The sequence below is a fragment of the Argopecten irradians genome, chromosome 1 (assembly GCF_041381155.1).
Source record: "Argopecten irradians isolate NY chromosome 1, Ai_NY, whole genome shotgun sequence".
Lineage (NCBI taxonomy): Eukaryota > Metazoa > Mollusca > Bivalvia > Pectinida > Pectinidae > Argopecten > Argopecten irradians.
In genome coordinates this window covers 67,999,578-68,278,777 of record NC_091134.1, presented here as the reverse complement: position 1 = coordinate 68,278,777, position 279,200 = coordinate 67,999,578, and the positions used below count along the sequence as shown (strand labels likewise).

General features: G+C 35.1%; 13 protein-coding genes across 29 annotated transcripts in view; 3 read left to right on the top strand and 10 right to left on the bottom strand.

Annotated features, from left to right (window-relative positions):
• Positions 1 to 1,079: 1,079 nt before the first annotated feature.
• LOC138306500 (collagen alpha-1(X) chain-like) lies at positions 1,080 to 4,486 on the bottom strand. Its single transcript, XM_069246966.1, has 2 exons — positions 3,103 to 4,486; positions 1,080 to 1,567 (listed from the first exon to the last, which is right to left on the bottom strand). Exons 1-2 carry the CDS (start codon positions 3,362 to 3,364, stop codon positions 1,167 to 1,169), a joined length of 663 nt encoding a protein of 220 aa, XP_069103067.1. The 5' UTR covers positions 3,365 to 4,486; the 3' UTR covers positions 1,080 to 1,166.
• Positions 4,487 to 4,627: 141 nt separating this feature from the next.
• Positions 4,628 to 36,001, bottom strand: LOC138306461 (mitochondrial glutamate carrier 1-like). 6 transcript variants are annotated; one of them, XM_069246925.1, is made up of 10 exons: positions 35,786 to 36,001; positions 25,018 to 25,200; positions 24,406 to 24,540; positions 19,610 to 19,665; positions 19,229 to 19,319; positions 14,664 to 14,785; positions 13,739 to 13,923; positions 13,194 to 13,296; positions 12,710 to 12,785; positions 4,628 to 10,200 (listed from the first exon to the last, which is right to left on the bottom strand). In XM_069246925.1, the coding sequence occupies exons 2-10, from the start codon at positions 25,026 to 25,028 to the stop codon at positions 10,053 to 10,055; spliced, it is 927 nt and encodes a 308-aa protein (XP_069103026.1). In that variant the 5' UTR covers positions 25,029 to 25,200; positions 35,786 to 36,001; the 3' UTR covers positions 4,628 to 10,052. The 6 variants fall into 6 exon arrangements, with proteins under 6 accessions (XP_069103026.1, XP_069103033.1, XP_069103047.1 ...); XM_069246932.1 differs by lacking the exon at positions 35,786 to 36,001 and adding an exon at positions 31,890 to 32,128; XM_069246946.1 differs by lacking the exon at positions 35,786 to 36,001 and adding an exon at positions 31,020 to 31,203.
• A 2,439-nt stretch (positions 36,002 to 38,440) lies between these two features.
• Positions 38,441 to 59,369, bottom strand: LOC138306433 (thymidine phosphorylase-like). Of its 2 annotated transcripts, XM_069246903.1 has the most exons (11): positions 59,219 to 59,369; positions 58,176 to 58,322; positions 57,923 to 57,936; positions 54,047 to 54,236; positions 53,394 to 53,596; positions 51,467 to 51,695; positions 50,777 to 50,895; positions 49,634 to 49,838; positions 48,762 to 48,989; positions 43,001 to 43,141; positions 38,441 to 41,924 (listed from the first exon to the last, which is right to left on the bottom strand). In XM_069246903.1, the coding sequence occupies exons 4-11, from the start codon at positions 54,165 to 54,167 to the stop codon at positions 41,773 to 41,775; spliced, it is 1,398 nt and encodes a 465-aa protein (XP_069103004.1). In that variant the 5' UTR covers positions 54,168 to 54,236; positions 57,923 to 57,936; positions 58,176 to 58,322; positions 59,219 to 59,369; the 3' UTR covers positions 38,441 to 41,772. The 2 variants fall into 2 exon arrangements, with proteins under 2 accessions (XP_069103004.1, XP_069102998.1); XM_069246897.1 differs by having other exon boundaries at positions 57,923 to 58,322.
• Positions 59,200 to 65,204, top strand: LOC138306449 (uncharacterized). 2 transcript variants are annotated; one of them, XM_069246913.1, is made up of 4 exons: positions 59,200 to 59,389; positions 60,488 to 60,996; positions 62,235 to 62,384; positions 63,224 to 65,204. In XM_069246913.1, the coding sequence occupies exons 1-4, from the start codon at positions 59,295 to 59,297 to the stop codon at positions 63,613 to 63,615; spliced, it is 1,146 nt and encodes a 381-aa protein (XP_069103014.1). In that variant the 5' UTR covers positions 59,200 to 59,294; the 3' UTR covers positions 63,616 to 65,204. The 2 variants fall into 2 exon arrangements, with proteins under 2 accessions (XP_069103014.1, XP_069103016.1); XM_069246915.1 differs by lacking the exon at positions 59,200 to 59,389 and adding an exon at positions 59,435 to 59,604 and having other exon boundaries at positions 63,224 to 65,202.
• A 7,187-nt stretch (positions 65,205 to 72,391) lies between these two features.
• LOC138306416 (adhesion G protein-coupled receptor B1-like) lies at positions 72,392 to 98,596 on the bottom strand. Of its 3 annotated transcripts, XM_069246867.1 has the most exons (31): positions 97,736 to 98,596; positions 94,345 to 94,402; positions 93,676 to 93,939; positions 92,989 to 93,261; positions 92,378 to 92,650; positions 90,207 to 90,302; positions 88,432 to 88,692; positions 87,601 to 87,813; positions 86,926 to 87,078; positions 86,585 to 86,686; positions 86,140 to 86,234; positions 85,719 to 85,907; positions 85,387 to 85,458; positions 84,347 to 84,458; positions 83,874 to 83,987; positions 83,338 to 83,401; positions 82,936 to 83,056; positions 82,270 to 82,325; positions 81,147 to 81,261; positions 78,091 to 78,194; positions 77,567 to 77,669; positions 76,735 to 76,885; positions 75,795 to 75,864; positions 75,451 to 75,517; positions 74,652 to 74,737; positions 74,364 to 74,490; positions 74,018 to 74,059; positions 73,722 to 73,781; positions 73,479 to 73,527; positions 72,750 to 72,826; positions 72,392 to 72,529 (listed from the first exon to the last, which is right to left on the bottom strand). In XM_069246867.1, exons 1-31 carry the CDS (start codon positions 97,775 to 97,777, stop codon positions 72,500 to 72,502), a joined length of 3,639 nt encoding a protein of 1,212 aa, XP_069102968.1. In that variant the 5' UTR covers positions 97,778 to 98,596; the 3' UTR covers positions 72,392 to 72,499. The 3 variants fall into 3 exon arrangements, with proteins under 3 accessions (XP_069102968.1, XP_069102977.1, XP_069102986.1); XM_069246876.1 differs by lacking the exon at positions 88,432 to 88,692 and having other exon boundaries at positions 97,736 to 98,593; XM_069246885.1 differs by lacking the exon at positions 92,989 to 93,261 and having other exon boundaries at positions 97,736 to 98,541.
• Positions 98,597 to 102,125: 3,529 nt separating this feature from the next.
• LOC138306391 (adhesion G protein-coupled receptor B1-like) lies at positions 102,126 to 123,779 on the bottom strand. 4 transcript variants are annotated; one of them, XM_069246845.1, is made up of 27 exons: positions 123,435 to 123,775; positions 123,058 to 123,130; positions 122,502 to 122,735; positions 121,658 to 121,861; positions 121,174 to 121,329; positions 120,793 to 120,900; positions 119,796 to 119,890; positions 119,003 to 119,188; positions 118,582 to 118,653; positions 118,007 to 118,118; positions 117,679 to 117,792; positions 117,284 to 117,347; positions 116,795 to 116,918; positions 116,214 to 116,272; positions 115,506 to 115,608; positions 115,022 to 115,125; positions 109,039 to 109,141; positions 108,493 to 108,643; positions 108,195 to 108,264; positions 107,935 to 108,001; positions 107,562 to 107,647; positions 107,182 to 107,308; positions 106,758 to 106,799; positions 106,129 to 106,206; positions 105,632 to 105,674; positions 105,259 to 105,311; positions 102,126 to 102,594 (listed from the first exon to the last, which is right to left on the bottom strand). In XM_069246845.1, exons 2-27 carry the CDS (start codon positions 123,113 to 123,115, stop codon positions 102,535 to 102,537), a joined length of 2,673 nt encoding a protein of 890 aa, XP_069102946.1. In that variant the 5' UTR covers positions 123,116 to 123,130; positions 123,435 to 123,775; the 3' UTR covers positions 102,126 to 102,534. The 4 variants fall into 4 exon arrangements, with proteins under 4 accessions (XP_069102946.1, XP_069102941.1, XP_069102958.1 ...); XM_069246840.1 differs by having other exon boundaries at positions 123,491 to 123,775; XM_069246857.1 differs by lacking the exon at positions 121,658 to 121,861 and having other exon boundaries at positions 123,491 to 123,775.
• Positions 123,780 to 132,386: 8,607 nt separating this feature from the next.
• On the bottom strand, positions 132,387 to 164,710 carry LOC138310491 (adhesion G-protein coupled receptor G4-like). Its single transcript, XM_069251765.1, has 27 exons — positions 164,247 to 164,710; positions 160,510 to 162,306; positions 158,840 to 159,079; positions 157,963 to 158,172; positions 157,301 to 157,447; positions 155,793 to 155,888; positions 153,043 to 153,137; positions 151,979 to 152,194; positions 151,705 to 151,785; positions 150,390 to 150,504; positions 149,029 to 149,121; positions 148,042 to 148,111; positions 147,300 to 147,408; positions 147,043 to 147,089; positions 145,815 to 145,917; positions 138,528 to 138,622; positions 138,056 to 138,158; positions 137,671 to 137,821; positions 137,236 to 137,305; positions 136,538 to 136,604; positions 135,951 to 136,036; positions 135,575 to 135,701; positions 134,543 to 134,584; positions 134,106 to 134,183; positions 133,936 to 133,975; positions 133,159 to 133,253; positions 132,387 to 132,990 (listed from the first exon to the last, which is right to left on the bottom strand). The coding sequence occupies exons 2-27, from the start codon at positions 162,269 to 162,271 to the stop codon at positions 132,907 to 132,909; spliced, it is 4,422 nt and encodes a 1,473-aa protein (XP_069107866.1). The 5' UTR covers positions 162,272 to 162,306; positions 164,247 to 164,710; the 3' UTR covers positions 132,387 to 132,906.
• A 4,124-nt stretch (positions 164,711 to 168,834) lies between these two features.
• Positions 168,835 to 184,365, bottom strand: LOC138306385 (uncharacterized). Its single transcript, XM_069246825.1, has 26 exons — positions 182,959 to 184,365; positions 182,429 to 182,659; positions 181,686 to 181,892; positions 180,705 to 180,845; positions 180,308 to 180,406; positions 180,042 to 180,136; positions 179,307 to 179,516; positions 178,980 to 179,060; positions 178,352 to 178,469; positions 177,980 to 178,081; positions 176,857 to 176,926; positions 176,525 to 176,633; positions 176,047 to 176,093; positions 175,444 to 175,546; positions 174,810 to 174,904; positions 174,404 to 174,506; positions 174,040 to 174,190; positions 173,575 to 173,644; positions 173,183 to 173,249; positions 172,690 to 172,775; positions 171,371 to 171,497; positions 170,992 to 171,033; positions 170,679 to 170,756; positions 170,439 to 170,466; positions 170,130 to 170,224; positions 168,835 to 169,432 (listed from the first exon to the last, which is right to left on the bottom strand). Exons 1-26 carry the CDS (start codon positions 184,289 to 184,291, stop codon positions 169,331 to 169,333), a joined length of 3,990 nt encoding a protein of 1,329 aa, XP_069102926.1. The 5' UTR covers positions 184,292 to 184,365; the 3' UTR covers positions 168,835 to 169,330.
• Positions 184,366 to 184,413: 48 nt separating this feature from the next.
• LOC138310406 (mucin-2-like) lies at positions 184,414 to 192,887 on the bottom strand. The gene is made up of 4 exons (XM_069251652.1): positions 192,639 to 192,887; positions 188,452 to 190,600; positions 186,597 to 188,270; positions 184,414 to 185,886 (listed from the first exon to the last, which is right to left on the bottom strand). The coding sequence occupies exons 2-3, from the start codon at positions 190,571 to 190,573 to the stop codon at positions 187,636 to 187,638; spliced, it is 2,757 nt and encodes a 918-aa protein (XP_069107753.1). The 5' UTR covers positions 190,574 to 190,600; positions 192,639 to 192,887; the 3' UTR covers positions 184,414 to 185,886; positions 186,597 to 187,635.
• A 4,688-nt stretch (positions 192,888 to 197,575) lies between these two features.
• On the bottom strand, positions 197,576 to 216,241 carry LOC138306376 (transmembrane protein 242-like). The gene is made up of 4 exons (XM_069246816.1): positions 216,146 to 216,241; positions 208,507 to 208,607; positions 206,969 to 207,109; positions 197,576 to 198,138 (listed from the first exon to the last, which is right to left on the bottom strand). The coding sequence occupies exons 1-4, from the start codon at positions 216,234 to 216,236 to the stop codon at positions 197,938 to 197,940; spliced, it is 534 nt and encodes a 177-aa protein (XP_069102917.1). The 5' UTR covers positions 216,237 to 216,241; the 3' UTR covers positions 197,576 to 197,937.
• Positions 216,242 to 216,415: 174 nt separating this feature from the next.
• Positions 216,416 to 257,202, top strand: LOC138306333 (palmitoyltransferase ZDHHC9-like). 5 transcript variants are annotated; one of them, XM_069246799.1, is made up of 12 exons: positions 216,416 to 216,830; positions 218,640 to 218,800; positions 219,485 to 219,643; positions 227,961 to 228,098; positions 229,657 to 229,705; positions 235,200 to 235,302; positions 244,133 to 244,242; positions 245,498 to 245,630; positions 245,827 to 245,977; positions 246,576 to 246,626; positions 247,932 to 247,976; positions 252,329 to 252,468. In XM_069246799.1, the coding sequence occupies exons 1-11, from the start codon at positions 216,616 to 216,618 to the stop codon at positions 247,964 to 247,966; spliced, it is 1,305 nt and encodes a 434-aa protein (XP_069102900.1). In that variant the 5' UTR covers positions 216,416 to 216,615; the 3' UTR covers positions 247,967 to 247,976; positions 252,329 to 252,468. The 5 variants fall into 5 exon arrangements, with proteins under 5 accessions (XP_069102900.1, XP_069102884.1, XP_069102877.1 ...); XM_069246783.1 differs by lacking the exons at positions 235,200 to 235,302; positions 247,932 to 247,976 and adding an exon at positions 240,543 to 240,645 and having other exon boundaries at positions 252,329 to 257,202; XM_069246776.1 differs by lacking the exons at positions 235,200 to 235,302; positions 247,932 to 247,976 and adding an exon at positions 235,572 to 235,674 and having other exon boundaries at positions 252,329 to 257,202.
• On the bottom strand, positions 241,602 to 243,380 carry LOC138306366 (uncharacterized). Its single transcript, XM_069246808.1, has 3 exons — positions 242,574 to 243,380; positions 242,183 to 242,295; positions 241,602 to 242,012 (listed from the first exon to the last, which is right to left on the bottom strand). The coding sequence occupies exons 1-3, from the start codon at positions 242,659 to 242,661 to the stop codon at positions 241,665 to 241,667; spliced, it is 549 nt and encodes a 182-aa protein (XP_069102909.1). The 5' UTR covers positions 242,662 to 243,380; the 3' UTR covers positions 241,602 to 241,664.
• Positions 257,203 to 278,173: 20,971 nt separating the features above from the next.
• The window catches only part of LOC138306322 (ashwin-like), a 10,335-nt gene continuing 9,308 nt past the window's right edge, over positions 278,174 to 279,200 (top strand). The window contains exon 1 of the mRNA XM_069246760.1: positions 278,174 to 278,311. Coding sequence (XP_069102861.1) covers positions 278,213 to 278,311 — 99 coding nt within the window. The 5' untranslated portion in view covers positions 278,174 to 278,212. The remainder of the gene's footprint in view (positions 278,312 to 279,200) is intronic.

Below are 279,200 nucleotides of genomic sequence, written 5' to 3'. Positions count from 1 at the left end.
TAGAATTTCGTGTTTTAGATTAAATTCGCGAATATTTAGCCTGCTATATAACCGCCTATACTGTATAATGCACTCAAATAGCTTCCTTGAAGACAGAGTTTAATCTAGGGAAAGAAAGCATTCCTATATCTCGACATTGCAATACGAAAGAATGATATACATGTACTACTAGTTAAATACGTGGAAGGAAGCGAAAACAAAAGAGATTTGTGTAAGTACGAATCAGGTAACAGGTACAATAGATGCACGTCCTAACCTTCGGCGTTACTAAACATGTGTAAAGATACATTAGCCGCACTATAAATGGCCTGCCTATTGTTGTTGTTAATGTTTACAGAACACTCTCTAAGGATTGGGAGAAAATCGAACATATTTAAACTATCATTGCTACTGTTAAATGGACACTGATGAAGCTTATATGCATCGTTTTAACCAATATTTGTATTGTTTTTATCCTCTGAACAATTGTAATGACGTATTCTCTGTAATATTGTATTGTTGAAGCAAATACAATGTATTTATCCATGTAAGCATGGGTAAACACTGGCCTTGGTAAATTAAAGTGTTGGATGGTTGGAGTGCGTCATCAATGCGCTGTAGATCGTAACACGCCGGGACTTATGTGGTTATTTAATACATAGTGCTTTATGTCATATTGATTCATATTTTATCTCATTATTTGTTGTTGGGTTAGATTTAAAGTTCTCAAGAGTAAATCATCGAACAACCGACAGTTCATGGAATCCCCTCTACCTCAGCCATGTAACTAAAGGTTGGAAGATTAGAAATTAATCTTAAAATCAATGGTCGATGTGGCACCGTCAAAGTTTCTGCCGAACGAAACGCGCATGCTTGGTTTGTTCGGCTTCAGATTTTTTTTTGCTTAAAGTTTGTACCGTAGAAACGTTCTCTTTATTCAACTTACACTATTTGTGGTCTTTTTTAATAAAAAAATAAAACATGATAATTATCGGGAGAGTGATGATAGTCATGTTGGTATTCTTATGAACACTACAGGTTAATGTTATCTATCATAAGTTGTTGTTGTTCTCAGAAGACAAAATATCAAAGAACATAGAGGCAATATCGATTTTTTTTATTTAACAAAATAATGGTGAATCAGACAAAGAACTTCAAACTTATACCCTATTATATATAAGCCTTTTTTATCCGCTTAACCTGTACCCCATGAACGAACTGACGTCCCTCAGAACTGAAGAACCTTTGGTTGATACCTTGATCCATACTGTATCCTGGATGTCGAGGTGTAAGATGACTGAGGCCGAGGAGGAGGCGAAACTGTCGTACGCGATCTGCATACCATGCCAGTCACCATTCTTCACCAGGGAGGTTTCAGCAGACGAACCTTGTCCAGTAGCACCAATCGACCAGGAAAAGAAGTAAAAACCCTCCAAAAGGCACGTGTATTTCCCCGTGGTGCTGTTATAGTGGGTGTGGCCAGTAGGGTAATCGGCTGATACGTAATCAAACGGCACCGGCTGGTTATCTTGTGAGGCGACAAAATCCGAGGACAAGACTGTGTGGAACGCGAACACTGGTAAATGTACTGCAAGACAAAAAACATCAGTTGTCATTCTATAATCGAAATCGAAATTCTATAATCGAAAGCTAATTGATAGGATGAGAGCCAAACACTAACAATACAAGAGATCCCAGAGGGATCTTGGCGCCCACCAAAGAATGATCTATATCTGACAAAGGAAATATGGATCTTTTCTCTACTTTTTAAACTTTTTCAAACATACTACACATAAAATTTGAGACAGATCGCTTCAGTACCTTTTGGGATATAGCGGTAACAAACTTCAACTATCAAAATCCAAGATGACTCCTTGGCGGCCATCTTGTTGATCAATCGGTCCCAAATCACAATATGCACAACTAGGGCCCTAGGGGAACAACATGTGAAATTTGAGAAAGATCCATTCAGTACTTTCTGAGAAATAGCGATAACAAACTTTGAATATCAAAATCCAAGATGGCTGCCTGGCAGCAATCTTGTTGATCAATCGGTCCCAAATCATAATATGCACAACTAGGGCCCTAGGGGAACCTACATATGAATTTTGAGACAGATCCCTTCAGTACTTTCTGAGAAATAGCGATAACAAACTTTGAATAACGAAATCCAAGATGGCTGCCTGGCGGCCATCTTGTTGACCGATCGGTTCCAAAATGCAATATGCACAACTAGGTCCCTAGGGGAACCTACATATGAAATTTGAGACAGATCCCTTCAGTACTATCTGAGAAATAGCGATAACAAACTTTAACTATCAAAATCCAAGATGGCGGCCTGGCGGCCATCTTGTTCACCGATTGGTCCAAAAATGCAATATGCACAACTAGGGTCCTAGGGAAACCTACATATTAAATTTGAGAAAGATTTCTTCAGCACTTTTTGAGAAATAGGGATATCAAAACGTAACTATCAAAATCCAAGGCCATCTTGTTTTTCCGATCAGCCTCAAAATCTGTATGGCACAACTAGGGACCAAGGATAACCTCCATGTGAAGTTTGAACAAAATCCCTTCAGTAGTTCTCAAGAAATATCGATATCAAACTTCAACTGCCAAAATCAAAGATGGCAGCCTGGCGGCCATCTTGTTTTTCCGATCAGCCACAAAATCTGTATGGCACAAATATGGACCAAGAGGACCCTCCATGTGAAGTTTGAACAAAATCCCTGCTGTAGTTTTTTAGAAATAGTGATAACAAGCATTGTTTACGGACGGACGACGGACGACGGACGCAGGGCAATTTGAATAGCCCACCATCTGATGATAGTGGGCTAATAAAAAACCATCAAACAAATACATTGTTTCTGTATCGGTATTATTGACCAGAGGATTTGGATTCCGAAACACACCGACACCTGTAACACTAGGACTTTAAGTAAATTAATAGTCGATCTTGCCCTACGTTCTATCTGTTTTTACTTCGGAAAAGTATGGTTGAAAAGGGATATTTTGTCTATCTGCTTCAGTACAATGCATTTCAGACCCCGTATCATCACATTTTCGGAGAAAATACAGAGAGAACTGTCACATGACCTACTATCATAGCAGAAAATATATTACTTGATCTGGTAGCTCTCGCTCCATCGGTCTCCTTGTGTAACGATTTCAGATCAGCAAGGGATTCATCTAACGCCAGACGTTCGTTACGTTCGCTGATGTATTGATTTTCCAAACTCTGAATTTTTTTGTGGTCTTCTTCTCTAAGAGCAGACAGACGTTCGACTTGGAGTTTAAGATTTTCCAAGTCAGAATCCTTTTGTTGAACACAATCTGACCAATGAATTGAAATGGTCAAAAACGTTAAAATAACAAAACACATCATTGTACCGTTCAATCACTACAATGGCCCTGAAAAGTTTAGTAGGCAGAGATAAGCAAATCGCCCACTAGATGGTCATCTTATCAGCTCATGACCCATGTATCCAAGTACATGGAACAAAACACGAAGGAATGTAAACTGATAGTTAAAGGCGAACAGATGACTCGACCTGCGTTACAGGGTCTCTAAAAGCAAAAGTTGTGACCAAAGGTCAAATCAAATTTGCAAAAGGGGTTGGAAAATTCATTCGTTTCCTTTTCCTCAAGAACAAACATCCCTATACCGTACGGTAGACGTTTATTCATGGTATACTTTTAAATCAGTGTATGACATCGGTATAATATGGTCAGTCTTTTTTTATTTGATAATTGATTAAGAAAGATAATTGATAAAAGTGTGTGAACAGAAACTTCTGTGATTGGATGAATCCTGTTTATCAGTATTCAACATAAACGAACGCGTCTCTGCTTGAACGAATTATGTTTATTAGACTTCTACAAAACAGAACACGTCTGTGATTGGATGAATCCTGTTTATTAGACTTCAATAAAACAGAACACGTCTGTGATTGGATGAATCCTGTTTATCAGACTTCAATAAAACAGAACACGTCTGTGATTGGATGAATCCTGTTTATCAGACTTCAATAAAACAGAACACGTCTGTGATTGGATGAATCCTGTTTATCAGACTTCAATAAAACAGAACACGTCTGTGATTGGATGAATCCTGTTTATCAGATTTCAATAAAACAGAACACGTCTGTGATTGGATGAATCCTGTTTATTAGACTTCAATAAAACAGAACACGTCTGTGATTGGATGAATCCTGTTTATTAGACTTCAATAAAACAGAACACGTCTGTGATTGGATGAATCCTGTTTATTAGACTTCAATAAAAACAGAACACGTCTGTGATTGGATGAATCCTGTTTATCAGACTTCAATAAAACAGAACACGTCTGTGATTGGATGAATCCTGTTTATCAGACTTCAATAAAACAGAACACGTCTGTGATTGGATGAATCCTGTTTATCAGACTTCAATAAAACAGAACACGTCTGTGATTGGATGAATCCTGTTTATTAGACTTCAATAAAACAGAACACGTCTGTGATTGGATGAATCCTGTTTATCAGGCTTCAATAAAACAGAACACGTCTGTGATTGGATGAATCCTGTTTATCAGACTCCAATAAAACAGAACACGTCTGTTATTGGATGAATCCTGTTTATCAGACTTCAATAAAACAGAACACGTCTGTGATTGGATGAATCCTGTTTATTAGATTTCAACCTAACATGTAACACCAGTGCATAGGGACTAGAGCATTGGGAGTGAAACACGACAGATACGTACATACACATATTATCATCTAGAAATCATACTAGCTATACAGGAACACACTCAATTACTCCTAATGTATAACATGTATAGGTGCTCGTTTCTAATATAAGTATAAGTATAATACTGGGTCAGTATTATACTTATAATTATATTAGAAACGAGCACCTGTGGTATAACATGTATATATATATATCTTCATTTGATAAGGATATATGTATGCTGCCCTAGGGAAAGTAGTATGAAAATTAATGACTGATTAACATCAACAAAAAATACTGCTGAAGTCATTGAGATATCTACGTAAACATGCATACACATATTATGGAGTTGATTGCAAAAGCTAGTATTTTGCAATTGAAGTATAATTATATTACATTATAAGACCTAGAAACCAAAGAAGAACTCCGGTATCAGATACCAGTACCTGTGGAATGTGACTTCACAGCTTGTGAGGCACAATTACGAGATAGGCTGGATATTCGGACATTTTTATTGTCAAATTATCATATGTCTTGAAGAAACCATAAAACGCCAATAAGATCAATAAACATGTCATATTGATAAAGGCTTGGATCAAAATATCAGTGATAGTAGAGCAGACGTTAGAAGGTTTTAAATGTGTCACAGTGACATCAACAGATGCAATCTGTAAGAACGATTTACTGTATTTTGATAATTCTTTTCATTTCGCAATTTAACAATTTAATTTTGTTGAGTTTTTTTAGGCCACTTCTTCAATTTCTTTATACAAATATTCAAACTGATATTAACAAAAATTAAAAGTTGACAAACGTTACAATTATGGAACAATAAGATAAACCTAAAACATGTACTTTAAAATGGAATGACTTTTCATTTGGACTTCTCAGTATCACAAGTTAAAAATATTCACAGTATACATGTATATTGTGTTATAACAGATAAGGTGTTTCTATCGGAATATCTTATCGAATGTCAACAGTAAAGCTCTATCTAACATATTCTACAAACATACGTTTTCAGATTGATAATCTAATAATGAATGTATACCCCAACAAATACCTAATGGTTGACACAAAAACAAAACAGAAGTTACAATTACTTACTCAAGTTATTAATTGAACATCAGATCTTCATACTTGAAACAAAACAAAATTAATGCTTAAAAGCTTGGGACCCATCACCAAAAATAGATGATAGCGCTTTAAACATCATGTTGGCCGACGGGTATTGTACAATGTGTACACAATAAAAAACATTACCATTTGATAGATCAACCCAAACATAAATAAAGTTGATATTTTTACATCTGGTTCTATGTTGAACATCAGCTAATGGTAACAAAATATCCTATTTGAGTAATGACAGGTGCCTATGAAGACATGTATCAGTGAGTGAGATACAGTGTACAGTAGTCTACTGGTCAGGCTTATTCTCCAGTTTGAAATCAGTTAGTGGCAGACCTACGCAGATATAATAAGAACTGATCACTAGATTATATAGGATTACAATTTCTACTAAGTCTTCCTATCTACAGATTTAAGATAATTTTGCAGTTCCCCTTACTCATCATAATACCCTGGTAAGTCCCATCTGCCCCTCCGTGCAGAAAGGAGGGAAATTGTCTCACAATTTGTGTCATATTGGGTTTATATGAAATAAGGATGACTGGTTTGACTTCCAATCATGGAAGATTAAGTCTATCATGGAAGAAAGACACCTATCAGATGCTCCAATATCACATGTTCATGTCAGGTTAGTTAAAACACATCTACTAAAACTTAAAACATTTCTGTAATTATACTGTCAAATATCCCTTATTATTACAAATTAACTACACACTGTATATACTGAATAAAGAACAAAAAATCACCACTGAAATAAATATTTAGCAACATTTTTATATATGCCACAGGGACCCGAGAATCAGTCACAATTCATTATATACACATACATTATATAGTCAAAAATATAGTCTGCCATAGCGACCACCTCTTAATAAGACCACTTTATTCAGGGTACAAAATGGACGACTTCAACACATGTTGATCTGTGTATATAGATCACCTGACTATAAAGACCATTTTCTTGGTCTCTTGGGTGGACTGTATAGACAGTTTTGACTACCTTTTACTGACAGTATAGGTATTATTTTAACCAAATTTTAAATCTAGACAATTCAAACATCTGGAAATGATCAATGGATAATAGTTTGTATTCAAAAAAGTGTAAATTAAAAGTAATTCTAAGGTCCCTTACAACTGCTGACCAATGTTGTAGCATTGTATGTCTAGTATTAGAGATGAGGCAAGGGGGGTAACTTGGATAGTTACGTATACTTACACAATACATTCTGACTAGTACAGTGGTTTTAGTATATGCATAAATAACACTCTTCTTAAGATTATTGTTTTTGGGAGTCATAATATCACACATCAAGTGTCTGGTTATTTGATGTAGGTAGAGTCCATGTATAGATATTATGAGGCTAACAGTTATGGGAAATCATGTCCCGAGATTCTGTTACTAATGTGCATTAACACATGTGTATGTAAAGTATCAACACTTTTATATTGAAAATATCAACATTTTTTGTTGAAGTTTTTATCAAATTGAAAAATACAAAAAAAATCGGAAAAAAAATATTCTTACCATTATAACTAATGTTGAAAAAAATGCCAAAAAGACATTGCTCCCTAATTTTTAAGTCAAACATGTTTTTAGTTTCCCGTAGTTTTTATTTGTATGTCTTGATTAATTCAGCCTACACTTTTTTGTTATTAATTTATTCTTTAAATCTAAATTGTTTCCTTGTTTCTAAATTGTCCTTATATAAATACACAACCTAAGGAAAATAATTTTTTTGTGATGATTTGCTAGCTTATTTCTGTTTTTTTTTTTTTTGTTTTTTTTTTAAGATTTCAAGTTAAACGTATTTACCAGCCAGTTATGATTTTTGTTTGTTTCATAAACTTTCATTCAAATGGAACCATTAACATAAGGAAGTTTGAGCGGTGATTTTTGTCTGTCATCAGGAATGTGATTACCCTAACACCCTATCCAAAAGGTCGGCAGTTACAAAGTGTTATTTCCCAATGATATTCACAATGTTGATATTATGTGTAAGCACCTAACAGAGTAATCTGCCCTTGCAGGTAGGTATTGATTGTGACATCATGTGTTTGTGAGCCTGACATCATACTATTCAGAGAAAATCGATGTTGCTCATAAAATAATGACTGCATGCATAATAAATCCCTGTGTACAAGGGAGGTAACTATACAACATACCAAGACAGGTTATCTGGTGAATCAGCTTCAGTAACAACAAGAGAAGTAAGAACACAATCATACAAGATGGAACAACCTAATGAATGACCTTATGTTGACACATGTTTAATCTTCCTTTCTTCAAATATTAAAATAATTCAGTTTTTAAACATAAAACCTACTTATTTCACTTCTTTCTATATCTGGGTTTAAAACAAATCAATTAAGAAAAAGTTTAATCAATAATAAAATAATTGATAATCCCTGATATCTGACTTTGAATTAAAATAATGAACACATAATATTAAGCAATTATCTACAAAAATAATCAATTCTAATTATAAATATACACAACATATTTTGACATTATAAGGTGATTTTTCAGTTTGGCATGTTTTGAAGGAATTACAATATTTGTATCACAATGAAGCATACATCACAGCAATTTGGCAAACATTTGATTATTATATAAAATATCAAAACTTAATAAGCCATCACCACTTAAATATGTATATTTGTTATAAGCCAGCACCATCTAAATGAAGGTTTAGAATTTTAGTGATTATAATATGAGGTCCACTTTAGAGATTCAAATTTTACTGTCTAAAAACTGAAATTTAAGTTGAATGGTTTTTAAAACTATTGATAAAAATATATCATTCATTTAGTATAGTGAATACTTTCAAGTCAAGGACTATAAATTTTAACCTTTATTTTTTCATTGTTATACAAGAGATCTTCGGAAAGAAACAATTTATGTTACTTCAAAAATTTAAGTCTATCTTATGGTCAGTAAAATCGGTAAATAGAAGAGTATTTCATTGCATTTGCAGCATTATGATCGTTTAATTAGTAATATTTGTACAGATAATATATGGCATGGTTTATAACTGTCTTTTTGGGTATGCAGTGTTAAATGGGACATAATTACATTACCGAAAATGATATTTTAATAAAGAGTGTAAACTACATCACTAAAAAATTATATTCTTAAAAGGGAATTTACTTATCTGAAAATGATATTGATAAAGGGGATTGATTACATTACATTGAAAATTTAGTCTAAAATATAAATGATACTGTTATAAATACATCCCTAAAGTGACTTCAGTGATGTGTTAAAGGGCAGATCATTTCCTTATTATTAGTAAAGAGGAATGATTATATTCCTTTATAAGTTTTTCAAATAATAAGATGGAGATGATTGATTTAACTTAAAATGTCTGATACAGCATTTTGCAGAATCAGAAGACTAGTTGTTCACATTTTAAATGTAGGTGGTAGGTACTAATCATAATGCCTCGACTGATAAAATAAAACTCGGCAGGGTAACTCAGTCATCAAATGCTGCCTGCATACAATCTCCATAGTATACTTGCATACAATTTCTGTAATATCTTTACTAAATGACTAAATTTCTTGTGTAAAATCAAGGTTATGTATGGGTTAAAGTTACATGTAAATATCAATTTAAAAATGGGTAATAAATTTGTCACAAATACAAAACTGGAAATCACCTATGAACACTAAACTGTATAAGTGTCTTGAATCATTAACTTTACATGATGATATGTTCTATTTATGAAGAAACCTCTGTCTGATGTTTCACTTAAACTTCTTCGACCACACTAGATACATGTATCTAATCAAGCATGAGTATGAATACTTTTCTTTCTTAAAACCTTGGAAGAAAAAAGGGAAAAAATACTTAAAGCACAATACTGCTTTTTTAACAAACAAAAAAAAAACAAAAAACAAAAAAAACATCATTTAGCACTATTTTAAAACTAAATAAACTGCAAATAAATCACAATTTTAAGGTTAAATAGCACTATCAATAGCACTGAACTAAAATAATACTTACATTTATAAACTTCAGATGACTGTAATCAAACAGCTTTCTACAATCACCTGTAAGATGCTCCTGAATATGACTAGGGTACAGAAACAAGCAAACCAGCTCTTTTTTATGAAACCTAATTCATTTAAACAAAGAAGTAGACTAATTCTAAGAACGTCTGTAGCCAGGGATTCTGGCTTTTCTTTGACTGCCAGAGGACTTTGGTCATAGAGGGCACAGGAACATACAAAGTTTATTCTCTGGCAGTCATAGAGACAAGAAATTCTCCTACACCAAAATAATAAACAGTCTGTGCGATACCAAACAGTGGAGCGATGACTAGAATCCGACATAGGCCACCTTTGTAGAAGGCTTTAAAACCTTCATACTTGTAGACTTTCCTGAAAGAGAAGCAGAAATTTGCATTCACTACATTTTCTCTGCACATCTAACTATTTGTATTCATTTTTTACCTCTCTTGATTATTGATTATCAATGTCATTCAGTAAATACATCTGTAATCACATCTAGAAAAAAAAACAAAAAAAACAAGAGGCCCATGGGCCTTAACGGTCACCTGAGTTAGAATACATAATGAAACAAATAATGAAACAAATTAAAGACATATAAACACTATATGCTGGGCCTTGAAGTTGGTCAGTGATTTATAAATTTGACCTTTTTAGACTATGAAGAGTATTTGCTTCCATCAAACCTGTGAACTTAGAGGTATTTTTTAAAATTTTAATCAATTTGACCCTGTTTGGTCCTGCCCCTCTGGTCCCCCAGGGGTCATCGAGGATGGATATGGATGTTAAAATGCTATATCTTAGGCTAATAATTCTAATCAAGTTTGACTAATTTTCTACGAAAATTGTGCAAATAATGTTCACAAATATGTTTTTCCTATATAAACTAAAGTAAACTTGACCCCTCCCCAGGGGGTAACGTGATACCCCAAGATCATATAATTCACAGTTTTTATAAAACACCTGAAGACCTTTCCATCTATAATTATTTGATTCTACTATATCCAGAATTTTAGAAAATTTTTTGAAGTTTTAGCCTATTTGACCCTTTTTAGTCCCCCCCCCCCTGCCCCCAGGGGGTCGGCCAGGACCAATCTGGATATGATATTAAAATGCTATCTCAGGCTAATAATTCTAACCAAGTTTGACTCATTTCCTATAAAAATTGAGCAAAAAATGCTCATTAATGTGTTTTTCCTATATAAACTATAGTAAACTTGACCCCCTCCCCAAGGGAAAACAGGAGACCCCAGGGTCATATAATTTACAATTTTTATATACAAACTTTAAGACCTTTTCATATCTATAAAGTGTATTTGATTATACCATTTCCAGAATTTTAAAAGAATATTTTTGAAGTTTTAGCCTATTTGACCTTTTTTGGCCCCGCCCCTTTGCCCCCAGGGGAGTCGGCCTGGACCAATATGGATATGATATTAAAATGCTATCTCAGGCTAATAATTCTAACCAAGTTTGACTCGTTTCCAATGAAAATTGAGCAAAAAATGCTCATAAATGTAAACTATAGTAAACTTGACCCCCTCCCCAGGGGGAAACGTGAGACCTCAGGGTCATATAATTCACAATTTTTGTAAAGGACCTTAAGACCTTTCTATTTATGAAAAGTATTTGTTTCTACCATTTCCAGAATTTCAGAAGAAGATTTTTGAAGTTTTAGCCTATTTGACCCTTTTTTAGCCCCACCCCTCTGTTCCCAGGGGGTCGGCCAGAACCAATGTGGATATGATATTAAAATGCTATCTCAGGCTAATAATTCTAACCAAGTTTGACTCGTTTCCAATGAAAATTGAGCAAAAAATGCTCATAAATGTGTTTTCCCTATATAAACTATAGTAAACTTGACCCCCTCCCCAGGGGGAAACGTGAGACCCATATAATTCACAATTTTTGTAAAGGACCTTAAGACCTTTCTATTTATGAAAAGTATTTGATTCTACCATATCCAGAATTTCAGAAGAAGATTTTTGAAGTTTAAGCCTATTTGACCCCTTTTGACCCCGCCCCTAAGGCCCCTGGGGGTCAGTTATAGAAAATTTGTTAATAGGATTAAATGGCCATCTCATACTGATAATTCTCACAACATTTGACTCATTTCCTATTACAAATGACCAAATAATGCGCAAAAATGTGTTTTTCTCAATATAAAGTATAGTAAACTTAACCCCCTCCCCAGGGGGAAACTAGAGACCCCAGGGTCATATAATTCACAATTTTTGTAAAGGACCTTAAGACCTTTCTATTTATGAAGAGTATTTGATTCTACCACATCTGTGAGTAGAGAAGAAGATTTTTGAAATTTTACTCAATTTTACCCCTTTTGGCCCCTCCCACAGCCCCCTGTGGGGTGGGGACCATATAATTCACAATTTTGATTGGCCTTATGCCTTAGAAGGTTTGTGCAAAATTTCATTGAAATTGCTTCAGCAGTTTTGGAGAAGAGGTCGAAAATGTAAATTGTTTACGGACATACGACGGACGACGGACGACGACGGACAAAAGGCGATTAGAATAGAGAGACTTCGTCTCAGGTGACCTAAAAAAGCTCGAGAATAAACAGAAGGGAGATAATATAAACCACTTTGCATATATAAACAATTCATCATGTTTTCATTGTACTCAACATGTTTGCCATTTATTCAGCTTTTTTAACATGTTACTAGCAAAAACATATATTCGCAATCAAGGAATCTTACTGAAAATTATGTACTTCTATATATGTTTTAAACAATTAATTCACGATCAAGCTTCCTTACTAAATTATGTGATAATTTGCATCTCGTAAAAATCAATAGGTTTCCAGTAAGTGTGAATCTCATTATCTGTTAACTTTAGTGATTGGTATAACACATATATCAATTACCTAAAACAATCTACAATTCCAGAGTAGCTCCTCTCTCCAGCTCCCTTCTCAATTGTCTGTAGTCTCGTTTTCACAACTGGAAATGTCCATTGTGTTATGCATAATCTTAATTAGTACACTTACATGACTGAAAATTTTATGCTATTTTAGCAAATTTCTAGTACATTGAATTATTAGATAAAATAATTTTCTTATTTATTTTGTGAAATTTAAATTGCATGCGTGTTAAAGAAGTTCAATATTGTAATGGGTCCTATAAAATTCAATGTAGACCTTGTTGATATAGGTAACACAGATTTGTATGTCATAAACAGTCCTGACATTACCAAAAGTATATCCCACATAAAAACTGGCCCTGATTTCTCAAAAAAAAAAACTTCAGTGAAAAACGGACTTAAATCAATTTGTTTTTAATTGAATTATATTAATAAATAAAACTTTTGTCTTGACTTAAATGAGTGCTTTTTGTTTCTATGTATCTTACCATCCATTGGGTTAACAAAGACTGATGCCGTGCCCCCAGCAATGATTCCAGAAATAAGGGTATGGTAGAATACAGCCTCATTACTGTTCTCTCTTCGTTTGCCCTGAAACAATAAAATTTATTCCAATTATATCAACATGACAATGCAGGTGCTCAGTTTTATTGATATACATTGTAAGTGAATTTTCTACAAGAGACTGACTGTTAAAGCAGGTCTCCCATAATTAAGTTCTCTACAAAGGATAATACTGTAGAGATCATTTGAGTAAAGCAATATTTTATCTTCAATCAAAACATCTTTAAACTATAAAATCAATGTTTTTTTTTTTTAATTTGAAGTCATTCTACTGTCTCAGCTTTGCCATCAGTAGAATTACAAACATGAGTATCTCCACATAAAACAATATTATACAATCAATGTTTTGATAGCTTTTTAGACACTTTTTTAGGTCCCTGACATGAGTTGTTTTTTTTATTTTGAAAAAAATCCTTTAAATATTTAATCATTAACTTAAGAAGGAAATCTTTATTTTCTGCTTTCTCACCATAGCATTAAGGTGTGCAAAGAATGGGAAGTACAAAGCTGAAAATGTAACATCTCTCAGCATTGTGGCTGCACATCCCTGATACAGGCCAGTTAGGCCTTTTTCCTTGAGCAGTGTTGAGATGATCTTCATGGCAGTTAACTTGGTGGCAGTTCCGGTTCCGTTGGCAGCTACATTGACACGAGCTGTAGAATGTGATAGAGAATCAGAGCTGATCAGATGACCCACCAAATGCTGTAGAATGTGATAGAGAATCAGAATTCAGAGAGTATTAGCATTCAGTATCGATACATGTAACTTGTTTGTGCAAAAAGAAACTGGAAGACATTGCTTAGCTGCTTTAGAAAACCAAAATTACAATAAATATTGAAATACACTAATCTCAGATGGAAGACAAATCACCTGTCCTATGATATTCCAGGGGTTCCATTCACTTACGATCTCTACACCCCTGGACTATCTCATAGTGAAATTGAAGGCAGCTCAGCGGAAAACATTTGACCAATCACAGGCTAGCAAAGATTTCCTTTGAAGACTACAGAGAGAGCGACGCCTAACATCAAAGCCACACAGTCAACCACAGTGTACCGTTATACGGCTCTTTTGATGTACATCGTATGACTAAATTACCTGTTCTGTTCTGTTGCCTCCAGTTTCACTATGAGATAGTCCAGGGGTGTAGAGATCGTAAGTAATCGGAACCCCTGGAGTATCGAGGATGACAAATCACCTGTCCTATGATTTGTGAGGTGTGGATATCAATTGACAGGAATTCTCTGCAGATATAATCAGGATCTGAGGGAGTGGGATGTTGTCTGGGAATATGTGAATAAGCTAAACATGAACATTTGAAGCTTTAATAAGTTTACTGTAGATTTCCAGTGTGTCAATGTCCATGTTGACTTGAGATCTAAGACGTACATACCACTTCGACCAGCATCCTGAAGTTGTATTTTTATAAGTTCCATGGGTGTGGTTACAATGATCTGAAACAACCCAGCTCCAGCCCCACACACAATCTCTCGTGGCAGTGACAGCTTACCCGTTCTGAAATGGTATTATATCATTTAGTATTCTGATGTTCAGTAAACCATGATAGGTGTAAAGTACCCATGCTATTGTTAACACGGACAAGGACAGAGACCATGTAGAAAAGGACTTGTCATTTTGGTTGGCCTTGTTGTTAACAAAGATATGCTATGTTACCAGGGGATTTTCTCACTGGTTTTGGCCATTTGTTACATTAAGAAGGAAAATCAATTAATGAAGCCATCAGAAAATGCCTTGATAACAGAGCTAGGACTCGATGTAATAACCATGTTTTGCTTTAATTCATATTATGATACATTAACATGGTATCACAAACTAAGTCTAATGAATAGATCCGATGGACTATGTCATATGTGTAGAACTGAAAATGAGACTTTAACCCATTTGTTTTTTAACTGTTTATTCACAACACAATTGTTAGACATAATACATGCTAATCTTTACAATAATGAAAGTTTTGACACTGTAAATATGACATGGAATATGGATGAGGAGAAAATGATGCTCTGTGACTGCACTGATAATTTATTGAATAATGCAATATCTAACACAGTCATAATTACAACTAAATGGGTTATATGGAAGATCAGGAATATAAAAAAATACCAAAACAAATTAACTTCTCCTACATCAGCATTTCAAATTTTAAAAGAATTACTTAAAGATAATCTGTCATCATACATAAAAATCAAACAAAATGGGAAAAAGGAATTGATAGTCGGCCATCTTGTTCATCGATGGGTCTGAAAATGCAATATGCACAACTAGACCCCTAGGGGAACCTGCACATGCAATTTGATACAGATCCCTTCAGTACTTTCTGACAAATAGTGGTAACAAGCTTTAACTATCAAAATCCAAGATGGCGGCCTGTCGGCCATCTTGTTAATCAATCGGTCCCAAAATGCAATATGCACAACTAGACCCCTAGGGATATCTGCACATGCAATTTGAGACAGATCCCTTCAGTACTTTCTGAGAAATAGCTGTAACAAAGTTCAATTGTCAAAATCCAAGATGGCGGCCTGTCGGCCATCTTGTTCATCGATCGGTCCCAAAATGCAATATGCACAACTAGGCCCCTAGGGGAACCTGCACATGCAATTTGAGACAGATCCCTTCAGTACTTTCTGAGAAATAGCGGTAACAAACTTCAATTGTCAAAATCCAAGATGGCTGCCTGTCGGCCATCTTGTTAACCGATTGGTCCCAAAATGCAATATGCACAACTAGGCCCCTAGGGGAACTTACATGTGAAATTTGAGAAAGATCCCTTCAGTACATTCTGAGAAATAGCGGTAACAAACTTTAACTATCAAAATCCAAGATGGCTGCCTGGCGGCCATTTTGTTGACCGATTGGTCCCAAAATACAATATGCACAACTAGAGCCCTAGGGGAACCTGCATATGAAATTTGAGAAACATCCCTTCAGTACTTTCTGAAAAATAGCGGTAACAAGAATTGTTAACGGACGGAAGGACGGACGGACGGACGGACGGACGGACGGACGGACGGACGGAAGGACGGACGACGGACCACGGACAAAAAGCGATTTGAATAGCACACCATCTGTTGATGGTGTGCTAAAAAAAACTACATGTATTAATAATTACTCTTTTATCACTCAAGTATATGTGAGATTTAGCTCCCCTTGTTGTTGATATCAATTTTAATACTTTTTTGTGTTCATCATAATCCTTAAAACTAATATTATGGATTGATTAGAAGTTAAATTTAAAAATGTAAAAAAAAGAAGAAAGTACATATTAACAAATAACATTACATAATATGTAACAACTGAATTTATTAGAAGTAAGAAAGCATTTATATCATATTTGTAATTTTTATATTAGAGTTGTCTCCCCTTACCTGCCATATTATATGCACAATGTAAATTAATTATTTGAAATTACAAATAACAATTTATTTTGAATGGATATGAATGATTGAGAGGTAATTATGAATAAATGATGAATATATCTGTAAATAATGTGAAAGCGGTAAAAGTTTGTGTTCAAGATTAGAATAATCTATTTGAATATGGAAATTTGTGTGCAAGTCCTTCTGTGAAAGGAACATAATGTTATTTATATGTCTATTGAATAAAAAAATTTTTTTTTGGAAAAAAAACACAAAAAAAACAACATGGTATCAGAGATATACAGTCTCCTGAAGCAACAAGTACACAAAATGAATCAATACAAATACAGTTAGATAGCTTCAGTATATATGTATATTATTTGGTGAGATTGTAAACTCCTAGTTCTGATGTCTGGCTGAAATATTCATCTGAAGATAGTGTGTAAAGAACAGATTACAGTATAAAATGAATGAAGTATTGATTGTTGATGAAAGTGGTGTAAATTCTCAAAGGAAGACCAACAGACTTCATTGGCTATAGCTCTCTAGATTTTGTATTGATTGATAGTAGGCGATTTCTACTGAATAATGCTACTTAATGTAAACAGTCAATAGACAGATCATCATGCAGAATCCAGACATAGCAATGATCCAGGAGTTTCAATATCAGGTGGTACCAGGTACTTTTTAAAACCTGGTTAAACCTGGCTGTGGCACATACCACCTGATTTGGGCCAAACTACATCAGATAGCATACAGATTGTAGAGAAAAGTACCCTCTGAAATTGCAATCGTACCACCTCTTCTGAAAGATAATGAAACCCCTTGATGATCATATGGACCTGGGACAGTTCATCTAAATTTGTAACTCTACATCTTACCACAAATACTCTGAAATGTGACTTTAAATTTTCATCATAGATACAGACTATCCTGATATTATATTATCCTAAAGGATGTCTGCGGTGCATGTAATTCGCAAAAAAAACCCACCAGATTATACATAATACAAGAGAACCCAGAGGGATCTTGGCGCCCACCTAAGAACGATCTTTGTCTGACAAAGGCAAGAGGGATCTTTTCTCTGCTTTTCAAGCTTTTACTACATATTACTACACATGGAATTTCAGAAAGATCCTTTGACTGCTTTCTGAGATATATAACGGTAACAAACTTTAATTATCAAAATCCTTGATGGCTACCTGTCGGCCATCTTGTTCACCGATCCGTCCTAAAATGCAATAAGCACAACTGGACCCCTAGAAGAATCTGCACATACAATTTGAGACAGATCCCTTCAGTACATTCTTAGACATAGCGGAAAAAAACTTCAATTGTCAAAATCCAAGATGGCGTTCTGTCGGCCATCTTGTTCACTGATCGGTACCAAAATGCAATATGCATAACCAGAGACCTAGGGGAACCTGCACATGAAATTTCAGACAGATCCCTTCAGTACTTTCTAAGAAATAGTGGTAACAAGCTTCAATTATCAAACTCCAAGATGGCATCCTGTCGGCCATCTTGTTCACCGATGGGTCTGAAAATGCAATATGCACAACTAGACCCCTAGGGGAACCTGCACATGCAATTTGATACAGATCCCTTGAGTACTTTCTGAGAAATAGTGGTAACAAGCTTTAACTATCAAAATCCAAGATGGCGGCCTGTCGGCCATCTTGTTCAATCAATCGGTCCCAAAATGCAATATGCACAACTAGACCCCTAGGGGAACCTGCACATGCAATTTGAGACAGATCCCTTCAGTACTTTCTGAGAAATAGCTGTAACAATGTTCAATTGTCAAAATTCAAGATGGCGGCCTGTCCGCCATCTTGTTCATCGATCGGTCCCAAAATGCAATATGCACAACTAGGACCCTAGGGGAACCTGCACATGCAATTTGAGACAGATCCCTTCAGTACTTTCTGAGAAATAGCGGTAACAAACTTCAATTGTCAAAATCCAAGATGGCTGCCTGTCGGCCATCTTGTTAACAGATTGGTCCCAAAATGCAATATGCACAACTAGGCCTCTAGGGGAACTTACATGTGAAATTTGAGAAAGATCCCTTCAGTACATTCTGAAAAATAGCGGTAACAAACTTTAACTATCAAAATCCAAGATGGCTGCCTGGCGGCCATTTTGTTGACCGATTGGTCTCAAAATACAATATGCACAACTAGGGCCCTAGGGGAACCTACATATGAATTTTGAGAAACATCCCTTTAGTACATTCTGAGAAATAGCGGTAACAAGAATTGTTAACGGACGGAAGGACGGACGACGGACCACGGACAAAAAGCGATTTGAATAGCCCACCAACTGTTGATGGTGGGCTAATAAATCTATGTACTTTTGTGTAACTGCTCACTAAATAAAATGCTTGATGTTGACCTATGACCCTGTAAAATACATTTCTTTGTAACAAAGGTCTTAAATACAATGTATACTGCAAGTCTATAATATACAGATTACATAATTATATACATTGTATGTGATAAAGATCACTTAATATACAATACACAGATCCAAGGTACCGACACTATATAGGGTTTCTATTCCTCCTGAGTTATACCTGCTGTCTTTAAGGTGATGCCGAAGGAAGTCATTTCCGACCAGTTTGATGGCCTTCTCTGGAGTAATCAGAACTAAGTTAACACCAGACCCTGTAGGACAAAATATAAGAACAACTTAACACCAGACACTGTAGGACAAAATATATAGGACTAAGTTAACACCAGACCCTGTAGGACAAAAGGTTAACACTACAGGATTGATATAGTATAGTTAAATCAATTACATGATACACAAACTCATAACATGTGGTCGTAGTGATTGGAAACATTTCCTAACTCTGACATGCATGACAAATATTGGCTTTGATGACACATTAATATTGAGGATCTTCACTGTCGGAAAAACTGATTTAAAAACAGCTATAGAGACCACAACCTACCTCTGTACATCCCAAAGAAACCTTCATTTCTGTAGGTTTTCGAAAAGCAGTCCCATCTGAAACAAAGCAATATCATATTATATTATAATTATGAACAATGCATGTAAAATTGGCAAATGATAATTTTAAGATAAAATTATTGCAATTTGTTTGATAAAATATGGTAAGCTATTAATAAGATAAGGAGTACTTAATTAATACAAGAGGCCCATGGGCCTTAACGGTCATCTGACTCATGGCACAAAACAACAAAGTCACAGTATAAAGCAAATTGGTTAACAATTAATATAAACAATACAAGGAACTCCTTAGTTGAATATGTAAGTTTCTGAAATAGGTAAATATCATTTGTTGAACAAACTTGGTAGCCCTTCATCCATATATGGTTGTAACCAATTCAAGGATTAATATGAGGAGTCGTCAGATTTTAAAGCCAAATTTCAGCAAAGCTCCCATTTTGGACCTCCGCCGTACTATCCCCATGGGTCTTAGCTCGGTCCTTTATAAAATATGATTGTCCTCACCTAAAGTTCCCCCTTCTGAATCAATTAAAACCCCTATAGACCAATTTTCATTGAGATCGGAGACTGAAACCTGAAAACAGGAAGTGGGCCAGTGGCCATCTTGGAATACCAAAATCTTTATGAAAATGTTTTCATGTTGTTCGGCATCAATTAAAACCCCTATAGACCAATTTTCATTGAGATCGGAGGTTGAAACCTTAAAACAGGAAGTGGGCCAGCGGCCATCTTGGAATACCAAAAATCTTTACGAAAATGTTGTATGTTGTTCGGCATCAATTAAACCCCTATAAAATCATTGAGATCGGAGACCGAAACCTGAAAACAGGAATTGGGCCAGCTAAAATTAAGAAAATTTGCCCTTTTGGGGCCCCACCCCTCAGCCCCTAGGGGTCAAACCAGACTCATTTGTATAAGATATGATTGTCCTTTCCCAATGATGTTTCACACCAAATATGGATGAAATTCATCCAAGGATGAAGGAGGAGTAGGATTTTAAAGCTAAAATTAAGAAAATTTGCCCTTTTAAGGCCCTACCCCTCAGCCCCTAGGGGTCGGACCAGGCTCATTTATATATATATGATTGTCCATCCATAATGATGTTTCACACCAAATATGGATGAAATCCATCCAAGGATGAAGGAGGAGTAGGATTTTAAAGCTAAAATTAAGAAAATTTGCACTTTTGGGGCCCCACCCCTCAGCCCCTAGGGGTCGGACCAGGCTCATTTATATAATATATGATTGCCCATCCCAAATGATGTTTCACACTAAATATGGATGAAATCCATCCAAGGATGAAAGAGGAGTAGGATTTTAAAGCTAAAATTAAGAAAATTTGCCCTTTTGGGGCCCCATCCCTCAGCCCCTAGGAGTCGGACCAGGCTCATTTATATAAAATATGATTGTCCTTCCCCAATGATGTTTCACACTAAATATGGATGAAATCCATCCAAGGATGAAAGAGGAGTAGGATTTTAAAGCTAAAATTAAGAAAATTTGCCCTTTTGGGGCCCCACCCCTCAGCCCCTAGGAGTCGGACCAAGCTCATTTATATAAAATATGATTGTCCTTCCCCAATGATGTTTCACACTAAATATGGATGAAATCCATCCAAGGATGAAGGAGGAGTAGGATTTAAAAGCTTAAATTAAGAAAATTTGCCCTTTTGGGGCCCCGCCCCTCTGCCCCTAGGGGTCGGACTTATCTCATTTATATAAAATATGATTGTCCTTCCCCAAGGATGTTTCACACCAAATATGGATGTAATTCACTCAAGGGTTTAGGAGGAGTAGGCTTTTGTATAAATAGTTATACGCACGGCGGACAGCGCACGGCGCACGACGACGGAAGAAACACGATGACAATAGGTCATCCTGACCTTCGGATGCATCGATAATTCCTCATGCAATGATATATATATAGATTAGTTGGCTTTATCAGCTGACCATTATGATAGGTCAACTTTGATACTGACTTTACAGATCAGAGACTTACAAACTGGTCATTAGGTCAGCTTTAACAATGACTTTATACAAATCAGAGACTTACAGACTGCGGTATAGTAGCTAGTCATTAGGTCAGCTTTATTCTGACTTTATACAAATCAGAGACCTACAGACTGGTAAAGTAACTGGTCATTAGGTCAGCTTTATACTGACTTTATACAAATCAGCGACCTACAGACTGGTAAAGTAACTGGTCATTAGGTCAGCTTTATACTGACTTTATACAAATCAGAGACTTACAGACTGCGGTATAGTAGCTGGTCATTAGGTCAGCTTTATACTGACTTTATACAAATCAGAGACTTACAGACTGTGGTCAAGTAGCTGGTCATTAGGTCAGCTTTATTCTGACTTTATACAAATCTGAGACTTACAGACTGTGGTATAGTAGCTGGTCATTATAGGTCAGCTTTATTCTGACTTTATACAAATCAGAGACTTACAGACTGGTAAAGTAACTGGTCATTAGGTCAGCTTTTTACTGACTTTATACAAATCAGAGACTTACAGACTGCGGTATAGTAGCTGGTCATTAGGTCAGCTTTTATACTGACTTTATACAAATCAGAGACTTACAGACTGTGGTATAGTAGCTGGTCATTAGGTCAGCTTTATTCTGACTTTATACAAATCAGAGACTTACAGACTGTGGTATAGTAGCTGGTCATTAGGTCAGCTTTATTCTGACTTTATACAAATCAGAGACTTACAGACTGTGGTCAAGTAGCTGGTCATTAGGTCAGCTTTATTCTGACTTTATACAAATCAGAGACTTACAGACTGTGGTCAAGTAGCTGGTCATTAGTTAGACTTTAATACTGACTTACAGACTGGGTATAGTAAAATCATTAGGTCAGCTTTATTCTGACTTTATAATAGACTTACAGACTGCGGTATAGTAACTGGTCATTAGGTCAGCTTTATCTGACTTTATACAAATCTGAGACTTACAGACTGGTAAAGTAACTGGTCATTAGGTCAGCTTTTTACTGACTTTATACAAATCAGAGACTTACAGACTGTGGTATAGTAGCTGGTCATTAGTTCAGCTTTATACTGACTTTATACAAGTCAGAGACTTACAGACTGTGGTCAAGTAGCTGGTCATTAGGTCAGCTTTATACTGACTTTATACAAATCGGGACTTACAGACTGTGGTCAAGTAGCTGGTCATTAGTTGAGCTTTAATACTGACTTTATACAAATCAGAGACTTACAGACTGTGGTCAAGTAGCTGGTCATTAGGTCAGCTTTATACTGACTTTATATACAAATCAGAGACTTACAGACTGCGGTATAGTAGCTGGTCATTAGGTCAGCTTTATACTGACTTTATACAAATCAGAGACTTACAGACTGCGGTATAGTAGCTGGTCATTAGTTGAGCTTTAATACTGACTTTATACAAATCAGAGACTTACAGACTGTGGTCAAGTAGTTGGTCATTAGGTCAGCAGCTTTATACTGACTTTATATACAAATCAGAGACTTACAGACTGCGGTATAGTAGCTGGTCATTAGTTGAGATTTAATACTGACTTTATACAAATCAGAGACTTACAGACTGTGGTCAAGTAGCTGGTCATTAGGTCAGCTTTATACTGACTTTATACAAATCAGAGACTTACAGACTGCGGTATAGTAGCTGGTCATTAGTTGAGCTTTAATACTGACTTTATACAAATCAGAGACTTACAGACTGTGGTCAAGTAGCTGGTCATTAGGTCAGCTTTATACTGACTTTATACAAATCAGAGACTTACAGACTGCGGTATAGTAGCTAGTCATTAGGTCAGCTTTTTACTGACTTTATACAAATCAGAGACTTACAGACTGCGGTATAGTAGCTGGTCATTAGTTGAGCTTTAATACTGACTTTATACAAGTCAGAGACTTACAGACTGTGGTCAAGTAGCTGGTCATTAGGTCAGCTTTTTACTGACTTTATACAAATCAGAGACTTACAGACTGCGGTATAGTAGCTGGTCATTAGTTGAGCTTTAATACTGACTTTATACAAATCAGAGACTTACAGACTGTGGTCAAGTAGCTGGTCATTAGGTCAGCTTTATACTGACTTTATACAAATCAGAGACTTACAGACTGCGGTTATAGTAGCTAGTCATTAGGTCAGCTTTATTCTGACTTTATACAAATCTGAGACTTACAGACTGGTAAAGTAACTGGTCATTAGGTCAGCTTTTTACTGACTTTATACAAATCAGAGACTTACAGACTGCGGTATAGTAGCTGGTCATTAGTTGAGCTTTATACTGACTTTATACAAATCAGAGACTTACAGACTGTGGTCAAGTAGCTGGTCATTAGGTCAGCTTTATACTGACTTTATACAATCAGAGACTTACAGACTGTGGTCAAGTAGCTGGTCATTAGGTCAGCTTTATACTGACTTTATACAAATCAGAGACTTACAGACTGCGGTATAGTAGCTGGTCATTAGGTCAGCTTTATACTGACTTTATACAAATCAGAGACTTACAGACTGTGGTCAAGTAGCTGGTCATTAGGTCAGCTTTATACTGACTTTATACAATCAGAGACTTACAGACTGTGGTCAAGTAGATGGTCATTAGGTCAGCTTTATACTGACTTTATACAAATCAGAGACTTACAGACTGTGGTCAAGTAGCTGGTCATTAGGTCAGCTTTATACTGACTTTATACAAATCAGAGACTTACAGACTGTGGTCAAGTAGCTGGTCATTAGGTCAGCTTTATACTGACTTTATACAAATCAGAGACTTACAGACTGCGGTATAGTAGCTGGCCATTTGGTCCTGGCTGTTGGTTCTGTAGGCGTGTCTTTGTCAAGTCGATGGGGAACACACAGGTCACCCCCACAATTCCTGCTATACCCCCATTTATTACTTTCGGTAGTAACCTACAATCATGAACACAATGATACAATCAAGTATACATGTTCAGAGTTTAAGTTTAAATTTAAAGGAAAACTTTGGGTATGCTCATATGCTTTCTAATGATCCAACACTCAACAGGTCTGATATCAGGTGTCTTTTGGCATTATCAAAAACATGTTTGATCTGATAATTACAACCAATGTTGACCTTTAATAATTATTAATAATGATAATGTGAGAGATATTTTAATTAAACAATCAATGTTTTATTGTACAATTATGACTAACCCTAAGGACAGAAATTAGGTGAGATTATATACATGTATTAATAACAACAGTTGAAGGGTGTGTTCAATTTGAACTTGAATGAAGGTAAAGGTTATTTGTTTGAATAAAAATTGTAGTTCTTCATTCATGCTAAAATATATTTTTTTGATGACTTGCTAAATCAGGGCTTTTTATCTACATTTACACATAATTCTGATCACAAAATGTACTTACGAAAACTCCATCAAACAGAGGTTTACTTGGCCAAATTGAGGACAGAATCTTCAGCTGGTGCTCTCGATGTTTTGAAGTTCTACAATTATTAACTAGTATCCACTTTGTTAGGTGTTACTTGATTCTGACCAGTCTAGTCTAGCAGCTAGAGTCAAGTTCCTTGTGTTGTACTGTACACTAGCCCTGAAAAGACAAATATATATAAACTGTATTATAATGATGAAACCAGATTCCCCAATCAATTAATCATTGCACAGCAACTTAATAAAACTATGTAAATCTATACATTAGACACCTAAGAAATCATTAGGTCTCTAGTACAAAGTGTTGCTATGGGAAATTATGGATACAAATACTAAGTTTTCAGCTAGACATGTTAGTTTATAGTGACATCGGAACTCAAATCCTGCAGTAGAGTTACATAATTATTTAGATTAAGAAATTGCTCATCAACTTCTATTTCAACTCAACAATATTTTTAAAAATTACAACCACCATCTCTCAAAACAATGAAAACTAATGTAACTTGGTCTACGTTACTAGTTCTAGGTGTGTATATAATTGATCATCAACATTATACTTTTAAGATGAGAAATGTACCTACTTCTGTTGATCTGTTCTGTAAGATTTTTATCATTTTATATATAATATAATCAGATCTAATTCATAAGAGGTTGTTGGCCTAGCTATAGGAGACACCAAAGTACCGGGGTTAATTTTAAAGTATCCTATAGAATCTCTGTCCTACTCACAGTTTTACTGTTTCCATAGGGACAGACCAATTAAACTGTGTTTTTATATGCCTCACTAAATGTCTGTACATATGTACATGTAGCATGTATATTAACTGCATGCATGACTATATATCTAAACAGGAAATTAGGTCATTTTAAGTCTTAAAACATTATAGCCAAGGTTTTTTCATTATGTTAAAACAACTCAAAATATTTCTATTTCAAGTAAATCTAATTTTTCCCCCTGAGTATTAAAATATTATTTCTGTCCTAACGACATAAAAACTTCTTTATCAGAGCTATATATCCATTTACTAATACTACAAGATCAAATATTCACATAAGTACAATGTATATTCTTGAGTAAGTTTTTTTACACCATACTTTAAGTTTCTTGGTGAAATGCATATTTTAGATAATGGTGTATGTATAATTGTTTCATATTGTTTGTTAGCTGTACAATCATGGTAAAATCATGTCCCTAATTGAATTGATAGTTTTGGTAATTAGGACCTACCAACATATGATCAGGACCTCTAACATTACAGGCGAAAGGCTTGTATAGGATTTGTTGATAGTGTTATATTATTCCAATATGTCAGTTTTGAGATTGACAAAAAACGACATGGGTTAAGTACAATCTATCGTCGATTAGCCCCACAATCTGGTGATTATGACATCATCATTTGACGTGAGTTTTGTGATGTCATAATCACTGGAAGGTGGGACTGATCAACAGTAAATTGTACTTTATTCGCGTCGTTTAGGGATCTCGAAACCATCATATTGCATTTAATTCCTACAGGTAAAAGAATGCACACCAACAAACATGGCACTTCACATGAAGAGATTTAATGTGCATTCGGCTGTCAGGATGAGAGTAGATAATTTGTGTCAGCATAAATAATTAAGATTTAAACAAAAATAGCCGAGAGCAAAACTTGAAAGAATTTAGACAAGAATATAACTCTACAGTAATTAATTATCATGGAAGATTAACGATAAATTGTCAAGACTCCATTACAAGGATGCATGCACATATGCATTCATATATATGGATGGTCTAGTTTCAAGACAATATTTCACAGCTGGGCAGAATACAATTATAAATGTATGTCCTGGCTATTTACGGTGTCCTTACTGTTTGGAAGTATATAAGCAGTACTGAACATGTCCCAACAACTTTTATAGTTTATAGTTCAGAACAGGTCAGGGTTAAAACCCTGGGAATATGTAAGTGTATCAAAACAACATGTGAAAACTAGTAATATGTGGATTTACAATTTTACATAATAATGGATCTTTTTATATCTCATTCCTTTATCACTACAACTACTGTACCAATATCTACAGATACCAAGTATGGATGTAGATTTACAATACATTTGTATTTACATCGTTTTATCAGCATAATCCTAAATACAAAGTGGGATCCTTGAATTGACACAGGCTCACTACATTTCAGTACTAGCATTAGCAGGGTTATATATTCATTCAAAAGCTGCAAATGAGCTGATATCTTTAATATTTCATCTCCAAATTACCAAGGTGATTAACATTGCCTTGTTGATATATTCCAGTTGTATTAAAGGGACATGAACCTTAAATAATTTGTTCTGTATGCTTAGATATGGTTTTCAGATGTTTAATAAATATTTTATTTCAATGATTGGTTATCTAAAACGACAGGAAAACGTGGGGAATACCTACCTCAAAAATGATAAAAATAGACTGTCATATTCAATATTTGGAACACAAAACGAAAGCTGGCCGAAAGCGAGGTTATACTGAACAACAAACTTGCTGACATGATAAGGAATATTAGTTTTCCACATTTTAAGATTATTTTCTAATTTACGATGGTTGAAAAATGAAGTTTAAGCTATATGTTATAAAATTATTTGTATTTATAGCGCAAGAATGATAAGTCTAAAGTCAAACAAGACTTTTCATTCGACAGGGCACCGCGAAGGGAGGACTTATTGCACATATGTATATCATGCAAGTAGAAAGTGGGGAGTTGCTCCCGTCACTTGCATTTCAGCGATTCATTTACATTTACCTACTTTCCCAATCGCGCACGTAAGTGACTCTTGATGTACACTGTTTTCTATCAGAATTTGTTTGTGCTCCCTTCACCCACATTTTTGACCCACCATTTTGTTTACATATGTGCAGTGCATTGTGGGAGGTCACTAAAGTTCAACACTACTATACAAAATTTGACCGGGTCGGTTCAAAATACAGAAAGATGGAATTAATTTCCATCATAATTATTTTATTTGACACATTTGCACAATAACTGATATATATTACTTTGTAAGGTATCTGACACGTCGTAAATATGTATTTTGCTCAAAGGATAAGGTACGTTAAGACTCGAATATGGCCCCAAAATTAATTCTCCAGTAAAGAACAACATATTTTGCCATATAACAGTTGAATACATTTGCTAACATATTACATCCCAAAAATATCCCACAATATATGTGCTAATTATGTTCAGTATGACGTCATCAACATGCAGTTTCCCGCCATTTTAACAAAAATCCTTGAAAAATCATACTTTTTGAGCGATTTTCTCTAAAAATGAATGTGGACGCCTTCGTGGAGCAGAAAGATATTTTCACAGGTTGTGTATCATGTATTTACGCATATCCATGCAAAATATGAAGTACGTTGCTCCAAAGTTGCAACCAAATCCATTTCAAGCCTTTTCTAACCTAAAGATGATGAATTTGTAGAAAAATTTGGCGAGAAGAGGAAAATCATCAATTTGATGACGTCATAGGTGGAGCAAATCGTGTTCATGGTTATAAAAAGTTTTGTTTTGATGAATGGCAAGTATGAGAGTATTTATTGATGTGAAATTGATGTGGATCAGAGTTAATATTTTTCGGAATGAAATATTAAGGCCAAATACTGGTCCTATCATATCTACTCCTTTATATGGTTTATTTAGGTTCATGTCCCTTTAACACTGACAGAACAAATGATAAAATGTAAAGATATAGCTACAATGTATACAGAACAAAATATTATACAAATATAGCATTTTGATGAGGTAGATACATGGTTATATCGACCATAGAAAAAAATATTGACCGAGGATGTAGTCCGAGGTCGATATTTTTTCTGTGGTCGATATAACCATGTATTGACCGAAATCAAAATGCTATAATTGTTTTATTATTTTTCTGGATTTTTACATGTTGAAATGAGTGTGAAACTAAATAAGCATCGCATTGTAAATTCTGCTTCGTGATGACAGTTACAATCTTATGATTTTGTAACAAGTACAATTAAAAAACAACATATGAAAACAGTATCAATTGATGCACTTCACGCTTTTATTACATGCATCCGGTGCATGCGTGTTTGTAAATTGCATACATGTACATGTACTCCATTATAGATAAAGCTCCATGTCTTAAGGGCACAATGTGACAGTCAATTAAATGTATAGTTTAATTGTTCTCCGTTGAAATCATCCACTTCGACGTCAAACATATATTAACAGATTCAGTTTGACATAAAGATACATTCTCTTATGCTTAGTACTCCATTCAGTAACATGAAATTCGTATACATACAGAGGGATTAGCCTAGGGCTAGGCCTAATGTTGTAACTAGGCTAGCCTAAGTGGAATCTTGAAAAAATAAACATCAAACGTATTCACTATTCAATGGCTCCAGACGCTTAATGAATATTATTCGATTATTCCTACTCTCCTACCGTGTTTACGTTGGAAATTTAAAAGCTTAAACTGTAGTCATCAGCTGGAAGTCATCATCATTTTTGTAAGAAACCGAAACAATCAACGTCGTCTGTCACATTTGGTGGCTACGCTTCAAACTCAGGTCATCAAAGCGTTTGTTTCAAAGCGCCAGGAACACGAAGCGTGTTGGTAACGTAGACGATAACGTTATCTAAAAATAACCATGCAATATACTTTTTCTATAAACTACTTCCGGAAAAATCGTGCAATACAGTTTTTTATCGGTGATCACGTGGCGTGTTTTTGACCAATGAGAAGTGACAGAAAATCCAGAAAAAAAATAATAAATATACATATCTAGATTGGTTACAATGTATAAAGAGTTACAATGTATAAATGGTAACAAAAGGTATAAAGAGTTACAATGTATAAATGGTAACAAAAGGTATAAAGAGTTACAATGTATAAATGGTAACAAAAGGTATAAAGAGTTACAATGTATAAATGGTAACAAAAGGTATAAAGAGTTACAATGTGTAAATGGTAACAAGGTATATAGAATTACAATGTATAAATGGTAACAAAATGTATAAAGAGTTACAATGTATAAATGGTAACAGGTATAAAGAGTTACAACGTATAAATGGTAACAGGTATAAAGAGTTACAATGTATACATGGTAACAAGTTATAAAGAGTTACAATGTATAAATAGTAACAGGTATAAAGAGTTACAATGTATACATGGTAACAATGTATAAAGAATTACAATGTATAAATGGTAACAAGGTATAAAGAATTACAATGTATAAATGGTAACAATGTATAAAGAGTTACAATGTATACATGGTAACAAGTTATAAAGAGTTACAATGTATAAATAGTAACAGGTATAAAGAGTTACAATGTATACATGGTAACAATGTATAAAGAATTACAATGTATAAATGGTAACAAGGTATAAAGAATTACAATGTATAAATGGTAACAATGTATAAAGAGTTACAATGTATACATGGTAACAAGTTATAAAGAATTACAGTTATACATGGTAACAAGGTATAAAGAGATACAAGGTATAAATGGTAAAAATTCAATAAAGAGTTACAATGTGTACATGGTAACAAGGTATCAAGAGTTACGGTGTAATGCAGTATATATTGTAAATACTAGCCTCTAGATCCATTATACATTGTTATCCTTATTGTAAGTCGACCTTTATTTACATTGTAAATATACCTCTAACCATCTATACATTCGCTATGTAACCCACAATATAAAGTAATATAATAAAATTGTAACCGTATTGTAATTCCCTATACAATATAACTGCACATTGTAACTTGGCCTCTATAGTACTTTTTTGTAACCCTCTAAGCATATTTACACATATCAATGACAGTTGTAGGTCATCTCTATCAGTAACAGGTTGTTTGTCCCAGAGCTTTATATATCACAAACCAATGGTGTTTATCTGTAGTGATCTCCAGCATGTGTAATCTCTCCCACATGTACTCTATTACAGCAAAGATTGTCTTACCCATGCTTACCTAATGTAACAACAGACCCAGCATTGACTAGTCTGGCACCACTGCATACAATGGCAGTCTAAGGATGATCGACAGACTATTAGCAGGGCAACAGATGAAAACAAAATCAATAGAGGCTCACACCTTACTGGTGGTCCTACATCACCAAGCATGCAGAGTTAGGGAACATGTTAACATTCTGGTGCTAGTATCATTCCCACTATTATATATATAAGGACCAAAACTTCTAAAGCTATGTTTTCTAACTGAGTAGACGAAATTAGATTAAATAAATGGTAAAGAACTTTATATTGATATGACTACTTCTTATACTATACAATGTCAGGATGGGATTGGAGATAAATTCTATGAATAAAGCTAAACGATAAATAAGGAGAACTTCCTGTACTACATATATATATATAACAGGATGTGAATCAGATTTGTCTGGATAAGAACTTGTGACGATGACTTTAAGTACAGAAAAACAACAAAATTATTGAAAACAATATGAACTATGAAAACAAATAATAATAAATAAAAATATAAACAATGAGAAAAACAAAGGAAATAAATTTAAAATGATAAAAACACCTAATCTTCATTGATATAGCCAGAAAATTTCTAAAATGTTCTAGGATGTACATGATTTTTATTACCCAAATCAGAGTACTATATGTGCTAAATTTTGAAATGAACATTGAATTGAAACTTTTCTGAGGTATGGTAATATATACATGTATGTAAATAACATCTGCAATTACATAATACAATTATAACCTATCAACTACATAAATTTTACTTACATTTAGCTGCAACTTTCTGCACATTAAACATGGCATATATATAACACTAGACCAGCAGTTAACAAATAAATAACAAATAACTTACAAAAATAATCTCTTTCTCTTTAAAGATTCCACAGTCCTTACATTTGCTTGATCTATGTGTAAACAGTGCTGTGATGACTTTGCCTGTAGACTGATGCTATGGGAGATTCGACACTGACCCAGTGGACAATGTAGGCATGTGTCTTGATTTAGTAAGGAGAGATGGCTATTTACTTATGTAACACTGATGCAATATCATATCCAGTAATGTTGTATATGCCATATGTTATCCTCAACATAAAGGAGAGATATCAAAGTAAGCAAATATTTTACTGTATGCTAAATAGCTACATGAAACAAAATTATGATTGCAGGGTTCAAATATTTGTTTTCTTCAAAATGTATATTTTACAGTTAATTTTTTAAGTTTTCAGTTAAAAGTTTATATGCAAGCTATGAACACTAGCTTGAACATGTTCTGTATATAATTCATTTCTCCTGTCTAGTACAAGTCTGTCAACAATGCCACTTCACATTTATCTGGTCATCATGAGGTCAAGTCCTGTCTAACACAGTAATAAACCAATTCAACAATCTCTCTGCAAGGTCTTCTTCTATTGATATGTAGTAAGTCAGTATCAACAAAACAACTGTTATATCTTTCTCTATTAATAGTAACTAAAGCTGGTGAGGGTAAAATTACCATTTATAGACTAATAGGTCACACTATGATTTAAATTTGATCCTTTTTGGTACTTTCCTTTGGTATAGTATGAGCTTTGATACTGATTGGAGTAAAGTGACCAGTACGCTTTAAAACCATGGGAAATACCTGATACTGGCTGTCAGATGTGAATGGGGCCCAGAATAGCAAGCTTTAGTAATTGTTCACTTCAGAACAGGGGGCTATATATCTTTCTATGATATTATAGTAGTCTTTGGTCAAGTTTGGTGGTCTGGGTGAGGTTCTGACTGGTGTATAAGAGACCAATAAGCTTTGGTGGTCTGGGTTAGGGTCTGGCTGGTGTATATGAGACCAAGAAGCTTTGGTAGTCTAGGTTATGGTCTGGCTGGTGTATGCGGGACCAATAAGCTTTGGTAAGCTTGGTTAGGTTATGGCTGGTGTATATGAGACCAACATGTTTTGGTGGTCTGGGTTAGGGTCTGGCTGGTGTATATGAGACCAACAAGCTTTGGTGGTCTGGGTTGGTTCTGGCTGGTGTATAGGGAACCAATAAGCATTGGTGGGCTCAGTTAGGTTCTGGCTTGTGTACAGGAGACCAATAAGTTTTGGTGGTCTGGGTTAATTCTGGCTGGTATATATATATAGGACCAATAAGCTTTGGTGGTCTGGGTTGGTTCTAGCTGGTGTACAAGGAATCGATAAGCTTTGGAGGTCTGGGTTAGGTTCTGAGTTGTGTATAGGGAACCAATAAGCATTGGTGGTCTGGGTTAGGTTCTGGCTGGTGTATAGGGGACCAATAAGCTTAGTTGAGCTCAGTTAGGTTCTGGCTGGTGTATAGGGGACCAATAAGCTTTGGTGGTCTGGGTTAGGTTCTGGCTGATGTATAGGGGAACAATAAGCTTTGGTGGTCTGGGTTAGGGTCTGGCTGGTGTATAGGGGACCAATAAGCTTTGGTGGTCTGGGTTAGGTTTTGGCTGGTGTATAGGGGACCAATAAGTTTTTGTGAGCCCAGTTAGGTTCTGGCTGGTGTATAGGGGACCAATAAGCTTTGGTGGTCTGGGTTAGGTTCTGGCTGATGTATAGGGAACCAATAAGCATTGGTGGGCTCAGTTAGGTTCTGGCTTGTGTATAGAGACCCAATAAGTTTTGGTGAGCTCAGATAGGTTCTGGCTGGTGTATAGGGGACAAATATGCTTTGGTGGTCTGGGTTAGGTTCTGGCTGATGTATGGGGACCAATAAGCTTTGGTGGTCTGGGTTAGGGTCTGGCTGGTGTATAGGGGACCAATAAGTTTTGGTGGTCTGGGTTAGGTTCTGGGTGTACAGGAACCAATAAGGGTGGGCTCAGTTAGGTTCTGGCTTGTGTATAGGGGACCAATAAGTTTTGGTGGTCTGGGTTAGTTCTGGCTCGTATATAGAGGACCAATAAGCTTGGGTGGTCTGGGTTGGTTCTGGCTGGTGTACACTACAAGGAACCAATAAGCTTTGGTGGGTGGTCTATGTTATTAATATTATGTCAGTGGTAAGTTATTGACAGTGTACATATGGCAATGTGGTTATTTTCAAATGTACTGGTATATGCTGCTGACTTTGATGATACAGGGAATTCCCTAAAACAGACTGAGGCCTAGCTGCAATATTGTAGCTGAAAGATTGTCTGCAAAATGCAAAATATTGCTGACAGAAAGGTATAATACATGTACGTGGGTACATTTTATTCATTCTAATACAAGAACTCTAAACCAGTAATTGAGGTCGGGTTGACCTTGACTAGCTGATAGTAGCATGTACATGTATGTATATACACAAGACTCTTTGAAACACAATATAGGACACATATCTAACTGTATATTTTGTAGACATTTTTTATGTGTGACTTTGGATGCAGGGAGGCAAATTTTACACCTGTATTAAAAGTTATATTAAGGCCAAAACAAATTATATGTATGTTTCAGAATACATGGCTGAAAAAAATAGGTAAGGTCGGTAGAGAAATTTTTATATATTTTTATCAATTATTTTTTTTAATTTACTTCATTTATAAGTAAACTCTTTCAGAATTGATAGGCAGACTGGAAGTCTTTTACTTCTCATTATAACTGTCATTCATTTGAACAAACTTGATAAACCTTTATGCAAACATGCCACAGGCCCAGTATCAGGTTTCTACAGGCCTCTTTTGGTTATTCACAAGAATGTATTTAAAGATTTGAGCCTATTTGACCTCTGTTACCTTGAATAAAAGTCAATGTCATTCACTGGAACAAACTTGTTAGCCCTTGCCAGCATGCTACAGGCCCAATATCAGGTCTCTAAGCTTGTTTGTTATTCACACGAAGTCCTTTTCAATTTTAAGCCTATTTGACCCCATGACCTTGAATGATGGTCAAGGTTATTTATTTGAACAAATCTTGGTAGCCCTTCATCCCATGCTGCATGCTACAGACCAAATATCAGCACCAGGGTCTTTCAGTTATTGAGAAGAAGTCGTTTGAATGAAATGTTTACGCATGGCAGACGGCAGACTGAACATGATGACTAGGCCTATAGGTCATCCTTCGGGTCATTTGACCTTAAAATGGTATAGGCTAATGCTGTTTCTAAAAAAAATATTTATCTTACTTATTTCATATCATTTTCACAGTAAATATAAAACAATAAAACGAATTACAATGAATTTCACAATGTTTACATTACTGTGAGTTTATATCATATGTAAATGATTTTATAATTAGTAGCCTTTATAAACAAAACAAGGGAGATAACCCATTCATAATACTGGTAAAAATAAATAGTTAGCCTAGCTAATGCCTAATTATCAGTACGACCTAGAGTACAATATGGGAATAATTGCAAACTAAAGTATCCCCATTAGAATAAATTGACAACGAAAATTTGAACTTGATTCCCATGGCTTTATGTCCACGCTAGTCGTATGTCTTATCCGCTCAAGCATAACGTTATAGACCTATTTAGAGCGTGAATTTTCCGTTAGGCCTATAGGATGTCAACTAGGAATCTGTGTCATTTAGGCCTAATGCTGTAACTAGACCTCAATAGCTTGTGCAAAGATGGCAATCGATGCATTTAACTAGATAATTTAATAGTTATATATGATTCACAATCTGAAATGGCTTGTTGTGAATATCTGCAGAAATGTTTGATCAGCCTAAACGTGTTGAGCCTATGAAATTTATCAATGGATAAACAATGGAAACGGCACAAACAAAACGGCACATAGGCTAAAAGAACTTTGGTAAAATATCCGGCCTACCTGCATGTATCCAAAAACAACGGCAAAATACATTCAACCAGCAGCCCCCAATGTTAACGTGGATGTATACATGACCCACATGTGTATAGTAACCTCACATACACACATGTGTATCATATTCAGGCAGACGATGTAAAATCAATGGTTAATAACATTTGAGTTATCCCCCTTTGAAATGCAAGCTTTTAGGGGAGGTAACTCCCACGTAAAATACTTCCCCAGAAACATATATGTAACATGAGATTAAAAATATACAAAAACAAAAAAGGAACGGAACGGTATGAAGTGTAGAAAAAAGTGAACTTTTTCATATTTTGATATTTACTGTCAAGAGATGTTCATTTTATCGAAAGTTCAGATTATGCAGAGTTCATACCAGTAATTATCGTAGATAATTTTTTGTTTTGTCACCAAAGCTATTTGATGAATTTTCAAGTACATTTTTGGTATCAATTTTGCAATAAGTTTAACCGTTTCTTGCCAGTTTTTGGCCCTTAAATATATACAATCTGATTGTCCTCCAAGGATAAATTTTGTCTGTTCGATATGATCCATTTCAGTTAAACCTTTGGCGTAGTCAGCAACCTCTAAAAAATTTTCCTAGTACAGAATGTGGCATTCTATTATAAAATATAAGTATATGTTATCAACGGTTTTACCACAAAGCTTATAAATGACGACATCGCTTTCATATTAAAAACGATAAATTGATAAATTCAGCGATTTCCCATGCGCTTTTTACATTTTTGGACGTGAGCTTCCATAACGGATACCAGAAAAAAGGTGAAGACCGGTCTTTTTTGTCAGCGTTTCTCTTCATAGTTGTTCTTCTCGTGAATGCATATATATTTTGGGCTCACCATATTTTGCTAGCTCTCTGAATTGATTAGATAATAACTTTGCAGTAAACCAATGCAGTAGTTCTTGTTAATGTTTTTTATTTGATAATATGAATAAGATTATTTCATTAAATTAATGTTCCTTAATTTTGTGTGTCAAACTAAAGAATATTTGCAAATTATGTAGAAAATATAAATTTGTGTCACTAATATCAAGAAATATCCAATGCTGTATTTTTTATAAAATTTGTCAGTAGAAAGTAAAAACAAAGAAATAGATGACGTCAAAAGTATGTAAATGTCTGAAAAAAGTAGGATAGATAAATAAAAAAGGAGAAATATTTCAAAAGTATCTGAAAAAAGAACAAGTAGTTTTTAACAAACTTCTGCAATTTTAAGAAAATCATATCAAAAACTTAATCATGATAGTGCTGAATGAATTTAAGAACTATGATAACTCGCCTGGTAGGTAATGGTCTCTATAGATCAACTCTCATGATTTTACTTCTACTTCGTCTTTGATTTTTTTCCAATTTTACACTTCTTATACTATCCCTTTCTTCTGACAGTGTGCACTTTTTTCCAATTTTACACTTCTTATACTATCCCTTTCTTCTGACAGTGTGCACTTTTTTCCAATTTTACACTTCTTATACTATCCCTTTCCTCTGACAGTGTGCACTTTTTCCAATTTTACACTTCTTATACTATCCCTTTCCTCTGACAGTGTGCACTTTTTCCAATTTTACACTTCTTATACTATCCCTTTCCTCTGACAGTGTGCACTTTTGCAATTACATTTAAGCATAAATGTCACTATTTTTCAACTTCGTTGAGGTATGAAAGAAATTTTATTTGCAAACTGTGTGATTCCGTGTAGCGGATTCTCACAAACATTCGCGAACACAATTTATTTCATAACCCGATGAAGTTAAAAATAGTTACATCAATCCTTATAATTAATTTTCAGACTTCTTGATAACATAAAACACGTTTAAACGTATGGTTCCATTGACATTTAACAATGGATTATTTTGTCTAAATCAATACGCAACATCGACGTCTCTATTGTTCAACCTTTTGATATAGCACTGCGCTCTGGCCCTACACCAGACGTCGATCTGTCATAATGTCCAAGTCTGGTGCCAGGGCCAGAGTATCTCGGGCTACCTGACACCAGACATTTATCTGTGATAATGTCCAAGTCTGGTGTCAGGGTCAGAGTATCTCGGGCTACCTGACACCAGACATTTATCTGTCATAATGTCCGAGTCTGGTGTCAGGGTCAGAGTATCTCGGGCTAGTAAATGAATTACAGTGACTAAACATCAGTCAATACCTTGATTATTTCTTAATTTTGTTGCCTCGTATGATAAGGGATTTATTACTCCAGAGCGAAGCGAGCGGGTAATAAGTCCCGAGTGACGAGAAATCATGCAATAACTGACTTACTGCATGCTTCTTAACCTCGAACAAAACGACAGGTTGATTGAGAAAATACACACCTTTCCATCCCTATACCCGTGACTCTCCGATTATTCTCTATTTGATATACCTATACCTATTATGCTTGTGAGCACTTTTCAGTATAAGAGGTTCTTTGCTCAATATTAGTATACTGAGCGCCGATGAAAACTGCAACACTGCTATAATATGCAAAATTTAATGGTAACAGAAAATTTACAGAAAAAAATCTTTATTTCATTACAAAGGTATACATTTCGATAGTCGTTCCAGTGAGTTAGTCAAAGATTGACCGTGAATGGGGATGAGACAAACGCTTCAACGCTACCCCCCCCCCCCCACCCAAATTCATTTGTACGACACCTGCGTGGCATATGGCACCGAACCAGACGCTGAATTCTAACTGGCTGAACGTTCCTTTACTCCTCCTGAAGGGCAATTTCAAGTTCACGTCGATTTTGCGGTTGTGGCTGACGTCGTTTCACAGCTTGACCTAACTGGCTCCACACGTGTTCAATCGGACTGAGGTCAGGGGAGAAGGCAGGCCAGGGCAGTGTTTAAATATTCTGTTGATTAAGGAAGTCTGTGGTTAACTACGAAAGAACGATTTAACGGTAGTTTGTAAGACTTTTCGTCGATGTAGCGCCGTACCGTCAGATTACCGTTCACGATAACAAGGGGCGTCCTGCGGTCGAAGGATATCCCTCCCCACATAACACCATGACACTGCCACCACCCCAACGGTCACATTCGCGGACGCACGAATCGACGTAACACTCTCTCCGTCGTCACCACTCGCGAAATCTACCGTCACTATTACGGAGAAGGAAGCGGGATTGATCCGTGAACAGTACGCATCTCCATTGGCGCATGAGCCAACTTCGATGCCTCCGGGTCCACGTCAGGCGATTTTGACGTCGAAAGGTCTACAGGCTTTCAAACCGGCGCTACGCAAACGTCGGCGGATAGTAGAAACCGAAATTCGTCTTCCATTGATACCTATCGTTGTTCTGGCCGTTTGGGAGGCATTTTGAAGTGGTCAGGGAGATGGGTGACCCGGATGTAACGGTCTTGTCGATCGACGTCACTCGTTGCCTCCCAGGGCGCGGTCTATCATTCAGAGAACCAGTTTGAACGTACCGCTGATGAAGTCTCACAATAGTAGAAGGCGAACATCCCATTCTACGCGCAATTTCACACCGCGGAAGTCCGCCTGCCAACATACACATACTTCGTGACGCAGGGTATCGGTTAGTCGTGGCATCTTTTTCCAAACTAAAAAATCTGAATGTGGAAAACAGTCTTCCTATCCACAAGGACTGTACACGTGTAATGGGTAGACCAAGCGCGCATTTGTTTTTTTCTATATATATATATATATATTAAACGAAAAAAAAGTTTTAGTTTATCGTATATTAATTCCATCACAAGGATATTCAACATTTGTTTATTCTATATTTGTATATATAAGTCAATTAAATGCTACAAAAACAACGTCTTAATCTTGGAGTATAAGAAACCGGATAGGGGGTCGCTCTCGTAAAAATATACTTCCTGTAATATTCTGTTTGTATGTATTACATTTTTCGTCTTGTAGCTACTGTATAGAAATATATAACTTGAATAGCTAGTTTGATACATGCTATTGTTTACCACCATTGGTTCATACTTTTACGGCATGACATGTCATTCTACTTTGACCAGGTACTTGCGTTTAAAAAGGTTGTCTTAAAAATGAAATCGAACAGAGTTGTTCGTAATTCTATAAGTCAATATAATTACCAACACCTCTGTCCTATTATACTTTCTAAAGCAAAGTTTTACATGTGTTTTAAATGAAAATGTCTGTGACTTTGACAGCTATGTGATCACCGCCACTGCACTCAGAATGACATGTAAGCACTTATAACGTATTTATTGCAAGGCGAAGCTGACTAAATCATAAGAGGACATTTTCACACATGGACAATATTAAGATATTTTATGGTTTTGAAGGCAATGTCCTAATTTGGTTTAAAATATTTAAACAATCTTCAACATAGGGTTATAACTAAGAGTTTCTCCTCATCATTTCACCCGGCAAATGTGGGTGTCCTTTCCTTTTCCCAATTTACACAAATGACATACAGTGTAATTGAATGTATAACAAACGATAAACGACTATCTGCAGATGATACCTCTCTTTTTAAGGTCTCTACTTTAGATACACTAAATAGTCTAATGACCTTGGAAATATAAATAAATGATCTACAAAATGGGATATCAAATTCAACCCAGATAAAACAGAATCCCTTACATTCAGTCACAAAAGAAACATTATATGTATGAACGATATAATTTGACAGAACCACTAACAGATTTCAAAACATATAAACATCATCAATAATTACTTTTATTTATTTGTGTTGTACTTCTAACAATTATTTAACAATAACTTTTTGATCAAATATATATCGTTTGTATCTCATGTGACCAAAAATACGTATCTGATCCGATATACATTTATTATTATTAAGCGTTATTATATCAATTATACTGTTTACATTATATCATTGGTACATTTATCTACATTTATCCCATTACTATGCATGTTTCACAATGGAAAAACCATGTGATAAATTCCATAGCAGTTGGTAAGCATTTATTGTAAACACCTACGTCGCCTCCAATTGGTCAATTCCAAGATCTCTTGATTCCGATTGGCTCTCAACTGCGGGCTACCTTTCATAGCGAATTTTCTTTTAAATAGCATTGTACGCTAAAGCTCGTGTCTTTAAAAAAATTGAAAATTAACTAACGAGAGTTTGATAAACATGATAAACAACAGTCACTTGTTGGGGAACCTCTATATCTATACTAGCTAATTGTTATAATACTCTTTATTTGCATACATAAAAGTAAGAGGACAAGTGTAAATTAAGATTAAACATTATTTACATTATTTTCTGCAAAGATTTGCCTTCATCAATCATCAAGATGAATGCAGCACTCATGGAGAATCATTGAATCCAATAGGTGAATGACCATCGGCAAAATAGCCTACCTGAACTTTCTGGTTTGTATCCCTTTGGGTAATGGCAATTCCTTCATAGCTGCTGTGTCATCATTTCCTTATTATTATAAGTCTTGAACAACTAAATTACAATCCTTACATTGATATTACATCTGGTATTGTCATTACTGAAGAATATCCTTTATATCATTTTTCTATACTAAACTATACATGTACTTTTACACCGTTTATTTGAATATCTGCATTTTGTTGCCAAGGAAAGAACTTATATAGGTTTTGTCTGTTAATCCCTTTTCAATTAAATCTAATTGAAATTAAAAAAATGTTAAGATTGAAATTAGTTTGCATTACAAATAAAAGAAAACAGTGTTGTAGAAGTTTTTTCCTTGGAAGCATTTTGATATAACTTGAAAGTATTGTTTTAGTCCTTTTATTTGGACATCTTAAGTTACCTATTAAAGTGTTGTCTCAATCAATAAAAACAAGACTTTTCACATTATCAACATGCCTATATAAATATTACGGCAGGAGTTGTCAGCCGTAGTCATCAGTTAGGGAGGCTATTTTAATCTTGTGTCAAGTTTTACGCATTAACTCATATTAACTACATAAGCATATCGCTTTGAAACACAGACGTGACTATTCGTGTGATTCTAAAGTATCTGAAAAATCTAATCATTTTGTGTTGAAATGACCTTCATCACACGTGATCCGTTTTTATCAGCCAATGCATGACCTTTGATCTCTATGGCTGATTCCAAGAGGGAAAGCACATTCTCTGGAATAGTATCTGAATCGTGGTGTACATTGACCCAAACATCACCTGAAATGGTAATGAAAACAATAAATTGAAACTAGATTTGATCGCGAACAAACACGGGATTCCCTCCTAGGTAATAATATTAGTAATGTTATCGAACAAACGATCGCTTTAATACATTTTCCTTTCGCTTCGAATGAATGAATGAAGGAACGGGCGATCGAATAAAGGAAATAACGATCAACGAAAGAACTGACGAACAAAAGAAAGAACAACAAACGAATGAAAGAACGAATGAATGAAATAAAGAAGAAAGAAAGAAAAACGATTAGGGTTAGGGTTATTCCAGCTGCACATGGGTATTTGCGTGTATTTTCTTCAATCTGTCTATTAATCTTTCTGTGCACACGCCAATCCGGAAAGATATGACAGATACTGCCTATGACGCGCATAATTTCAGATAGATTTTATTAAGTCAGTCAGGCAAAACTACAAAGACGATTACAAATGAATATGCAGACAGACGAACGAGATGGATGGATGGAGGACAGACACGCACGATATATGATCACAATTTGAACACAAGGACGAACGGACAGCGCTGAAAAAGACAACCAGGACCCAAAGGACCCGAATCGTTCACCTGCTATCTGGTAATCCTGGTGCATACGGAATATTTTGTATAAAAGAGTCAGAATGAATGATCCGGAAATTTCAGCTGTCTAAACCTCTAGGTTCTTGATCAATGTCATTCATTTGAAGAAACTCGGTAGTCCTTCATCGCTGCATGCCACAGGTCTCTGAGCCGTTTGGTATTAAGAAAAAGTCGCTTAAAGATTTTAGTCTATTTGACCCCTGTGGCCTTAAATGAAAGTTGTTCAGATGCATAAATTTGATAGTCCATCATCCAACAGGCCAAATATCAGGTCTCTAGGCCTCTTGGTTATGAAGAAGAAGTTGTTTAAAGATTTTCGCTTTTTTTGACCCATGTGATCTTGAATTTAGGGCAAAGTCATTCCTTTGAACAAACTTGGTAGCCCTTCATCCCAGCATGTCGAACATCATGTCAAGGACAATTTCCAATCGTCACAACTTATCAAAAATTAATCAGTTTTGGATGAAGAAATTAAGAATTTTACCCTTTCTTATTTTATCCCCCAGACAGACTTGAAGTTCCAGACCAACTCCCATCTTCAGGAAATCCTTGGATTGAGTTCTTCCACCTCCGAGTTTCCAGGAAGCCTTACCGCATTTCAAAGCACCAATAGCATGCACATACCCTGTGATTGGAGTAAACAGACATATTGGATAATAGATGTAAGGTTTCAAGTTTAAAAAAGGGTGCTACTTAGCAGGACTTCGGCGCACACGATAAAGTGTATAATAATAATGGATGCAGCATGTGTGGTATTGATATCCAACCTCTATGATTTATCCAACACAAGCGATCATATTAAGGAGAGGGCGTGTATAGGCATGTTGCCTGTTGCCCTATTCCGATTGTCTTTAATATTGATGTCACAATCAAACATTCTGAATTGAAAAACGATAATATTATGCCAACATTGCACAAGAGGTCCAGTTGTCTGATCCTTCCGACGAATATGAAGTTGATCAAAACACAATTTCTAATCAATATTATTAATTCTAATATCTTAATTAGTGCGAATAGGAACTATGTGCTAGCCAGGTTAAAATTCAATAAAGGAATGATCTGACTGTTTTGCTATCTGATTATAGGACACCATTATTCAAATGTAGAAAGGTGAGATGAACACAAAATGGTTGCTATATAAATGACAGCACGGACATATACACATGAGGATTTCCTAAATTATGGCATGTGCGGGTGAATGTGTACAACAACCGTTTTATGAATGACTGGAAAAACCGGTGTTAATAACCGATGATAAAATGCTGAAGTCGGATAGTGGTTTGATAAGGAACATATTGATGGTTCATTGCATTCAGAGTGTAGTTATTAAAGCTGACAATGCAAGTTAAAATTATTAACATGATTTTTTTTTAAATAAGTATACTTGTTTTCCAAGAATCGTTTATGAGACATTCCCCGGTTGAGGACAGCCATTTTTGTTTTACATTCCGACGACTCACCGACCCCTATATAAAGCGCGTGAATCGACACACGTGCGCTCATTCATGTACCTATACACCTAGCAGTCCACAGGGTATATCACCTACAAATAGGTAAACAAAACCCTCACCTGTAAAACTATATGGGACTTTTTTTAGCAAGAAAACATGTCAACTCCTCTAAGTTGTCATTTACTTGTTTCCCAAAATAAAATTCCAACGCAAGTGAATAGAAATCCAAAAATAATCCGTCCACATATCTCCACGTATATCATCGTACCCGACGCACTCAACTGACCATATACACGTGACTACGTACCTGACCCGAACGAGCGACAACTATCAAGGACACACACGTGTCGTTGTACATGTACGTGTAAAACTTCGATGTATATTGAAGTGTTTTATTAGTTCGTATTGGACATATGTTGGGATATAGCTGACAATGAAATATTGTCAGGTGAGTGCAGTGTTTATTTTCAATTTGACATTGTTATTTGCAATATCGGGGCACACAAGGAAGAGCAGAGTATATAGAGAAAGCATAGAGTTCATGCTTATACCTATATAACTATAAATATTGGATGAGACTACCTCCTATGATTCCTAATGCTGTCCTAACATGTGGCATCGTCTAAGCAAAGTAACGGAGCAGGGGGAAAGGGAATGAACCTAACCTATCTCAAATTGGTAATATAGATTCTATAATTTTGAAGCCCGTTCTAATTTATCTTTAGTGAAAATAACCTCTAAACTAAGACCTGCCAACCTATACCTAACCTCTGGCCGGATGTAACGTTGATAAATGGACCCTACCTCGAGTCAATTTTCATTGAAAACATGAACATAGCGCACTTTTTACCACCGACCTCTTGAAAATAGACCGCCCATATAGATAAAGGACCCCATAAGGACCTCGCTTTTTTTTTACACAACACAACACACAGCACAACACCATGAAACCACAACACATCTCACAACACATCACAACATAACAACAAAACAAATAACAACAACACATAACACAACACACAACACAACCACGCAACAACAATACAACACCACCCAAAAACAACACAGTAAACACACAACAACACAACACACGACCAACATTACACAACACAACATCACACAACATAACACAACACAAAATCACACAACAACACAACACACACAACATACAACACAACAACAATACAACACCACCTAACAACAACAATACACAGCAACACAACAAAACACAGCAACACAACACCCGACAACAACACAACAACACAACATCACACAACACAAAACACATAATAAAACACACAACACAACCATAACCCACGCAACAACAATACACACACCACCCAAAAAAAACACAATAACAACACAACAACACAACACACGACAACATCACACAACACAACATAATACAACACATAACACAACACAAACACAAGCACCTAAAATGTTTAAATGAGGTATTTGTTACGATGATAACAATACCAAATTTCAATTCAAATCGAGGTGATTACGTAATTTAAATAACAAGTTTGTAGCAAACAGTATATAAATGTGAATGTACAGGATCCAGATTTCAACAGACCATCCGTTAGATAGTTTGTGCCAATTTTTCTCAACGGTCATTTTATCAACAGAATTTCCCTATCAATTTTCAACGAGGCATAACTTTTTCAACGGCATTCGGGGTGTCCGTTTATCAACGTTGAAAACAGGACCCGAGGTCCATTTTTCAGGACACCCGCAAAGGGGGTTATTAGTATCCGTGCAAGGCTTGGCCATTCTCACACGGGGACACCGTCTTTAAGTCACCGTCCGACGTGACTAAGTGTTAGTAGTTGTCGTGCTCGTGCTCGAGCAATTTTTTGGAATTTAAACACAAACCAAGTACAGACTCCATACAAAAAACTGTTCTTCTTGTCAATGTCTGCTGCTTTCCCTCTGTATTGCCATAGGACCTATCTTTCGACAACATAAACTCTGTACGTGACATTAGTTTTTTGTGAGGGAGTAGAGAATTTTATATTATGACGACTATAGAGAAGTTATATAGGTAAAGAGTGTGTTGAGGGCCGAAAGTGCATGAATTTGCAAACTATTAAATAAATAAATAGATAAATAATTTCTACGATAATGGACAACCAGAAGTGGGAATTGAAAACTGAGGGCAGGGATGGGGGATTGTATACGGGGTTTTGGGGGGGGGGTGGGAGGTGGTTTGTCCGATGGATGGGTTGTATTACCTATCAGTTCTCACCCCTAGTGTTTTATAGAAAGGTGCCCCAGCAATGGGGAAGAGCCAGGAAGAACTCCCGATGCCATCGAGGTTTAATGAGTTCCGATGGGTGTGTAGTGGGATGTGTTGGCAGGTGAGCTGAGGAAGAACTCCCCGATGGCGCATTTGTGTGATGTTTGAATGTATCCCTATAATTTTTTTTGCGACGTGATGTCAGTAAATTGATATATGTTTATATGGAGAAAAGGAATAGACATTAGTAATGGGGAGGAGTATTGTGCTATGTTCTTTGTGAGTAGAGATAGAGTGTGAGGATGCTAGTGGTGGGAGAAGATAGAATTTTTGGATAGTGAGATAGAGGACGTAGAAGATATAGGGGTAGAAAAGAACAGAAGTGTGGTGGCCAATCAGGTTCACCACCCCCGACCTATTTCTGGGCAACCACATAGTAAGGATATGGCGAATGGTTTTTGAATGGATTTCACACCTTAGATAGTATGAAGATAGCTGAGAGGGGTTGACGAAGTATGATGGCCATTCAGATCCCCCGCCCCGACCTATTTCTAGGCATTCAATAGTAAGGAAATGGTGACGGCTTAATTGAATGGGGGGGTTTTACTTACTTAGTTCCTGTTATGTTTTCGTTTATGGGTAACAGAGATGAGAGGAGAGAGAGAGAGAGAGATAGAGGGAGAGAAGAGAGAAGAGAAGGGAGAGAGAGAAGAGAGAAAAATGGTTTGGCCAAGGGTCCACCGCCCCGACCTATTTCTAGGCAAACCCATATTAAGAAATGGTGCCCGGTCCTACTGATTTGTTAACTGGATTATTCTAATTGTGTGAGGTAGTTTTATTAGTATATCTGTCATAAAAATCTATTGTTCTGAAAAAGGAGTTGTGTGGACTATGCTCTGTATAATTCCAGTGAAGCAGATACAATGGTTGAATGGACCTTATGGGAAAAAAGCTGATTATTGAGTTCCCTGAGAAGTTCTAGTTATAAAAATGTTGTAGAACAAAAGAAAAAACATGATCTAGTCTGGCAATCCATGGAATCTAATTCGTCCTTAAATCTTATAACACTGGTCTTCCCAAATTTAGTCCCAACCACTTTCGGTCTAATAGCCATTGAAGAGTGACTAAGGCTGTTTTGGTAAGAAACGTACAAATCAGTTACGTTTAGTGACCAAAGCTTCCCTAGCTTACTAACCCTATGTCACAAATCATTCTATTCGGAGGATGGCCGGCGGGGGGGTTGAATATAGTCGATATCAATCTTAAACAATATATCATCTTAACACATCTCGGTGATTGTTCTCGTTGGAAGGCATAGGCTAACATCTACGTAGATGCACCTATGCGGGTAGTCAGAGTTAACAGTATGTACCGGTTTGTTGAAGGGCCGAAAGACTAAATCTGATAGAATGACTGCCTTAAAATCTATATACCGATGATCCTAACCGATATGTTTGTGTGTCCCGTCAGAGACGATGACTATCATATAAGTTGCCATATTACCTTAGTCCATTTTATTGGTCTCATTTAACTGTTTTAGGTAATAGAAAGTTGATTTTGGATCTAAATTTAGTTCATTTTTTTTATGGTTTTGAAACCTCTATAAACATTCCCTAGATTAGAGTCAGGAAAGTTGTACTAATGATTCTGTCCAAAGCCTGCTCTTAAAGATGAGTTTTCCCTCCTGAGATTTATGGAATTCCGCCGGATTCACCTATACTAAGGTTGCTACGTATTACGTCTAGCTACACTGTGAGTACTTTATCGCATGTGAGATGCTATCATTCTCGGAAGAGTACGGAGGGCCAAAGCTTCATCCGTCCTGTATATATTCATACGTCGGATTTATTAATAATTAGAGCCTAGGAAGTCTCAACATGATTGTAATTTGTATCTGTGGTCGATAGTGTGTCGGGACTAACAATATCAATATTTCACTTTGTGTTACCGTCCTCAGTTTAGATAAAATCTGGTTTCCTAATTTTCTAGAGAAGGACAAAGCTACATAGCAGTGTTTATTTTCAATTTGACATTGTTATTTGCAATATCGGGGCATGTGTATCTGAGACAAGATTATGTGTCTGTCTTATCCACGTGTGTCAAGTGTCCCGTGCTTTATATAGGGGTTTGGCCAGTGAAGGTTACTAAGCAGAGCAAAAGAAAAATGGCTGCCACTTCCTTAGATACCACACTGTCATAACTAGGGGATGTCTCAGAAACAATTTTTGAAAAAAAAAATATTTCGTTATTATTTTTTTTTAAATTTCAACTGCATGTTTTTAACTTGCATTGTCAGCTTTAAGGTTCAAAATTATATATCCTGGCAATCCAATCTAATCAAAATACCCATGAAATTGAATTCTATCTTTCATATCATATCATGTCTCTCCAACATAGATCTAGTTTCAGTTGTACAAAAATATACAGTGACGATGACATATACCATTACCTCCATTTACTGAAACATTTCAAACGGAGAAGAGTCTTGTACCACTGCTCCTGTACCACCGCTGTCGCGGAAGAACATCATGGGTATTAATTACAATACGTACCCTCTTGTTGGAGTTGTAGTGTGGTGACCTTGTGTGCCTTAGGAAGTCCCGCTCGGAAGTCAGTATTTGGATCACACAGACGGTTGGCAGTATCCTCAGAAGCGCCCTGTGAGATGATCATTCTCCGGAAGCGGTCCAAAGCTTCACCGCTTCGTATCTTCTCCTTCATCATGTTCCGGGATTCTATCAAGGAGTTTGTAACTCCAGCTTTACACAGCAGACGACCCCCTATTTAAGATTTTCCCAAACATGTTTCGTTAAAAAAAGCTTGTTGAACTTATGATATATACATTGATTTTTATACTTTAAATAAAAAATTGGTTCATCGCATAAGCATAAACAATACTTCTCATTTGAACATGTTATTTATGTGAATATATGTCTAATTAACACAAAAATAATACAAAATAACTTGCTTTATCTTTGGTAGATACACATTCAGTATTCCGTTCCATAAAGGACATAGCGCCATGGACTTGCGGGCCGCAGTTAATTATTTTTAATAGTTTTATCTTCAAGTAAAATAAGAAGCACAAACTTTTCAGTTGTGGTAACTTTATAATAGTAAGTAACATTTGTAACTGAAGAAAAATACCGATTCGACTCTTGCTGATTTTTTATAGAGAAAACTACCTTTGGTTAGCGGTGTATATCATCTTTAACAAAAATCAGAGCGATAACGCATACAGATTTTTGTCAAATTGTATCATCATAAATGTCAAATTTCAGAAACACAAAGAAAGCTACAAATAAACGAAAGTGTAAAGTATTTTTTTCTTTTATTGTAACGTATAGACAAACAAATATTGTTAGCATATGTATAGGCAAATAATATGACATAAAATCAGGTTTCTACAGAAAACAAACCAGACCTAGCTCATACACCAGGTCTCTGATATCCTCACACCCTCTACATTGTATACACGTATTACGGTCTCCACACACGGGACAGGTCCATCGTAGACATCTGAGGGATTCCTCGATCTCTAAAGAGTTTCCGATCGCCAGTCCAATAGGATGGTCCATCTTCGTGATCAAGGCCATTGTGTCGATACCGAGACCATTGGAAATGTCAACCTATCCAAGATGAATTCCTTAGATATTTTTCTCTTCCTAATTCAACATGCTTAATATTATAAATATGTTCCTAAAGTAAATATAACGCAAACATTTTGAGCGCACCTGGCCCACCGGACCGGTTGGTTTATGTCATGGCGCGGTGTCCGTCGTCAGTCCGTCAACATTTTCATTAAATCCCTATTAGTAATAGGGTTCTGCATGGTATTATCTTGTCTCTGACCCTTCTATGGTAGGAGGGACGGAACCCAAAAAGGGAAATAGAAATTAATCTTTTAAATTGCTTCTTGTCACAGAGTTCTGCATGGATTGTAACGAAATTTAATCAGAAACATTCTCCGGGCAAGGGGAGGAGCAGAATGTGTATAAATCTTGGCTCTGACCTCCTTGGAGCAGGAGATGGCGGGCTCAATAGGAGTAGACTAGACAACTCCTTTAAATTTCCACTAGTCATACAGGTCTGCATGAATATAAATACATTTGGTCAGAAATGTCATGGGGAAAAGTGGAACAGAGTTTGCATAAATCTTGGCTTTGACCCCCATCCCCGGGGCTGGAGGGGCAGGGCCCGACAGAAAATTGAAAATAAATACCGAACCCATATTAAGAAGATTTTGTTGGCACAACAAACCAGGTGAACGATACAGACATTTAAGTATCGCCATCTGGCACACACTTGCAAATAGTAATATTATTTAACACATACAGTACAATGCAAGATAATAGTATTTATTAGGATTCAAAGTGAACAGTAATATTATTCTAGCATGTGTAGTGAAATGCAAGATAATAGTATTCATTAGGATAATGTTAGATTGTGAGTACAATATTAAAATAAATTCATAATGGAAATGGCGTACATCAATGGGTAGGATCTTTCTGAATCGCCATGCCTGTGAGTGTCATTATGCTTTGACTTTATCAGTAAACCAACAAACCATTAACTTGGCCAGTCCCTCCACCTCCTCCTCGTCCTCATATATGGCTGCTTCGCCACATTTCACATCGATAATGAGATGGTCTAATCGCTCCGCTGCCTTTTTTCCAACAATTGACGCTAAAATATTTCATATGCATTGTACAGATAAATTGACACATTTATTAAAGCTAAACTAAGGATAAACCTTAGATTTGATGTATTATACATTTCTATTTAAGCTTCCAAAATCGGAACAATCCCGTTCTTTTTGTACTCTGCTCACTATCATACGTCTATATAATCTAAATCAGTATTATTAATTTACGTTCAGGTTCATTTACATAAACTGCACTGCACTTGTTCCAGACAAGTTCTCAACTATTTATGTATACACTGTTTTCGAAAACTAAATTAATGCTAACAAACATTTGACATAACACCCTATACTTTTAACGTAATTCTTAAATTGCATTCACCCTGTCTTACGCCTACGCCATATCATACAAGTAGAGACAAAATAGCCTCAACAATAATGTTCATCTTTCTTTTAGTAAATCAGAACGTTCCAGTCATGCAACTGAATACAAAATGTATATACTTCGAATTTTATGTTATATGTACGACGTAAATAGTATTCTGAAACAAAACCTCAACTGTAAAAGTAATCTATCATTGTCTTTTGTTATCAAATTCAATAATAAATACTTACACGCTATCAGACCGCTGGTATCGACAGTATCAGTGACGTCACGGATACAGTATAATAGTTTATCTGCTGGTACCAAACTGTCTGTTTGTCCCACAATGCAGCACCCCACCTCCTCGACTTTGGTTTTTATATTCTTGACATTAAAGCTGACGGAGACACCGGGAATCGATTCCAGTTTATCAAGGGTCCCTCCAGTAAAGCCAAGTCCTCTCCCGGAAACCATAGGGATCTACAGGGGGATAGTAATGACTTGTATGGATAAACACCGTATAAACATGATGAAACGAGGCTAGAAAAGTCGGCATAAACAACAGTAATGAATGAAACAATGACGGAACCGACATGTAACTAGCGATATAAAATTCTGGAAAATAGCAATTCCTTAATAGGAATAAATATGATTATAAAATTATAAACATATTACACCTCAAAAATAACTACTGTTCTGAGTCGGCATCGTGTTAAAGTCATCCATTCAGAACAATTAATTTCCTCTTTTATTACTTTATAAATGCATTAACCTAAATGCATTTGTATGATTGATATCAGTGACTTACGACTTATATAATTACTACACTAATTTTACATACCTACATTTTACAAATATCCATGTATCTCAATAAAATCTATTTTTAATTAACATCAATGACAGCAATGTCTAATACACTTTATTTCTATGTCTATAAACAATTGAAGAATTCGGGTAAATGAGGATTGTATTCTTAACAACAGAGGAATGTATAATAATGACATTGGTTACTACTGTGAGACAAAGCTAATTACATGGTTCAATTACCAAAAGTTAATTTTTCCATTTTATGTTGTGGATACATATTTTGTTATACCGGTATTTTTTATTTCCAACAGGTGTTCATGTGGTTTCTGTGATCCAATGGTTACGGAATCGGAATCTACGGTCTGCTGTCGTGAGATATATTATGTCAATTGCATAGTTTTCAATAAAAAACATCTCTGTAAATTGTTTATATTATTATTAATTTTACCTATTGATATATTTATTATTATGAAATGTTACTTTCGTTGCAATATTTATATACATCACATCAATCCTCTTCTCGATATAATGTATTTATACGACTATACAGCCAGATACTATTACTGATACTATGCAATTATCTATTTAATAATGTGTACTGTAGCATTCGTATGAGTAATTAAGTAGCAGGCAATGGTGATGATAAATTGTCCTTAAGTTGTTACAAGTAAACACACATTTGAAACAGGCACATTCCATGTATAATGTTTACTAACAAACAGGGCTGAGTAATTATAACATAAATGTACAATAGATACCATTATCAGGTCATAGATAATAGGTCACCTTTTCAAACATGAATTAAATTGACCCTGAGTAATTTAATGCCTCCATATAATACATCTATTCACACAAATGATGATTTTCTGTCAGCTCAAACTCGACACTTATATAATGCAACCATGTATTTTGAATACTCTTCTTTTTTGAAAGCGAAAGAACTCGTTTAAAAAAAAACTTATTTTATTTTAACTGATTTTATTTCTGTGTGTTATAGCAGCCATTTATACTGACAGCCTGTAATTATTTCATATGAAACACAGGATAAGATAACTGTAAGTTTAGGTGTTTAGCTCTATTCATGTCCGTCTCATTAGCAGCAGTGAGCCAGTCGGTGAACCAGTGACGTGTGCTGGCTGACAGCCTCGTTATCGCAATAAATTTTTGCATATCGGTCAGATGCCCAGATGGCCCTATGTATAGCCTGGTATCTCAGTGTGTGTATTTGCCATCCCCATGGAGTGGGCTATTTCGGTGATCTTAAAGGGGGCCCAATCTATAGACAACTTATCACTTTTTGTGTCAAAAACCCTTTAAGTCGACAAGTTTAGTTTGTATTTTCGAGTTTATTGTCGAGTTTATAGTACGTACCTTCACACCACAACAAGCTAGGATAGGTACTAACACCAGGCTGACTTTGTCTCCGACACCTCCTGTGCTGTGTTTGTCTACTATCTTCCCTTTCCAACTGTCAGGCCAGGTCATAACCTCTCCGGACTTGACCATAGCATCTGTTAAACACATGGTCTCTCTCCTGTCTAGTCCTTTCCATTTGATAGCCATCAAAAAAGCCCCTGAAATGATTACCTCCATGGGATCACATATGCCGTACAGCGGGCTATATACACGAATAACAATTGTCATTATTAGGGTTGAAAACGAGGAAATTGAATTTCAGATTTCCACAGGAAAAGTAAGAGATGTAAGATCATTTAAAAATATCATGTTGCTCACCAATGGTCATTTACGATTATAAACATAAACGAGATGAAAGGGCGGCGATGTGGTGATTAAGCAAATGCGAGGCATCAAAGAAAATCAAAACGGTGGATATTCAAAGAGGATTCCCGTATTTAGCACACATATATCTAACATAATTTTAGCTATAAGTTTATTCTTGAGCTGATGCAAGTCTGAGTTTTGAAATATTTAGGATGGCTTTAAAACAAAATATTATATCAATGTATTGATTGACTACAATGCTAATCTTTGAGGATGTGTTGTTCGGGTGTGAAGCTACTTACCGATTTGTTCTCCTTCAACATTGCCCTCCACAATCTTTCTTACGAAACTTCTAATATCTTGGTCAGTCAGCCGTTCTCCTCTCGTCTTCATCCTTATCAGTTCCAGTATACTGTCGCCCATTTTATAGTCAGGTAATGCTGTGTTCGTTTTCCCAGTTTTAGAAATATCGTCATGAACTATCACGCATCACTGTGGAGATGTATAATATGGTTAACTAACATGCCCCGCTCAATATATTAAAAAAGGCGATCACGTGATGTTGAGTCATTTACAATACCCTAGATAAACATTGTTCTAAATGCATGAATATATTGTAGATTTAATAAAGGTATATCCAAGTATCAATAAGTTTGATCAGCAGTATGTCAGAATGTCTTATCAACAAAGCTTTGTGTATATCTACATGTTCAGAGGTTTTGTTCAGTTGAACGCTTTAATCAATAACATTACGTTTGGTGTATTAGCATGTTATTTTCTGATAATTATCTCTAAAATTACATATGAAATTCAATTGGAGATATTTCATGATTTACATTCAATATTTACATTTAACCAATTTTAACATTAGGATTCTAGGATACGACTGACAGTTTAAATAAACTCGTATTCTGTTATTTAAACGCTGATTATATTTTGTAATAAAACACTGTCTACAGCGAAAGCGACAAATTCCTTTCCTCTGACTATTGATTTGGCCTTATCAGTATTGAGTAAACAGTTCTACCTCTTGTTACGTTGGATTCTCTACACAGCTTCGTATGGAGTGAGTGGCTTGTTGAAGGTTTTTTTTTATTTGAAAAAGGAAATGCACTGTTCTTGTGGTCGTCTCCCGTTGTGATAACTTTGGTATTGGCCAACTCTCGTAAGACATATTATCAGCACTGGATAGACTAGACTTTTATTATGTTGATATTAATGTTATCTGAGTATTCAGCGTGATGGATTTGTCATCTTTAAGTTTAATTCAAATTATTTACAAACGACTGATCCATACGCACAACATTATGATGGACAGTATCACATCATGAAAGGGATTATGTTGAAAATATTACACAAGTCTGTCTTTTGTGAGTAAGGTTATACTTTATTGTGATAAGGATGTCAGAATGAAATTGGATATCTGCGACATAGTTGCTTGTGGCAGCTAACAATAAAATAATAAGCACAAAAGAGCAAAAAACGTACAAAAACACAATACTGTGTGTACAACACATAACAAATTTGGAATAGTGTTCACACTCAACTTGAAATGAAGGACTGAAATATCGGTTAATGCACATTATGTGATTTTCTTTAATATAAATGTTCCCATAGACAATGGTGAAAAGTTTGCTTAATACATAATTACAACTCTTTCGTTTCGTACATGTATTATTATTTTTCTTACATTTTTTGGGAATTTTTTGTTACTGTACGTTATAAGTTGCCTCTAACAGCGCTGTAATATATATCAAATTTCAATATGACAAGTTATCTAGTTCAGTAAGTCAATAATATAGGACGGCTACATGTTTTTGATTTACGGAAATGATTAAAAGGCGATGTTTTTTTTTTAAATTCGCATTTCATTTTATGTTCATCTAATGCTGAGGATTAGTAATCTATATTCGTTTCAGATGATAAAAAATGTTTTGAAAGTGTTTTATGCAAAACAATATACTTCCGTTTAGAAGTTACTAAATATATTTCTCTATCTCTCTGCTAGAACCCAGCATTTCCACAGTTGCTTACTTGTGTTCTGACTTGGATAAAACTAGAGGTGCACGTAGTCTACAAATCTTTCACAAGTAGCCCAAGATACTCTGGTCCTGACACTTAGACATTATGACAGATAGATGTCTGGTGTGGCCCAAGATACTCTGGTCCTGACACTTAGACATTATGACAGATAGATGTCTGGTGTGGCCCAAGATACTCTGGTCCTGACACTTAGACATTATGACCTACAGATGTCTGGTGTAGCCCAAGATACTGTGGCACTGACACTTAGACATTACGACCGATAGATGTCTGGTGTAGCCCAAGATACTCTGGCCCTGACACTTAGACATTATGACAGATAGATGTCTGGTGTAGCCCAAGATATCTGGTCCTGACACTTAGACATTATGACCGATATATGTCTGGTGTAGCCCAAGATATTCTGGCCCTGACACTTAGACATTATGGCCTATGTATGTCTGGTGTAGGCCAATATACTGTGGCTCTGAAACTTAGACATTATGACAGATAGATGTCTGGTGTAGCCCAAGATACTCTGGCCCTGACACTTAGACATTATGACAGATAGATGTCTGGTGTAGCCCAAGATATCTGGTCCTGACACTTAGACATTATGACCGATATATGTCTGGTGTAGCCCAAGATATTCTGGCCCTGACACTTAGACATTATGGCCTATGTATGTCTGGTGTAGGCCAATATACTGTGGCTCTGAAACTTAGACATTATGACAGATAGATGTCTGGTGTAGCCCAAAATACTCTGGTCTTGACACTTAGACATTATGACCGATAGATGTCTGGTGTAGCCCAAGACACTCTGGCCCTGACACTTAGACATTATGACCAATAGATGTCTGGTGTAGCCCAAGATACTCTGGCCCTGACACTTAGACATTATGACAGATAGATGTCTGGTGTAGCCCAAGATACGCTGGGCCTGACACTTAGACATTATGACAGATAGATGTCTGGTGTAGTCCAAGATACTCCGGCCCTGACACTTAGACATTATGACCGATAAATGTCTGGTGTTGCCCAAGATACTCTGGCCCTGACACTTAGACATTATGACAGATAGATGTCTGGTGTAGCAAAAGATACTCTGGTCCTGACAATTAGACATTATGACCGATAGATGTCTGATGTAGCCCAAGATACTCTGGCCCTGACACTTAGACGGTATGACCGATAGATGTCTGGTGTAGCCCAAGATGCTGTGGCGCTAAAACTTAGATATTATGACCGATAGAAGTCTGGTGTAACCCAAGATACTCTGACCCTGACACTTAGACATTATAACCAGAGTATTTTGGGCTACTTTACAAGATGTCTTGATGTATGGTTTGAGACTCCTACAAATGTAACATGGATGGTGGATTTGTCTTTTTACTTTTTTTAATAGTTTTTGGTTTTTATCTTTCTTGTTTAAAACATTATCCTATTACATATTTTTATTAGTGTAAAATGAGTTAAACACATGTTACAAGCAAGAATAACAGAAATGAGAAACCAGCAGCTAAATTCAAAACACAATTTAATTATATATACAATATTATACAGAGATGGTTTACAATATCTAAAGCAATTGGTGGTGGTACAAGAGTAATACGATGATTTAAAGTGTTACTTATCTGTATGCGAATGTCCTGGTATAATCCTTGATCCTTCCAGGTTGCAAATTAACAATAATCACAAATCCACGAGGAAAATGAATATCCACAGATAAATTCACAATAGCTCTCCCAATAAAATCTAATATGGCACTGTACAATTCTTGATAGGTCTCATTACAGGTCTCATTACAGTTCTGATTAGCCTTGGACAGCTGGAGTATATATAGCTAAACTCTAATTCAAGAATATTTGAGAACTTTCTACTTCTAGAAATATCTAACTAAAAACAGTAAACAAATAAACACACAGAACTTTCTGGAAATAGATCAATCTAGATCATTACTTATAATCAACATGATTACAAACAAGAATGTTTATACATGATATTATTCTAGAAAGTTCTATAGCCTAAATTAATGATATGAACTTTATAATGATGTATCCATAATAAAGCTATAGGAGTTATCTCCCTTATCTACTAACTACATGTATTTAGTGTCATACATAACAACAAATACAATGCACGTATATTACTTACCACGATAGAAGTTGCTGAAATGATAACATCATAACATAAATAGGACGAAGTCTTTGTGACACATTTAAACATGGGGTATATTCGGCAAATACATTGCAATAATATCTGCTTATCTTTACATGTCAAGATATCTGGATTTGACAATATAAGGTTGGATGTAAATGTATCTCTACTTTAGATAATATCTAGTAACTATTATAATGTTTATAAATAGCATCGTTTTTATCATTATATGCTGCTTAAGTTTACTCACCTTCATACACTTTCCATGAAGTCCAGATTTTTAAATTGGATGGAGAATCACGTGACTCAAAATGATATGTTTCATGGAAATTTGGCGACAAATCTTGCCACTCCTGACATATTTTCTAGACAGGACAGCTTATATTACCACTCAATCCTTGAAATTCAAATCAGCAATTTTAGCGGAAAAATCTTCATGGACAGTGAAGAGTTTACTTACAAATCTACATTTACTTTACTTTTTTTACGTTAGTTCGCGTGTATAACACTATTAAAACTTGTTATTGAGGTATATGATTCCATTGCCGAACCTGATCTTAATGCAGATTTAATGTAAACGATGTTCTCAAACAATGCTGAAATTCATAGAAATGTATGTGTGTTTGAAAGGGGATGTCCTGAAAACATTTTTCTTTGGGCAGACAGAGGAGAGACACAGTCACACAGACAGGCAGACAGACAAGTGAATTCAATATACGCCACCCCTCTTTGTTGCATGGGGATGGGGTTGGGGTAAGGTATTGCAATGCTTTAATATTATTATCTCTTTAAAGATATACTTCATCATTTTGAAGTATGTTCAATGTGTATTAACGAAAATATAAATATTTATAAAGCCGTTTTGAGTTTTGGGGGCAAAATCTTATTTTATACTATTTATTATCTATTTTTGTGTATAGCCCAGTTAATGACTGTTATTTTATTTACCCTCAGTTTTCACTAAAATTACCTAAATTGATTCTTTTAACGACATTGTGATAAGATATTTATCTGAACGTATTATATAAAGCATTCTGCTATACATTAATAAGATGAATTAGCTATGTCATTTACTTTTAAACTTTAAGGTCTGGCTACAAACGCATGAATTAGATATGTCATTTACTTTTAAACTTCAAGGTCCGGCTACAAACGCATGAATTAGATATGTCATTTACTTTTAAACTTCAAGGTCTGGCTACAAACGCATGAATTAGATATGTTATTTACTTTTAAACTTCAAGGTCTGGCTACAAATGCCGGTATTCGAACATATAACTTTTGACTCCTTACCTTGACCCCACCGCGCATGGCAAAAATGATATCATCATTTTTGCGAAAGAGGATGAATTACTGAACATTTTGGTAAATGGGTGTCAACCTCCATCAAGAAAAGCGCATGGAATCCCAAAAATCCTACATAAACCACCAAACAGATGATACCAATACAGAGCTGGTTTTAAAGTATGTATAACAAATGCACCCTATTTAACCATACAGGTAACACGGAAGTAAAAACACAGGTGGCATGGGTGTTGATCACAGTCATTGGAATATCCTTAAATAATGTTAAAAGTTTTATAGACTTATAAATAGAGCGTACATGTTGAATACTACTGATGTATATATAGCCATGAATTTGGTGTTTTTCACCATTTCCCCGGAACTGTCAGAATGTCGTGAGTATACTTCCTTTTTTGTATATTTTTGTCTGTTTTAAAATGGTTTTTAAAATCAATGTTTATAAATAGATGATGATGTGCTAATTTTCAAATGAAAGGATAAACAAATAGCAAACCATGACTGATGATATTTTTATCATTATATATGAGAGTACATGTACCCGGCACAGCGTTGACATTACGTGGGTGAATTATATACATGTACCTTGACATATACGTATGCTTTTAATTTTCATACGTTATTCAATGTTGGATAGCCTGATATAGGATTAATTATTCCTAAATAAATATTATTGCGTAATTATGTCTTGACAGCTTTTCCCTTAAAGCTTACTTTGTATACGCGGGATATATCATACAACGTGTTCTCAGCTATGATCTTGATTTCACATCAATTACAATGCAATTAATCATCTTTATTTTCACGGTAATAAACTCATATAAAAATATCGAAATGATAAAAAGACACAAATGTTAAAAGACAAGACCCCTTTATCAGTTTTTTAAAATAAAAAGAATAATTCATTGAAACCAGGAAGTTTGAAGTTGGAAATTCCTGACCTATTTAAGGGTCGAAGTTCAAAGTTGGGTTGTAGAGGCACAACAGGTACACTATAATTTCCTTATATCGATTCCGTACTGTTGTGTAACAACTAGAGGGGAAATTGAAGAGCGCCGTCCAAACAATTATGTCTGTTAATCACGGTATTTTTACGGTAATCGTTTAGACGAGGACAATTGTTTGATCAAACATAAAACTAAAGCTTTTTATGAAGGGTCAAAATACAGGATACAAACACTTACAACTCCTCCTCACTGAAATAAAATTTATGACGACTTACATTGGGCTCATCACCTTACATAAATTTCCTTTTTACAGCGACAACCTGCCGCCGTGTCTTCCACCAGGAAAGACCTACCATGCGTACTTCATATACATGTGCGAGTCGCAGGACAGTAGAGTGGCCTTTGACATTGTGCGCATTCTCGAAGAACAGCATGGCATGAGACTTTGTCTTCGAGATAGAGATTTCCTACCGGGTTTAGCTATTGTGGATAATATCGATTTATGTCTTCAAAAGTCATTTAAGATCGTCATTCTTTTGTCAGAGAAATCTCTGGCGTCTGAGTGGGTTGAACATGAATTGAATGTGGCTATGTACTTGCATCTGAGTAAGGATGGTGGGCTTCAACAACAGATCATTCCGTTAAAACTTGATGCATGTAAGTTGCCTCCCAAAATTGCCTTCATACATCCTTTGAGCATTGAGAACGTAGAAAAAGACATCTGGATGAATAAACTCTATTTATCCATTGTCTGTACCCAAGGACTGGAACATCTATATGGACGAGGGATAAAGCTTGATGATTGCATACCTCAGCAGAATGGTAAATATACATAATATAAGAAATACATGAAATTTTATGAAGGATGCACATCACAGTGACCAAGTTAGTCAAATGTTCTGATGAAATCACGCGAACCTAGAGGCGCAAAAATGTGAAATGCATAGTCAGCAGTTCTTTTAATGTTTAATGCATATTTTTTTTAGAAATGATTTCTGTTCGTTTTAAAAGTGCTGACATCAGACCCATTTTGTCTCCATTATTAGGTCCATATATGACTTTAGGGTAGTACACTATTCAAGAATTAATTCAAAGCTAACCACAATTAAAATATAGGAGTGAATTTGTCGTCAATATATTCAGATTTACACTGAGATACGACAGAACGACCCAATACCATCCCTCTAACGGAATTCTTGCTTTTATATTCTTTATATTGATTTACCGATCTATTAAAAGATGACAGTCCTTTAATAATTGATTTGCTGTTTGATGCCAGTTCGTGAACAAGGTCACGTGTGTTTTTTTCAATATTTACATAGTTGTTTCTTTTACTATCATTTTAGCAATACATATAAGTGAAAATCTACAACATGCCATCTTAAGGACAATACAAACATCACTATTTGTCCTTATAGTCTAAATATTCAGATTTACACTGAGATGCCACAGAACGAACCAATACCCTCCATCCACTTTCACCACATTTCTAACGAATTCCTTGCTTTTACATGCTTTATTTACTGATCTATTAAAAGATGGGAGTGCAATAACAATTGATTAGCTGTTTGGCGCCTCTTCGTGGTCATACGAACTAATTGTTGGAGCTTAGACGGAAGTAACTCATTTTCAATATTTGCATGGCTGTTTCAGTTTTAGCATTTTTAGCAACATATATAAATGAAAATCTACAACATGCCATGTTGAGGACAATAATACCTTAGGTGTTATTAGTGGGTTTGTTATTGTGATCTGTGTAACGCGTCTGATATCCCAATAGATAGACCACACAATGCTTTACAGTTCATCTGAATTGAACCTTATCGCGCTACCTTCAGGTCGTCAGACGTAGCCATGAACAAACCTCAGCTTCTGTAGACGGTATATCACAAATATGATAATGTTATTTTCATTATTTGACATGTTACTTATCATTTACAATGTTATATTGGATTTGTGCATGGATTTCCAGACATCGTTGTCAGTATACTACTTGAAGTCGCAGATTCCAAAGAGTACATGTATTTATATAAAATAATGATATAATTGTTTATTTCCAGGAGCAAATGGTGGTCATGAAATGTATTCGCCACAGAAAAACCTTTGTGCTATTGGTACAGTGTTGTCTGCTGGGACAATAGTTGCCAAGTGTTTCCGTGCTGGCGATAGCTATGTGATTACAACGGCGACGGCGGCAAGGCAACTTCCGGGTAATTATATTTTATTATATATTCTGCATATGATAATTATCATAACTGATTGGTAGCTATATTATATCACATGTTCTATAAATGATAATTAGCATAATAACTGCTTGATAACTATATTATATCACATGTTCTATATATGATAATTAGCATAATAACTGCTTGATAACTATATTATATCACATGTTCTATATATGATAATTAACATAATAACTGCTTGATAACTATATTGTATCACATGTTCTATATATGATAATTAGCATAATAACTGCTTGATAACTATATTATATCACATGTTCTATATATGATAATTAATATAATAACTGCTTGATAACTATATTGTATCACATGTTCTATATATGATAATTAGCATAATAACTGCTTGATAACTATATTATATCACATGTTCTATATATGATAATTAGCATAATAACTGCTTGATAACTATATTGTATCACATGTTCTATATATGATAATTAGCATAATAACTGCTTGATAACTATATTGTATCACATGTTCTATATATGATAATTAGCATAATAACTGCTTGATAACTATATTATATCACATGTTCTATATATGATAATTAACATAATAACTCCTAGGTATCTACATGTATATTATATCACATGTTCTAAGTGTCAAAAATACTGATAACTAGGGTTCTTTTATAGATCATAAAACAAATCAGGTAGAATTCCTTAATCAGTTTAATTCAACACATCAATTAACCTCTAATAGTTCCAAAGTTTAATATGATATTTTATGAAACTCGACATGGCTCGCAAAAATGATATTTATAATCTATGTGTTAGTCCTGAAAACAATATATTTTTTAACAGGAAGCATGACAAGACGAAGGATAAGTGGGTGTGTTGAGTTTCCCCGAAATGATTCAACTAAACAGAAAGAAAAATTCCGTCTGAAATCTCTAAAGTTTATAGATGACAATTTAGATATCGCTGTCATCAAGTTAGAGAGAACGTTATTTAGAAGATTTCCCGAAAGACTACAACTACCATCTGAATCTAGATCTGGGACAACAGACAATTTTACGGACATCAACGAAAGTTGCGAGATGGGAAGTCCGTGTGCCGTGGATGGTGACCTGATAGTGCACGCCATGAGTTTAGAATCTGGGGATGGAAGTACAACAGTCAAGGCTGTCAAAATGGAGGCATTTCTGAACGCCTTAAGTCAATCAGATTCATCTCATCTGTTAGATAAATTATAAAAGGACAAATGTAGTATTGTTGAAGGAATGCATGTCCCCTGCTAGTCCCCACAAGTTGTCACATAGACTTTAGCATATTTTAAGTAGCAGTGACCTTTGTCAAAATCAATCGATACCGAGCTGTGCTTTCTCCTAAGCTACCATTGCATAGGTGACCCGCGGTTGATTGCACTACACAACGCTCCACTTATCACCCGTGGGACAGCTCAATCTCAGAGCACCACCTCAACGACGTCCCTCTATAAATAGAAACCATTCAACATAACTCTTCTTAAAAATGAAAACTCTTCAGTTTGGAAGGAGAATATTTATGGACATCAATGTTGTTTTATACAGCCTATGTGAAGCGTATGTTACCTCCAATCTCATTGGCAAAACAATCGGCAGGGACATTGACAAAAGCAATGCTCTGAGGTCGGGCTGTCCCAGTGCAATTAACCGGCGGTCACCGACGATGCCATTGCACGAAGATCCAACTTTTTTTTCAATTGTTATGACCCAGAATAACAGAAATGAGAAACCAGCAGCTAAATTCAAAACACAATTTAATTACATATACAATATTATACAGAGATGGTTTACAATGTCTAAAGTAATTGGTGGTGGTACAAGAGTAGTACGATGATTTAAAGTGTTACTTATCTGTATGCGAATGTCCTGGTATAATCCTTGATCCTTCCAGGTTTTAAATTAACAATAATCACAAATCCAGGAGGAAAATGAATGTCCACAGATGATTTGTAAAGTTCCAGGCAATATGAATAAATCCACACAAAGTGTTGTAATAATCCACAGATAAAGTCACAATAGCTCTCACAATAGAATCTAATACGGCACTGTACAATTCTTGATACGTCTCATTAAAATATCTAACTAAAAGCAGTAAGCAAATAAACACACATAACTTTCTGGAAAGATTTGTTTATACATGATTATATTCTAGAAAGTTCTATAACCTAGATTAATGATATGACCTTTATAGGATGTATTGATAAAAAAGCTATAGGAGTTATCTCCCTTATCTCATAACTACATGTATTTAGTGTCATACATAACACAATCCATTAAGTTATCGTCAAGAAACCGACATCCGTGGAGACAGACAGACGGACGGAGACGAACACTGTTACATTAGTCACATCTGGTTTTACTGATAGTGGACTAAAACGAGTTCAAGATGACTAGGTCGCATCAAAACTAGAGCTGATTCTTTTTATTATTATCTTGTGATTACTTATCTATTTACATTTTAGAGACATTATTCGAGTTCGAAAATGTGACGACTATTAACTTTGACTATCGACGTATAGAACCGGGAAACGGCTTATATAAGTGTGCATGTGGCCATTGCATTGATATACAAAATTATTATCTCGATTAAGCCTTATAAACTAGGTTTAAATAGATGTATATCAAATATCATGCCTGTATACGAACGGCGCGTAATACTTAAGAAAACTTTGATGCAAGGCATCAAATCGGCCGCAACTACTTTGGGAATACTAAATGCTGATGAAATGAGAATAACCACTGGTGTTTTCAATTTCATGCAAGTTTATTGTATGGGGTTAACATTTGAATAAAAAAAATATATATATTAATTAAGCAGAATGCTGACTAGCTTTACAATACTATATGTCACTTTATACATAAAATATAAAAAAAATGCCATTTAAGTAATGTAATGAAGAATGCTAGAATAAACACTGTGACAAATGAATTACAAAATTATTTTTGTAATTTTTAATACCTTTTGAATTATAAATTGAAATGTTTCCAAAAAATTTGCTTATTACGAAAGAAAAAGCATGTCACCATTTTTTGAACTGATGTAAGTAATAATGAACTTAACTCTTATTTTTCCATTTGATACTATGATGATATCTAAGAATTTCAGGGATAATCAAGTTTAAGTGCAGTGTACAAAAAAACAAAATGGGATAAAAAAAGAAAACAATGTAAATCAGATCTAAATAGCATCCAATAAAAACTCTTGAGTATCAACCTTTATATATGAACCACAGTTATCCAGGTAATCAACAAAATAGTTTATGTAAATATGATCATGGTGATCTAGAAACTTGCTTGGTTTGCTATTAGTTAGAAAGTTATAGCAAGTCGCAAGCATTTTTTTTGTGTACCCACGATGACAAAAAGAAATTATCAATATTCTGAGATTATTTACATTGTACTTTAAAAATTACTTAACTAATGAAAACATAAGATCGTTTTCAGAACTGCTGTAAGTAAGACTGAACAATACTTATTAACATGAGTTTCTCAACTACCATGAACTTTATTTTTTTTATTATTATTTATCTGATAATTATTATTTATTTTCATATACTGATAATATAACCTATGATATAGGCAAGAGATGACATGATGCTACATAAACTTATTTGCATTCATATACAATGATATTTTTCTAATCTCAAAAAACACAAAAAATTAAAATGAAATGAAAACATAACTCAAATACATTTATAAATCATGCAGTAAATTGGCACTGAACATCTTGCAAACAATCTTAATATGTAAATGGCCGACAGCATGCACACCTGTGGTCACCTTCTCCCGCCGCTCCCGACTGCTGCAATGTCACGTGATGATGCCGATCGATACTGTAACCGTGCAGACTCTCGCTGGGTTATATTAGGTACACTTGGCAGTGTATACACCTAACACGATAATTAATTTGTACATCGCGGTATTTATATTTAGCAGATAAAAATGTCAATGATAAGATATTCCCTTAAATATCAACTAACTTGTTACCGGCAAACTGAAACTAGGAAGAAAAAACAAACCGGAATTCGTTTCTACCATTACACACTCCCTGACCAGGGAGTAATTATTATTCAACAGAAATAAATGTTAATATCATTGTATTAAGAAAATAATCACACTGCTAACATGATTTAAATGAATTGAAAAATTATACTAGCATTTTTGTGATAAAAAACAAACAAATTCTCATGTTAGGTGTTGCAAGTTGATATCCATTTAATTCCCAATACGAACACCTCAACCATACACACCACTCCTAAAACTCAACCACAAGTAGATCGGCCGTAATACTTAATAAAACCATTATCTCTACATGGTTTATTACAGTAGTGTTGTATGGGATGTTTTTGTTTTAGCATTAATTGGTCCGGTTGAGTTCAGCATCGAGTACTGTTATTATATGATATCATTTGACTGATATACGAGATAACATTACTTGTCTAGTGATCAGTGATATTTTTGTATCTCTCAAATTGATATATATTCTTTGTGTCGATGAGGTGTATTGTGTTGTAGAGTAAAGTTGAGTATAAGTCAAATGCTGAGTTGTGGTTTCAGTACTTTATTCCGCATGGCAAAGTATGGCCCAGTACTCATGGTCGAATACTGGGGGAAAGTTGACACTGTTAACTTGTGAAATCTTGGTTTATATAGAGGTACATGGACATTCAACATCAATCAGTTTTATAATAAATGTCAGAGTACATATCCTTCTTAAGTAATCTGACCACTTCTTGTCACGAATACGCACTTAAGTAATAGTGTATCGAAATCTGTTGACTTGGTCATGATAGCTACAAGGCATATACATATAACCGTCTATAACCGTCTGGTTACTGCGACCTGATGCCTAAGGCTATATGTGTACCTATAGTAGACTAAGTGTATTCATTGAATTATACATAAAGTTAATTTTCTAAATATTTAACATTTCCATATAATGGCACATTCGTCTCTATGTTATAAATTATAACAATTTAGCTATAAATTGGTATAATATATTATGAAATTTTCTAAATATTTAACATTTCCATACTCTATATTATTGTCATTATAAATTATGACAATTATATCCTATATTAAAGAATTTCAAAACTTTTGTACAAACAACATATGTGTGTAAATAGCATACCATGATATTAAGATTTTAAAATGAGAATAAGAATAATATACTCTTCCAAATCATTTCCAATATTTTGAAAATGAAATATATACATCATAAAACATAATTGATTATGATAACATAGTGAAAGGAAAACTTCATTTGAACAACATACATTATAGTATGTAAAACGTAGTAAACATATGAAATGTGAAAACACAGTATTCAAATATAAAAACAACTTTAAAATGTCAAACGTAGATATATAAATGTTTATCATATGCCGTCACGTGATGAAATTTAATGGGTGTTGACAACGATGTACAACCATCTTGAAATCAACGATGAAATCTCGCACAACAAGGCTGAGAAAAATAAAATGAATGAGTTCCATTAAAATGTTAGATATAAATTGAGTGTAGTAGTGGATCCTCTTCGGAGATGAAAATATAATACATGTTTCCCCTGGCATTAGACTGCATCAGGTATTTCCAAATCCGTTGAGTCTGTAGGTGATGAATGTTGATGTGTTGATGTGGTATGTTGATGCTCATGTCTTCGAGTACAGAGATATAATATAAAATGTGCGTGAAATAACACGTCACAATCTCTGTACTCTGACATAGCCTGGCATAGTCCTAATTTACGATAACAACCTGGTGAGGAATCACATCAGGGGGACTATCCAGAAGATGTAAAATATGTTTGATGTGTTGGTATTGATGTAGAAGTTTCTTCCATGAATGTTGAAAATGTAGTAAAATGTTGTAAAAGTTTCTTCGATGAAGATATGTAGAAATGGAACTCTGATGACTAAATGATACGGCATACACAAACAAGTCAATACACAACGAAGACAATTTAAAGTCAAAGTATACTGGATTACTGCATATCCTCTTCTATCACTGGAGGCTGTACTAAAGATGATTTTTCTGTGGCTTGGATGAAGATTTTTCACTTTTGAATCAAGAGCGACAAGTTTTGATAGATTTGCCTTTTCACTCTTTTCTTTGCAAATAATTGTACCAATCACAAATACTACTAATAATACCATGACATCACCAGAAATACAGAAAAACTATTTTGAAGAATAAAAGATAATAAATTAATCACTAAATAACTTTATACGTATCAATAAAGAGTTGTATTATGATTGTTTATTTGTCATAGAGACAATGGGACCTGTCATGTAACATTTTAACTACTAATTAGTTTGTATTTCATCTGGTAGAAAAAAAATATCCAAAAGTATATATATTGTAATGTGTTAAAGAAAACAATTAATTCAAAACAAACCATCATGAACTTGTAGTGTTCTATTGGCCTATATAAACTGCTGTTGTGAATAGTATAAAAATAAACATGTAAACTGCGCTTTCAAGCGTTAAAATTAATATAACCGTATGTAAAATGTAACAATATAGTTGTCTCTTTATCTACGGGTATTATCTACGGATAAAACATTTGATACTTATAACAATTTCATATATGCAACACTTATTGGATAATTATTACTTATTAATCAATATTTATTTCTTTATGTTGCAAAAACACAGATATTGAATATGTGCAAACTATATGAAAACATAACAAAAATATAGCATACATGTATAGTTTATGAGTTACTTTCCTTACATTTCTTTTTTTTAACACTGTGGGTTTTTTTTTTTTTTTTTTTTAAGTAAGTAACTATGTGAATTGTGTTAGATAAAATGTATATGTTTTGTTGTGTATGAGAAAAAATATACCTATACCTGCAAAATTTCATAAAAATGTGTAAGTAAATATATATAATCAATGTTACTTTATTGATTCGATTAGCTTAATCTTGCATATGATTGGATTGGAATGCTTGAGGGAAAAAACCTATGTACTTATGTATCAGCTAATATGTACTAATTACGACCTCGAGGACATGTTCATGATATGTTATTGCCAAAGGGTAAATGACAAGTAATTAGTAAAGCGTCTGGCCGACGTACGTACTTGCGGCTTAACTCAGACATGATGCATTCTAGATGACCACTCATCAAAGAAAGTTCCATAAGTCTAATAGTTGTATATGTAAAATGAATAATGTAGGAGAAAACTATTAAAAATAAAACCTTGCATTCAATTGCATCAGGTAATACTTTCCTCCAATAATGAAATAAATAATATAATCATCATGTGTATTATGTTGTATGAAAAATTGTTATGTATATAAAAAGTATAATGTACGTATTACGTTATATGAGGATATCAGAGCAACTACAAATTAACGTGTGTGTTTAATCACATCACTACTCTGCCCCTAACATAATAAATGGAAAGTTACTAAGACATATATTTCTCCGTGAGTAATCACGTGAGATAAAACTTCCCATTAGGTAAAAATATGTAAAATGTGTATTTGTGTAATAGAAAAATAGTATATATAAACATTAAGGAACCTTCTTGAATATGTGATAAAAAACAATCGACCTAATTCATGAACATGTCACTGGAGAGAAATAGTAGAATCAGTGAAAAAAATGATAAAACAGTGAATATGTTAAATGTGGCAACTTATCATAGTAAAAAAAAATATCTAGCAAGGTTATTAATAATTTTATAGTATCAAACGTTTCCATAACACTATGATGAGTTGTTTATTTTGATGTATATGTGTGCGTTAGATGTATTTATGTGGTCAACTCCCTGTGGTGCATGTCTGTGTTTTTGTGTACGTTTTATGTGTGTATTTCAAAGTAAATTTACATACTGCTTTTAGTTAATAAAATTTACTTTATATATAAAGTTAACAATAATTCTCACTAAGAATAAGTATGGTTCTCAGTGGTGAAATAGCCATGGTAAAACGGTAATATGATTTTGTGCAAGGAAAAATTTGTGGTACAAATAATTGCTTTTAAAAGAGTTTAGACAAATCCACGTACCTGTGAACCAATGATCGTTAGTGGCAGTAGTTTCGTGAAGTGTCCAAACCCAGGTTGTTTTTCTCTGCACAGCGCCAGTGAAGTATTCTTTTTCTTTGTGTCTCTTTGTGTCGATGAGGTGTAGATGTTGTACAGTAAAGTTGAGTATAAGTCAAATGCTGAGTTGTGGTTTCAGTACTTTATTCCGCATGGCAAAGTATGGCCCAGCACCCATGGTCGAATACTGGGGAAAGTTGACACTGTTAACTTGTGAAATCTTGGTTTATATAGAGGTACATGGACATTCAACATCAATCAGTTTTATAATAAATGTCAGAGTACATATCCTTCTTAAGTAATCTGACCACTTCTTGTCACGAATACGCACTTAAGTAATAGTGTATCGAAATCTGTTGACTTGGTCATGATAGCTACAAGGCATATACATATAACCGTCTATAACCGTCTGGTTACTGCGACCTGATGCCTAAGGCTATATGTGTACCTATAGTAGACTAAGTGTATTCATTGAATTATACATAAAGTTAATTTTCTAAATATTTAACATTTCCATATAATGGCACACTTATTTTTGTATCTGTCAAATTGATATATATTCTGAAACTACCACGTGCACCCACATGTTTGCTACAATGTACAATGTCGATAGATGGTCTGTTGAGGTGATCCAGGCTCACGGATATTCAATTTCTTTGTTGTTTGTTTCTATAAAGCGTTGTCGTGAATATTTACTGTTTGTTTCTATATAAAGTTGTCGTGAATATTTACTGTTTGTTTCTATATAAAGTTGTCATGAATATTGTAAATGTGTGTTTATAATGCAATACTTAATCACAGAAATATTGTTATATATCCCACAGCTTTATTTCTCTATAGTCGACAGAGCTAAGTGAGCTATATGTTTGGAAAAAACCAAACCTTTTTGGAACTTTTTAAAAATTAGATTGTTTTAATCGTTGTATGATGAAAACCATTATACGATTCATGTCTTAAATGTGTTTAGTTAGAGATTGAAAGACAATAACGGTTATTTTCTTTCATACATACGGATGTAAAACTGGCTTGTATAATGCAATGATTAATTTTTATTTGTTTTCATACTAAATCCGACTTTCTGATTCTTCTTTTTCTTCATATACTATGAAGAAAAATCCGCGAATGGCGCGGAAACCCTACGTTTTCATGACGTCACAATAGAGACATCGACGTTGTGTATTGATTAAGAAAAAATAATCCATTGGAAAATCAATGATGTTGTACGTTTAAACGTATTTTATGCTATCACGTAGTCTGAAACATTAATTATAAGCATTGATGTCACAATTTTTTAACTTCATAAGGTTATGAAATAAATTTTGTTTGCAAACTTTTGTGAGAATCCGCTACACGGATTCATACAGTTTTCATAACATTTCTTACATACCCCTATGAAGTTAAAAAATATTGACATCAATGCTTAAATACACTCATATCGCCTCAGGCTGTATTACATAGCTACCCGTAAAATACAGCCTCTTGACGTTACGGCGTCAAAAATATTACGATTTTCTTTGTAAAATTTAAACATATTTTTCATAAACTATGCTGGTTTTTACTATAAATGCAAACAACAGAATTTGCGTTGAACATACATTAATGTATCACGCAATTTGCATGTATGGAAAATTGACTTGCAGTAGCGGTTTTCGAATTTGTTTCAATTCGATCTTGTAGAACCCTCGGCAAGCCTTGGGTTTAACAACATTTTATCACCCTCAGGTAAAATATCCCTATCATTCATACCCCCATATAAAAGAGTTTTAATATGATATATATCATAATTGACATTGAAAATCTTTAATCTATACATTGTTTTTTAAATTAAAAAAAATATTTATCGTGTTTATAACAATACATGGTACTACTAATATTACGACGGTATATATACAATAGCTATGTAACGTACATATAACAAGATAATCGGAAATTTCAGAAACTGGAGCAATTTATTTTGATTAACTAAAAAGATAAAGATTGGCTAACAATAAAATGCGAAATGATAAATGATGAAAAACGCGTTCCATTGCTTTTGCCGTCAAAGTGGAGAGTTGATCGTATACTGTTGCTGAAAATTAAGCATAATTCAATGAAAGGGAATACTCTAATGCAATTAATATTGCCACAGCCAAACATAATAATTTGATATCAAAGGCATTTATAAGCTCAATACATAGACATTTGATATTTTTATTCAGTCGCATTTTGTTAAATCAATAAACACTATTTAAATTTTGTTAAAATGTCATATGCATAAAGGTTATTACGTATATTCAGGCAATACTTACATTGAGATGTAAAAACTTTGTTGTATGTTGAGAGGGCTGAGGACTGGAGGTTTTCTTTCCTCTTTGACGTGACTCATCTGTAGAATAGAATAACCATTATATTACACAACATACAGGAGCTTTTCAAAAAAAGATTTTTTAGAATTTGCTGAGTAGCGATTGTCTTTCAGAACGACTCGTGCTTCTTTTCTTAGCGTAGTTCTCTGAGGAAATGCATACATAGTCTTTGAGATAATATCATTTGTAAACAGTTGTATCCGTTTTTGTTGAATATAATAAACATGCAGGGTTTTGTTTAAATTTATAAACTGGAATGAAACGTGATATCACGCGACACAAGACAAACAAATGTAAAGTCGTAGTGATGGATATGGTAGATAATATTTCAGTATGATCACACTTTTCTTTTTATTTCTTATTAGGCGACATGTTATGATTTACCTCTGCTTTACATAGCAACAATATGACTATACATATGTATATGGCTGTAAAGAATGCTATGTCAGCGATTCAAGTACACAAAGTCCTGTAACAACCTGCTGTCAGGATGGTATTGCATTAAAATAATCATCATGTTGCTATTAATTAACTATTACAAAGTGTCTAATGACTACATGGATGAAATGTTTAATATTTTACTATCAAATTATAAATCCATGTTAAAGACAGGCAAGGGATTCCATCCTATAAGGTAATGTTGATCTTTCTTTGACACCACATTCTACTTACCAATAATATTGTCTGTACTATTTCTGGACGAGCGAGTCGTCAATGTGCCCTAAAATTGAAACAATAACCAATTATATCTACAAATGACATAGCATTCAAAATATAGCTTTGGTAATGGCAGATTAGGATAATTCCAGTTCACTTCTTATAGAAAATACGTTTGTTTGAAATAGTTTTCATCTGTTACAGAGTATTACGTTTTTACCATTTATATACATTCGATGGTATTCCGATATGATTTACCTGTGATTGGTACGACTTTGACACAGACTTCCTATACTTCTGCTCTATCGCACGGCGTACCTGAGGGTAAACATAATTACAATATGCACTCTCACTTTTCATTAAGTATTTTAACAATTTTTTTCTTGCTGTAAACCACCAATTTGTTATATCACAAGGTATTACGCATTTGTTAACTGATATTTGTGTATTCTACAAATAGTCTGAGTTAAATACTGTTTCATAACATGTGTCTTATTTCAATGATCAGATACCTATTGTTAATGATTTAACGTAAATAATTTAACAAGACTTACCGGTACACTCAGTACGCAGTGAAACAGGAAGATAAAGAAACCCTGAAATATATACATCTATATAAAACCTGGAGTTGTTCATCGATATTTTTCTCTTTAAAATTCAAAGTAAAGCATTGAAGTCGTTATTAAAAGGACATTTGTTTCGATGTGGTTGGTGTCCACCTTACGTAGAGAACAATTTCTCCAAAGCACTTTCATTCCATCAAAGACTCTAGGTCACAACATAGAATTTGAATAGGTTTAATAAGTTCATTAATTAGTAAATTTAAATTAACCCAGTCAATTTTGTTCTCATTATATTGGATTGAATGTTTTCTTGCACCATAAATTAATAAGTAAATACCTGTAATGAATTTGTAGCAGCGAAGAGATACTGAAACACAATGAGATCATCATTGATGGATAATATTCCGAAAAACCACGTGATGCCGAGAACCGGCAGTAGAACGCAGACACTTCGCACAGCTGACCTAAAGATAGAGAAATGCCACAAACTATATTTCAAATGGAAATTGAAAACGATATTATAATTGTGTATGGTTAAAAAAACATATTAATATTGAATAAAATGAGTTACAAAATCAATGAAACCAGATGTCTTTAATTGCACATCTTAGATTTGCGAACTTACACTACTTTTTGCTTTTGTGACTTGGTCATTATAAATTGTGAGGTCAGCAGTGCCTTGAGGACTAGGATCATAACAGCGACATTCACCTGTAAGTAAAGTATCTCCGTACACAAGACAATAACAATTGTTACAATGTACATGAAAGATCACATAAACAGTAACAACAAACTTATCTTATAGCACAGAGGTGAACAGTAAACACATAAACAGTAACAACAAACTTATCTTATAGCACAGAGGTGAACAGTAAACACATAAACAGTAACAACAAACTTATCTTATAGCACAGAGCTGAACAGTAAACACATAAACAGTAACAACAAACTTATCTTATAGCACAGAGGTGAACAGTAAACACATTAACAGTAACAACAAACTTATCTTATAGCACAGAGCTGAACAGTAAACACATAAACAGTAACAACAAACTTATCTTATAGCACAGAGGTGAACAGTAAACACATAAACAGTAACAACAAACTTATCTTATAGCACAGAGGTGTAACAACAAACTTATCTTATAGCACAGAGGTGAACTAGAAGCAGCTTACACAGTTTGTATGGAATTATTGGTGAAAAAAATGTGAGATTTGTAACTTTTCCATTTCTTGTATGTTACCATGGATGATTCTCGAACATTTAAACTAAAAAGCCAGCATTTTCTTCTTCTTTTTTTAAATAATGACAATAGCTTATACAAAAACAATCGAGTAACAGTATTTTTGAAATATAGAGGTAGATTTTACAAACATTCGGAAAAAAGCGAAACTATGATATTTCTGTTGTTTGAATTACTGACCAGAATTATTACCAAAACTGGTCCCACAAAGGAATAGAGAACACCGTCCGTCAATGTTAGCCAGCAACTGTAACATTATCAAAGCATAGTAACAAAATGAAATAATAATAACACATTGTTTAACAATACCATATCAACATACAGGATAATAGATCGGGATCAAGTTACCGTGGCATTGTGCATTCCGGTACCATTACTATATCTGGATCGAAACACTTTATTTGTATTCTTTATACATAAATTCCCTTCTTTTCAATAGAGTTATAGTTTGTTATTGAACGTTTAACCACCCAGTGATTCGTCCTGTATTGTTGTTCCATGATGATAACAATAAGATAACTTACTATGTTTTAGAATGATATCCACCGTCATGTTTTATTCCTATTGTTATTCCTACGATGATAGCTGGTAAACCTTAAAGAGAAATCAAAAGAAATTTCACGTAATACCCTAAAATCTCGATGATAAGTCCGAATCGAAAATATGTCGGACTTGAATGTAAGCCTTGGATTACTTACAGTCAAACGTATCTAGAAAATATGCCGGTTTTGAAAGTAATTCGCACATTAAAGTAAGCTTTAGATTCCTTCTAAGGATATTCTCTAAAAATATTATCACTTTTCCTGGTGGTGATCAATATAAAATTCTCATAACGTTCTGTAATGGTAGCGTTATTGTGTTAAATACATCATAAATGTATTTTTGTATTACTTATCAAATTTGTTCATATGATTTATTTATTTGTTTGTTTTGTTTTTGTTTTACTCAAAACACCGATGAAATCTATCGAAACTAAGCCGGTGTCGTAAGTAAGCCTGTTATGCCGTACAGGATAAATGATTTCGAAAATGATCCTGAAAATAAGCCTGGGATTTTCTATCAAAAAGAAGATGACCCGAGGCTTATTGTCAAGATTTTAGGGTAACTAGTTTCATTAAAAGGGCTGCTAATCTTTACAGAACTTTATGAAATTAGAGTACTCAGTTAAAACATTACTAAATGGTTGTGGAAACAAAATTTAAAAAAAAGGAAATCACCTGGATTTGTTAGTTTTGATGTTATTATATTTAATGAAATAAAGTAAAATTAAAGTCAGTCAGTTACACTTCGAATGTTGTCAAATATATCATCCCATACCCAAATAGCTATCACATTCCTCATAATGTTAAATGTGATTTATATGTACTCGCGTCATCCATCTCCCTGACGAAAGGAAACGGCGGACACTGTATTTGATAAATTGCAATGGCAAATCATGGAACATTTCGTAACACTTATACTCACCCCAGCCAATTAATAAGAGCCATTTTAATATTGACTTGACATTCATGACTACTGTTGTTCGTCTTAGTAGCTGTATACCATCGGCAAGCATCAGACAGAATATAGCCAGAAAGAAGAAATGCAAAAGTGCAGCGACCACTGTGCATAATACCTGTTACAAAAAACACAGGATATCAAGAGTATGAACTCTACGGTAGAGAAAAAACGACACATTTTTTAAATATATAATTTTGTTTTAATAAAAGGGCACTATATATCAGTGACTCATATCTTACCTTAAAGAGGAATAATTTATCTTTCTAATGGTGCTTGATGAACAAAATTGACCAAGACATGGTACGAAGAATTGAGAAATATACCTAAACTGGCTTAGGTAGACATTTCCCTGTCCGCTATAAATGTCGTTTCGTCTCTAATGGGTACCTCGATAGACAAGTCAAAATCACAAAATCTGCACTTGTGGTGGTACACAGTACCCATAACTGTGTTCACCCACTATCTCCTTTAATTTGGAGGTGGTATGCCCTGTACTTTGTAGAAACTCCATTTAAACATCACGGTGATCACTTACATTAACCGGAACCGCCATATTTTTTTTTTCGGAACGCTTCTCGATTTACATATTCCAAATGCATTATGCAAATTATGTGATGCACTTGTCGGTAAAATCGAGAAGGCTTCCGAAAAAAAGTAATCATGGCGGTGATGGTAAAAGTAAGTGAGCTACACGATGTTTAAATGGAATTTCTACATAGTATAGGACATAAAACCGTGTCAACATGTCACATTATATAAAGGTTCCAAGTATTCATCTGTTTACTATTTCACTTACATTGTCATCTGTTCGGTCGAGACCACCCAAAAACAAGGCATAACCAGCCGTGACAGCAACACACATATTCAGCACCAAGACACTCCTGTCATTTTTTATGTATCTGAAAGACATGATTCTTTTTAACGATTCTACAAATAATTTTACATGAAAGGAAACAGGGTTATGTCTTTTATAAGTATTCTTTCCCCATAGCAACTGATACAACCTGACCTCAACGACCTTTGACTTTTAACTTTAACTAACACCCATGGTAACGAACACAACACCATGACATTTGATTGTTTTTTTCTATCTTAACCCAATGGGGATATACACAAATTCCATGGTAATGACATCCGTGCTATATCATACTCCCATACTATTATATTTAATATATATTCTTTCATCAATATAACGACCTATGTCACATGTTATAAAGCAATCCCATGACAATTTTACACCCTTATTTGCAAGACCAAGGAAAAGTGTTAAATCATTCTCCCATAGCATAGTAACGAGCCTTTACTGCCGATATAACATACCTCCATAGCAACGCATACACCACCATAGTAATGGCCGTGGACAGGATTGATAGGCTACAACCTGCTAGGGTGATAATTCGAAGACGAGCAATATCTATTTCATTCTGAAAATATATCATCATAGGAATTAATCAACTTTCACAAGCTGTGTATTGAACGATGTTGTTAAGCTTCCCTGGTTTAAACCACGTTTTATCTTGCTCATTATTCTAGTTTACATCAGAATTAGATTTTTCACCTTTACAAACATCGTCGGTTACCCACGTTAATCAGCATATAGTCTGATACCGTGCGGAGCATGATACACGAGTCGCGTCGTCTTCCCGAAAAAAAGTATTTTTGGAAATTTCTATCAATCAGAAAGAATCAGATTTGTGCGTGCATGCAGGAGTATACGTGTATTTGTGTGTCAGTGAGTGGGTATATAAGTCATGTGCAAGGAGGAACGCAGGACTAGAGATACTTTCGGAATGAACCAGCCTATGGTCAAATTCATTTCATTTCATTCTAATTTTTCTGTATCTGCTGCGTTGTATTTTCAGTACTTTGAGTACTTTGATTCCTGTTTTAATATTGTGGCTTTCGTCATTTCATGATAGTTTTCTGCAATTATTGCATGTTGTTTGTTATTGTCCCATACTATAAGCAGGGGCGTAGGAAGCGGGGGGGGGGGGGGGGGGGGGGGGGGGGCAACAACTAGCGTTGTATTAATGCTGAATATATCAAATTCATTTCATTTCATTCTAATTTTTCTGTATCTGCTGCGTTGTATTTTTAGTACTTTGAGTACTTTGATTCCTGTTTTAATATTGTGGCTTTCGTCATTTCATGATATTTTCTGCAATTATTGCATGTTGTTTGTTATTGTCCCATACTATAAGCAGGGGCGTAGGAAGCGGGGGGGGGGGGGGGGGCAGGGGGGGCAACTAGCGTTGTATTAATGCTATCCGGTTTACCATAATGTGTAGAAATGAGTAGGACTTGCCCCACAATGACATCTAGTGGTGACCTCTTAAACCATTTCATTCACAAACTTCCATTCATAAAATTCCTATTTACTGAACAATATTCCTTTTGACCAATCAAAATGTTGCATACCCTTTACTGCAGTATGCTGTCAAGGGAAGCATGCCTTATGATTGGTGGAATTCACACAGCCTCTGTAGAATATACACACACATACTCCCTAACTGCGTCTATATGTGTATACATGTACATGTACATACAATCTACATCTGGTTGTGATTCCTCTGTCCACCTTACATAAACTACTGGAATTACTATATTAGACTTATATACCTCAGAGTTAAAAAGTAAACAGTTCAGAGCTACTTTCTGTGTACATTATAATAATTCTTTAAAATGATTATTTGATAAGGCTGCTCTCATGTGTGCATGGTTTTACCTACATCATAAGTGTGCAACATGAGTCAAGAGTGTAGGACAAACATTCTTTTTTTAATGAATTGCTTAATGACTTAATTGCTTTCTTTACTTTGAAATTATTTATTTTATGTAGAAATTTTTAATTAAAAAGAATGTCAAACAATATTCCTTCAGACCAATCAAAATGTGACATTCCCATTACTGCATTTGTGTGTATGCAGTCATGGGAAGCCTGCTTTCTGATTGGTGGAATTCACACAGCCTCTGTGTAGAATATACACACACCTACTCTACATGTGTACACACTCCTCTGTCCAACTTACATAAACACTGTTAATGACAATACAAATTGGAATTACTTAAGGCTTACTAAGCAACTGCCCCCCCCCCCGTTCCCCAGGACGGGGGGGGGGGGCAAACATGTCTTTTTGCCCCCCATTTTCGCCGACTGAAATTTTCTAAAAATGCTTATTTGAAAGAAAAAAGGGTCCTCCTGCACATTTCTCGTACTTCATTCTAGAAAATTTTCCGCTGCGCGACGCATTTCCTAAAACGTTCAAGCACATAATGTCAAACCCTAAATAGTAAAAATTCAATACACACAAACTAGACTAAAAATGTCCATCAAGGGATTCTATGTACTATTTAAAAAAAAGTCTCTTAAAAGATCAATTTGTTTATGTCTTAGCGAGACAATTAATTCTTTTTTTTTTATGTTACACAACAATGTGCCGATGGTGTGAAGCCGGTATATTCAGATCGAGTAGGGTTGCATAATGTTATGACGACACAATTATCATTTCTAAATGCAGGTAGCTTTAAATCGAAAAATTACCATGTTAAGAACGCTTTATATTCATTAAACTTTATCGTAAAACTCATCTCAGCCATTCTAAATCGTAATTTTTTTACCGGGGGAGACCCCCGGAGCCCCCCTAACACTAAAATCTCGCGCTTTCGGGCGATCGCAAAATCATCAAAATACATAAAACTCATCCCGGAGGTCACCCTCAGACCCTTATAAAACACCAAAATCTCGCGCCTTCGACGCTCACACGCTAATTTGGCCAATTTGCGTATTCGTTAATTTCCTTTTACGGGGCGGGGGTTGGGTTTACAAAATATTGAGGACCTTTGCCCCCCATGCCCCCCCCCCCCCCCCCCCCCCCATGACGTTTCATCTTCCTACGCCACTGATAAGTGACAGTAAAATGAATGTGATTGCAAAATTGGCCTGATCAGATTTCGAAAACAAGCTCCGATATGATTTCTTGTCTTGTATACCATCCATACACAAACTACCACCGTAGCGTCTTGGTAGTGCCCGCGGAGGCCGACATGTTGTTTGGTCGGGGATACCTTTTTATCATAGTAACACAAACTAGTTCCAAAGTAGCACTTGTGTTGCGCATTATTATTGGTCGATATATTTAGACATATAACGCGGATTCCCTCGTCTGGTGACCTAGGGTGTAAACGGAGCGTAATGGAGTTCAGACACTAGGTTTCCGAGAGTGCGTTACAAAGTGTATTGAACAAAATGGACGGTGCAATCAATAATTGATAGAACCTTTCATTGCAAAGCTCTACACACAAGAACATGTTATCACACCACTGAAGGCCACTACTATGCTGAATTATACATCAAATTAATACATGAAATAGCTCACAGATATTTGTATCGGACTCATTAGAACAGCAAAGTTGGTGAGATGATTACATAGACACGCGTTCCTTTGTGACGACCACGAACATCCGATGTCTGACCATCCAATAGGACCCGCCCTGGAATACAAGGCATAGCATTAAAACGGCGGCTAGACGAACATAGCATTAAAATGGCTAGACAAACAATGCATTAAAACGACTAGACAACAAACATAGCATTTACACGGATAGACAAACATTGCAGTAAAACGACTAGACAACAAGCATAGCATTAAAACGGATAGAAAACAAGCAAAGCATTAAAACGGATAGACAAAAAACATAGCATTAAAACGGATAGATAACATTAACATAGCATTTTCAAGAACGGCTGGACAAAACACATAGCATTTAAACGGTAGAAAACAAAGATACCATTAAAATGGCTAGACAAACATAGCATTAAAACGGCTAGACAACAAACATTGCATTAATACGGAAAGACAACAAACATTGCATTAAAACGGATAGACAACAAACAAAGCATTAAAACGGAAAGACAACAAACAAAGCATTAAAACGGATAGACAACAAACATTGCATTAAAACGGATAGACAACAAACAAAGCATTAAAACGGATAGACAACAAACAAAGCATTAAAACGGATAGACAACAAACATTGCATTAACACGGAAAGACAACAAACATTGCATTGAAACGGATAGACAACAAACAAAGCATTAAAACGGATAGACAACAAACAAAGCATTAACACGGCTAAGACAGCAAACATTGTATTAAAACGGCTGGGCAAACAACATAGCATTAATACGGCTAGACAACAAACATAGCATTAACACGGATAGAAAAACATAACGTTAGAACGGCTTCACAAATAACATAGCGTTAAAACGGCTAGGCAAAAACATAACATTAAAACGGCTTCACAAATATAGCATTAAAGCTCGACAAACCAAAAAAGTTTCACCTGATAAATACGTCATCGATCAACATGAATTATAGTACGTTTTAATTCATTACATGATAAACCAATACAATGATCAACAGATATGTTTAAGACACGTACAAATTCCATCTGTGCTGTTTGAATAAAATGTAAAATATTACTTTTATCTTTACTCACGCTTTGTTAAAATTCCAAAAGACACATTTGATATTCACGTTTCCCGTCAGATTGTTCTGGAAACATTGCAATCGAGTGTCATATTTTGACATTCGCAAATCACAAATACAATATAATCTAACTAAGCCAAACTGAAGTGTATATAAATGACACACAAAACGTGACCATTATGACGTCATTATTGTTGATATGATAAAGTTAACTGATCACCATCAAAATTGGCTGTTCAATCATGTGTAGTATGTTGTAGTTGATAAACCGTTTTCCTGGTCTAACTTACACAATGTTAATGCAGATACCCCAAACAATGACTTAATTATGTAAATATAAGCATTAAATTATCTTCTTATGGAATATATGGTCTATATATATGTCAGAGCTATCTAAAGCGCATTATGAAGATTTTCTGCAAAACCCTGGCATCCATGTACACCATATTATATTCCATAAGAAGTTTAATAATATCTCCAGATATATATTACATATATGTATAATTACATAGGGACATGTTATCAAGTTTGTACCTTAATTAATAAATAATGCATATACGAAACAATAGATAGAGAATACTATGTCTACAAAGATACATGTTTATATGGATGTGACAACATTATGAAAAAAACTTCTCCAGAATAAAAAAATTTAATAGTTACATTGTAAACTTACCTCAGAACGTAACTTCTCGATATCAAAGGTCAGACTGATATTGGACGGAAGATGACGAGAAGATGAGTATCCGTGAACAATAGACAAACCAAGGACTTCTGATGGATACCCAGTTAATACACTGAAAATACGAGAAATAATCTAGAGTTGTAGCATTGTTGGTATACAATTGTTTGATTAATAGGAAAATACATGGAGAGATAGTATTTGTTTTACAATTAGAAGAAACATCAGTACTGAAATAACAAGAAATAATAAACTGTTCAACTAAAAGAGCATGAATTGCGTTCAACGAACTGATATTTACAAGAATTATGAAGTAATATTTAGCAAAATCATTACTATACAATGTTATTGCTTAACTGAAACATGTGATTATTTAATACGTGAATTATGACTTACTTTGTGTTGTTAGGAAGAATTTTCCCAATTGTTGAATACAACACTGCTGTATATGTGACGTCACCTGTGACGGATAGTTAGATATGGGATTGTTTGTAAATATGTCGTTACCTTTCAGCGTCATTCAAATGAGGATATATTCATGAAGTGTGACCTAATTACAAATCATTTAAAATCATTGTCATGCTTGACGACACAAAAGCTATACTTCATATATGCAGTTTTATAAATGAATAACCATTTGGTATGTTACTCAGATGAAAGGAATAAAGACAAGGCGAATTACATTAATCGTATAAAGGCTGCAAATAATTAATTAAAAACAGCGGCTTAAACAAACTCCGTATTCAATTATATTGGTTGTGCTAAGCTCATCACATCCTCACACGGTATATCTTTTTGCAATTGTGATTGCTTATCAGTACGAAATGAAATGTTACATTATTTTTGAAGGAGAAATATCGAAACATAATTAATTCAAAATGATTGAATCATTATAATTTTCATTATAGATATATGTTAGCGATTTTACAAACCTGTTGTTCCGCTTCCAAGGTTTAATGCTATTTGATTTTGGAAATAAGAATCGTTAGTGGACGTGTTGAGATTAGAATGTATATCATTGTCCTGGATGCGCTTTATTTCAACAACTGAAATATATATCAAAACATTTTTATACAGTCATCTGACCATTTTGAGGATAAGCTTCAAAAATGATATAAGCAAAAGATTTGAAAATACTTAAAAATTTATTTATGACTTGATATAAAATGACCTATTCTTCAAATAATATATCAATAATGCCCTGCTTCAAAACATATCACAACTTTGATAACATTATAGATTCTGTACCCGTGCGGTAGTGATTGTTGTGTCATGTGTTTTCACCATAACCTCAAAAACTAAATGAAGTCACAATCAATACTTATTTGTATATAAAATGAGGGATATATCATTAGTATTTGTCCCCCAGGAATATGTTGTACCTACACCACATGTGTATACATACCTATATTACTTCTCTCGACAACAATAGGAGAAGCTACCGACAAGTTTTTTCCGACAATGTTTCCAAGCTTTTCTACTGTATCCATGATGTCACTAACATCTGTTGACGTGGACTGCAACGCAATGTTTTAATGTCTGGTTATCATCACTTCAGACAGGGTTCATGTCAGACTAGGAATTCATTATTATTCTATTATGGCCCTTTCCAGACGGAACTGTTCTCCTATAGTGTTGTCTGGCGATATGTAGTCCCCGAATCTAAGACGAGAGAACTATACCTCGCCAGACAACACTATAAGAGAACTATTCCCGAAGTAAAGGGCCATAATAGATTTAGTACGTCACATGACATTCATTATGACGTCATATATTTGGTCGCGTGCTCATTCCTAGGTGAATATACATAATATATATGTACTTTGGTATAGTTCCCGTAGTCAGGTATAGTCTCTCGTAGTCAGGTATAGTCTCCCGTAGTCAAGAAGGACAGGGAACTGTCGCAAAATAGACCATGGCATTTATCCAATCGCATTCCTTGTAATTATCACGTGATGTACTAAAGCAATTTGAGTTCGGCGATAAACTACAATAGTTTGGTATTAAAGCATTTATCATTTACTATTTAAAAATGTATACACGTATCTAAAGGAACCATTGAAATTTTACTAAATACTTTAACTTGCGATTGGCAAGGCTTTGAACAGGAGGGAGGAAAATATTGATGGGTTTTCTAAAAGTAATCACTAGTACATTCCACTATTGAGGACAGAAAGGAACGATTTCATTTTACTACATGTATATATATATCCATTCATGTAGATATGATACATAAGTCTCATAAAAACGAGTAACGAAGGAAAGTTTACTCCGTGATGTTAAAGCTATATACATGTAATGCTTACTGTAATCTTAAGATTGAACAATTATTTTCCATCACAAATATTTAAGGTAAAGCAGTTTTTCTTTACATCCATCAGCTGTGTTAGAAAAGGCAACATGATACTAGATATGGAAATTAAAGGTAGTAAATGTGATCCTTACCTGCTTCGTCACATCTATCCAGGTGTCACGGTTAACAGGAGACAGCATATTGTCGACGATATCAACAAAATTCTAAAAGAAATTTGAGAGCGTTCAAGAAAAGGAAACAAACACAAAATTATCAGTTGCGTTAGTAAAGTTTTGACAAAGATAAGAAAAATGACACAAAACTTGGCATGAAATGTAAGTGCTAAAGCTTTAAAAACTTTTATGCTACAATGTACTTATTTATCAAATAGAAGTACATTATTTAAATATAATTATTTATATCGTTTTATCGATTATCACTTTTTATCACATACGTTATTTATGTTAATATAACCTAATTATACCTTGGTGAGATTTGGAGACGTTTGGGAATCATCAATGACATCAACTAACTCACTAAGGACGAGGGAAGTCTTGCTTAAGTCCCCAGATGTTAGCCGGGTTTCATTAGTTGCTGAGGTAACTTCAGCAATGCTTTGCAAAACGTTATGAATCTCATCGGCATGAATAAGCCCGTCTTTTATACCTATTACCTTTACAAAATGAGATTTATTAAGAAAAGAATTATCAAAATTGAAATCCAATCAAATTACATTACAATATTTTAAAATTGACGTTTTATTAACTTTTTAATGAAGTTTGGAAAGCCAAATTCAATTCAATCAACTATAAAACTATCTAATGTGATTAATTAAAAATATTCCAAGAATCTAAAAGCGTGAAATAATTATCCTGAAAAACTGTCAAGTGAAAAAAAATAATAACCTGCTCCAAGGCGTTGTTGATTTGCGTTCTCACACAATTAATATAATTTACTTTTCCCCACAATCCATCCTGCATACAATCCCGTGTTACGTTACCTAAAAGTTTACAATACCATAAGCAAGATGATAAGTATACTAAAGGAACGTGAGTATCAAACTCATGTCATAACAGTTTATAGTGGAAAAAATTGTTGTTCTGAAGAAGATTGTGCCAGGTATAAAATCAACATTTGGTCCTGCCCTTTTCTATTATTGGTCATATAATACAGCATATGTTGATGAACAAATTAGTCTTTTCATTCGCTGAATATAGTTTACTTATCTTGCACTTTTGAAATGAAAGTTTTTTATGCAATGATATTCCTTAGAATATATAGATACATCGTTCGAAGTCATCGTAAAACATGGAGGACAATACCAGGAAACCTGAAGTGGGACAGACATACCTGTGAAGGTGTTTGGACACGGAAGGGTCAGCTGCGTACCTACAGGCGTCAATGGCCATTCTAAACCCCTCTCATCTGTTATGTTTGGACATGTTTTAACATCTATCAAGCCATAAGAAAGTATATCGTATAAATTATAAACATTCTGAAGTATACATTTATTCTAATTCTACAACGACTGTAAATATAGGAAATTACATTATTACGAAGCTATCCCATACATTCTTCTTTCGATATCTTTCATTAATTCGCATTAATTCCTTATAATAAGAATTTTTGGAATGTTAGACTATGCAAAAAGATATAAGACGAAGTTGTATAGAAATAAATGCATCATTTACCTTTACTTAAGACATAAATTGTACTTGTAGAAGTCAGGCTGATCGTGTCCTTGATGTTGTATACCATGACGGAACATACGTAATTTCCACTATTATGTAGGGTTAAATCTACCAGCTGGAGAACAGACGTTTCATTAGTTGTAACAGGAACACCTTAAATAAAGTTGAATTTGTGGAAATGAATCAGATTATACAAAATAACACTATATTTCAATATCAATAAGGCTATAAAACATTTGCTAAATGTGCTGTGCATCATACATAATTTACATCTACAAGCCGAGGCTAACCAGGGTAATCATTGACAGAAATGTTTTACAGCTATATCCGTCATTTTACTCCATCAGTGATTACAATATTATATTGATATGTATATTTAGTACATTAAAATATTCACAGTGAATTTTAGGTTTGTTCATGATACAAATGTAGTTATTTTCAATAGAAAAATCAAATAATACGCAAAGTGACCAAACAAATAAGTTATATCTGTGTATATTTTAGATGGTACTGATGACAACTTGAGCAGAATGAATAGAAATATGAACAAGGGATCAAACATTATAAAAGTTAGAATTCGATAACGATTCTGCAAGATACTTCATTAAAACGGTCCAAAACCGGGACAAACCGCACATAAAGCCCTTTGTTATTCATTAAACAAATCATTCCTACCTGATAGTGTTGATTCGTTTGTAAATCCATTAAACGTCCAAATAAATTCAATGTCGTTTTCATCTTCATACCTAGTAATTGTACATGTAAGAGTGACTTTACCTCCGTCTTCAACAGATAACACTACCGGGTTAATCCGTACTTCCGGTAACCGATGGATGTGTATGGCTGACGTATTGAAGCATGTTTTTAGATAGCATGCCCGCAGTGGCCCTTAAAACCGAGAATAGTTTTATATCAAACTAAAAATCTGTCAGTTGAACCAAATAAGGTAAATATTCAGTGTATGATACATAAAACTTTAAGCAAACGTCACAAGCATAGCGAGTAACGACACAATATAAACATAGACCCAAGAAACGCTGAAACGAAGCAAAATATAACCAAGTATTGATTATAATGCAGTGTACAATGAAAAAATATAACTGGGTTGATACTACAACCTATGTTAATTCTACGCCAGCTTTACTTGTGTCCAGGCCAAACTTTTATCGGTCATTACACAGGAATCATCTTGAAGAATTCAACTGAAGTTTCATTAATCACATTGAAAAGATAGCGCTTTATAATCTTTAATACCCAGGCAGTGTAAACAAACGTCATGTTTGATATATTTACGTCTCTTGACTTCTCTTCTACAAACACATATTCCAATATCTTTTAGTCGTCTCCCATTTTCAACATTTTTCGTCCTTAAAGTTTTACGAAAGAGTTCAAGATGAATCACCAAAACTATACTTGATGTGAGCATCTTGTTTCGCTATGTCGTCGATAAGTATTCTGTTTGATACACAACATACTGCCCAATCATCTATATCTAGGTTTACTTACGATCATCTGATATGGACACGGGGTCAAATATCAGGTATGACCACGGAATTTCCACCTGAGAGTAATTGGACTGTATATGGATTCTGGACAAGTTTTTCTTTGTTACATCAAATTCACCGAAATACCACTGTATTTCAGCCGAGGGCTGTGGGGTCGCTATACATTCGACGTGTATTGAGAATATAGCCAGGATCCTGACAGTACTGCCTTCTATCACCCAATGGTCTGGTTTACGTATATAACCCGATATTTTACACATATCTATAACAGACAAAGCATTGAAGCAACAGATTGAATGATATCACATATGACATAACGAAAGTGTTTTCTACATTACATATGGGATACAGGAACGTTTTACTACAAAGAATCATTTTACTAAGTCACATATGGGATAAAGGGACGTTTTACTACATCACATATGGGATATGCGGAATGTTTTGCTACGTCACATATGGATAAAGGAACGTTTTACTACATCACATATGGGATATGTGGAATGTTTTGCTACGTCACATATGGATAAAGGAACGTTTTACTACAATACATATGGGATATGTGGAATGTTTTACTACGTCACATATGGAATCAATGAACGTTTTATTACTTCACATATGGGATATGTGGAATGTTTTGCTACGTCACATATGGAATCAAGGAACGTTTTATTACGTCACATATGGGATATGTGGAATGTTTTGCTACGTCACATATGGAATCAAGGAACGTTTTATTACGTCACATATGGGATATGTGGAATGTTTGCTACGTCACATATGGATAAAGGCAGGTTTTACTACATCACATATGGAATCAAGGAACGTTTTATTACGTCACATATGGGATATGTGGAATGTTTTGCTACGTCACATATGGAATCAAGGAACGTTTTATTACGTCACATATGGGATATGTGGAATGTTTGCTACGTCACATATGGATAAAGGCAGGTTTTACTACATCACATATGGAATCAAGGAACGTTTTATTACGTCACATATGGGATATGTGGAATGTTTTGCTACGTCACATATGGAATCAATGAACGTTTTATTACTTCACATATGGGATATGTGGAATGTTTTGCTACGTCACATATGGAATCAAGGAACGTTTTATTACGTCACATATGGGATATGTGGAATGTTTTGCTACGTCACATATGGAATCAAGGAACGTTTTATTACGTCACATATGGGATATGTGGAATGTTTTGCTACGTCACATATGGATAAAGGCAGGTTTTACTACATCACATATGGAATCAAGGAACGTTTTATTACGTCACATATGGGATATGTGGAATGTTTTGCTACGTCACATATGGATATAGGAACGTTTTACTGTCATTACATATGGGATAAAGGAATGTTTATTTTATAAGATGTAGGATAAAGAATTGTTTACTACATCACATATGGGATCATCAAATATTTGCATTGCACCAAATACACAACAGAACGAGGCTAAAAAGGTAGTTTGTGAAAGTGAGGGTTATGTTAGAAAAGTGATGCACGTTTATAAGTCAGTATAGGGTTTGATGTTATATTAAACTGAATTTATCAATGATAGTCATTGACCTGGTCGTATCTCCATCTAAGTAAGTGTAAATGTGTTTTAAACGGTATTAATCCGTTCCCTTGCTTATTATACACGTATTGTAGGCTTTTTTCAAATGACAACTTCTCTTTACCTTTTCCTTATAAGGATAAGATATTATCCCATTGTTTACAATGCAATCATCAGTGTACTATAAAGGATTTTAGTGAACGTACCATCCTGTATGTCAACATTTCCTATAGAAGTAGAAGTATCCAGCAATGCTTCATTCACAGGAGTAGTTTCTTCAATGGCTGATCTGGAGCGTTTATCTACAGACAATGAACATGATGCCTCTTATTTGATTCGAAGTGACATTTGTATGTTAAAGAACACTGATAGCTTCATTGGGTGCATTTGAAATATTTATATGAATATGTCACAGTTTTCTTTACATCTATGTTTATAATCATTGCGGTATGCCAGGTTACGTGTAACTGCTAGATGGTCAGCGTAAACACTATTACATTGTACTTACGTGTAACTGCTATATAATCAGTGAAAACACTATCACATTGTACTTACGTGTAACTGCTATATAATCAGTGAAAACACTATCACATTGTACTTACGTGTAACTGCTATATATTCAGCGTTAACACTATCACATTGTATTTACGTGTAACTGCTAGATGATCAGCGTAAACACTATCACATTGTACTTACGTGTAACTGCTAGATGATCAGCGTACACACTATCACATTGTACTTACGTGTAACTGATATATAATCAGTGAAAACACTATCACATTGTACTTACGTGTAACTGCTAGATGATCAGCGTAAACACTATCACATTGTACTTACGTGTAACTGCTAGATGATCAGCGTAAACACTATCGCATTGTACTTACGTGTAACTGCTAGATGATCAGCGTACACACTATCACATTGTACTTACGTGTAACTGCTAGATGATTAGCGTAAACACTATCACATTGTACTTACGTGTAACTGCTAGATGATCAGCGTACACACTATCACATTGTACTTACGTGTAACTGATAGATGATCAGCGTACACACTATCACATTGTACTTACGTGTAACTGCTAGATGATCAGCGTAAACACTATCACATTGTACTTACGTGTAACTGATAGATGATCAGCGTACACACTATCACATTGTACGTACGTGTAACTGATATATAATCAGCGTCAACACTATCACATTGTACTTACGTGTAACTGATAGATGATCAGCGTAAACACTATCACATTGTACTTACGTGTAACTGCTAGATGATCAGCGTAAACACTATCACATTGTACTTACGTGTAACTGCTAGATGATCAGCGTAAACACTATCACATTGTACTTACGTGTAACTGCTATATAATCAGCGTAAACACTATCACATTGTACTTACGTGTAACTGATAGATGATCAGCGTAAACACTATCACATTGTACTTACGTGTAACTGCTAGATAATCAGCGTAAACACTATCACATTGTACTTACGTGTAACAATATACTATAACTGAGATGATCAGCGTACACACTATCACATTGTACTTACGTGTAACTGATAGATGATCAGCGTAAACACTATCACATTGTACTTACGTGTAACTGCTAGATGATCAGCGTAAACACTATCACATTGTACTTACGTGTAACTGATAGATGATCAGCGTAAACACTATCACATTGTACTTACGTGTAACTGATAGATGATCAGCGTACACACTATCACATTGTACTTACGTGTAACTGATAGATGATCAGCGTACACACTATCACATTGTACTTACGTGTAACTGCTAGATGATCAGCGTAAACACTATCACATTGTACTTACGTGTAACTGATAGATGATCAGCGTACACACTATCACATTGTACTTACGTGTAACTGCTATATAATCAGCGTAAACACTATCACATTGTACTTACGTGTAACTGCTATATAATCAGCGTAAACACTATCACATTGTACTTACGTGTAACTGCTAGATGATCAGCGTAAACACTATCACATTGTACTTACGTGTAACTGATAGATGATCAGCGTAAACACTATCACATTGTACTTACGTGTAACTGATAGATAATCAGCGTAAACACTATCACATTGTACTTACGTGTACACTATCACATTGTACTTACGTGTAACTGATAGATGATCAGCGTACACACTATCACATTGTACTTACGTGTAACTGCTATATAATCAGCGTAAACACTATCACATTGTACTTACGTGTAACTGATAGATGATCAGCGTAAACACTATCACATTGTACTTACGTGTAACTGATAGATGATCAGCGTAAACACTATCACATTGTACTTAAGTGTAACTGCTATATAATCAGCGTTCACACTATCACATTGTACTTACGTGTAACTGCTAGATGATCAGCGTAAACAGATTCGGTACTCTGAAGATCGTTCGCTATTGTGATTACAGACACATTGTACTCTGATCCTGGATCCAGTGCTGCTATAGAAATATCTGTGGTTATGTATGTCATCTGGGCAATGTTTTCATGATCTCGTGTATTGAAATAAGTAACTTTGAAACCATCATAGCTACCAGTTCCAGGTGTGACTGTCAGATTAATGCTACTAGACGTACATCCAGAGATTTTCACATTCAGAGGACTGGAAGGTACTGAAAGACAGATGAGAGAAAATATGATATGAGGAAACATTTACAAAACAGGAAAGGGGAATGCCATATATACCACAATCAATGTCTGATATCCGTTCAATATCTAATTGTTGAAGAATAATAAAATGAATATCTCTATATTCTAACCATTTGTATGATACGATATGTTGAAAAGTGATATCTAGTAAGTAGAAGACAGTAAAAATATTCTTTGGGGACAGCTTTTGACTTATACAATGCGTCAATGGTTATCATTGTTTCTAGTTAGATAAATTGCTATCAGTAACAACGCTTGCAATAATATCCACAAGTTTAAATCCGAAGATAAATGCATGTACCTGTTGCGATTTTCATTCCATCAAACCTTAATTTTGAACTTCTTAGCAGGTGTGTGCGCATAAATACAGATACGTTATACAGCGTTCCCGGCAGCAGCCCGGTAAGGGACATGGAACCGTTCTTTCCACATTTATTTTTCATTAATTCAGGGTATGGTATTTTGAAAAACTCCACACAGAAGTATTCGTAATTCCAAGCTCCGGGTCTTACTGATAAACTAATTTCTGTTGTTCGTTGATTCACTACTTTGACTCTGGTCGGGGGAAAGGGCACTAAACACGCGAAACAGGAAAGATATGATGTTAGGAATGAAAAAAAAACAGGAAATAATTATTCATGCATTAAACTTTTGCAAAACATCGCGCATATCAAGCATATTACTGATATTGTATTCGTTGTGTTTTCTTTTTATGACATCCGAAGGAAAAGGAAAAAACAATAACATGGGATAGTCGGAAGATATCTATTGTTGTAGTATAAATAACTGAAATACAAATGATATAAATTAATCATAAACAGTGCTATATAAATGTTACTTCATCATAACATCCATGATAGTATTACCACCATCTGATATTATAGTGTTGTGATGACAGCTAGGAGGTACCATACACAGCAGTAGGTATACATGACGTAGTGATATAACACTCCAATATGAACCACGTTCGATTATACTTAAAACTTACCCGAGTAAGCTGTTACATTAGTTTCATTTGCACTTTTGACACCATCAACAAATGACGCCACGTAAAAACGATATGCACTCCCTGGCACTATATTGGAAGGAGTGGTATATATAGTACTGGAAGAACTGCCTTTGATAAAGTAGGAAAATTTGCAGTAACGGACTTGATATTTTGTAATGGTTTGTAAGGGCGGAGCTGTTATGTTGATGGTGATGGTATTAGTAGTTTGGCCTATGATCTCAACCTCGGGTGGATCCGGTAGATCTTTAAGGAAAATAAAAAAAGGTAATTAAATAATTTTATAACATTATCATCATATTTCGCTAATAATTTCTCTCTGATTCTGATATTGCAATGAGCCTTCGCAGCGAGCATACATGTCGTATAACGAGTAGAGCAGCTATAAATTGCTTTATTGCATTTTTCCAATAAGAAGTACACGATGAGTTATATTTTGTAATGAGGATAGGGACCTGATGATTTCACTATGTGGTTTTGTATCGATGATGGTAGCGTACTGGCACAATGCTGGTAAGTTACTGTCATATATATTATTACTGATGGTGTACCATATATACGTTCTTTCTTTTGCTGGTACATCGTTCTGCCAAAGCATTATTATCTAGAAGTTATTATTGGTACAATGTATCTATATCAAGTCATACTCACGGGCCATGTCTTTAGTAACATAGTTTTCCCCATTACAACCAAGTAAATATATTACACACTGCAACAACAAAAATGGAAAGAAAAGATACTATAACGTTGAAATACAAATGACTCATTAAACATTAAATAACAACAGAAACAGCAACAACAATAGCTACAGCAATGATTACAACAATAATTACAACATTACCTACAACAACAACTACAACAACTACAATAACTACAACAACAACTACAACAATTACTACAACAACTATCACAACAACTCAACAACAACAACTACAACAACAACTACAACAACAACTACAACAACAACTACAACAATAACTACAACAACTACACAACAACACAACACAACAACAACAACAACAACAACAACACAACAACAACAACAACAACAACAACAACTACAACAACAACTACAACAACAACAACAACTACAAAACTACAACAACAACAACAACAACAACACTACAACAACAACACTACAACAACAACAACACTACAACAACAACTACAAAAAACTACCACAATAACAACAATAACTACCCAATAACTACAACAATAACTACAACAACAACTACACAATAACTACAACAACAACTACAATAACTACAACAATAACTACAACAACAACTACCACACATAATACAACAACAACAAAAACTACAACAATAACTACAACAACTAAACAATAAACAATAACTACACAATAACTACAACAACTACACACAACTACACATACACAATAACTACAAACAACTAACTACAATAACTACCACAATAACTACAACAATAACTACAACAACAACTACAATAACTACCACAACAACTACAACAACAACTACAAAACAACAACTACACAACAACTACAACAAAACTACAATAACTACACAATAACTACAATAACAAACTACACAATAACTACAATAACTAACATAACTACAACAACAACACAATAACTACACAATAACTACAAAAACAAAACTACACAAACACAAAACTACAATAACTACACAATAACTACAATAACTACCACAATAACTACAATAACTACCACAATAACTACACATAACTACACAATAACTACCACACATAACTACAATAACTACCACAATAACTACAATAACTACACAATAACTACAATAACTACCACAATAACTACAAAACACCACAATAACTACAACAACAATACTACAATAACTACACAATAACTACAACAACAACTACAAATAACTACAACAACACAACTACACAATAACACAATAACTACCACAAAACAAAAACACAAAACTAAACAACAACAACAACAACAAAACATAACTACACAATAACTACACAAAACTACCACAATAACTACAATAACTACAACACAACAACAACAACTACCACAATAACTACAACAACAACTACAACAAAACTACAACAACAACAACAACAACTACACAACAAACTACAACAACAACTACAACAACAACTACAACAACACTACAATAACAACACAACAACAACAACAACTACAACAACAACTACAACAACAACAACAACAACTACAACAACTACAACAACAACTACAACAACAACACAACAACAACAACAACAACAACAACAACAACAACAACACAACAACAACTACAACAACAACACAACAAACAACTCAACAACAACTACAACAACAACTACAAACAACTACAACAATACAACAACAACTACAACAACTACAACAACAACAACAAACAACAACTACAACAACAACTACAACAACAACTACAACAACAACTACAACAACAACTACAACAACAACTACAACAACAACAACAACTACAACAACTACAACAACAACACTACAACAACAACTACAACAACAACTACAACAACAACTACAACAACAACTAACAACAACAAAACTACAACAACAACTACTACAACAAAACTACAACAACAACTACAACAACAACTACAACAATAACTACAACAAAACTACAACAATAACTACAACAACAACTACAACAACAACTACAACAATAACTACAACAACAACTAACTACAACAACAACTACAACAACAACTACAACAACAACTACAACAACAACTACAACAACAACTACAACAATAACTACAACAACAACTACAACAACAACTACAACAACAACTACAACAATAACTACAACAATAACTACAACAATAACTACAACAATAACTACAACAATAACTACAACAATAACTACAACAACAACTACAACAACAACTACAACAACAACTACAACAATAACTACAACAACTACAACAACAACTACAACAACAACTACAACAATAACTACAACAACAACTACAACAATAACAACAACAACAACTACAACAAAACTACAACAACAACTACAACAATAACTACAACAACAAACTACAACAACAACTACAACAACAACTACAACAAAAACTACAACAACAACTACAACAACAACTACAACAACTACAACAACAACTACAACAACAACAACTACAACAACAACTACAACAACAACTAACTACTAACAACAACAACAACTACAACAACAACTACAACAATAACTACAACAAACAACAACTACAACAACAACTACAACAACAACAACAACAACAACTACAACAATAACTACAACAACAACTACAACAACAACTACAACAACAACTACAACAACAACTACAACAACAACAACAACAACAACAACAACAACAACTACAACAACAACTACAACAACTACAACAACAACTACAACAACAACTACAACAACAACTACAACAATAACTACAACAACAACTACAACAACAACTACAACAATAACTACAACAACAACTACAACAATAACTACAACAACAACTAGAACAGCTACAACAACAATACTTACAACAATAACTACAACAACAACTAGAACAGCTACAACAACAATACTTACAACAATAACTACAACAACAATAACTACAACAACAAGGACTATAACTACAACAATAACAACAACAACTACAACAATAACAACTGCAACAACAACAGCAGCGACAATGGTATTAACAGATATACAATAGCGATTACAACAGAAAGAAGAATCTCACACAAGAAATGTACAAAACAACGGTCATTCCTTTACAGTAAAATCATAAATATTCACACGATGACGTTAGTTTACTCATTCAGTAGTTTTGAAATGTCGTGAACGTTTCTAACACGAAAGTTTTAACAGATACGCATTATTATCATCTTTGAATATTACAACAGTAAAACAAACATTTATCGAATTGTTATTTAACAATAATTGTCGAGATTGTCATTGGTATTCATTTCTCAGCAATACAAGTAGAAATCGAATGACTATCATAAAAGTCCCATTGTCACATGGTGGTATAAAATATTACTTACCAAGACAACAGTAACCTCGCTCCTCAGTTTTCTTTCACTCATTTTACAACTGACATCAAACTACAACTGCCGGAAATCTCACCGGTTTTTGGATCCTGCTGGATGTTGATACCGAATACTTGACGGAGATAAAACCACTACAAAACACTTTAAAACAAAATGAAAATCTCTCCTGCCAATACTACCTATTGTGTAATGTAGATTGGTTATCAGGTAATGATGGTAACGCGTATTGTCAGCTTTACAACAGTAAGTCGGTATTTTACCAATTTAGTCAGTAGTACAGAACAGTGGTTTATTAAGACCATGCTTTTTATGTCACTATACAAATTGTAGTCATTGCATGAATATCAAAACCTAATCCTTGGGTTATTTCCCATGTTCATAATTTATTGACAAGGTAGAATGGCTGTGAGTCCGAACGGTATCCGTACGCAATGATTGGCACTTTGTTAGTCGTGATCGAAACTCCTTAGGAATCGGTTGGATTCATTGAAATCGAATTTCTCTTGTACGAAATGATACTAATGATACTAGATTGTATCCCTGTTATGAAGATGTTACGTTCTCAATAATAATTAACCTAGTTGAAATGATGTGTAGATAAGGCTCCTACATGTCCATGTTTTATACAAACACTTATAGATCTCCTGTTTCAGTAGAGATGGTTCTTCTGTCCAGTTCCTAGTGAAGGATGAACACTTCTATTACTTATATTGTTGGTGTTTAACCCTTGTCGTTGATGTGATAACACGGACAAGGGGTGAAGTAGATGGACATATCAACGGTACGATAGGACCCACCTTTATCTACACAATCACACACTTTATTTGTCCTTCGTGTCTGTTTATTTATTGAGATTGTAATGGGAATTTCGTGTAAACATCACCCCAATATTTATTTACGATTTGTATAGAGCGTTTATCAGCTTAATAAGAACGAAAGAAAAGCTCCAAACTCTCTATCTCTCAAATTATTGAAATTTCGTCTCTGTTCCAGAAATAATCGTTTTACGGGTGTTTAAAATAACATCTCTTGAAGCTTCGAAGCTTCGCAGAAGAAGAAGAAGAAGAAGAATTGCATTTTGGTATAAATTATATGATCTTATACGACCAAGCTATGATTATGTGTACCGCATATCTTTTTAGAGTCAATTAACGAATTCTTAATATATGTCTTTTGATATAATTTGCGTCACAGAAACATAATACAATAAAATACTTAAATTTGAGTCTCGTATAGGAATTACAGTTATTTCAATTAAATGTCTGGTTTCTGCCGATAACCTCCAAAGGCATTAATTTAAACACATCACGTACTTTGGTTCGGTGACACTAGTACTGTCATACCCCGGATCTGTCGGATTTTATCTAAAAGCTATTTACTGACGCAGTATGGCGATATGGAGTCGAGATGAGTAAAACTACGCTATCTTAAAACAAATATTGGGGGAGGGTGGCTTCATATGCATATCATATATAATAAGGGTGTTAGTGTTTCTGATGTCCAATTAAAAGTAAGACCCCGTATAGAGTTAGTACCATTTGAATATATAATAATATACATAAGAAATCAATGACAAATTATAGGTTTTAGAGAATGCGTCTTTTGAACAATCATCTAGATTGTATAAATAATAATTTTATATTAAAGGATATCTACCTTTCCAAAACGGTTTTTAATTTTTAAAATGGAAATGTAAAACGAATCTGATAATTTGATAGAGTATCAAAAATTATTAACTTACCTATATTGCTACACTTACCATCACCGTCTTGACAATTTAATTTAAATAAATTTTAAATGCTAATTTTCATAACGAGGTCGCTTTATGTTTCCCGCCGTCGTCCTAATTACCGCTCGTCGGTTGATTATCACTGCACCAGACGGCAAAACAGCGACATAAATCTTCACTGTTAACATAGTTTACGCAGGGAATCTAGTATTTGGTTGGTGATATAACATCCTCTTAGGCCATTAATATACATTTTCGAGTATTATTATTGTTTTAAAGAAACTTTTAATTTTTGTCTCGGAAAGGTAGTGGGCATTTAACTTTGACTTATTTCCCTACCTTTGCGTCATCATTTCAATTATGTAGCTGAAGGCCTATGTTTGTTTAGGGTGCACTATCTATCATTAGTTTAAATGTCAAATATCTTTCCGTCCCTGTGAATTATCAAATACTCGACAAATGAATACCACTCGTCCAGCAGGAGACCATGCAGCATGTCCGCATTGTGTGGATATTACTGATAACCCTAAACTGTCTGCTGATGACCCGGATGTATACTCAGCGCGGGACACGCTCCTCATTCAACATATCGTAGCATATAAGCTTCTCTTCGTTCAGCTAAGCTTGCAAAAGAATGGCAATCAATTTTTAATGTTTTGTATATTCACTCTGTAAATATTTTCAAATAAGTTTATATGGAAAGATGTTAGAACTCCAAATAATTGCTATTCGCAGCAGTATCATAATTACCATACTTAAGATGAGATATCTGATAGATAAATTTGTCAAATCTTATAGCTATATATTCGAATAAACATTTGAAATGCTTCATCACAATATGATGCCGTCACCTGTCCCTGGTATTGTAATGAATATATCAAGATTTCGGTTAATTATAAAAATGATTATTTGACGACGACACGATTACTTGTGACGTTTCGATCACCACACTGTTATCTTCATCAGACGTAAATGACCAGCACAACAAGTTTACTCTGTTGAGGTATGTTGGTACGAGACGGAACCTCAGTTTGTAGGCGTGTACGAGATGGTAAAAACTGTCGACAGGTGAGCACATACGGAATACCGTATAAGTCAACTCGACGTATCATTATAATGATTGGCCGAGTTGCATGCCAAAAGGACTGTTGACATGTCTCCACTTACGATAATACCAGGTCGAAGTCTATGGGCCCCTCGTCCCTATTCATAATGTGCCCGCTGCGCCGTATCCAGATGAACTCTTTCACTCAACTTGACATCAGAACATTTCTGTACGGACTCAATTTACTATAATTATTTTTTCTTTGTTTTCATGCTAATATTGACTTTCTGATTGGCCAGTTCTGTTCTTTTAAATACCAAATTTTAATATACAAATGTTTTGACTATTCGAATCACATAAGAGGCACCATGGAAATGATGAAATACAGGATGGTACGTTCACTAAATCCTTTATAGTACACTGATGATTGCATTGTAAACAATGGGATAATATCTTATCCTTATAAGGAAAAGGTAAAGGGAAGTTGTCATTTGAAAAAAAATACAATACGTATATAATAAGCAAGGGAATGGAGTAATACCTAATACCTTTTTAAAAAACACACTGACACTTACTATTTAGATGGAGATACAATCAGGTCAAAGAATAACATTGATAAATTTTTGGTCAATTTAACATGGTAGCAAACCCTATATTGACTTATGAATGTAAATCATTTTTCTGAAGTAACCTTCCAGCCTTTTTAACCACGTTCTGTTGTGTATTTGGTGCACCGAAAATATTCGGTGATCAAATATGTGATGTACTAAACAATTCCTTTAAATATGTGATGTACTAAACAATTCCTTTATCCTTTTTACCTCATTATAATTCCTTTATCCTACATATGATATAATAAATATTTCTTTATCCAATATGCGACTAAGTAAAACGTTCCTTTATTTCATATGTGACGTAGTAATAAAAATCCTTTTTCCCATATGTGACGCATTTAAAACATATGTGACGTAGTAAAACGTTCCTTTATTCCATATGTGACGTACTAAAATGTTCCTTTATCCCATATGTGATGCAGTAAAACATTCCTTTATTCCATATGTGACGTAATAAAACGTTCCTTTATCCCATATGTGACGTAGTAAAACATTCCTTTATTCTATATGTGACGTAGTGAAACGTTCCTTTATTCCATATGTGACGTAATAAAACGTTCCTTTATCCCATATGTGACGTAATAAAACGTTTCTTTATTCCATATGTGATGCACTTAAATGTCCCTTTATTCCATATGATTTTCAAACAACAATAAAACATATTCTGAGAATTACGCTAAAACCCGAGATACTGACGTTGCGAATTGATTTTGAAATATATATAAGACATTAAAAAAATAATAGATTATTGGATTAAAAGGTTTTTTTTCTTCTTTCAAACAGTCTACAAAAACAATTATAAACATTAAAGTGTTTTTTTTTAATTTCATCGTGTTATGAAAAAAACATTAATTCTTAAAAATTTTCATGTTTTAATGTAAATATAATATATTGTAAATATAAATGAATAGCTTGAAATGAGGGGAAAACATAATTAATTATTATATCTAATTGTTTTCATCGACAAATGAAAGAACAAATACTAAAAAGGTTCTTTATTCATGTTATCATAGCACATTACAATTAATATTACAGTGGTAGAAAAATAAACAAATAACAATTTATATATTACACAAACATTTTTAAATAAACTGCAAGTCCTTAAAATGAAATATATAAAATAAATCGAATCAACATATCGCAGTAATCGGTTTGGCTTGTTTTGTTTAACGTCCTTTTAATAAAAAGCAGTGTTGTTTAAGGACGTGCCAGGTTTAAGGTTAAGTAAAGCCGGAGTCCTAGAAGAAAAATTCACAGAACTCCCACACAAGTTAGAGAGCTTCTGATAATATGTCGGGACATCATAACAGTTCGTTCACCGTGACTCCCATGCAATAAATTTGCATTATTAAGATGAATACATACACCATTGTGTATTCCGTACACAAATAAATAATCGCCTGTCTTATCCAAAGTTCTTGTTAGGAAAAGCAGTAAATGAATTATATCGTCTGATTGCGTTTGCCTGTAAGAAAAAATAGCCATGTATATAAGATGGGATGTCAAATGTTCCTGGTGTAACATAATCCGCCTGATATCCACTGATTTTACCCGTGTAATATTTTTGCATATGTCACTAGTGTAATATGACATGGAGCGATTTTCATTGGCTAAGAATTCATTGTGACGTTAGACAGAAACAATAAAGGACGTCAGGAAAATTGACGTGACGTCAGGATTACGAGGACGGCAGGCCAAAATGGCACTCTCTGCTGGATTTTCGAAATACATTTTGACGTTAAATTCTTTGTTATGCAGGTATTTATAGATATGTGATAAAAAGTATCTTAAATTGGTTTTGATTTCATATGATTTTTTATGAAACTCCTCTCGAAGTTTTAATTTTAGCTCGTCAAAGTTCGCAAAATAAAAACTTGTTAGACGTGTTCCATAAAATCTTCTATGAAATGAACACTAATGTAAGATCATATATACATAATTTACGTTATGAAATGAACACTAATGTAAGATCCTATATACATTATTTACGTTATGAAATGAACACTAATGTAAGATCCTATATACAGTATTTACGTTATGAAATGAACACTAATGTAAGATCCTATATACAGTATTTACGTTATGAAATGAACACTAATGTAAGATCCTATATACATTATTTACGTTACGAAATTAACACTAATGTAAGATCCTATATACATTATTTACGTTACGAAATGAACACTAATGTAAGATCCTATATACAGTATTTACGTTATGAAATGAACACTAATGTAAGATCCTATATACATTATTTACGTTACGAAATGAACACTAATGTAAGATCATATACATTTTACGTTATGAAATGAACACTAATGTAAGATCCTATATACATTTTTACGTTACAATTAACACTAATGTAAGATCCTATAACATTATTTACGTTACGAAATGAACACTAATGTAAGATCCTATATACATTATTTACGTTACGAAATGAACACTAATGTAAGATCATATATACATTATTTACGTAGAATGACATAATGTAATCAATACATATACGAGAATGAACACTAATGTAAGATCCTTATACATATTTACTATGAAATAACACTATTAAGTCTATATTGAAGAACACAGAGTATCATATACGTATGAATGAACACTAATGTAAGATCTATATACATATTTACGTTATGAAATGAACACTAATGTAAGATCCTATATACAGTATTTACGGTATGAAATGAACACTAATGTAAGATCCTATATACAGTATTTACGTTATGAAATGAACACTAATGTAAGATCCTATATACAGTATTTACGGTATGAAATGAACACTAATGTAAGATCCTATATACATATTTACGTTATGAAATGAACACTAATGTAAGATCCTATATACATAATTTACGTTATGAAATGAACACTAATGTAAGATCCCATATACATTATTTACGTTACGAAATGAACACTAATGTAAGATCCTATATACAGTATTTACGTTATGAAATGAACACTAATGTAAGATCCTATATACAGTATTTACGTTATGAAATGAACACTAATGTAAGATCCTATATACAGTATTTACGTTACGAAATGAACACTAATGTAAGATCCTATATACATTATTTACGTTACGAAATGAACACTAATGTAAGATCCTATATACATTATTTACGTTATGAAATGAACACTAATGTAAGATCCTATATACAGTATTTACGTTATGAAATGAACACTAATGTAAGATCCTATATACAGTATTTACGTTATGAGCTGTTCTTCACCTGGTAATAACATATTGTTATTCACTTGGATAATAGATAGAGGTTACATTACAAGTGCAATTTAAGTCACAAAAGACACGAGGTTTCTTGAGCGTCTTTGTAACTTTCAAAATTCAATAAAGAACTTATAAGTATGAATTAACTTCCATATTCAACAATCAATGGTCGTTTGACCTGTCTCTACCACATTTATATCTACTTTTAGCCGATATTTAGACGATAGAAATAGAATCATGATAAAATAAACGTGTATTAACCGACATATGCTAAAATGTTCTAGGAATGTCACAGATTTTGACAACACGACACGTCCGCTTTCTCTTGTGGTGGTCAGAGGAAAAAGTAGTTTGATCAAAGCTTACCGTGTCAGCCAATCAGAAAGAAAATGTTAACCCACGGCTAGGTTTGATTAAATGAGAGTTGTATTACACTCACCGTTTGCTAAGCACATGTTGCCACAGTGGTTAAATAATTGTTACCAACCTGTTGATAAATTATTGTTACCTGTTGAATAATTATTGTTACCCAACTGTTGATAAATTATTGTTACCTGTTGAATAATTATTGTTACCCACTTGTTGACAAATGAGTGTTACCCACTTGTTGATAAATTATTGTTACCCACCTGTTCATAAATTATAGTTACCCATTTGTTGATAAATGATTGTTACTCACCTGTTGAATAATAAATGATTGTTACTCACCTGTTGAATAATAAATGGTTGTTACCTACCTGTTGATAAATGATTGTTACCTTCCTGTTGATAAATGATTGTAACCCACTTGTTGATAAATTATTGTTACCCACCTGTTGAAAAAGAAAAGGTTGTTTCCTACCTGTTGATAAATGAGTGTTACCCATATTTTGGAAAATTATTGTTACCCACCTGTTGATAGCTTATTGCTTTTTTGAACGGTGTTGGAACCCCATTAGTCAGTACTGGAAAATATAATCAAGTGACGCTGATAGCGTGTATATGCTGTATGCAACATTTATAGAAATCAAGCTGCCTTCTTTCAATATTTGTTTTCTCAGTTAGTTAATCTTCAAGTGGATCATTTTAATCAAACTTAAATCTGATAACTGATGTTAAAGTGTAATATATCTGATAAAGCATTAAAATGTTTATATCAACTAAAATAAACAAACTGTCATAGCTAATGATTTTATTCAGATAGATAGTCAGTACTTATGAACACATTTTAAATGCCTAATGAAAAAATCTGAATTTCATAAACCATAATTATTAAAATACGTACCGTTTTTCTGTGCCGAGAAATGAGTAGGCTTTGTTTTGATTATCTGTCAACATTTAAACAACCAATAGATTGAAAAAATACCTCAATGATTGGAAAAAAAACCCAGATCAAACTAAAATAGTTTCAAATAACAGTTGAATAAATTACAGACACTATATATCATATGTGCTCCTGACAGATAGGTATTTCCTGGGTTTTTTTTTAAATGCCATAGAAATTATTTTAGAACGCACACTATTTTACCGATTAAGTATGTTTTAAAAGCTGTACCAAAAGCTGATGTTCCTTTGGCCCTAATTGACACTGGCTGTCGACGGGACATTAAATAAAAACAACCAAATAAAATGTTCCCTACTTCATCTGTAGGTCATCGTCATCGAAACGATTATTTTGAAAGCGATTCCGTGAGATATATTAGTGTCGAATCGCCGGGTAACACCATTAATCGCTACTTTTATACTACTTGTAACACGGATTTGTGTTTATCAAATGCTTACCTGTAGCTTGTTATCGTCTTTGGAAGAGAAAGCACTGAGTGTTAGCATCTTTATTTTCCTTTTGATTGCTCTTTGGACCTGTAAATCATACAGAATCAGAAAAGAGGGTAATCTTATATTTACATTTTCACTGTAGTCCCACTATGTAACCTTACTTACTAAGCGTAGTTGGCAGTCATATATACTATGAACTTCAATCGCTTATTAGACGTCATTATCATTGTGATGTCACAATCGCCGTTCCAGCGATCACGGAAAACGGCTGTTCAAATGCCTATTCCATCCTTGGCGATAACGAATGATTAATTCATTATAGATGCAAAATTCCTTGTTATCTCAAGACAAAATTGTGACCAAATGTAAATTAAAGCATTGGACTTCTTTCAGTGTTGGCATTCCTAGCTAATATGAATGCAAATTCAACATGAAGCGCTAGTTGGCTATGATTGCCAACGTTCAATGCATAAATATATCGTCAAAGTGAGACAAAGTTGGAAATATCAATAAAGATTAAAGGTTCCTAAATAAATAAATCAACAAAACAGTAACACAACATTAAACCATCAATGTAATATCATACGTCGTACTCTGAACAACACTCGAATAGTACTTCACAAGTATGCACTTACCGGGCCACTAAATACGCAGTAAGACAGGAATATGAAGAAGCCCTATACAATGAAGAAAAATGTATAAATGACAATATTCAATTTAATCAATTGTAGTGATAAGTACATTAGTAAATAAACTGCTTAATTTCCAAGTACTTCTTTACCCGAGTAGCAAAACCTCTGTTCGTGAAGCTCTTCAACATAGTATCGAAGGCGAAACACTTGATTGTAATACTTTATTAAACGGGTCTAATGTTTTTTGACATGCACTTCCAGTTATTCAGATGTGTTGTTTAAGTGCTATCGAAAAGTATATCACATGACATGCAGTTGTTTTTAACTGTAAATATATCATGTTCTGTTAGAACTTGCTTGAAAACTTTAAATGTTTCTAGCTTCCTTCTTCCTATTTAAAGTTTAAATCTTATCTGCACTCCATTACCTGTAATGAGTTAGCAATCGCAAACACATACTGGAACAGGATAAAGTCGGCATTCACTGCTAGTATTCCAAACAACCACGTGACCCCTAACACCGGAAGTAATATAGATACGCTTCTTACACCAGTTCTGTTGGAAAAAGTCATTTGAAAATTGCCCATAAAGATGAGGACTCTTTACATAGGAAAACTTGCAAAACGTACCAAAACCAATACGTTATGTAGAAAAAGTGATGAAGAAAGATTGAAGCATAAAAATGACATTATTATAGATGTTCTACATTATGTTTATTATGAAGTCTTAAAGAAATAGAACAAAACGTTGTTTTCATGACGACATTATAATGGTTCGTTACCATGATAATTTGACGCCGAAAACTTACAAAATCTTCTGTCTTTGCGTTTTCGTAACGATGAAATGTGAAGAATATATAGCCTTTTGGACACGAAAAATAATCGCAGTATTAATCTGTAAAATAATAAAACCGTTTTTTACAGTATGGAGATAAGCATTTCTTGGTTTGAAAGTACTTTATTTCTTAGAATTGAACTTTCTATGATATAATGTACAGTTCCATAGTAAATTTGAATTTTAGAAGCTTCATTATATAAGAGAGGAAATTTAAAAAAAAATGATTGGAATGAAAGATGCAAATATTTTTTTAAATTCTAATCCGACACCCTTGATATTAGTTGTCATTTTACTGGCAATGATAATCGACTTTAACTTTAACTACAACTAAACAAATTACTTACAATAATGATCGTTACCGCTGGACCCACAAACGAATACAGAACACCGTTCGATATGGTAAGCCAACAACTGTAAAAAAAATTAGTTAGGCTATCGCCATTAAAAATAGATGTTTAAATTTCGAAAATGTGGCAATTCTTTGATACAATAGCTTATGGATTTTTTTACAGGTTGTAATTGAAAAGAGAATTTTCAATTTCGAAAGAAAACGCGACACAATATTTTTTTGAAACAATTACTTATCGAATATATATTGACTCACTGGTACTGCGAGTGGTATTCCTCTCCGTGTGTTATCCATATCGTAATACCCACTATAACTGCCGGTACACCTAAAATAAAATGTAAATTCGTAGTATTATTTTGATATTTTTGAAATGTAACAAAAAAGTCTTTAAAAAATAAAATGACAGACTTCTGATGACTTGCATATTTGATATATGGGAACTTGATGGCACATTTGGAACTGTACAGATCTAATACCAAGCTCATATTCTAGTAACAAGGTATATTAGCTATGTTACATAAGCACTACTTTTGTCCCAGAAAAATGAACTCACCCCATCCCATTATAAGAAGCAATTTAAGTTTGGATTTGGAATAAAAAACAACTGTCACTGACATCAGAAGCATAATCCCTTCCGCCAGCATCAGGCAAAATGTTGCCAGAAAGAAATAGTGCAACAGTGCTGCTACTGTGGTACAAAGGGCCTGTAAAATCATAAAAAGAAAGTTTAATTAATTTTACAATTGTATCGGTACATCGGTTCAGAAGGATGGGTAGAAAATGACGCCCAGGCAACACCGCTATCGTTATCGTTTTACTAACACAATATGCATATAAAGTATGACGACAGCAGGTCATTCGAAACGTCGGAAAACATCAGGAAAAATGTTACACCCAAATGATGTTTTCATTAATATTGTAATATATATCAAGCTTTTAACTACATCATTTCTCCAAATATATCGAAAATAAAGTAAATGGTGTTATCATAAGAAATAAGAAATGTTAGCTATTCACTGTTCTATAGCTTTGATATAATACGAGTATGGTGTTAAGACCCTCTGTTGCAATATTTAAGAGAAGAATGATCACTACTTACATCATTTTCTGTCCTGTCTATACCAGTTAAGAACAACACATATGCTGCAGTCAAAGCTACACAAAGATTGAGTAGTAACCGACCCCGGTCATTCTTCACATGCCTACAAACACAAAGTCATGTGCTAATGCCTAGCAAACATTGACATTCTCTACCAATTATTCACCGATAATAAAAAATAATCACTTTATATGAAAATTCATCTTTGTCACTTGTGACAGATTTCATTGGTATTACAGAATCAAAGCATATGTATCATATTAGAAGTCAAAACATGTTTAAAATGGTTAAGTTCAGAACGAAATATACTTGAAATTATGACGTTTTCATACAGTAATAATAATTTTTTATTAGATTTCATACTAAATCCAACTCTTTGATTGGCATATTCTTTTGCTTCATGTACTATGAAGATAAAATCTGAGAACGGCGCGAAAATCCGACGTAATCATGAAGTCACAATAGAGACGTCGACGTTGCGTATTGATTTAGAAAAAAATCATCCATTGGAAAATCAATAGAGGCGTACGTTTAAACGTATTTTCTGTTATAAAGAAGTCTGAAAAAATAATTATAAGCATTGATGTTACTATTTTTAACTACGCGGATTCACACAGTTTCCAAATTAATTTCATACCACTATGAATTTAAAAAATAGTAACATTAATGCTTGATTTATTATATTGCTGTGGCATTGCGTAGTTTAAGACAACCGGCCCACAGAGTGGTATATGTTAGTATGGTCGAGGCATAGTTTTCATATTCAGAGCAGTGCCTTTCCTGTGACGTTAGCACTCACTTCCATAACAGTAAGTAAGTCAGTATGGGCAAGACTTACCTCCAGAACACAAAGAATGGTCAGTAAGGTCAATACTCACCCCCATAACACCAAGTAAGTCAGTATGGTCAATACTGACATCAATAACACTAGGTAGGTCAGTATGGCCAAGACTCAACGCCATTACACTAGGTTGGTTAGTAGGTTCAAGACTTACCTCCACAAAACTAGGTAGAGCAGTATGGTCAAGACTTATCTCCACAAAACTAGGTAGGTCAGTATGGTCAAGACTCACCTCCATAACACTAGTTAGGTCAGTATGATCAAGACTTACCTCCACAACACTAGGTAGGTCAGTATGGTCAAGACTCACCTCCACAAAACTAGGTAGAGCAGTATGGTCAAGACTTATCTCCACAAAACTAGGTAGGTCAGTATGGTCAAGACTCACCTCCATAACACTAGTTAGGTCAGTATGATCAAGACTTACCTCCACAACACTAGGTAGGTCAGTATGGTCAAGACTCACCTCCACAAAACTAGGTAGGTCAGTATGGTCAAGACTCACCTCCATAACACTAGGTAGGTCAGTATGGTCAAGACTCACCTCCACAACACTAGGTAGGTCAGTATGGTCAAGACTCACCTCCATAACACTAGGTAGGTCAGTATGATCAAGACTACCTCCACACAACACTAGATAGGTCAGTATGGTCAAGAACTCAAACAAGATGGTCAAGACTCACCTCCATAACACTAGGTAGGTCAGTATGGTCAAGACTCACCTCCACAACACTAGGTAGGTCAGTATGGTCAAGACTCACCTCCATAACACTAGGTAGGTCAGTATGGTCAAGACTCACCTCCACAACACTAGGTAGGTCAGTATGGTCAAGACTCACCTCCATAACACTAGGTAGGTCAGTATGGTCAAGACTCACCTCCAAACACTAGGTAGGTCAGTATGGTCAAGACTCACCTCCACAACACTAGGTAGGTCAGTATGGTCAAGACTCACCTCCACAATACTAGGTAGGTCAGTATGGTCAAGTATCCAAAATAGGTCATATGGTCAAGACTCACCTCCACAACACTAGGTAGGTCAGTATGGTCAAGACTCACCTCCACAACACTATAGGTAGGTCAGTATGGTCAAGACTCACCTCCACAACACTAGGTAGGTCAGTATGGTCAAGACTCACCTCCACAACACTAGGAAGGTCAGTATGGTCAAGACTCACCTCCACAACACTAGGGTCAAGAAGACTCACCTCCACAACACTAGGTAGGTCAGTATGGTCAAGACTCACCTCCACAACACTAGGTAGGTCAGTATGGTCAAGACTCACCTCCACAACACTAGGTAGGTCAGTATGGTCAAGACTCACCTCCACAACACTAGGTAGGTCAGTATGGTCAAGACTCACCTCCACAACACTAGGTAGGTCAGTATGGTCAAGACTCACCTCCACAACACTAGGTAGGTCAGTATGGTCAAGACTCACCTCCAACAAACTAGGTAGGTCAGTATGGTCAAGACTCACCTCCGAAATACTAGGTAGGTCAGTATGGTCAAGACTCACCTCCACAACACTAGGTAGGTCAGTATGGTCAAGATGGTCAAGACTCACCTCCACAACACTAGGTAGGTCAGTATGGTCAAGACTTACCTCCACAACACTAGGTAGGTCAGTATGGTCAAGACCCACCTCCACAACACTAGGTAGGTCAGTATGGTCAAGACTCACCTCCACAACACTATAGGTCAGTATGGTCAAGATGGTCAAGACTCACCTCCATAACACTAGGTAGGTCAGTATGGTCAAGACTCACCTCCACAACACTAGGTAGGTCAGTATGGTCAAGACTCACCTCCATAACACTAGGTAGGTCAGTATGGTCAAGACTCACCTCCACAACACTAGGTAGGTCAGTATGGTCAAGACTCACCTCCACAACACTAGGTAGGTCAGTATGGTCAAGACTCACCTCCACAACACTAGGTAGGTCAGTATGGTCAAGACTCACCTCCACAACACTATAGGTAGGTCAGTATGGTCAAGACTTACCTCCACAACACTAGGTAGGTCAGTATGGTCAAGACCCACCTCCACAACACTAGGTAGGTCAGTATGGTCAAGACTCACCTCCACAACACTATAGGTAGGTAGGTAGGTCAGTATGGTCAAGACTCACCTCCACAACACTAGGTAGGTCAGTATGGTCAAGACTCACCTCCACAACACTAGGTAGGTCAGTATGGTCAAGACCTACCTCCACAACACTAGGTAGGTCAGTATGGTCAAGACTTACCTCCATAACACTAGGTAGGTCAGTATGGTCAAGACTCACCTCCACAAACACTAGGTAGGTCAGTATGGTCAAGACTCACCTCCACAACACTAGGTAGGTCAGTATGGTCAAGACTCACCTCCAAAACACTAGGTAGGTCAGTATGGTCAAGACTCACCTCCACAACACTAGGTAGGTCAGTATGGTCAAGACTCAAGACTCACCTCCATAACACTAGGTAGGTCAGTATGGTCAGGACTCATCTCCACAACACTAGGTAGGTCAGTATGGTCAAGACTCACCTCCACAACACTAGGTAGGTCAGTATGGTCAAGACTCACCTCCACAACACTATAGGTAGGTCAGTATGGTCAAGACTCACCTCCACAACACTAGGTAGGTCAGTATGGTCAAGACTCACCTCCACAACACTAGGTAGGTCAGTATGGTCAAGACTCACCTCCACAACACTAGGTAGGTCAGTATGGTCAAGACTTACCTCCACAACACTAGGTAGGTCAGTATGGTCAAGACTCACCTCCACAACACTAGGTAGGTCAGTATGGTCAAGACTTACCTCCACAACACTAGGTAGGTCAGTATGGTCAAGACTCACCTCCACAACACTAGGTAGGTCAGTATGGTCAAGACTCACCTCCACAAACACTAGGTAGGTCAGTATGGTCAAGACTTACCTCCACAACAACTAGGTAGGTCAGTATGGTCAAGACTCACCTCCACAACACTAGGTAGGTCAGTATGGTCAAGACTCACCTCCACAACACTAGGTAGGTCAGTATGGTCAAGACTCACCTCCATAACACTAGGTAGGTCAGTATGGTCAAGACTCACCTCCACAACACTAGGTAGGTCAGTATGGTCAAGACTCACCTCCACAACACTAGGTAGGTCAGTATGGTCAAGACTCACCTCCACAACACTAGGTAGGTCAGTATGGTCAAGACTCACCTCCACAACACTAGGTAGGTCAGTATGGTCAAGACTCACCTCCACAAAACACTAGGTAGGTCAGTATGGTCAAGACTCACTCCACAACACTAGGTAGGTCAGTATGGTCAAGACTCACCTCCACAACACTAGGTAGGTCAGTATGGTCAAGACTCACCTCCACAACACTAGGTAGGTCAGTATGGTCAAGACTCACCTCCACAACACTAGGTAGGTCAGTATGGTCAAGACCCACCTCCACAACACTAGGAAGGTCAGTATGGTCAAGACTCACCTCCACAACACTAGGTAGGTCAGTATGGTCAAGACTCACCTCCACAACACTAGGTAGGTCAGTATGGTCAAGACTCACCTCCACAACACTAGGTAGGTCAGTATGGTCAAGACTCACCTCCACAACACTAGGTAGGTCAGTATGGTCAAGACTCACCTCCACAACACTAGGTAGGTCAGTATGTCAGGTAGGTCAGTATGGTCAAGACTCACCTCCACAACACTATAGGTAGGTCAGTATGGTCAAGACTTACCTCCACAACACTAGGTAGGTCAGTATGGTCAAGACCCACCTCCACAACACTAGGTAGGTCAGTATGGTCAAGACTCACCTCCACAACACTAGGTAGGTCAGTATGGTCAAGACTCACCTCCACAACACTAGGTAGGTCAGTATGGTCAAGACTCACCTCCACAACACTAGGTAGGTCAGTATGGTCAAGACTCACCTCCACAACACTAGGTAGGTCAGTATGGTCAAGACTCACCTCCACAACACTAGGTAGGTCAGTATGGTCAAGACTCACCTCCACAACACTAGGTAGGTCAGTATGGTCAAGACTCACCTCCACAAACACTAGGTAGGTCAGTATGGTCAAGACTTACCTCCACAACACTAGGTAGGTCAGTATGGTCAAGACTCACCTCCACAACACTAGGTAGGTCAGTATGGTCAAGACTCACCTCCACAACACTAGGTAGGTCAGTATGGTCAAGACTCACCTCCACAACACTAGGTAGGTCAGTATGGTCAAGACTCACCTCCACAACACTAGGTAGGTCAGTATGGTCAAGACTCACCTCCACAACACTAGGTAGGTCAGTATGGTCAAGACTCACCTCCACAACACTATAGGTAGGTCAGTATGGTCAAGACTCACCTCCACAACACTAGGTAGGTCAGTATGGTCAAGACTTACCTCCACAAGACTCACCTCCACACAACACTAGGTAGGTCAGTATGGTCAAGACTCACCTCCACAACACTATAGGTAGGTCAGTATGGTCAAGACTTACCTCCACAACACTAGGTAGGTCAGTATGGTCAAGACCCACCTCCACAACACTATAGGTAGGTCAGTATGGTCAAGACTCACCTCCACAACACTATAGGTAGGTCAGTATGGTCAAGACTCACCTCCACAACACTAGGTAGGTCAGTATGGTCAAGACTCACCTCCACAACACTAGGTAGGTCAGTATGGTCAAGACTTACCTCCACAACACTAGGTAGGTCAGTATGGTCAAGACTCACCTCCACAACACTAGGTAGGTCAGTATGGTCAAGACTCACCTCCACAACACTAGGTAGGTCAGTATGGTCAAGACTACCTCACAAACTGTAGTCATAGGCAGACCCTCCACAACACTAGGTAGGTCAGTATGGTCAAGACTCACCTCCACAACACTAGGTAGGTCAGTATGGTCAAGACTCACCTCCACAACACTAGGTAGGTCAGTATGGTCAAGACTCACCTCCATAACACTAGGTAGGTCAGTATGGTCAAGACTCGCCTCCACAACACTAGGTAGGTCAGTATGGTCAAGACTCACCTCCACAACACTAGGTAGGTCAGTATGGTCAAGACTCACCTCCACAACACTAGGTAGGTCAGTATGGTCAAGACTCACCTCCACAACACTAGGTAGGTCAGTATGGTCAAGACTCACCTCCACAACACTAGGTAGGTCAGTATGGTCAAGACTGTTCCCGCCACCGATATACTACAGCCAATTATGGAGATTTTTTCCAAGCTGATCAGTACCAGGTCATCCTATCAATACATGTGTTATTCAAATTGATGTGACGTGTGCTCAATGTATAATTAATATTCAAACATGTGCAATGCTTGAAATGATGATAAATAGGTTGGGTTTGCATCCACTTCCCTAGATATTAAAATCTGATTACGACCCAAGATGACCGATTTTAACCTTGGAAAACTAATAAATGCCACGTAACAAACTCTTAACAAAATCGAACTTTCCAAAATTTATAGGACTAACAATTACTTTGCCACTCTCCATGATATGATTGAACCTATAATAAATGAACCACCTGTAAATTATGTACAGTGTACAGTACAAAGTATAAAAACATTAAGGTACACATAATTGCACCTCTACCATCTAATCAGGCTAACACTCTACCTACCAGAACTAGTATTGGACTCATAAGTACGGCGAAGTTAGTGAGGTGATCACAGTGACAGCTGTCGTTTACTAGTCTGCACCCATCACTGGACCAGGCCGGGGACCTGATGGAAAGGAAACCACGTGTAATGTGTAATGAGAATCTGGTTCTGACTAAAACAAAAGGCAGTGATAAATCGACACCAAAGTTTTTTTTTCTAAAAAGATAAAAGATGCAGAGAGTGGGTCAAGTTAAGGTGAATCTTGTGTTCCTTATTAGTAAATGTGTTTGTTTTTTTTCCCAGAATATTAGAATGAAACGGAATGAAAGTCTCCCTTCTGACTATTTTATGTAACAGTTGTCTCCCTTGATATATTTTTAAACTGTTGTGGAAATTAATTAAATCAGCTTCATTGCATATATTTTTTTTGAGTGGATGAGACGAATGATTGAAATTCTTTATACATCTGTTATTAGGTAAGAGAGAAGAGTGAGATAAATTTGATCTGAAATATAACAAATATGGAAATTGAATGAGAGCCCTAGATATGCGAATGGGAAATGTATTGTTATTTACATGTATTACTGAATAAAATAATATTTTTGAAAAAAAAAGGTTTTTTTCTGCTTATGCAACTTATGAAATATGTGTTATTGTTTTTACTTAAAGTTATTTTTTACTTAATGTTATTTCCATAAATTCTGAGAGTTAGATAAGAATAAACTCACTGTTTTGTTTCGAAATCCCAGAACACACACCTCGTCCTCAGATCCCCAGAAAGGTTATTCTGAAGAAAACATATATTGATGACACTACAATGATTCATGACGATAGTCACAGTCAACAATAATTATGCTAATAAAAATTAATTAAGCTCATGTGATAAACAATTTGACAGTCCAGTTCGTGTATTTGAAGCAAAAAAGTATTTCAATAATACAACAATGAGTAACCATTCGAACAATAATTCTGAACAATGTTTTAATTTATAGACATCACATGTATGCCTTGAATTAGAAATTCTTTTTTTTTTACATAACTTTTCTGGCAAACATTTTGTTTTTATTACAAAACCTCGATTTTGAAAGATGAAACAGATCTGTCGGGTATTCTACGAATAATTCACAAGATAGTAAAGGTATTCAGGTTTTAACTCTTCAACAGGGATTGCTTTTAGATGATTTTTTTTCAAAAAGCAGTAAAATTCTACCGTTTATTTTAACTTTTCAGCAGTAAAATTCACCGTTTGTTTTAACTTTTCAGCAGTAAAATTCACCGTTTGTTTTAACTTTTCAGCAGTAAAATTCACCGTTTGTTTTAACTTTTCTGTATCAAAGGTAAGAATAACAGGTGATGTCAGATGTCGCATGTCCTTCTGGGATCCAATAGAAAGGGCGATAACCTCGGAAGCTACTTCAGGATGCCCATGATGGCTGCAATGGTAATCAAATTATTTAGATATGTTTGTTAACTGATATTGTAATTATAACAGCGTCTTGTAAGTGTTAATTGACATCTGTATAGACAATGTATTAGCATCGCATTTTACATGATATGAAGCACATGTGAAATTATTATTGATGCATAAATTCAAGTTTGTAATTTCTCTTATATTACATGCATATATGGTTTTGATTTAATGAGCCCATTTAACGAGAAAGCATTTTTATTGCGACGCAATCTCTTCTAAACTGTCCGTTTAGCATCAGTTAAAGTTTTGCTATTTCATATGCATTGTATATAAACAATTATTAAAATCTCCACTGCTAAATTGTAAACGAATTTTAAATATATTTACTTTTCACTTTGTGGCAGCAGGTTGGAAATCGTTCTGTAATAGACAGCCGTGTAGGTGATATTTCCTGAAAATATTGTAGGATAAAAAAATAATAATTCTTTATTGCTTACCGTTATTACACAAAATATTTTTTTCTCTTTAGTTACGTAAAACAAAGTAAATGCTACATGAGTAAGAATGCTAGGGAAATAACACATTCTATTAGACACTGATACATTGATACCAGATAACATAACTTGAGTTCAGACCGAAACATGTTCAGATGACAGATGATCTGAAGATATTTTTATTTTATATTTTATTCAATAAATGAAATTAGTCAAGCATTAGACAAAATGTGTTTCTAATGACAATTATACAACTAACCATTACTCATCGTTTTGATTATTACATACCTTCCAGTACTGAGTCAGGGTTCAGGGAAACACCAACATCAGAACCGTTTATTGTTTTTTCCGGATAGAACGTTATTTTGGGTGATGTTACATTCAGTCTACTGAACTTCAAATCTACAAGAATAGAAGTATGTACTCTTGGCTGCTTGCATTCCAAACCATCTTTTGATTGTTGGTTTATTAATTTGTTGATATAGCAGGCTATTAGATTAGAATCCCATTGAATTGAACAGATTTCAGAATACATTTATCGTTAAGATAATTATATATGAATACATACCAGAGACAGATACAACTGACATTATGTATAAATGTTATGCCTACTTACCCAGATTATCCCCGTTCACTACTATTGGACGATCTATAGTGAGTGACGGACCGACAGCAGATCCAAAGCCCTCAACAATTTTCATCAGGTGGCCAACTATAGGATCCAAACTCTTGGTAAAAAAATACAACGCGCACTATATTACTTTGTTGTTTTTTCATGCTATATGATCATAATATAAACATTGAAATATAGAAATAACTAAGTGGAATGTTGGCATCTAAAAGTAAAATTCCATGTTTCTGCTTTTGCCTCAACAGCACATATTTTCCTTTGACGTTAGAAAGCGACTACTTTTTGATATTTGCTAGTCATCAAGAAGGTTGCTATTTTATTTTCTACGCATATAAAATATGAAGAAATGAACGAAAGAAAGCTATTAGAAGCGTATAACGAACAAATCATTTTCATGCTACAAATTGTTGACGCCATTTACAAGGTACGCCATGATCATGTCGCGTGAATTAATGATATTGACAAGTGTAAAAGTCTTGGCATTACTGAAACGAGAAGTTGCTCTCTGTTCTTGCAGCACATTTAAGTCATCCAAAACCAGTGTTGTTCTTCCCTTTTACCTGATCATTTACTTCAGTCCAAGCGTTCTTATATTCTCCTGACAGAATGTCGTCGATGATACCGACAAATTTCTGTTAAAAATATAGAAAATAAATGAAGTGCATGTATAAACAAAATTGACAAAATGTTCACGTGTGTTATTTAATTAAGTGAATTATCTACTGATAACTTATCTCTCCTGTTGATATTGAGCATCAAAGAGTACCGAGATGTTAAAATGTTGATGTAATATCAAAGAACATAATGTGTTACCTAAAACGTGTTCTATATCATCTTTACAGTTGTTTCCCATTACGTATAAGACATTTCTCTAACAGGAACAATGTTAAAAACGATGCCATAATTAACCCTCATTAAGAATTATTTGTTGAAATTTCTAAAAATAATGTCTAAAAATGTATTCCGAAGTATTTTGTTTACCTTCTCACTGACGCTGACATTTTCAGTAGTCTCTGTTATAATATTCACTATCTTTTCTAGGACTGCTGTTGTAGTTTTGAGGTCACCAGAGGTCAATGTGACGGTGTCGGTTACATTTGATATACCGGATATGACATTCTCAAGGACTGTTTCTGTATTTCCGGGTGTAGTCTCGAGATATATAAGCTGAGGAGAAAAATTTCCAAGAAGGCAATAAAGAGTAAACATATATTTAAACAATTTTGGAAATACTAAAAAGACATATGCAAATTGTAAATTAAAGAGTTTAATGAAATCGGCTAATATGCAATATTTCATTCGGTATCTTAAAGATGCTCCACCGCCGACAGAGCATAAATGACACTCATCACTTGAACAGTAATTAGTGTTTAATTGTGTGTATATATATGTCTAATTAACCCCCCCAAAATATATAAAATAATTCATTTTGCTTTTGATGCATGCGCAAACAGTTCTTCATTCCATAATGGGCATAGTGCCATGGATTTTTTTGTTCGAGATGCAATTAATTGTTTTTAATATTTTTATCTTGATGTAAAATTAGAAGCTCAAAAATGGTGGTAATGGTTTTGCAACTGAAGAAGAAAAATACTAATTCGTCTGTTCCTGTTTTTGATAGAGGAGAAATACCATTTATCAGCGGAGGAGCATCTTTAAATAGAAGTAGTGATAAGTGACTGAATATTGGAATGTAAAAGTCAATAAAAAAATACATTATACAGGTATACAACAGTCATGATGATAATGATTGTTTTAAATTAATGTAGCATACGTCATCCAGTGCCGAGCTGATCTCCTGTCTGACACATTCTATTGTGACGGGTACACCCCACACACCATCCACTCCACACACACGCCGTGTAGTACCTGAAATTCCAATACAAACCGTGGGTCACTACATTTCTAGGGTTATTATCCATTAAATCACACACCGTTGTAAAACTGTGGATGTCCCTGTTTGGGATAAGATGATTCGCTATCTCACCCTAGAGTTAATACAAGCAACATCAGATCTTTGCACGTGCTCAATAATTGTATGACATGATGACAACAGTATCATGTAGTCGCGATAACAGTATTATAACGTCCCGAAAACAATGAAAAGACGTCACAACGACGGCAACGAGGAAAATTCATTGAGGTCACGTCATCCTCGCTTGTATAAGTAACAAGTTTATTAGAGCACTGAGTAAAAGAAAAAGAATCATTCATCCTCTTAGGATTGAGAAAAGAGATCTCGACAATCCAGATAAGTTTCTTAAACTGTCAGACCCTCAGCAAAGCCTTGTTTGTGACAACTTTATAATCTCACCCCTTGGATTGAGATTCTCCTGCCTAACCCCAAAGAGTGTGAATGATTCCATAAATCCCACCCACTTGAACTGTCCGATGTGTCTAACCTATAGCTAAAAGTATTGTACATAAAGTCGGTCTGTAGCTCTACATGGTTTGCATTCGCAAGATTTCAAATGTTTCCCAAAACCAAATATCCACACAAATGAATAAAACGTAACGAAAATATTCCAAATAATAAGCAACCCATGTCTTCCTTATATTTTAATCGAAAATGCACATTTATAACTTGCTGCTTTAATATGTGACTGGTTGAAAATCATTATAATGATATGTGTTGCTTTCCATAGTTTTTATTTATTTTAATTTTTAGTGGAATAACTTTTCTATGCATGATCTCTGTCATTGTGGGAATTTATTTAGAAATCATTACAATTCAAATCATTAGATATTATCTGTATGATGATATATCGTACCTGTATAGCTAGGAAGACCACATGGTTGTGTAGTTGTCGTTCCAGCAGGTGTTGACGTCCAAGTAAGGCCCGTATTGATATCAATTTCTTCTTTACAAAATGTTGTTCCTGAATTTTTTTTAAAAAGACGTTTGTTGTCTATTTTGATAATACTACTACATTTCTTTCCTAAGATCTTATATTAGATTAACTGCATTTTGACAGCTTGATTTTGACAAATTCGTAATTATTATGTAGCTTGACGATAGGTGTTTAGTAAATGAAACTTTCATTACGTACATTTATATAAGTATGTGTATTGATAGGTAAAAGCCAAATGCATTTATGCCGAACAAAATATCAATAATATGCCGATAAGATCAATACTGTTTTGGTTGTTACCTGTTTTGCTATATACTTCTAATCTCATGACGTGAGTCATGTTTGAGCATTCGCCGTCGTAGCCTTGTAGACCGCATCTGTATTCTCCACTGTCCTCAAATGTAACGCTTACCAAGTGAAGCGTTGAAATGCCATTTACATCATGGTGTGCATTATCTGCAATCACAGGAATAAGTTTGATTTGTGTAATGCCTAATGAATTTAAGAAATTCTTTGCTCTCCATAAAGACTTGTGATGTACTGCTTTGAAATGACAATCGTGCATTCAAAATATGGAAACCTTGAAATATAAGCATGATATCGTCAACCTTTTCTCCACTGTACGTGTTTAGGTAACTGTCATACAATATTAAATGATGTAACTTGTTCTTAAAAAAGAGAAACCAAATATTATTTACATTTGGATATACATATATATCTTCAGGTTTTGACGTCATTGATTGAAATGTTACTAGAGACTAAAACAAAAACAAAGAATCCTTACTTGGAATTAAATTGGAACCACGACACCACTTGAATGTGACAGGGTGGATTCGAGAGTAATAATTTGTAATTTTACAAGTTATAATGACGTTAGTTCCTTCTTCTGCGGCCTTGAACAAAGGGGTCATTTCTAACACAGGCAATGGATTTACAAAAAGCTCCGTAGAAAACGCTGCTCCGCTTCGAACAAAGCAAAATTTCCAACCTGGAGTCATAGTAAATAAAGACAAGAAACTAAAACTATGTATATAAATATACCTTCTAAGAAAATAACGTGTTTTGGCGTTTAAGGATATGGACAAGTTACCCATTATGATCTAAATTTAAAGACAAATGATCACATGCCAAATGTTGGAAACACTAGGCGAATCAGATATTTTAGTTTTTACTTATATCATTCAAAAACATAGGAACACAAGGAATATATAGACAACACAGGAAAGGTTTAGTTTCTAATCTAAGAACTGTATATAGCCTCTTCTTCATTTACCACGCTGAATGCTTAAAAGTATGTGTTTGAATCTTATCATAGATTAATGTACTAAAGGGACATTCGTCAAATAAATATTCAGGCTTATATTTCAATTTAGTTCACATGTTATTCCTGTATTGTTTTGAGATAATGCATCCGCATTTGAATAATTGGTATCTTTGCACCCACTAATGAAGCGGACATTAGATTTGGTAAATCAGCATAATCATAATGAGGAATGTTAACACAGAGAACTTAACAATGATAAATCTTCAACATGAATCCTGTCGCTTGATTTACTTTTAAAACATTCTTCACTTTTTGTCATTTGGATGTATTCCTAAATCATTGTTATGTAATTTGAATGACGTACCGGCGTCTCGTCTGGATACCGGATTGATGTAAAGTGAAGAATACAGCCCTGTACTATTGGTAACGTCATGTATCTGTATCCTAGACGATGGTACAATTGGTTGGTCTGGATCCCATTCCCATGATATTGGTCCACAGTCAGCAGACACGAGAAAAAAACAAGTCATCGTCAGACTACTGCCTTCCTGTGCAACTTTATACTTATGGAAAATACCATTATCTCCTTGGGGACAATCTATTAAAGAAGGAATATGTACAGGAATTTATCATCTATCAATTAAAACATCGGCCTGTTATCTAGTCAAATTATTAATCTATTTTGTAAATCAGTTTCATTCTATATCAACTCATGCAGATAATCTCAATATATAACTTGTACAGTATTGAGAAAAAACCCACTTGACATGCGTAGTCCAAACATAACCTTGGTATTTTCTTTATTTCAGTTAGGTAACCTGGTTTAAAGTAACGGCAGTAGATGGAAATTAGATTGTATTCTTTCGATTACACTTATATTTTATTTGTGATGTCTTAACAAAGGTCAATTGGCTTCATACCTAAAGCGTTGACTGCAGCCATCCCAATAAAAATCAGCCATTTTCGGAGAAACGTCATATTAATTCTTCTTCACTGTAATTAAAACGTTTTATTTAATTGATTGCTGTACTCAGTATATTTGAGTTGTACCAAGTTGTTATTCACAACTTTTACATTTCATCTAATGCTTATACATATAGGAGAAAACTCAATAGCATTTCGATACAGGATATAATGTTAAGTAAGTATTATCAACATTCAATATTATTCGACACAAAATTGAATTTAACGAATTTAACAGAGGTCATCGGCCATTAAGTTCGTAACTACGCTTACGCTTGCCTATCTATTTCAGGGATACGACTACGGATATATGTAATGAGACTCACAAACTCACCAAAAGGAAACCAATTTCCACCATTTCTGGATTATCTGCAATATAATGACACTCACCAAGAGGAAAATAATTTCCACAATTTGCTGGATTATCGGATAAACCGTCACAACGTCAATCTTTTAGAAGCGAAAATCCAATGGTGAAGTTCACCAGACATCTTTTTATCCTACATTAATTACAATAATTTACTCTGACACACCTCAGTATCTGGTTATACAAAGGATACACCGTATACCCATCAGTCTACCTACAGTTTATAAACACCCTCGGTTTATTGGTACACGTTGACGCCTTTATTAGTTTAGATATCGCTATATGACATGATTTAGAACTCTCGGTAAACACAAATATCTTGTCTGTAGCGATGGGGACATAAAGGTATTAACTTTGTACCCAGTTATAAATCATTCTAGTCCTAGTTAACACGGAAACATACTGTCTCACGCTCTATGGTCAGGACAACTTCCTGTCGTAATTGCGTCGACTAAATATGTAACATAACGGTTTGTTCCGTCGGTTCTATAAGGTTTTAGACTCCGTTTAAAATAGTGATATTTGGTATGCCTATATACCACTTCTTATGCGTACCTGAACATAACTATATTCTTAAAACGTGTGTATATCGCATGCACAAGGAACGTTTGTTTTACCAGATTAAAAAAATATACACACCGAGTCTATTTGACCTTATCTTGCAAATGGCGGTGGTAAATTATATCATGCAAATATATATTTACATTAATTAATATGCAAATCCAAGTATAGACGTACCCAGACTGTTGCCATCATTATCATATATTAACATCCATAGATACACGCAAACACCTATCATAGGTATGCTACTGATCTGGTAAGGTATATATCGGGCAGAAGAAATTATATCTAAAAGAAATTGATCGTCGCATAAACAGAAAAATACTCCCAAGAACACACTGGGCGAAAAAAAACGTACTTGTAAAACGTATAAAGTTACTAATATCTACCTTTAGAACTCGGCATCTCTTCTATAATTTATAGTGTGTAAGGGTTTATTTAGAATTAAACGTAGAGGGCAAACTATATAGCTGAGTTATTTACAACAGGCTGTATATATATTTTGAGCAGTGTATGGACAGTAGCACTCACTTATCTTAGCAAAGGCGACATAGTTTTAAGCCTACATTACTAGTCTTAAGTACAAACACTGTTTACTATTTTTGTTATAAATTTGAAGTACAGTACATCTTTATCCTAAATAAAGCTAGTAACATATTAACATATAATTCCCAAAGTAACTATTTTTCCATATATTCTGGACATAAATTGTACATGAAACCTGCTGTACATTCGTAATTCATATAAAAATCAGGAAGACCATTAATCACAAAAATCAACAAATCTAACTATATGCACTACACGAAAACTCAAAGTAATGTTTCAAACACGTTAACTCATTAATGCTTCATACACGATAACTCAGTAGTGCTCCATACACGATAACTCAAAGTTGTTTCATACACGATAACTCTGTAATATTTCATACATGATAATTCAGCAGTGCTTCATACATGAAAACTCAGTAGTGTTTCATACACGATAACTCAGTAGTGCTTCATGCATGATTACTCAGTAGTGCTTCATACACGATAACTCTGTAATATTTCATACATGATAATTCAGCAGTGCTTCATACATGAAAACTCAGTAGTGCTTCATACACGATAACTCATTAGTGCTTCATACACGATAATTCATTAGTGCTTCATACACGATAACTCATTAGTGATTCATACACGATAACTCAGTAGTGCTTCATACACGATAACTCAGTAGTGTTTCATACAAGATAACTCAAAGTTGTTTCATACACGATAACTCATTAGTGCTTCATGCATGATTACTCAGTAGTGCTTCATACACGATAACTCTGTAATATTTCATACATGAAATTCAGCAGTGCTTCATACATGATAACTCAGTAGTGCTTCATACATGATAACTCAGTAGTGCTTCATACATGATAACTCAGTAGTGCTTCATACACGATAACTCAGTAGTGCTTCCTACAATATAACTCATTAGTGCTTCATACATGATAACCCAGTAGTGCTTCATACACGATAACTCAGTAGTGCTTCATACACGATAACTCAGTAGTGCTTCATACACGATAACTCATTAGTGCTTCATACACGATAACTCAGTAGTGCTTCATACACGATAACTCAGTAGTGCTTCATACACAATAACACAGTAGTGCTTCATACATGATAACCCAGTAGTGCTTCATACACGATAACTCAGTAGTGCTTCATACACGATAACTCATTAGTGCTTCATACACGATAACTCAGTAGTGCTTCATACACGATAACTCAGTAGTGTTTCATACACGATAACTCAAAGTTGTTTCATACACGATAACTCATTAGTGCTTCATGCATGATTACTCAGTAGTGCTTCATACACGATACCTCTGTAATATTTCATACATGAAATTCAGCAGTGCTTCATATATGATAACTCAGTAGTGATTCATACATGATAACTAAGTAGTGCTTCATACTTGACAACTCAGTAGTGCTTCATACACGATAACTCAGTAGTGCTTCATACACAATTACACAGTAGTGCTTCATACATGATAACTCAGTAGTGCTTCATACACGATAACTCAGTAGTGCTTCATACACAATAACACAGTAGTGCTTCATACACGATAACTCAGTAGTGCTTCATACACAATAACACAGTAGTGCTTCATACACGATAACTCAGTAGTGCTTCATACACAACAACCCAGTAGTGCTTCATACATGATAACCCAGTAGTGCTTCATACATGATAACCAGTAGTGCTTCATACATGATAACCCAGTAGTGCTTCATATGATACATGATAATACCAGATAGTAGTGCTTCATACATGATAACCCAGTAGTGCTCATACACTCAGTAGTGCTTCCTACATGATAACCCAATAGTGCTTCATACATGATAACTCAGTCAGTAGGCTTCATACACGATAACTCAGCAGTGCTTCATACAATATAACGCCGTAGTGCTTCATACGTAATACATGATGGTTTAATGAATGTAACAAGAGTATTGTTTTATAACCCTATCATAAAACTATATGGTATGTAGCTGAAAAAATGTCTTTAAATATAGTTAAGAATTTTCGATTTCAATAAGACAAAATATGATCTAGCAATAATTGCTGAGTATAAAACAATGGAAATAATATACTATTTACGTATTTAATCACTGAGGTCAATGTTTATGTACATTATGGATATATAATATGGCTGCTGAAACATTTATTTCATAATTTCTATTGACGTAGAAAGGTCAGTCCACACAATGTCCTTTTATTGCCTATTTATCAGCCGACAACCATAACACAAACATGCTATAGTGTGTCATTGTCACTTCATATGCTATAAAGGTATAAGAACCTATATAACATATATACTATGCTAGTTGAAGTGAAGTAAATAACGACTCAAGTATTTATAAATGTAGGAATTTAGCAATTCTTCTCCGCTGCATACACGTGATAATAAGTAATCAAAATAATTGCCGGAACATCGAGACGATATGGCCGTACAAGGTATCTCATAAAGTATGCTACCCCTTCAAAGTTTAATCATTAAAAAAATTGTTTAATACAGAACGTAAAGCACCAAGATTTCATTTGCAGAAAACCTACAATCACAATTGTTCTTTTCGTCATAAAAGCAGTTGAACAAAATAATATATGTAATCTTAGCAACGATTGTGTTAAAAGACACATTTTTGCAAAACGCGGTCAAAACGACATTATCCGTGACATTTGAGAACATTGGTATCGAAGATTTATTCTTATTTTCTTATGCCTAATTTATGAATTGGACAACGTTTTCTTGTGTTGGTGTTTACTTTCTGCAATTCTGGTAATACTTACACAGAAATGATTTGATTTATTGAGAAATGGGGAATCAGAGAACTAAAATCATTATGTCTTACAAAGAACTTTTTTTATTTCCTGTATAATGTCCTCTTGTCGTGCCAGTGTCCGAAAAGTGGTGACGTCATTATGACGTTAATGCTTTAATCAATTTATTCATGTATATTATCCATACAACAAAACGTTGATTGCATGCCTTCATAAACCATAAATATCTTTTTGTTACTCATGTATGTCAAACAATATAACATTTTGAACGTGTAACACGGATTATGGTAGACCCTTTACTTTCTACAGGTGGTGTAGGCGAGTTTGGATTCGATAAGGAAGGCTTAAGTACTTCGGCTGCTGATGATGTCATGGATAATGCTTGGTAATCAGCCGCCGTGGTGATGTAGAATGTTGAAAGACGATTTTGAGGAAGTTACAAAACTATCAGATTGTAATCAAATAATGTAAATCTAGTAACGTAATTTGATGTTGAAGTTCCCTTCGATTCAACCATGGCATATGCTGAGACAATTACGATTGTTGTAGTAACACCGATACTAACAATTGGTAACAAGTGTTTCCTGAGTGCCAGTTGCCGTGCCATATATTTCTACACTTCCAGTGGTGTCCGGCATGGCGAATGATTTTGTGTTGAAACTACAGCTTCGTTGACGTGTGATGTTTCTGTGGTTACAGATGTTGACATGGATACAAATGTTTCTGCAGCCACAATAGTTGACATAGTACATGATGTTTCTATACTTATAGCGCTTACAGTTACGAGCAATATCGGATGTTTTCACAATTAAAGCACTTACAATTGGCATTGTATCGACGATATCATTTTTAGGAGTAGTAAATATTTCTGGAGTAAGTGCGGCTGCTGTAGCACTAGAAGCTTCTGTATTTACGACATTTACTGACCATGGTGTATTAGTTGCTTTGGTACCTAGACTATCTATGTAAACAGGGAGTGCAGTGGTGTTTATGCAATCATTGTTTGACATGTTTCTGTAGAAATGACATTTACACATGACCAAGATCTTGAAAGTTGTCCCAGTAGTAACAACGAATACTATGTCAGGAAATAATACAACACGGTTAAAGTTGTCGTAGTAGTAATAAATGTATATAATGTTACAATAATATGACAGCATGGGCGTATGTCAGTTTCATATGGGTTTAGCAGATCAGATTTTAATTTTTTTTTCTCCATGAAGGTTTCCGCTACACAATACAATGCAAGAAAATCGATACCAGTAAAACGTTAATTAACATTTGCCTAGTAGTGCTTCAATTTAATAACATTTCTGCATCCACATATATGATATCAAGTTATTCTCATTTAACAGTAGTGCTTCATACACGATAACTCAGTAGTGCTTCATACACGATAACTCAGTAGTGTTTCATACACGAGAGTGATATTAGGGTATTTGTTCATACACGATAACTCAGTAGTGCTTCATAACATGATAACTCAGTAGTGTTTCATACACGATAACTCAAAACACATACATGAAATTAGTCAGTTCATACATGATAACTCATTAGTAGCTGTACTTCATAGCATACAACCTGTAATATCATCATCAGTGCTTCATACATGATAACTCATTAGTGCTTCATACATGATAACTCAGTAGTGCTTCATACATGATAACTCAGTAGTGCTTCATACACGATAACTCAGTAGTGCTTCCTACAATATAACTCATTAGTGCTTCATACATGATAACCCAGTAGTGCTTCATACACGATAACTCAGTAGTGCTTCATACACGATAACTCAGTAGTGCTTCATACACAATAACTCATTAGTGCTTCATACACGATAACTCAGTAGTGCTTCATACACGATAACTCAGTAGTGCTTCATACACAATAACACAGTAGTGCTTCATACATGATAACCCAGTAGTGCTTCATACACGATAACTCAGTAGTGCTTCATACACGATAACTCATTAGTGCTTCATACACGATAACTCAGTAGTGCTTCATACACGATAACTCAGTAGTGTTTCATACACGATAACTCAAAGTTATTTCATACACGATAACTCAGTAGTGCTTCATGCATGATTACTCAGTAGTGCTTCATACACGATAACTCTGTAATATTTCATACATGATAATTCAGCAGTGCGTCATACATGATAACTCAGTAGTGCTTCATACATGATAACTAAGTAGTGCTTCATACTTGACAACTCAGTAGTGCTTCATACACGATAACTCAGTAGTGCTTCATACACAATTACACAGTAGTGCTTCATACATGATAACTCAGTAGTGCTTCATACACGATAACTCAGTAGTGCTTCATACACAATAACACAGTAGTGCTTCATACACGATAACTCAGTAGTGCTTCATACACAATAACACAGTAGTGCTTCATACACGATAACTCAGTAGTGCTTCATACACAACAACACAGTAGTGCTTCATACATGATAACCCAGTAGTGCTTCATACATGATAACCCAGTAGTGCTTCATACATGATAACCCAGTAGTGCTTCATACATGATAACCCAGTAGTGCTTCATACATGATAACCCAGTAGTGCTTCATACATGATAACCCAGTAGTGCTTCATACATGATAACCCAGTAGTGCTTCATACATGATAACCCAGTAGTGCTTCATACACGATAACTCAGTAGTGCTTCCTACATGATAACCCAATAGTGCTTCATACATGATAACTCAGTAGAGCTTCATACACGATAACTCAGCAGTGCTTCATACAATATAACGCCGTAGTGCTTCATACGTAATACATGATGGTTTAATGAATGTAACAAGGGTATTGTTTTATAACCCTATCATAAAACTATATGGTATGTAGCTGAAAAAATGTCTTTAAATATAGTTAAGAATTTTCGATTTCAATAAGACAAAATATGATCTAGCAATAATTGCTGAGTATAAAACAATGGAAATAATATACTATTTACGTATTTAATCACTGAGGTCAATGTTTATGTACATTATGGATATATAATATGGCTGCTGAAACATTTATTTCATAATTTCTATTAATGTAGAAAGGTCAGTCCACACAATGTCCTTTTATTGCCTATTTATCAGCCTACAACCATAACACAAACATGCTATAGTGTGTCATTGTCACTTCATATGCTATAAAGGTATAAGAACCTATATAACATATATACTATGCTAGTTGAAGTGAAGTAAATAACGACTCAAGTATTTATAAATGTAGGAATTTAGCAATTCTTCTCCGCTGCATACACGTGATAATAAGTAATCAAAATAATTGCCGGAACATCGAGACGATATGGCCGTACAAGGTATCTCATAAAGTATGCTACCCCTTCAAAGTTTAATCATTAAAAAAATTGTTTAATACAGAACGTAAAGCACCAAGATTTCATTTGCAGAAAACCTACAATCACAATTGTTCTTTTCGTCATAAAAGCAGTTGAACAAAATAATATATGTAATCTTAGCAACGATTGTGTTAAAAGACACATTTTTGCAAAACGCGGTCAAAACGACATTATCCGTGACATTTGAGAACATTGGTATCGAAGATTTATTCTTATTTTCTTATGCCTAATTTATGAATTGGACAACGTTTTCTTGTGTTGGTGTTTACTTTCTGCAATTCTGGTAATACTTACACAGAAATGATTTGATTTATTGAGAAATGGGGAATCAGAGAACTAAAATCATTATGTCTTACAAAGAACTTTTTTTATTTCCTGTATAATGTCCTCTTGTCGTGCCAGTGTCCGAAAAGTGGTGACGTCATTATGACGTTAATGCTTTAATCAATTTATTCATGTATATTATCCATACAACAAAACGTTGATTGCATGCCTTCATAAACCATAAATATCTTTTTGTTACTCATGTATGTCAAACAATATAACATTTTGAACGTGTAACACGGATTATGGTAGACCCTTTACTTTCTACAGGTGGTGTAGGCGAGTTTGGATTCGATAAGGAAGGTTTGAGTACTTCGGCTGCTGATGATGTCATGGATAATGCTTGGTAATCAGCCGCCGTGGTGATGTAGAATGTTGAAAGACGATTTTGAGGAAGTTACAAAACTATCAGATTGTAATCAAATAATGTAAATCTAGTAACGTAATTTGATGTTGAAGTTCCCTTCGATTCAACCATGGCATATGCTGAGACAATTACGATTGTTGTAGTAACACCGATACTAACAATTGGTAACAAGTGTTTCCTGAGTGCCAGTTGCCGTGCCATATATTTCTACACTTCCAGTGGTGTCCGGCATGGCGAATGATTTTGTGTTGAAACTACAGCTTCGTTGACGTGTGATGTTTCTGTGGTTACAGATGTTGACATGGATACAAATGTTTCTGCAGCCACAATAGTTGACATAGTACATGATGTTTCTATACTTATAGCGCTTACAGTTACGAGCAATATCGGATGTTTTCACAATTAAAGCACTTACAATTGGCATTGTATCGACGATATCATTTTTAGGAGTAGTAAATATTTCTGGAGTAAGTGCGGCTGCTGTAGCACTAGAAGCTTCTGTATTTACGACATTTACTGACCATGGTGTATTAGTTGCTTTGGTACCTAGACTATCTATGTAAACAGGGAGTGCAGTGGTGTTTATGCAATCATTGTTTGACATGTTTCTGTAGAAATGACATTTACACATGACCAAGATCTTGAAAGTTGTCCCAGTAGTAACAACGAATACTATGTCAGGAAATAATACAACACGGTTAAAGTTGTCGTAGTAGTAATAAATGTATATAATGTTACAATAATATGACAGCATGGGCGTATGTCAGTTTCATATGGGTTTAGCAGATCAGATTTTAATTTTTTTTTCTCCATGAAGGTTTCCGCTACACAATATAATGCAAGAAAATCGATACCAGTAAAACGTTAATTAACATTTGCTAATTTAATAACATTTCTGCAACAAATCCAACATATATGATATGAATTATTCTGTCCTTTATACAGAAGTCAGATATAAAGTAAAAACAAAACTTGCTATAGATAATATTAGATATTTTACTGTTAGGTATTTCAGCATGAGCATACAGGAGACAGAGGGAATAGTAAACATTAAGTAAAGTTGTATGATGTATAAAACAATATACATTTGTGGGAAGACATAGTCAACTTTCGTTTTCTAATTAGATACTATAATATATCTTATTAAACAAACAAGCCCTACATTTGATCCATTATCATATACAGAATTGTATCATGTTCGACAGTAACAAAAATAGCACCACAATAATCTCAACTTAATTGTTATTATCCGCATTCTGAAGATGAATATTTAATCACATTTCAAAACAAAAAAGGAATACCACTATATTTACGATATCAAATGTTGAAAAGAAATCCGATAGGCGTCAATGGAGATTCGATTACTATTCACCTCTAAATTGTAATAATCGTCTGAACAGTTAAAACAAGAGGGACATCTGTTACCCATCCGGGTTACTAATAAACAGAAGTACCCAGTCTAACACAGACGCCGTCACAAAGTTCCGGGGCGCTCCTAAACCTTACATTTTCGTGTATAAGTGGGAACCATACTGGTCGAAATTATACCAGGATGATGATGAAGAGTACTGTCTAGACGGTAAAATCTGAAAACGTAGAGCAAAGGTGATACAATGGTACCTCAATAGTGAAAGTGAATGGACGCTATACATGTATATCTTCAAAAATGTTTTGATAATGAACAGACATATCGGCATAACTACGAAAACATATCCGTATCTTTATAAGTGTACTGCGCATATACTTAAACGTACTTGCTGTCCATCTTCACCATGCTGATCCAACGAACGTCGTGGGAACCGTGATCTCGGGATATGGAAATCATGAAGTCCTACTTCGTCATCTGAAACTACATGTCAAACTGATTACTAGTTATATCATGTAAATCTACATAACAACATGTAATACAGAAAGAAAGAAATGGAACTGTCTAAATCATCATCAAGTTTTGCTCTCAGCGATAGAATTTCCGTCTGTTACAATTTTTCTCAGCGATATCATGTCTGTTACCAAACCAGGACGTAATGTTTTATTAAATGCACCGCCTTTGTTTTGTAGAGTTTTAACAGCATTGACATGTCTGAGTATATATATTCACTTAACAAAAACAGCGTAATGATATATGCATAGAATCCTAAACAGTTTTGGTGGTTTGTATTCATTTATAGGAGTGTTACACTAATCAAACAGACTGCTTATAGTCAATTATGACAAAAAAAAAATCAAATTCGGAATAAATTCAAACCGTTACGATTTTCTATTCATACATGAACCTGTTATATATATTGACTCATAACTCATAAATCTCTTAAAAATGGCAAACTAGCCCTGTTGTCTGGATATATGGTGTAATTCCGGACATTGGAAAATAATCTTAGCGTTATAACAGAGTCACTCGCATTCTTCTACAAGAATACATCAAAGATAAAACGTAAAACTGAACTCAAAAGGAATCGTGATCTAAATAACACAAATATTAGAAAAATAAGTTTTCCCTTTAATGCTGTAGTAAAAATCGTATAGTAATGTACCTTTTAGTTTACTGCTATCAGCGGAATTCGTTTTCAGCATCTGTGGAAACATCAATACAACAATTATATTTTACATGAGAATGTATAAATTCATATCATAAAATATGCCGAATCACTTTATCGACTTTGTTTCAGATAATGATAATAACAATATTTACTGAAATATTTACCTGTAATTTACTTCCAGTCCTAGACGATTGTGTCCTGAATTGAAACCGTTTAATTTTTTTCTCTAAAGCTCTTCGGACCTACATTGGGAAATCGGTAATAAGATTGTTGAAATTGCATGCCATAAAAGCAATTAAGTTAAAATAATTAAAATGAGTATAATGATATCGATATCAAATATGTAATTAATCAAAAACGTAACCGATTGCTCATATTGCAAGATATTTTAAAATAGAAATATGAAATAAATTAATTTAGGTGATTGCAGTTTATTTGCAAAATGTGAAGAAAAAAAATAGTATATGTTCTGTATAAGGCTTGATAAACAAAGAATACCTTGCCAAAGAATACATAAAATCTGGTTATATTTCGTCTAATCAAACTAAAAGAGTTATAATATAAAACCAGTTTATCATCAGAATCTAAATAATTAACTTACCTGCTTATTGAACACACAATAAAACAAAAATATGAAAAATCCCTGCAAAATAAACAAATGAATTTGTATACTCGTAGTCAAAATTGTGTTCGCTAAATACATTAGAGATACTGAGATATTGATCCAATTGTTTCATCACATTATTTCTTATACAAACTTAAATTGAAAAATGATAAACAAATCATGTAACTTGCAAAGTTGATTGCATTAAATGACATGGATGTTAAATGCAGCAGCACATTATCTATATTTGTTACTTTGACCACGTAAAGACGACATCATGTTATCATGGTCTTAATTCAAACCAAATGCTAAAATAATTACTTTAAAATAATAACAATTTTTATTAAATATTTGTCATTCCGTCTTTTATATTTCTTGCTTTGTTCCTGCTTTACTGTCCTTTGAAAACTTAACATTTGCAAATATGTAATTCAGTTAGAATGGTCATTGAGTATTTGGAAAATAATGGAAAACCTTAGCACAACTCCTTAATTACATGAATCTAAGTATTTTTGTCCGTTTTCATGACAATCACGCGTGCCTGCTACTAATCAATGACTGATTGCTAGATGTATAAAAGTAGCAATGTTGTATAGTACTGTTGTAAGCGCCTAAATGTGCGCAGTAGTCCCTCCTCTGGGACCCATTCAAGCATATACATACAGTTTTTTTTAATGTTTTTGACTATATTTTTAAATCAGACTTAATTCAAATAAAGTGTCGGGAACAGTGGAATCATTGACCCTCGGTAGCGGGGAAGCCTCGGGTAACACTTCCGTATATCTTCCCTGATATTTGACTGTTCCCTCAGTATCAATTAAACACGTTTATATTAGTCTAATTCATCTACCACATATATTTAGGCGTAAAAAATATTATATTATGTACATAAGATTTATGCTGACAAACAATATACCACTGCTATAGAAGTTAAACACAAAAGTCAAACGGCAAAAAGCAATCTTTAACAAAGGAAATTGGCGATATATATTATTTTGCGATAGAGTTACACAAAATAAGACAATATACCTGTAATGAATTAGTAACAGCAAACAGGTACTGGAAGGCGAGTCGGTCGTTGTTGATAGAGATGATTCCAAACAGCCACGTGATTCCTAAAATGGGCAGAAGTACCGTCACACTTCTAACCCCCGTACTGTAAACACGTAGTGTGAATATTAGTCCTATCAACACATATGAGCCATAGAATATTTCAGTTGATGTATAACTAGAGCGTTAGATATGTTACGTATCTTAAAAATATAGTTCTTTATATATTTATCGAATAGAAAACATAGGCTTTAGCTCCCAAACAATTAAGTCTTTCTGTCGCCCTTTTATTTCATTTTCAACCACATTCTACTTGGCATTTATTTCTTCAAAACGTGTTTTACACAACACTTACAAGATTTTCTGTTTTTCTGTTTTCGTCGCGATAAGCTTGGAAGAAAACAATGCCTTCATTACGCAAAAAATGACAATTACATTGACCTGAAAGTAAACATAATGGCTGATTATATATGTTTAATGTATTCCAAATTTGTGCATAAAATTTTTTAGTTACATGATTATGTTTGCGTTGATTAATAATTACCATTGCGATACAACGTTCGGGAGTGTTAAATTGGACATTTGAAAATTATTTGTTCAAAGTTAGATTTAGACAATTTATTACAATATATCGTATGCGTAGAGTACATGTGTAATAACAGTTTTAATAACAGTACTAAATGTACAAAACGATCAAACACAAGACGAAAGTAAATGTTACTGTTTAGAGTAGCAAGTAGAAAATGCAAACAAATTGAAGCAGAATAAATAAATGCGAAATCATTAGTAATAGATAGCATTACAAATTCTCATATGGACAGCCTTACAGCAAAACTTCAAATTAAGCTCTTATCTTTTATGATTTATTACGTACAATCTTAAATATGAATATACAATTCATCATTTGAACCAATATTTTGTTATCTTTTTTCTTTGCCTTACCATGATGATGCAGATAGCAGGCCCCACAAAAGAGTATATCACGCCATTGGACAGTGTAAGCCAACAACTAGAATTATACAATATTACCATTCTCAGTATCGTCACACAGTCGAACCATTGGTTACAGATAAAGAAAGTAACCGAAACATAACTATCAATATTGTTTTATCAAATCACAGTTTTGATAAATATGTCACTCATTTAGCAAAATTACACTTTAGGTGCTGCTTCAGGTTATCTTTTTAATTTGATATTTTTAAACCAATGTAACAATACTTTTCTCTCCATATCATCATGTACGTTAACGTTGCACATCCATCTATTTACTCCTTTTTTTCTTAGAATCTGATATTGGGAAATGAGTTACCATAATTTATTTTTATTCTAATAATACTTGATACCTCGCACTGTTAAGCATTTTCTTACGTTTCCTCACGAACGTTTAACTTCTGTTTGTCGTACATTGTCAGACACCCACATGTGAGATATGACTATATTAAACGATGCAACATCTGAAAGTTTTTGCTGATGCGTAGAGTTTCGTTCTTTCGAAAGTATTTAGTTCAGTTACTTGTTCAAAACATTTCTAACGTAAACGCCATAGAAAACCTTTTTTCCTGTCTGTGATAAACATAATTATGCTTCCATTGTTATAAAAAAACAAGCAACTCCAGAAAGGTTAAATTGTATATACTTACTAGTCTGCAGCGTGGTACTCATTCTCATATGATATGCCGATTGTAATCCCTACTATCACTACAGGTATACCTGTAAAGGAAGTGATACATTAGACGTATAGACCAATTAGTGTATCAAACAAAAGATAAGGAAGCTCACTAAATAACTCAGTAAATAGATACTTATGTAAATGAATCAGTCGAGATGTCAATGAGATTAACTAAATGATTCATTTATTTTGTCTGTTTTAAATATTACTGGAAAGCACATCTTTATTCATCAAAACATATTAATTAGTTAGTGACATCATCAAGTTGATTCTATAAAATATACCATATTGTTTGAAATATGAAGTCGGAAAGCAGTGAAGCACCTATTTCAAAAAAGAAAAAGCCAATGGTATATATATGTTATATACATGGGCTATCATGAGTACATCATCATTTCATACTCACCCCATCCAACAAGTAGCAGCCATTTGAGTTTTGATGCAGCATGGAAGACTACCATTACAGATATCAGAAGCTGAATTCCTTCCGATAACATCAAACAAAATGTCGCCAGGAAAAAGTAATGTAATAAGGCAGTCATGACTGTACATAGGGCCTGTCAAACGTTAATAAATCATGCATATAAAAGATGTAGCTGTATATTGTCTTTTACAATGTACAATTGAGATGATTCACCTGTGATGCACAATGCCGAATACTACTAATTAAATATAATGATTTTTATTCTCAAAAATGGAGTGCAGATTCCAACTATCAAAAGAGAGGTGAACATTATCATAGATATAGGAATATAGATTATAGATACATCATTATACATAGTTATACGTACACTGTCCTGTGTTTGGTCGATTCCAGCCAGAAATAACACATAAGCAAAGGTCAGTGCTGCGCACAGATTGAGAAGCAAACGACTTCTATCACTTTTCAGATACCTTAGTATAAAGGGGAAATGAATAGGTGTGAATCATATAAAACAGTAAACCATGGTTCGAAATCAGTTCAACAAGAGAAAATAAAAAGAAAATTAACAAAAATGTTCTCAAGATTCATTAACAAAAATGTTCTCAAGATTCATTAACATTAACTAGGTAGCATCTGTTAAGGAAACCGACATCTGATTAATTTGTCTGGAAATGTAATTATCGTGAATGTATTTATTATGAAAACTATTTTATGAAATTTCATATGTCTGCAAATGTCTTACAGTATAAATGAAGACTTTAAAATGACACGTACATAAAAAATATGCGTGGTGGGCTTTGTATAGCTTACGTATATTATATCATAATGCCCTAGCTTACCTCCATAACTTGAGGTACACCACAACTGTTGTTACAGTGGATATGACGGAAAGGATACATCCCACAAAACTAATTATCCGGAGTACATAGGCGTCCTGTGTCACATAAAAGGGAGGAAATCAAAATTTAAGTGTTGCTATTTATATAGTCTAGAACACCTGCTTTCCTAAACACTGATATGATTTGGTCCACAGGAAAGTGTTAACAGAAATCACTATTCAGATTTTTCGGGTAAACTAATTTAATCAGATTGCACCTCATTTTCTCGTACGTTTGCCTTTCGGTGCCTGATGCCTGTTTCTAAAATAAAATAACACAAAAGTACATTGCATGTAAAAAGATACGAATTATAAAAATCAGACACGCACTACATGTTCATGTATGTAACGCTTTTTCTTTCATACATACGGGTGTAATACTGGCTGGTCTAGGGCAATACACTCATGCCGTCTGAGGCTGTATTGCATGGCTACCCATGCAATAAAGCCTCGAGACGTCACGGCGTCAACAAAATTTCTAGTTCCTCAGTAAAATTTTAAGATTTTTTTTTCACAAACTTGACTAATTTTACTATAATAGATGCAAACAACGGAATTTTTTATGAAAATATCACGTAATTTTTCATGTATTTTTCATATATAGTTGTAAAATTGCAATAAAACGTCGAGGTATGAAAGACAAATACTCTTTCATATTACAAGTTATTCATGAATATAGAATAACTTGATTTATTTAAGAAACAACACTGAGTTTGCTTGGGTATGTTATGGTTTAGTTATTTTCTCGAGTTATCTCCCTTTATATCCACTGTGTGTGGTTAATATCTAACAGAGTACCAGAGTTGCTTCCCTTTGATACTTCCATTTCCGTCGCGGTGAATATTGAAAAAGACGTGTTGAGAATTATGCCAGCATCAATTTTCAAACATCATACATCTTCCCGTGTTGTCATCGTGCTGAATTGTTGTATTGACGGTATTTTGTATGTGTTTTCGATATTTCACGATTGTAGCGTACAAAGGGCGCTGCAATTCGTTTATTGTAAACTTGCATCAATTTCATTAATTCTCTGACGAGTGATGGCGCCCATGTTTTTCATACGTTAGATGCTATCGTTGTTTGCGAATTTTTAATTCTTCATTACGACAATCATGAATTACTATTCATAATATATTAGATACATAGTGCAAACCTTTAACGATTGAAACGGAGCAACGTATTATCGGAAGGCTTTGATTGTGAATCAGACCCGAACACATGCTATGGGTTGATGTAATTGGAGGTCGGGAATTCTCCTGATCATTCTCCCGTTAAAGCTAAAGCTAATTACTCCTGTTTATGACGTGGGGATCTCTCGTTTATAATGAGGGTTCCTTATTGTCTTGCGATTAAATGGTAAATTATGTTATAATTTATTTAGCTGATCTCATATTCTGATTTAATTCATAGGTTCAAAAATAAATTGTTAATTATAAAATATATAAGTCATGTAACATAATACGTTCAGGGGCAATTGCACATCATCAAATTCCATTACGTCATGATATGCTATTAATTATTTAATTTGTGTTTTTTTTTTTTTTTTTTGAGAACCTACATGTAATGCTGTGATGCCTAATGCAAAAAGAAAGTCAAACAGCCCATACGCCTGTGCAATGAGGCGGGGATCTCAGGCCAGGAGTTCAAGTCAGCCCCTTGTTGAGCCCATGGTGGAGGAACAAACTGCTACCCCGAACCCCAGCGTCATGGTCACCGATGCTGTACAGCCTCTACAGGGACCTTCCATGATAGATATGACATCTGCAGCTTCAGGTACTACCCCTTCCCCATTATCAAGTGTCAGTGATCGATACTGTATGGGCCCATGCATGTCGACCATCTATTTAAAAAAAAACTGGGGATCAAAGTATGTAGACCTGGGTAACCTTTCAGTTACTAATTAGGATTTGTTGACCTCAGATGGTGTCCTTCCTTAATGGGAACTTGGTGTTAAGGCCACCCCCCCCCCTAAAAAAAATATTATATGTCTATCATTAGACTGGCCGCAAAATCTTTTAGAGGTTTAGGCTGAAAAATTTATGATGAACAATTTCGCCTTCGCCAGGCACAACAGCCTGATAGGCCATGGGCCATTGTTGACGTGGTTAACATGTCTCACAACCTCAAGGTCAACAGACACATCACATCAAAAAGTAAATATTGGTACAATAGGGGGCGGTTGCTATGAATTTAATTTCAAAGGAGTATGTCAAAGGTCAAATTGTGGATACCTCCATAATTGTATGCAATGTAATGGTGCTCACCCCAAATATCTTGTTTTAGAGATCAAGTTCAGGGTGTTCGAGGTCAAGGTAACATGAACAATCAGCGCATGGCTTCTCCAAATAATCAGTCTAACCAAACTCAGACAGGGCAACAAATTTTTTGTCTCCAGTTCCAGCGCCTTTTCTAGGAGGTTGTATGGGTTGTTAGCTTGAGTTTTAAGATCACATCGTTTTATTCGCTTGACTGCATCAGTGAAAGATGACATTGGTGTATGACTCAAATTCTTAGTAATTTAATGGTACTTTTCAAATTTTTTTACCAAGCTTGAATGTCTAGCAAAGATTTAGAGCTTTTCACAGACAGTGCTGGGAACATGAATTTAGGTTGTGGTGCTTTGTTTGGCAAACATTAGTTTGTATTTCAGTAGCCTTCAAGTTGGCATGGCTTATCTATTTCTTAGAATTAGTACCTATAGTTATGGTTATGTCAGTTTCAAAGCAAATTTGAAGATTTGACATCTACCTCCATCTCATAATACAACGGAGGCGTATAGATCTGGTTTCAAGGTTCGAAAAGGTCCTTGAAAACTACTGGAATTTGCTGTCTCCTTGAAAATCAGCAAAATCAAATAATGTCCTTGAAAAGTCCCTGGTTTTGGTATAAATCCTTGAATTTACACAAATACTCCTAAAAATTAAGATTATGTTTCAAAAAAAAAAAAAGAAAAAGAAAAACCTTCAATAGTGTTTTTATTTCAATATTTACTTTTAGATATATAACGTAGATCTACATAAACCATGGTTATATAACAATTATGGTGCGATACCTATGGTTCATTTTTATAGCGATTATCTCCCCTGTTATGAAATCATCCATATCATATGTGTACACTGTACAGTACTGTTAGGGTCTTCTAATGCTTGTGTCTTATATGTATATGTGGGATAAACCCTCATGGGAGGGAATGAGATGAAAGATATTATGTGATTCATGTAAGGACCTTTCTAAATTGGGTAAAAACATGGAAGAATCTGCTCTAAGATTCCTAGACAAGACTCTAAACGTAATTAAAGACATTTTTCGTGACATCATATGTGACAGGATCGATGTGAAGGCATTATAAAACTAAATGTGGTGAAGGCCCAGACAAATGTTCTGAGAATGAATTGTCAAAAATACCATAATCGTCTGTATGTTCTGAATATAAGAAGCCTACTGACATTACCACCCCACCAACACAGTTGCTAATGGTCTCAAACAATAAACAGTCAATCAAAAAAGTGAAAAGCAAACATTATCATTTTTACTTAGACAGGGATAAAATTATTCCTGGTAAAATGAAAATATACTGGAAAACCTGGAAAACTCCTTTAATATTGCATGGCCAAGTCTGTATGAACTTTGTGGTTTAAATCGTTTATTGAGGACACTAACCTGTAAAACATTTGGCCCCCTCCCCTGAGTCACATATTGAACTTTATCCTGTAGATGGCCGATAAAGGTATGTCCCCTGCCACTGGGGCCACCTACATAGCAGGCTTGAATTTTTGTGTGAAAAGTTCTGTAGGGGTCGAGTGAGGAACTTCTGTCTAATTTCTTGTTAAAAAGCTTATTTCCAGTATAAAAAAAAAAGTCTGTACATGATCTTAGGGCACCTATCACCTCTGATATACTTTCAAAGATCTAAGGGCTATACCTTTTGTTTGTATGTCTACTAAGTTACGAGTCTAAATTGTTCTAATCAGCTTTCCTAATAGCAATTTTTTTGTTTTTTAGGGTAGGTTTCTTTAGGGAAGGTGAATTAGCGGTTACAAAGAAAGACATGGTAGATAAGGTCTTCGCCCTAAAGGATATTTCTATAGATCATTCACTAGAAATAAATCTTCGTTACTCAAAAATTGATCAAGCAGGGATCAGTTGTACAGTGTGCATTCCTCGAATGGCAGGGAAATATTGCCCAGTATACCATGCATATGAGCAGTATCTTGCTGTTAGGCACAGGAACCCATGTCCAGTCTTCTGTCATTTTGATCATTCTTATTTATCAAGATTATCTGTTTGCAGCAGTATTAAAAAAATACAAAACACATTCATCTAGGATAGGAGTAGCCACAGAGGCAGTGAGCAGGGGTTTATCTGAGAGAGATATTCAGCTCTTAGGGCGTTGGAGGTCCAATAATTACAAACGCTATATCGGGTTACCTGAGTCTTGCATGCTTCATATTTGTATATAAATTTTAATTACTTATCCAGTTACTCTAAATACAGAGCATTGGCTCCCCTTGCTCTTATATTTATCCTTGTTCTCTTATACTCAACAAGGGGCTAATTTTAGCCTTAAGATTTCAGGGAATCCAGTACGTAGAGTTTAGATTGTAGGCTCTTCACTTGTGAAGCGTGCTTCATTTCACACCTCTAGTCGTCTGGGTGGCAGACATCTTGGTCTTCAACACAAGATTTGTTCTATATGGTGGAGAGGTCAAAGCTGTATGAAATGGGATTCTGTTGTCACACAAGTATTGGACATGGTCATTTTTTAGGGGAACCATCTATGCTCTTAATCCATTGTGGGGCTAATGACATCATCGAGGTTGGTCCTCTGGTTCTAGGGGAGCAGATCTGTAGGGACATAAGTCATCTTATATAAACACTGCCTAATACGCTTATAGTATGGTCTCAGATGTTACCTCGAGGCACTTGGCGAGGTTCTGAGAACGGTTCTGCTGCCAATCGTGCTTGTATAAGAGTTAACAGAGCCGTGGCAACTCTTGTGTTGGATTTAATTTAGGTGGTGGCTACATAAAATACCGATATAAAAGTCGATAAAGTCGAACTATTCAACAATGATAAGGTTTATTGAAGTAACATCGGCAATAACATTTTTCTTAAATTGATTCAGGGTGGTATAGAAAATTAAAATTTAAAAAAAAAATGGTATTCGAGGGGGACAGGATATAAATAAAAACACGGTTATTGATACTTTGTTAGCTTCGTTCCCCACTGCATATATGTGGTATTTATTATTTGTGGCGGTGGCACACATAATTTATTAATTTTGTGTGCCATTTGGCAGGGCTTCGCTAACATTAAGGAAGAATTAAATTATAATTGATACACATTTAAGTGAAATTCACAAAATCTGCTCATCATTGGTTACTCCTTGATCAGCAAACCTATTTGCATAAGTAAAAAACTCTTGTATTCAATTCTCAGTGAACTTGTATTATTTGATTTGGTTAATTGCACTTAATGCTTATTTGATTTGATCTATTGTATTCATGCCAATGGGGCAGTTAATGACGCCCCATTTTCATTCTTGTTTTGTATGGGCAGTGATTGACGCCCTCTTGTTTGCACGGGCCGTTATTGACGCCCTCTTGTTTGCATGGGCCGTTATTGACGCTCTCTTGTCTGCACGGGCCGTTATTGACGCCCTCTTGTTTGCACGGGCCGTTATTGACGCCCTCTGGCTGTTTGTTATGGGCCGTTATTGACGCACTTTGAAATAAACTGGCCATACTTATTTTGTTTTGCATTATTCATGGAAAACTGTTTATTAGAACCATGGTTTGCGTTATTGACGCTCTCTTATACCATGGCATGGTATCATGGGCAGTTATTGACGCCCCTTTTCGAAAATAAACACCGTGGCCAATACCTTATTGCTTTTAGATTTGTAATATCATTAATTGTGTTCGCTAACATTAAGGAAAATTAAATTATAATTGATACACATTTAAGTGAAATTCACAAAATCTGCTCATCATTGGTTACTCCTTGATCAGCAAACCTATTTGCATAAGTAAAAAACTCTTGTATTCAATTCTCAGTGAACTTGTAATATTTGATTTGGTTAATTGCACTTAATGCTTATTTGATTTGATCTATTGTATTCATGCCAATGGGGCAGTTAATGACGCCCCATTTTCATTCTTGTTTTGTATGGGCAGTGATTGACGCCCTCTTGTCTTGTATGGGCAGTGATTGACGCCCTCTTGTTTGCACGGGCCGTTATTGACGCCCTCTTGTTTGCATGGGCCGTAATTGACGCCCTCTTGTTTGCACGGGCCGTTATTGACGCCCTCTTGTTTGCATGGGCCGTTATTGACGCCCTCTTGTTTGCATGGGCCGTTATTGACGCCCTCTGGCATGGTATGGGCAGTTATTGACGCCCCTTTGAAAATAAACACCGTGGCCAATACCTTCATTTTGTGTTTGTTGTTGTATTTAATAAGTGGATATGAAGGATAGGGATATTCTACCCTCGGGATCACAAAATGTTGCAAAACCCCCGGCAAGCCTCGGGTTTTACTACATTTTGTGACCATCCGGTAGAATATCCCTATCCTTCATATCCACATATGAAAGAGTCTGATAATATCTGTCGGTTGTTTGATCGTAAGGTCTATATATATGGTTTGTCTTGGTTTACAAAGAATCCTGACATAAAGATGTCTGAGTAACGATTATACAACATCAGCAAAACGTAAACTGGTGAAATACATTGTATAACGATTGTAAAACGGAGTATGCTCTATACAAAAAAATTATTTGAAAAGAATCCTCAAGTGTCAAATATTTACATGTACAAGGCCAAAAAAGGTATATGATGGTATAACTGACACCCAAAAGTTACCATAATGACGTCACTAATGTTGACATGATGACGTCAACTGATCACCGTCAAAATGGCTGTTCCATCTCGTAGATTAAATTGTTGTTGACAAATAGTTATCATGGTCTAGCTTAAACAATGTTAATGTAGATGTTAACGTAAATATAAACATTAGATTATCTTCCTATGGCATATATGGTCTATATAGATGCCAGAGCTTTGCAGACAATCATCTCATAATGCACTAGCGCGCTTTATGAAGATTGTCTGCAAAGCTCTGGCATCTATATAGACCATATATGCCATAGGAAGATAGTTTAATGCTTACATATTCCATGCAGCTGTAGCGAGATGACAATTTAACCGTACGATTTCACAATACGTTGCTGATAGTAGCATTGTACTCACCGTCACCTTAACTGGACTAATGATGACCGCGAAGTTAGTCAAGTGTGTGCAGTGACAGGAACCATTTACCCAACTACAGCCTTCTGTATCCCAGCCATATGTACTGTGCATAATGTAATGAAAAAGTGAACTTTATCTTTGTTCAAATCATTTTATTTGTTATGAAAACATAATGGCAAAGTTATTTTGATAAAGAAATATTTACCGAACCATGTGGACATGTGAACCAACTGTACAATTTTTTGCATATTTTACCTAAATGAACAATCAAGACTACGAATACGACTCATCAGTAATAAATAATATGTTATTACTATAATTTCAGGAAAATACATCATAAACATATATGAACTATCTACTTGTCATTATTTAACATTTATATATTGAATTATTTTAAGTAGAATGCAGAAATATACAGTCAAACCATACAACTTACAAGGAACCTTTCAGTAATCAACATTTTACCATTGATACATACTATATATTGTATAGATTGCAGAGAAGCACATAAGTATACAGTATGCTTTCAGTTTTCGAGACATAAAATAAGGTTTCATACATAAGAAGAAGAAACATTTTCTTTATGTTGGAAAGTATGTATTATATAATGATATTGGTACAAACCCAATAAAATTGTACCTACATACACCAGAAACATGTTACCTGATTTCATTTTCAATATATGTATCGTCTCATGCCATATAACCACCGCTAGTATTACGTCTGTTTTAAAATCAATGTAACTACACCTTAAAACTAACTAAGTTACTGTTCCTCGAACCTCGAGTCTGGACCGTCGGGGTGAAACAAAGGGAAAAATCTGTGAAATGTTATCATTGTCTCGGGAAATTAATCATTTTGTATAGCTATTTCTTATCATATTTGAATGTATGTCAGTACCAAATAGTTAAGCCATGAATATCTGTATGATTTTCTGGATTTAAATTGTTTCATTATAGCAATTTCAATGTACCCAGCAAATCATATTGAATAACGGCGGGAATTTCTTTTTGGAAGGTTTGCCACTACTTATTGTTGATAACTTATTGAAATAATTGAACCAATCAGAATGCTAGGATTGCAAAATTATATGTTTGCACTCATAACATAAGTCATTCCGGTTCTATAAGTACGACAAATCCTAGTCAATGGACCAGACTTCAATGTCACACAAAAACCTTTATTTTGATGTAAAAAAAAACATTACCAAAAAATGTGATTTACTTACTTGTTCCAAAAAACGCATTTCTCTTCATATTTACCAGTAAAATTGTTCTGAAAGAGAGAAAACAAATGCTTAGACCAGCAAGCAAGTATTTTTCAAACTTCAAATCGGGAAGGAAAATTAATACAATTAAGACGATGATTATGCAAATTGAAATGATTTTATGATTTAGTAAAGAAAACTAATAGTCAAACAAATAGCTGAATGAAACTAGTAACATCACTGCATTTTCTCTCCATCGGTGATTATAAACTACGTACCGCTATCTTAAGGCCATCAATGTCAAATGTCAAAATAACAGGCTCATTGAGGTTAGTTGTATTCTCGCCCTTTATGGAAAGGGCCAGAACTTCTGATGTAAGGTCAGATCTAAAACCAAAGTCATCGAGCTAAATGGATACGACACTGTATATAAAACAAAATTCTTTTATACCACATTTAGAGGCAGTTCAATACATATATATTTTAAGGTGGCAGTATCACTTTACCCAATTTTCCCCATAGTTCAATATTCTTTATACTTATTTTATGAAATAATAATATAGTTATGCATCTTCTGTCAAAGTTTTGAAGATAGTGACTGTGTCATTTTTTCTAAATTGACATTCAAATAGAGTTATTTCTATTCATGAAAAACAGCACTTGCCACGTAAATAAAAACATTGAACAACATTTATGCTATCAAGTAGTCCGAGAAATTTATTATAAGCATTGTTTGCAAACTTTTGTGAAAATCTTATACGCCATTAAGTTAAAAGATAGTAACATCAATGCTTAATAAAAAAATTATCTAATAAAATAATTTATTCCTAACTTCAAACTTTAGAGAAAGGATATCAAATTAAATGACGGTCATTTAAATTCTTGAAGAACGGACATCGTGAAAATTCAAGCTTCTGCGTGAAAATGTTATGAGTTATATCTCTTACAATGTGACTTAGCATTTTAACATGATTAACTGATTAAATTCCAATTTTGACTCAATTCAACAAATTAGCATACTCATTACTCATATGTAGCAGAGTACCCATAGTTTTATACAGTGCAGCTGTAAATGTTACATTCCCAGTACCTGTAAACAAATAAAGCATATTATAGCCGGGAAAGCCTGATTAAAACAAGAGGAGATAATCTTGATACTTTATTTATGTGGCAATTATCATGAAGTTGGCAAATACAAGTTTTTCTTTCACACCTACAGGTGTAATACTGGCTGGTCCAGGGCAATACACTCATGTCGCCTGCGGCTGTATTGCATGTCTACCCATGCAATAAAGCCTCGTGACGTCACGGCGTCAACAAAATCTCTATTTCCTTGGTAAAATTTAAGCATTTTTTTTTCACAAATATGACTGGTTTTGCTATAAAAGATGCACACGATGAAATTTGTGTTGAAAATATCACATAAAATTTCATGTATGGAAAATTGATTTCCAGTCGTGGATTTCTTCGAATTTATTTCAAAATGGCTGGATATTATAGTTGTAAAATTTCAATAAAACATCGAGGTATGAAAGAAAAATACTCTTTCATAAGTGGATATGAAGGATAGGGATATTCTACCCTCGGGATCACAAAATGTTGCAAAACCCTCGGCAAGCCTCGGGTTTTACTACATTTTGTGACCCTCGGGTAGAATATCCCTATCCTTCATATCCACATATGAAAGAGTCTTATAGTATATACTATATAAGTAAACACTTAATATGTTTGTTTTATTTAAGGATAAACTTGATATGAATGGCGTCGGGGTTTATTAAGAGTACACTCAGATTTTTTGTTATATATCTCCATGACATAAATAAATAATCAAATTAACCGTTAAAATCTTATTTATTAAAGATAAAATCTTCAAAAATGAAATTATTACGCCGTTATATCAGCCAGTATTTCCTTCAAAGGTCGATAAAGTAAATATTTAAGCCAATGGAAATGCTTAATATAAGCAAAATTGAATTACCCAATTTAATTAATGCATTCGTTACTTACCCATTCCATTCTCGTCAAAGTTAAAGTCTATCCCAGCTGAACCATTAGGTGTGAAGGCGATACTAGAATTATTCGTATTCTCAATTTTGATAACTGTTGAATAAAGCATACATTTGCATGAGACGAAACTTTCATTAAAACAACGAGGATATGTTTCTTCTTGTTTTAATGCTGAACATTAAAGTTAAAATTAAAGTTAAAGTTTATTTTATGCCGATTGAATGAAGAAAGTGATAACTCTTATCACTTAGTAGAAGAAAGCAATATTCACAATCAATTTTGATATTGTTAATTTGCAATTAATTCATCAAAGTATAACTTGCCGATGAGATATCAAATTACGCATTGTTTGATTAATGTAAGTCCTAGTAGCAGCCAGGGTCATGTAAGGACGGTCTCCCATGTATTCGGTGTGTTGCATGTATGACGTGCGGGTGAGTGTTTTGGGAGACTGTGGTATATTCCTGTTGTGTCTTCTTGTTTAGTTGAATTGTTTCCCTTTTTATACTACTAAATCACGGAAGCAGGCCACCGAAGATACCAAGCAACACATTATTCTGACAACGGGCGGACCTGTCGTCCCACTCCCTTAATAGGGACCGCAGAATCAAAACAAAAATAGATTCCTGGTAATTCCCTTGTGGGCACAAGATGCTGATTGGGTATTCAGGGCGCATCAGTTTCAAATGTTAAAAGTGTGGGTTTGGCAATACATGTAGGTGTAAAATATTTAAAGAAATTTTAAAATTCTGTCAAGTGTGTTTCTGACAGGGGGGGCGGGGGTAATCAATATTGACATTTCATGATTATTTTGGTATATTTTTGGTGCGGAATTTAACATAAGATGGCACCCCCACCCTAGAAGTTTAGCAAGGTGGTAGATCTTAATTTCTTGTTATTCACAGGTATGCGAGATGCCAATCTTCAAAATTATTGACAGGTGACCAGACTTGGAAACTCCATTTAACCTGGATAGTGGCAAACGTGAACATATCGTATATAGTGAAATAATTTGGTTTTGCGGTCTCTTAGTGCTGACCGCTTAGCAGAAGCAGAAACTACCACTTTTATAAACTTTGGTGTGTCTCAGCCAGGGGACAGATCCCAAAGCCTTCCTCAAAAATGAAGTGGTGCTAAGGGAGACATTAGGGAGAAGAAAGTATGCTAGGAAAAAGAAAAGAAAGGATCCTAAATTAGTCGCCTTTTACGACCATGAAATAGGGGCAGCAGGTAAAATTCTAACGCACTAGCTACAGGGACATTGATCGATTCACAGAATCACTTTCTGTTGAACAAATGTCTGTATGATTACGTTTATCTTAAAAATGAATTAATGTAACTTCAGTATCAAAATACTTTACCTATGTTGTCTTTTTTAATGTCTACTGATTGTCCTGCAGACAAACTTTTTGCAACTGCGGTACCAAAATTTTCCACTGTTGACAATAGATTACCAGCAGCTGGTGCTGAATGTGCCTGTAACAAATCATTGTAAGATCTTAGTCTGAGGAATAGTTTAATAGCACATGAAATCACAATGCGTCAAGTCGTTCTGGAATTATTGGCGACCCAATGGTCTTAATGGTCTTCTGAATATCTCTTACTGACTACACATGCGTTCACAGTGGACATGAATAAAATACCATGATAGATATCAGTAATCATGAATAATAAACGATAGGTCCGGGCTGAATCTCTACAGTGACATTGATAAGTCCGGGCTGGATCTCTACAGTGACATTGATAAGTCCGGGCTGAATCTCTACTTTGATAAGTCCGGGCTGGATCTCTACAGTGACATTGATAAGTCCGGGCTAAATCTCTACATTGATAAGTCCGGGCTGAATCTCTACAGTGACATTGATAAGTCCGGGCTAAATCTCTACAGTGACATTGATAAGTCCGGGCTAAATCTCTACAGTGACATTGATAAGTCCGGACTGAATCTCTACATTGATAAGTCCGGGTTGAATCTCTACATTGATAAGTCCGGGCTGGATCTCTACAGTGACATTGATAAGTCCGAGCTGAATCTCTACATTGATAAGTTCGGGCTGGATCTCTACAGTGACATTGATAAGTCCGGGCTAAATCTCTACATTGATAAGTCCGGGCTGGATCTCTACAGTGACATTGATAAGTCCGGGCTAAATCTCTACAGTGACATTGATAAGTCCGGGCTGAATCTCTACATTGATAAGTCCGGGCTGGATCTCTACAGTGACATTGATAAGTCCGGACTGAATCTCTACAGTGACATTGAAGACGTCTATAGCAGTATCCTCAAGAAAGTAGATTTAGCAACTCTCTTGCTTTTCCAGTCCGTCCACAGGAAAAAATAGCACTTGGTCAATATCATTTTAGAAACGATTTTAAACCAATCTCGTTGACAGACATGTTTTTAAAAATGCACGAGAACAATGATAATGATTTCAATATACGGAAATATCGGTTATGTTACCATGTCATTTTCGCAGCTGCATTTCTATTTTGTAGCTGTCACCTGCTAACCGGGACTTTTACCCTCCCGCCCTGTGTTAAAGTATGGTATGTATATGAACCATATAACCACTTATTTTTACAAGAATCGTATCCTTACTCTATGTTACCGCTGTTCAGATAAACATACCTTCAAACTACTTTCTGGTTAACAGTATCCTGACCTTGATCACTCACCTCCTCACTATGTTCATCAACTTCTTCCCATGAACCTGAGTTGGTTACTGACAGCAAGTCGTCAATTATGCCCACGAAGTTCTACAATAAAGTTATGTGTAAGTAATGTTAAACTTGTCGGAATGTTTTAAATACACGTGTTTACATTTCAAAACACCATGCATAAGCACACACAAATCTCAGGACAAAGCGATATGTCAGCGCAGCAGCTTTGAATCCGATTGAGAAGATGATTCAGCATTCTCGATTATGGTTTCGACAAATATTTGCATACCTGCTGTTTACTCTCATCCAATATAATTGTACTTGTGTCTTCGGTGATCATGCTAACCATTGTTTCTAAAACGACAGAAGTCTGCTTCAGAGTCCCAGAAGATAATGTTCCACTGCTAGCACTTGCGGTGTCGACGGTGACATTTTTTATACTCTCCAGCACATCACCTATCGCTTTAACTTTCTGTTCATCGGGAAGGTCCTTGACATTTTCAAGCTGAAATATCACGAAAATAATTTTAAATCAATACACATTCTGCAGATAATCCTTTTTGACCAGTAGACATCCGTAGTCGATAAACATTTAATGTTACTAAATATCATTTTCTCTCGCATTCAAATATTAAAATATCCACAATTTCGTTGATCAAGCTTAGAAAATCCGTCTTGTTAGACCTATATGTATAATGCAAAATCCACGTGAACTTATATATTTAGACATGAGAGGAAAATTGGTTTACAATAGAGAATTCTGAATGTGCCTTTATACTTTAAACTATAGAAGGAAAGTCACAATCCACTAATGTCCTCAAAAGATCGCAGATTTAAGCAAAATTCCATTCCATTCTAAGATGCATTTTTGTTTTACGTATGTTGTATATTTCAACGCCATAATACACGATATTTTAAATTTTGTTCGCCGTATTCAAAGAATCCCCTTTATATAAATATCTTTATAAAATTAATAGTGACGCAACACCCTTTCAGAAAGAGGATTCTTTCTTTAAAAACGTGGTGTTAGCTGTCTCGGTATTTTTTGTCGTCAACAATTATAGCTTTTCATATACAATGCATTTCTCGCTGGTCAACTACGGTTGACTGGTCAATATTTTTTTTAGAATTTGTTTGTTTTTGACGATTTTCAGGGAAAGATCATTAATTCACTGTCGAACATATTTTATACAAATATATGTAATTACAAACTACTACTTTTATAGACTTTGGTGTGTCTCGGCCAGGAGACAGAATCCAGAGCCTTCCTCACAGGCTCAACTCAAGGCCAAAAGTGAGGGGGTGCTAAGGGAGGCATAAGAAAGATAAAACCGAAAATATCTACATATATACCTGCTGCGATGCCTCGTTGATCTCCTTTCTAACACAGTTCATCATGTTTGTAACACCCCAGCTTCCGTCTTCCTGGCAATGGCGACTTGCTGTACCTAGTATCATTTACATTCACATATTTGTCAAAACATACTAATGTAAGCTATATTACGTAAAAAAAAGTCCTAGAGAGCAGAGAGCAAATGATGTGCTAGAACTTTTAGACCGCATTCATTTACCTACGGAAGCATATAATTGCAACATTCTTATTTCTATATATATATATATATATATATATTTCCATATTTTGAAGCCCCACTACCTTTCCGAAACAACATTTAATTCTTAAAATTGGGATGTAAAGCGAGATTGATAGTTTTGTAGAGTGGCAAAACTTATTAACTTAATATGTTTAAAATACACTTACTCTACATTTCAATTAAAATAGATTGAAGCGGGTAGTCTTATGTTTCCCGCCGGCGTCCTTATAACCACGTGTTGATTAACTATTACGATGCAAGACGATAAAACAGTGAAATGAATAGTCACTGTTAACATAGATGACAATCCTTAATGAAGACAAAATGGAACAGCCATTTTGAAGGTGAGCAGTCGACGTTTCCATTTCAACATTATTATCATCATCGTGGTCATTTTTGGGTGTCATTTATACCCCCATAGACCGCGTGATCTTGGTTAGTTTATATATTGTATAGTAGAAGTGGCAAGTGTATGTGAATACAATTATCATATGTTTTGTTTCTGTGTTTATATGCTGTGTTTCTGTGTTTATATGTTGTGTTTCTGTGTTTATATGTTGTGTTTCTGTGTTTATAAGTTGTGTTTCTGTGTCTATATGTTGTGTTTCTGTGTCTATATGTTGTGTTTCTGTGTTTATATGTTGTGTTTCTGTGTTTATATGTTGTGTTTCTGTGTCTATATGTTGTGTTTCTGTGTTTATATGTTGTGTTTCTGTGTTTATATGTTGTGTTTCTGTGTTTATATGTTGTGTTTCTGTGTCTATATGTTGTGTTTCTGTGTTTATATGTTGTGTTTTATAAGTTGTGTTTCTGTGTTATATGTTGTGTTTCTGTGTTTATATGTTGTGTTTCTGTGTTTATAGTTGTGTTTCTGTGTTTATATGTTGTGTTTCTGTGTTTATATGTTGTGTTCTGTGTTATATGTTGTGTTTCTGTGTCTATATGTTGTGTTTCTGTGTCTATATGTGTTGTGTTTCTGTGTTTATATGTTGTGTTTCTGTGTTTATATGTTGTGTTTCTGTGTTTATATGTTGTGTTTCTGTGTTTATATGTTGTGTTTTGTGTTATATGTTGTGTTTTCTGTGTTATATGTTGTGTTTCTGTGTTATATGTTGTGTTTCTGTGTTATATGTTGTGTTTCTGTGTCTATATGTTGTGTTTCTGTGTTATATGTTGTGTTTCTGTGTTATATGTTGTGTTTCTGTGTTATATGTTGTGTTTCTGTGTTATATTGTGTTTCTGTGTTATATGTTGTGTTTCTGTGTTTATATGTTGTGTTTCTGTGTTATTGTTGTGTTTTGTGTTTATAGTTGTGTTTCTGTGTTATATGTTGTGTTTCTGTGTTTATAGTTGTGTTTCTGTGTCTATATGTTGTGTTTCTGTGTTTATATGTTGTGTTTCTGTGTTTATGTTGTGTTTCTGTGTTATATTTGTTTCTATATGTTGTGTTTCTGTGTTATATGTTGTGTTTCTGTGTTATATGTTGTGTTTCTGTGTTTATATGTTGTGTTTCTGTGTTTATAGTTGTGTTTCTGTGTTTATATGTTGTGTTTCTGTGTTTATATGTTGTGTTTCTGTGTTATATGTTGTGTTTCTGTGTTTATATGTTGTGTTTCTGTGTTTATATGTTGTGTTTCTGTGTCTATATGTTGTGTTTCTGTGTCTATATGTTGTGTTTCTGTGTTTATATGTTGTGTTTCTGTGTTTATATGTTGTGTTTCTGTGTTTATATGTTGTGTTTCTGTGTCTATATGTTGTGTTTCTGTGTTTATATGTTGTGTTTCTGTGTTTATAGTGTGTTTCTGTGTCTGTGTGTTCGTATATGTTGTGTTTCTGTGTCTATATGTTGTGTTTCTGTGTCTATATGTTGTGTTTCTGTGTCTATATGTTGTGTTTCTGTGTCTATATGTTGTGTTTCTGTGTCTATATGTTGTGTTTCTGTGTCTATATGTTGTGTTTCTGTGTCTATATGTTGTGTTTCTGTGTTTATATGTTGTGTTTCTGTGTTTATATGTTGTGTTTCTGTGTCTATATGTTGTGTTTCTGTGTTTATACGTTGTGTTTCTACGTTGTGTTTCTGTGTTTATATGTTTTGTTTCTGTATTTATATGTTTTGTTTCTGTATTAATATGTTGTGTTTTTTCTGTGTTTATATGTTGTGTTTTTTCTGTGTTTATATGTTGTATTTCTGTGTTTGTAAGGTGTAGTTTTAACGTGCTGTGGTGACGTTATCACACACTATTGTGACACGAGAGAAACTCATCATTGTAGTAACAACACAGCATCGCTACTGATTTTAGACTTCTTATCATATCACGTAAGTCATTAAGAAAACTATAATTTGCACGTTCAACCAAGTCCCGCCTAAAGTTCCAAGTAATTGAACCTAGACAAGTTCGGATTGCGCTCTGTATATATTCGGAAATCTTACTTCAGTAAAGTATATGCTACAACCATAACATCTTACGATCCGATCACTATAATAAACAGAGGATACATGTACATACTTACCAGCGTTTGGTGGGGGACATTCTTTTTCCAAAGTATAACCCACTGGGCTTTTTTCCCAATCGATATTATTGTTATCCCTGTCTTTTTCGCAAAATCCTGTCGAAATCGAAAGTGAATCAAAAATAGACAAAATGACTTTTATCGAAGATTAGATAGGTGTTTTTTTTTAGAAAAAAAATCCCGATTTATTTATGTTTTTTTTTTTTTTTTACATTTAAAGGTTATACACAACAGATTATATCATAAACTTGTTGGTCCCTGAAACCTGATCATTCCTTCGTAACAACCCATGATACATAAAAATACTGCTACTTCAGATATATACGGATGGGTTTATCAAGTTCGTTATGCCTTATTACCATTGTAAAAAATATGATTGCCAAATGTTAAAATCACCATGATTATATACTAAAAAATTGCCCCTTGTCAAAACTTGATTTTGAGAAGATCATTAAATATTCAGTCAAAGAGGTATGATCACTTTCCGCCTGCCACGACCAAGACCGCTCACAGCTCACACTCGAGCTAAAATACTCTACAGGTAAAAAATGTCACGTGATGTATTATGGATCTCCATATTCCAAAATAGAATACTAATGTCGTTGTCTGTTTTATTGTTCGCATATAAATGGCAAACGTAACATCATTATATAATTCTGATGTACAGTATATTATTAATGGTAATAAGATGTCTAATTCTGTGCAAAAACTACGTATCCTACTGATATATATTGACCTTTTGATGTTTACGATGTATTGGATAGACACGAAAACATGTATTAATCATATAGCGGTAATGACATTTATACGGACATTATATATATCATTTGATATCATTCATTTGATATCAAATATAATTCAAAATTTCAAATTTCTATTTAAATTACAAAGCAAATGATTTCTGTTGCTTGTCAAAATTTAATAAAAAGTAGAGCCATGTTCGTGAATCGGCTCTCAATCTCGATCTTCAGATTACAGTGCAACGACTCAACCACATAAGCTATGAAGATCTTTTAGAAAAAAATAAGTGTTCTGATTTTAATGTACACGCAGTAAGCTTAAATTTGAAGTATATATTATACGTTCTTTTCATTTTTGGTACGAGCGCATCGGAGGACCACTTTTTAGGAATATGATTGAAATTGCTATTTCACTGTGCACATACTGGTGACCGTAATATATATTTCGGTCATCAAAAATGGATACCGGTGTAACGTTTTAAAATTGACCTCGGACATTCTTCAAAGTTGAAACTGACCCCGAATGCCGTTGAAAATGGAACATAACGTTGAAAATTGAGAGCTTCTAGGGTCAATTCTCAACGGCAGTTGTTGAAAAATCACCGTTGGATAATGACTGTGACAAACTCTCAACGGATGATCTGTTCAAAAATGAAACATAATTCACGAGTTCTGTTATCGCCTTTCCTCTTATACATGTATTCGCCCCTTCTGTGTTAAGCCAAACACATGAATTAAAAAACTTTTTGTAAAAGGCTTTCTACTTACGTGTGCTTTTATAAACTACCACTGTGCTGTTGACTTGACCCACACATCCTCCCGATGTAAACCGTCTACACACCTTGCACTGGTAAGTGCCATTTTTCTTTATAATAGTTAAAGGCAAACTCGATGCCGATGTGTTATAGGCGGTGTCTGCAATAGATTTTATCTGAATTTGAATTTAGATTATGTTCAAATAACTATACTCATATCCATATACAGGTATTGTATTTCAATTTTTTAAATAGAAAACGATGTTCGGCGATGAGTCCTCAATTCACCGTTAGGAGTTTAAACATTAGATAAGTTCCGTTTAGCTGCGAAACATTTTGAATAATGATAATACGGAAGGGGTGTCGATTGGAGACCTCTGGTAGCAGTGACTTACATTTCGAAATTAGGTTATGTTTTTATTTGAATTATCATCAACACACCAATGCATAATAATTAAGGAAACACATTCAAAAATATAATTTGTTTTCGTCAAAATTGGACCAAACAGAAAAATGGCATCCCTGTTTAACTCCTCATAACTTGAAAGAGATTTTGATCTGTCTTCAATTCTATGTTATATCATTATTACCTGGCCCCCCGGTATCTGTAACAAAAGCATTACGTATTAGATATTGCTCCCAGCGAGTCCAAACAGACACCCTTCCTTACGTTACCGTTTTGAAGGAATACTCCATCATGGAACCAGGTGAAAAACCAATCTGGTGCGGTGATTCTTTCGATATTCTCTATAGTACAAGTCAGTAAACCATCGCTGCCTTCCTCTATCAATACATACGGCGGGGAAATGCTTACAATAGGCAGTGACTGTATTGTTAAATGAAACATGGCACTGGAATTGTTAAGCAAGTGACAAGAAACCATGCCTACAATGAAAACAGTTACGTTAATTGATTTTATATTCCAGCTTACAGATTATCGATTTAAAATCGTCACATAATTACATTTCATTGATAACAAGTGATAAAATCAGTATATGTTTTTGTTTTAGATATCATATCATTAATAACTGATTTTATCATTGATTTTGATACATCCTATAAGAAACAGAATATAAAACAACCGCTTGCAATTAAAACACTGTAGTATTTAGCATTATTAAACTAAATATATACAGGGGTTTGGAATCTCACAAAGTTTCTTACAAAGAATTGCCCTTTTCATTAATCAAATAAAAAATATAATAATATAAATCTGTCTACCTTTTATCTTGATAATCATAGGTGAATTACTACCATTTTTGCGGTTAATTAGTTATATCATCGCTTTGACATGCGAGATCCAAACGAGAACTTGACTGATGAATAATAACCGTTAACAACACCATAGTTTATAACATCTAGAATGTCGTCATCACATGTTATCCAAAGTTATTAAGTTAAACCATCTTTAGTTTCCTGCATTTTTCTTACAGATATGTCTCATAGGAAAATATGGAAGTGTTATGTAGTATGTTTGCATTTACAGGGCTTACATCTAATGAGTTCACCTAGTGTATCCAGATATCATACCTGTGGCACAGTTTTTATTTACCTTCGTCAAACACAGATAATGTGTGAATGTCCATCTCAGAGTAAACGTATCCAGTGTATATTGTTGAATTCCTGATTGTAATCTTTGAGCTGTTCTTTGTCACTGGATAACCTTTCACTTTCCATTTGACAACACCACATTCTCCAACTGCATTAAATCTACAGGCAAAGGTCACATTACCCTTTTCCTCGAGGGACATAGGCCACATTGTAGTTGAAGTATTGCCCAGACGAATACAACCTGAATGTTGTGGTAAAAAATAAAAGGTTTACCCATTTTTGATGCAATACTATAGAATTGAGTTATGCAATTTACTCTCTGTTTAATGTTGTTGTAGATTTAATGTTAATCCGACAATTCTGACCAAAATATCACGATGTTTTCTTACCTTCTTAAACAAAAAATATGCGTTATCTGAATTTACCATTTTACCCTGATCGATAAAATACATTTGATGATGTAAGGTTTTGTTCAAATATGACCATCCAAAAAACTAATACAAACTAAAAGGATCTAGTTATGACCTTTGATTTTAAATATATGATTTTGTACTGAGAGTCCAAACCAAATGGATGGGTCAGGATCCGAGATCAACGACTCAGAAAACATGTTAAAGTGATTGAATATACCAATTATATAATATGGCTTTCAGCTCAATGATGTTGTCTTAACATGTATGTGGTTCCAAAGTACCAAAGTAAAAGACAAGGCATTAATTAACAATACATTTTTACATCACGGGCGAAGGCGAAACATAGTTGTTAACAATATAACTGAATCAAACTTTGATATGGATCAATGAATCTAGAATATTGAAACGTCAAGTGCGCCGCTAATTGACGGTGTCACTACGGTATCATTCTGAATACTTTAAATTTGTTTAAAGATGCTCCAACGCCAACAGCGCATAAATGATATTCATCAGTTGAACAATAACTGGTGTTTAATCCTGTATATATGTTTAAGTAACACAAAAAAAAAAATAAAAAAAAAATAAAAAAAAATTATTGTGCCTTTAGTGCAGGCGCAATCAGTTCTTCATTCCATATAGGATATAGGGCCATGGAATTTTTTCGGATGCAATAAATTAGTTTTCATATCTTTAACTTGAAGTAAAATTAGAAGCTGAAACTTTTCAATGTTGGTAATGGTGTAAAATAAGTAACTTTTGTAACTGAAGAAACATACTAAATCGTCTGCTACTGTTTATGATAGTGAAAAAATACTATTTGTCAGCGTTGGAGCATCTATAACACAATATGCCCTAAAAATATAGTAAAGTATATAGCAGTATAATTTTGTGTAAGGATATACACAATATAAAATATTAAATATTTATATTAATTCCATACACTATTAGGAAATACCGTCAAGCCCAAACATTTTTAATGATTCTTTAAGATCCTGTCAAAAAAAATTTGTATCAGGAGAAGAGAAAATGTAGCGGGCAGACCGAGGCTCGAACCCGGGACATCCGAACACTATGTTATATCCTCTACCGATCGAGCTATCTGTCACCAATGACAAAACTACAAAAACAACAATATTATTACATAAAATGTGTTAATCACAGTAATTTACAGGAATGGAGAAATCACCAAAAATATTAAGACGCAAAATACGTCTATAATTAAACCATTTTAAGATATATATGACAGTTACTGCCTTACCTTGAGTGGTTGTTGGGTAGGTTATCGGTGTAGAGTAATCACTCGTCCAGGATGATAAAACAGTGGTCGAAGTTGTGGTAGGGGAGGATGGGGGATACATTGTCGCGGTAGTGGAAGTTGATAATGGTACGTTTACCGTAGACGTAGTTGGTAAATTTGTATTTGTTGTAGACGGAGCTACAGCCGTGGGTGTAGTAGTAGGCGTTGTTGCTGACAATGAAACAGATGCGGCTGTATACGTAGTTAGTGGCGTTGTAGCAGGAATAGTTGTTGGCGTTATTGTTGTAGGCGAAGTTGTTGATGGCGTTGTTGTTGTAGGCATATGTGTTGTAGGCGTAGTTGTTGTAGGTGTAGTTGCTGTAGGTGTAGTTGTAGTAGGTGAAGTTGTTGTAAGCGTAGTTGTTGTAGATGTAGTTGTTGCAGGCGTAGTTGCTGTAGGTGTAGTTGTAGTAGATGTAGTTGTTGTAGGTGCAGTTGTTGTAGGTGTAGTTGTTGTAGGTGTAGGTGTAGTTGTTGTAGGTGTAGTTGTTGTAGGTGTAGTCGTTGTAGGTGTAGTTGTTGTAGGCGTAGTTGTTGTAGGCGTAGTTGTTGTGGATGAAGTTTTAGGTGTAGTTGTTGTAGGTGTAGTTGTTGTAGGTGTAATTGTAGTAGGCGTAGTTGTAGTAGGTGTAGTTGTTGTAGGTGCAGTTGTTGTAGGTGTAGTTGTTGTAGATGTAGTTGTTGTAGGTGTAGTTGTTGTGGGTGTAGTTGTTGTAGGTGTAATTGTTGTAGGTGTAGTTGTTGTAGGTGTAGTTGTTGGAGTAGTAGTTGCTGTAACTGTTGGTGGAGTTGTTTGCGTAGTTGTTAGCATAGTTGTTGGTGTAATTGTTTGTGTAGCTGTTGACATAGGCGTTTTTTTAGTTGTTAGCATAGTTGTAGTTGTAGTTGTTGGTGTAGTAGTTGGTGTAGTTGTTGGTGTAATAGTTGGTGTAGTTGTTGGTGTAGTAGTTGGTGTAGTAGTTGGTGTAGTTGTTGGTGAAGTTGTTGGTGTAGTTGTTGGTGTAGTAGTTGGTGTAGTTGTTGGTGTAGTAGTTGGTGTAGTAGTTGGTGTAGTTGTGGTTGAAGTAGTTGGTGTAGTTGTTGTTTGGTGTAGTAGTTGGTGTAGTTGTTGGTGTAGTTGTTGGTGTAGTAGTTGGTGTAGTAGTTGGTGTAGTTGTTGGTGTAGTAGTTGGTGTAGTTGTTGGTGTAGTAGTTGGTGTAGTAGTTGGTGTAGTTGTTGGTGTAGTAGTTGTGTGTTAGTTGTTGGTGTAGTAGTTGGTGTAGTAGTTGGTGTAGTTGTTTGTGGTGTAGTAGTTGGTGTAGTTGTTGGTGTAGTAGTTGGTGTAGTAGTTGGTGTAGTTGTTGGTGTAGTAGTTGGTGTAGTTGTTGGTGTAGTAGTTGGTGTAGTTGTTGGTGTAGTAGTTGGTGTAGTAGTTGGTGTAGTTGTTGGTGTAGTAGTTGGTGTAGTAGTTGGTGTAGTTGTTGGTGTAATAGTTGGTGTAATAGTTGGTGTAGTAGTTTGTGTAGTTGTTGGTGTAATAGTTGGTGTAGTTGTTGGTGTAGTTGTTGGAAGATTAGTTATCAATGGGGAAGTAGTAGTAGCCGAAGTAGTAGACTTTGCTGTTTTGTGTGTAGACGTTAAAGGTAAAGTTTTCGTAGGGGTGGTTGGTGTTGGCGGAGATGACGAGAAGCTTGTACCTGAGTACAAGGCCAAGAGTAGCACTGGGAGTGGGTTACACATCATCTTATAATTAGACCTGTAGACGCGTGCCAGGAATTCTACAATGGAATGGTAAGATGTATATTAGCACTTAACGATATTGATAAAATCATATAATTACACAATTCATTTTACCGTCCCCGGAACTATCTTATCTGCGCATGTACATGACAGATGACATGGTTCGACTTACAACGTGAAGCTCACATCGGGAGTGTTTGATGCCTGACGTGACGTGATTGACACATCACATTTAGTAACGAAACAATATATTTCTGAACCCTTATGACCTACCAATGACGAAATTAACTGGAAATGGAGAATTTTGACCAAAAACGAAAAATTGGCATAACTTATTTTATTGATCAAAATTTAATGTGACAAATGTCTACGGGTTTGGGATAACAATGAAGGCACTATTGCTATTCCAGCAAAGTGCAACTGAAGCAGTCGACCGTTTTAATGAAGAGTTGGTGAACGGAACCAAGCTTTTCTACTTCACAATTATTTACAATTAGGCAATAAGCCTCAAAATAAAGTCTAAACAAGCAAATTCGTGGAATTTCAATCCCCCGCTTTCAGGACATATTGTAGGTAAACATCATTGAGGTTATGTTTTACCTTGGTTGAAACATGAAAAAATAAACTGAAGTCTTACTCGTAAGACATTTAATTTTGTTACCAAGTTTGAAGAAAATCGGTTTATTTATTACAGTTATTGTACGGAAGTGGCAGAAAATATTTTTTTTAGTAATTCAAAGGGTCATAACTCCGCTAAATAAAGTCCATCGACAGTCGCGATCGAACTTGGCCGAGCCCTTAAGGCATAACATGTACAGATGTATTGCACAGATACGAAGTGTTAAAGACAGACGGACAGACAGACGGACAAACCCAAATTAATATCCCCTGTTCGGAGAAAGCGGGGGATAATAACAAAGGACTAAAAAAAACTTGATATACAAAACGATACAAAGAAAAGAAACTTCGAATATCAAAATAAAATGTGCCCACCTGTCAACCAATATGTTATCTGACCAACTCCAATGTGTATTGTCACAGTATAGAACTTTAAAGAGCCTATTATTCAAAACCAAAAATCAGTGGTGCCTCCCGGCCATGTTGTTTTCTAATTTATCCGAAATAAAATGCAATATGCACAACTAAAGACCAAGAGAAACCTACAATTGAAATAGTTCAATACATTATAATAGCAACAGTTATTTAAAATCCATAATAACTGTCTGTCCGCCATCCATACCATTTTCCGATCGATCTGATAATGCATTATGATAAACAGCGACCAAGGGGAAGATATATACGTGATTTCAGATATTTTCAGTACCTTCGGTGAAATAACGACAACATACAGGACGTTTGAAATAATTCCCCAAGAGAAAAAACAAAAGTTTTATTAAAGATGCTCCACCGCTGACAAATGGTATTTTTTCACTATCTAAAACAGGAGCAAAAGATGTAGTATTTTTCTTCACTTACAAAAGTTACTTACTTTACACCATTATCACCAATGAAAAGTTTGAGCTTCTAATTTTTCTTAAAGTTAAAAGTATGAAAAATAATTAATTGCATCCCGAAAAAATCCGTGGCACTATATCCTATACGGAATCAACGATTGCGCATGCACCAAAGGCAAAATAAATTATTATATATTATTTTCTGTGTTAATTAGACATATAAACACCAATTATTGTTCAAGTGATGAATATCATTTATGTTCGGTCGGCGGTGGAGCATCTTTGATAAAGTTGAAACTTTACTACTTTGCAAAGATATATATAGTTTCCTTCTCCGGTTGGCTATAACATTTGTAATACAAACACCAAGTATTGATTATACCCCGGGTATAAAACTAAATTTGAATTTTTCATTTCGATCAAACATGGCAATAGACCGATAAACACTCCTAAATCATCTTTAATAACTTTGCGTACCCAGAGGCAGTTAAACAATCATTGACATTGAATTTCATAACACTTACCTGTTGGTAAAAGTCTTCGTTGTTCTAAATAAACCCTTCACCCGACAGTAGCTCTAAGATAATCGGCTGACCAGGAAACAATCACGTATGTCTTCTTATCTAGAACGAATCCTTGAGTACCTGTTAAAATGAACGGTGAATCAATATCTACACAATTTTGGCGGTCTGATATTGTTATCAGTACGATCATGTTTAACAGATTACCCGACGTCAAATTTATTGCATGTATTTAAAGGACCAAAGTTTGATTTTGTTTCAATGTTTCCGTAGTGTATTTGTAGCTATTTACACTCGTTATAAATCAAAGGAGGTTAGTCTTTGCATTTCAAAATATATAACAAGGATGCATGTTTTATAGGTAAAATTTACAACGAAAAAAATCAATATTCTTGTGTCCGTTACATTATGATCTAGTTTATCAGGGCCCAGTTTATTGTTCGTGAGTTAATTAGGCTAATCACAGTTTTTACAACAATTTTCAAATCTAGATGAAATGATCTGGTAATGCAAATATTACAAAATTAAAAAAAAAATATTAAGAACCCGATTCTTACTTGCTGACTTTCGTGCAGACATAATCACAAATTTTTCAGTATACAAGAAATGAAAATTTCATTAATCAAATGATTAAGCTAATCATCCTTTGAACAAATAGGCCCAGAGTTGTATCCATAGAAAGAACTAAAAAGTAATCAACATTCATATTCAGAGAGAGAGCATTTTTATCAGTTTTAAGTTTCTTCCTTTATTTGAAAGAAAAACAAGAAAAATTGACATATATCATATTTTAGTAACCGACAAATGTAATTCTTTTATATGTTAAATGTTTTTTTGTAAAATTAACTTGTACGGAAAATGACATCTGTAATTATCTTAAATGCTTGAAAATTTTGTGTAAACTCAACATATACGGAAAATGGGCAAATACCTTACCATTCATTTCAATTTTTAATGATAATTTACCTTTTCATTAGAAAACGATAATGCCTGTACTTTTTGCAATTTATACCTATATTTATATCTCGATCACTGACCTAGATACTTGATGACTTTTCATTAACTAAAGATACTACATCCCCTGTAATAACTAGTGATGTTTTCATGCCTATATATTACTTTTTTAGTACACTAATTGAATTCAGAACATAAAATGTTATTAAAGTAAACTGCTTTTCCCCATTTTTATCAAGTCTATTTTGAAACAGTTTATGTTGGCTGGTGTACTACACTTTCAGGTAGACTGTTCCACAACTTCACAATGAAAGAGTGTTGTTTGTCGAGTGCTGCTTTATCATAAATGCCATTCGTTATTTTGAAAGGTCCAATCATATCCCCTACTATCCTTCGACATGTCAGTCTTGGTAGATTTCAGATTTTGAGTCTTTCTTTGTAATTCCCAGAAGACATTTCGTGGCTGTACGCCACACCGATTCGAACATATTGGTATCCTTAATCTGAACTTGCGGAATCCAGTTGCGCTCTACCTAAACTTTTGTACCGAGGAATGCATGATTTTTTTTATCCATGAAATTTCTTCTAGGTATACCGAAAAACGCATTTGCCTTTTTGATCTTTTCACTTAATATATCATTATAAAATGTTATATATAAATTAATTGTATCAAAGAGATGTGTACATTTAAAGTAAAACAACCGATTAATAAATACATTTTCGGAGCAAAATGTCATGTAAACCCCTTTAACCTTTAAACTTTTATTTGTTTTACCTTTAAACGTTTACAACATTTTGTAATCCCGATGGTAGAATTTCCATATCCTTCATATCCACGTATGAAAGAGTATTTTTCTCTTATACCTCCATATTTTATTATAATTTCTTACTAGGAGGTTCCGACATTTTGATATAAATTCGAAAAAAGCGACCGGAAGTCAAGTCTCCATACATGAAAATTGGGTGATATTTTCAAAGCAAATCCCGTCGTTTGTATCGTTTAAAGTAAATACAGCCTAATTTGTGGAAAAAAAATGTTTAAATTGTATCGAAAAAATAGTAATTTTGTAAACGCTGTGACGTCATGGGACTTATTTGCATGGGTAGTCTTGCAATACAGCTTCAGGCGACATGAGTGTATTGCCCTAGATTAGCCAGTAGCACAGGTGTAGGTATGAGAGAAAAGGGTTACGTAGGGTGTAAATGTGAAGGACACTTATGTGTGGTATGTACAATATGATGCACGGATATTTTAGGAAGTTTATGACGATAGCACATTGGATCACTTAACAACACCAGAAAACATCACATATATTGTATTGAGGCAACATTACATGCATAAGTTTAAATTATGTCTATATTTCTATACTGGCTATATATGCTAATAATGTTACCATGAATTAACTATTTGTAGTACAGTCTTGTGTTGCCGAGTGTCTGATGTAATTACACAATGTATGCGAGTTGTAACAAATTTTGTAGGTCAACTTCGGTTTATTCTGTTTATACAAATGTTTCAAATGGCGTGAGCAAGGTTTCCCAGCAATAAGCATGCAATAGCATAATCTTGCGTGTTTTTACGACTTTTCCAGTATATAGGTCCGTGCGTCTCAGGGCTTAGATTCTCACTTCTGTTTTAGGAGGCCCGGTGTGGGTACGTCTTGGGATATCTCTCAGTGGAATTTTCCGGTAGGGATGGTCGAGGATATTTCATCAATTTCGAGTGGTATGTCATGTATGTTGTTCTACATGTAAGTGTTCTATGTGATTTTCGTAACTAGGAAACTTTTTGTGATTGGAATTGTCAACAATCTAGGAATCGTTTTGGTAATTATTATGGCCTATCATGACTTTTAAGTAATATATTTATTATTATTATGTTTTTATTCAGAAGGTTTAGGAAATATTAATTTTGTAAACATGATATGATTTTGGAGATATCACGATTTGTTTACATTTTTAGTAAAACATTATAAAGGAATCATGGGATAGTCGCGGTGTGAATGTGTTGATACCTTCGACACCAGTATGGTATAGACTGTTCACAAGCAGTGCAATATATATTAGGTCAATTCTTTATTTTTTTATCAGTATTGTTTAGGTGTAATCAGGAAACAGTTAGGGTCTTAAAAAGGGAGACAAACTACAGAATCATTAATTTATCGACTGAGGTCGAAAAGATTTTACAGATTATGCACTGATCATACATTACAGCTTCCTTGTTACTATTAGATTATTGACATTTACATTAAATACTCTGAGTAACAGAATTATTCAAATTCTCACTTGGCCACTAAAATAATTGAAATACTTCGTTTTCCTTTTACTTCAGAAAATATTTTAATTGACTGCCATTTTGACATTTTGCCATATTCTTGGTTTTTCTTGGGTTTTTTTCATCTATCATTTCTGTTATTAAAACATCATACTCGTCATTTACATACCCATGATAAAAAAAAAGAAAAAGTATTTATCCGCCATCTTGATGACGTTGTAACCGAATGTTCATCCCAGTTGAAAAAATGTTACATGTTGATTTCATAATCGGTATGGTATAAGGGTTAAACAATCTTTGGTTCGATAAGTTTGGGTGGGAAACTTAAAAAAAACCTATCTGGCTCGGAACTAGTGTATGATGTTTAATATCAGAGAAGGCAAGACCTTAAAGGGCACAGCATGATGTTTTAGCAACCAAATACAAATATATTAATGCATACCAAAAGTGAATTTTATGGAGATAACTGAGCAGACTTAACTTTTTTGTCATAATGTCACACTCTATCTTTACTCTCCCATTTGAGTAGAAAAAAATGGTATTTCCATACCATATATTCCGTTTGTGGTGAACTGGTTATTCTGGAATTTGGAAGAGAGAGTGTATCATTTCAACACCACAAAAACTATATATTTTACCAAAAGGTTGAAATAAAACGCGAAAACATATTTCTGAAGCTTAAAGTGAACAGTCGGGCAAGGATGGCTAAAGTCGGTAAAAATGGTGTGAATGTATCCAGTATAATTTCTTATGAAATGGAAAAATAAAAATCTCTCGTCAAAATCTGTCTGCGTACGAAGAAATTAATTTAAAGTATGGGAATTCTAAAACTTCCTCCCGGCACACTATGTCCGTGGTTACATTTCCACACAGCCTCGCTTTCAATGCTTTCAACTTTTCTTTACTTTAATGGTCAGAACTGGGAAACTATGCAGAACTTGACAGTCGTATTAATATGTGAGAACTTTTGGAAGGCCAATGAACGCATTTAGACTGGTTTTCTTTGCCCGACTATTCACTTTAAAATGGTTTTAAAACAATATGGGATCAATCATTGTATTAGCAAATAGAATGTAATAAATAAGTTAGTAAAGTAAAAGAAATCAAATTACTGTAACTCTTCGAAATCACTTGAACATTGGAAATTAGAGAGATATCATTAAACTTCTGCCGGATATACGTTCATCGGAATCACATCGGAACCACAAGAGAGTTTGAACCGCTTAGCAATATAAGGATCTTACAGCAAAGCTTCATATCCACGGTGAGTTTTACCCATAATCCTCCATACGAATAAAACATTGCTCCTAAACTTGAGCTGACAGTGTGAAGAATGGAATTTAGCTGAAAAGCATAGTTAACTTTCGTATTTTACCAATTTTAATATATTTCATCAATCAAACAAACCATTCAATCGCATCATAATCAGCATTCTATCATTTTCTGGCAACAGCAAAAATAGCACCACAATGATCGTCAAACTTTATGAGATCTGCAAATTGTTATTATCCTCAGTGCAATGTCAATATTAAATAGAACAGCATGACTATAGTCATGAGTCAGCGCTCGAACTCACCCATTATAATGTACCTGGTAGATATTGTTTTTTACTGTTCGTTAGCTTTTACTTGACATATCTAGGTATTTAACTGACAATAGTCACATTCATGAAACTATCAGGTGACTTAATTTCCCCGCACGTGTATCAATATACTCGTATGTGCTTTACATGTATAGAGGTCGATCAGAACAGTAGCATTCAAGCAGAGATAAAATGGCTACCGACTTCCTTGGAGACACTTGTCATAACCAGGTGATGAAACATCATACTCAAATCCATGCTTATTAACTTGCATTGTCAAAACTGTTTTCCGTCCGGATTACTTTTCAATAAACGGGAACCATACTGGTCGTTATCATACCAGGATGATGATGACGAATACTGTCTAGACGGTAAAATCTGAAAACGAGGAGCAAAGGAGATACAATCGGTTATCTTACTTTTCATATCTTATAGGTTTATCTACATAGGTCAGGATCAATATTACCATATGTATACATGTACATAACAATATGTTGAGATATAGATTAACATCCTTTTGTAGTGTTATTTTTAGAGAAAATTATAGAATAAAAAATAAACCAAGAATCGACTTAGTCTTAAATGCAACGAAATAAGAATTTTTTATTGTGCTGCTACTAATTAACTTTTTATGTGATATGTTTTTCGTGTCTTTTTTATAATAAGCAGTGAACCGTTTCATCATCAATATTGTTTTTATAAAAAAAATTAATTTGTCTTTTTTTTATGGAAATAAAATATAATAACGTAAAAAAATACTTAATTTATATATAATGATTCATTTTCATTTTGGCAAAAGGTTAATTTTACATTTTTCATATTTATACCATCTTGTTATAACAATAAACATTCTCCCTTTATATCTTAATTTCAAAGGTAACGTTTTTCTGCCTTTTCTGCAAAGGTAGTGAACAGTCAAAAATGTCGGGGATATTGCTCTTGTACTATTATAAAGACAATGAATATTATTGAATGCAATTTATTATGTTAATAATGAAAAAGACCATTATTCATTATTACGATAATGTATCTGTAATATATGGGATAGTGTCATTCACGAAACACATAAACGTACTTGCTGTCCATCTTCACCACGCTGATCCATTGATGGGGGAGGAAGCCGTAATCTCGGGATATGGAAATCATCAAGTCTTATTTCGTCATCTGTAACTACACATGCAAACAGATTAGTAATAATTATATAATATAACTGTACATCTGTATATAAAATAGTTATATAAAAACGGTTCGGTCTCTTCTTTATATACATTTTACACACAGGTATTAGAGAAACAGGTTATTAATACAAGGAAGATATGGTATGCTCCAATCATGATCTATAAAAGAGCTTTTACCAACAACAGAGATGTACCTTTTAACTTACTGCTATCACTGGAATTCGTTTTCAGCATCTGTCGAAACATCAATGCAATATTTATATTTTATATGAATATGTTGATTAGTTAACACAAAACACACACCTGCAAACAAAACTCAAAAGAAGTAATCAATTCCGTTGATATTAAAGATTGCGTTTCTTTCAAACATAAACCATTTTATTGAAATAGTTCAAATAACAATGTTTACCTGTAATTTATTTCCAGTCTTATACCGAAACGCTTACCTGTAATTTACTTCCAGTCCTAGATGATTGGGTCCTTGATTCAAACCGTTTAATCTTTTTCTCTAATGCTTTTCGGACCTGTGGAATTAATGTTAGCGTTGGTGACATTTTTTGGTAAAATTTGCCCATATTGCAATGATGTTTTAAAAGAAGAAGTATACAATATATTAGTTTAGGTGTATAGTTGTAACAATGTAAATATTGCTTGTTTGTTTCTGATACGGCTAGATAAACAAATTTAATATCTTACCAAATCATACATGTTTTTCGCTTAATTAAATTTAGAAAGAAAGAAAAATTATTTTCAACTCACCGGCTGATTGAAAATACAGTAAAACAGAAATATGAAAAATCCCTGCAAAAGAAAACATGCTTATTAACAGGATAACTAACTATGATGATGATAGTAAATCTACATTTACAACATGGTGCCATTGCCATGCGTATAACAAACGACCAAATGCTATACCTCCATATAATCTTATTAACGGGATAAATAACTATGAAGACTTTCTATTGATAGAAGAAGACACAATAAAAGTTAACCACGATCCGCACAGTACAGGTCTGTTATAGAGAAAATGAATTCAAAAATAGTAAAGAGAAATATTTACTCATCATCAAACAAATAGGTTGGTGAAAAAATTCTAACGATGGATTATGTAATACAAATAGAAATAAATGTAAGTAACCTGTAATGAATTAGTAACAGCAAACAGGTACTGGAAGGCGAGTAGGTCGTTGTTGATAGAGATGATTCCAAACAGCCACGTGATTCCTAAAATGGGCAGAAGTACCATCACACTTCTGACCCCCGCACTGTAAACCAAACATGTACAGCCTTTGTTAAACAAGTCCTATCATGTCTTTATCTAATAATTACAACATATCAAGCATGTATATATCCTATTTTTCTCAGTGTGAACTGCGTAAACAATGTGTTTCTTTGCTACACAAGGTTGCCCACACTATCGAAATAAACATTAGTACATTTTAAGTGTGTATGACAGTTGAAAAATGAGAATAAGTACCATCAGAAGAGTTCAGAGAAAGCAATAAAGTAATTAGTTAAAACTGTTAACAATAGTGAAAGGACCAGGACACACACAGATATAGATTTCAAAGGAGATGGAGAGTGTGGGAGTAAGGACGGAAGACACACAGAGGACAATGGTGTGTGGAAGCATGGTCAATTTAGTTAAAGCCATTGATAGTTTCAACCAAGGTCCAGAGACAGCATATAGTCACCAAAGACTTCAAAAGGATAAATGTAGACTCGCCTCCAGATAGATAAACTAGCCAATAGAAATAGTGGATTGTTAGAGTAGAAATGTTAGTTTAGTCATGTAGCTTATAAGGTATAGAATAGAAATGAAAGAGACAGAGTTGAAGTTAGAGACAGAAGTTGAAAGTTAAGAGTGAAAAGCTATTGGTCAGACATGTACAGAGGAATATAGAGTGGTCCAGAGTTTGAACTTATGGAATGGATTCATACAATACTAAGAGAAAGAGAAACAAGGCAAATTAGAACGAACATACGTACCCGGCCTACTATAATTTTCGGCCGGAAGACGACACCATTTTCTGTCAAAAAGTCTTTTGAGCTACAATATTGCAGATAAAGGCAAATGCTTCCCATGGAACAATATGTATAAGGATGTTGTATATGCATATTAATCATAATTAAATAAAAGGAAGAGGAACCAACGTGGTGTTGAGTATATATATCTCACAGGGAAAATAATGACAACAAACTGCACCCAAAGTAACCGGTGATATGTGAATGAAATGGTGATAAGTATATTATTGAAAGTAAGTTAATAACTTTTAAAACTCAGTTTACAGTTACATATATAGAACAAATCACACACTCTGTCGGTTTTAGTATTTGTCTTTAAAACATATCATCAGTTAAGTCTATCCATTTACTTCATTTTAAGACATAATATGTAATTTTGCTGTTAACAGTTTATGTTTTACAACGGAAAGATATATTTTACAGGACACTTACAAGATTTTCTGTTTTTCTGTTTTCGTCGCAATGAGCTTTGATGAAAACATTGCCTTCATTACGTGAAAAATGACAATGACATTAATCTGAAAGAAAATAATGTAAGCCATTAATAAAAAAAATAGTATAAACCATTAATAAACAAAATGACGGAAGCCAATAATGAAACAAAATAGTGTAGGCCAATAATAGACACTATCCACAAAACATCAATATTACAGACAATTGTTTACTCAAAGTTGAGGTAATTAACCATATGCATATTTAAACTCTTAGAATTATGTTTTGCACATAAACATTTCATGAAATATTTATGAGTATAATAAGTATCGTAGCATGAAATCAAATATTGAATATGAATATTAATTGCTAGTTCCTATCTTTTTAGATTTTTTACTATGTGTTACCCACGATTTCCCCTAAAAATACGGAAAGATGGAGAAGAATGCAATTAAACTTAAAATTTTAAACATTATTTCTCTCTCAGCCTTACCATGATGATGCAGACAGCAGGCCCGACAAAAGAGTATATCACACCATTGGACAGTGTAAGCCAACAGCTGGAGTGATAACAATCATAACGTCGGTCAAGATTTAAGGCAATCTCGGCTTCTATTTACCCCAACATCATCCATGGGGATAATGATGAGGGTCTTTAAACAATTATTAATGAAATAATGACTAAGATACAATAAAAAAAATAAAAGTAATAATGACGATTTTGTTTGGCATTGTTTTTGTGAATAAATGGAATAAATGACAATTAAGATTTTGTATTAACACGTGTCTAACTATCTAACCATTAATTAACATTTAAGTTGTTATTCTCTGATGTCTTTATAATGTTCGTTATAGAAGAAACCAGTAACATCACGATATACTTACTAGTCTTCAGCTTTATACTCGTTGTCATACGTCACACCGATCGTTATTCCTACAATCACCAGCGGCAAACCTGTAAAGATTAAATATATATGTCTAAATATCACGTGATAGCTACTATCAGATTTAGAATATTATATCGACCATCGACGGAGTGTGGTTGAGCGACATAACACTAACTTCCCTTACTATGTGTTTTATTTACCTATCGTACAATGAACTTGGCACGATTGTCCTAAATAATAATGGTAAATAAGGAAACCTGTAATATATGATGTGTCAAAAGTGGTAAAGAACAGCATTGTGCCAATAGATAAGTCATCACACGACGTCATTTAGAACTGCTGAAACACCGATGGCGTCTTTGCATTCAGTTATTACTCGCTCTCCCATTTTATTTATATGCGATTTGTATTATCATTTATCTCCATATAGCAACATCGGACAGCTCTTTGTTACAGTACTTACCCCAACCAACAAGTAGCAGCCATTTTAGTTTCGATGTAGCGTGGAAAACAAACGTTACGGATATCAGAAGTTGAATTCCCTCAGCAAGCATCAAACAAAATGTCGATAGGAAAAAGTAATGAAGTAATGCAGCCATAGTCGTGCACATGACCTGTTAAATATTTAAAGCACATTAAATGCAGCCGGAGTCGTGCACAGGACCTGTTAAATAGCTGAAGCACATGTCATGAAAGATTCCAATGTTCTCTTATTTTGCAAGGTAACAACGAGAATTGGCATTACTACAAATAGTTTGATGATTTGTAAATCAGATTTCCACCTTTAGATTAAAGCCAATATCATTAGTTTCCATAGTTATACGTACACTGTCCTGTGTTTGGTCGATTCCCGCCAGAAATAACACATAAGCAAAGGTCAGTGCTGTGCACAGATTGAGAAGTAAACGACTTCCATCACTTTTCAGATACCTTAGAAAATATAACAGAAAATAATATTTCTAAATCAATTCAACGAGGGCAACAAAGACAAAAAATGGTGAACACAGTAGACATTCCGCAGGAATTACTTTTAATATATTGACCATAGCATCTGCGCAGTTTTAACATAATCGAACTAGTTTGACCTAGCTGTTTGTTATGAAATAATGATCTGACTGTTTTATGTTGTAATCAGACAGGCCTTGACAAAGCTATGAAAAACCTTATTAAAACCTGCTAGTCGTCAGGTTTCATACCTGAAATTAAAGTATGTATCTGTAATGATAAGCTTACCTCCATAACTTGAGGTACACCACAACTGTTGTTACAGTGGATATGACGGAAAGGATACATCCCACAAAACTAATTATCCGGAGTACATAGGCGTCCTGTGTCACATAGATAGGAAGAAGAAGTATATTATTCAAAGTAAACATATTGTATTCCATAACTGTTATAGTTACATTTGAGACTTATGTCTATTTTGTCCTAAATGTGTTAAAATTATGCTGCAGCCGTCCGGTAAAAAAAGCGCCTTCCATACAAACAAGATGTATTTTTATAGTATAAAAACTTAAAATACAGACTTATACAAGTTTCTTTCTTTCATTGGACTCTCTTAAAATAAAGTAAGATGTTGTTATAAAGATAGTTCAACTGATGTATGATAACATTTCAATGAGTTTGTTAATACATCATTAACAATAGGTCACCCAATTATAAAGCTGATTGAACCAGTTATAAAACAGACTTAAGTATACCAGATAATGTCAGCCCAGTAAGGATAGGTTACCTGCACCCTCATCAAGATCCAAAAGCAATTGAGGATTATATATTGATCACAACTGTATATGTTAATTACATGTTATTAATGACATCATATATTTATCAATTTTAGTACATTACAATAATTTCGATATTGTATTACCGAAGCCTTAACAGGACTCATGATGACCGCGAAGTTCGTCAGGTGAGTACAATTACAGGATCCGTTCTTCCATCTACAGCCACCTGAATCCCAGCCTTGTGTACTGTGAATAAAACATATATTATGTATAGGTTTTTGTTTATTACCTCCTTATCAAGTCCTCATTGGGACCCTGAAAGCAACATTAAACTTTCCACGGCATTATGATATAGTATGAAGAGGATAATAATCTGTTGATAGTCCTAATTATATCGTAACCATTTCCCCTTCGGAGGTGAAATCTCGTTGTCGTTTATAGACAACATTTGCTGTGGTTCTTTATAAATATCCATATATTCGCGCGTCAATGAAAAAGTGCATGCATACGGGGTAGTGAGCGAACCAAAATAAAAAGCACTTTTTGTATTACAAAAAAGCAAAGGACAAGCAATACCAAAAGGAATTTTCAATATACCAGAATGTTAAAAACTGGATTTCACACCATTTTTAAAAGTCTGTTAAGATTAAAAAAATAACTGATGATTAATCAAAAGACACTAAATTGATTTTGACATTTCAATATAAATATATATTACAAAATTAAAATTTAAACAATACACTTACTTGTTCCAGAACACGCATCGTTTGTTATTGCCTTCTGTAAAGTTGTTCTAAAAGAAGCACAACTTGGATATCATAAAATTAATCAGTAGATGTTTACCAGACATCAGTTCCATAACCATTATTAAAATACCATCAGATAACATTTTGCGACTGTCGTTCCTTGACATTAACTAGTCTACTCTGGAGGTCTCTTATACGCCATGTTAATTATATTTGTCAGTCATTTACTGCATCTACTAGTGGAAGTTCTGTCTGTAAAAGATTGTTGTTACAATTAATCCCATTAATTTTGGATACCTGGCTTATCATAAGTCCTAAGGTATAAACTAAATGACAGTGAATATCAATTTTATAGTATATATCCCATTGTTTATCAACTATGCCCTAAAATACATTCATTAAACAAATCAATAAAATTATCAATTTTTAGGTAATGTTATGATAATATATTCTACGATGATGTTTTTGGAATCTTTACCTCGTTTGTCAGATTATTTAGGTCAAAAGTTAAAATAACACCACTCGGTAGGTAACTAGTGTTATGTCCAGGGACGGACAGAGCCAGAACCTCCGAGGTAACGTCAGTGCTGAAACATTGAAAAGGGCATGAGTGAATAATAGGTTAATAATTAGGTCGAATTAAAAATTCAAATCAGACTTTATACATGTTTACAATTACAGTGTTGTGGCTATCAATCAAAATTAAAACTAAGATTAAAAAACCGATTTAGATGTCATATTAAGCTATTTGTGATATAAACTATTCTATAGTAACTTTATGAAGAAAACCCTGAAATTTAATTAGCATACCTGTTGCTGTTTTGAAGTAAAGTGCCCATAGTTTTATACAGCGCCGCAGTAAATGTTACGTTACCGTTTTCTGTAATGAGATGGATCATGTCGGTCTTATCTTCATGTAATCGTTCATTTCAGATCAATAGGATCATTCCCTAGACAGGCAATATTTCTTCACGTGAATTTTGCATGAAAGTTTTCACGTAAATTTTACATTAAGTTCACGTGAAATTCAAGTGAATTTCGTGTGGAATTTTTTCACGTGACGTTCACATGAAATTTACGTGGCATTCACATGAATTATTTTCATGTAAATTTCACGTGAATTTTTACTTAACATAAATTCACATGAAATTCACATGAATAAATATCGTCAGTGTACATGAACCTTGAGGGTAGGACAGTGACATATTTACCCAATGAATAGATTCACGATTGTCTAACCGAGGGTAGAGATTTCCTTGTCCTACTCTTTAGATAGGGATGATCATTTTTCTTTCTGTCATTTCCAAAACAATGTTAAAAACTACCTGACGCGATTTCAAAAAAAGCGAAGACATACATTGTATGTTTGTTTACTAAACTGTATCGATCAAATTGTAGTATTTTTAATACTCAAAAACTTGTTAAACTCGTACTGTACTGTAACAAAAAATAATTTATATCATTTCGAAACATGTTAAGTCAAAGACCTATAATATATATTGTATCAAACCTTTGAATTTCAGTCTTTTCATCGCGTAAACATCAACGAAATATGTGAAGGCAGGATGACTTCCGACTGCGATGATTTAGTTCAGCACGCCCGTGTAGCACGAGCTCACGGCTAAAGGTGATATAGAATGTCATATTGGACTACACATGTTAATTTTTATTTGCATATGACGTTTTACGATTTCCGAGTTATCACGCGAATATTCCTTGGGTAAGACAGAGAAATCTTTCCCCCACCGGAAGTACAGATATCTCTGTCTGATGGGGTAGAAAAGACGATCACGGGGTAAGTGGATACAACTTTCTTTCTCACAGCATGATAAGTTACCAGTATCAGAAATTAGCGTAAAACATATGCATAATGATATACTACATCATATCATAATTTAAGTTGATATCAAATAATTCAATAAGCTATACTCACGAATTTTATTCGAATCAAGGTTGAAATCTATACTGGTTCCCTTTGCTGAGTCAGTCGGTTTAAAATCGATAACGGAGCCATTTGTGTTCTTTATTTTGATAACTGTTGAATAGAAACCTTATCAAATGGATTCAAATATATATATAAGTACACTGGAACTCATTTAATTTGAGTTTTAAAACTATTTCTGCTAATTCTAAATGATTGATATTCAATGTCTACATGTACTCATTGACAAACTTTAAAGGATGCAAATTGCATTATTGGTACCGCGGGGAATTTTTGGAATTTCTGTTTTGTTTCTTGGTTCCAGATTGCGTTCCTTATCCTGGCAGTATTTACGATGTTCAGTGACTACCAAGAGATTAATACCTAAGTTTGTGTTGACGAGATCCACGGATTCTCCAGGGAGGAGACTCTTGGCTACAGACACACCAAACGTCTCCACTGTAGTCAGTAAAGTGCCAGCAGCAGGTACTGAATTGCTTGTCTGTTAAATAAAAAAAACATGAAATTGTTTTGAACACTTTTGTTTATATGGATCATATCCAGTTAAGACGTAATGAATTTTGGAAAGCATTAACTTTATGTGATAGATTAATTAATTTTTAAATACATATCAGCATATTTGGAGACAAACAACAAGTAATATACCATTTTCTCGACTGGCCTTAATTTTGGGATATTATTAGATCATAGTGACATCTGTTGTACTTTTACACGCAGTCGATGGTTAACCTCACTAAACGAATAGGTTACATGATCCTACGAAACAAATCAAGAAACATCGTTATTCGTAGATATGACTACACAAAATAATTTAAATTAAATCTTAATTCCACAAGAACAACAATTTAAAGTTTTTTCATCAAGTAAGACCGGCCGACCTAAACAAATGCTATCGGCACACTACGTCTTAATGTATAATGCGTCTCAGTATTTGAATGAAATAGTCATTATTTTGTTGGATATATGAAATGATTCAATTTAAGATACCCACTATATCACTCTGGTCATCAACCTCTGTCCAAGAATTTTTGTTTTCCACCGACAGCATATCATCGATTATCCCAACGAAGTTCTGCAGAATCAAATCAGCACTTTTACCTTGACATCATAAACCTCTTTCTATATTTAGTCCATACCCTTATAAATATTAACTGTTTCGACAATGTTGGTCCATATCATATAACATATTGTAATGTCACCAGCTAATTAAAGAACCTAGATAACTAAAATCATCAAATATAATCCAAAATATCACCATGTTTTACATTCATTTTGCGATGACATATAAACTAGATGATTTGCCTATGACGTAACTTACCTTCTGTGTAGTATTATCCATCTCAATTGAACTATTGTTGATTATGTTCACCATGGATGTTAATGCTTCATTTGTAGCCCTAAGATTCCCAGATGAAATGGCCTTTTCTTTTGGTCTATTGCTTTCACTAGTAACATTTTTTATACTGTCTAACACACCTCCAATCTCCTCCTTTTTCTCTTCGTCGGGAAGTCCCTCAAGATCTTTGATCTAAAGATTAATTATCTTAGCTTTATGTAACACACTAGGCTGATAATTTGTTTATTATTATTCAGTTAAGTTCAAATTATAAGCTATTCCATTGAGGGTGTATTATTTTCATTGGCTTATACATAGTCAAGTGATGTACAATATATAGCAAATTGACTCGGTATTTCCATTTTTAGAAACACCGAGTCAAAATTCCTTTACGAACTTCATTCCCCAAACGCTGCATTCTTCAGGGTGGCGTTCTTTGATCAACGCTCTTCTTGTAATTATTAGGAGATTGTTTTTGACATTTGTTAAAGAAACTACATATCTAATATAAAACTTAAGAACCTTTGTTTCGGTTCATATGGTGTTATATCACCATTGTAGAATTTTAAATTTTATTCTTCTCGGGCGATTTAACACCATATGTACCTCTAAAGGTCCATTATTGACATATTATATTTATCAATATTATATAAAATCATGAACAATATAGTTTCAAGCTAAAGTTTTCAATAGGATATTTTGACAAAGTGTACATACCGTTTTTGTTGCTTCCTCGATCTCCTTGCTAACACAGTAAATCATATTTGTGTTTTCCCACTTGCCGTTTGTATCACACTTTCGTGTTGCAGTACCTGCCAAAATATAGTGAAAAAAATCATATGTTTTTATTCCTGTGATCATACATTAGCCAATGAGAAAAGGGCAAATCAGAGCATATCTTCTGTTTAAAAACATATAACATAGACAAAAACCACTAAAACACCAGACGGATTATGTTTCCCGTATGGTTACAATACAATTACCAGAGTTCGATTCGGGACATTTCTTTTCTAGTTGAAAACCAGCAGGAGTGTCTTCCCAATGAATTCCACTGTCTGTACCAGCACCACACTTGGCAGCCGCTAAAAGAAGTCGTAAATATTTCAAAAGTACTGGGATATTAACCTCGGGATACATTTGAAGCTATTATTAGAGCACTATGACATCAATTCATATACAAATGTATTTATCATGTACTTAGGTATTCAATTTACTGTGTTTAATGCAAGACTACAAGAACATATCAACGAAATTTGAGACCACAAAGTCAATTGGATTCCTAGCTACCAATTATAAAACTACGTAGTAAAATTATAATAAAATGAACACACGATGCGACATGCATATGGCATTAAGATCTTGAATATTACTGTCAATTACCTGTTTTGTAAACTTGTACACTACTGTTCCTCGAAATCTGACACTGTTCAGGTGAACGTTTTTGGCATAGTTTACATTGGTAAATCCCATTAGATGAGCTCGTGAAATGCAATGACGATGCCGACGTATTTCTGGAGATTCCTGGAAGTAAATCAAACACATTAATCGGCGTTACTTTTCCTGATCCTTTGAATGTAGTTAATTTAATTAAATATGCATGTACTATATCACTTTTACAGTATTATCAAACTCGAAAATAACAACGCCGGAACACCTTAAGGTCAAGACTTGGTATTATCGGAGTCTTTTTTATGACTGATTTGGTTTTTGTGTAAGATCATTTATAGTAACATCATCGGTCACCAACGTTAAACAGCCTATAAACGGAGCGTAGTGGATTCACTGGGTTTCTGAGGGAATTTGGAATTCTGAAACTCAAATTACACGGCAGATGTGTTGAATAAGACAACATGTAAATTACGTTTGTAAATTGTGTCCCGCAAATATGACACATTGGAATATTTTGGTTGTTGTCATATGCATAGTTAGTGACGTTATAGAGTGACTTACTAAAGAGTACGTGTTCACGGAAATAATGGCAAATGAATACATAGCCCAATTCTGTGTGTCTGAACTAAGTTTAAGGTCGGTTAATTAATTTATGTGCAGTGTTAAATTGTTTATCAACGTTACTAACTTATTCAATCCCATACATATCACATGCGTATTTAAAAACAATCTAGGTAATACAGTTGCTTGTTTCAGAAATATCTTATCTATCCGATATAGGATTTACATATATCATGAATAGTTACATTGAAATAAAGCGTTCAGCCAAAATTGTTTCGGAAGAAATGATACAGGTATTTGGTTTTCCCTTGTTGATTGTGCAGTGTTCATTGTTTCTGAAACCAACAAGGTTATTGAAAGGTTAACCTTTACCAGAGAGAGTTCTGGAGCTTCCTTAAGAAAGAACCTTACCGGTGGTGACATTTGATCCGTTTCGCTGCCAGCTGAATTTCCATCCCGTGATGTTGATTTTATCTGCGTTACTTATATTACATACCAGATCCACACGATTCCCGTTTTCTACCACAGAAGATGGAGGGAAGATGTCTAACCTCGGGAGAGGCTGAACACTGATATCAAACGTAATGTTTCCGTTGCCCAGGTGACAGGATATATTTCCTATAATGAACATAATTTCCATTGTAACAAAACATTATGATCTGCGTGTACATGAAGTAAACTCGGTTTTGCCTCGACTAATAAATTGACTCCTTTCCTATTAATAAGGTTTAAAAGACATATATAATTTTTCAGAGTTTTAAACAATTAAATCGTATTTAATGTGAAATGTGAGGCTCTAATTATAACGATTATTCCTATTTCAATTTCAACTAAGAGTATAAGCTATCAAAAAATCAGGCATCAACGAATTGTATCACACAATGGCATCGTATACTACTATGCATACACATATGAAATTCAAAATTACTTTCAATGGGAAAATCGAAGAAATTATTGATGGAAATTGATTTATAATATCCTAGATCTATAGCTTTAATAAATATATGGTTTCCTCAGAGACGATATTAACGACAACTTTAATTTCTTTGACTTCACAAAACTGTGATTTCTTTTCAAATAACTACTTTTCTTTACATCGAATCAGGAAAATAACCAAAAACGACATCTTGTTTATCTTTACTTCGTCGTCTCACCTTTGTCGTTTAGGGATAACTGCCGAATAACCAACTTTGATTTAGATCTGTCTCGGGTCACATTGTGTGTGATTGTGATCTTTGTTGTGTTTTTGTCACTCTCATAGCTCCGGATTTTCCATCGAATAGTGTCACAGTTTCCACTGGTGTTAAATTCGCAGATCAGTGTCAAATTGCTTTCTTCTTCCTTTTTATAAGATTTTCCGTTGTTATGGCTAAATGTCAGACACCCTGCGATTAAAAATTCAAAAATTAAAATTTAAAATGAAAACCAAATTATCAGGTAACTAGGATATTTACATGTATACATTCTAATTAAAACATTTGAACTAAATCCGAAATGAAAAGAGTTAAACAATATTGATATGACATTCAGCAAGGTATTGTTGCATAAAAGATATTAGGTTTCAAGATATTCGGCCCATGACTCCATATAGTATTATCATAAGCAGGACACGGCAACTGTATAAAACTGCCAGGTTTATCTACGTGCGTTTAAAAATCATATGTTTAATATTCAAGTTACCTACCTTGAGTGGTCGTTTCTAGTGGCGCTGCAGTCGATGCAATACCAGTTTTCTGGGCTGTCGTAAAGCTTGATGTTTGTTCGGTTGATGAAACGGGAGGAGTAAATGGAGAGGTGTCGTCGTATATTACGGTAGACGAGTATTCAGTCGTGTATTGTTTTGTCATTGGCGTGGAATGTATTTCTGATGAAGGGTTCATTGATGAGTACGTAAAGTTTTTACTGTATGACGTAAATGTAAGAGTAGTAGTTGTTATATGTGTATCATTTAGAGGCACAGTAGCAAAATAGTCTGTTGTATGTCTCAAAGAAGTTGTTGACTTTAGATTATGTAAAGATGTCATTGTTAACGGTATAGTTTTTGACGGTAGCAATGTAGATGAATATGCTGTTTGTGTTTCAAATGATCCTGTTATAGTTGTATATGAAGCTTCTTGTGACCAAGAAAATGCCGCTGTAGATGAATACAGATCTGTAGTGTTTTGAGTCCAATAAGTTGATGCCGCTTTAGATGGGTATAGATCTGTAGTGTTTTGAGTCCAAGAGGTTGATGCCGCTTCAGATGAGTATAAATCTGTAGTGTTTTGAGTCCAAGAAGTTGATGCCGCTGTAGATGAATACAGATCTGTAGTGTTTTGAGTCCAATAGGTTGATGCCGCTAAAGATGAATAAAGATCTGTAGTGTTTTGAGTCCAAGAGGTTGATGCCGCTAAAGATGAATACAGATCTGTAGTGTTTTGAGTCCAAGAGGTTGATGCCGCTGTAGATGGATACAGATCTGTAGTGTTTTGAGTCCAAGAGGTTAATGCCGCTATAGATGAATACAGATCTGTAGTGTTTTGAGTCCAAGAAGTTGATGGCGCTATAGATGAATACAGATCTGTAGTGTTTTGAGTCCAAGAGGTTGATGCCGCTGTAGATAAATACAGATCTGTAGTGTTTTTAGTCCAAGAGGTTGATGCCGCTGTAGATGAATACAGATCTGTAGTGTTTTGAGTCCAATAAGTTGATGCCGCTGTAGATGAATACAGATCTGTAGTGTTTTGAGTCCAAGAAGTTGATTCCGCTGTAGATGAATACAGATCTGTAGTGTTTTTAGTCCAAGAGGTAGATTCCGCTGTAGATGAATACAGATCTGTAGTGTTTTGAGTCCAATAGGTTGATGCCGCTGTAGATGAATACAGATCTGTAGTGTTTTTAGTCCAAGAGGTAGATGCCGCTGTAGATGGATACAGATCTGTAGTGTTTTGAGTCCAAAAGGTTGATGCCGCTGTAGATGAATACAGATCTGTAGTGTTTTTAGTCCAAGAGGTTGATGCCGCTATAGATGAATACATATCTGTAGTGTTTTGAGTCCAAGAAGTTGATTCCGCTGTAGATGAATACAGATCTGTAGTGTTTTTAGTCCAAGAGGTTGATGCCGCTGTAGATGAATACGATCTGTAGATCCAATAGTTGATGCCGCTGTAGATGAATACAGATATGTAGTGCTTTGAGTCCAAGAAGTTGATTCCGCTGTAGATGAATACAGATCTGTAGTATTTTTAGTCCAAGAGGTAGATTCCGCTGTAGATGAATACAGATCTGTAGTGTTTTGAGTCCAATAAGTTGATGCCGCTGTAGATGAATACAGATCTGTAGTGTTTTTAGTCCAAGAGGTAGATGCCGCTGTAGATGAATACAGATCTGTAGTGTTTTGAGTCCAAGAGGTTGATGCCGCTATAGATGAATACAGATCTGTAGTGTTTTGAGTCCAAGAGGTTGATGCCGCTGTAGATGAATACAGATCTGTAGTGTTTTTAGTCCAAGAGGTTGATGCCGCTATAGATGAATACAGATCTGTAGTGTTTTGAGTCCAAGAAATTGATTCCGCTGTAGATGAATACAGATCTGTAGTGTTTTTAGTCCAAGAGGTTGATGCCGCTATAGATGAATACAGATCTGTAGTGTTTTGAGTCCAATAAGTTGATGCCGCTGTAGATGAATACAGATCTGTAGTGTTTTGAGTCCAAGAGGTAGATTCCGATGTAGATGTATGCAATTCTGTAGTTTCCGCAGATATGTTTGTATATATGTCTAAAGTGCCCTGTTTATCAGAGGATGTTATTACTGCTGGAGAGGTTGTGTTGTTTGTGTGTGATGTTGTTAGCTTTGCTATGTTGTATGTCAGCTCAGGAGAACTTGTTACATCATGGAACACGGCAGACGTATACAAAGAAGAGCCTATCTCAGATGTGAATTCTGTAAAGTTATTAGTAGGTGAATTGGAAACAATGAGGCTAGTCTCGTCAGATGGTGATACATTCAGTGTAGGAGTAACGAGTCCACCGGCTGTAGGTTCTATAGAGGTTGAGTGTGATCCTCTTAGCGAGTCTAATGTGGTTGATATTACTGATTGGGTGGAAGGTATGCCCCGTGATTGAGTTACCTGAGGTGGTAAGATCGGGTTGGATGAGGACGTATCGCCTGAACTGTAATGGCTCGCAGTATCCATACCTGTATATGGCGTTGGCCATTTTGTTTGATCAAATGACTCACTTGATGGCAGTATAGGTGATGTCTGTTCTATACTTGTGTACATAGCGTATGTATGCTCCGAGTGTGGTTCTGTTGTTGGGGATGTGGCATTTGTTTTATTCAATTGAAGACGCACAGACGAATCTAGTGACTGCGATATCGACACCAATACAGACGTCGGAGCTATGACTGTGCTGGAACCTGACGCTACAGCTGATACTGAATGAGAATAAGACGATTCTACACGTGTTGTAGATGATGTGAATGAACTGGACATCGAGAAAGCAGCAGATGACGTAGGGGGCAGTGTGACGACGGTGGATGTCGAAGATTCAGACATCAAAATAACTATGTGACTTGTCCATAGGACTAAAAGTCTCAATAAGAGATTATGATACATGTCTTTTCCTGATTTCTGCAAACAAAGACAAATTCATTGTACATCAATCAACAAAAACATAATTCAATTACATGTACTCTCTATGTAATATGCTATTGTCATGCATTGAAGTTAAATATGTTATAACGTTATACGTCTAGATGGCAATAGCGATTTTATATCTAACCTAAAACATAACTTGGCATCATAATTGGTTATTTGACATACAACTATTTTAAAACTTGATGATACCACATCAGCATCTTTGTGGAATCAAAATGTTCAATATTACGTAAAAATGGTTCACAAACAATAATATTTTTATTCGTTTCCTAGCATGGTTCTCATTGATGCTTCTATTTTCGATGAAATTTAAGGTAAATTTTCTAACCATAGGTGTTTGTTTTACAAATAAGAGCTGAAAATGATTATTGTCAGTACTGCCAAAAATCATTATATTCACATCTGCAGTGCAGTGAAATGAGTACATATAACGCCAATTTGTGGTCTTCTATTTCATTTTACAATTTTACAGTGTTATAAGTAATTGTAAAGTTATTTCTGTATGTATGTTTCCATCTACACCTAGACAAGGCATACCAAACAAGAATTGTGTAGTGCGATAAATTATGTGTCGTACTTAATGTTTTTAAGGCATTAAACGTGTTTGTCTGTCCAAGTATTTTAATCATTTATGAAGCGTTCAATAAATCATTATTAGATCTTATTTGGACTATATTGCTTACCTGTAAATCCTGTTGTGATCTAAAATAACTTTCCTCCGCCAGTACCTGTAAGATCAACCGGCAGATCAGCAAGAAATTTCTTTGTCTATCAGTTTTATCGGGGGCAAGATCGTACCCTACCTGTTACAACTGGCCTTAAATCAATACCTAAACAAAATCGGTTATCTATAAAAACAAGAGCGTCAAATAAACATGTTAACATGAAATATATTACATAGTCTAATATTTATTGTAAACATTTTATAGGCCCAAAGTCCTATATTGTTTAATGTAAGCTTGATTCAAATATTGCAATACAAACTCGATATAAATCAAAGATAACGCATACCAAGAGAAATGTATTTGTCTACCCTCAGTGCTGATAAATTCAATGAAAAATCAATGTTTTTATCATGATCCAGATTTACACGTATTTGTATTATGTAACGCATGTTTAGGTTGAAACAACTGAAATGTTTAAAACGTCAGGTTGTAGTAAAATGTAATCAATACTTCATAGATATTCATTTGCAGACAGCTATATGTCATTATTTTATTTGGAGAAAGGAATTCTGTGAAAAAAATCGCTTTAACCATAGTTATGATATAAATCGACTTTGTTGAGGAAATGATTTATCAAGAAAAGCACAATGTATATAACAGGTTGACAATTTACCGGGTATCCAGTTCTGATATAATCCTTGATTTTAGGGATCTCGCGAGCGGCGACAGATGTCACTTTTCTCCAAACTGAACGCTCATTCTGCTGGTCTATCGGAATCATCTCATGTACCATTCATTTGCTGTTGGCTTTTTGGTCGTACACAGATAAGTGTTCCGTAAAGTAATCACTTACCTGTTTCCCGTCCTCATCAATACCGTAATGTAGATACTGTCTGATCCCCCAATAAAAAGGGAGAGTAAAAGGATGGGGTCGGGGGTTAGGGGAGGTTTGAAAAAATATCTTTTATCTATGCATTGTAATTACAATATCAATAAAACCCTTGAATTCTGAATACCTTAACTGCACTTAAAATATTTTGACTTACATCAATGCATATCATATAAATTGAAGCACTTCTGAAAAATAAGTACATTGTAGACTGAAAATTATCATTGAATTGTCTTGAAAGTGGATACACACAACCATTACCTTATACGTACCTCGGGCTGTGCTCCACGATGCTGTTATTGTACTGGACATGGTTGTAGTGGGTGTGGTTGTAGTGGGTATAGTTGTAGTGGGTGTGGTTGTAGTGGGTATGGTTGTAGTGGGTATGGTTGTAGTGGGTATAGTTGTAGGAGTTGCAGTTGTAGTGGGTGTGGTTGTAGTGGGTGTGGTTGTAGTGGGTATGGTTGTAGGAGTTGCAGTTGTAGTGGGTGTGGTTGTAGTGGGTGTGGTTGTAGTGGGTGTGGTTGTAGTGGGTGTGGTTGTAGTGGGTATGGTTGTAGTGGGTATGGTTGTAGGAGTTGTAGTTGTAGTGGGTGTGGTTGTAGTGGGTGTGGTTGTAGTGGGTATGGTTGTAGGAGTTGCAGTTGTAGTGGGTGTGGTTGTAGTGGGTGTGGTTGTAGTGGGTATGGTTGTAGTGGGTATGGTTGTAGGAGTTGTAGTTGTAGTGGGTGTGGTTGTAGTGGGTGTGGTTGTAGTGGGTATGGTTGTAGGAGTTGTAGTTGTAGTGGGTGTGGTGGTGTAGTGTTGTAGTGAGTGTGGTTTAGTGGGTGTGGTTGTAGAGTGGTGGATGTGGTTGTAGTGGGTGTGTTGTAGTGGGTATGGTTGTAGGAGTTGTAGTTGTAGTGGGTATGGTTGTAGTGGGTAGTTGTAGTTGGTGTAGTTGGTAGTGGTGTGGTTGTAGTGGGTGTGGTTGTAGGGTGGTTGTAGTGGTTGTAGTTGTAGTGGGTGTAGTTGTAGTGGGTGTGGTTGTAGTGGGTGTGGTTGTAGTGGGTGTTGTAGTGGGTTGTGTTGTAGTGGGTAGTTGTAGTGGGTGTAGTTGTAGTGGGTGTGTTGTAGTGGGTGTTGTAGTGGTTGTAGTGTGGTTGTAGTGGGTGTGGTTGTAGTGGGTATGTAGTGAGTGTAGTTGTAGTTGAGTGTGGTTAGTGGGTGTGGTTGTAGGAGTTGTGTGTAGTTGTGTTAGTGGGTGTTTGTATGGGTTGTAGTGGTTGGTGGTGGGTTGTAGGTGAGGGTTGGTTGTAGATTGTAGTTGTAGTGGGTGTGGTTGTAGTGGGTGTGGTTGTAGTGTGTGGGATGTGGTTGTAGGAGTTGTAGTGGTGTGTGAGGAGTTGTGTGTGTTTAGTGGTGTGGTTGTAGTGGGTGTGGTTGTAGGGTGTAGTTGTAGTGGGTGTGGTTGTTGGTAGTTGTAGTTGTGTGTAGTGGGTATGGTTGTAGAGTGGTAGTTGTAGTTGGTGTAGTTGTAGTGGATGTTGTTGTAGTGGGTGTGGTTGTAGGAGTTGTAGTTATAGTGGGTGTGGTTGTAGTGGGTGTGGTTGTAGTGGTATGGTTGTAGGAGTTGTAGTTGTAGTGGGTGTTGTAGTGGGTGTAGTGTAGTGGGTGTGGTTGTAGTGGGTGTGGTTGTAGGAGTTGTAGTTGTAGTGGGTGTGGTTGTAGTGGGTGTAGTTGTAGTGGTGTGGTATGTGGGTGGTGTAGTGGGTGTGGTTGTAGTGGGTGTGGTTGTAGTGGGTGTGGTTGTAGTGGGTGTGGTTGTAGGAGTTGTAGTTGTAGTGGGTGTAGTTGTAGTGGGTGTGGTTGTAGTGGGTGTGGTTGTAGGAGTTGTAGTTGTAGTGGGTGTGGTTGTAGTGGGTGGGGTTGTAGTGGGTGTGGTTGTAGTGGGTGTGGTTGTAGTGGGTATGGCTGTAGTGGGTGTGGTTGTAGGAGTTGTAGTTGTAGTGGGTGTGGTTGTTGTGGGTATAGTTGTAGGAGTTGTAGTTGTAGTGGGTGTAGTTGTAGTGGATGTGGTTGTAGTGGGTGTGGTTGTAGTGGGTGTCGTTGTAGTAGGTGTGGTTGTAGGAGTTGTAGTTGTAGTGGGTGTGTTTGTAGTGGGTATGGTTGTAGTGGGTGTGGTTGTAGTGATTGTGGTTGTATGAGTTGTAGAGGGTGATATTGTAGGAGTTGTAGAGGGTGATGTTGCAGGAGTTGTAGAGGGTGTGGTTGTAGAAGATGTAGAGGGTGTGGTTGTAGGAGTTGTTGAGGGTGTGGTTGTAGGAGTTGTAGAGGGTGTGGTTGTAGGAGTTGTAGAGGGTGGGGTTGTATGAGTTGTAGTGGGTGAGGTTGTATGAGTTGTAGAGGGTTCGGTTGTAGGAGTTGTAGAGGGCGTGGTTGTATGAGATGTGGTGAATGTTCCTGTAGGAGATGTAGTGGGTGTGGTTGTAGGAGTTGTAGAGGGTGTGCTTGTAGGAGTTGTAGAGGGTTTAGTTGTAGGAGTTGTAGAGGGTGTGGTTGTAGGAGTTGTAGAGGGTGTGGTTGTAGGAGTTGTAGAGGGTGAGGTTGTAGGAGTTGTATTGGGTGAGGTTGTAGGAGTTGTATTGGGTGAGGTTGTAGGAGTTGTATTGGGTGAGGTTGTAGGAGTTGTAGAGGGTGAGGTTGTAGGAGTTGTATTGGGTGAGGCTGTAGGAGTTGTATAGGGTGTGGTTGTAGGAGTTGTAGAGGGTGTGGTTGTAGGAGTTGTAGAGGGTGTGGTTGTAGGAGTTGTAGAGGGTGTGGTTGTAGGAGTTGTAGTGGGTGAGGTTGTAGGAGTTGTAGAGGGTGTGGTTGTAGGAGTTGTAGAAGGTGTGGTTGTAGGAGTTGTAGTGGGTGAGGTTGTAGGAGTTGTAGAGGGTGTGATTGTAGGAGTTGTGGTCGGGTTGGTTGTAGGAGTTGTAGTTGTCATGGTTGTAACAGTTGTAGTTGTAGTCGGTGTAGTTGTAGTGGGGGTTGTTGTGGTGGGTATGGTTGTAAGAGTTGTAGTAACTGCGGTGTTAGTGAGTATTTGTACTATCCATAGGATCATCCATATGGAATGTCTCATGGCTACTGCCGTCGATAATAGTCCTAGCTACAATCAATATATAACAAATTGTTAGCATGGTAAGTCAGCTAGTTTGGTTTATTTTTTGTTCATTTTTTTGTTTTTACGAAACCCTGTAACGGGTTGTATCTAATGCGAAATGCATGTTATTTATATGGTAAAGCAAAGAAAAAATCATCATCGGAAGTACATGTATCAGATAGTATTTCATGAAACATTGGTGTTTTCAATTAGAAATAATTCAAAAGATACAGCTTTGAAATGAAATATGACAGGTAAAAAATTCTAGCATTTTAATTTTAATTTTGTTTTTGATTACTTATTTCACATTATTACATTTTTTTCTGGGTAAAAGATCATGATAAATATATGGTGTATTTTTCACCCAAGTGAAAATATCACTTTTGATATTTGCACTCAATTTATTGACTAATCAAATCACAGCATTTATAGTCAAAATGTCGTTTTGGCGGGAATACCTTTTTAAATATCAAACCAAAAATATAATATTAATAGCATCTTTCCTATTATTTTTTCATTTCACACAAAATATAAACACTATCGAATTGAAATGGCTTTTAAATCCCAATATTCAAATAGAAAACCGAAAACAAATATACACAAATATCTTCAAAATAACACAAGACAATGGTTCCAATATAGGCTGCAACACAGAATTCTTCCCCTAAATATGTACTTAAAAAACATTGTAGTTTTGGAATTGTAACAAATGTAATTTATGTAAAATAGAAACTGAAAGCATCGTACATTTATTTTGGGAATGTAATGAAACTAAAATTCTTTGGCAACACCTAATTAGATGGATTGAAAATACAATCGATAAAATGTAGAACTAGATATTATGTCAACCCTATTCGGGAAAAACAACAATTATCATTTTTTTCCTCTAATTTTTTTAATACTTCATACAAAATACCTTATCTATGTTTCTTCCAGAAAATGTAATAAGCTTACTTTCAATGATATTAAAAGATATTTGATATATCGATTTAATATGAAAAAAAAAAACCAATTTCAGTTTATTAGATATATTTAGCTTTGCAAATCAATATGTTGTCTACATATATACTTATACCTATTAGCTCCTATTCATTTGTGTAGTATGCATGATTTTTTCTTCTGTTTGTTTTTCCCTGTCTTTATGGCTGTTGAGTAAAGTGAATCTGGGTTATCTTCCCTTACCAATATTATTATTACTATTAGCTGTTTATCAAATATAGTAATTCGCAAATTCATCTTAACCAAAATATATCAAACAGTTTTTTCCCATGTACTTACTCAGCATGTTATGTTTTGTTTCTCTTGGGTTTTTTGTGATAGAAATGTAATGTATATGTCCTTTCAAATGTATGTTGATGTCCCATGTATCTATAAATTTGTTATATGCAAAAAATGGAAAAAATGGAAAAAAAATCATTTTTAATTGTTGGGGCATAAATGTGCTGCAATACGGTAGATTATGTTATTTTCCCCTAAATTTGTACTCCATGTGTGAAATAAGCGGCACAATCGCAGCTGATTGTAATACATGTGCTGGCATCAGTTGGCCTAGTTTAGGCCTAGAATAGAGACTTACATGTGATAAATAGAATATTCCTTGTTTCTTGTTGAATAACGGTTATATTTCATCTTGTAAACATTTTTTCCTTTTATTTCTGCACCACGCATCAAAATATAGTCTATATGTATACTGTACGTCTCTCATTTTTAAAACGCAGTTAGGCGTTGCTTAGGCGTCGCAGCACGACAGTTTAATGTAGAGTTATACGCATGAGTTTCGCGTTACAACAAAACAATTTAACGATGGAGTTATACATAACGGGTTGCTTCCGAGTTTTTACAAAAACAAAATATCACTACGATAACGTGAGTAATCTCCCTATAACGTTTTTCCCCTACATTGTCAAAGTTATAAAGTTTGTTACTACCAATTACATTATAGGATAAAATGTTGCCTAAATTATGTTAAAAAATAACATTAATACATATTATGACAGATACAATTCATTAAACTGGTAATTACTTCAAGTATACTACCGCTTACCTGTCACAAAATTCTGCTCCTTCGATTCACGGTCTCACAGACATTTTATATACCCGTCATAACCGAGATGTTTGTTATGTGCTTTTGTTCGTTCGGTGAACTATCTTCGAGGCTTACCCCTGGGTAGTCGGTGTTTGATGCCCAGACAACAACTAAGTGTATTATCACATATCATAAACCCCTGGGAGTGAGGAAAAGATGTAATTTGATCGCAAACATAGAAACAAATCAATAAAAATAGTTATGTTTTCAAGCAAGATATATCTACTCTTACACAGATAAGACAGATAGGTCACATTCCAACCCTAACCCTATCACGTGTTAAATAGGATAACATAGACAACATTGACAGGTAAAATCACCTAAGATGTGATAAATTGATCCATGTGGTAGAGAGAAAGGTCTGTTTGTTGTCACTTAGAGATGATGTCACCTCAGGACTGGACATGCTATGGAAATCCCCATGTTGGAATGCTATGTAACGAATTAAATTATTATTGAAAACTCCATCAAAGGTCTATCCCCACCCCACTCCTATCATTAATGTGAGGTTAGAAGTTTGAGAGCCACATTCCAAATAACTTATCATTTCTATGACGAAAACAAGTGAAGCTAGCCAATGGCTCTACTGACACCTCGTTACTTAATAAAGTAGAAAACAAACTTATCTGAAATGTCATAAAGTAATTATTAGAACGCTGATACTGATCATAAATCAAATGAATAAAACAGGCATAGTATACGAATTTCATAAGCGCCACGCAACATTTTTATATAAACGGGCTAATTTTCCTAACTTGAAATTGACCAGAATTTCACATTATTTTTTTATTAAAATTCTGACTTGAAATTGACATGAAACGAGCAGAATATTCAATTTCAGATTAAAAAACTAAAAACAATTAAACCATTAAATGACCTGAATTCCACATGAAATTCACTGAAGTCAAATCCTGGTCAATTTCAGTTTAGAGATTTAACCTGAAAATGACCTAAATTTTCTTAGGTCAATTTCAGGTGATATTTTAACCTGAATTTCAAGTCAAGATTAAATTGACCAGAAATTGACCTATATTGACCTCAAATTGACCTGAAAATGACCAGAATTTAGGTTAGGACATTTTGCCTCAAACTAACACCTTCATAAAAACTAAGGCGATAAAGCGTTTTGGTACTCATTTTCAATTTCTTTCAACAAATTTTCTTTCAAACAAGAGGCCAAAGGGCCTTAACATGTAGGAAGTTAATTAGATATAGTGTCATGGTAGCCATCTTCGATTTGGGATCAACCAGAGATGTAACAACACTTTGTCGGGACCATGTCAGGATCATTTCATGCAAGTTTCAGCCAAATCGCACAACTTGAGAAGAAGTTCAAAATGTGTTTTAAAGATGGCGGCTGTGGCGGCCATCTTGGTTTTCCGATTGACCCGAAAAATAACAACACTTTGTCAGGACCATGTCAGGATCATTTCATGCAAGTTTCAGCCAAATCGCACTGGTAGAACTTGAGAAGTTCAAAATGTATTTTCAAGATGACGGCTTTGGCGGCTATCTTGGATTACGGATCGACCCGAAAAATAAGAACACTTTGTCGGGCCATATCAGGATCATTTCATGCCAGTTTCAGCCAAATCGCACCGGTAGAACTTGAGAAGAAGTTCCAAATGTGTTTTCAAGATGGCGGCTGTGGCGGCCATCTTGAATTTCGGATCGACTCGACCCGAAAAATAACAACACTTTGTCGGGACCATGTCAGGATCATTTCATGCAAGTTTTCAGCCTAATCGCACCGGTAGAACTTGAGAAGAAGTTCAAAATGTGTTTTCAAGATGGCGGTTTTGGCGGCCATTTTGAATTTCGGATCGACCCGAAAAATAAACAACACTTAGTCGGGACCATGTCAGGATCATTTCATGCAAGTTTCAGCCAAAACGCACTGGTAGAACTTGAGAAGAAGTTCAAAATGTATTTTCAAGATGGCGGCTGTGGCGGCCATCTTGAATTACGGATCGACCCGAAAAATAACAAACACTTAGTCGGGACCATATCAGGATCATTTCATGCCAGTTTCAGCCAAATCGCACCGGTAGAACTTGAGAAGAAGTTCAAAATGTGCTTTCAAGATGGCGGCTTTGGCGGCCATCTTGGATTTCGGATCGACCCGAAAAAATAACAAACACTTTGTCGGGACCATGTCAGGATCATTTCATGCAAGTTTCAGCCTAATTGCACCGATAGAACTTGAGAAGAAGTTCAAAATGTGTTTTTCAAGATGGCGGCTGTGGCGGCCATTTTGAATTTCGGATCGACCCGAAAAATAAACAACACACTTTGTCAGGCCATGGCAGGATCATTTCATGCAAGTTTTCAGCCAAAAACGCACTGGTAGACTTGAGAAGAAGTTCAAAATGTGAAAAGTTAACGCACGGCGCACGGCGGACGGGCCGCACGGCGCACGGCGCACGGCGGACGGCGGACGACGACGGACGAAACATGACGACTATAGGTCATCCTGACCCTTCGGGTCAGATGACCTAAAAAACTAAGGCGATTAAAGCGTTTTGGTACTCGATTAAGACACCTATACTAAACATTATTCCAGATCACTTTACGATCTCTACACCCCTGGACTATCTCATAGTGAAATTGAAGGCAGCTCAGCGGGAAAACATTTGACCAATCACAGGCTAGCAAATATTTCATTTTGAAGACTACAGAGAGAGCGACGCCTAAACATCAAAGGCACAGAGTCAACCAAGGCACCGTTATACGGCTCTTTTGATGTACATCAAATGACTAAGTTACCTGTTCTATTCGTGTTGCCTCCAGTTTCACTATGAGATAGTCCAGGGGTGTAGAATCGTAAGTGATGAACCCCTGGAATATCGAGGATGAACATTACCATACACACTGACTAGGTAAGCCGAGAAAGAAAGAAAAGAAATAAGACAATTTTTGAGAGGTTTAAGTGACCTATCTGTCATCAATAAAGGATTTGCATTGATAAACCTCTGACAATTCCAATGTGTTCAAAAGGATACCGCATCTCAGTTATATAGAACAAGTCAGAACAAATTATTGTTGGTGACTGAGCACCCCAAATTGTATATATCAATATCATAATATTGATCTTTACTACCCAGATAAGCAGGGAGGTGATACGCTGGAATGTCTCTCTTCTATGTTTATAGATGCATCAAAGTACATATTAATTGCCGTCATGACTGTCGTTCGTCTGGCAAGCACATCATGTATGACAAAATATGGTGCTGAATTAGTTGATAGTATTTGAATCCTTCTCTTTCAATATTGTATATCCTTAAAACATAACTACCTTTGCGTTGAATGGCCTTGCGATATTTCCAGTTACTTCAGATACTTTCGACACATCTTGTTGACGTATTACGGTGTACCACAATGTCCTGATACCGCACGTATCTTCTGAACAACTTCTAGGAAATCATCCACAGTTGACGATTGGTAACAAACATGGGATTTACCGACACTATCCCAATGGCTTGGTCCTTTCTGCATACGAGTTATCTGCAAGTGGTTGTCTTGAACTTACTCTAGAATGGCCCGTCTTCCCTATCTTTCACCTTCAAGAACTAAAATCACATATTTGCGGTAATTCTCAGAAAGGTATTCACTTTTGACTTTGTTTCTTTTTCAGGGAATTTGGTTGTCGTGCAGCCGTTTCGGTCTGCTTCTCTCCATTTGGTACGTCTTTTGAACCAGCTAATGTTCCTTCGCTTTCTGTTGATCTGATCATGTCCATTTCTACTCAGTAGGTGAGGATTACAAGTATCTTAATCATTTCTAGCACAGCATAGTATTCTTTCCTAAATCCTCCATACCATATCAGGTAATGAATTGTTGTCAGAGACTTATCCTTGTGAAACTATCATGTCTTTTTCAAGTTCCTTGTGTTGCCTCATACTTGCTCAAAGGGCTGGGCCCAGTTTCATGAACATTCCTCAACTTTAAGGAAAGCATTACAGAAGTTAAGGAAATCATCTAAAGTTAAGGAGCATTCTTTAACTGCCATAATTATTTCCTGTGGAGAATTTTTAGTTATGGAATTCCTTAAAGTTAAGGAATGCTCATGAAACTGGGCCCTGGTGATCTTATGCCATGGTGCTGCGTGCGTCCATCAACATTCCCTTTAAATTTGCTACCAGTTATAAAGTTAATTGAAAAAATCAAAGGTCAGAAGCATCCTTTGGGAAATGGAGTAATTCCATTCAATTGCTACTCTTAAAATGTTATGTGTGAAAAGTAACGAAATCTGGCCAAATACATATCTGGAGTAGGGGGCAGAGTCAGACATTGTCTATATTTTCGCTATAATCCCCTGGGACAGACGGGATAGGATCCAATAGTTAGATATAGATCTAGAGACTTTTCCTCTAAATTGCTTCTAGTTGTAGAGTTATGTATGGGTTTTAACCACAGAGGGACGGGGCTCAATAGGGAAAATAGTTAAATAGCTTTAAATGACCACTTGTCCCAAAGTTAAAAATGAAGGGTAACTAAATTTTGCCTAAAATATCTTTGGGGGCAGGGGATGATAAATTGCTACTAGTCACAACGTTCTGCATGAATTGCAACCAACTTTGACCAGAAACAGCCTTTGGGTAAGGGAAACAGAGTATAAATCATGGCTCTGACCCCATGGGGTAGGGGAGTTTGCCTAATAGGAAATACTATAAGTATTTCTTTAGTTTAAAACCCTTGATGATTTTTCACAAGCTATGTACAAAATGTACCTGAATATCTACCTCAGTATGCCTAATGGCAAATAAGCTCTTGTAAAAGTGCAGCATCTAATGTAGCTAAATTTTCCTCTTATCAACCTCTTAAAAACTGATTGGCAGATTGTAATACTATCATTTAATATTATCTTTATCTCATAAGATAAATTGAAATCAAAATGACTGAAACGTGTAGATCCTTTATTCATTATAATTAAGCATATTCACACTATATATCATAATCGTATACTGTACACAAAACTAGCAAACATTAGTTCTACCATTCAAAACATGGCAGTTTGGCAACTTATACTTCAAAACGTCTTTATAAAATCACCCAAATGAATGTTCATATAGCATCATTCACATTCGACTAAAACTTAGATTAATTCAACTAACTCATAATGAAATCATGACATCTTACATTTCAGATATATCATTAGAAACTGTGCACATTGACAATACACAGCTATCCTGTCCTTTCCTCACATGACACACTCCACAGTCACACACTTATATCATAAACACAGTAAGATCCATCATCAGGATTTCACATTTGAAAATGTTCCTTCCTGTGATTTTCTTTCACTTTCTTCCTTTCTCCTTTTCTTGATTTCATCCTGTTCTTCCAAGTAATCAGCTAATTCTTTAAGAGTTTCAAAGTTACTGCGACCTTGTTCACTTTCGCCCTTCTTCGGAATGATAGGCATTTTCTTTTGGACAGCTGCTGTGAATTCCTCCATCTGATGATAATGTAAAAACAAATATAGAAATACAAACTTCATTTATGAAGCAAAGTGGACCTTCCCTCACTGGCTGTATCAAGGGGATATAAGACGTAGAACTTATAGACTCTAGCCACTATTTTTATATCTTGGTGTTAAGTGCATATTGTGTACCGATAATAGGTAATTCAAAATTTTGCAATAGATAGGTTGTTTTAAATGAATAAAGTTAGGTTGTTTTAAATGTTGCAATAAAGATAGGTTATTTTAAATATTGTTGCAACAAAAACTGTTTTGAATGTCGCAGTTGAGCAACTCTTTCTGGCTAATTGACCTCCATTACTCATTTAGTTATAATAAATCACTCTACACTATATCCAAACAGAAACCAGAGAAAGACTTTTAAAATGATAAGAAAATGTAATCATACAGTAAATAAGGTTAATTATTGGTTTATCATACTTTTGTCTTTGATAATGAACGTTTTGCCCATGCGATACAGGTGCTGTCCGCACCGTCATTTCAGCGCCCAGGCTGATATCACAATACGATGTCATAATTTAAAATCAGCCCGGGCTGATATCACGTCATGTGGGGTTTTCACTCCGGATTTAAGTGTTGCCGAGTACTCCAATTTGGCTTCTGATGCAGAAGATAATTTGGAGAGCGGATGAAATTATCTCGGATAAACATATTGAGAAAGATCTCAGAAATCAGAAATAGTCTGTTTCATGATGATTTGACTGAAGATTTTGTCTCAAGTAGGATAAGGTCGAAACAATTATTGTTCACATTGCTGAAAATGAGGCATCGCCATTGGCATATTTATAACACAAAAAGAAAGCATTTTGTATCAATATAAAACCAACAAAATGCGACTCAGACTGTCAACAATGCAGGAAGAACAAATTTGATAGTTGATAGTTTAATTTTCCTGGCAAATTCTTAATTCCTGTCCGTTGTAAAACTGATCATTCTGTAATGAACTTGCTTTGCCAGAGTTTGTTAAAAACATTAAAATACAAATTCAAAATTGTTCATTTCACCTGGGATTATGTATTTTGAAGCGCTTCCACTATTTCAACATTATATTGGCCTACATTATGACCAGTGAAATATTGTGAAGTACTGTAGATACTGCTCAATACGTTTTACATTGCTAAAATTATTACTTTTCTGTTTTTCAAAATGTGTGATAAAAAAGTTATGATATGACAATTTTGTTATCGCACCCTTTATCAGCCCTTGACCTGATATCAGGCCTCAGACTGCAGCCCTTGGGCTGATATGGCGGTCTCCGGCATCAGCCTGTCAGGTATCAGACATCTAAGTGTTATAGTACCTCATGATCAGTTTACTATTAGACTTGCGTTATGTGATTGCGGAGTAACATTATACAAATATTGAATATTTGTAGGTTAATACGAGGAATTGTTAAACTTTAGAAAGTTGATATTCCCCGAGGCCGAATCAATAATTGTTTTGTTGCATAAAACAATACAATGATACAAAATTAGCTACTTGGATCAATTTTGAAGCAAGGACAGCGCAATGACTAAGTAATTTTTTTTAAATCTTCATCCACGTATCCTTAGCTGGTCCTTTTAGTACTTCTTCACAATATAACTTTCGAACATTTAAAATGTGTTAAAACATCTTTCCTAATCCTACCTCACTTTTGTCTGCCATGTTGGATTTGGCTATTGCCCGAAAATCGGCAATGCTCAATTTTGATTGGTCAAAAATGTGGAAGAGACAGGGAATTCCCTGTGTCTATTTATAGATAGACAGGTTACCAGATTTACAATGTCAACCTCTGAACAGGTGTTCATCGGTCTCAGGTTGACATTGACATTTTGTCCAGACCTGTTCGAGCTGTCTAGACCAATCAGAAAACTGCAAAACTCACAGTCATAAAACAATATGACTTGTATCAGCCATCTAAGTGTTATAGTACCCCAGTTTACTATTAGACTTACACTATGTGATTGTGGAGTTACATTATGAATTGTATCAGCCATCTAAGTGTTATAGTACCCCAGTTTACTATTAGACTTACACTATGTGATTGTGGAGTTACATTATGACTTGTATCAGCCATCTAAGTGTTATAGTACCCCAGTTTACTATTAGACTTACACTATGTGATTGTGGAGTTACATTATGACTTGTAAATCAGCCATCAAAGTGTTATAGTACCCCAGTTTACTATTAGACTTACACTATGTGATTGTGGAGTTACATTATGAATTGTATCAGCCATCTAAGTGTTATAGTACCCCAGTTTACTATTAGACTTACACTATGTGATTGTGGAGTTACATTATGAATTGTATCAGCCATCTAAGTGTTATAGTACCCCAGTTTACTATTAGACTTACATTATGTGATTGTGGAGTTACATTATGACTTGTATCAGCCATCTAAGTGTTATAGTACCCCAGTTTACTATTAGACTTACATTATGTGATTGTGGAGTTACATTATGACTTGTATCAGCATCTAAGTGTTATAGTACCCCAGTTTACTATTAGACTTACATATGTGATTGTGGAGTTACATTATGACTTGTATCAGCCATCTAAGTGTTATAGTACCCCAGTTTACTATTAGACTTATATTATGTGATTGTGGAGTTACATTATGAATTGTATCAGCCATCTAAGTGTTATAGTACCCCAGTTTACTATTAGACTTACATTATGTGATTGTGGAGTTACATTATGACTTGTATCAGCCATCTAAGTGTTATAGTACCCCAGTTTACTATTAGACTTACACTATGTGATTGTGGAGTTACATTATGACTTGTATCAGCCATCAAAGTGTTATAGTACCCCAGTTTACTATTAGACTTACATATGTGATTGTGGAGTTACATTATGACTTGTATCAGCCATCTAAGTGTTATAGTACCCCAGTTACTATTAGACTTACATTATGTGATTGTGGAGTTACATTATGACTTGTATCAGCCATCTAAGTGTTATAGTACCCCAGTTTACTATTAGACTTACATTATGTGATTGTGGAGTTACATTATGAATTGTATCAGCCATCTAAGTGTTATAGTACCCCAGTTTACTATTAGACTTACACTATGTGATTGTGGAGTTACATTATGACTTGTATCAGCCATCTAAGTGTTATAGTACCCCAGTTTACTATTAGACTTACACTATGTGATTGTGGAGTTACATTATGAATTGTATCAGCCATCTAAGTGTTATAGTACCCCAGTTTACTATTAGACTTACATTATGTGATTGTGGAGTTACATTATGAATTGTATCAGCCATCTAAGTGTTATAGTACCCCAGTTTACTATTAGACTTACATTATGTGATTGTGGAGTTACATTATGACTTGTATCAGCCATCTAAGTGTTATAGTACCCCAGTTTACTATTAGACTTACACTATGTGATTGTGGAGTTACATTATGACTTGTATCAGCCATCTAAGTGTTATAGTACCCCAGTTTACTATTAGACTTACATTATGTGATTGTGGAGTTTACATTATGAATTGTATCAGCCAGCATCTAAGTGTTATAGTACCCCAGTTTACTATTAGACTTACATTATGTGATTGTGGAGTTACATTATGACTTGTATCAGCCATCTAAGTGTTATAGTACCCCAGTTTACTATTAGACTTACACTATGTGATTGTGGAGTTACATTATGACTTGTATCAGCCATCTAAGTGTTATAGTACCCCAGTTTACTATTAGACTTACACTATGTGATTGTGGAGTTACATTATGACTTGTATCAGCCATCAAAGTGTTATAGTACCCCAGTTTACTATTAGACTTACACTATGTGATTGTGGAGTTACATTATGACTTGTATCAGCCATCAAAGTGTTATAGTACCCCAGTTTACTATTAGACTTAGGTTATGTGATTGTGGAGTTACATTATGACTTGTATCAGCCATCTAAGTGTTATAGTACCCCAGTTTACTATTAGACTTACGTTATGTGATTGTGGAGTTACATTATGAATTGTATCAGCCATCTAAGTGTTATAGTACCCCAGTTTACTATTAGACTTACACTATGTGATTGTGGAGTTACATTATGACTTGTATCAGCCATCTAAGTGTTATAGTACCCCAGTTTACTATTAGACTTACACTATGTGATTGTGGAGTTACATTATGAATTGTATCAGCCATCTAAGTGTTATAGTACCCCAGTTTACTATTAGACTTACACTATGTGATTGTGGAGTTACATTATGACTTGTATCAGCCATCAAAGTGTTATAGTACCCCAGTTTACTATTAGACTTACACTATGTGATTGTGGAGTTACATTATGAATTGTATCAGCCATCTAAGTGTTATAGTACCCCAGTTTACTATTAGACTTACATTATGTGATTGTGGAGTTACATTATGAATTGTATCAGCAATCTAAGTGTTATAGTACCCCAGTTTACTATTAGACTTACACTATGTGATTGTGGAGTTACATTATGACTTGTATCAGCCATCTAAGTGTTATAGTACCCCAGTTTACTATTAGACTTACACTATGTGATTGTGGAGTTACATTATGACTTGTATCAGCCATCTAAGTGTTATAGTACCCCAGTTTACTATTAGACTTACGTTATGTGATTGTGGAGTTACATTATGACTTGTATCAGCCATCTAAGTGTTATAGTACCCCAGTTTACTATCAGACTTACACTATGTGATTGTGGAGTTACATTATGACTTGTATCAGCCATCAAAGTGTTATAGTACCCCAGTTTACTATTAGACTTACACTATGTGATTGTGGAGTTACATTATGACTTTTATCAGCCATCAAAGTGTTATAGTACCCCAGTTTACTATTAGACTTACATTATGTGATTGTGGAGTTACATTATGACTTGTATCAGCCATCTAAGTGTTATAGTACCCCAGTTTACTATCAGACTTACACTATGTGATTGTGGAGTTACATTATGACTTGTATCAGCCATCAAAGTGTTATAGTACCCCAGTTTACTATTAGACTTACACTATGTGATTGTGGAGTTACATTATGACTTGTATCAGCCATCTAAGTGTTATAGTACCCCAGTTTACTATTAGACTTACACTATGTGATTGTGGAGTTACATTATGAATTGTATCAGCCATCTAAGTGTTATAGTACCCCAGTTTACTATTAGACTTACACTATGTGATTGTGGAGTTACATTATGAATTGTATCAGCCATCAAAGTGTTATAGTACCCCAGTTTACTATTAGACTTACATTATGTGATTGTGGAGTTACATTATGACTTGTATCAGCCATCTAAGTGTTATAGTACCCCAGTTTACTATCAGACTTACACTATGTGATTGTGGAGTTACATTATGACTTGTATCAGCCATCAAAGTGTTATAGTACCCCATTTTTACTATTAGACTTACACTATGTGATTGTGGAGTTACATTATGACTTGTATCAGCCATCTAAGTGTTATAGTACCCCAGTTTACTATTAGACTTACACTATGTGATTGTGGAGTTACATTATGAATTGTATCAGCCATCTAAGTGTTATAGTACCCCAGTTTACTATTAGATTTACATTATGTGATTGTGGAGTTACATTATGAATTGTATCAGCCATCTAAGTGTTATAGTACCCCAGTTTACTATTAGACTTACACTATGTGATTGTGGAGTTACATTATGACTTGTATCAGCCATCTAAGTGTTATAGTACCCCAGTTTATTATTAGACTTACACTATGTGATTGTGGAGTTACATTATGAATGGTATCAGCCATCTAAGTGTTATAGTACCCCAGTTTACTATTAGACTTACACTATGTGATTGTGGAGTTATATTATGAATTGTATCAGCCATCTAAGTGTTATAGTACCCCAGTTTACTATTAGACTTACATTATGTGATTGTGGAGTTACATTATGAATGGTATCAGCCATCAAAGTGTTATAGTACCCCAGTTTACTATTAGACTTACACTATGTGATTGTGGAGTTACATTATGACTTGTATCAGCCATCTAAGTGTTATAGTACCCCAGTTTACTATTAGACTTACATTATGTGATTGTATCAGCCATCTAAGTGTTATAGTACCCCAGTTTACTATTAGACTTACATTATGTGATTGTGGAGTTACATTATGAATTGTATCAGCCATCTAAGTGTTATAGTACCCCAGTTTACTATTAGACTTACATTATGTGATTGTGGAGTTTCATTATGAATTGTATCAGCCATCTAAGTGTTATAGTACCCCAGTTTACTATTAGACTTACACTATGTGATTGTGGAGTTACATTATGACTTGTATCAGCCATCAAAGTGTTATAGTACCCCAGTTTACTATTAGACTTACATTATGTGATTGTGGAGTTACATTATGAATTGTATCAGCCATCTAAGTGTTATAGTACCCCAGTTTACTATTAGACTTACATTATGTGATTGTGGAGTTACATTATGAATTGTATCAGCCATCTAAGTGTTATAGTACCCCAGTTTACTATTAGACTTACACTATGTGATTGTGGAGTTACATTATGAATTGTATCAGCCATCAAAGTGTTATAGTACCCCAGTTTACTATTAGACTTACACTATGTGATTGTGGAGTTACATTATGAATTGTATCAGCCATCAAAGTGTTATAGTACCCCAGTTTACTATTAGACTTACACTATGTGATTGTGGAGTTACATTATGAATTGTATCAGCCATCTAAGTGTTATAGTACCCCAGTTTACTATTAGACTTACACTATGTGATTGTGGAGTTACATTATGAATTGTATCAGCCATCTAAGTGTTATAGTACCCCAGTTTACTATTAGACTTACATTATGTGATTGTGGAGTTACATTATGAATTGTATCAGCCATCTAAGTGTTATAGTACCCCAGTTTACTATTAGACTTACATTATGTGATTGTGGAGTTACATTATGAATTGTATCAGCCATCTAAGTGTTATAGTACCCCAGTTTACTATTAGACTTACACTATGTGATTGTGGAGTTACATTATGAATTGTATCAGCCATCTAAGTGTTATAGTACCCCAGTTTACTATTAGACTTACACTATGTGATTGTGGAGTTACATTATGAATTGTATCAGCCATCTAAGTGTTATAGTACCCCAGTTTACTATTAGACTTACATTATGTGATTGTGGAGTTACATTATGAATTGTATCAGCCATCTAAGTGTTATAGTACCCCAGTTTACTATTAGACTTACATTATGTGATTGTGGAGTTACATTATGAATTGTATCAGCCATCTAAGTGTTATAGTACCCCAGTTTACTATTAGACTTACATTATGTGATTGTGGAGTTACATTATGAATTGTATCAGCCATCTAAGTGTTATAGTACCCAGTTTACTATTAGACTTACATATGTGATTGTGGAGTTACATTATGATTGTATCAGCCATCAAAGTGTTATAGTACCCCAGTTTACTATTAGACTTACATTATGTGATTGTGGAGTTACATTATGAATTGTATCAGCCATCTAAGTGTTATAGTACCCCAGTTTACTATTAGACTTACATTATGTGATTGTGGAGTTACATTATGACTTGTAAATCAGCCATCAAAGTGTTATAGTACCCCAGTTTACTATTAGACTTACGTTATGTGATTGTGGAGTTACATTATGAATTGTATCAGCCATCTAAGTGTTATAGTACCCCAGTTTACTATTAGACTTACATTATGTGATTGTGGAGTTACATTATGACTTGTATCAGCCATCTAAGTGTTATAGTACCCCAGTTTACTATTAGACTTACACTATGTGATTGTGGAGTTACATTATGACTTGTATCAGCCATCTAAGTGTTATAGTACCCCAGTTTACTATTAGACTTACATTATGTGATTGTGGAGTTACATTATGAATTGTATCAGCCATCTAAGTGTTATAGTACCCCAGTTTACTATTAGACTTACACTATGTGATTGTGGAGTTACATTATGACTTGTATCAGCCATCTAAGTGTTATAGTACCCCAGTTTACTATTAGACTTACATTATGTGATTGTGGAGTTACATTATGACTTGTATCAGCCATCTAAGTGTTATAGTACCCCAGTTTACTATTAGACTTACATTATGTGATTGTGGAGTTACATTATGAATTGTATCAGCCATCTAAGTGTTATAGTACCCCAGTTTACTATTAGACTTACACTATGTGATTGTGGAGTTACATTATGAATTGTATCAGCCATCTAAGTGTTATAGTACCCCAGTTTACTATTAGACTTTACACTATGTGATTGTGGAGTTACATTATGACTTGTATCAGCCATCTAAGTGTTATAGTACCCCAGTTTACTATTAGACTTACATTATGTGATTGTGGAGTTACATTATGAATTGTATCAGCCATCTAAGTGTTATAGTACCCCAGTTTACTATTAGACTTACATATGTGATTGTGGAGTTACATTATGAATTGTATCAGCCATCTAAGTGTTATAGTACCCCAGTTTACTATTAGACTTACACTATGTGATTGTGGAGTTACATTATGACTTGTATCAGCCATCTAAGTGTTATAGTACCCCAGTTTACTATTAGACTTACACTATGTGATTGTGGAGTTACATTATGACTTGTATCAGCCATCTAAGTGTTATAGTACCCCAGTTTACTATTAGACTTACATTATGTGATTGTGGAGTTACATTATGAATTGTATCAGCCATCTAAGTGTTATAGTACCCCAGTTTACTATTAGACTTACCCGGTACACTATGTGATTGTGGAGTTACATTATGACTTGTATCAGCCATCTAAGTGTTATAGTACCCCAGTTTAATCTCAGACTTACGTTATGAACACCTAACATTTTCCACACAGTAAAGGACAGCAGTCCAACACCAGAAAATGCCAGCAGTGTGCCCCAGCGAAAGGCTCTCGCAGCCAGGGAATACCCAGTTATTGGATTGCCGTTAGCATGATCTAGTTTACCCTGAAAAAGAGGAGAAAGAAAATAGTCATGGTATCAATAAACTTTGCTGTTAAATAAGTATTTTTAATGTGTTATTAATATTTAGATATTTTCCTGTTCAATCATAGGAATATTATTTCAATATGTTAGTCTTTACGGATGTACACCTCTGAGAAGTCAAAATTTTCTTGTATTAACATTATTTTTCTCATACAGTACAGATTTTTGGAAACAGGAGTTAAGAAAATGGAAGAAGAAACATATGTCCATGTGCTCATTTTTGAGCTGTTGTCACTCAAAAATACCTATTACATTGACAAAATACTGAATATTGAATTTTATGGGAATTTCGTTGTTTTGGCCATGTACAATGTATACCAGAGATTAAATCCATAATTTCCTAATGAGGTGTTTGATATGCATGAATGTTTCCAGAATTTATTTTCCAGTGGTCTTTAAAAAATAGCAGTTATGGTTAATAAGTTTAATATTTTTACTCAGAATAACGACATATGCTACCCCTCCCCCTTAACTTTGAGCTACAAAATACACCATTTTCAGCCATTTTTACCAGATTTAACCCTTTATAAAAAACGTTCTGGTATTAAACTTTTGGAAATATTTTACATATCAATAGGGAAAAGGTTGCTCTTTCTAAATCAGGCAGAAAAATGGGAGGTCTGTGTATCTGTTATTTTTTAATATTTTAGAGTAAAAAATAAGAATGCTAAAATTACCATTAAATGTTAAAATAAAGTGACAAAAACGTATCTTTTCACACATTAATTAATGCTGAATATTTTAATTACCAAGAAGCCAGTAAAGAATTACTGCAAAAATTTGCTTGATACAGCTAACAATTCTGGCACAGTGATGATGTAAGTAAAAAAAATTTAAGCAAAAAATAGTAAAACTTTGGCTCTACTCAAAGCGAAAAAGGCACATTTAAAAAAAGGGTGCCAAATGGGGTCATTTCTTAAAACCCTTGTATAAATTTTTTTTTATCTAAGAATAGAAATGTAATTTTTTGACAAAATTAGCAACTGGCAACTTTCTATAGATATTGATAGGTTTTATTTGAAAATCTCATAACTTAAATTTTTTGATCTATGTCGAAACGAGACTTCAACGTGACTGAAACCTCAGAAGAATACATCCTTAATAAGGTGATTTAATTGACTTAGGTATTCAGGTTATCAATCAAATAAAATTGTATATGTGTTTTTTTATTAATGACATTCTATGCCAACATTTAAAATGTGAGCCTGGAGAGGGAGATTGAGGTATAACTATAGTCAATATGCCCATTTTGGATCATCTATGTAAAACATATATAGAGTACAATAAGGTTTGGTTATTCTAGAATAAGAGATTTAATATAACATTAACATTAATTAACAATCAGTAAAACTCTTAACCTTTTCATAAGAAGTACGGTCTTGTTTTTTCGTCAAAGCAAGTGCACCAGTAAATCCGAGGGCAGCAGATACCACTGTGGTCAAAGTGAGAAACACAACACCTGGGACAAAAGTAATCATTAACAATCGTGCACAAAAATAAACAATAAATGACAAACAAAACCTGATACAATAACAAACTACATTTTGGCACCCTGTTAAATACAGTGTTTATTTGTTTATAAATGATATTATATAGAATTTGATTTCTGCTTTTTTGGGTTGGAGGATCTTAGTATTAAAGGATTTGTGCAGTCAAAAATAATAATTTCAGTTTATGCTGGAAATGGCTTTATTAGCACGTGTAGAAACCTCTCCGTGCCGCGCGCGACCGGAATAACCCGTAAGAAGTCGATATCGAGGTCCAAAATTCTGGCCGCCCGATTATGCATATTTTCTAGCTCTAAACCGTGTGACGTCACAATAGTCCGTGGTTTATAGCTGTACTATAACTGGTGTGCTATCACTTACATCGACGGTCACAGGAAAAGCCGATCAACGATTTTTTATGATTACTTTTGAGTGAAGTTAATCGTATAATAACTTTGGCTCGAATGTAAATAACTAAAAGAGTGAAATTCGATGTTTCAAATACTCTAATTTATGCTCTAATAGCAGGTATCTTCATGTAATTATGAAAGAAAATCCACACAGAAATGAAAGTTTCGGATTTTTTGTCGAGGAGTTCAGCAACGAATGAGCTTTAATTAGATAATATTTTCCTATAGTCTGTATCTTTGATACATTGTGAATTACAAAGTTTGTGACTGTAAAATGAAATTTTACGTACATGTAGCAATTTAACAAATCCTTGATTAAAGTATTGACGTACGTACACACCGATGATTGATCATTACAAACATTGTGTTGTGTGTTGTTAACCGAAGAAATTGAGATACATTTATTAAAATACCGTAAAACGTTTCAACATATGGTAGAAAGAATTTATTTTTTATATTATAAAAGATCTAAATATTGAGATATTAAACAAAACAAACTATTTTTTCAGACCGTGCGGTCGCTTTCAATTTTTAATCGATATACGAGTAGATACTCCGATATAGATATATAATTAGCCATGCCTTTAGTTTGATGGTTATGTAATACCAGGATGTTGTTTACCTGTACACAACGCCATTCATTGAACTCACCTGTAATTACCTGGCCGCGGGCAATTTGCTATTAGGTGGACTATATCGGGTATTTGCTATTGTCTTACTGTCAATCGGGTTAGGACATCTGTTAATTGGATTGTGATTTGAAATATGGAAACCCCGTACATGTATGCTCTAGTATAGGTTTTTTATTGTCACCTCCATTTTTAAAGGGACAATTCATTGAGGCTAATTTGTTACATAACCACGAAGCAAATAATGACATAAATGTATTGTTCTACAATCCTTATGAAACATATGGCAAGAAATAGTGACAAATTCCACAACATTGTTAAGTATTTTAATTATTATCATTGAAATTCCAAATCGTTGATCAATACGATTAAGCAGGTACAACATGTACGCTGTACCCTTGCCAGAGTCAAAGTTACGCACGTTACACAAAAGCAATACATAACCACTAAGGATTTGATGAAATTGTTTTTAGACAAGAACATGCATCTAATAATGTTAAGATAACTGTTAGAGCGTTTTGAGAAGTTCTAGACCAAAAATTCTTTACAACACAGGCAAGGGTCAGGGTTCGGCATACAAAGCTCTGTGTATATGGCGATTAAACAGTTCACATACATTTGACAACAGTAGACTTTTCTTACATATCACAGTAAAACCAACTAATCTAATTTCCATTAGAAATGGTTTGTATCCGAAATATGTGCAAGTTTTAATGTACTCTTAGATCGAATTGTCTCTTTAAAATGAAGATGTAAAAGCAAATGGAAATAAAATATCCCTGATCATACCTAGGATATATATATATGTCGTACACAGGTAAAACAATAATGGAAGTTGACTTATTCAGAAACAAAAATTGGTCCTAAAAACTATTTCAACTAAAGATTAAACTTTAAACATTATTCCAGTCTAATACTGTAATTACGGAATCGTAGCATATCTATATAGCAATCTACCGTAATTTCTAAGGTATTAGTAAAACTTCTAAGCATGTATTTTCACCGTTTCGAATCTACATGTATAGTCATACAAGAAGGGTTACAGCATTACCACACTAATTATATATAAATATACTTATTTTAATATCACTTAGTATATTTTTGAAAAGGTACAAGATATTATATCTATTTATGATGCCTGTATACAAGTAATTTCATTTTTCATTTGAACACTATATGTGGTTACGTTTTGGATTATACGATAAATGTTCATATATCATACTATTAAATTTCGGTATGATATACAAAAGGATCGACAATGAATATACTATTTTAAGAATTTAGTATGATTTTGAAATAATGAATTTAAATCTACACTTATACGTAATTAAGAAACATATATCAGAAATATCATTGATGTATTTCTGCTTTTTAGTAAACGTTAAAGTTTCAAAGGCAACAATATAGATATACATATTATTTTTCGGTATAAGTTCGGTATTGTTACTCCAATATCACATAACTGATAACCGTCCAAATTTTATTTTTACCTAAAAAACTGTGCCGTGTTTGCATCGTTGTGGCAGAAGTTTGAAATAAAAACATGGATTCTAGATATATTCATGCTAAATTTTGGGATTTTACTCGTTAAAAGATAGCGTTACATTATACTGTTTTTTATTACACAGAAATTTACATAATATGCTATCTAAATCTCAGTCCAGACTGATCCGAACACCATATTGATATCGCTATCAAATTGGACTGATTATCTAATCTAAAGTTAGATATATTCTTGTTTGAATGTTTGAAATGGTGTAAATAGAATGTTTTGAAACTGAAAATATCTTAATCATAAAGCTAGAACAACCATTTACTCGAAAAACTCAAATTGTAGATCTAACGTATACGTGTATGTGCTGTATAGATGTATAGTACTAGGCTTACCGTGTGTAGCCACGGACTACTGTGACATCACAAGACCACGTGACCGCCTAGCTCATTATCTCTGAACCGTAGTCGACACTACCCATAAATCACGACCAAAAACAACCGATAGCGCTAAAAGCTAGGCGATTCGTTGGGTGGGACTTAATTTTTCATTCATCCAAATCAATATCCTGACGTATTATCAAAAAAAATTTTGGCTGCACAAATCCTTTAAACATGAATAAAGTAACCAAAAATCATATGTTCAGGAAGTCATATTTTCAAAATCCGAAAAATCCCATTACACTTTCGACCACTTTTAAAGTACAAAATATGAGATCTGGTTTATAGTAAGACAATCTATAGATTAGTATAAATAAGTTGAAATGATACAATAATTTCAGGCAAATGAAGAAATATTGAAGGATACAAACGACTCAAAACCTTTTGAATTTAGCCAGACTGTTTTTGCTCTTTTAAGATAAAAACATTTAACAAATCTGACCCTGAACAATATCAGTTTATGTTTTAAGTCTTAAAGGAATACTTTTTCTTTGGTATTAATGGATGACCGATAATACATGGTTTGTAATATTATTACAGCAAAACTGACAAGCTAGAAGGTTAGTGGCATTTTAACCGTACTGTTATATATAATTAGCCATCAGCTTGGATCTGGTGCCGTACAGATAGTGAGTTCACTCACGATGTGATTATTGCAAGCCAACGTAAATGCTATCGGAATGCTCTTTAAAGTTTGTTAATGATCTCAAACACACTTAAAACTTATTGTGGCAATATTAAAGTAACTAAATTATAATATTTTCAAATAGTTCTGATAACTATTCATGTGTAATATCTCCAGACATTGACATCTGTACGGATAATACGGCGGACTGCCAATGTTTTTGACATGTTCTGCCAAGATATATTTCACTGTTTCAGTTACGGTGGCCAATAAAAGAAAAACAAGCACAGTGCAATTAATATTATGTTATTTCGTGCAAGTTGTCAAGCATTTATTGTGAATGTTTTGCAATGAAATTACCACCTTTATGTTTGTGTTTCCCGACATCGTTTTCCCCAAAATTTGAATGCGCAAAATATACCGATAGTAGATTTTTTTTCAGTATTTAAAGCCATAAGAAAAAATACATGTGCAAAAGTACACTGGTGTGTAAGTAACACAAGATTTTACGGTATTGTAACATTTACGATTGTGTTTGGTATAGCTGATGTAGCCAGAGCGCCCCGCGATTTACCTGTGGATTTGGCGACAGTAACTCGAGTCTAAAAAAGCTCACGTAGCCAAGAGTGTTAGCGTTTATCGCTACACGGTACAGAATTTCTCGCTGTGTTACAAATCTAATCGATTGACGGTAAGGAACTTCATAATATTTATCATTCGCAGTTGGGGTGGACCGGGTGTAAATGGCATGACCGATAATACATCAGCCAGAAAAAAAAACTAGATATCAACCTGTGATGTTGACTGACCATGCCAATTTAAAGTGTTTTTTATATCTAGATATCAGACAAAACACCCATTTTGGTAAAAAATATTTAGGAAAATTGAAAAACAAATGCTTCCAAACATGTTATATCCTTTTTTATATTTTGTGTTTGTTATTTTGATTATTTGTTGTAAAAAAATGTTTTACTTAGCAGTAAAACATCCATATCATGTAAATTTGGCTGAATAACTGTGTTTGATTTTGTAGAAAACTACTAGGCGAGATTTTAGATGCCTTTGTGACAGTAGTGGCCAGTTGAGTGTATTAATCATGTGTGTTACACTGTCCTTTTTTCTATAGTTGTTTATGACATATATATACCTTCCTTGCTGCTCGTCTTTGAACTTTTTCTGTGTTACATATATGTTTTGTTGTGTGTAAGGGTCCCATACATAACTGCTGTACTCAAGTTTGGGTCTTACTAGAGCTAAATAGGCCTTGGATTTAATGTTGGTATTTGATATTTGTAAATTTCTCCCGAGGAAACCAAGGGATTTACTGCGGTTACTAAGTTTCCATGTATATTATGACCTCTACTGTAACTGTCTCTTCTTCTTCTTCTTCTTATGTGTACGGGACGCCGTCAAAGTATGACGATTATGTCACGGGGGACCTGTAGGGGTGCAAGGGTGTGAAAGGATTAGATTTGTGATTTTTTTTTTTTTTTTTTAGTATATAGATAAAAGGTGTGTGCAGAACTATTTTGTGAGGGCTTCAAGGGCTACGTTGGAAATATGTGCCTTGAAGTCCTCGAGTGTAGTGCATTGTACTGCTGCTACAGGGAGGAGATTCCATTGTGTTATTGTTTGTGGGAAAAATGAGTATTTGTATGTGTCCTTTGTAGCAGAGATTTGTCTGAAGCAGTGTGGATTGGAGTGTCTGGTTCTGTGGTCTACTGGTATGAGTATGGTCTGGTATTCGACGGCAACTATATTGTGTATTATTTTGTAGAAAAGTATCAATCTTGTGTGTAGCCGTCGTGTCTGTAGTGTTGGCCAGTTGAGTTGATGTATCATGTTTGTAACTGAACTGGTGTCGTGATATTTGTTGTGAACATATCTTGCTGCTCTGCGTTGTGTTTTTTCTATCTGTTGAATTTGGTGTGTGTTGTGGGGGTCGCTTTAAAAACCCTAGTGATCTGTTTGCATTTGCGGTGATATTATTTATGTGCATGTCCCATTTTAGGTTTTTTTTGTAGTGTTAGTCCTAGATATTTGCTTGAGTTTACTTGCTCGAGTGTGTGATTGTGGAGTGTGTAGTTGTGGTGTATTTTGTTGCGTTTTGGTGTAACACTGATTATGTTGCATTTATCTGGGTGAAATTTCATTAGCCAGTCTGTTTCCCATTGTGCTGCTGCGTCCAGATCTTTCTGTAGTTTTATTGTGTCGTCTTTGTTGTTTATTGTTTTGTATATAATACTGTCGTCTGCGAATAATCTTAGTGTGCTGTACTGCATGTATTGATGGAAATCGTTAATGTATATGAGAAACAGAATTGGACCCAAACATGTTCCTTGAGGGACTCCTGAAGTTACTTGTATTTTATTTGATTGTTTTCCCTCAAGTACTACTGTTTGGGTGCGTTGTGAGAGAAAGTCTGTGATCCATTTGTGTGTGTTGCCTGTTATGCCGTAGTATTTTAATTTGTATTGTAGGCGTTTGTGTGGGACTTTGTCAAAGGCTTTGGCAAAGTCCATGATAATAATGTCTGTCTGTTTGTTGCTGTTATTATTGTTTGCGAGGTCGTGTATGAATGTAGCAAGTTGTGTCTCGCATGATCTGGATGATCTGAAGCCGTGTTGTAAGTTGTATAATATGTTGTTGTTCTCCAGATGTGACATTGTGGCGCTTGTAATGATATGTTCCATGAGTTTGCATGTGATACAGGTGAGTGATATGGGTCTGTAGTTAGTGGGGTTGTATCTGTCGCCTTTCTTGTATATGGGGTTAACGTTTGCGTGTTTCCAATCTGTTGGTAATGTGCCTGTATTTAGTGAGTAAGTGAAAAGTTTGGTAAGTATGGGTGCTGTTATGTCCCTAAGTTCTTTTAGTAGTCTGCCGTGTATATTGTCTGGTCCTGTTGCTTTGTGTGGGTTGATGTTTTTGAGGAGGTTATCTATTCCTTGTTGTGTTATGTTTATTTCAGGCATGACTGGGTGTGGTGATGGTCCTTTATCTGGTATGGGGTGATCCTGTTCTGTTGTGAAGGCTGATTTAAATTGTTCATTTAGTATGTTTGCCTTACAAGTGGTGTCTGTCATTAGGTGTCCATCCTTTCTTAGTGCTGTGATATCTGTGTTCTCTTTTCTTGTTGTTTTGATGTATGAGAATAATTTTTTGGGGTTGTATTTTCTTCTTTTTTGTGGTGACTCTTGTTGTTGCTCATCTATTGGTAGGTCTTTTATCATTTTCTCTATGTAGTTTAGATATGCATTTCTAGTGCGTTTTTGTAGTTCTGATTTGCATGCTTTGTATTTCTGTTTGAGCTCTTGGTCTTGTTTGTTTTTGTTCTGTACGTGTAATTTTTTACAATTCTTCATGAGTTGACGGATGGGTTTTGTTATCCATGGTAGTTTAGATTTGTATGTGATGTGTTTTTTTGGTATGTTTTTATCTATATATACTGAGTCATTAAGTGTGTTCTTAAAAAGGTTCCAGAGGTCATCTATTGTTTGGTTTGTTGGTTCGTCCAGTTTCGTGTTGATGTGGGTCAGGTCATTTCTAATATTTTCCCAGTTAGCTTTACCGTATAGGGGGATGTCCCTGGGCTGCTTCCTAATTTTCTTGAGTCGCACTGTCTAAAATAGTAAACAATATATCATCAATATAGTCATGCAATAGCTGGTCATTAGATTCACACAGTCAATCCATTTGGTTGTTGGACCTGAAATGAATGTTGTACCCAAAGGAACGGGGCAACATGCAGCTGACATGCAAGCTTACCAGTGGACAGTGTAACAGTTAGCACAGTGTAGCACCATCAGCTGCGTGCCTGGGTATTTTTGCTAAGTTTATAAAGTTGTTGCAGTTTTGACAATCATTAATAAAAATATGGATATATATTATTAAGTCTACGATATAGATCATACCCGCTGCAACAGAATCTTTTTTCTTCGATGGCTTAAACTCCTCCGTTGAACGTTGCAGCGAAGAAGCATGATCTTTACTGGAGGTCGCCATGTTTGTTTACAAAGTCAAGGTCACTAATAATTAATTACATTAAAATAATTATAAAACGTAAACTATTTACTGTTACAAATGAAAGTAAATTTTGCAAAATCTATTCATCAGCTGGGGTTAAAGTCATTTATTTTGATTTATTTTGTTTTTTCATCGCCTAATGTTTATACGCGCATGCGCCGTGCATTTATGATCAACAACAAATGGTGGTTTCCTGTACGACAGAATGGATATCATTATGAAGAAATTTATGGCTGTATTGTGGATATGTGTAACTATAACTCGGACATCATAGTGACTTCAACATCTGTATGAGATGATTTATCTATTTGTATGATGTTATGGTTGTCAGATTTGACTTGATAAGGTACGACGGGTAATGAAAGATCCCACGTATGTAGCAGTCCCGATGAATCCTCACGATATCACACCTAAAAACAAGAACCTTTCCAAATCTATGCGGAATTGGGAAGTGTTCCCGGGAAAGAACAAATTCTGCTGCAATGGCAGGCTTATGATGGCCAGACAGACTGGCATTTTTTACTTCACATGCACCTTGATCATAGTGACATGCGGCCTGTTTTTCGGTTTCGAGTAAGTAACATTGCGGGCCGATCGCCCCATTTAACCCTTGATTACGAAATGCTGTCACGCGCTGATCATATCCTTGCATATTTTCTTATATAGGAACAGTTCTAGTGTTGCATCATTAATCATATTTATTTATGTATTTAACCAGAAACATATAAGTTTATGATTTAACATACCTGATTAACCTGATATTAACAGGCCTTCATTTGTCGACGAGAATTCAAATGAAATGATAGAGTTGTGGGATGGACTGATATGATCGCTTAAATATTTTAAGGAAATATTAAGTAGAAAATGCTCGGTATTTTTCAATATTTAAAAATATGTACATATACAAGTGACATATACCATCTCATAATTAATTATTCTACATACCAGTGCCCCCTGGCCCTACCTAAAATGTCATCTTCAAAAAGTTGTCCCTTAATTCTACGACCCCCTCCCCCACATTCACAGATGATTCATATATATACAGGTGCCCCCTACACCCCCACCCCCCATACACAGGTGCCACATTCATACAGGTGCCCCATACATCCCTCTCTTCGTACATAGATGCCCCCTATATGCCCCCATATACACAGGTGACTTATATGTATAGGTTCGTGCCCCTGCATAACCCCCCCCCCCCACCACTACCACCACACAGATACCTCAGAAATACAAATACCCCCTACGTCTCCATATACACTCCCACTCCATCCCTATATACATTGGTTCCACCCGGTGATACAGATGTCCCATACAGTGCATACCAGTGACCTACAATGTACATACAGATCCCCTAGGCCTATATACCTACATCCCTGTGAGCTATGCCCCCATATATACAGGTGACTCATACATACAGATGCCCCCTTCGCTGTCATATACACAGGTGCCCCCTACGCCCCCATATATACAGGCATATACATACAGGTAGCCAGTACAACCCCTCATACACAGGTGACTCATACATAAAGGGCCCCATATGCTCATCCCCCCTATACAGTATACACAGATGTCCATTAGTACCTAGTCCCCCTCCCCACACACACCTATACACAGGTGACTCATACATACAGGAGCCCTCTATGCCTCCTTCCTCCCATACACAAATTAAATGCCTCACACATACAGGTGCCCCCTACGCACCCCCCTCCCCCTAGATACCTTAGAAATACATGTGCCCCCTACGCACCCATATACACCCCACTCCATCCCCTATACATTAGTGTCAACCGGTGACCCCTAACAATATATATAAAAAGGTGTCCTTATTCAGATGTCCCCTACAGTACATACCAGTGACCTATTGTACATACATACGTCTCCTAGCTACATACAGTTCCCTTACATACCTACATTGATATCCCTATTAGCTACGCCCCCATATATGCAGGTGACTCATATACATAGTACACAGGTGCCCCCTTCGCTGTCATATACACAAGTGACTCAGGTGCCCCATACGACCCCCCCCCCCTCCCAGCCTACACATGTACAGGTACCTCTAAAATACAGGTGCCCCCTATGCTTCCATATACACCACCATCCCCACCCAACCATATGCATCCCATCCCTAATACATTGGTGCCACCTGGTAACCACTACATATATAAATTAAAAGGTGTCCTTATAATTACAGGAGCCTCCTAGACGCCCAAATATACAAATAAGACACAGTACAGGTGCCGTACGAAACACCCCCTCCCTCCTATATACACTGGTGCCCCCTAAAATTCCCCCATACAATATACAGGTGTAAGGTCTACACATGGTCATGTTTTTTTGAGTATGTTTTCCTTCTGACCTATTTTCTGTTTGTTACAGCTGTCCCTACCTGGCCACCAATGTAACGCCGGCCATACCTGCCATAGGGGCTGCTTTATTTATTTTTGTGATGGCCACCTTATTCCGCACCAGCTTCAGTGACCCTGGGGTCATCCCTAGGGCTACCCCTGATGAGGCTGCTGACACAGAAAAGCAAATAGGTAAGTAGGATATGATTGATACTAGTCTAGGAGTGCAAATATCCAAATTCAACACACCTATAGCATAAACCTTTCATTTTTATGTATTTATCTAGGATCTTACATGAGTGTTCATTTCATATGAGAATGTATGAAACAAGTCTAAAAAAAGTTTTTATTTTTGCGAGCCTTGGTGCACAAAAAATTAAACACTTCGAGACAAGTTTTTATAAAATCTCATATGAAATGAACACAATTTAAGACACTTTTTATCACATAACTACACATACCTACATAACAAAGAAAATCATGTCAAAATGTATTCCAAAGATCAAGCAGAGACCACCATGTTGTCCCACCGACCTCCTAATCCTGACGTCATGTCATTGGTCCTGAAGTCATTTTATTGATCTGTCTGACGTCACAATGAATTTCCAGCCAATGAAAATCGCTCCAAGTCATATTACACTAGTGACATCTAGGCAAAAATATTACATTGGCAAAATCACTGGATATAAGGAGGATTATGTGATAAAAATATATACGTACCTGGTATGTCCAAGTAAAAATAGGAATTATATCATGATAACCAGTTCATATATGACTAAAGGTATGTACTTTGTTAAACACTTAAGTGCAAAAAATGTTTTAAAAAATGCATCATATGACTAAAATATCTAACATGTTGGTGCCCTCTTCTTTCAGAAATCCCGAACTCCACATCTCCGGGTACCTACAGGCCACCTCCAAGAACTAAAGAGGTGGTCATCAAAGGTCAAGTGGTCAAGCTCAAGTACTGCTTTACCTGTAAGATATTCCGGCCGCCACGGGCCTCCCACTGCAGTCTCTGTGACAACTGTGTTGGTAAGTTTACACGTAATGTTATAGCAAGTTATAACTAATAATAAATTTTTATATTGTTTTTCGGGATCTGTCATATAGTTACCTGTCTGAATATAATGTTTACTTAGAAATAATTCAAGGAGGTCTGTTACTGGAAATCAAGATTTGCTTTAAGTTCATTAATTTAAGAAATGATGTCACTATTTTTTAACTTCATCAGGGTATAAAATAAATTTTGTTTCCAAACTTGTTTGCAGTATATGACCCTGACTGTTGGTGTCTCCTTGACACATGTCTTAATATGACCCTGACTGTTGGTGTCTCCTTGACACATGTCATCATATGATCCTGACTGTTGGTGTCTCCTTGACACATGTCCTCATATGATCCCTAACTGTTGGTGTCTCTGTGACACATGCCCTTCTACACATGTCTTAATATGACCCTGACTGTTGGTACCTCCTTGACACATGTCCTCCTATGACCCTGACTGTTGGTACCTCCTTGACACATGTCCTCCTATGACCCTGACTGTTGGTACCTCCTTGACACATGTCCTCCTATGACCCTGACTGTTGGTGTCTCCTTGACACATGTCCTCATATGACCCTGACTGTTGGTGTCTCCTTGACACATGTCCTCATATGACTCTGACTGTTTGTGCCTTGACACATGTCCTCAAATGACCCTGACTGTTGGTGTCTCCTTGACACATGTCCTCATATGACCCTGACTGTTGGTGTCTCATTGACACATCATGATAACTATTGAAGGACACTTTGAATTGGTTGACATAAGATTCATGGCTGTTAGTGTAAGCTGAGGACAGTCATTTATAACCATCGTTAGATATATGTGAGTGTAAGCTGAGGACAGTCATTTATAACCATCGTTAGATATATGTGAGTGTAAGCTGAGGACAGTCATTTATAACCATCGTTAGATATATGTGAGTGTAAGCTGAGGACAGTCATTTATAACCATCGTTAGATATATGTGAGTGTAAGCTGAGGACAGTCATTTATAACCATCGTTAGATATATGTGAGTGTAAGCTGAGGACAGTCATTTATAACCATCGTTAGATATATGTGAGTGTAAGCTGAGGACAGTCATTTATAACCATCGTTAGATATATGTGAGTGTAAGCTGAGGACAGTCATTTATAACCATCGTTAGATATATGTGAGTGTAAGCTGAGGACAGTAAGCTCATTTATAACCATCGTTAGATATATGTGAGTGTAAGCTGAGGACAGTCATTTATAACCATCGTTAGATATATGTGAGTGTAAGCTGAGGACAGTCATTTATAACCATCGTTAGATATATGTGAGTGTAAGCTGAGGGCAGTCATTTATAACCATCGTTAGATATATGTGAGTGTAAGCTGAGGACAGTCATTTATAACCATCGTTAGATATATGTGTGATGATGTAGGAACTGCGACTGTCAAACATCTCTAAAACACAGCTACATATTGTACACATTTTATATAAATCTGAGTCGTGCCAGCTATATGTCTTTGACATTCCTGACACTTGAAACAGAAGCATTTATTGATCTAAGACTTAACAACAAATAATTGGATTATGGATATAGAATTTGTACTGTTTTAGGATATAACTTGATAAATCCAATCACATCCTTCCTTGGTAACTTGGCTTCCTGTGATTATTGATTAGTAGTGTAATTAACAGTCCAACAGCTTTCTTCTCCTATATCATATCAGTCGACTCATTAAGCTGATAATTTTTGTATTCCATCTTCATTGTTTTATCAGTCTTCCTCCTATACATGTGATCCTAGCTGTCTCTTTGACATCCTTTCTTCAGTCCATATTGACCTAGCTAGCACTGTTGTAATTTCCTTTAAACAGCCTTTAATATCTTCATATGGTTCCCGCTGTTTGTGTCTTAATTGACTCCCACTCCGTAATGACCCAGACTATTCATTCCCATAAGGTCCTTTATGACTAGTTTCTCCTTATATTTGTCCTCAAATGACTAGCTGACAATGCCTCCTTTGTTTTCACATGCACATATATATGGTCCTAACTGATGATGTCTTTTAAGACTGTTGGTGTCTCCTTAACCCATGTCCTCAAATATGACCCTGACTGTTGGTGTACTGTCTCTTTGACACATGTCCTTGTATGACCCTGACTGTTGGTGTCTTCTTGACACATGTCCTTGTATGACCCTGACTGTTGGTGTCTCATTGACACATGTCCTCATATGACTCTGACTGTTCGTGCCTTGACACATGTTCTTATATGACCCTGACTGTTGGTGTCTCCTTTACACATGCCCTCATATGACCCTGAATGTTGGTGTCCCCTTGACACATGTTCTCATATGACACTGACTGTTGGTGTCTCCTTGACACATGTCCTCATATGACCCTGACTGTTGGTGTCTCATTGACACATGTCCTCATATGACACTGACTGTTGGTGTCTCCTTAACACAAGTCCTCATATGACCCTGACTTGGTGTCTCCTTGACACAAGTCCTCATATGACCCTGACTGTTGGTGTCTCCTTGACAAATGTCCTCATATGACTCTGACTGTTGGTGTCTCATTGACACATGTCCTCATATGACTCTGACTGTTTGTGCCTTGACACATGCTCTCATATGACCCTGACTGTTGGTGTCTCCTTGACACATGTCCTCATATGACCCTGACTGTTGGTGTCTCATTGACACATGTCCTCATATGACACTGACTGTTGGTGTCTCCTTAACACAAGTCCTCATATGACCCTGACTGTTGGTGTCTCCTTGACACATGTCCTCATATGACTCTGACTGTTGGTGTCTCCTTGACACATGTCCTCATATGACTCTTACTGTTCGTGCCTTGACACATGCCCTCATATGACCCTGACTGTTGGTGTCTCCTTGACACAAGTCCTCATATGACCCTGACTGTTTGTGTCTCCTTGACACATGTTCTCATATGATCCTGACTGTTGGTGTCTCCTTGACACATGTCCTCAAATGACCCTGACTGTTGGTGTCTCCTTGACACATGTCCTCATATGACCCTGACTGTTGGCGTCTCGTTGAAACATGTCCTCAAATGACCCTGACTTTTGGTGTCTCCTTGACACATGTCCTCATATGACCCTGACTGTTGGTGTCTCCTGGACACATGTCCTCATATGACTCTGACTGTTGGTGCCTCCTTGACACATGTCCTCATATGACCCTGACTGTTGGTGTCTCCTTGACACATGTCCTCCTATGACCCTGACTGTTGGTGTCTCCTTGATACATGTCCTCATATGACCCTGACTGTTGGTGTCTCCTTGACACATGTCCTCATATGACCCTGACGGTTGGTGTCTCCTTGGTCTCCTTGACACATGTCCTCAAATGACCCTGGCTGTTGGTGTCTCCTTGATATATGTCCTCATATAACCCTGACTGTTGGTGTCTCCTTGACACATGTCCTCATATGACTCTGACTGTTGGTGTCTCCTTGACACATGTCCTCATATGACTCTGACTGTTGGTGTCTCCTTGACACATGTCCTCATATGACCCTGACTGTTGTTGTCTCCTTGACACATGTCCTCATATGACCCTGACTGTTGTTGTCTCCTTGACACATGTCCTCATATGACCCTGACGGTTGGTGTCTCCTTGGTCTCCTTGACACATGTCCTCAAATGACCCTGGCTGTTGGTGTCTCCTTGATATATGTCCTCATATGACCCTGACTGTTGGTGTCTCCTTGACACATGTCCTCATATGACCCTGACTGTTGGTGTCTCCTTGACACATGTCCTCATATTACTCTGACTGTTGGTGTCTCCTTGACACATGTCCTCATATGACCCTGACTGTTGGTGTCTCCTTGACACATGTCCTCATATGACCCTGACTGTTGGTGTCTCCTTGACACATGTCCTCATATGACCCTGACTGTTTTTGTCTCCTTGACACATGTCCTCATATGACTCTGACTGTTGGTGTCTCCTTGACACATGTCCTCATATGACCCTGACTGTTGGTGTCTCCTTGACACATGTCCTCATATGACCCTGACTGTTGGTGTCTCCTTGACACATGTCCTCATATGACCCTGACTGTTGGTGTCTCCTTGACACATGTCCTCATATGACCCTGACTGTTGGTGTCTCCTTGACACATGTCCTCATATGACCCTGACTGTTGGTGCCTCCTTGACACATGTCCTCATATGACCCTGATTGTTGGGGTCTCCTTGCATTGGCACCTATCCTCATCAAATGGCCCAAACTGCTGATGTATCCTTCTCCTTTACAGTGCCATGTGTGTATATATTGATGTCTGCTTTTATATATCCTTATATGACCCTGGCTTCTTTTTCTCTCCTTGACTTTTGTCTTTATATTACCATGACTGTTGGCCATAGTATATTTTTGACACCTGTCCTTATAATGATATTACCCTGACTGTTGATGACTCCTTGGCACCAGTCTTCATATTTGAGATCATGACTGTTTTTGTTTTCTTGACATTCATTCTCATATTACCATGGTTGTTAGTGTCTTCTTCACTCTTGACCTGATCATATGACCCTGGCTGTTGGTGTCTTCTTCACTCTTGACCTGATCATATGAACCTGGCTGTTGGTGTCTTCTTCACTCTTGACCTGATCATATGACCCTGGCTGTTGGTGTCTTCTTCACTCTTGACCTGATCATATGAACCTGGCTGTTGGTGTCTTCTTAACATCTGTCCTCAGAACCTCATATGACCTTGGATGTCAGGTTTCCTTTACACCTTTCCACATTTTACCTGTTGGTGTCTCCATGACACCCTTCCTTATATGACATCATTGGTTGTATCCTCAACATATCTTCATGCTGTGACCCTCAGTTTTTGTGTCTCCTGGACACCCCCCCCCCCCTCTCCCCCACTTTTGACCTGATCTATTTGTGTCTCAGTACTCGATTATCATCCATTCTCATTAGTCCCTGGATATATCATCCAAACATCTAGATCTGTCCGCATGTGACCCTATATATATAGCCATTAGGTATTTTCACAATGATGTACATGTTTGACCTATTGACATAAAGTATAACTAGCTAGTATAACCAACACACGTGCAAGTTGTTCCTGAAGCAGTTGAAACATTTACATATTGAGACAAAGCTTTAACACATAGGTATGGAAGACTCTTCTGAATTCACCAGACATATATGTGTGTTGACATGGAGAAATATAATAGCTAGCAGTGATAGATTGTACTGTTGGTAATGCATGACTTTTATTAGACCCAGGAGGATTTGTATAAGTGTTGACTCATCAAATATGGTTAGACTCACCAAATTAAAATGAGTTGAAGGTAGGGTATAATTCATTTTCAAAAGTGATGTGATAACCATGTGGCACATCACTAGTAAGGGTACCCACCATGATCATTAGATAGTATAATTAATACAGTTCTTCTCAGTATATAACAATTGTCTACAGGTGTCTAAAAAGAGGTGTCTGGCCACTACATATTTACACAGACATTTCCATGTATACATGTGTCTGCATATATATATATACGCAGTATTAATAGACATGTCTTCATACATACATATGTATACGGGTACGTGTGTTTTCAGATGTCTAGATCTAGAAATCTATTTAGATACATATTGTTCTGTAGTTAATTGTATGTCCCCCTTGTTTTATATACCCAGTAATAAGTAGTCAAGCTTAAACCCACTGGTTAGCCTGATTAACACATTAAGTGTGCCTCAATTTGAATGGCTAACATGATTTTAAAAGATATCTTACTTTTTTTTCACTGCAGGAGAGAGATCGATAAAAAGAGAAATCTTGATCAATAATGGTCCACAACTTTCTGCCATTTATAGATTGTTGTGTCTGATTCCCATTGATTTCAGTGGTATTAGCTCCACAGTCCCTGAGTCCTTGAATTGTCCACACTATCTAGATCTAGATATTCATCCAGCAATGAAAATGATTCCTACCACTGTCCTTGAAGGTATTATGGACTGAGAGTCAAGATATAGATATATACATGTATTTCAATTTTAACCTCACGGTGAAGAATTCTTTTGTGGATTTAGTTCAGAAAGACATCATTTTGCTTAATTACATACTGCTCTCTGCTATCCATATACCATACAATATGTCATTGTCATGGAATATTATGTTTTTGTGTGCCATGCTATTGATGTTTTTAAATGTAACAAGAAAATTTAATACTGAGCAAATGATGAGACTCCAGCATTGTTGTTTGTTTATTTATGTTTTATAAATACTTGTGAGATTAATCAGGTCATCAGTTTCAATTTTCAAATCATGAAATTTTCTATTAATATCAAGGTTTATGAATATCTTTATCATAAGTGTATGAGTTGGGATTGAAATGAAAATATCCTTGTGTCATTCCATCAATGTGAAATAAAAATATATAAGGTTTGTTTATATAAACTTCCTAGCCTTGGAATCTATTATGATTGGTCCGAGTCTCGCCCAAGTGATGTGGCCTTAGATATTGATTGTTGTTATGATTCAATACCATGATGGTATAGTGATGATCAATCATCGCCTTGAGTCATACGCTTCCCTAGAATCAGCAACATTTATACAATACAAGTGTCACTCGCTCTTCATTTAGGGTCATGAATTGGTAATGAATTACATAAAAAATGCATTAGAGCAACACATTATGCCAATAGGAATGGACGATATGTTTGATAAAATTGGACAACTGATGATTTCAGAATTAATTTTCTGTCAAATACATTTTACACTTTTGTTTTCCAAAATGAAAAACATTCAAAGATGTGTCACTAAATGTAATAATCACCCAAATTTCATGTTGTTTAATTATGTATTATATACAGGGTGTCCCAAAAAACATGTCCCGACTTTGACAAGTAATAAATATTGCAGTACTGAACTTTTTTTGAAAATTCAAAATGATGTGGAAAGTAGGAGAATCCACATTTAACTTAATTGGGTACAAATGTACAGATTACATTGTCATTATGTGTGATGACGTCATAATTGAAATGACATAATCGATGATGTCACATTTTGATGACTTTCTAGCACCATGAAGATTCAGGCTGAAGTTATTAAAATCTACAATGCAGTCGGAAAATCCCCTACGTTAGTAAATGAAACTTTATGAAAATGTCACCCAGGTATGCTGTCCATCTCAAGGAAGCAGATTTACAGAATTGTGAGGTGGTGAGGAATTTCAGGGACAGAATTCATCATTTCATCGAAAAGAAGGGTGGACATCTCGCGCCCTTTCTTTAACTGAAAGTTATTGATTTTCTGAACAAATCGCAAAATTAGCGAAATATGACTTTCTCTCGATTTTTAATATAATTATTAACAAAAAGGTATTTGTCTAGGTTGTTATGCATCGTTGCACAGAACAGATCACTATATTTCTAATGGTAAATAGATCAAATTCCTTCGTCTATCAAAACATTTCTTATAAAGTGTCAAACTCGGGACATGTTTTTTGGGACACCCTGTATTTCACATAGTAAATAACAATATGTACCTAAAGCATATTGCCAGGTATACATAATTTCAAGGTTTATGACTAGGCTTTAGTTTAGAGATTCTGAAAAAAAAAAAATTTATTTGGGCCTCATTCTTTTGTTTTCTGTTCATGAAGATTTCTCTGACTTGTCCATAGGGTAGTTGTAAGTCTTTTGTATCTATTGGGTTATTAGTTAAACACACACACACACACACACACACACACACACACACACACACACACACACACACACACGTACATTGAGTTTTAAGCTTAATTAGACAATATTTACATTCACTTGCAACTTCGACTATATAAACTAACCAAAGCAAAGTGAAGTCTATGGTGACATAACTGACCCCCAAAACATGACCATTATGATATCATTAATGTTGACAAGGTTACATCAACTGATCACCGTCAAAATGGCTGTTCCATCTATGTATAAAATCGTTTTTGATAAACAGTTTTTCTGGTTTAACTTAAATCATGTTAAAATGTAAATATAAGTATTAAACTGTCTTCCTATGGCATCCATATAGACCATAGATACCATAGGAAGATAGTTCTATAATGCTTAAATAGAATGGCTGACAAGCTGGAAGTACTTCTTAAATTATCACTGTGAAAAGATTATTATAACATTTCTCAAAAGGCTCTTCATTTTTTCAAATTATATGACCTGTTATATTGTTGTGTAATTTCAGGACAGATTTCCAGATGTATGTTTGTACATGCTATTTAAGCGTAACTGTTTTGTCGTTTCAGAGCGGTTTGACCACCGATGTAACCTTTCTAACTGTTTTGTCGTTTCAGAGCGGTTTGACCACCACTGTCCCTGGGTTGGGAACTGTGTAGGGAAGAGGAATTACCGCTACTTCTATCTATTTATACTCTCACTTTCCATTCTTTGTATCTACATATTTGCCTGTGTGCTCACACATTTAATTTTACGTAAGTATTACATGTAATATAAGTATCTATTTGTTTGAAAACACTATGACAATCCTTTATACACCTTATAATATCTGTGATGATGAAAATAATTCCATTGGTAGTTCAACAATATATTTTTATGATATTTTATAATTGAGAAATTATTATTCTGTCTACCAGTAGGGCAGTTTGTTATCAAAAACAATGTGTTGATATTTGTTTAGTATTCACCCTGAACAAAACATCAATAATTGTATTGTTCTTCCAGTATAACCTACATAATACTTCTGTGTTACACATGTATATCCTGGAGAAGTATGTGAAATCAATAATACACCATTGTAATGAATGATCCTTGAAAACCTTCAGTATTGGAATGAGGAAGTCGGTGAAGCACCTGTTGTTATACTGATTACAATGCCAAACATTACGACAATACAGGATCATTAATTGTCTGTTATACCTTACTTTTCTGGTTATATATATATATGTAATAAAGAATACAGACATCATTATCAGTATGAAGCCAAGATGGATTAAACAGAGATATTTTATCTGTTAGGAGATTCCTTAGAAGAGATTGGTCCTTGGAATGCAATTGTACTTCAAATGATTATTATAAACTTGGAAAATGTTTAGATTACACAACTTTAGATTACATAGGTTTTGTTCTTACTTTCTTGGCATATTTTTGCTATTGTGATAGCTAGCATATAGCCTGCCACCATTAACTAGATTGAGATATGTCCTTTGAGACTTGTCAATCTGATATCTGTTGGCATCAGGTGATAGATCTGATATTGTAACTGTTGGCATCTAACTGCTGGCATCAGGTAATAGATCTGATATAATAATTGTAACTGTTGGCATCAGGTAAAATACTAATATTGTAACTGTTGGCATCAGGTAATAGATCTAATATTGTAACTGTTGGCATCAGGTAAAATACTAATATTGTAACTGTTGGTATCAGGTAATAGATCTGATATTGTAACTGTTGGTATCAGGTAATAGATCTGATCTAATATTGTAACTGTTGGCATCAGGTAATAGATCTGATATTGTAACTGTTGGTATCAGGTAATAGATCTGATATTGTAACTGTTGGTATCAGGTAATAGATCTGATATTGTAACTGTTGGCATCAGGTAATAGATCTAATATTGTAACTGTTGGTATCAGGTAATAGAACTGATATTGTAACTGTTGGCATCAGGTAATAGATCTGATATTGTAACTGTTGGTATCAGGTAATAGATCTGATATAATTGTAAATCAGAGCATCAGATATTAACAGACAAAGTTCTACATAAGCCTATACACATATATGTAACTGATACTAGATATTCATTGTTTGAAATTATTCTTATATTATGTCAGTTTGTTGTAAAATATTTCAATGTGCTTTTGTCAAAGTGATATGAAATATTTTAAGTTATATGGCTCTGAGGTATCATTAACATTGACATAGGTTGGATTTACTATCAATATCTTATATTTAATGTATCTTATTTCCATTACCACATATAGCTACATTTATGTAGATGTACAGTAATCAATGTGTGTTTGTTTTCAGGTTCACAAAAGGACAATTTCCTTCATGCGATGAGGGATTCACCAGCTAGATATCCTTTTTCAAAGCAATATTTTTAGGTTAACCAAAATATAGGACCATCTGTCTTATCAAACATGTTTGTCTAGTTGTGTTGTACCATTTGATCAATGAAGCACAAAAAGTTTGTACATGTATAAAGACAATATCTTGTCCCATACAGAGTGATCGGTGTGCTGTCTAATCATGTGATGATGTGTATGTGGAGATTCATTCTTAAATTTCACATGATCCTGCCCTGGATACGCTCTGGATACATAACCTGGTATTTGTTTTTACTAAACATGGTCCTTGTGACTTGTACTTAACCTTTGACCTTATAGATACAAATCAAGTCTGTAAGGCTCCATCTCTACAAAGTACAAATGTCATTAGAACTTTGTATAGATTCACATATTCATCTTAAGTTTGCACTGGTGTCATGTATCCTTAAGTTAGGCAATGTGCATGTGAGGATCAGGTCACTGTGACCTAGATATCACATCTGGTGGGGACTCTTAATTCGTTGAATGGTCATATTTTGATCACAATGTTGAATGATGCACTGTTTTAAAGCCCTGAAAGTCTTATTATACATGTACAAGATCCCAGAGGATTTTAAGATTGACCTGGACATAATTTTGCAGACAAAATTGATTTTATGAGCGTTGGAGACTGGTGTTTGTGAAAAGCCAGTTTAATGCTGTACATTTATACCGTCCTGTCATGAAGAATATTGATTACACCAATAGAGAGGGTAGATCTATGTGTGGGGGATCAATTACAACAGATACACATAGCTATTGTTTAGATGTGCATCTCTATTGTTTAAATGTTGTTTAGATGTACATCTCGATTGTTTAGATGTGCATCTCTATTGCTTAGATGTGCATCTCTATTGTTAGCTCACCTGGTCCAAAGGACCGAGGTGAGCTTATGGGATACCGCAGCGTCCGGCGTCCGGCGTCCATCAACAATTGACTTCTTCTCCATAACCGCTGGTCGGATTTCAACAAAATTTGACTGGTAGCATCCTTATGGGCTACTAACTGAAAATTGTACAAATGATGGGGCTGACCCCCCGGGGGCCTGAGGGGCGGGGCCAAAAGGGGTCAATTTGGCTATTTCCATATAAACAACTTCTTCTCTGAAACCAAGTATGGGATAGCACCCATAATGCAATGGTAGCATCCTTATAGGGTGGGGATTCAAAATTGTACAAATGATGGGGCTGACCCCCCCGGGGGCCTGAGGGGCGGGGTCAAATGGGGTCAATTTGGCTATTTCCATATAAACGACTTCTTCTCTGAAACTAAGCATGAGATAGCACTCATAATGCAATTGTAGTATCGTTATATGGTGGGGATTCAAAATTGTACAAATGATGGGGCTGACCCCCGGGGGGCCTGAGGGGCGGGGTCAAAAGGGGTCAATTTGGCTATTTCCATATAAACGACTTCTTCTCTGCAACTAAGCATGGTATAGCACCCATAATGCAATGGTAGCATCCTTATAGGGTGGGGATTCAAAATTGTGCAAATGATAGGGCTGACCCCCCGGGGGCCTGAGGGGCGGGGTCAAAAGGGGTTAATTTGGCTATTTTCATATAAATGACTTCTTCTCTGCAACTAAGCATGGTATAGCACCCATTATGCAATGGTAGCATCCTTATAGGGTGGGGATTCCAAATTGTGCAAATGATGGGGCTGACCCCCCGGGGGCCCTGAGGGGCGGGGTCAAAAGGGGTCATTTTGGCTATTTCCATATAAATGACTTCTTCTCTGCAACTAAGCATGGTATAGCACCCATAATGCAATGGTAGCATTCTTGTAGGCTGGGGATTCCAAATTGAGCAAATGATAGGGCTGACCCCCGGGGGCCTGAGGGGCGGGGTCAAAAGTGGTCAATTTCCATATAAATGACTTTTTCTCTGCAACTTAACATGGGATTGCGCTCATAATGCAATGGTTACATCCTTATAGGGTTTGGATTCAAAATTTTGCAAATGATGGGGCTGACCACCCGGGGGCCTGAAGGGTGGGGTCAAAAGGGGTCAATTTGACTATTTCCATATAAACGACTTCTCTGCAACTAAGAATGGAAGAGCACTTATAATGCAATGGTAGCATCCTAATAGGGTTGGGTTTTGAAATTGTACAAATGATAGGGCTGACCCCCGGGGCCTTAAACGGCAATAGATGCGAGGTCAAAAAGGTCAATTAGGCTACTATTTTCATATAAATTACTTTGTCTCTGAACCTATGTATTGGATAGCATATTTGTATGGTATCAATAGCATCATTGTATGGTTGTGATTCAAAATTAAACTTTGGGAGTCAATTTTGCTTATTTTTCTAATTGTCAGAGTCTTGTGATAATTACTAACAAAAAACTAGGTGAGCGATACAGGCCCTCTGGGCCTCTCTATTGTTTAGATGTTGTTTATATGTACTTGTTTAGATGTGCATCTCTATTGTTTAGATGTGTATCTCTATTGTGTCTCACTGAAAACATAAGCCTTTTGAAGGATTTGGTCTATTTTGGGAAGCCTGATTTAATATCATGTGTCAATGAAAATATTTCAGAGTTTTGGTCCATCATTAGTGGGTTGTTGCTCTTCTCTTTTAAACACCACCAGCTGTGATAGAAGTAATGTGAAGGTAAAATTCAATTATTGGTAGTTTGAATCCAGCAGCTGGCTGTCTGGGATGATTCTATGTATCTGTCTGCAGGACTCTGACACCGATTATATAATTCAGTTTTCATTCAAGTTTCATAAACCTGCCATATCCTTACACGACTTTGACTGTTACTGGTATAATGCAAAAAGAAATACAGCATTTTTTTGAGTTATTGCTTCTCATTGACAATGTGTCTTGAATAATTATGATAAATGGGATTTTGTTCTGGTTGTGTCTATAGTCTTGTTTTCTAATATGTAATGGATGATTAGAGACGATCTGTAAGGGATTGGTATCAATCTTATAGGTTAGATCAATCAATGTGCTGTTTGTGATGTAATGAGCCAGGCTGCAATTACTCAGGAAATTACCTCTTTCTTATTATGATGAGACTAGCTAATGGCTAGGAAGTAACAAAAAGTCCATTCTTAAAAGAAATTTCTAAAAAAAATAACAAAATAGAGTGACATGGCAGTCATTTTGTATTGATTATCGTGTGTCTTTGGTAACTAGCATCAAAGCCGCTTACATTATGATGGGCAATGTGTTATTAATTCTTTAAAAAATAATGTTGGATTGTCAGTTGTCGATCGGGTACTGGAAATAAATAGATTACTATTATTTTTTTATTTAGAGCCACAAAATGAATCACTTCCAAATAATGAGCATAGCTACATGTATATTATTTTTTTATTTAGAGCCACAAAATGAATCACTTCCAAATAATGAGCATAGCTACATGTATATGCTGTTATATCTTTTATCTCAATATACACTTTGCTAATGTTTATGGATCATATTTTAATAAATATATATATATATGAGGAGAAGTTAACAGTTACAAACAGTTTTATATGAATTTCTCAACCTCACAGAATCCATACAATTTGCTTTCCTAGAATGCTAAATCCTAAAAGTACATGCTATGGTCTGAGAACACAACAATAGGCTTTGTGTCTGTGGAATTTGCTGGCTAGTACAGCTGATACTCCAAATCACTGTAATTTAGCATCAAATTTCCTGTTATTATCCATATTGATTCAGGGAGCCGTCAATCTTTTTGCTGTGCTTAACACTTCCAAGCCTCTGTACTGGTCCAACATTATATTCACATTTATATAGCAGGAGATAGGAGAGACTTATACATAGTCCTCCTTCTATTTATACAAGCTTGTCCCACTATCCCCATGACACTATAAACTTACATGACCCATTATTTTTCAGTGGTGAGGTCAGCCCTGTTTACAACATTGTTAGGAGAAGTTTTCCTTGAATCCAAAGTCATTAGAAAACCTCATTTTTTTCCTCCATAAAAAAGTCGTGAGAACACAAACAAATTCTCTGACATTAGGGATATCTTGATTAGAGGGAATCTGTAGAACTCATTCAGATTGATAAAGGTGACCTTGAAATTGTGATGTGTTTCCCAGATATTACAGAGCATTGGGTTTTATTTCACACAAGGCTTCAGTCTTAATCAATTTTCTGCATTAACACCCTTTAGCTCTGTTTTAGGACCAAACAGATCATCCATTGGCATTATTCTCTTTTAACAGTTTAAGAGTGTAATAATACAGAAATGGAGATTGTGAAAATTAAAAATATATACTGCCATACGTATTAAAATTAAAATCTCTTGTGAAATGCCCTTTTATTAATCCAGACTAGGCCATTACTAGGTAACCTTGCTGCAGGAGAGAGAGCCATATATCTTACCCATGTCCATCCTGCCACATCCTCTCTGGTCTCATTTTAGTTTAGTATTACCAAAAAATTTTGATGCACAAAATATACCAATAGTAGGGTGGTTTTTTTAGCACTTTCAGTCCTAAAAAGTACCAGCACAAAGTATACTGGTGTGCAAGTTACGCAAGTTTTTACAATACATTGTAATTGTATGTCAAACACTTTGGCATTTCTTATCACTTCTGTACAATATTGATATTATGAAAATGGACAACAAAGAATGTGTAAGTCAATTAACTATTTACAAAATGAACAAAAGAGGGTTATATAGAAATAAAGATTGGCATAGAATGATATATGCTTGTATCAGAAATTTATATGCCTATGATATATATAGAATAGAATCTTGTAGTAATGATACTTGGCTTATGCAACTATTGGCAACTTTACAATGGAAAGAAAAACCAGTACTTTGTTGTAAACCATAACCTGTAGATCTCCTCTTGTGAATAAGTCCTATTACTTCCATTCCAATCTTGCCTTTTTCACTTTGTATAGAACTTACAGGATATTTTCTCTTATAGGTAGTGTATTAAATAGAGGTTACACAGTGAGTGGTTGTTTAATATTGAATTTATTCCACATGAGTGAGTTATTTTTTAAAAGTTACCAAAGACACAAGCTTTAGCGAGTGTCTTTTGTATATTTTATTAAATAACTTACGAATTAAATTCAATATTCAACATCCACAAGTCGTGTGACCTGTTTCTACCACAACAATATTCGCTTTTAGCCAATAGAAATACGGTAAGGATAAGGTAACCTCTATTTGCTGAAATATTTGATTATTGATGGCGATGACAAATTATGACGATACACCAAAAAAAAGTAGTTCGGTCAAAGTTCGCCATGTCAGCCAATTAGACTGCGTACAGAGTTTATACCACGTTAGGTATAAACAAATTGTTAATCAACAGCTGCACTGTTTATTTGATACCTTGAGAGTTGAATAACATCACCTATTGTGGAAGAAAGTGTTTATTTACCGAATTCATTCTTCATTCTTTGATTTTAACCATATACATTTATATAGGTGTCCATGTAGATAGACCATACCAAGTCCTCAATTATTTGTCAATATATCTCCTTAACTGTGATCACTATCGTAGAAGCCATTATATGTTTCTTCTCCATTTGGTCTGTGATCGGCCTCGCAGGCTTCCATTCTTACTTAGTGTCATCAGAACAGACAACTAATGAAGATGTGAGTAAATTATACTTCTATCTAATATAGTCACCCACCTACTACCCAGCATCTAGGGCACAGATAATGTCCTCAACATTGGATGGAACAAATGGACAAATTTTAAAAAAAACGATGTTCTTACAAAAAGAGATGTTGATGCTTTCTTATAGCTCTATAAGATACATTTAGGACTCAACAAAATTTAGACTATTTTGACATTAGAAATTTGTGCCATCCAATATGAGAATATTAGCCGACTAACACTTACAATCCTTAACCTGGAGTACTATTGTGGAAGCTATTATCTGTTTCTTCTCCGTGTGGTCCATCATAGGCCTTGCAGGCTTCCACACATACCTAGCCTCTTCAGAACAGACCACCAATGAGGATGTGAGTAGAAGATCAATTGTCTGACTTCTGCTTTTAGTTTTATTCTTTCATTGGCTTTTTTTGCATGCTTATTAATGTTAAAATTTCATCAGAAATGTTAGGAAAGTCTTCTATTAACCATTATACCTCCCTTTTCTCGTAAAAGACAAAAGGTCTTTGATGTTTGTATTTGTTGCATGGCTTTGTTTGCATGGCTTTATTTGGTAGTTTATCAATTGTAGAGTGTACTATGTTGGAATACTTATACTAAAAGTACTAAAACAAGATTATTATTTAACTGCATAAGGCGTTTGAATATAAACAGATAGCATATTTAACTTCTAATTAAATATTGTATACTATAAATACTTACTTAAATAATAATAAGGTGTTGGGATATATAATAGATATATTTTTATAAATTTGTTTTAAGTACAGTACTTAAATAACTGAATAGAGTGTACTTACAATTTTGTTGTCACTATTTAATTCTATATCTGAATCATAACAACATTTTCAAAACTTCTCAATTGGATTTTTCTTGCATTGATTTTATTTGAACATATATCTGGTATATCTGGTTTTAGTGACACAAGAGCAAATAGTGAACAGGCATGTCATCTTACTAGTCTTTACTAGAAATATATTATATCATTTAAATTTGAATTTTGGCAGACAATTGATTCTCAGTGTAGGTGGTTTTGAGAATTCTCTAAGTTTTATATCATTTCAGTATTATACTGTTAGAGGATTTGTGTGGTACAGTCAATATCAGTGGCTTGTATCATCTGTACACGGTATGGGTTTACTTGTAACACGAGTATGGGTGCTTTACTATTGTAATGGTATAGTCATTACCAGTGGCTTCTATCATCTGTACACGGTATGGGTTTTAGTATTGTAATGGTATAGTCATTACCAGTGGCTTCTATCATCTGTACACGGTATGGGGTTTACTATTGTAATGGTACGTCATTAGTCATTCATCTGTACAGTGGCTTTCTATCATCTGTACACGGTATGGGTTTTAGTATTGTAATGGTACAGTCATTACCAGTGGCTTCTATCATCTGTACACGGTATGGGGTTTACTATTGTAATGGTAACAGTCATTACCAGTGGCTTCTATCATCTGTACACGGTATGGGTTTTAGTATTGTAATGGTATAGTCATTACCAGTGGCTTGTATCATCTGTACACGGTATGGGGTTTACTATTGTAATGGTACTGTCATTACCAGTGGCTTCTATCATCTGTACACGGTATGGGTTTTAGTATTGTAATGGTACAGTCATTACCAGTGGCTTCTATCATCTGTACACGGTATGGGTTTTAGTATTGTAATGGTACAGTCATTACCAGTGGCTTCTATCATCTGTACACGGTATGGGTTTTAGTATTGTAATGGTACAGTCATTACCAGTGGCTTCTATCATCTGTACACGGTATGGATTTTATCATTGTAATGGTACAGTCATTACCAGTGGCTTCTATCATCTGTACACGGTATGGGTTTTAGTATTGTAATGGTACAGTCATTACCAGTGGCTTCTATCATCTGTACACGGTATGGGTTTTAGTATTGTAATGGTTTTAGTATTGTAATGGTACAGTCATTACCAGTGGCTTCTATCATCTGTACACGGTATGGGTTTTAGTATTGTAATGGTACAGTCATTACCAGTGGCTTCTATCATCTGTACACGGTATGGGTTTTAGTATTGTAATGGTACAGTCATTATCAGTGGCTTCTATCATCTGTACACGGTATGGGTTTTATATTGTAATGGTATAGTCATTACCAGTGGCTTCTATCATCTGTACACGGTATGGGTTTTATATTGTAATGGTATAGTCATTACCAGTGGCTTCTATCATCTGTACACGGTATGGGTTTTAGTATTGGTAATGGTATAGTCATTACCAGTGGCTTCTATCATCTGTACACGGTATGGGTTTTAGTATTGTAATGGTATAGTCATTACCAGTGGCTTCTATCATCTGTACACGGTATGAGTTTTAGTATTGTAATGGTATAGTCATTACCAGTGGCTTCTATCATCTGTACACGGTATGGGTTTTAGTATTGTAATGGTACTGTCATTACCAGTGGCTTCTATCATCTGTACACGGTATGAGTTTTAGTATTGTAATGGTACAGTCATTACCAGTGGCTTGTATCATCTGTACACGGTATGGGTTTTAGTATTGTAATGGTACAGTCATTACCAGTGGCTTCTATCATCTGTACACGGTATGGGGTTTACTATTGTAATGGTACAGTCATTACCAGTGGCTTCTATCATCTGTACACGGTATGGGTGTTAGTATTGTAATGGTACTGTCATTACCAGTGGCTTGTATCATCTGTACACGGTATGGGTTTTACTATTGTAATGGTACAGTCATTACCAGTGGCTTCTATCATCTGTACACGGTATGGGGTTTACTATTGTAATGGTACAGTCATTACCAGTGGCTTCTATCATCTGTACACGGTATGGGTGTTAGTATTGTAATGGTACTGTCATTACCAGTGGCTTGTATCATCTGTACACGGTATGGGTTTTATTATTGTAATGGTATAGTCATTACCAGTGGCTTCTATCATCTGTACACGGTATGGGTTTTTAGTATTGTAATGGTATAGTCATTACCAGTGGCTGGTATCATCTGTACACGGTATGGGGTTTACTATTGTAATGGTACAGTCATTACCAGTGGCTTCTATCATCTGTACACGGTATGGGTGTTAGTATTGTAATGGTACAGTCATTACCAGTGGCTTGTATCATCTGTACACGGTATGGGGTTTACTATTGTAATGGTACAGTCATTACCAGTGGCTTGTATCATCTGTACACGGTATGGGGTTTACTATTGTAATGGTATAGTCATTACCAGTGGCTTCTATCATCTGTACACGGTATGGGTTTTACTATTGTAATGGTACAGTCATTACCAGTGGCTTCTATCATCTGTACACGGTATGGGGTTTACTATTGTAATGGTACAGTCATTACCAGTGGCTTCTATCATCTGTACACGGTATGGGGTTTACTATTGTAATGGTATAGTCATTACCAGTGGCTTCTATCATCTGTACACGGTATGGGGTTTACTATTGTAATGGTACAGTCATTACCAGTGGCTTCTATCATCTGTACACGGTATGGGTTTTACTATTGTAATGGTACAGTCATTACCAGTGGCTTCTATCATCTGTACACGGTATGAGTTTTAGTATTGTAATGGTACAGTCATTACCAGTGGCTTGTATCATCTGTACACGGTATGAGTTTTAGTATTGTAATGGTACTGTCATTACCAGTGGCTTGTATCATCTGTACACGGTATGGGTGTTAGTATTGTAATGGTACTGTCATTACCAGTGGCTTGTATCATCTGTACACGGTATGGGTGTTAGTATTGTAATGGTACAGTTATTACAGGTGGCTTGTATCATCTGTACACGGTATGGGTTTTAGTATTGTAATGGTACTGTCATTACCAGTGGCTTGTATCATCTGTACACGGTATGGGTGTTAGTATTGTAATGGTACAGTTATTACAGGTGGCTTGTATCATCTGTACACGGTATGGGTTTTAGTATTGTAATGGTACAGTCATTACCAGTGGCTTCTATCATCTGTACACGGTATGGGTTTTAGCATTAACTGATGCCCTGTGGGATGGTACTGTTCTAACAACAGAAAATAATAACTGTAATTTAGCAATGTCTTAGAGAAAGGAGTATTTAAAAATCTTCTGTTAAATATAAACATTTCAGTCTGTGAGCCTTGTGCCATCATAGTTCTATCAACAAGGCAGATTCTGATCCTATATATATGTTACAGTCTGTCTGGAATGTTGGTTGTCATTTAAGTTACCCAGGGGAACATCAGGCACATATTATTGGTTTATTCTATTCAAGCTACATACAAATGCTTTCTGCTCTTTATGAGCAGGATCTGTACATATAATACATAAAATAATAATGTATTACATTTCGTAGAATATTTGAGGTGAATGTGGCAAAGAAGACTATCCATTAAAAATCGACACTCCTCCATTACCTTGATGCCTTCGTGATTTCAATGGTTAAACCTGCCTGTGCTTGCTTACTATTTGCATCATTAATTGGCCTCAATGTTTTGCAGTGTTAAAAATGCTTCGTATGAATACATGCATCTATATTTTATGTTGCATTTTTTTAATAGATTTTTTTTGTGATGTTAGTATCTTACCAGGTACATTGTATAGGCTGTGATGTTGCTTGTGATGTGATATTGCTTGTGTTATATACATGTGTTGTGGTGTTGCTTGTGTTGTGTTGTGGCTTGTGTTGTGTTGTGGTGTTGCTTGTGTTGTGTTGTGATGTTGCTTGTGTTAGATAAATGTGTTTGGTGTTGCTTGTGTTAGATAAATGTGTTGTGGTGTTGCTTGAGTTAGATAAATGTGTTGTGGTGTTGCTTGTGTTGTGTTTTGATGTTGCTTGTGTTAGATAAATGTGTTGTGGTGTTGCTTGTGTTGTGTTGTGATGTTGCTTGTGTTAGATAAATGTGTTTTGGTGTTGCTTGTGTTAGATAAATGTGTTGTGGTGTTGCTTGTGTTAGATAAATGTGTTGTGGTGTTGCTTGTGTTGTGTTTTGGTGTTGCTTGTGTTGTGTTGTGATGTTGCTTGTGTTAGATAAATGTGTAGTGGTGTTGCTTGAGTTAGATAAATGTGTTGTGGTGTTGCTTGTGTTGTGTTGTGATGTTGCTTGTGTTAGATAAATGTGTTTTGGTGTTGCTTGTGTTAGACATAGGTGTTGTGATGTTGCCTGCTTTAAACACATGTGACAGTATATGTTGTGCTTTGCATGCTTTGTGTTCCTTAACCATTCACTGTGATAGTGATGCTAATGTGCTTCTTTAGTGTGTGGACTATAGTAAGCCTAGCAGGATTCCATACCTTTTTATCGGCCACAGAACAAACCACCAACGAGGACGTAAGTACAAGGGTTGATAACTACACAACAACAATAGCCATACGTCGTAGTTTGTTGTCCTAACCTAGTTATGTATAAAACCCTTCCATGTCTGAGGTCAAACTCAATTGCATCAGGATTTTTCACTAGAAACTGGTTTGTAACTCCATCTTCCATTATGATAATAAGTAAAGCAGAAGCTAACCAAACTAGAATAGTCTAGGATCATAATACCAGTATAATATCAATGGTTGTCTTATAGGATTCAATATTTAAAATATTACAGTCGGTTGAGGCAAGCCTTAGATTATGTAAACATGTCTACCAGTACGTAATCCCTTAGTAATCAGTATGTATTGATGTCAAGTTGGTATACATAATGACTGAGTGTATATATGTTCTATTTGGTTTGGATGATGACTGAGTGTATATATGTTCTATTTGGTTTGGACATGATAACTTTGGTTACATATAATTTTTATTGTCAGCAGTCAAAGCTAAAAAAAAAAGGGTCACAACTTTAATTTTGAATGTAAATAATCATATACACTAACTTATACACTAACTTTCAAAGGAATCATCATGATCATTCATGAATATTCTCACTGACTGCTATACCCCTTGCCAATTGTATCCCTTCCCATCTCACTTTAATATATATAGAGGCGGGGCATTTATGTCTTAGAATTGTTGCGAGTGGTGTGACCTGTTTCTACCACAATGTTTTTCGTGACAATAAGCCCACGTTTTTTTTACTAGAGTTCCGTATGCAAATTAGGCGTAGTGATATAACCTGTATGATACAGAAACTAATTAATATGCAAAACATTCAATTTCGTAATTATTTTTTATTACTTTAATAATTGATAGTACACAAAATATTTCTATAAAATAATGATAATTAAGTGTATTTGATATCCGAAACCCAGTCATTTCGTTCTCTTTAAATCATATTGACCGGGGATATATGCGCGCATATTTAACAGTTGTGTGGCCTCGGCATGTGACGTAATTTTCCCGCGCGGAATGTTCAACCCACTCTAGTCCGTGTCACTGTCGGAGTAAAGCACCCTTGGCCTTTGGCGTTTCCTACAAGTACACACGGACTTGTTTTTGATGTTTATTGTGAAAGATCCACCATTAATGGGTCCCGAAAACAATGACGGGAGCGTGTTTGGTAATGGTGGTCTGTTTGATACGTTTTGAAGTTGAACATCACCGTTTGATGACACTAGTGATGATGGCCAGGGGCCGGATGATGGATTGTTTGCTGGCTGACCGATCTGCTCTGAGTGCGCGTTCGACAATGTTCTTGAGATCGTCCTGTGTTGGTTTGAGTTTATTGTTGAATAATTGTTAATACTCTGGATGTTCTTGTGTCCGGAAATCTGAAAGGATAAAAAAAATGCAAAAATATGCAAGTGATTCGTAAAAAAGTTACAGTAGCCCTACTGTACCGAAATATTTGTGATGGGATGTATTTTCTTAAATAAAGGTAAGTCTGCATTAAAAACACACATTTTGTTATTATTTAACGTACAAGAATATTTATTAATACCTGCATAATCTGATTGGGAGGCAACCCGTTATCATTCAACTTCTGTACAAGATACTTTCTTGCGCTATGGTTCGTGAGGCGCTTTCCATTTCCCCCTGTTTTGCTCGTCAAGCCTAAAACATTTTTATTGCAAATATTGAAAAATCCTGTATCACGGGTCATAATTCAGTAATCATTTAGTATTAAAGTGCAAATAACCAGGACAATCGACCTTGACCTGTTGTGTGAAATTTTGAAATGCAACATGACATCGTGTACTGTTTCAGTACACACTGTAATACATTGTATAGCCTGTGTACAATCTGAAAGGGGCGGGGCTTAGTTTTTGTTATTTTGTTGACAACAGCTGTTTATTATAATGGAAGTTTAGGATGAATTCATAAAATAGTACCTGCATTTTCTGCCATTGTAGTCATGAATCTTCCCAGTTTATTTACGCCGACAGGCTGGCACTTAAACCACCTGCTAGATTTGTCCATATTTGTATTAGTGGCGATATAATAGGGGGCATCATCATGGCAGTATGTTGGCGGACGGCGAGAATGGTAGACCTTATAAGTGGCGACAGGGCAGCGTGATGGGGTTTTAGGGGTAGCCCAGGCGCGCGGGGGGGGCGGCCCTTACATTCTTAGGATTTGATCCAGGCCTTGTTTTAGTTTGCCGTTCACGAAATTCAATGTACTCATTATTCTCTGAATCTTTACATAGCTTAATATCCCCCCAACACATATCCCTGTGTTCAGTAACACCTCGCATGCCAAAATGCACAGTATTTAGAAACCAAACTGTTCTTAACAAACTGTCAGGGTTGTGTGAACCAAGTTGACCTACGTCATACAATTTATCTATGTCTTTGTCTGAAACAGCATCAGCCCTCTTTTCTAAATTGCCCTTTCCCTCTCGTTTTAGCTTTTTTTGTTTAGATTTGATAACCTCCATTACCTTAGAAAACTCTACACTTGTTGTTAGTTGTTTGCCGTAATCTTTCGATTTCAAATACCGATCAATGCTACATGCCATGTTTCTAATAGTAGCAGGTTCATATTCCTTTCCATGATTGTTTCTAACATTCATAAAAAAGATACAAAGTAACTTGTTCAGCTGAACTGGCGGAATTGATTCTAATGGCCTGTTTTCCTTGAGAACACTCTGAAAAAAAATCTCGTACTTTTTTCATATCTAAATCAGTTTTTTTCTTAGTGTTTTTGTTTACCTCTGAAGCAATGAATCTGTCAACATCAAAATCTTCTAATGAATCTTTGTCTGACAAATATAGATCATGGGGCTTATCAACTGGGGGTGTTAATGTACTCTGAATGGTTTCCGATATCGTGACAGATCTAACATTAGTTTGTGATATTGTAACGTCGCGACCCGGGCATGACGGTATGACGTCGAACCGATACCGGGCTTCAGTTGCTATTTTGCCTGAATCAAACTGAATTTCAAATCGGTCGAAACCATAATTAGTGTCTGCCTTTGAAATAGCCTTGATTACTCCCCTTTCCCCGTCACATAGCTTCACTCTGTCGCCAATATTGACCAAATCTTCGTCCATCGCAGCCATGATGTTGACTTTGAAAGCAGACGACGTAAACATTGATCACGTGGGGTAGAAAAAGTAGTACCAGTCAAAGGTCAATTTCTCCACCAATCAAAACGCCGGAAGGTTATATTCCACTAGTGGAATATCAATATATATATAATCAACGGTGTGTACATATAACCAATGGCCTGAGAGTTGAATAAATCGACACATTGTGGTAGAAGTAATATTATTTCCATTTTAGAGTAAAACTTGCACAGAAACAATTAAATCAAGACATGACTTTGATAACTCCTAGGAGTGCTCTTAACACTACCAGTGTTCTTGTAGCCTAAATTAAGCTGAGCAAACTTTCACATTTCATGTATAAAAATAGAATAAAAGTTTGATCAATTCTTTTTCAGATCAAAGGATCCTTCTCCGCTAAAAGGGGCCAAGAAAATTTCAATCCTTACAGCCAAGGATCCATATTGAAGAACTGTTTAGTCGTTCTTTGTGGACCAACTCCACCCAGGTATAGTCTTCATTACTGTAGAAAATCGGTCCTCTGAAAAATATCGAGCTTAATTAGTTACTTACAAAAGGTATAGTGATCATAACTGTCGCAAATATGTACTATTTAATTAGTTACCTATAAAAGTAACATGCGACCCTTGTTTGGTAAAAAAATCAGTATCAGGTGTAAATTACAATCAGTAACATGTGTAAATCACAATCAGTAACAGGTGTAAATCACAATCAGTAACAGGTGTAAATCACAATCAGGAACAGGTGTAAATCAAAATCAGAAACAGGTGTAAATCACAATCAGTAACAGGTGTAAATCACAATCAGTAACAGGTGTAAATCACAATCAGAAACAGGTGTAAATCACAATCAGTAAAACAGGTGTAAATCACAATCACAGGTGTAAATCACAATCAGTAACAGGTGTAAATCACAATCAGTAACAGGTGTAAATCACAATCAGTAACAGGTGTAAATCACAATCAGTAACAGGTGTAAATCACAATCAGTAACAGGTGTAAAAATCTCAATCAGGAATAGGTGTAAATCACAATCAGTAACATGTGTAAATCACAATCGGTAACAGGTGTAAATCACAATCAGTAACAGGTGTAAATCACAATCAGGAACAGGTGTACATCACAATCAGTAATAGGTGTGAATCACAATCAGTAACAGGTGTAAGTCACAATCAGGAACAGGTGTAAATCACAATCAGTAACAGGTGTAAGTCACAATCAGGAACAGGTGTAAATCACAATCAATAACATGTGTAAATCAAAATGTGTAAATCAAAATCAGGAACACGTGTACATCACAATCAGGAACAAGTGTAAATCACAATCAGGAACAGGTGTAAATCACAATCAGTAACAGGTGTAAATCACAATCAGTAACAGGTGTAAATCACAATCAGTAACAGGTGTAAATCACAATCAGTAACAGGTGTAAAAATCACAATCAGGAATAGGTGTAAATCACAATCAGTAACATATGTAAATCACAATCGGTAACAGGTATCACAATCAGGAACATGATAAATCACAATCAGTAACAGGTGTAAATCACAATCAGTAACAGGTGTAAATCACAATCAGTAACAGGTGTGAATCACAATCAGTAACAGGTGTAAATCACAATCAGTAACAGGTGCTTGTATTAGGATTGAAATAATCGGACTAAAGAAAAAAAAATATTAAAAGAAAAGAGTAAAACAAATGTTATATTATTTAAAGTGTAATTTGAATGTTTGTGTGTTGCAGTTTGCTGGACAGACGAGGTTTCGTTGTGCCAGAACCAAATGAAATCCACTGTGGACTTAGTACCTCAACCGGCAAGGAGAGTAATGCTGTTAATGTGAAACATGAGTATTATGGATCAACAAATGAAACAAAGGTACCTATCTAGTGATAGTCAATGTGCTTCTCTAGGATGTCTGTTGAAATGTCCTAGGCATTGAAAAAAAATCAAATATCATTTAAAACCTTTATTATTACAATAGATATAAATTTCATTCAGAATCTTATTTATAAAATGCACTAACGTAACAGTTAAAAACGTTTCTATTCATAGTCATGTTTTTGTGTTTAAGACCAGCAATGTGGGAACAAACACCAATAGCATGGGGCCAGACCAGGCGTTCCACGGGAGCATTAACGGTGTGGGTCCCGTCACGAAACACAGCATGATCAGTTACCAGGGACCAGATGGCTCCATCAACAATAGACTGCCCCCCATTAATGGTAGGTACCCATCAGTGGAGGAACCTGCCTTAAATCATAGTCGAGAGCTATCTCGGTAACCTTTTTTGGTGATGGTACCTGTCCGGCCAGAGTTTCTTACCTGGTTATTTCCACAAGATGGGGGTGATGAGTATTTTTTTATTAGTTATCCAATCACTGTAAACTATTCAAACCTCTATGGCTGCCATATTGCACCTGACTTCCATAACATTCTGGATTTCACTGATCCAATATAGGTTTAAAGAATTTAAAAAATTACATAATATGCTTTCATTTTGTTTTTCGCCTTCACTAACAAAGTTTTCGACACAATCTGACTTATTCTTTGTTCTTTTTTATAAATAAATGTACTTGGAAATTTACTGTAGTGAGTTATATCACTATAAGATCATTACCGTCAGAAAGTCTAAACAAAACTTCAATGGACAGTCTCAATACAAAGCAACGGTGATGTGTCATAGTCTAGTCATTTGTATTGTCAAGGATCTTTATTCCTTCCGTACTAGTGTTGTGTTGTAAGTACCAAAAACTTGTGGGTTTCTGACGTTTGGTTAGAAGGACCAAATTGAAAACTGTTTTCTGGATTTGTACCTACCAGGTGGGAAGAATCCTTTATGGAATATGACCTTGACCCAACTTAATTACCATGGTAAGTGTGCACTCGGTGCATGTTAGCATGTAATGCCGTTTATTTGGTTTTAAGTACAAAATAAATTTTAATTTTATTGACAAGTTTTTTTGTTTATTTTTAATAATTTTACAGTTTCTGTTAATCATTAAAACTGACACTTTTTTATTTTTGGTTGTAGGGTTGCTTTTGTATCTATAATTATAATTATATAAACTAGATTATACAGTAGTTTACTATTAGCTGTGGATGTTGTAACATACCAGTCAAATCTGCCGAGGTAAATAACAACAATCTGTTATATAATTTCATAATGTTTTGTCAGAGGTTACCTGTTTTTCTGATAGAATATATATGGTATATAAGAATGTATGTGCTTAGGAGATCAGTTTCTTCAGCTGCCCATAAAGACATGTTAAAAGAAAATATTTGATATCTTTATCTTTTATTAATTCAATGTGAAGGACAAGCTTATTACTCAAAGATTCTTAAATTCCATATGAGAAAAATGTTCTATCGTTTACGATCTGGGGGGTTGCTGCCTAAATGTATTTAGATTTGATCTATCCGATTATAATTTTTGAACGACGTCTCTTGCAAGCTGTAAGTCAACGGTGAATTCTGTTATAAGGTAAATACATTGTACAAGCAGATGATATTCCATTGTCTTTAAATAAACCTGACTAATCTATTTGATTTATTATAATATGTTAATTATATCATCACAGTCTCAAAATCTCTTTAAAGAAAAAGATATATTCATTTTCCATATATTCTGTGAAAGTTAATTTAAATAATTGTATTGACTTTAACTTTTGAACAAAAATTAATCAATTGGTACTATAATATCACTATTTTTTTGAGAAACCACTTATTATATACTTCCAGCTTTTCGATCTCCTCAAGCAGATTTGTTATTATATTTATGCACCCATTTCAGTTTTAACACTAAACTCTTTTCCTGTTTAAAGTTTCCCTCACATTCAATAGTTTTTGGTTTAGTTTTGAATATTAGCATAACATTTAATACTTTTTAACTGAAGTCTTTAGGAAGTGATATACAGCTATTGTAATAATACATGTGATATGTAAAATTTAGACTGACATATTACTCGACATATTAGCGGATAACATTTTGTTCAATTGCATATACATTGTATGCATATTTTTGGATTGCTAGTAATGACAATGAGATACTTAGTTTATTTAGTGTGAGATTAAACTGTGTGTGTTATTGTAGCTAGTATGGTGACAATATCTGGGGTAGTAAGATTGGATGTATATGCTTGACAACTATAACATTTTTTTTATAAATACTTTTTCCAGTGGACGGAAACCTTCCTCCTTATTATGGCAATTAGCTGGTATTGGGTATGTCTCCGTATATGTATGTTTACTGAAATCACATATATTTCACAAGTACACAAGGTAGTGTCACTGAATTACAGATGTATTTTCACTACATGTTCTAATGGGTGGGGGATGCCAAGTTTGTCATATTTTACTGCCACAAGCTTACGGCTTGTGTTACTGTTTTAAGAGTTACTTGTGATATGTATGTGATGACCAGCTTTCCAGTGAATGCACCCAGCAGTCCTGCTATTCTGTATTTACACATTATAGAGTTATCCCTCTTGTGGGTACGGGTTGATTGTGAAGTCACGAGTTGATGCTTGTAACTTCATATTTTCAGATAAAACTACGTATTTGCACATAACCAATAACAAATACAAACCCTCAAGAGTAGATCTCCCTGTAATATGTTAAAGCGGAATTATGTCATTTTGTGATGCAGAGCTATCTTTAATCCATCAATTGATTAAATGAAAACGGGTTGGGAGGATGGGGCAGTTTTGTCTTGTCATGTTGCACCCGGATTTCAGATGACTTTGGGGCATTCGTTTGTCGTACAAATATTTCTCGTTTTATTTGTTTGTATCGTGAATGATCCATTAGAAACCCGTACTTTTATCTATTAAAGAAATAGCTCTGCATTATGAAATGATAACATAGGTAATGATGATATGATGCCAATATTTGCTTCCAGTTCATTTTATTCCAGATTCAGCAGTTAATCTTTTGCAATTTTAGTTTTGAGCTTTTTGAAATCTGTGATTATTTCACCATAACTTGGCAAACTTAATGGTTCGAAATGAATTATTAGCACAAAATACCTTGGAAATTTATGTTTTTAGCTGGTGAGCTTATGTCATGGCCCGGCGTCCGTCGTCCGTCCGTCGTCCGTCCGTTGTCCGTCCGTCAACATTTCCTTTAAATCGCTACTCGTCATAGAGTTCTGCATGGATTGTAACCAAATTTGGCCACAAACATCCTTGGGGGAAGGGGAACAGAACTTGTATAAATTTTGGCTCTGACCCCCCGGGGGCAGGAGGGGCGGGGCCCAATAGGGAAAATAAAGGTAAATCCTATAAATCGCTACTTGTCCTAGAGTTCTCCATGGATTGTAACCAAATTTGGCCACAAACATCCTTGGGGGAAGGGGAACAGAACTTGTATAAATTTTGGCTTTGACCCCCTGGGGGCAGGAGGGGCGGGGCCCAATCTGGGAAATAGAGGTAAATCCTATAAAATGCTACTTGTCCTAGAGTTCTGCATGGATTGTAACCAAAATTGGCCACAAACATCCTTGAGGGAAGGGGAACAGAACTTGTATAAATTTTGGCTCTGACCCCCCGGGGGCAGGAGGGGCGGGGCCCAATAGGGGAAATAGAGGTAAATCCTATAAATCGCTACTTGTCCTAGAGTTCTGCATGGATTGTAACCAAATTTGGCCACAAACATCCTTGATGGAAGGGGAACAGAACTTGTATAAATTTTGGCTTTGACCCCCTGGGGGCAGGAGGGGCGGGGCCCAATAGGGGAAATAGAGGTAAATCCTATAAATCGCTACTTGTCCTAGAGTTCTGCATGGATTGTAACCAAATTTGGCCACAAACATCCTTGGGGGAAGGGGGAAAGAACTTGTATAAATTTTGGCTCTGACCCCCCGGGGGCAGGAGGGGCGGGGCCCAATAGGAGAAATAGAGGTAAATCCTATAAATCGCTACTTGTCCTAGAGTTCTGCATGGATTGTAACCAAATTTGGCCACAAATATCCTTGGGGGAAGGGGAACAGAACTTGTATAAATTTTGGCTCTGACCCCCGGGGGTAGGAGGGGCGGGGCCCAATAGGGAAATTCCTATTCAAATTCCTTCAGAAAAGAAACAATGAACCTGTATTCAGAACATTACTTGACATTACAAACCAGGTCAGCGAAACAGGCCCTCTGGGCCTCTTGTTTATCGGTAAAAATAGATAAATATTCATTTCTAGCTATTACTGAAATGCCGAGTGCATGTTTTAAGTTATTTATTTTTGACCCTTTTCATTTACAGTTTTTACATTGATTGCTGTATTTCATGAAATATTTTGATTTGATTTTATGACTGTTTTAACCCATTTGAATTAGTTGTTTATCATTACAGTGTATTTTAGCAAGCTTTCGTGGAGCACCATTTTAAGTTCAGCTCAACTGAACCTCATCAGATGAAATACTTTACTTTGATATAGACCTATTTACTTTCTCTAATCCTACAACAAAAATGATTAATTATACTGTAGTGTTTGATTCATTTTTTAGCTCGCCTATTCGAAGAATAGGGGGAGCTAAAGTTGTCACCCCGGCGTCGGCGTCGGCGTCAGCGTTGGCGTCCCATTTCACATTAAAGTTTTTGAGCAAGTTTCTGTTTCGTCAATTGTTTAAGCTTAAGTCATCATAAATGTTTATGATTTTATTTTCCTAATGTGTATGGATGCTGAACGTGATAATACAACCAATTTGGGGTCCTTTAGGGGTTTTTTGAGTCTGTTAATTTGTCATATTTCCATGTTAAAGTTTTTGAGCAAGTTTCTATTTTGTCAATTGTTTAATTATAAGTCATCATAAATGTTTATGATTTTATTTTCCTAATGTGTATGGATGCTGAACGTGTTAATACAACCAATTTGGGGCCCTTTAGGGGGTTTTTGAGTCTGTTAATTTGTCATATTTCCATGTTTAAATAGTAAATGCTTGAACATCAACTTCTTCTGAATAGGCGAGCTTTGCTGTTCTCCAACAGCTCTTGTTTCTCTAAATCAAGGATTTAAGACCACTTTATTATCAATGGTGGCAATTAAGAGATTTTATTTAGGGAGTTCTTCAAGTAGACAAATTTTATACATTTGTAACTTGTTATCTCTGGTGAGGTTCAAATTACATTGATATTGTACAACACTAAAATATGAAATATTTGTCGTCACAGTTGTATCATATGTTGTTAAGCTTAAGCAGCTGTGGTAGATAGTATTATATCAACAAGAAAGTTCTAGCTGAAGCAGATGTATCAACAAGAAAGTTCTAGCTGAAGCAGAAAGTTCTAACTGAAAGTTCTAGACTTAGCAAATTACTATTGTAGATGTATCAACAAGAAAGTTCTAGCTGGCTGACTGTGGTAGATCGTATTACATTGTAGATGTATCAACAAGAAAGTTCTAGCTGAAGCAGATGTATCAACAAGAAAGTTCTAGCTGAAGCAGAATTAACTGTGGTAGATAGTATTATATGTATCAACAAGAAAGTTCTAGCTGAAGCAGACTTAGCTTTGGTAGATCGTATTATATCAACAAGAAAGTTCAACTTACTTTTACTATATGTCAATGTTATCAAAGATCTTGGCATTAAAGACCTCAACACATTCAGAATATAATAAAATGAAAAAAATAAAAGTGACTGTATGCAGTGCATTGTTTCGATGTTGCCTACTAACTTTATGTTGTATAGCTGATCTATGTCCCAATAGTGAAGCAAAGCTATCATTGTTAGCCCTGCTATTAACTGTTTTTCAGTATTTCTCTCAAACAGTTGTGTTACCTCATCTATAATTTGAATTGGATGAAATGAAAATAGATGACCACCCCAGATAATAGGTCGTACACATTCCTTCTCACACAGATGTGATAAAAAGAAAGTCTCGTAATCAATTCAGATATCTTTTACTGGATGTACTTCATTGCAAAGTTAATTTAACCAAAGTGTTTTAATTTGACTTATTTAATAATTCTTGAAATTTTTAAAGATGCTCCACCGTTGACAAATTATATTTTTTCTGTATCAAAAACAGGAGCAGAAGATAAAAATATTAAAAATAATTAATTGCATCCCGAAAAAAATTCGTGACACTACTTCTTATATGAAATAAAGTACTGATTGCGCATGCACCAAAAGCAAAATAAATTATTGTATATTATGTTTTGACATATTTGACATACATATATATATATGACTTAACACCAATTATTGTTAAAATGATGAGTATCGTTAATGCCCTGTCGGCGGTGGAGCATCTTTAATTGTTTCAGGTTATGTAAATTATTCATACCACATATTGATATCTGCATTCAAATAACAATGTTTTACATTATGACTTTGTGTGGATGTTAAGTTTACTTCTGCATGAGTTTGAGAATTATTAACTATAACTAACAGTAAAAATTATTGTTCTTTTAATTAATAAAATCTTTACCTACTTAGATGCAATCCGTTTGTGTCCATCTCTTGTCTATTGCAGATAAAATGTCTTGATCGCTCTTACCATGTTAGAGGTCTTGTATCTACAAAAGAGAACTATTGTGTTAATATAAAGACCATACTTATATCGTCTATGTTTGTGTGTATTTACAGTGGAGTCGACCCCAGTTACCGAACTAGAACCAGTAGCGAGTGGTCAAACAGAGCCAGAAAATGACGGCGTACAAACTGTAGTATACAGATATCCTCAACAGAGCTCCACCATGAATGGCCAGTGGGATAGTAACAGTAGCGAACAGCATCTTTTCCACAGTGCTAATGTCAACCAGCCTTCCATGTAACACTTTACCCATGTAACAGTTAACCCATGTAACAGTTAACCCATGTAACAGTTCACCCTTACTAAGTAAAGTTAAATCATCAAAGTACTTACAGAAATAATTTCAGATCTACTTAATTTTGTGGTTTCTGGTGTCATTGTAATGAATGATAGTTCTATTGGAAGCTTTTTTGAGAATCCTATCCAGAGCACAGTAGTTTATTGTTTATAGTGTTGAATACTATCTGGAATATGTAGGTGTTACTATGTAGTAAAACATTACAATTGTTATCGTATTTTAACGATACAGTGTTGCTTTTCTTAGTAGTGAGTGCATAAACGGGTTTCCTTTACACAGGTAAAAAGGATATTCTGATTTTTTGTGTATTAATGATTATGATCTTTGGTATCCATGAATACCGTGTAATTTATTTACATTTCAAGTGCATATATATGTATATGTAAATCATGACGATTTTAATTTCTCAATAGCTATCCAGCTTTAATGTTTTATATGTTCCGTGTCTGTCCCCACCTATTATTTATTCAAAGTGTTATACTTAGTATGTAGTACAGTTATTCAGAAATAAAAGGTTATTGCCAGATCTCTAATTAGTAATTTAATGGTAGACATGCTAATATTTGGCTCATCGAAGTATTAGACGGACATTATATAGTATTCCGAAAGGGTAGCATTTATCCAGAGCATGCTATAAAGGCCAGATATAAAATGTTCTTGTTCATTATAATGTTACCATAATTGGATGTATCTCGAGCTCAATAGTTATTGTAAAAAAGATTAGAAAATAGTGTAACTACTGTGCCAACAAGGGGAGTTAAGTGGAGCTGAACTATTATCCATGACAGTGACGGTCCTGTGTCTTTCTCATGTTGCTGTCGGTCCATTAAATAGATATAACGGTTACTGCAATTATAATTTTAAGAAAGGGAATCCGGTTATAAGAAGTATTTAGATCATGGGTATATAGTTCATAACATCAACTGTATTTTGGCTTCACTTCAGTCAGTGAACTGTTGGAATTTCTTAGTTCCGAGATTTCAGAGATAGTTAACCGTAGGCATTGGTTGGAATAAGCATAGAATAAAACTTCTTGTATGTAACCTATCTCCAGAAAATGATATTCAAATTATAGGAGTATAATTTTATTTCAACCCACAATGTTGTGTTTCTATTTAAAGATATACTTTTCCCTTTTCAATGAAGTTGCAGAACTCTTATAATAAGTGGGAATTCGGCGTTTTTCCTGACCACCTTTTAAGGGAATTATATTGACAAAGTGAATTGATAAAACATGAACATTGTGATATATTTCTAATGATACCAATTTTCTTTAGCTTGTATTTTGTGTCATAACGTGAAACGTTCTTATTTTTTTTCTTTTTATACTTGTGATCAATTTTATAATGTGAATATTTTGTGTTTGAAATGGCAAACGCTTTCGTTTGCATGAAAAATCAATTATAAAATCATGTTTTTATCCTACGTAAAGCGAATGCTTGTGACAGTCAACTTGTGTGGTTATTTGTTTCAATGTGAAAGGAACTGAAAAGTGAAATCCCTTTTTATATTGGAGATAATTTAATTTGTACAAAGTATAAATCAAAACAGCTTCCGTAAAACAGACATAAAGGTGATTTCTTTTGTAATTGTTTGATGAACAAATTTTTGTTTTAATTTTCTGGACTGGATTTCTACAAATCATCAAGCATTGACCGCCTGGTGGTATATATTGAACTTGTGGATATTGCTTCGGATCGTCAAGGTACTGTTGTAAAGTGGACAGCTAACATTATTCCTTTGGCTGTATATAGCATGTCGGTGGTCTAGATCTATATAGTGTCTGTTGCTATAGGAATGTTTTCTCTTTCTGTACTGGGTAATTATGGTGATATTTATTATATTATCAGTTTTAAACCATCCGTTGATGGATTAGACATGGTCATTATTACAGTCTAAGTTGTACATTATTCGGAACTAAAACAACATCGTGTTGTAAGTTTTATACAGAACTAAGACTACTATTAAAGCCTAGGGTCGTCACCCATTGTTGGACCATTGTTATAATGTATATAAGTATATCTAACCAACACTAAAATTATCACCTGATCACCACGTGCTGTAAACGTTTTTACCTTCACCTCATCAAAGCTAGTGAACATCGTTTGTTTCATCGTTTTGTTTACACGGTATATAATGTACGTTTTCTGGACGGGGATCCAGCGGAATGACACATCAAATGCGTTTTATAGATTTGGAGCTAAAAGATCTCTAAAAGTGTAGTGTGAAAGAACAAAAGTATCATTATCATTTTTGAGTCGATAGAAACGTCTGAATATCTCCGATACCATTTATAATTTTTTTATCAAAAAGCTTTAAAAAATCAGACCTAGTTCTGTCCAAATATCAGCGTAATCTGTTAGACATGATTTTATTGTTGATTTAAAGGCACGTGCAATGTTTGTTCTTGTGATTGCATTACTGGAGAAAAAACATCTTTTATAATCCGAATTTCTACTTCTAGTCATTTGTAGATCGAGATACATCGTTCATTCTTCAAAAGTTTGATACGAAGAAAAGGACACCAGTTATTGGATTAATTGAAACTAATTTGGTTTGGAGTCACAGGGTAGCCATTCATCTTTTGTGTTTTGTATAAAAATTTAAAATACATAATGTATTTGCAGTTCACACCAATTTCGGAAACTTTTGTTTTTGGCATTGTTTAAGACAACTTTCATTAGATAATTACAGTTCATAAACTACTTGTAAGTAAAGTGGCTTAACTTTTCACGTTTGACGTGTGTAAGTATTATAATATCTTATATTTCTGTGGATAACTATTTAACTGAATGTTGTAAAAATCATAAATCTTGTATGAAAATGATAAGCTTTATCGAGATGTTGCATAAATGTATGTGGTTAACTTTGCAAGCATTACTGTTATAACTTTTCCATCAGTTAACATATAGAAACGTACTTTTCACTCATAACATTTCTTTTACTGCTGTTAAAAGCAGACTCATTTGAATTTGCATTTCTAAAACATTCCATTTGGATTGAAAAAGTTGACAGGCTTTTATAATCTACCATGCAACATATGACCACATAAAAGAAAGAAATTCGTGTGGGTTACTAACATTTAATTACTAAACGGAGCTCGTGCTATAAAGGGTGGGTTACTAACATTTAATGACTAAACGGAGCTCGTGCTATAGGCTCAGGTTGAGCGAGGAAATCATTTTGGTTATTCAGGAAGTTTCATAATTCATATTTTCTTTTATATGTACAAAATTTGCCATACAATGTATGCGTTATCTTTAGTTTGTAAAAACGTTTATCTTCCTAGTTCAAATAATGAGATATCACAGCTTATACATTGTAGTTACCGTGGTTGTTCAGAATATGATATATACATTATACCTAGAAATTAATATGTTGATTGAATGACCTGTTCTCAACTTCATTTGTTCTGTTACAGATATAGAAAATGTTATTTTTTCGGGTTAGCAGATTTAAGATTAATATGCAAATATTGCATTATATATTTGAGATGAATCCAATCTTTGAACTTGCAAAAAATCAAATCCTGTCAAGATTAACTATAGTTATAATAAATTTCAAATGTGTTTTTACAGTACCAAATTAATTAAACAGTAAATATATGTTGTATTTAGTAAACGCGATATAGGCTAAAAGAGTTATCCCCCTTCCACTACGGTGGCGATTTTTGTGCAGGACTGGACACCTGACACCAATATTTCTTTAAATGAAACAATATTTTGTACGTTATGTATATTGGCGTTTGTATCTGTTATATAATTTTGTCAAGCGTATTCTTTTCTTGTGAATTAACCATCTAATTGGTTAAGTCTTTGCACAGTTAATTATGTACACAACTTTAAATTTAACCCATTATAAAGATATATTACATTTAAGTATATAAATACTTTGTAAAACTACGTTGTATTGGAGCAATGTATAGAAATGTAAAAAATTGTATCAATAGCATTGGTTGACTAAAGGCGAATTTCTTACAGTGTTCTCCTAGGTCAAATGTCATGGTGATTTTTTTCTTTTATTCAACCTCCCATGTAAACCCCGATATCCAATTTAAAACGGGGATGTCAAATCTTGATGTGAAATAACAGTTGAATTAAATAGCGATAGAAAAATCTCGTTTACAATGTCAAGAGCTGGTCTTCGTTGATTGATATCCTCCAAACGAAGTTTCTCAGAGAATATTCAGTCTGTAAGTCATACTTTATGTAAAACTTAGATACGATAATCGTAAATGGTTAAGATGTTTTGATTGCCGTTAGGATTGCTGCTATTGAATGGTTGATATTAAGACATTGATAAAGGTTTGTCATTGAATTGAAAGAAAATCATAGTTGTTCTGACGGGACGTCAAATACCGAAACTTGGTTACAGTACATATACAGTAAATGTAGTATATATATATATGTGTGTCCTTCAATGTGGGTAGTAAAACAAGTCACACCAGAATCGTCCCATTGAATGTGTGTGTCCTGGCGCCTAGATATATCAGCCCTGTTGTACTGTGTCCACGTGTCTGGCTTGTCGTAAAACCACTGTCATTATTCGGCCATCTTGTGATCAGTAAATGTTTGTGTAAAATGCATCTTTACTGGCATTGAATGAAATAAACATGATTTATAAAACAAACCCAATTTCTGTTTTCTCTGTCTGCAGCAGTGAAGCAGTGTACAGTCTTTGCAATTGCCTTACCAAGAGCTACTGTCACTTAAGGACGATCTATAATATACAATATGTATATTGTTCCTTGTAATCAGTACTTACTTGATAGTGCTATATTTAGGTACATTTGAAGACTTGTAGATGACGCATGATCCATCAGCTTTAATTCTGATGATTATCTACTCCGGGTATGGATTGACGTTGTGTTGAATGATTAGGGAAACCAAAAGAAAACATATTGTGCGACTGAAAATTTAAATTGTAACAAGCGATCCCAGAGTGATCTTGGCGCCTACCAAAGAATGATACAAACTTTAATTATCAAAATCCAAGATGGCCATCTTGTTGACCGATCGCTCCCAAAACGCAATATGCACAACTCTGAGAAAAAGCGGTAACAAGAAATGTTAACGGAGGCACGGATCACGGACGAAAAGCGATTTAAATAGCCCGCCATCTGATGATGGTCTACTAAAAATGTAAATCCTTGATATCGTACAAAAGATCTATACCACAGTTACTCTCCATGTTAAATATCACGATAGGCTTTGGTTAGTGCTCCAAGTCCTTTAGAGCCTGACGGTCATTTTAAGATGTGCCAGATTAAGATATAGGGTGGGTCTGGATTATAAAGAGAAAACACATCTATATATGTGTCAGTCCTCAGCAACTCCTCAATATAGGTCAGTAAACCTCACCAACTAGAGACAGAGGGCTAGTGGTAAAATATCCGACACCTTTTATTACTCCTACAAAAAATCCATTATACTCTCAAGGATGGTGTTAGAAAATCCGACGCATTTTATTAGCTCACCTGGCCCGAAGGGCCGGTGAGCTTATGTCATGGCTCCGTCGTCCGTCTGTCCGTCAACATTTCCTTTAAATCGCTACTAGTCATAGAGTTCTGCATGGATTTTAACCAAATTTGGCCACAAACATCCTTGGGGGGAGGGGAACAGAACTTGTATAAATTTTGGCTCTGACCCCCCGGGGACAGGAGGGGTGGGGCCCAATAGTGGAAATTTAGGTAAATCCTATAAATCGCTACTTGTTCTAGAGTTCTGCATGGATTGTAACCAAATTTGGCCAGGAACATCCTAGGGGGAAGGGGAACAGAACTTGTATAAATTTTTGCTCTGACCCCCTGGGGACAAGAGGGGCGGGGCCCAATAGGGGAAATTGAGGTAAATCCTATAAATCGCTACTTGTCCTAGAGTTCTGCATGGATTGAAACCAAATTTGGCCAGAAACATCCTTGGGGGAAGGGGAACAGAACTTGTATAAATTTTGGCTCTGACCCCCCAGGGACAGGAGGGGCGGGGCCCAATAGGGGAAATTGAGGTAAATCCTATAAATCTCTACTTGTCCTAGTGTTCTGCATGGATTGTAACCAAATTTGGCCAGAAACATCCTTGGGGGAAGGGGAACAGAACTTGTATAAATTTTGGCTCTGACCCCCCGGGGACAGGAGGGGCGGGGCCCAATAAGGGAAATTGAGGTAAATCCTATAAATCACTACTTGTCCTAGTGTTCTGCATGGATTGTAACCAAATTTGGCCAGAAACATCCTTGGGGGAAGGGGAACAGAACTTGTATAAATTTTGGCTCTGACCCCCCGGGGACAGGAGGGGTGGGGCCCAATAGTGGAAATTTAGGTAAATCCTATAAATCGCTACTTGTTCTAGAGTTCTGCATGGATTGTAACCAAATTTGGCCAGGAACATCCTAGGGGGAAGGGGAACAGAACTTGTATAAATTTTTGCTCTGACCCCCTGGGGACAGGAGGGGTGGGGCCCAATAGGGGAAATAGAGGTAAATCCTATAAATCGCTACTTGTCCTAGAATTCTGCATGGATTGTAACCAAATTTAGCCAGAAACATTCTTAGGGGAATAGGAACAGAACTTATATAAATTTTGGCTCTGACCCCCCGGGGGCAGGAGGGGCGGGCCCAATAGGGGAAATAGAGGTAAATCCTATAAATCGCTACTTGTCCTAGAGTTCTGCATGGATTGAAACCAAATTTGGCCAGAAACATCCTTGGGGGAAGGGGAATAGAACTTGTATAAATTTTGGATCTGACCCCCTGGGGGCAGGAGGGGCGGGGCCCAATAGGGAAATTTAGGTAAATCCTATAAATCGCTACTAGTCTTAGAGTTCTGCTTGGATTTTAACCAAATTTGGCCCAGAAACATCCTTGGGGTTAACAGAATTCCTATAATTTTTGGCTTTCACCCCCTTGAGCAGAAAGAGTGGGGCCCAATAGGGGAATTAGAGGTAAATATTCAAATTCCTTCAGAAAAGAAACAATGAACCTTACTAGGCATTACAAACCAGGTGAGCGATACAGGCCCTCTGGGCCTCTTGTTTCTTGTACAAAATCATCCCCAATATTCTCTAGGATGGTGGTAAAATATCCGACACCTCTTACTCCTACAAAAACATCCACTGTACTCTGTAGGATGGTGTTAGAAAATCGGACACCTTTTATTACTTCTACAAAAACATTCCCAATACTCTCTAGGTTGGTGGTAAAATATTCGACATCTTTTATTACTCCTACAAAACATCCACTGTACTCTCTAGGATGGTGTTAGAAAATCAGATACCTTTTATTACTCCTACAAAAACATCCACTATACTCTCTAGGATGGTGTTAGAAAATCCGACACCTATTATTACTACTACAAAAACATCCACTGTTCTCTCTATGATGGTGTTAGAAAATCTAGATGGTGTTAGAAAATCAGACACTTTATTTTATCAATCTCTAAAAAACATCCACTATGCTCTCTAGGATGGTGTTAGAAAATCCGACACCTTTTATTACTACTACAAAAACATCCACTATGCTCTCTCTATGATGGTGTTAGAAAATCAGACAACTTTTATCACTACTACAAAAACATCCACTATGCTCTCTAGGATGGTGTTAGAAAATCCGACACCTATTATTACTACTACAAAAACATCCACTATGCTCTCTAGGATGGTGTTAGAAAATCCGACACCTATTATTACTACTACAAAAACATCCACTGTTCTCTCTAGGATGGTGTTAGAAAATCAGACACCTTTTATTACTACTACAAAAACATCCACTATGCTCTCTAGGATGGTGTTAGAAAATCCGACACCTATTATTACTACTACAAAAACATCCACTATTCTCTCTAGGATGGTGTTAGAAAATCCGACACCTATTATTACTACTACAAAAACATCCACTGTACTCTCTAGGATGGTGTTAGAAAATCAGACACATTTTATTTCTTGTACAAAAACATCCACTTTACTCTCTAGGATGGTGGTAAAATATCCGACACCTCTTACTCCTACAAAAACATCCACTATGCTCTCTAGGATAGTGTTAGAAAATCAGACACATTTTATTTCTTGTACAAAAACATCCACTTTACTCTCTAGGATGGTGGTAAAATATCAGACACCTTTTATTTCTTGTACAAAAACATTCACTATACTCTCTAGGATGGTGTTAGAAAATCCGACACCTATTATTACTACTACAAAAACATCCACTGTACTCTCTAGGATGGTGGTTAAAAATCAGACAACTTTTATTACTACTACAAAAACATCCACTATACTCTCAAAGATGGAAAACTATTTGGCCTTTAAATATATTTAGCACTATACATTACCATATGACATCAGTTGATTTCAAAAGTTTTATCAAGATATACATCTAACAATATTATATACATTAGGAAATAATAGTAAAACATTCAAGAGATCCCAGAGGGATCTTGGCGCTCATCAAAGAAAGATCTTTGTCTGACAATGGAAACAGGGATCTTTTCCTCCTTTTCAAACTTTTTGAACATACTACATATAAAATTTGAGACAGATCTCTTCAGTACTTGAAATAGAAGAAATAGCAGTAACAAAAATCAACGATGAAATCTAAGATGGCAGCCGGTTAGCCTTCTTGTTGATCGATCAGTCCCAAAAGACATTATGCACAACTAGGTCCCAAGGGGAACCTACGTCTGGAATTCGAGAGAGATCTCTTCAGTAATTTCTGAGAAATAACGGTAACTTTCAAAATCAAAAATGGCTGCCTGACGCATTATGCACAACTAGGGCCCTAGGGGAGCATACAGATGAAATTTGAGACAAATCCCTTCATTACTTTATGAGAAATAGTGATAACAAATAACCATCAAAATCAAAGATGGCTGCCTGGCGGCCATCTTGTTGGTCGATTGGTACCAAAATGCAATATGCACAACTAGGGCACTAGGGGAACCTAAACATATGAAATTCGAGAAAGATCCTTTTAGTACTTTATGAGAAATAGCAATAACAAACATTAACTATCAAAAGCCAAGATGGCTACCTGGTAGCCATCTTGTTGAGCGATCGGTCCCAAAACGCAATATGCACAACTAGCGCCCTAGGGAAACCTACATATGAAATTTGATAATAATCCCTTCAGTACTTTCTGAGAAATAGCGATAACAAATTTTAACTATCAAAATCAAAGATGGCTACCTGGCGGCCATCTTGTTGACTCATTTATCCAAAAATGCAATACGCATAACTAGGGCCCTAGGGGAGCATACCTATAAAATTTGAGAAAGATCCCTTCAGCACGTTTTGAGAAATAGCGATAACAAGAATTGTTAACGGACAGAAGGACGGACGGACGCCGACCACGGACGAAAAGCGATTTGAATAGCCCACCATCTGATGGTGGGCTCAAAATAGGATGTTAAGTTGGAGACACCATGAACGGCTTTACAATGTACTGCACATATGCATATGATGAACCATTATGCTTGTGAACAGAGGCATCGTCTTAAAGAATGAGGTATGCATTTTACCTTTTCGACACCCAGTTCAGTTGTCCTTGTGCTTTTTTCTTCATTATCATCATTTTCCTGAATAAAGAAAATTATTTTGATTATCAATAGAATGCATATTGCAAATTCTAGAACATTTTTTTTCATACTACATGTACATTTACTTGGTGTATTATTGGTGTGTTTCTCTAAACAGAAAATTATAAGAAATGAGTCATTATATAACTAAATATTCTTATCGTGTTAATTGTCGCACACGCTTTCTATAAATAGATTATAGTCTACCTGCAGTCAATTTATCATACCTATTATCATTGTTTACTGTGGGTGTAGTGTCACAGCGGGGCACGCGACTCATTACAGGTATATAAAGTAGCCCTGCAGGAGACCTAACCCCACCAGACAGGATACGTATTGATGCCAAATCGGACAGAAATAGGACTGACGAGTGTGACTAGCGAAATCGAACAGTGTAATCATTATATGTAACTAGGGTTATTGTAACATAATCATTATATGTAACTAGGGTTATTGTAACATAATCATTATATGTAACTAGGGTTATTGTAACAGTGTAATCATTATATGTAACTAGGGTTATTGTAACATAATCATTATATGTAACTAGGGTTATTGTAACATAATCATTATATGTAACTAGGGTTATTGTAACAGGATATTTCGCCAGTTTGAACGTCAATGAAATTGTAAAAACTGTGAAAATCGCATAGGTGTAAACGGAGTAAACGGAAAATAAAAAAAAAATGAATGAACTCAACAATATCCGTTTAAATGTTTACTTGTACACTGTATGATAGAGGTGAGCTTTCAGAAGCTCGAACGGGTTAAACTAGTGATTGTTCCTTATCCCATACATATCTCATCCGGATACAACCGACTTCCTTGGTCATTTCAAGTTCACATCTAGATTGTGTAAGAAAACTTGGAAGTGGTAACTAGGGCAGCCATCGCTAAAACTGAAGACTCATTGTCTTCCAGAACAGCTGGTCCTTATGTCCTTACCACAGTTGCTTCCATCACCAAACCCTGTATAACAAAAGTTCTGATATGAAAATATCTAAAAAGAATTAAAAATTGAAAACAAAAATTGCGGAGTATCAAATCTAATCAATTAAACGTGTTCTTTTTTTCCGAAACCTGTTTGACAACCAGCATATTTTATTATGAAAGTGGTGGCCATTATTTAAAGGGTGAAAGATGCATGCAAGTAATTGAAAAACCATAAATGTTTCTGTATGGATGACCGATCAGGAATAGGTTTAAATTTATTTCAAAAGGAACTATAATCTACTCAAGTATGTATCTTCATAAACAATCGAAGCATTTCGCTCAAAAGTTCAAATCGATTTCGCTGAACTGTCATGTTTTAGTGCTTCATTTTGTATTATTTTAGATTCTCAATTTGAATAAAATAATTTACTTTTAATTAAAACAATTTGGGGATGATGTACATTTACTTTGCCTGTGATCATTTAGATTAAAATATGATAATTTAGAGCGATTGTTTAAAGTTTCAAAAGCGTTTTTTATCGCTATTTTCGTTGATATCACGGGAATATCATGTGTAAAACTAAGATATTCACGTGTTAATCGTAAATTATGCCCAACACACATTAACGATGGTGCAAATAATATCTGTAAATAGTAACACGTTTAAGCTCATGGTCAAATGTTGATATATCCTCTATCTTATACACTGTATATAATCCGTGGTAGACCAATAACAGACTAAAGTTTATATACCTGTTTCCAGTTACCTGTTTACAGAAAAATAGCAACATCTGACGTCAAATAAACACCAACAAATAGAATACCGTCACGCAAGCCAATCATTAGTATTAAACAGCTGATTCATGGGAGTGAAACGAATTTAATTTATTTTTCTCATTATATATCGATTTCTTGTTGTTTCGCTCCTTAGTTTGTTTTTGTTTATCTTATTGACTCTTTTTATTTTTTGAATTAAGAATTAGAAAACATGTTTATGAAATTGTTTTGTTGTATTTGTAAAATTCCGCCTCATAATGGCGTTTAATTACAAGTAATGGCAACAAAATGATAATTACTTCTTTGTATTCGCCGTCAGTTCTCAGTATGAAAATAGTAAATACCACTCAGTAACATGACCGAAAACTGATTCCACAGGGAAAACATAAACCATAAATATATATGAATTCCTGTTGCTATGTTGCTATATAACTTCAGTAATCGACATCTTTAGTGGACATCATAAATGTTTTCCTATACTTGAAACTGTAACAGTATCGATAAATGTATTTTAATAGTGAAATATTCTGCATACACAGGAAGATGAGACAACCCTACATAAATCATCATACAGTATAACATCAACAAACAAACAATGTTAAATAGTTATGTTTGTATAACTTAATGACAATAACATACCTTTTATAAAGTCGATAAGACAACACTGGTAATGCTCGTAAACACGTTATAGAAGAAACACCAGAAAGAGACTTTAATATTTCATGGACAATAATATGTGTGTAATAGATTACCCGTCTATCCTTGGTTCTTACTTATCTATGTCTCCTCCTCCTTCACTGTTGGTATTAAGTTAGTTGTCTTCATCTGTTGTTCAAATCGCTGCTACCTTCACTTTTAATGTCTTTGTTTTGATCATACTTCATTCAGATGTTTTTTGACGATCAGAAAGCTTAAAGTTGTTTAAACATGTTTTATTAACTCATAGCTCATCATTTATATAGCCCTGGAATAAAACAAAAATGGAATATGCGTTCGGAGAATAAAAACTGACCACAAATACGCGGGACTCCATTTTAATACTGTTAGTTTTATATCCATAATCATTTGTCACAATTGTGTATGAATATTTCTTTTTCTGAACCATCTTAAAAGTAGAGCATATCTGAAATAAAAAAAAAGTATATAGAAATGAACTATCAAAGCAGAAACAGATTTTCATCAGTATTTTGTAATGTTTAACACTTTGGAAATGTTTTGTATAGTTATCAATCGATCAATAAGAAAAGCAAATTATTGTTACCATGGTGACTTAGTCAGAAGAATTATGTACAACATTGTATTGCAATATAAAAGTTATAATCACAACAATATCAGATTATAACTTCAAAATGTTTGTTCGTATAGGGAGACTTAGTCACATACCCAGAATCTAGTCTTATGAGTAAATACTGACACATTAATTGAAGAATGGAACGAAGTACGTACAATCTTCCAAACGAAACAAGACCATCAGATTTACATTAAAATGTCCAGGTAATTTTAAATAATAACCTGGATGAAGTCATTACACCCCTTGGAATGTCAACAAGTGTAGACCTTTGACTTAAATTTAATCAATTAATAGAATATTTACAAATAAACATTTTTTAAATATCCTTTAGCATGTAAGAGAACATGAGGAAGCCAAAATTGCTACACCCAACACAAAACATGGAGTCATTGGATGCTTAAAACATAAAATGCAAAATAAAATTAAATGAAAATCAGCATTTGGTTAATAGAGCAAAAATGGCCTTATTACCTTTAGAAGACTATTTAATTCAAATGGCTCATTTTCTTTTGACAATTTTAATTACAGAGAAATTATGATGTCGCAACTTTTGTGCAAAGATAAGATCAAATATTTCTGTTTTAGACAAAATACCAATAATGGTCGGGTGGTTAATTTTGAGGTGTTTATGCTTCAAGGTTCTGATGTCTTCATTCAAAACCTAAAAATATTGTAACGTGGACGGACACTACTCATAAATGTTGATATTGGTAACTCTTGATTTAGGGAATCATACCTAACTTTCCAATAGACATATTTTCATAATGTTTTTCAACTTCGGTTACATTTTATTTAAGTGTTCTAAAACAACATTCAAATGGTAAAATATTGTAAATAATATATTGTTATGGTATCTTTACAATGGTAATACATGATTTTTTTAATTGATTTTTTCCTCTGCCGCGTTTACGAATACTTTCATATGGTCAATCTCATCCGAACTTTACGTTCATAATTCTTTTGCCCAAATATAGTAAATTATAGGAACAGCTTTAGATAATTTTTATTGAGAAAAAAATGGAACTCCCTTTACAAGGAAACACCTTGAATTAAATGAAAGTAAAGTTTTATTTTAAATTTTTGCAGAAAATTCACTACATATTATTTTCCTTTTCATTTTTCGTGAATCGTAACACTATAATAAATTAATGTTATATTATATATATACCACTTCCGAAATACGATGCAGTGAACCAAGTGTTGCATAAATGGAGAACGTGTTGCATTAACACTATTGTATTTTATACCTTTCACACAGACAATATTCTTTAATACCTATGAGTTAAACATAACAATGATTTTACATTAACTATAACATTCTGTGTCTTTACATGGAACCTTGTAATCGATTATGCAACACGTTTGTTTGTAGTCTCATTCAAAAGAGAACGTATGAGTGAGTCACGAAGATTGACGGAGGAAAGAATTTCATTACAAAACGTTTTAAATAGATTCTATAGGTTAATTACCTATGGTGAAACAACTGATGGAAGCCAGGGGTACATTATATTGTTGTCGTGCCTCTGTTACTAATGTGTACCAAACACCATTTCCGTTGTTATAATTTTACCATGACTGGTTACCAAACACATACACCTCTGTTACGTTTTACTATACCCGCCGAATCAGACATACTACCCTCATTCATAAAACGGCTTACTAAATACTTTGGTATGCAATGCATCTTAATACACTAAGATCGAATAACGCGTCATACTAAAAAAAGTTTTTTTACTGAATTGATTTCTTTGTCAATAAAAGAAATCTTGTAAGTTAGTAAAACGGTTTAAATAGTTTAAATGTACTTAGACATGATCTTTGGACTATAATTGACAAAGGCGTTTAATTTTGGGCTTTAAATTACCACTGAAAATTAAAGTGATCTAAACCTTTGATGAAATATTGAAGGAGTGTTAAATACACTTACATGATAGGCCCCTCAGAGAAGATTCCATGTCCCTTCATTAGACAATATTTCGTCACTACAACAAGCGTATCCTGATCTGGGCGTTATGTCATGTTTCTAAGGAATCGTCTCCTTATATTACGGAAATGTGGGATAGGATAAACGCCCATAATAAAAACGGTGATCCTAAAAATGTGTGATAAGATTAACGCCCATAATAAAAACAGTGATCCTAAAAATGTGTGATAAGATTAACGCCCAAAATAAAAACGGTGATCCTAAAAACGAAATACTATAAACGTATGTCAACGCGATAAAATTTTAGCGCTAATGCAAAAAAAATGTGAATTATGATTTATCAACGCGGATATAAATTAACGCGATATCAGAAATAGCCTTTTACAAAAATTGCCGCCGTACATGAATTAAAAAAATGTGCGAAAAGAGCAAAAATACTACTTAAATAAGTACGTTTACATTTTTCAAAGTAAAGTTGGTTTAAAATCGAATCTTAATATATTACTTTAAGAAACAATACTTTAGCATTCAAAATCTTTCGGGAAGGTTCTGTAATTTTCATTAAATTTAATCATGGTTACATGTTGATTTGATAATCTTCGTTTATCTAAGACAGATTACATCGTTTTTATTAAAGCATTGATTTCACTAATTTTTAATTTCATCTAAGTATAATTAATTTTTCTTTGTTTTCATACCAAATCTGGCATTCTGATTGGACAATATTTTTTTTGCATACCACTATGAAAAAAATCTGAGAATGGCGCGAAACCCCGACGTTATCGTGACGTCATAAAAGAGACATTGACGTTGCGTATTGATTCGGAAAAATAATCCCATGAAAAAACACTCTAATGTTATATTTAAACATACTTCATTTTATCAAATGGAGTGTAAAATTAATTATAAGTATTGATGTCAAAAAAAATTGTTTGCAAACTTTTGTGAGAATCCGCTACGCGGATTCACACAGTTTGCAAACAATTTTTTTTCATACCCCGATAAAATTAATAAATAGTGATATCAATGCTTCAATGAGAGAAATTGTGGTTGCAAACTGTGTGAATCCGCGTAGCAGATTCTCACAAAAGGTTGCAAACAAAATTTATTTCATAACCCCATGCAATTAAAAAGATAGTGACATCATGGCTTATAATTAATTTTCAAGACTACTTGAAAAAAATGCGTTAACACGTACGATTCCATTGCTTTTCCAAGACATTTTTTTTCCAAATCAATACGCAACGTCAATGTTTTTATTTTGACGTCACGATAACGTCAGGTTTCCGAGCCATTCTAAGATTGTCTTTTTTCATAGTGGTAGTGGTAGTGGTAAGAATCGGCCAATCAGAAAGCCAGATTCAGTATGAAAACAAAGAAAAATTAATTATTATAGTATCCGCGACAGTTATTTATAAAAAGTCAACAAGACGGAAATCAAATCTTATTTCAATCGAAGCTGTTAAGAACAATATCCTATATACATTGTACATTTTAACCATGACTTTATATTTAAGTATAAAATTTGTCAAAGGGGAATACTATGTATTTAAATGATATATATAGTTTTAGCAGTGGTATCATTTTACAGAATAAGTCGGTGTATGGATTAATGCCAACAGAAATATAATATGCATCTTAACCAAGTCACGAGAAACAATTAAATCGGTCTGATATTTACAGAATCCACAATCTCTCTGCAATGTTGGAATTTCAAATATCATTTTAAGGTTATATTTCACCAGAACAAATATGTTCTAACATGACAAGTACATAAAAGAGGTGAGAACTACTACTCTGACTGCATATCAAGCTATTTTAGGCGCCCCTCCTCACGCGGACTGTCGCTATAGGTCGGTATATCAGTATCATTCATTATCTATAAAGTGACTTCGAGTTCCATAAAGGTGTCGATAAGCTCGTTGATATCCCGGTTTATTGGGAGAAAGTTAATATTAGCGAGACATTATGATTTATATTGTATTCACTATGGGGTGCATTCCTCAAACTCTGTTTATATCTTATTGTGTACAGAACAAACAGAAAATCAAGATGTGCTCCAACAATAGCCACTATACTTGTTCAGAAAAAATCTTCTTTAAGCAATTGTTCGATACCTTATTAATGTTCTTTTCCTTGAAGTATTATGCTTAGTTTCCCGAGTGATGTCCTTTTGGTCAAAAATGCCGTTTTAATGTTCAAATCATTTTGTTGGAGACTGTTATGTTTCATTGTAAAACTAGGAGACCATGTAAACTATTGTTTTCTGCTCAAACTACCATAAGCCTTTCGTCCTATCTCACCACAGGGCCATATACACTAAGTATATGTGTTAATGTGATGGTATCGCTTGTTACGTCATAATAAACTGATTATGAAAGTCACGAAAAAAACTATATGTCATTTAACATTAAATTCATAAGTTTTCCTTGAAATCTGTGAAATACGATAACTGACAGTAAGATTGTTCCTGTTCCGATACAAGTGTATGTTACAATGTAATTGTTATTCTTCAATATTAAACATTAAATCAATAGCATCATACAGAGGAGTAATGACCTAAACTGCAGCATGCATATGTCTTCTTGGAGCTTCTAAACCATTTACATAGGCGTTTCATCTTTCTAGATCTATAGTCAGTCAGGCTATGAACCTGTAACCTCATAATATGCGTTGAAGGGTGCAAATCATAGGTACTTGCATTATCATTTCACGAAAATACTTCAGAGGACCTAATAAATCTATGGACACATCTACCAAACCTAATGCAACATTATGACTTGGTAAAAGATCTTATGTAAGTTCCTGTCCTGTAAATGACCTGAATTTTGATATATTGTATTATAGTTTCAAACAATATAGTGAAGTTTCAATATGTTATTTCTAAATAACTTTAACGTCGCATTTCCAAATTGTAAATAAGAGGACACTCTACAATGACGAGAGGTGTCTCCAGACAGCCTTCGTTACTATCCTAGCAACTGAACAAACCGACACGAGTGAACCATCACGGTAAGGACCAATAAATACCACTACTGAAGTCCATCACATGATCTAATCGTTATAGGCAATATCAATGGTGTCAACAAGGACCATCATAGTCCAAAATAACGCCATACAGTGACGACAGGAATACCTCCCTGTGGTACTCGGGATCATCCATAAATCTCCTGCTCGTCTGCTATCCTGGAGACGGACGAGGAGCGCTCCCAGGGGGTGCTACTCCCTGTTTACAACCTCTCATGTTTACAACAGATGTAAATCTGTATCTACTTTATCTTTGATAATCCTTGCTTTCAATGGAGAGCAGAGTTTATTTTTCAGTGGAATCTTCTTGTCGTCATACAAGATCTTGGTAAATTAGCATGCGATCAAATTTAGTACTATTCAAACATCTTTACTTAATAACAACATGTTTTTAAATGAGTTAAGTATTTTGAATTAATTACTTTAAAATCAAATTATGATCATATCCGTGTTATGTAATCAGAACATACTTGTAAATTACTACATTGTGTATGTAGTCAATAGCAATGAATATCGTAAAATTAGTTTCTAGAAATAGAACAAATAATAAACAAACAATGGCCATGCAGTTAAGCTTTTAATAATTGTAATTTTACCAACCGAACAAAACATTTTGAAAATACTTTGATACATAAATGCCAAATAAATAGTAAACAAAATAAAACAATGACTATCACTTTAAATACCTGACTGACTACAATTTGTAATTTGTTATAACAATAATATTCACCTTTCTACTCTATTATAACGTTTTGTTTGTAACTCTTATATATGGAATGTAAATTGAATTAATAATAATAAAAATAAAAATTAATTAGAATACCAAATATAGAGATTTTAAGTATATTTTACGTAAAATAATACGAATGTTAAAGTTGTGTATCCATGAAATTCATTTATACACTATACTAATTAGCTTTCAAGCATTAATCAAATGAGTTACTTTGACTTTTTATTTTTACATGTGTAAACAATATAGAAAACACAGCACATAGTAAACCATTATTGTTTGGCATAATGAGACATTTAAATGAATTGTTAAAATTTCAAATTTAAGGTTTTTATATAATCTTTATAAATTGGTGGTATTTCATTGTTTTAATTTCAAGCATAGACTCGATTGATGTGACAACAGAAAAAGGATATAACGGCGGAGAATAAAGAAACCGCTGAGAACAAAGACTCGTTGTTCTAACCGGGGGAAAAGTTTTAAGTCAACAAATTATACATCTAACTCGGCAGGAGTAAACCAGCAATCTCATTTCTTATATCAGTTTCACACTTGAGGAGCAGACAACAATGTGAGTATTAGGTCTTCAATAACTTATTGCTTTCGTTTTCACACTCGTAAGGCACCCCTAACATTGTACTATTTGTTGTTCAGTTTCCTACCAACTGTGAAGTGACGGTAATTCGAGCCAGACCGGTAACCGTGAGTAATTGCCGTGCACTTTTTGTGGGTGTCACCTTTGTCAATCTCCCACCGTCCTTGTAGGAGACTGGCGTCGTGGGAGAGAGTGGCACCCGACTATATATAAGGCGGACGGCGAGCAACTTTACCAATACACCACAAGATACTGAACGGAATACACCTTACCTAGTGTAAAAGGCGAAACAGCTGACTGAGATAGTGAGACTTCACTACTGTAGTACTACACTATTCTGAAGTAATCCAGTGTTAAGGAGGCCAAGACAAAATGGAAAACAGAAGAATTGTACTTGTGAATCCTCCACAAGGACGCTCTCAAGCTGACGACTATGCTGAAAAGTGCATGAACTGTGCCCACAATAAAATGAAAAACACTTTTACCGAAATTGAGAAAAGGAAACATGTTTCGGTGTCCAAGTTAAACAAAGAACAGCAGAATCTTGCCATGGAGTTGAGAAAAATGAAGAAAACAACAGGAAGTCTAGCAAGGTCTAAAGCTACAAAGGAATTCGGTTCCAGTTTCCTGGAATCAGAGAAGAGCAGAATTCGACAGTTCGCGGACAGTTCCCGACGGGACGGTTACAGGTCCGACGGAGCTAGTTCCGAGGACAGTTGGGACGATAGGAGTGAGAAATCATTCGATGATGATAGCGTTGACTCAATGTTTGAAGATGGTGAGAGAACGTCGCGAAAATCTTCACGAAGGGACTCTAAAGCTTCATACCAAGAGCGATCACGAGAGGAGAGACTAACAAACATACAGCGACGTTTCTCGGCTCAGGTGAACTTAGAAGTAAAGAAATCGGCCAGGTTCCCTAAACTTTGAACCTGTGGAAATGTATGTTTACTAGAGTTTTCCAGCCGACAAACTTTCTTTCAATGGACACATTAAGTTCTTCAGTTGCATCAATATCCAAATAGTCATATTAGATATGATAATTGAACGCAATGTGAGTATGGATCCTTGCAAATGTGCCAAAATGCTTCTTGACAAAGGAACTGGACTTAAAATCGAGATGATGCTCCATACATGGACTTTTCAGCAGTGAACACAAACTTTCCTCCACCCAGGGGGTGCATACCAACATTCAGAAGGACCTTTATTTCTAATTAGTCTAGGTAATTATTCTATTGTCGTGTTTAAAACATTTAAAAAACAACAATAACATTGTTCTCTGACAATAGACAATACGTCATACAAAATGTTTCAGTTAAAGAGAAAACTACCCCCTGGGTTGTGTACTTTAAACTTTGTTTCGGTTCATTGATTATGTTTCCTATTCACATAATCATTACTATGTACATGTATAGTGTATTATTTTAAAGTTTAGTCTTCAAGTGCAATAAGAAATTCATGTCCTATCAACCATTCATTTTCATAAGTTTCTCGGTTAATATACAACCGCAATAGTCACAACTCTTATCAGTATTTCTATGCATTACCAATGATTCAGTTAGTTTATCAAGTATTGAATAGAAAGTTGAATGAATGAATGAATGAATGAATGAATGAATGAATGAATGAATGAATGAATGAATGAATGAATGAATGACAGAATGAATGAATGAATGAATGAATGAATGAATAATGAATGAATGAATGAATGAATGAATGAATGAGCTACTTATTTATATATCATTTTGCAATATTCCATAAAGAAACTTATGATATATTAAAATAGTTCTTTAAACCCTGTATGATTTGTATAACTTATGCTAGCCATATCTGCCGCTGATTACTTGGTGCTGTGGGTGAACGTCTCAAGGTTAATTCCACTACATTCGGAATCCCGTCTAAGACTTGCCATCTTAGTAGTATATCTATCTATAACGAAGATGTATGTAACCCTTTGATAATATGTAATAAAAAATGAAATCTTTGAAAATGTTTCTGTTTTACTCTACTTGTGATCTACATGTATCAGCTGGTAATTTACTTACATAGTAAGTACCATGACCATACAGCGTATGGAATATCTATACAAGGTGTCCCATAAATTATGCTACACTTTCAAAGTTCAAAATTGTATTTGGTACATAACGTAATTGATTGTAGGTGATTAGCTTCTGTAATTTTGGTAAGACTCACTAACAAAGGATTTGATTTGTTGAGAACTGGAGCATTAGATGACCAAAATTGTTTCACAATGCCTGTTTAGTGTTATTTTGACGTGTCATTATATTAAAAGTAACGAATCATTTTAAAGAATCAAATTGATTCTTTGTATTCTTCTTACAACAAAAGTATCTATTTCATGCCTTCATATACCAAAATATCATTATTCAATTGCTCGTGTATGTCAAAAGAAAGTGCAACATGATTTATGGGACACCCTGTATAATTGTAGTTTTAATGATATGCAATGTTTTGGCATTATTTACAAATAACATACTCTTGTAAATAAATTATATCTCTCGTCTTCTTAGAAATGATTTACAAAAATAACAGAATTGAGTCGTACGAATCTCTAGAGGACATGTTGTGCCATGAATCTGTTCCTCTACACGAGGATATATCTGTGGTGATGTATGTACAGATTTAAAGACACGCATCAAAGGATAATAAACCCAAATACCCAAAACTGGTTGTAGACTGATATATTAGTTTCTGTATTGACTTCCAAAACCAAAGCATGACCCCCCCTGTTCTAAATTTAATCATTCCCAAATATGTTCCTGAGGTTTATTTAAACAAATTAACATAGATATTTATATTTTTCAATACATGTAGTAGAATTGTGTTTTATTTAGCCTTTTTCATTTTTTCAGTGTTATTTCTTTTTAATTTTTTTTTTTTTTTTAATTTTATAATTATATTTTGTTTTGTTTGTTAAACCGCCTCCAATCATCAATATTACGCGTTACTCTCCAGTTGTATGGGATGATGAAACAGCTATTATGTAATTGTGATGATGACGAATCTTTTTAAAACGCTAGTAGTATTTGATTAGTAAGTGAATAATATGTGTGAGAACACTTGATAACATGTAATGCGAAATGGACCATTGATCTGAAGAAATATGCCGTCAGTTTGGGGATCCTGTAGAATGGATTCAGTAGTAAACGCGGTTTGGAAAGCTTTATACAGAGTAGTTTGCAAGCATTTATCATTATAATATTTAATTCTAAGTGTCATGTATGTTGTATGAATTATCACTAACCGCCAACACAAGAGGTCTTAAAAGGAGACATCTCTGCTAAGAATATAATCATACAGAGATACAACTTCGCTAGCCAAGGGTATTAAGTCCGATTCTCTTCCTACTACCCTTGGCATATCTCACTTCAGAACAGGTGTTTTAGCTTTCAAATTTTGATTGGATGCGGCTAGGTTCAGGCGACCAATGAAAACGCAGCTTTAATATGTCAACAGAACTGAACTGAAGCTATAGTATAGCGACCTACATTTGTATGTTGTGGCATCAGGCATGTCATGCCTGTTAACATCAACTCCTAGCGAAGTTATATTACTATCTATTTAATCAATTAGATGTTTTATATCAACTGAATGAACGTCTTGGAGACGTTGCTCTCCAAACAGATTGGAAAGTACGTCCGTGGTTTATGTTTCACAAAGTAAACAATTCAATGATATACTGCGATTTCGTTACAAAATTGGATATTGCAGAACTTCTGCATGAAACACAAAAACCTGTCTCCGAACTTACTAATAAACAAATGACTCACACACATGTTCATCTTTGGTATTTTCTGTCGCAAACAACACACGTGTTTCATAGGGCGCTGCCATTTTTTCAAACATACAACAATGATACGAGCTTTTTAATTGGTTGCTTATTACGTAAATGGAAGGGGCGCAACTGCGGTGATCCAGCAGGTGGCGCATTGCGGGAACACCCGTTCTGAAGTGAGATATGCCAAGGGTAGTAGAAAGAGAATCGAACTAATACCCTTGGCTAGCGAAGTTGACAGAGATAATGAATGAAATATAAACTTTATTTTCAATTTTGATTTGATCTCGGATGATATGACAAGGCTGGGCATCGATTTCATTTCATACATGTACACATTTTCTTAGTGAATTGACCATGAATTCGAGAAAAGTTCCAGATCCCGACATATACAGAAACCTATATCGATGTTATGTGTAAGTGTCGAGATAGCACAACTTAACAATGCAAATACGAAGTCTGCAATCATGCATGATGAATTTCGAATTTTCAATATCCGATTTGCATTTTCGTATTTGCAGACGTAAACGTTACAAACGTTCAATAAAAGGATATTTGATATTCTTGGATTCCATAAACTAGTAACGTATGTACCCAGTCAAAAACATTGTTCACCGTATGTTCTTCAATCTTCATATTTGAACAATTAAAAAAATGTGATCTGTCTGTCCCCCAGAGTGCTATTATAGGAGTTTTACTGGAGTCCTTTTGGACTGGCACTTTAAATTAACTAAACACAATGGATACGAGTGTCTCTTCATCTATAGCTTAGGTTTGATGTAAATCAATATTGACTTTATAAAACGTGTTCGTTTATTGCGTTAAAAATGATAGTGTATTTGATGAGTATAATAGGACCATTAATATTGTATGACATACCATATACATGAATAAATATTTAAAGACATTTCAAAGTGTTGGTTAAGTGAATATGCCACTGTTTGGCACGACTACAAACATATAAATACTGTCTGGATATAAGTATTTTACTTACTGGTCCTGGGCTGTCCCTATAACTGTCAGAGTATACTGATCCAATTAGTGAATATCAAATTACCGCCAGTTAGTAATAAAAACACCAGATGAGGTAACTGGTATTACACACCGTAAGCGGGACATTGCATAAACTTTTAATGTTTACTCCAGGTAACGACAAACAAATATTGAAGAGCAAATTAAGAAGAACCCTTATTTAGCCGAGTAAGAATTAGATAACACTGTATACACGCCCACGTATCCTAGTTTACCGAATTCATACCGATACTGGAAATTCAAGCTTATAGACTACTGCTGCAAACAAAAATCTAACTCCAACTAAGACTGACAATGCAAATTGTTTTATCACAGAATCCGCCTGATAGCCAGTGATTTTACCCGTGTAATATTTTTGTATATGCCACTAGTGTAATATGACCTGGAGCGATTTTCATTGGCTAGAAATTCATTGTGACGTCAGACAGAAACAGTAAAATGACGTCAGGATTACGAGGACAGTGGGACAAAATGGTGGCCTCTGCTGGATTTTCGGAATACATTTTGGCGTGAAATTCTTTGTTATGTAGGTATTTGTAGATATGTGATAAAAAGTATCTTAAATTTGTGTTCATTTCATATGAGATTTTATGAAACTCGTTTCGAAGTTTTAATTTTTGCTCGCCTCTTACACTCATTTCATAAAATCTCATACGAAATGAACACTCATGTAAGATCCTATATTTATCACATAATCCGCCTGATATTCAGTGATTTCGGTCATGTAATATTTTTGCGTATGCCACTAGTGTAATATGACCTGGAACGATTTTCATTGGCTGGATATTCATTGTGACGTCAGACAGAAACAATAAAATGACGTCAGAAAATATGACGTGACGTCAGGATTACGAAGACGGCGGGACCAAATGGCGGCTTTTGCTAGATTTTCGGAATACATTTGAACGTGAAATTCTTTGTTATGTAGGTATTTGTAGTTACGTGATAAAAAGTATCTTTAATTTGTGTTCATTTCATATGAGATTTTATGAAACTCGTCTCGAAATTTTAATTTTTGCTCGCCAAGACTCGCAAAAACAAAACTTCTAAGACTCGTTTCATAACATCTCATTGTGAAATGAACACTCATGTTAGATCCTATTTTCCTTCGAAATGCGCATGGATAATATAGGAAACTGAATTTGCGAAGTTCAATATTACAATCATTTTTTTTTTTTTTTTTTTTTTTTGCATCTATGTTTCTGGCATAACTATTCAATTCACTTAGATTTGTCCACCATTGCTATCAGTGGCGTAGCTAACGTGTGTTAGAGGCTTTTACACGTGCAAGCCCAGGCGAGGGGTAGGCCCACAGCGGGTCAATGGGGGGGGGGGGGGGGGGGGGGGGGGTGTTCAGGGGGACGAAGCCCCCCGAGACGGAAAATGGTTTTAAGAAGAAATTGTTTAGCCCCGAAAATGATGTTTGATAATGCTTGGTATTGCTAAACTAGAGTTATTAAAATCAAATGAATAGGTCTGTTTTCTACCTGTACATGATAATTATGCGTTAATGTTTTACTCGCTAAATTCTGTTCCATTTGCAATTACATGTACAAAGACTTTATATTGGGCAAAAAACAAGTAATAATATAGGTAGGTTTTAGGTGTCACTATAATTTGCGAGGTGTCACTAAGCCTATTAGCCTATTTAGAAACATTAGGCTACATGCTCTGATCTCTCAGAGTTACTTCCCTTCATAATGAGGAAAAACGGTATAAAGCTAGTATATTAATAATCCGAAATAAAAGGCCAAAATAAATAAATTCAAAGTAAAATCAAAATCATTTCTATGGAATATATATTCAGCCACTATAGGGCCTTCTTCAGTCCGAAAAAAAATCTTACTTCCCTTCGTTTCTATATTAGTGAATCAAACGCGCCGTTATTTGTCAAATTCTGATTCGAATAAACGTTTATGTGTATGTGATTATTGAAGCTTCTTAGGCACGTCAATCACAAAAAAAAAACATGGCTGCTAAAGAACACGATGCCGAACGAAAGCAGCAGTTTGATTGGCTTTATCCCGAGTTACTATCAAAAGAAGGACTCTTAGACATATTGAGACAGGTGATTTTATTCAATATATATAGAAGTTTGAAAAAAAAATAGTCAGGATTACGAATATCAATACATTATGATCGATATCTCTCAAAAAAAGCGATAAGCAATATTCAGGACCAACATATTGGTTTGGTCATGTACAGTATATAGAGAATACACGGTTAGTATCTTACAATACAAGGTTTATTTTGGTGCGAGACTTAGGAAAGCCGAGATGACGAGGCTTTGCCGAGTCATCTCGGCTTTCCGTGTCGAGCACCAAAATAAAACTTGTATTGTAAGATACTAACCGTGTATTCTGTTTATCCTGCAACCATTATGGCATTCAAAACGAAAGCAAATTGACAGTTCCTTACTTTGTTTGCTCGAAGCGAGACGCTTCTTTGATGCGGAGGTAAAGATTCATTCACTTAACCGCATGAGAGTGCACTCCTTTTTACTGCCGTGGGAAATAAATAAGCTCATTCACAAACAGTCACCGTAATTCTATTCAGTGTGATATATCACTGAAAGGAAATGAAAATACTCAAATAACAATAAATACCCATGAAAGAATTACTTAACAATACATATCTTTGTCATGAGCCAAGAAAAAGACGACACCGCCATATGAGATTTTCGATATCGTAAAAATGACGTCATTTCGGTGAATGTGACGTCACGTTTTAGCGGGACTGAATGACATTTCATTCACCAGAAGGTTTAAGTTCTGGGTCAAGTTAGAAAAAGTGCCGTCAGATATGGAACAAATTCACGTGATCGTATTGACGGATAAAGCATATCGTATTGACGGATAAAGCACAAGTTTATCCGGCAGTAGTTATCGGTCAGTATGTGGGACAGTTGCAGGATAAATTTAAGGGCATGGTTACTCCAACAATGTTCGATGTACTGT

Excerpts from the sequence above, each read along its gene's own strand:
- LOC138306500 (XM_069246966.1), bottom strand. The coding sequence starts at position 3,364 with ATGATGTGTTTTGTTATTTTAACGTTTTTGACCATTTCAATTCATTGG. Across the intron at positions 1,568-3,102 it reads AGCGAGAGCTACCAGATCAA|TACATTTACCAGTGTTCGCG; the intron begins GTAATATATTTT and ends TTTGTCTTGCAG.
- LOC138306461 (XM_069246925.1), bottom strand. Across the intron at positions 19,666-24,405 it reads CAGCTACTATACCGCAGTCT|ATGGGACTGCTTTTCGAAAA; the intron begins GTAAGTCTCTGA and ends GCTTTGTTTCAG. Across the intron at positions 13,297-13,738 it reads TTGCACACCTTAATGCTATG|GGCAAACGAAGAGAGAACAG; the intron begins GTGAGAAAGCAG and ends TTATTGTTTCAG.
- LOC138306433 (XM_069246897.1), bottom strand. The coding sequence starts at position 54,167 with ATGGGCGACAGTATACTGGAACTGATAAGGATGAAGACGAGAGGAGAA. Across the intron at positions 51,696-53,393 it reads TAGCTTGTTGTGGTGTGAAG|ATCCCTATGGTTTCCGGGAG; the intron begins GTACGTACTATA and ends ATCCCCCTGTAG. Across the intron at positions 43,142-48,761 it reads ACTACAACTCCAACAAGAGG|GGTATGTGCATGCTATTGGT; the intron begins GTACGTATTGTA and ends CTCCAATCACAG.
- LOC138306449 (XM_069246913.1), top strand. The coding sequence starts at position 59,295 with ATGGGTGTCAACCTCCATCAAGAAAAGCGCATGGAATCCCAAAAATCC. Across the intron at positions 60,997-62,234 it reads TTGCATACCTCAGCAGAATG|GAGCAAATGGTGGTCATGAA; the intron begins GTAAATATACAT and ends GTTTATTTCCAG. Across the intron at positions 62,385-63,223 it reads GGCGGCAAGGCAACTTCCGG|GAAGCATGACAAGACGAAGG; the intron begins GTAATTATATTT and ends ATTTTTTAACAG.
- LOC138306416 (XM_069246867.1), bottom strand. The coding sequence starts at position 97,777 with ATGAGTGAAAGAAAACTGAGGAGCGAGGTTACTGTTGTCTTG. Across the intron at positions 82,326-82,935 it reads TCGAGAAGTTACGTTCTGAG|AACAATCTGACGGGAAACGT; the intron begins GTAAGTTTACAA and ends CAATGTTTCCAG. Across the intron at positions 77,670-78,090 it reads GTGTATGCGTTGCTATGGAG|ATACATAAAAAATGACAGGA; the intron begins GTATGTTATATC and ends CATGTCTTTCAG.
- LOC138306391 (XM_069246845.1), bottom strand. The coding sequence starts at position 123,115 with ATGACGTTTCTCCGAAAATGGCTGATTTTTATTGGGATGGCTGCAGTC. Across the intron at positions 105,675-106,128 it reads AAGACGATAACAAGCTACAG|ATAATCAAAACAAAGCCTAC; the intron begins GTAAGCATTTGA and ends AAATGTTGACAG. Across the intron at positions 105,312-105,631 it reads TTTCTCGGCACAGAAAAACG|TACTGACTAATGGGGTTCCA; the intron begins GTACGTATTTTA and ends TATATTTTCCAG.
- LOC138310491 (XM_069251765.1), bottom strand. The coding sequence starts at position 162,271 with ATGATGTGTAACCCACTCCCAGTGCTACTCTTGGCCTTGTACTCAGGT. Across the intron at positions 148,112-149,028 it reads CTTTGACGAGAATGGAATGG|GTACTGGGAATGTAACATTT; the intron begins GTAAGTAACGAA and ends ATTTGTTTACAG. Across the intron at positions 138,159-138,527 it reads GTGTACCTCAAGTTATGGAG|GTATCTGAAAAGTGATAGAA; the intron begins GTAAGCTAGGGC and ends CTTTATACTAAG.
- LOC138306385 (XM_069246825.1), bottom strand. The coding sequence starts at position 184,291 with ATGTATTCATCTATAGCGGCATCAACCTCTTGGACTAAAAACACTACA. Across the intron at positions 174,191-174,403 it reads TCGACCAAACACAGGACAGT|GTCATGTGCACGACTATGGC; the intron begins GTACGTATAACT and ends AATATTTAACAG. Across the intron at positions 170,757-170,991 it reads ACTGTATTTTCAATCAGCCG|GTCCGAAAAGCATTAGAGAA; the intron begins GTGAGTTGAAAA and ends TTAATTCCACAG.
- LOC138310406 (XM_069251652.1), bottom strand. The coding sequence starts at position 190,573 with ATGAGACATTCCATATGGATGATCCTATGGATAGTACAAATACTCACT. Across the intron at positions 188,271-188,451 it reads CACTACAACTACAACCACTA|ACTACACCACCACACCCACT; the intron begins CAACCACCCTAC and ends ACTCACTACAAC.
- LOC138306376 (XM_069246816.1), bottom strand. The coding sequence starts at position 216,236 with ATGGCGACCTCCAGTAAAGATCATGCTTCTTCGCTGCAACGTTCAACG. Across the intron at positions 208,608-216,145 it reads AAAAGATTCTGTTGCAGCGG|GTGTTGTGTTTCTCACTTTG; the intron begins GTATGATCTATA and ends CTTTTGTCCCAG. Across the intron at positions 198,139-206,968 it reads AAATGTTAGGTGTTCATAAC|ATGGAGGAATTCACAGCAGC; the intron begins GTAAGTCTGAGA and ends CATTATCATCAG.
- LOC138306333 (XM_069246783.1), top strand. The coding sequence starts at position 216,616 with ATGAAAGATCCCACGTATGTAGCAGTCCCGATGAATCCTCACGATATC. Across the intron at positions 218,801-219,484 it reads TGACACAGAAAAGCAAATAG|AAATCCCGAACTCCACATCT; the intron begins GTAAGTAGGATA and ends CTCTTCTTTCAG. Across the intron at positions 228,099-229,656 it reads GCTCACACATTTAATTTTAC|GTTCACAAAAGGACAATTTC; the intron begins GTAAGTATTACA and ends GTTTGTTTTCAG.
- LOC138306366 (XM_069246808.1), bottom strand. The coding sequence starts at position 242,661 with ATGGACAAATCTAGCAGGTGGTTTAAGTGCCAGCCTGTCGGCGTAAAT. Across the intron at positions 242,296-242,573 it reads TACAATGGCAGAAAATGCAG|GCTTGACGAGCAAAACAGGG; the intron begins GTACTATTTTAT and ends AAAATGTTTTAG. Across the intron at positions 242,013-242,182 it reads CTCCCAATCAGATTATGCAG|ATTTCCGGACACAAGAACAT; the intron begins GTATTAATAAAT and ends TTATCCTTTCAG.